This window comes from Ahaetulla prasina, chromosome 11, assembly GCF_028640845.1.
Source record: "Ahaetulla prasina isolate Xishuangbanna chromosome 11, ASM2864084v1, whole genome shotgun sequence".
Classification (NCBI taxonomy): Eukaryota; Metazoa; Chordata; class Lepidosauria; order Squamata; family Colubridae; genus Ahaetulla; species Ahaetulla prasina.
In genome coordinates this window covers 22,952,554-23,240,911 of record NC_080549.1, presented here as the reverse complement: position 1 = coordinate 23,240,911, position 288,358 = coordinate 22,952,554, and the positions used below count along the sequence as shown (strand labels likewise).

At 41.9% G+C, this 288,358-nt stretch overlaps 3 protein-coding genes across 11 annotated transcripts; 1 reads left to right on the top strand and 2 right to left on the bottom strand.

Moving 5' to 3' along the window:
- Nucleotides 1-18,881: 18,881 nt before the first annotated feature.
- Nucleotides 18,882-50,078, bottom strand: ZC4H2 (zinc finger C4H2-type containing). Of its 2 annotated transcripts, none has more exons than XM_058197197.1 (5): nucleotides 49,840-50,078; nucleotides 35,864-36,035; nucleotides 33,358-33,530; nucleotides 32,626-32,788; nucleotides 18,882-21,374 (listed from the first exon to the last, which is right to left on the bottom strand). In XM_058197197.1, the coding sequence occupies exons 1-5, from the start codon at nucleotides 49,890-49,892 to the stop codon at nucleotides 21,261-21,263; spliced, it is 675 nt and encodes a 224-aa protein (XP_058053180.1). In that variant the 5' UTR covers nucleotides 49,893-50,078; the 3' UTR covers nucleotides 18,882-21,260. The 2 variants fall into 2 exon arrangements, with proteins under 2 accessions (XP_058053180.1, XP_058053178.1); XM_058197195.1 differs by lacking the exon at nucleotides 18,882-21,374 and adding an exon at nucleotides 22,644-27,892 and having other exon boundaries at nucleotides 49,840-50,024.
- Nucleotides 50,079-58,568: 8,490 nt separating this feature from the next.
- Nucleotides 58,569-145,172, top strand: ZC3H12B (zinc finger CCCH-type containing 12B). 8 transcript variants are annotated; one of them, XM_058196592.1, is made up of 9 exons: nucleotides 58,569-58,871; nucleotides 67,114-67,250; nucleotides 105,795-105,860; nucleotides 107,257-107,341; nucleotides 107,465-108,210; nucleotides 110,118-110,257; nucleotides 133,883-134,117; nucleotides 137,165-137,271; nucleotides 138,597-145,172. In XM_058196592.1, exons 5-9 carry the CDS (start codon nucleotides 107,603-107,605, stop codon nucleotides 140,018-140,020), a joined length of 2,514 nt encoding a protein of 837 aa, XP_058052575.1. In that variant the 5' UTR covers nucleotides 58,569-58,871; nucleotides 67,114-67,250; nucleotides 105,795-105,860; nucleotides 107,257-107,341; nucleotides 107,465-107,602; the 3' UTR covers nucleotides 140,021-145,172. The 8 variants fall into 8 exon arrangements, with proteins under 8 accessions (XP_058052575.1, XP_058052578.1, XP_058052574.1 ...); XM_058196595.1 differs by lacking the exon at nucleotides 67,114-67,250; XM_058196591.1 differs by lacking the exon at nucleotides 107,257-107,341 and having other exon boundaries at nucleotides 58,570-58,871.
- Nucleotides 145,173-145,384: 212 nt separating this feature from the next.
- LAS1L (LAS1 like ribosome biogenesis factor) lies at nucleotides 145,385-193,605 on the bottom strand. The gene is made up of 14 exons (XM_058196599.1): nucleotides 193,451-193,605; nucleotides 188,179-188,421; nucleotides 186,793-186,918; nucleotides 185,411-185,480; nucleotides 185,233-185,314; nucleotides 182,108-182,293; nucleotides 181,976-182,022; nucleotides 178,372-178,481; nucleotides 160,844-160,926; nucleotides 158,111-158,317; nucleotides 156,206-156,347; nucleotides 154,027-154,415; nucleotides 151,319-151,463; nucleotides 145,385-145,674 (listed from the first exon to the last, which is right to left on the bottom strand). The coding sequence occupies exons 2-14, from the start codon at nucleotides 188,367-188,369 to the stop codon at nucleotides 145,584-145,586; spliced, it is 1,869 nt and encodes a 622-aa protein (XP_058052582.1). The 5' UTR covers nucleotides 188,370-188,421; nucleotides 193,451-193,605; the 3' UTR covers nucleotides 145,385-145,583.
- Nucleotides 193,606-288,358: the final 94,753 nt, after the last annotated feature.

Here is a 288,358-nt window from a genome sequence, read left to right as displayed (position 1 = left end):
AGTCAGGCAGTGCATTCCAGGCATTGACCACTCTGTTACTGAAGTCATATTTTCTGTAATCGAGTTTGGAGTGATTCACTTTAAGTTTGTATCTATTGTGTGCTCATGTATTGTTGTGGTTGAAGCTGAAGGAGTCATTGACAGGTAGGACATTGTGGCAGATAATTTTATGTACTATGCTTAGGTCAGATTGAAGTCTGTGTAGTTCTAAGTTATCTAAGCCCAAAATTTGAAGTCGGGTGGCATAAGGTATTTTATTGCAGGTAGAGGAATGGAGGACTCTTCTCATAAAATATCTCTGGATTCTCTCAATCGTATTGATGTCCGATAAGCAGTGCGGGTTCCTGACAGATGAGCTGTATTCAATAATTGGTCTAGCAAATGTTTTGTACGCTCTAGTCAATATTACAATATTAACAGAGAAAAAGCTACGCAAGATTAGGTTAACAACTTTTAATGCCTTTTTGGAAATGAAAACCAGAGATGGTGTCCATAGCATTCCTCACTCTCCCCACCCCCTCAAAAGTGGTGAAAGCTTCTTCCAGATTTGCCTCCCTTGGAAGGAAGACCATATTGCGTACTTTCAAGTACAGGTAGTCCTTGACTTATGGCTATAACTGAGCCCAAAATTCATATTGCTACATGAAATGTTTGTTAAGTGAGTTTTGCCCCATTTTACTTCCTTTCTTGTCACAGTTGTTTAGTGAATCATTGTAGTTGTTAAGTTAGTAACATGGTTGTTAAGTGAATCTGGTTTCCCCAATGGCTTTGCTTGTCAGAACGTGCAAAAATTTATCACATGTTCCCAGGACACTGCAACCATCACAAATATGAACCAGTTGCCAAGCATCCAAATTTTGATCACGTGACCAAGGGAGTGTTGCAATGGTCATAAGTAACTTTTTTCAGTGCTGTTGTAACTTTGGATGGTCACTAAATGAACTGGTGTAAGTCAAGGACTACCTTTATTGTCTTGTATTTTCCCAGGGTATCATTCTGTCTCTACCAAAATTCAACCCTTGAAGCCACTTGATTGTCAAAACTTTAGTTTCAACTGCAAAAAAATATTTTGTGAAGGATCTAATGAGCCTCACTGTGACCCTCATTTGAGCCCCTGCATTCTTTCCAATGCTTGGACAATGAAGATGGAAGATCAAAGAACATCCCTGATGAAAAGAGAACTGAGGAAGGAGGGAAGGAAGAAAGGGAGGGAGGGAGGGAGGAAGGAAGGAAGGAAGGAAGAATGACATGTCTCTCTCTTTGGCAGCAGTCGTGACTTTCCTAACATTTTTTTTTCTTCTTTCCCTCCTTTTATCTTTACAAAGTGCCCTGAATGGGTTTGGCTCACTCTTGATCATTTCTTGATAATATTCTGGTTTCTTTTGCTCTTTGACACAGGCTTTCCAAGAAGTTTCCCCGGCTTCTGGCAAGCACTGCTTTATGAGCCATTTCGTTTTGCTGCTTCAACAAAAAGAATTTTGTGTTACAATGAATGCTGGAGGAAATTATAAAAAAAGAAAGAATAATGGTGCAGTTTGCATTGTCAAAAACATGTAAAAAACAATAATCATCTACCAATTGGCATGTCCCGAAAAGAGAACCCATCACTGATATTAATTACCATGATCACTGCAGTGACCGTTTTATGGACATTGTTAAAAAGTTGTTTATGCCATTTTACCAACACTGGACACACTGGTATTAAAACTGGACTCTGCAGAGCCAGCAATGACCTCCAGCACTCCATTTGCAGTCTCCAGAATTTCGTCTAAGAAATTCAAAATTTTCAGTCCACATGGAAACATTTCTATAATACTATGGAACTACAAAATATAAAATAGTTTTTAAATGATTTCTATAATTAATAATAAGTAGTTCCATGAATTTATTTACTGTTTTAGTTTTGTTGTACATTATCCAGAGATTTTGCTGAGGTATGGCAAAACGGAAGGAAGGAAGGAAGGAAGGAAGGAAGGAAGGAAGGAAGGAAGGAAGGAAGGAAGGAAGGAAGGAAGGAAGGAAGGAAGGAAAAAGAAAGAAAGAAAGACTGAGATGAAACACAGATAGATAAATAATAGATTGATAGACAAAGTGATAGATGATAGATAGATAATAGAGAGTGATAGTTATAGATATATAATAGAGAGAGAGATGATAGAAACAGAGCAATAACAATACCACTTACACTTATATACCACTTTGTAGTGCTTTACAACACTCTCTAAGCAGTTTACAGAGTCAGCATATTGCCCCCAACAAACTGATGATAGATAATAGATAGAAATTTACAGATGACAGATAGATAGATAGATAGATAGATAGATAGATAGATAGATAGAGAGAGAGAGAGAGAGAGAGAGAGAGAGAGAGAGAGAGAGAGAGAGAGAGATCATCTCTTTGTCCTCTAAGATAGCAGAGTATCCCAGAGGAAATAAATTTCCTATTTGGATTCTGGGGTAAAGAAAAAAACAAATAGAAAATTTGACCACATTCCAGAAGTGATAACTTATTCCCTTCATGACAGAAAATGCCAAGGAAACATTTCTCCACTTCTTGGTTTTTAGTTATTTTTTGTCTTCAAAACTCCATCAGTATTATGAAGTAATCTTAAATCATTATTTGTCAGCAAAATTGTAATTTTACTGCCACTGACATTGAAGCAAAAATTACATAACTCCCATTAATGTCACTCCTTTGTGGGTCTTCGCTGCACAGCTTCCTGGCACAAGTTGCTTATTTTATTTGTTATAGCATACGTACCACATATGTGGCTCAGGAAATTGAATTGGCAGTATTTTATTCAGAAGGTAGGAAAACAACTTTCAAAGAGTTAGAAAAAGAAAAAAGAAAAAAAAGGGCATTCAGAAGCAGGAAGGCTGCCTGAAGCAGTTACTAATAATAGTTCTTACTGTTGGCCAGGAGTTTGCAGTCTTAGAAAGCCGGCCACGGTTCAGTGATGTGGCATATACTCTGTGTGTGCAAATTTTCTGGCTGGCATCTCAAATTAAGATGGTGATGAAGAAGGATCTTCTCTGCCATGAATACCTGAAAGAGAGTGCCAGAGTACAGCTGCGTAGATGCAAAAAACATCTGAAACATAGATATATAAAATTACAGAATCATAGGACTGGAAGACACCTTGGAGGTCTTCTAGTCCAACTCTCAATCCAGAGCAAGAGACATTTCATCATCCTGGACAAATGGGTGTCCAATATTTTCTAGAAGACCTCCAATGATGGAGCACCCACAACTTCTGGAGACAAGCCTCCACTGTTATAGCAGAACCCCTAAGCATAATCTTTGAAAAGTCTTTCAGGACCGGCTCCCTCCCCAAACTATGGTCACTAGCCACGGTCATCCCTGTCTTCAAAAAAGGAGACCCCAGCCTAGTTGAAAATTACAGACCAATTTCCTTATGCTGCATCACCTGCAAAGTAATGGAATCAATCATCAACCAATCCATCACCCTCCACCTAGAAACAAACAACCTACTCTCTAAGAAACAATTTGGTTTCAGAAAAAACTTATCCTGTAATTTACTTCTTCACTGCAAAAACATATGGACTACAAATCTTGATCAGGGCAAAGCAATAGATGCAATTTATATAGACTTCTGTAAAGCTTTTGACTCAGTGGTACATGACAAACTTCTTCTAAAACTAAAATCCCATGGCATCTCTGGACCCCTCCATAATTGGATAACAGTGTTCCTGTCAGACAACAAGTGGTCAAAATAGGCAGTGCCTTATCAAATCCTGCTCCTGTCAATAGCGGTGTCCCCCAAGGCAGCGTTCTAGGACCAACACTCTTCATATTATACATTAGCGACCTCTGTGACCACATTATAAGTAACTGTGTTCTCTTCACCGATGATGTTAAACTATTTAACACTACCAACAATATGGCTACCCTTCAAAAAGACCTTGACTTTGTGTCGGAATGGTCAAAAACTTGGCAACTCCAAATCTCAACCAGCAAATGCTCTGTCTTACACATTGGAAAAAAGAATCTGAACACTAAATACAAACTCGATGGACATTACCTTACAGATGACCCTCACCCCGTCAAAGACCTTGGAGTTTTCAAATCAAACGATCTAAGTGCCAAAGCCCACTGCAACTACATAGCAAAAAAGGCTTTAAGAGTTGTAAACCTAATCTTACGTAGCTTCTTCTCCAGAAAGATTACACTACTAACCAGAGTGTACAAAACATTTGCTAGACCAATTCTTGAATACAGCTTGCCTGTCTGGAACCCACACCTCATTTCGGACATTAATACAATTGAGCGTGTCCAGAAATATTTTACAAGAAGAGTTCTCCACTCCTCTGATCACAACAAAATACCTTATGCCACCAGACTTGAAATCCTGGGTTTAGAAAATTTAGAACTCCATCGCCTTCATCACGACCTGAGTTTAACTCATAGAATCATCTGCTACAATGTCCTTCCTGTCGAAGACTACTTCAGCTTCAATCGCAACAATACACGAGCACACAATAGATTTAAACTTAAAGTGAACCGCTCCAATCTTGATTGTAGAAAATATGACTTCAGTAACAGAGTTATTAATGCTTGGAATGCACTACCTGACACCGTGGTCTCTTCCCAAAATCCCAAAATCTTTAACCAAAGACTATCTACTGTTGACCTCACCCCATTCCTAAGAGGTCTGTAAGGGGCGTGCATAAGAGCACCAGAGTGCCTACCGTTCCTGTCCTAATGTTCCCTTTGATTGTATCCAATTCGTATAGTTATTACATGCTTATACCTATATATACTGTTGTGACAAATAAATAAATTAAATAAATAAATAAATAAATAAATAATAAGCCATTCCATTGATTAATTGTTCTCAGTGAGAGGAGATTTCTTCTTCTGGAATACATACTGATTTTAGAATGGGTCTCAAAGCAAGGAATCATATAACAGAATAATAGACTAACAAGGTTGGAAGGGACCTTGGAAGTTTTTTAGTCCAACACATGATCAGATTGGAGACTTTATGCTATTTCAGACAAATGACGGTCCAATTTCTTCATGAAACCCTCAGTGATGGCACACCTACAACTCTGGAGGCAAGCTGTTCTACTAATTAATTGTTCTCACTGAGAGTATATTTCTTCTTATTTGTGGTAGTCATGGCAGAAAAAGCTTTTCTCCTGAACCCCATCAGCTGAAATTCTTTGTATGATGGCATCCACAGCATGCCCCCTCTGCTGGAGCAAGTGGGGCAAGCCAATCCCATTGGAGAGAGCTAGCCTCAGATAGCCAGGACCCATGCCAAAAATGGACAATGGATAGCCATTGGACTGGGATGGCATAAGGCTCCTGTCTTGAGCAGGGAGCTGGACTAGAAGACCTCCAAGGTCCTATCCAGCCCTGCGATTCTATGGTCTAAATGACTTTAAAAACGATAACCAACATCTTGAATTTGACCTAGAAACAAATCAGCAACCAGTACAGTTTGCACAACAGTGGTGTTATAGGAGCCACCTTAGAGGTTCCTAAAACTGTCTGAGCTGCTCCATTCTGTGCTAGTGTAGCTCCTGAATACTCTTCAAGGGTAGCCCCATGTAGAGTGCACTGCAGTAGTCCAAACATGAGACAACTGGGGTATGAGTGACTGAGTGCAGGGCCTCACAATGTTGTAAACATCTTTTAAAGGCCTTTAAATACCAGATGTCATCATCTCTCCAAGGTCCATTCACTTAAGCTTTGTGGAAGTTCTACTGCATCAAGAACTTTCTGACATTTTGCATGGGCTGAACCTAGTGAAGTGGACTCTATGGAAGCTGGTCCACAATAAACCTCTTCAGCTTCTGCAATTTTTACTGTAATAGACCAACAGACCCCCTCCTCTCAAAATGCCTACCACTCAGAATAACAGAATTAGAAGGGACCTTGTATTTATTTATTTATTTTATTTTATTTATTTTGTCACAACAATATATATAAGTATCATACAAAAAGATTATATAGTGTATAAACATATATATGAGTAAATATTAGGAAGAATAAGCATATATATATATAAGAAGAAAAAGAAAAACAATAGGACAGGAACGGTAGGCACGTTTGTGCGCTTATGCACGCCCCGTATGGTCCTCTTAGGAATGGGGTGAGGTCAATATTAGAAAGTTTTTGGTTAAAGTTTTTGGGATCATGGGAAGAGACCACAGAGTCAGGTAAAGTATTCCAAGCACTGATGATTCTGTTACAGAAGTCATATTTTCTGCAATCTAGATTAAAGGGGTTAACATTAAGTTTAAATCTATTGTAGGTCATTAGTCCAACCCGCTGCTCAAGCAGGAGACCCTATACCATTTCTGACAGATGGCTGTCCATTCTCTTCTTGAAAGCCTCCAGTGATGAAGCTCCCACAATAGACAGCCATGCCCACAATAGACTAGCCATGCCCAATTCTTGCAAACGTTCTTCATATGTTTTAGCCTCCAGTCCCCTAATCATCTACAATAAATTGTTTGAAGTAAAATTACTGGATTTGTGTAAACTATGATCTAGTAATAATTCAGATCCTCAGTTTTCTTCATATGCATTGTCAGGGATTTTAGAGAAGTCAAATTTCTCTTTGTTTCAAAAATTAAAGGTAGAAACCCGTTCCTTTACTTTGCAATAAATAGCAAAAATTACAGTCCACATTCAAATACAGTCCACTCCTCAGTTTCCTACTTCTGTTCTCTTCTTGCCCCATTTTCCTGCAAGATTCCAGGGAAAATGTGTATTCTCTTTTTCTTGCTGAAATGGGGTAAATTGCAGGAGACACACACACCCCTTTTGCCTTTTCATCAACCGGTTTCATTTGTCAATCTGTTTTGTTTTTGTTTTTCCATATCCCTCTTTTGTTCCACCATTTTAAAATCCATTTTCAGAAGCTGAATGCATTCCCCAAGTCAAGGTCAGGCTGTTTTCATCAGCTTGTGGGACCATATCAGACTTTGCACTGCAGCAGGTTAAACATTGAAATCTAAAAGTGGGTAGGGCCATACCATTTCCAGAGCATTTCAAGAGTTTGAACAAAGTTTAAAGGCATTACTTTTTGTTCCTGCTCCCAACCTTTGCAAGAAAGTCCCTGCCTGCTTAGGGACCATGGAGGGCCCCTTTGTATTCCTTTGGATCTTCTGATAAAATCTACATGAGATGTTCATGCCTCTCTCTGCCTGCTGGGACTTCAGTTTATGTCATTCTTTCTTCATTAGCCTCCAATTCACCCAAAAACTTTTAAAAAGAAGACTGATTCCAATCCTGATGGTGTGAACAAATTAAAAATAAAAGGTCACTCTGCCAGTAAGCCTAAGCATTAAGATCGTGCCAAAAACCTCCAGCTGGATTGCCAACTAATTCAGATTATGGCTTCGTTGTACAGTATTTTCTTCTCTGGAGGAGAATATAATAATATTGAAAGTAATATTTGAAAGCTAGAAAGAGCCATCTTCGGGTGCACAAGTGCTCTCCTGTGAAGATAATGCTAACAATAAACTGTTCATTGAGTCCACAGTCCCTTGCCCTAATTACAATGTTCTGCATCTGCAGCAGAATAATAGCAATATTCTGCCTGTGGTGGAGAATATTTTTTATGTGCAAAGAAGAAAGATACCAAGATGGGGCAAAAGTGGTGGCAAAGGACTATCTCTATGGTAACATCTGCTCTGGGAATCTCACAGCTTACGTTCACAAATATTCAGACATAAATATAGAAGTGGCTGTAGGAGATGACCAGGCTGAGCCTGAGGTCAGACATGTCATCAGTCTCCACCTGCAAGAAACCCAACAAGCTCAGAGGATTCCACAGTTTAACAATGAGCTACGAATACTTTCTTCCGTTATTATTTTCAGCACTGGTTTTTCACAACTTTGACCTCAAATAAAGGTAAAAAAGAGTGCATTGACCTTATAATTTGAGTTCATCAAATTCAGACTTTTGTTAAACAGGTACCTCCAAAATCAGGGGCTGCTTGGATTTCAAAACCTATAATTCAGTGTTTTTCAAACTTGGCAATGTGAAATTGTCTGGACTTCAACTCCCAGAATTGCCCATCCAGATATGTTGGCTGGGCAATTCTGTAAGTAGAAGTGCACCCATCTTCATGTTAGAATCTCTGAGAGCTCCCTTATTAAAGTCTAAAGTAGTTTTTCTAAACCATGGCAATTTGAAGAAGCATGGACTTCATCTCCCAGAATTCCCCAGACAGCATGTTGCCAAGATTGAAACACACTACTGTAATCTTCGAGGAAAAAGGGTTGAGGGCAGTAGTGTCAGCTTTGGAAGCCATACTAGGCCAAAGGCTTCCACACGCTGCCACTTTATCCTCTGTGGGAAAGGAGGGGAGGAGGGTGGTAGTACAAGGGATGATTAGACATAACAGCATTCTTCTTGCCAGTCAAGGTCAGGCTGGGTTCGCATCTGGAGAAGGAGTGGCTGGAGTGATGCTTCGACATGGGACGGTTGAGGATTGGAGCATGTGACCAGCAGAGGGGTCGTGAGGTAGAGATTTTGGGGTTTGTATTTGTAATGTATTGGGACTTTAGGAGGGAAATTTGGGCGGGAACAAGCACGTTGCTGATTGGTTGATGCCTCAGCCAAAATAGTATTTAAAGAGGGGTGTTTGCCTGTTGGCTTTTGCTGGGATCACAATAAACTAAAGAGCTGTTGTCACTTGTATCGTCTCCTGCCTCTTCATTGCCCGAACTTAACATTGGCGACGAAGGTGGGATGTTGAGGCAGTGAGACCAAGAAAAGAGCTGAAGGAGTAACGGATTCGCAAACCCAGCCAGTATCGAGAGCAGATACATAGCGATGTCTAGCTATACGCCACCAGCACCATTTGACCCAGCCAAGGAGAAATGGGGGTCGTACATGGCTCATTTCGAGTGTTTCCTTGAAGCGAATGAACTGCAAGTCTCGGATAATCGGAAGCGCGCTTACTTCCTGAGCCACTGCGGACCGGAGGTTTTCGATACCGCCGAATCGCTGTCAGAACCAACGCTGGTACAGTCGGTGCCATGGCAAACGCTACAAACGACACTATGAGCACACTACGCTCCGTTGCCATCAAAGTTTGTTCAGCATTTCGAGCTGAGGCAGAGAGTTCAGCTAGAGGGTGAATCAATAAGCGTGTACATGGCCGCGTTAAGGAAAGCCGCGAACCACTGTGAGTACAGAGACTTGGAGGAGTCTTTACTAGAACAACTCATTTGTGGGGTCCGGGACATTCGATTACAAAGGCGGCTGCTGTCCAAAAGCAACCTAACCCTAGCAATAGCCCTAGACGAGGCCAGGGCGCACGAGATGTCCACCAAAGTGGCGGAGACCCTACAAAAGCCGATCACACCGAATACCGGCGCGAAAACAACACCAGTCCACAGCGAGGAAGTCCAGGACGAATCAGAGGGCGAGGAAGAAGAAGAGGTTTTCTATACCGGGAGGCCAGAGAGAGGCCACCAGGACGAGTGCGTGAGCTGTGGAGGCCAACACCAATGTCAAAATTGCAGATTCAAGGACGCAATTTGCCGACGGTGTGAAAAGAAAGGACACATAGCTCAGGCCTGCCGAGCCCCACAACCTTCCCGCCCAAAATTCAAATCGGCAAATCAGCAGAGCGCTGGACAAACGAAACGGCCAGGGATTGGTCCATTCAAAAGAGGCGCGAAGTTGAATCAGACCACTGTAAGAGTGGGCCACGCATCGACGTGACTAGAAAAGAAGATATTCACCAGGACACACATCGAAGGAGTGCCGTGTAAAATGGAGGTGGATACCGGCTCGTCAATCACGATCATGTCCTGGGACACCTTCGCGAGGGACCTGCCAGACATCGCGAAACACCAGCTGCAGACCCAAAAGCTGAGAGTGCAAGACTACCAGGGAAACCGAATCCCTGTCCGAGGAGTCACATCCGTCAGAGTGAGATACGGAAATTTTAAGAAAACGCTGCCGATCACCATCGTAGATGGAAACCTACCCAGCTTGCTAGGCCTGGGTTCAGAGCCTTGGGCATGGAAGTAACGGGGGTTCACAGCAACGGAGTCAACCTAAAGGATGAATTGCTGAAGGAATTCGAGGACGTCTTCCAGGACTGCCTGGGCAAGTACGTGGGGACCCCTATTTCGTTTAATTTGGATCCCCAGGTGGCCCCCATTAGGTTAAAGGCTAGAAGGGTCCCCTTCACCCTTAAGCCCAAGATTGACAGGGAACTAGACAAACTAGTAAACCAGGGAATACTAGTCCCCGTCGACCATGCAAAATGGGAGACACCCATAGTGACCCCAGTCAAACCGGACGGATCAGTCCGGATTTGCGCTGATTACAAGGCAACGCTTAACAAACATCTGTTGCACTCGTTAGGACAAGGACAGGTTTGTATCGTCTCCTGCCTCTTCATTGCCCGAACTTAACAGTATTACTGAGAGATGAACCGAAATCCCCAGTTTTGGTTTTCATCCAACTGTGCCAGTTTACCTATGCTAGTAAAAGAACTTTGAAAGAAAATGGCTTCGGAGTCTTTTCTGCAGGAGGGGTTTTCTGGAACCTTGACATTAAACTGAAACTCCTTTTGAGCATAGCAGCAAACCTCCCCCCCCGGGGGGGCTATTAGGGGTGCTGGGCCCCAGCATCCGCCAAAACTCCTAGGTGGTATGAAGACCCAGTGAAAATGGAAAGAAAAGAAGAAGAAGCTGGCTGCCACTGGAATTGGACCCATCCTTGTCTGGGGTAGAATGCCCAGCCTGGGGGGATGGAAGCAGCAGGGAGGAGTGCAGGGCCTGGCAGGCGGAAGGCATCCATTAGGCAGGGTTGCACCCCCCCACAAGCCATTTGCGTTGGGTGCATTCCAGCCATGTAAATTCCCTGCTGCGCGTGGGAGGTGATAGGATGCCCTCTGGACTCGTCGGAATGGAACTTAGCCCAGCCTAGGTTCACCTTTCCCCTTCGCAAAGAGGGGGAAATTAGGGAGGCTCAAGCCCATTCCTACGAGTCCAGGGGGCATCCTATCACCTCCAATGCGCAGCAGGGAATTTACATGACTGGAATGCACCCAACACAAATGGCTTGGGAGTGCAACCCCCCCCCCAACGGATGCCTTCCACCTGCCAGGCCCTGCGCTCCCCCCTGCTGCTTCCATCCCCCCAGGCTGGGAATTCTACCCCAGACAAGGATGGGTCCAATGCCAGTGGCAGCCAGCTTCTTCTGCTCCTATCTTCCATGGATCTCCCTGGCCCCTATACGGGACATCGACCCATTCAGCACAAGGGGGCTTGATCCAGCAGATGGGCGGAATTCCACCACCCTCTGCAACCAAGCAAGCAAATCCTGTGTCAACGGTTCTTCCCCCTCAATAGGGATCCTTCTAGCAACCCGCAGCGGCTGTCCCTCAAATTCTCCCCAACTGCCGGCAGCTGAGCCGCCAACCCCTCCTCCAACCCCCTGACCAATGCCCCCTCACTTCAGAGCAACTTTTGATGGCACACCTTAATAACAGCCATCTCTGATGGAATGAATGAAAGAGAGACCTCTGAATGAATTTCCCAACTCCACACTGAACATGTTGCAGAATTGAATGACATTGCAGGGTTTGTTGCACTGCTCAGAACCAGATTTGAAGACGAAGATCATATCGCAGACAGTGAAGCCACCATAAAAACAATGAAACAAGGTAACAAACCCTTAAAAGACTTTGTATGGGACTTTAGACGAGTAGCAGGAAACCTTGGCCATTGGCCAAACTGCATTCTCCTCCACTATTTCAAAGAGGCAATCAATCTTGAAGTCAGAAAAGCCTGTAGCATACAGCTACAAGACTGGTATAAAATGTGGGGGGACTTCCGGTTTGGCACCGTAGGTGATGGCGGTGAACTTTACGATCACCAACCTCTGGATTATGTGGAATTGCTAGGACAGTTTAAATCACAGCACTTCGACAGCTTCACTGGGGTGGCCCGGGTGGAAAAGTACAGCTGAGTATCATCAGCGTACAGTTGGTATCTCACCCCAAAGCCACTGATGATCTCACCCAGCGGCTTCATATAGATGTTGAACAGGAGGGGTGAGAGAATCGACCCCTGCGGCACCCCACACATGAGGCACCTTGGAGTCGATCTCTGCCCCCCTGTCAACACCGTCTGCGTCCGGTCAGAGAGGTAGGAGGAGAACCACCGATAAACAGTGCCTCCCACTCCCAACCCCTCCAACCGGCGCAGCAGGATACCATGGTCGATGGTATCAAAAGCCGCTGAGAGGTCTAATAGGACCAGGGCAGAGGAGTAACCCCTATCCCTGGCCCTCCAGAGATCATCCACCAGTGCAACCAAAGCTGTCTCAGTGTTGTATCCGGGCCGGAAGCCGGACTGGAACGGGTCTAGATAGACACCTTCATCCAGGTACTGGGGTAGCTGACATGCCACCACACTCTCTACAACCTTCGCCGTGAAGCGAAGATGGGAGACTGGCCGGTAGTTCCCTAAAACAGCTGGGTCCAGGGAAGGCTTCTTGAGGAGGGGTCTCACCACCGCCTCTTTCAAGGCCACGGGAAAGACCCCCTCCCGCAGAGAAGCATTTGTAATCCCCTGGAGCCAGCCTCGTGTCAGATGGGGGGAAACAGACTCCAACTCAACCCTTCCAAGACCGAGTGGCTGTGGATGCTGGCATCCCAGTACAGCCAGCTGATCCCATTGCTGACTGTTGGGGGCGAGTCGTTGGCCCTCACGGAGAGGGTTCGCAATCTAGGTGTCCTTCTGGATGCACGGCTGTCTTTAGAAGACCATATGACGGCCATCGCCAGGAGAGCTTTTTATCAGGTTCACCTGATACACCAGTTGCGTCCCTTTCTAGACCGGGTTTTCCTCTGCACAATCACTCATGCCCTCGTCACGGCCTGCCTAGACTACTGCAATGCTCTCTACATGGGGCTCCCCTTGAAGGGCACCCGGAAGCTCGAACTGGTCCAGAATGTGGCTGCGCGGGTGATAGAGGGAGCACCCCGTGGCTCCCATGTGACACCTCTCCTGCGCGGTCTGCATTGGCTTCCGGTGGTCTTTCGGGTGCAATTCAAGGTGCTGGTTACCACATTTAAAGTGCTCCATGGCATAGGACCGGGTTACTTACGGGAGCACCTACTGCCACCAGTAGCCTCCCATCAATCTGTGTGCTCCCACAGGGAGCGCCTCCTCAGGGTGCCATCGGCCAAACAGTGTCGGCTGGCGACCCCCAGGAGGAGGGCCTTCTCTGTGGGGGCTCCTGCCCTCTGGAATGAGCTGCCTCCGGGGCTTCGTCAACCCCCCAAACTCCGGACCTTTCGCTGCGAGCTGAAGACTCTTCTGTTCCATCACGCAGGGCTAGCTTAAATGCAGCCTTTTAAACGGGGTTTTATTCTTATTTTAGTTTTTAGGCCAAAAATTGAATCAGTTTTTTATATTGTTCTTAACTTGTATTATATGTATTTTTTACTGGCTGTGAACCGCCCTGAGTCCTCAGGAGAAGGGCAGTATACAAATCGAATAAATAAATAAATAAATAAATAAATAAATAAATAAATAAATAAATAAGGAAAAAGAAAATACAAATGAGAAGCAGGAACATAATGTTGAAAAGAAAACAATTGAAGATAAAAAAATAGATAATTATACTGGGATTGATGAGTGACAAAATAAAAATGGATAGTGGGAGATAAACAATATTATAAGGTATGGGACTTATTTTATCATTGGTTAGAAGGAAAAACATGTTAATGAAGTCTGAGAGAGGTTTTTACAATGGAAAAATGGTTGAAATACATATTGATTTAAGAAGATGAAATGAATGATGTAATATGATTAACATAAAAACTGAGAATACTTTACATGAAATGAGGGAAAAATACTTATATTTAAGCAATGATTAAACCAATATATTTGGAACGTATCAGATTGATAAAATGTAAAACTGGATAAATCATATGTTATACATTTGCTGAAATTGCACAAAAGATTTGTAATCAATCAACTGACACACTGTATTTGTATTGAAGATGTTTTTATGTTTATTTTTTTAAAAAATAAAAAAATCAATCAATCAATAAATACATAAAAATGGATAAGGGGGAATATTCCTCAAAAAAGAAGGAAAGAGAAGGAAATGGAAAAAGATTGAGGTGGAGAATTAAGACGGTAACAATCTTAAAAACTAGAGAAAGGATTAAGGAGGAAAGATATAATAAATATAAAAAGAAAAAGAAAAAGAAGGAAATAAGAGAATAGGAGAAAGGAGAAAAAGTATCAAGAAATGGAATTCTGAAGAGACCAAAAGAAAATGGTTAAAAGAGGAAGAATAGCAGATAGTAGAAAGGGAATTAAAGCATTAATTTGTTGATTTAAGGGAATGGTATTAGTAGTAGAAACTATATGTAAGAAATGAATTAGAAGAAATATACATATTACTGTAAAATGGAATAATTAAGATACAAAACTGAAATGTTAGTAAATGATGTATGTAAAGATGAAATGTAATGTATGTAAGAAGCAAAAAAGGAGTATATTGTTTATTGTACAGAAAATATGATAAAATTCTGTACAATCAGGCCAGAAATGTATTAACAAGGGAGATCAGAGCAGCAAAAATAAGCTACTCTGAAAAGCTAAAGAATCAGTTCTCAACAAATGAATCAGCAAACATAGAATAGAATAGAATTTTTATTGGCCAAGTATGACTGGACACACAAGGAATTTGTCTTGGTGCATATGCTCTCAGTGTACATAAAAGAAAAGATACCTTCATCAAGGTTCAACATTTACAACACTTAATGATAATCATAAGGTACAAATTTAACACTTAATGATACAACACTTAAAAATAATCATAGGGTACAAATAAGCAATCAGGAAACAATCAATATCAATATAAATCATAAGGATTACCAGCAACAAAGTTACAGTTATACAGTCATAATTGGAAGGAGATGGGTGATGAGAACGATGAGAAGATTAATAGCAGTGGAGATTTAGTAATAGTTTGACAGTGTTGAGGGAATTATCTGTTTAGCAGAGTGATGGTGTTCGGGAAGAAACTGTTCTTATGTCTAGTTGTTCTGGTGTGCAGTGCTCTGTACCATCATTTTGAGGGTAGGAGTTGAAAGAGTTTATGTCCAGGATGCGAGGGATCTGTAAATATTTTCACAGCCCTCTTTTTGACTCATGCAGTATACAAGTCCTCAATGGAAGGCAGTTGGTAGGAATTGTTTTTTCTGCAGTTCTAATTATTCTCTGAAGTCTGTGTCTGTCTTGTTGGGTTGCAGAACCAAACCAGACAGTTATAGAGGTGCAGATGACAGACCAATAATTCCTCTGTAGAACTGGATCAGCAGCTCCTTGGACAGTTTGAGCTTTCTGAGTTGGCACAGAAAGAACATTCTTTGTTGTCCTTTTTTGATGACATTTTTGATGTTAGCTGTCCATTTCAGATCTTGCGATATGGTAGAAAACCTAGAAATTTGAAGGTTTCTATTGTTGAACCTGTGTTGTCTAGTATTGTTAGAGGTGGAAGTATGGAAAGTTTTTTCCTAAAGTCTACCGCCATTTCTACAGTTTTGAGTGTGTTCAGTTCCAGATTGTTCTGGTCCCACCACGAGGCTAGTTGTTCAACCTCTCGTCTGTATGCAGATTCATCATTGTCTCGAATGAGACTGATCACTATTGAGTAATCTGCGAACCCTTCTCCTTCCTTTTATGACTGTATGACTAACTTTGTTGCTTGTATCCTTACAATTTATATTGATACTGTTTCCTGATTGCTTATTTGTACTCTATGACTATCATTAAGTGTTGTACCTTAAAATCCTTGATGAACATAACTTTTCTTTTATGTACACTGAAAGGATATGCACCAAGACAAATTCCTTGTGTGTCTAATTACACTTGGCCAATAAAAATACTGAAAATATTAAACTGAAAATTAATAGAGAAATAGAGAGGAAGATGGAAGGGAGAAAAGAGGAAGGAAAGAGAGGAATAGAAGAAAGGGAAAAGGAGATGAAGAAAGGGAGGGGAAATAAGAGTAGGAGAGTAGATTAGATAGGATGAAAGAAGGAGGGGGAGAAAGGAAGGGGAAGTAGAGAAGGAATAGGCAAGATGGAATGAAGAAAGTAGGAAGGATAAAAGAAAGGAAGAAAGGGAAAGAGAAGAGAGGGAGGAGGATTGCTGTAAAACAAAAAAGATGAAATGGAAGAAAGGCAACCCCAAAACTGATTAAACTTATCAGGATGAAGAATGAATTACTATGAAAGTTAAAAGAGAATATATATGATTAAAAATGGAGGAATTAGAATTTGAGGGTGGAAGAGGACATGGTTTATATCAGGGGTCCCCAACCTTTTGGACCTCAGGGACCACCAAGTCCATCATTTTAAATCCCAGGGACCACTAATACGAATCCAGCACGCCGCTTGCTGAAGCGCCTGGACTCCCAGTGACGGAATGGGGTCTTTCAGGCACTGTCCCTCCTCTCTCTTTCTTTCTCCCCCTCTTCCCTCTCTCTCCCTCTCATTCTCTCTTCCCCCCCCTTTCTCTCTCCTACTCATTCTGTCATCTCTTTCTCTCCCCCTTCTCTCTCTCTCTCTCTCTCCTCTCCCCACTCTTTCTCTCTTCTCTCTCCCCTTCTCTCTCTCTCTCTCTCTTCTCCCTCTCCCCCACTCTTTCTCTCTTTCTCTCCCCTCCCTTTCTTTCTCTCTCTCTCTCCTCCACTCTTTCTCATGGGCCAGCCAGTGTCTTGGGGCTGAGAGGAAGTCAATCATCCCCCCAAGAGACTGAAGTGCAGGAGCACCAACAAGGGATGGAAGAAACTTGCAGCTTTGTAGCGCAGCCCTCGCCGGCTGGAATGAGGTAATGGTGCAAGGGGGGTGGGGGGCGGTGTAGGCGGGCCGAAGCAACGGGTGGCGGGAACCCCTGCTGTAGCTTCCTCTTGGCTGAATCCACCAGTGGCTGTCCCCGCCCCTCGCCCTCCCTTCCCAGTCACTCCTCACCTGGCAAGGGGAGGGGAGGGGAGGGGAGGGGGGGGGAATAGAGATTCGCTCCATATTCCAGAATGGGAGCAAAGCTTCGTCTCTTGCTGGATCTTTCTCTCTCTCCCCCACTCTTTCTCATGGGCCAGCCAGTGTCTTGGGGCTGAGAGGAAGTTAAGGGTCTCCCCAAGAACGTGGTTTGCCTGGGCTCCTTCCCATGGGAGCCGCCATTCCCTGGCTGATGGCCGCACTCTTGGCACCGCTGGGGAAGCTCTGAACGCGCAACTTGCCTGGGCTCCTTCCCACTGGGAGCTGCAGGCTGAGCAGGTAGGGATGCGGACTGGCTGCGGATGCCGCCGCCTAAGCGGAGAGCCCAAAGAGGGGCATTCCGGATGCACGTGTTGCCCTCAGCGCTTCCCCGACACCTGCCTGCCGCCGCCGCCGCCACCACCACCACCACGCCTTGCCTGCTTCCCCAGCTGCTCTTTTTTAAGTGAGCACTCGGCAGCCAGAAAAACCAGGAGCCACCGCTTTCACCCTGCCCGGCGCCGCAGATCTGCTCAGCTCAAGTTCATGGAAATCATGTAGCGGCTCTTGGAACTTCAGGAGAGAACTGCCTGTGAGATCGGGAGGTGGCCTTAAGCGGAGCCAACCCGATGGGGAACTGAAAAGAGAGGGGCTTTTCCCTTCTTCTGCCCCCTCACGGGCTGTAGGGTGGCTCTAGAGCCGGAATTCGCTTGGTTGATGATCGGGCAACTCCAAAGCTTCCTGCTAAATGTGTCTGTTCTCTCGCCCATCCTCTTTCCCTGTTTAAAAGGGCCGTGCTTGTATTGCGGAGAGATCCGACTCAAGAGCTGCGCTTGCGGAGAACAGGAGGCAGAAACCGGGAACAAATCCTCCTCCCCATTGGGAGCCGCCATTCCCTGGCTGGCAGAAGTGCTCTTGGCCCCAATGGGGAAGCTCCAAACGCGCAGCAACAGGGCCCCAACGGGGAAGGAGCAGCGGGCAGGGCAGCCAACCAGCAAATGCTGCCCCGTGTGCCTGAGCCAGCAGCTCATTCTTACCTTTTCCCCTGCAGCTGCCAAAGCCCGCTCCCAGTGGGGAGGAGCCCAGGCAAAAGTACCTTGAGTGGTACTTTTCATGAAAAGATGAGATTCAGACAGCATGACACAGCCATCCTGCCACTTCCATGCTCAAGTATGTCCTTTATTTGACAGTGGAAACACTAGAGGCGATTTCCTATAAAAATTATTTCAGGTTTTGTTCCCGATTTCCGGGGAGTCTACAGGCTGCCACCTCCTTTATTCCTGACCTCCAGCAATTGGAGAACCCACTTGGTGCACTCAGGCAGAGAAGCCAATCTCAAGAGGGTCCCCATCTGTTCCGGTATCCCTCTTACAGTTGGGGGAGAACCTGCTGGACTCTCCCTAGCCCAAGTGCTCCTGCAAAGCAATTGCCTAATGTGGTGACGGTGCTTGCAGAGGTCCAGGGTGGACAAGGGCATCTCCTCCACCTTCACCCAAGGATAGGCAACCTTTTAATGGCAAAGGGTGGATGTGCCATTTCACTGGAAAACACTGATAATGTCTAAAGTCAACCTTAGGAACCCTTCCAAACACAAATCAGTCAGTCAAGAGAAGTAGTCTCTGAGGGGTGGGGGACAAAGCTACCTTCTCTGGGTCATCCATTTAGGCTGCTTCATTTTGATGACCTGCATTGGGAGGGTGAGATTTGATGGCTTCAAGAGAACCTGCAGAGGCTAGAACATGGGTCTCCAACTTTGGCAACTTTAAGACTGAAGAATTCTGGGATATGAAGTCTACAAGTCTTAAAGTTGCCAAGGCTAGAGACCTTAGCGTACTTTTTATGAGTACAGAGTTCCTTCAGTGTGAAAGACAATACACTTCAAATTATTATTTATTTAATGTATGATGAGAACTTAACAGAAGAGAGGTAAACATATACACACAATGCACATAATTATATACAAAACGTCTATAGGGTATGGCAGGGGCCTCATAACTGGATATCCAATTCTGCCGTTGCTTTGTGCAGATGTAGGGAATGCATGTTGTGTGCACAATATGTTTAATATCAACACCACAATCGTAACGAGGGAAATCTTTCCATCCCCATTAATACAGGGCAGAGGCACTTCTTCCAGTATCACACCTAATTCTGTTCAATTCCGACCAGACAAAACAAGGTACTCAAAACCAGGTGGTTTGACAGAGGGATACATTAATGGCCAGGCCATAGGAAGTTACCTTGGACCCTTCCACTCTCTGGGCATTCTCAGGATTAAACAGGTAGATGTTAAGTGAAAAACTGATTTCCAACCTGGCCTAGGGATTTCAATGTTGTGATGGGCTGTGCATTGTCCTGGTGAATAGGCTGTGCATTGTCCTGGGCCTTGTTCAGCATCCTTGTCCATAGCCTTGTTGTCTTCTAATGTGGGGCGGTATGATATTTCTAAGTACTGATAACCAGTGCACAGGGGTGGGATGCAACATGGCAGAGATGATACCAATTGTCTGGCAGAATCGCAAATCGAGCGTTTGAGTGTGGATAACTGGTAAGCTACACACTGGCACAATATTCAGCTGTGGAATACACCAAACCCAAGGCTGTTGTTCATAGGGTGTTAGCATCAATGCCTCACAGGATATTCCAACCAGCCTGTTCAGTAAATTGTTGCTGCTTTTCAATTTTGCAGCTGTTTTTTCCATGTGTTGCCAGATCTGTCCAGTGTTATCCTCAGATATTTCGGAGTTATTGTAAAATGCGGTTCCGTAACTTCACTGAAGGCTGGTAATTTGTGTACCTATTGCCGAGGTGAATGTGGGTACTTCTGTTTTTGTTAAGCTTGGTTGGAGGGGCCATTTTTTGAATCCAATTTCTGGAGATCTTGAAAAGGGATGGCCTCTGCATCACTAAAGTTGGTTCCTTGGACTGCAAGATTGATACCATCGGCGTAAGTAAATTTCCAAGAAACAGTTTCCGACAGGTCATGGATCTTCAAGTTAAAAAAAGCAGGGGATCGCACCAATGTTGTTTCATTTTCCTTTGGAATCTGTCCTCCACGTAAGAAGTTAGTGCAAGGATCTGATTGGCGCAACCACACTGAGACGAAATCCAGCTTGTTCTACCTGGATTACAGATTCTGCTGCTAGGGCTATTCTGTTTGGCACAAGTCTTTCTAAAAGTTTGTAGGTGACACAGAGATGAGTAACTGGTCTGTAAATTTGGAGAAGGTTTGGATCCTTCCCTGATTTCAAAACTATAATAATGTTGGTCTTCTTGTATATAGGAGGCTGCCATGCTGAGTATAGATAGCATGGAACTAAAAAAGGAGGCAAGCCAAAATTTAATTGGTGGTCCACAGTTCTTCAGTAGTTCTGGGTAACAGAACTTCAGTAGTTCTGTCCAGTTGCATATGCTTCTAGGAGGCGGTGCTCATCTCTGTTTCTTAGGAAACCAGCATTGTTTCCAGACACTTCGTTGATCATGTGACCAGTATGGCTATATGCCAGAGCTACACAACACACTGTTATCTTCTCACTGAAGTGGAATCTATCTTTAGACTTGCATTTGCATGCTTTTGAACTTCTAGATGGGCAGGAGTTGGAGTAAAGAATGGGAGCTCATCCCATCACAAAGTGCTTGGGTCTCGAACCCAGGCTGTAAGCTCAGCCTCTTCAACCGTTGAGCTATCGCACCTCCTTTACTTATACCTAGGAACAAAACCAAGCAAACATTACACATCCTGACATCTGTATGAAAAGACTCTTGAGCATTGGAGACTGAATGGAAAAGTAGAGTCTTGGTACAAAAATACTGTCCTGATAAAAAAATAAACAGGTCATGGAAACAATGGGCCTTTGATCAGTTGAATAAAAAGGAGGCTTGAGGTCCATTTGGTACTTAAGCATGTGCTGTTAAAGAGGAGACAAGCCACCCATTGTGTTCTCTGCCCAAAATGTCCTTTGCCATCAGGATGGCATAGCCCCTGTGGGTGTGCAGAGTCCAAAGGTAGCACCGTCTGCTCTTCACATCTCCACCAAAAGCATCCTCTTATCAGAACTGCTGAAAACCAGCATCACTCAACCAACCGCACAAGGGTGCTGACACGTTAAACGGAACAAAGTCTTAAGTTACACTCAGGTTTCACACGCCAACAAATGTAGATCATCTGGACGGGTCTACCACAAAAAAGAGGAAAAGGTCTTCTGGTTTGGGGCAGGGGTGGCTGGATGAAACGGTTCTGTGATGTTTTCATTCGTCTTGCTTCCTCTTGGGTTTCTTCGGATTACGTGACCGGCTTTTGGCTTTGCAGAGAGGACAGATGGGGGCGTTCCGGTGGATCTGTTGGTGGCAGGAGAGACATGCCTAGAGAGAAGAACAAAGTTGATCTGTTAGGATTGGAAAGGTAGGAGAGACTGTGACCCTCTTTGCCTGGACTGGTGTTTCCCAACAGGACTATAGGAACCAGATTTCCTAGAACAGGACTCTCCAAACTTGACAACTTTAAAACTTGCGGACTTAAAGTCCCAGAATTCCCCAGCCAGCATAGCCTTAAACTTGCCAAGTTTAGAGAACCTTTCAGTGGAATGGCAGAGATGCCCAGCTTGGGAAGACTGACCCAGACTGAGATCATACAAAGCACTGGGAGATGGTTTGCTTAACCAGAATTTACAGACTAAACCATTAACGTGGAGACATTGATGCTCTCTGAGCTTGTTTGGTTGTAGACATTTTATTACCCAACTAGGTAACATCATCAGTGAGGATGGGGTTTGCTCCTTTTTATACAATAGTTTGAACTGCCCATATTGGGAGTGTGATTTTTCTCCTTGATAATTCCTTGATTAGGGTAGTGCTTAATTAAAGAACTACCTGATTAGAGAACTCTCCTTCATGGATTACTGCCTTGTTGTGACCCAGGCCCAAGTAGGTAGTAGTAAATGCAATTAGTTAAAAAACCAACAGACTTTATTAGAACAGCTGAGAATTAACTCATTCTCAGCGTCGTCCAAACTAAATCAAAGCAAATTCTTCATAACACAATTGTTCAGTCTTATCACCAACCTTGGTCTAATTAGGCAAACTGCCAAAGGCTTTTTTTGGCAAAAGTTCAAAAGCAGAAGACACTGACAAGAAATAATTGCAGCAAGACAAAGAGCCAGTCTATCAACATTGTTTTTCGACAAAGAGCCCAAACACTGTTGCTGGTCTTTTAAGCCTTATGGGAGGGGCCAATCATCTCTTGGCCCTACTCCCAAGTCATACTCTTTGCTTTAGCTGCTCTTGCCTTCTGGCAGCTCTTCTCATGTATGCATTAGGAACAGGCTCCTCCTGTTCCTTTGGCTCACTACTGTCACCGTCTGGAGGCTTCGGAGTCCACACATCATTCCCTGATGGTCCTGGCCCCATCCCTGCCTCCAAGGCAGAGTCCTCATCTGGGCCTTCCCCAGCCTCCAGGACTGGCCCATGTTCTTCCTCAGCCTCATCACTGTCTGATTCCACTGCCAGCTTCGCAGGCTGCTGGTGGACCACAATAGCCTTGTCATGGTGAAGGGGTTTGCGCAACTCAATGAAGCTATGAGCTACGCCATGCAGGGACACCTAAGATGGATAGGTCATAGTAGAGAGCTTTGACAAAACATGATCCATGTCAGGGTTCCAAGGAATAAGCCCAACGAAATAAAGCTCTGAGGCTTGAGGTTCTTCAAAGTTCCAATTTATTAGAGATGTCATGTTGGCACAGCTGGGAAAACCCAAAACTGAAAGCTTCCAGGTTTTCCACATGCAGTTGACTGTTCACAGCCCTGCCCCACACCCACAAGTTCATCACATTGTCCAATCAACTCTTCACTCAGTTGGATACAATCTTCAGGCAGTCTACATCAGACGCAGGCAAAAGTCCTTGAATACGGAATGTTGTTATGACTAACTTTCTATCGCTCCAACAACAACCCCCTCCCAACTTCCCCAGCTAAAATATGTGGCAGTTAAGAAACAAAAAGAAAATTGTCTTCCAAAACTGACAATCCGCTAGAGAAGAAAAATGCAAACCACTCCTGTATCTTTGCCGTGAAAACCCCATGGACAGTACAAAAAGGAAAAAAGATATGACACTGGAAGATGAGCCCCTCAGGTTGGAAGGTGTCCAATATGCTACTGGGGAAGAGCAGAGGGTTAGTACTAGTACTGCCAGAAAGAGAGAAGCGACTGGGCCAAAGCCGAAAGGACACTCAGCTGTAGATGCATCTCGTGATGAAAGGAAAGTCCGATGCTGTAAAGATCTATTCTCAATAGGAACCTGGAATACAAGATCCATGAATCAAGGCAAGCTGGATGTGATCAAACAAGAGATAACAAGACTGAACATCGACATCCTAGGAATCAGTGAACTAAAATGGACAGGAAGGGTGAATTTAATTCAAATGACCATCAGGTATACTACTGCAGGCAAGAATCCCTCAGAAGAAATGGAGTAGCCTTCATAGTCAATAAAAGAGTAGGAAAAGCAATATTGGGATACAATCCCCAAAATGACAAAATCATCTCAGTTCGAATCCAAGGCAAACCATTCAATATCACAGTAGTCCAAGTCTATGCCCCAACCACTGGTGCTGAAGAGGATGAAATTGACCCGTTCTATGAAGCCCTACAGCACCTTATAGAATTAACACCAAAAAATTATGTCCTTATCATCATGGGGGATTGGAATGCTAAAGTAGGAAGCCAGAAGATAACCGGAATAACAGGCAAGTTTGGCCTTGGAATACAAAATGAAGCAGGGCACAGGCTGATAGAATTCTGTCAAGAGACTACGCTGGTCATAGCAAATACTCTTTTCCAACAACCCAAGAGACGACTCTACACATGGACATCACCAGACGGTCAACACAGAAATCAGACTGACTATGTGCTCTGCAGCCAAAGATGGAGAAGCTCTATACAGTTAGTAAAAACAAGATCAGGAGCTGACTGTAGCTTAGATCAATTTGCAGCTTCTTGTTGCAAAATTTAGGCTTAAATTGAAGGAAGTAGGGAAGTAAATGGCCAAGCTCTAGGCCACCCAGATATGAACTAAATCATATCCCAGATGAATATAAGGTGACAAATAGATTTAAGGAATTAGGTCTAATAGACAGAGTGCCTGAAGAACTATGGATAGAGGTTCGCAACATTGTACAAGAGGTAACAACTAAAATCATCCCAAAGAAAAAGAAATGCAAGAAAACAAAATGGCTGTCTGAGGAAGTTTTGCAAATAGCTGAGGAAAGAAGAGAAGTGAAAGGCAAGGGAGAAAGAGAAAGATATACCCAACTGAATTCCAGAGAATAGCTAGAAGAGATAAGAATGACTTCTTAAATTAAGTGCAAAGAAATAGAAGAAAACAATAGAATATGGAGGACCAGAGATCTTTTCAAAAAAATTGGAGATATGAAGAGAACGTTTTGGTTCCCAGCATGGATGCATAAAGAACTATCTGACAAATTGAAAGACAAAAAGGACAAGTATAAAAAGTGGAAAGAGGAGCAAATAACTAAGGCAGAATATCAGCAAATAGCCCGAGCCTGTAAAGATGAAGTGAGGAAAGCTAAGACTCATAATGAACAAAGGCAAGCGACAAAAGTAAAAAATAACAGAAAAAGCTTCTTCCAACATGTTAAAAACAAGAAAAAAGTCAAGGAAACAATTGGCCCATTGCTGGGAGAAAGTGGCAAGAAGATGACAAGCAACAGGGAGAAAGCAGATCTCCTTAACTCATTTTTTGCATCTGTCTTTATACAAAAGGAAAAAACAATTCAACCTATCAAAAACAGCACCACAAAAAACAGATTAGGAACACAAGTTAAAATAGGAAAAAAATGGTAAATGAACACCTGTCTACCCTAGACGAATTCAAATCACTAGGACCGGATGGATTACATCCCAAGTTTCTGAAGGAACTGGCAGACGAGATCTCAGAACCACTGAACTATATCTTTCAAAGATCCTGGAGCACAGGGGAACTGCCAGAGGACTGGAAAAGAGCTGATGTAGTTCCCATCTTTAAAAAAGGAAAAAAAAACAGATCCAGGAAACTACAGACCCATCAGCCTGACCTCAATACCAGGGAAGATTCTGGAAAAGATAATCAAGTAACGAATCACTGAACACCTAGAAGCAAACAAAGTAATAACCAAAAGCCAACATGGGTTTGTCAAAAACAGATCATGCCAGACTAATCTTATTGCATTCCTTGACAAAGTGACAAAATTAGTAGACCAGAGGAATGCTGTCAATATAATTTACTTGGACTTCAGTAAAGCATTTGATAAAGTAGACCATAACCTACTACTAGATAAAGTAGAAAAATGTTGGTTAGATAGCACCACCACCAGATGGATTCGTAACTGGCTGACCAACCGCACTCAACGTGTAGTCCTCAATGGAACTGCATCCACATGGAGGGAAGTATGCAATGGAATACCCCAAGGCTCTGTTTTAGGCCCAGTACTCTTCAACATCTTCACCAATGACTTGGACAAGGGGATAAATGGGGAACTCATCAAATTTGCAGATGACACCAAGCTGGCAGGAATAGTCAACACTCCAGAAGATAGGCTAAAGATACAGAAGGATCTTGACAGACTTGAATATTGGTGGCTATCTAACAAAATGAAATTCAACAGTGAAAAAAGTAAGGTTCTACATTTAGGCAAAAAAACCCCAAAATGCACAGGTACCGTATATGTGGTACCTTGCTCAATAGTAGTAACTGTGAGAAGGATATTGGAGTCCTAGTGGACAACCATTTAGATATGAGCCAGAAGTGTGCAGCAGCTGCCAAAAAAGCCAACACAGTTCTGGGCTGCATAAACAGAGGGATAGAATCAAGAACACATGAAGTGTTAATACCACTTTCTATCGTATTGATACAGTGCTTAAGGCCAAAGATTTTCTTTCTACCGTGCTGAAACTTGAAGTAGAAATAATAGAAAAAAGAATTCAAGAGACTCAAATGAGTGTGCAAGCTGAGGTGATTCCAGTGATGTTACCATCTGAGGAACAACCACAAGAACAAAGACTGACGAGGGGACCCCCTAAGCATAAAGAAAAAGAGCAACAAACTCAAAGTAAAGTTCAGGATTCTGCTATAGAAGCGGTGGGAGGAGCACGGCCGAAGATACGGGAGGACCATCTTCAGCTGATCGCTCAAAAGCTTCAGCAGGCCAGTAATGGCAAATAAAATCTTGACCTGGAATGTCAATGGTTTGAATTCAGCTCAGAAGAGAAGAAAAATATTTCATTATTTGAAACAATTTAGAAATGATGTGATTTGCTTACAAGAAATGCATATTAAACTATCAGATCAAAAGTACTTAATAAACTCAAAGTTAGGTAAACATTTTGGACATCAGCTTTGGACAAAAAACATGGCATAGTGGTTTATTTGAGAAAAGATATACCAGCCAAGTTAATAGAGGCAGATATTCACGGAAGATATATTGCTATTGAACTTACAATAGAAACCAAAAAGACCCTTTTGTTTGGTATATATGCACCCAATCAGCAACAAGAAAATTTTTATAGAATGTTGTATGATAAATTGATTCTATGGGATTATAAATCGTGTATTATATTGGGAGATTGGAATGGAGTAATAGATACACGAAAGGACAAGAGAATTTTTTCTAAGAAGATACCTGCACATGCAAAGCTGCCTAAATCCTTTTTTGATATGATAGAAGATTTTGAGTTGAGAGATGTATGGAGACTGCGGAATTTGGAGGAAAGAGACTATACTTTTTTCTCTGATAGGCATCAATCCTTCTCACGTATTGATTTTATTTTAATTTCTAATGATTTGCTTTTTAGGGTGAAGAAAACTAAGATATTTCCAAGATGTTTATCTGATCATAGTCCTGTTTGGATGGAATTGCAATATGGAAAAGAAGGTAGAAGAACTTGGAGATTAAATGAAAATTTGTTTAGATATCAGGATAATGTAAATCAATGTAAAAAGCAGATGAAAGAATTTTTTGATTATAATTTGAATAACGAAACATCGATAGAAATGGTTTGGGACGCCAGTAAAGCTTTTATGAGAGGTGTATTAATATATATTAATAATAGACAGAGAAATAAGCAACAAAGACAGCGTAGGTATTTAGAAGAGGAAATTTATAAGAAACAACAATTATTAATACTTAACCCGCATGATCAAAAACTTAAAGATGCAATAAAGTTATTACAGAGTCAATTTAATATGATAATGGCTGATCAGGTGGCAACAAATATACAATATGCCAAACATAATACTTTTTGTAATGCAAATAGACCTGGTAGGTGGTTAGCATACACCTTAAGGAAAAGACAAAAACAACGTACTATAGAAAAAATAGAATATAAAGGTAAAGAGAGATATCAACAGGATAAAATTAAAAAAGCTTTTTTAGAATATTATACAAATTTATATCTTAAAAATAATATATTGAACAGGGATATTGATACTTATTTGAAGGAATATAAGGTTAAAAATTTAACTTTAGAACAAATGGATGAACTGAATCGGCCTATAACCTCTGAGGAAATTATTTTGGTAATTAAACAATTAAAAATGGGGAAAACTCCTGGTACGGATGGGCTTACAGTTAGTTATTATAGGAATTTACAGGATGAGATGTTAGGTCCACTTAAGGAATTATTTAATCAGATACAATTAGGAGGGGGTATTCCCCCCTCATGGAGAACCTCTTTTATTTCATTGATACCAAAAGAGGAACAGGATTGTTCTAAACCTGGGAACTCTAGGCCAATCTCGCTTTTAAATAATGATTATAAGATTTTTGTTAAAATAATAGCTAATAGATTAATGTTGATTTTGCAGCGAAGAATTCATAATGATCAATCTGGATTTATAAAAGGGAGACAAAAGAGGAATAATGTTAGGCAGATTGTTAACTTACTGGAGTATTTAGAAAAGAAAATTTTTATTCCAGCAGCATTTATTTTTCTCGATGCAGAGAAAGCTTTTGATTGATTGCATTGGGATTTTTTATTTAAATTAATAGAAAAGATGCAATTTGGAGATGGTTTTACAAGAATAATTAGGGCAATTTATGGAGAGCAAACAGCACAGATTATAATCAATGGTAGCTTAACAGAACCTTTTAAGATTGCGAAAGGAACAAGACAGGGATGTCCTTTATCACCATTATTGTTTATTTTAACTCTAGAACCATTATTGAATAAAATACGAGAAGTAAAGGAGATAGAGGGAATTAAAGTTAGACAACATGAATATAAGCTGAGAGCTTTTGCAGATGACCTGGTGATTACTTTAACAAACCCTATAAATTCTAGTAAATCTTTGTTGGAAATAATTGATCAATATGGAAAGGTTTCAGGGTTTAAGGTAAATCAGAAAAAGACAAAAGTGATAATAAAAAATATGGTCAGACAACAGAAAGAAAAACTAGAGGAAATAACAAGATTTGAAATTGTAAAGAAGGTTAAATACTTAGGGGTCTATATTACATCGTCAAATGTGAAATTGTATAAGAATAATTATGAGGTTTTATGGCAAAAAGTTCAGGAGGAGTTGATTGTTTGGAAAAAATTGCAATTATCTTTGCTGGGGAGAATAGCTGCTATTAAAATGAATGTTTTACCTAGATTTTTATTCTTCTTTCAGATGATACCAATAATTAAGAAAGATAAGAATCTTGAGGAATGGCAGAAGGGAATTAACAAATTTATATGGGAAGGTAAAAAAGCTAGGGTTAAAATGAAAATAATTCAAGATTCCCGGGAAAGGGGAGGTTTAAAAATGCTCAATTTTAAATTATACTGTGAAGCAGCTGCTCTCTCTGCAATAAGTGATTGGTTTAATTTAACAGAGGAAAGAATTTTGAATATAGAAGGTTATGACTTGCTATATAGATGGCATGCATATTTAATTTATGACAAAAAAGTGGATAAGGCCTTTAAAAATCATGTGTTAAGGACTGCTCTTCTGCGTGTCTGGAAAAAATACTCTTATAAACTAAATTATATGGGCAAGTCCTAGACATACAATAGAGAATATAAATATAGAACAGAATCAGGAAATGATTAAATATAAAGACCTTTTGTATACTGAAAGAGGTAATTTGCAATTAAAATCTCTGCATGTACTAAAAGAAGAAGGGAAAATTATACTTGGTTTCAATATGAGCAACTACGTGCTAGATGGAAGGAAGATCAGAAAATTGGTATAGAGCAGAACGAGGGAAATTTGGTAAAGCAAATTAGAAATCAGTCTCAGGAGCATATAAAGAGATTGTATAATGTGTTACTTGAAATAGATTCTGAAAGGGACTTGGTAAAGGATTGTATGATAAAGTGGGCACAAAATTTTCAGGAGCCAATATTATTGGAAACTTGGGAAAAAATTTGGGTTAGAAATGTTAAATTCACGCAGGCACAGAATCTGAGGGAAAACTTTTATAAAATGTTTTATAGATGGCATTTAGATCCTAAAAAATTATCGTGTATGTATCCAGATATGCAAGCAAAATGTTGTAGATGTAATTGTGACGATGCTACATATTTTCACATTTGGTGGACTGGTAAGGATATAAAGGCCTTTTGGATAAAAATTTGGTGGATTTTACAAAATGTTTTGAAAAAGAAGATAAAGTTCCTGCCGCAATTTTTTCTGTTGGGAATTATTACGGACTGTACAGTAATTGAGACTAAATTGATTTTAAATCTAATAACAGCAGCAAGATTACTAATAGGACAATACTGGAAGAAAAAAGAAGTACCTACAATAGAAGAATGGATATTGAAAGTTGCCAATTTGGCTGAGATGGTGAAGATATCAGCCTTTTTGAAAGACAATACGCAAGAAAGATACTTAAAGGAATGGAAAAAATGGATTGACTATATTCAAAGTAGATATCAGACTAAGAGTTATCAGACTGTTTTTGAATGATTATGATGTATTATCTTTGATTGTTTTCGGGAAGTTAGGAATTGATGATTGTAGGGTATAATTAAGTTGGGACGAAATTTTTAGCATATGTTTGTTTTATTTTAATTATACCTTGTGCTCATTCCGGGAAGTCGGGGAGGGGTTATGAAGGAGGGGAGGGAGGTGGGGAAAGCGGAAAAAAAAATTTCTGTAAAACTTTTTGAATTAAAAAAAAACCAAAAAACCACTTTCTAATGCCTTGGTAAGGCCACACTTGGAATATTGCATCCAGTTTTGGTCGCCAAGATGTAAAAAAGATGTTGCGACTCTAGAAAGAGTGCAGAGAAGAGCAACAAAGATAATTAGGGGATTGGAGGCTAAAACATATGAAGAACGGTTGCAGGAACTCAGTATGGCTAGTTTAAAGAAAAGAAGAACTAGGGGAGACATGATAGCACTGTTCCAATATCTCAGGGGTTGCCACAAAGAAGAGGGAGTCAAACTATTCTCCAAAGCACCTGAGGGTAGAACAAGAAGCAATGGGTGGAAACTAATCAAGGAGAAAGCAACTTAGAACTAAGGAGAAATTTCCTGACAGTTAGAACACTTCATCAGTGGAACAACTTGCCTGCAGAAGTTGTGAATACTCCAACGCTGGAAATTTTTAAGAAAATGTTGGATAACCATTTGTCTGAAATGGTATACGGTTTCCTGCCTGGGCAGGGGATTGGACTAGAAGACCTCCAAGGTCCCTTCCAACTCTTGTTATTATTATTATTGTTGTTGTTGTTGTTGTTTCGTGCAAAGATGGGCATGATAAAGGACCAAAATGTCAGGGACCTAACAGAGGCAGAAGAGATTAAGGATTGAAAAAAGTCAGTTTACATTCCAATTCCAAAGAAAGGCAATGCCAAAGAATGTTCAAACTATCACACCATTGCACTCATTTCACATGCTAATAAAGTTATGCTTAAAATCCTACAAGCTAGGCTCCAGCAGTATGTGGATCGAAAACTACCAGAAGTACAGGCAGGATTTTGAAGAGGCAGAGGAACTAGAGATCAAATTGCCAACATACACTGGATCATAGAGAGAGCTAGGGAGTTCCAGAAAAACATCTACTTCTGCTTCATTGACTGTGCTAAAGTCTTTGATTGTGTGGATCACAACAAATTGTGGCAAGTTCTTAAAGAGATGGGAGTACCAGACAATCTTATTTGTCTCTTGAAAAACTTATATGTGGGTCAATAAACAATGGTGAGAACTGGACACGGATTAACTGATTGGTTCAAAATTGGGAAAGGAATCCGGCAAGGCTGTATACTGTTGCCCCGCCTATTTAACTTATATGCAGAGCACATCATGAGAAAGGCGGGGCTGGATGAATCAAAAGTTGGAGTTAAGATTGCCGGGAGAATCAACAACCTCAGATATGCAGACGATATCACTCTAATGATAGAAAGTGAAGAGGAACTAAAAATCCTCTTGATGCAGGTGAAGAAGGAGAGTGCAAAAGTTGGCTTGAAAATTAAGAAAACTAAGATCATGGCACCCGGCTCTCTCAATTCATGGCAAATAGATGGAGAAGAAATGGAGGTAGTGACAGATTTTATTTTCCTGGGCTCTAAGATCACTGCAGATGGGGACTGCAGCCAAGAAATTAAGACGCTTGCTCCTGGAGAGGAAAGCTATGGCAAATCTAGACAGCATACTAAAAACCAGAGACATCACTCTGCCAACAAAAGTGCGTATAGTTAAGGCTATGGTTTTTCCAGTTGCAATGTATGGCTGTGAAAGTTGGACCATAAGAAAGGCTGAGCACCAACGAATTGAGTGCCAAAGAAGACTCCTGCGAGTCCCTTGGACTGCAAGTTGATCAAACCAGTCAGTCCTAGAGGAGATCAACCCTGATTGCTCTTTAGAAGGCCAGATCCTGAAGATGAAATTCAAATACTTTGGCCACCTAATGAGAAGGAAGGACTGAATGGAGAAGAGTCTAATGCTGGGAACACTTGAGGGAAAAAGATGAAGGGGACAACAGAGAATGAGGTGGCTAGATGGAGTCACTGAAGCAGTAGGTGTGAACTTAAGTGGACTCCAGAGGATGGTAGAGGACAGGAAGGCCTGGAGGAATGTTGTCCATGGAATCACGAGGGGTCAGACACAACTTTGCAACTAACAACAACAACAAAATTAGAGAACTAGTGGATTAGGAAACTTTAGCTGTGAAGTCTTGGTGCTCTCTGAGTCTGGTTGATTGGTTGCAGAAGTTTTATTACCCAACTCGGTAACATCATCAGTGCTAGTGAGGGTGAGGTTTGCTCCATGCATAGGAGCATAATTGTTTGGGTTCAGACCATATTCACTCTAAGTCTAAGAACCTGAGGTTCAAGGAAAATAAAAAGTTGTTCTAGTTGAAAAGGCTCGTTGTAGTCTCAGATCTGGGGGCACATGGGAAAAAGGAAACATCTCACAATGTCTAGTTTTACAACTGAATCATCTATATTGGTGTTTTTCAACCTGGGCTACTCGAAGAAGTATGGACTTCAACTCCCAGAATTCCCTAGCCAGCCATGCTGGCCGGGGAATTCTGGGAGTTGAAGTCCACACATCCTCAAGTGGCCAAGGTTGAAAAACAGTGATCTATATACAAAAAAATTTAACACTGAATTTGTGCCTACTTACCTTCATAGGAGGTGGCTGTTGTCTGAAAGTGGCTGTCTGTCTCGTATCCTGTTTCCGGGCCACCTGCAGCTGTTGAGCAGCTGCAGCTGCTGCAGCCAAGGATTCTGGGATTGGAGGTTCCTGTGGCTCCGTCTGCCATTCAGCTTTCTGCTTTTCAAAGTAACTAGACAGATCATAAAGCCAAAAAAAAAAACAAAAAAAAAACAACAACCACCAATTAGGGCTGAAAGATTTAGTGGCTGAAAGATCACCCGTAACAGCTAAATCCATTTCTTGGTCTCAATAAAGGAGAATATTTATAGCTCAGGGTTGAAAGGAGAGGTCCTCGGTGCTCTCCGAACTTGGTTGTTTCTGTGCATTTCATTACTCAATTACTCAAACATTTCATTACTCAACTAAGTAACACTGTCAGTTGGAGTAGGAGGAGGACTGAGGGGTCCTTGGTTGTTTTCTTGCAGACTTTTCATTACCAAACTAGGTGATATCATCAGTGTGTTAGACAGTCCAGCATTGACTTTACCTAGTTTGATAATGAAACATCTGCAAGAAAACAACCAAGCAGACAGCACCAAGGAACCCTCATTTCAACACTGAGCTACAAATGCTCTCCTTTACTGGTACTCCCAGTATACTCTTTCATGCCTCCATGGACCTTTTCACTTTCCTCTCCTTACTTCTACCAGACCCAGAAATGGACTTTAGAACATAAAGGTCAGTGTCTTCTCAACTTACTCAAGAGAAAGTTTTTCTTCCTCTTCGCACAAATCAGGCAACCTTTGCAAACCCAAAGTCATTCTCAAAGCATCCACATGTTCTTTGAGAGGCTTGTATTCCTCATGGAGACGGCGTGTTGATTCCAGGAGCTTGTTCAGGTCATTCTCGGACTGTTTAATTGTGTTCTCCATCTGGAAGAGAAGCAGGAGATCCAGTCTTTGAACAGATCTCTCCCTCATAGCTTAATGACTGGTCCCAATCCTCCAACTTGAGATCACAGAGGGTGATCGTGGTGGTCTCCCTCTAATGCTAGGCTTTCTTTTCTCATGTAAAATGTTCCAGAGACAGCAGAAAAATAGGGAAGAGGATGTATCTTACTGGGTACAGAACACAGAAAAAGAAGGATGTGGCTGAAATTTTCCCCCCAGCTTAGTGTGCTTTAGAACTGCAACCTGCAGAGTTTTCAGCTAGCCACAGTAGATTGGCAGGAAACTCTGGAAAATACAGCAAGGTCACCTTGAGAATATAAGCGGGACTTCCTGGTTGGCTCCGTTGGCAATGGAGGTGATCTGTCTGATCACCAACCTCTGGATCATGTTGGACCGCTAAGACAGCGACAATCAGCTGTCCAGCGGTTCGAAATTCCCCCTCTTCGGGCGAAGAAGAGGAGTTGAGCGAAAGAAGCAGAGGTAGAGCTTCCCTAGAACTCCTGGAAGACACCAGGGGGCTCGAAGGGTTAATATTGGAAGAAAGAAGACTTACCTACAATTGGAGAATGGATTAGTAAAGTATCAAATTTAGCAGAAATGGCAAAAATTTCTGCCTACTTGAAAGACTGTACACAAAAAAAATATATTTTGGAATGGAGAAAGTAGATTGATTATATTCAAAATAAGTATCAGATTAAAAAATATCAATTAGTTTTTGAGTGAAGTTAGGAATTGCTATGTATTAGAGTTTAAGAAAGAAGGGAATTGATAGTGTGATGGTGTGAAATGGAATATGTTTTATGTTATATTTTAGATTATGTTTGTTAGTTACAATACCCTGTATTCTGTTCTGGGAAGTCTCGGGGAGAGGGAGGGGGGAAATGGCGGGGGGGGGGGAAGATTATAAATTGATTGATTGCCATTGTACAAGAATAATGGTAGAATTAAACAAGTTGGAATGGTGTAAAGTTGGGACTGCTCGGTAACCATTCCCGAAGGGAAAGGATAAGGAAAGAGGAGTAAAGAAGGAAAAAAGTAGGTAGGTAGGTAGGTAGGTGGGAAAGAAGGGAGGGAGAAGAAAGGATAGGAGGAGGAGAAGAAGGAGAAGATAGAGGGTTAGAAAGGATGGTAGTGAGAAGTGGGAAAGAGGAGGGGAAGTAGGAAAGCGAGGAGAAGGATGGTGGGGAAAGTCGAAGAAGGATGAGAAGGGTAGAAAGGATTAAAGGGGGGAGTGGCAGTCGAGCAGCCCTGATGGAGTATAATTTGAGTATAGGATCGATTGTTGGATAAGTGATTGTATTGTACACTGGTCAAATTGTGGGAATTATTATGGAAAATAAAAAATTTTGCTCTGAAAAGAATATAGGTAATCCTCAATTTACAACAGCTCATTTAGTGACCATTCGAAGTCACAATGGCACTGAAAAAAGTGACATGACTGTGTTTCACACATACAACTGTTGCAGCATCCTCATGGTCACGTGATCCAGGAGCTGTGGTGGTACAGTGGATAGAATGGAGTATTGCAGGCTAACTCTGCAATACTCCATGGAGTTCAATCCTGACCAGCTCAAGGTTGACTCAGCCTTCCATCCTTCTGGGGTCACTAAAATGAGGACCCAGATTGTGGTAAACCGCTTAGAGAGGGCTGTAAAACATTATGAAACGGTATATAAGTCTAAGTGCTATTGCTATTGCTTATTTGTACCCTATGACCATCATTAAGTGTTGTAAGTATTGATGAAGGTATCTTTTCTTTTATATATGAGAGCATATGCACCAAGACAAATTCCTTGTGTGTCCAATCACACTTGGCCAATAAAAATTCTATTCTATTCTATTCTATTCTATTCTATTCTATTCTATTCTATTCTATTCTATTCTATTCTATTCTATTCAGATGGTTGGCAACTGGTTCATATTTATGAATGGCTCAGTGCCCTGAGATCACGTGATCCCCTTTTGCGATCTTCTAACAAGCAAAGTCAATGGGGAACCCAGAGATACTTAAACTTTATTACTTACTTAACCGCTGCAGTGATTCACCTAACAACTGTGGCAAGAAAAGTCATAAAATGAAGCAAAATTCACATAACAACTGACTCATTTAATGCCAAAAATTTTGGGCTAAGTTGTGGTTGGAAATTGACGACTATCTGTATAAAAATTGATAGCAACCATTTGCTGCAGACAGGGCTTTAAATCCTCAAGCCTTTTCCCTTTGCCCACTGATGAAAACCCTCCGCAAAGTCCCCTCTAACTGTATCAGCGCCCAGAAAGTTTCAACCGGAATTTCTTCCTGTCCCTCCACTTACAACATTGATATCAGCATGGATGAGTCTCAATTCCTCCACGTGGGCCATCTTTTCTTGCAGCAAGAGATCCATCTCCTGTTTGTACTCCTTCAGGTGCCTCTCCTCGGATTCCAGAGCCTCAAATTCTGCCTTCAAGCGAGCTTTGATCTTTTCCATCTGCAGCGTTTTATTTCTAGGGAGTAGGGGTGGGGAGGGAGAAATGGAGAAGACAGAGAAGCTGGGTGACATTTTCAGAGTCGCCAGAAGCAGCGGTGAAATCCGGCTGGATCTATCTGGCTCGCGCGAACCGGTAGTGCCACCAGCGGGAGGCTCTGCCCACCTTCCAGGATGTCATTACATCCTGTTTTTTACCCTCTACGCATGCGCAGAAGAGGCACACACATTCACACTTCCGAACTGGTAGCGAAGGTAAGTGCATTTCACCACTGGCCAGATGGTATTTGATCGTATCTCACTGCAAACAGGATGTTCTGTCCTCCCTTGCCTCCGTCCGAGTGATGGCTTCATTAGCCGGCACTATCAGCTCTGGCAGCAGAATAGCCAGTGTCTGCCAAGAGCCTCCATTATCTTCCACGGCGCTACTGAGTCACCCAGAAACAAACTTCAGCTCTTAATCAGTGGATTTGCCTGTTACAAAGAGACACAGCAGCTCTCGCTGCCTTTTATATCCTGTGGGGTGTGGTTCCACGACTCAGCACTTCCTGGCCCTGCCCCACCCTTGCTTCTGTTGTTCCCTCCTCTCCTGCCTACGAAACCTAGGGTCCAGTCAGGCCTGATTGCCGTCAGCTGGGTCTGAAGGTGTGGCCTGGGGGGTGGAAGAGTCAGGGGATGGAGGCCTCATTATTTCTTCCATCTGGCCTGCTTCTGGCTCCTGAAGCTGAGCCAGGGAAGCCGGTGCTCCCGAGGTAAGTCCTGACGGCCCTTCCCCCTCACTGTCCAAGTCACTTTCTGGCAGGAGGCCTGGCTCCAAGTCACTTTCTGGCAGCAGGGCCGGCTCGGGGGGCACAGACACAACACAGAAGTCTGGCAATGAGAGAGAAATGGAAGCTTAGCTTCCAAACCACGAGGTCTGCAGGGTGTGGTTATGACATCAGGATGGTCATTGTGATGATGGACTAAAGCTCTACATATTTGCAACCTATCATGTTGACTGTCTATGAAGATTGTCAGTCATCCAGGTCATGGTTGGCCCAAAGGTGCTGTTTTCCAAAAGGCACCTAGACTTTCTTGGTTTTCTTTGAAGATGTTTCGCTTCTCATCCAAGAAGCTGCTTCTGGCCGAATGGTGGAAAATGGAAGGATTTATATATAGTCAATAGAGTCATTAAACTATACGTACCACAAACCACCACCAAAATCAGAAAAAGCAAATTACCCATATCAATAAAAAAGCTCCAATCCAAAAAAAAAATCCCTCTGGCGAAGAAACAAAACCGGCTATGTAACCAACTTCAGAAACTGCTACAAAAATATATGCAACCAAATAAAAATTGAATGCACCAATTACCACACCAAACAAGAAGACCTTCTGCGCACAAAATTCAATCGTGCTTTTTATAATTTTGTGAACAACAAACTTAAAGACTCGAGATCCATTCCACCCCTAAAAGAATCTAACGGCAAAGAATATAATGATGAAACAGTTAAAGAAAACCTCTTTAACACATTCTTCTGCTCAGTATTTGTATACCCATCATTCCCCAGTCGTACCAACGAGTACAATGATCTAACACAAATAGATTTCACAGAAGATAATGTCAAAAAGGCCCTTCGCAAACTGAAACCATTTCTATCTATTGGACCTGATGATCTATGTGCATACTTCTTAAAGAAGCTTTCTACTAACTTAGCAGAACCTCTAAGCATAATCTTTGAAAAAGCTTTCACGACCAGCTCCCTTCCCAAACTATGGTCACTAGCCATGGTCATCCCTGTCTTCAAAAAAGGAGACCCCAGCCTAGCTGAAAATTACAGACCAATCTCTTTATGCTGCGTCACCTGCAAAGTAATGGAATCAATCATCAACCAATCCATTACCCTCCACCTAGAAACAAACAACCTACTCTCTAATAAACAATTTGGTTTCAGAAAAAAATTATCCTGTAATTTACAACTTCTACACTGCAAAAACATATGAACTACAAATCTTGATCAAGGCAAAGCAATAGATGCAATTTACATTGACTTCTGTAAAGCTTTTGACTCTGTGGTACATGACAAACTTCTCCTTAAACTAAAATCCTACGGCATCTCAGGACCATCTGTTACAATGTCCTTCCTGTTGAAGACTACTTCAGCTTCAATCACAATAATACACGAGCACACAATAGATTTAAGCTTAATGTGAACCGCTCCAATCTTGATTGCAGAAAATATGACTTCAGAAACAGAGTTGTTAATGCCTGGAATGCACTACCAGACTCTGTGGTCTCTTCCCAAAATCCCCAAAGCTTTAACCAAAAACTATCTACTATTTACATCACCCCATTCCTAAGAGGTCTGTAAGGGGCGTGCATAAGAGCACCAGGGTACCTACCGTTCCTGTCCTAATGTTCCCTTTGATTGTATCCAATTTCATATAGTTATTACATACTTATGATTGTATATATGTTTATATATCGTATAGTTATTTCATGCTTATGCTTATATATAATGTTGTGACAAATAAATAAATAAATAAATAAATAAATAAATATTCAGTCAGAAGCTTCTTGGATGAGAAGCAAAACATCTGGTGGCTCAACAGACTAAGACAGTCTGTTATTAACACAGCTGCTTGCAATTACTGCAAGTTCAAGTCCTACCAGGCCCAAGGTTGACTCAGCCTTCCATCCTTTATAAGGTAGGTAAAATGAGGACCCAGACTGTTGGGGACAATAAGTTGACTTTGTATATAATATACAAATGGATGAAGACTATTGCTTAACACAGTGTAAGCCTCCCTGAGTCTTCGGAGAAGGGCGGGATATAAATGCAAATAAAAAAAAAATCTTCAAAGAAAACCAAGGAAGTCCAGTTGCCTCTTGAAAAAGAGGCACCTTTAGTGTGCTGGCATTTGCTTGTAAGAAGATTTTAGCAAATGGCATTTTGTATATTGGAAGTGAAAATTAAGGAAATGCTTATTATAATTGCTGCCGTGGAACCTATAAGAAGAACATAACAAGCTACTTTTTAAATGGAATGAATAAGAACTGTTAATGATTTTTTTTTCTTTTTACCTTTTTCTTTATCATAATGTTTAAGAAGAAAAGTTTATTGAATTTTTTTTTCTCTTTTTGGTAGATTTTATTGTTTAAAAATGGCTCTTAAGCAAACAGAACTAACTACTAAAATCTTGGGAACTTCTTCAGTTCAAATATGATTTTTTTTTTTATAGGAACTTTTGGAGGCTTATCTTTTCTTAATAAGTTTTTAAACAAGAGATTTTTACACCAATATATCAAAGATTGGAAATTCTTTATTGTTAGATGTTAAGCTGATTGGTGAGCAGATGGTGGAAAATGTGTAAGATAGAAGACAAGGGGAAGGAGAATGCTTAAGATGTGATTTTGATGGTATTTTTATATATATATATATATATAGGGTTTTATATATATATATATATATATATATATAGGGTTTAATTTTTATAACTGATTTATTTTGGGTATAAGGTGTTACTATTTGATATATGTGAGGTATAAAGGAATGGGAAGATGGAATATTGTTTAACTTTTGGAGGACAGATAGAAAAATTTATGGATGGTATTTGGTTAAATAGAATTTAATTGTTATAATTGATATATTTTGGATATAAGTTATAAGTATAATTTTAATAATGTTATTTGACAGATGTAAGGTAAATTGAAGAAATATTAATATTAGCAATGCTATTTGATTTATGTAAGTGATATTAAAGATATGAGAAGATAGAATATTGTTTATTTTTGGAGATTGGATAAAAATTTAAGAATTTAAGCTGGAAATATGAATTATATTTGGGAGACTGTTTAAGGAAGAAAGGTATATTATAAAAGAATTTCTGATGAATACTGGAAGATGGAATATCGTCTTGGTCTTATTTATTTATTTATTTATTTACCGTATATACTCGAATATAAGCCGATCCGAGTATAAGCCGAGGTCCCCAATTTTACCCCCAAAAACTGGGGTAAACTGGGGACTCGAGTATAAGCCGAGGGTGGGAAATGAGGCAGCTACCAGTCGGGGAAACCCTCCCTCCCTCAGCCGAGAAGGCTGGCGGCTCCCCCGCCCCGCCCTCTCACTGCACCGGCAGGGCTTCCCTGCGCTAATGCAAAAGCCCGCCAAGTTTGCGCCATCCGGTATAATGTGAAAAAAAGAAGAAAAAAAAACTCGAGAGTGCCGATATACTGAGTATAAGCGAGGACGTTTTCAGCACAAAAAACGTGCTGAAAAACTCGGCTTATACTCGAGTATATACGGTAATCATATTTTTATACCGCCCTATCTCCCAGGGGACTCGGTCTTGATCGAAGAAGATTAAAAACTATAAGATTCTGAAGACTTCAGGAGTGGAATGGATTGATATATATTTGGTGTTAATCGATGAAGATTGGATATTAAAAACTATGTATTTTATCGATGAACTGGAAATACTAATTTAATATGGAAGATTCTGAAGATTTTAGGAGTGGAATGGACTGATATATAATGGACTGGAAGAAGAATGTACTTTTTTGTTTCTGGAAGGGGAGTTAAGGTCTTAGAGAGAGGAATGACTATGGATTATGAATTACATTGTATTTTAATTTATGATTGTTAATTTTATACCCTGTACTTTGTTCTGGGAAGTCTCGGGGGGGAGGGGGGAGGGGGGGAGAGGGGGGGAGATGAAGGATCAATGTAAAGGAATGATTGAAGATATGTAATTAAGAAACAGAAATAATTTGAAATGAAATCAGGGCTGCTCAGCTGCCATTTCAGAAGGGAATGGAAAGGGAGAGGAGAGAGTGAAGGAAGAAAGTAGGTAGGAAAGAGAGAGGTAGAAGAAGGGGAAAGAAGAGGAAGAAGAAAGGGGAAAGAGAGAGGGTTAGAAAGGGTGGAAGAGAAGAGTGGGGAAGGAGGAGAGGATGTAGAAAAGCGAAGGAGAGGAAGGATGAAGAAAGTAGAAGAAAGTAGAGAAGGGAGGAGGAAAGGTTTGTTAAGGAAGGAAGTGGTAGCTGGGCAGGTCCAAATAAGTAACAAATGAAAGTTAGTGACTAATGTTGAATAAGAGACTGTATATTGAATAGGTTGTTGGAAAATGGAAATAAAACTTTTTTATTAAAAAAGAAAAAAGAAAAAGAGGCACCTTTGGGACAACCATGTTGACTGTTTTAGCCACATCCTGTTCAACTCATGATTGCTGGCATTTTGCAGCTTGGATTTTGTGCAAAAGCAGGACAAATGAGGTATGTCCATTAAGCTACAGTTAAACCATCCATGGTTTAGAGCAGGGATCCTCAAACAGTGAGCCTTGGCCGCCTTTTGGGCCTGCCTCTTGGCTTCTATGGGGCCTCTGGGTGCCTGCCACATGCTCGCCTTCCCCTTTGCCTCGGGCCTTTCCTCCACAGCTGCACAGCCTTTTCTTCCAATTCTAGATACACCTTGGCACTTGCAGCTGTGGGAGCCCAGCACTGCGGTTCCCCTCGCTCCAACCAGCAGCCTCTGCTTGCGTCAAGAAGCCGGCGGCAGGAAGCCAAGGATGGGCACAAGGTGATGTGCTGCTTCTGTGTCAGTTTGGGCAGGGACCAGAGAGCCATGCAGGGAAGGCTTGCCTGAAAGAACTACGGCAGAGCCTCGCAGCTTTTATTTGCCAGCTGGCCTCTGGGTAAGGCTCCTCCTCCTCCTCTCCCCTTCCTCTTTCCACACGGTCCTGTTTTTCCAAACACCTGGGCTGGGCTGGGCAACAATTCCCAGGGAGGCGCCCCAACTGAGGATGCTCAGGCTGTATTCTGTGGCTTGCATAAACAGCTCCCGCCCCTTTCAAAATGGCCACCCAGCCGCTTCCCTCAGGCACCCAGGACCAGCTCTTCTGAGAACCAGGGAAGGGGAGACAGACGCATCAGCAGAAGAGACGGGCTTCAGTTGCTCATTCTGTTGCAACCCCAAGCGACTGACCTCAGCTGCGGCTCACTGGTGCTCTGTCTGCCAGGGGATCGGAAGCAGCAAAGTGCCGTCTTCCGCTGCATCCCTAGGCAGAGCTCCAGGTGGAAGGGCTTGTTTGGTCCTGGGCTGGAGTGATGAGGAGGCAATGGCAATGGCATGAAGGGAAGCCACGCGATCGGAGGCCCAGCTGCTGCAGCATGCAATAAAATTGTCATCTTCGGTGCCACTGGCATGATGTGCCTGGCCACCCTGGCGGCCACTCAACAATCAACTGGTGGAGGGTGAGGCAGGGCAGGGGGTGTGAGCCTGGGGGCAAAACAAGCATGGGACCCGTAAAGGGGCACGCTGTCCCCCTGGCTGCAAAAGAATGCACTCGAGACATGGCTGCTTCCTGGAGAAGCGGCACAGTGGCTCACAATTTGAGTACCGAAAGATCAGCGTCTTGCATTGTGGCTGCTGAAATGAATATGAGAAGCCCAGCCAATGTTTTCAGTGTGGTTAACATCTCCAGCCCAATGAGCTTAGACCATCCTGTTACCATAACCAGCCCTTTGTCCATTAACACTCACCACACCTATTTACCAACTCCAGTTACTGCTTCAGTGAACATCACACATCCAATCACTATCACCTCACCAATGAATCTCCCAACACCAATGACATCAGCTGGCCCTTTAAAATATAGCCATGAGACCTGTGGAAAGCATGCCTTTCCTTCCCCAGGCCTTGCGAACCTCTCCCCACACCCCATGATAAAAACCAACAACATCACATAATATAACATAACAACAGAGTTGGAAGGGACCTTGGAGGCCTTCTAGTCCAACCCCCTGCCCAGGCAGGAAACCCTACACCATCTCAGTCAGATGGTTATCCAACATTTTCTTAAAAATTTCCAGTGTTGGAGCATTCACAACTTCTGCAGGCAAGTCGTTCCACTTATTAATTGTTCTAACTGTCAGGAAATTTCACCTTAGTTCTAAGTTGCTTTTTTCTTTGATCAGTTTCCACCCTAGAAAAAACCTAGAGCAAAAACTTTATGCAGTATTAAAAAGAATAAAAACGGGGGCTGCTATGTATTGTTTAATGGACTGCTAAATTGGCCATGCCCCCAGTCACATGACCACCTAGCCAAACCCACCCAGTCACATGACCACCTAGCCACCCCACCCCCTCCAGTCCGCGTCCGCCCCCAACAATCTGAGGGACTGTGAGTTGGCCCTCTCTTTAAAAAGTTTGAAGGCCCCATGGTTTAGAGCAATGTGTGACCCCCCCAATACCCAGATCCTACTAGGTTATTCATTTAATTTGCTTGGTTTCAGTTTACGATGCGGTGCAAACTGCCCCATGGTTGGAAAAATCATGGTTTGCAATTTGGTGGAATATACGGATTCCGCCAATCTTAAACGATGTGTGGATTCACAATTAAAGACAAAGGGTGCCTCAGAGACCATGCTTAGTTTGGAAGTCACCATTGTGAACTGGAATCCCATCACCTCAAAATCCCTGACTGGATTTCCTCTTAAATCTTTTTGAATCTCAACAACAGTTTAAAAGAACTTCTCTGTTGTATTACTGAGCATTAGAAAACTTACTGATTTACTCTAGGTAGTCCTCAACTTACGACCACAACGGAACCCAAAATTTATGTTGCTATATGAGACATTTGTTAAGTGTGTTTTGTACCATTTTATGATCTTTCTTGCTAGTTGTTAAATGAATCATTGCAGTTGCTAATTTAGTAAAACAATTAAGTGAAACTGGCTTCCCCATTGACTTTGCTTTGGTGACTTTCTGACAAGCCCGTTTCACTTAATTGTGTTACTAAATTAGCAACTGCAATGATTCACTTTTCTGAGTGTCATTGTAACTTTGAATAATCACTAAATAAACTGTTGTTGAGGATAGTAAAATTTACAGGTAATCCTCGATTTATCACCATTCATAAAGCAACCGTTTGAGGTGATGATGGTGCTGAAAAAAAGTTACTTATTCCTCATACTTATGACCACTGCAGCATCTTTACAGTCATGTCATTGCAATCTGGACACCAATGGGGAAAATAGCAGTGAAGATCCCAAATCACAATTATGTGATATCTCACTCAACAACTGCAACAAAGAGGTCATAAAATCAGGTGCAGTCACCTTATGCCTCACTTAATGACCATGTTGCTTACAACCATTTTTTTAAGTTCCCATTGTGGCTGCAAATTGAGGATTACTGATTAATTTATCAGTTATAAACAAACAATTATTTTTAATCTTATGAACCTCTCCCCACACCCCATGATAAAAACCAACAACATCACATAATATAACATAACAACAGAGTTGGAAGGGACCTTGGAGGCCTTCTAGTCCAACCCCCTGCCCAGGCAGGAAACCCTACACCATCTCAGTCAGATGGTTATCCAACATTTTCTTAAAAATTTCCAGTGTTGGAGCATTCACAACTTCTGCAGGCAAGTCGTTCCACTTATTAATTGTTCTAACTGTCAGGAAATTTCACCTTAGTTCTAAGTTGCTTTTTTCTTTGATCAGTTTCCACCCTAGAAAAAACCTAGAGCAAAAACTTTATGCAGTATTAAAAAGAATAAAAACGGGGGCTGCTATGTATTGTTTAATGGACTGCTAAATTGGCCATGCCCCCAGTCACATGACCACCTAGCCAAACCCACCCAGTCACATGACCACCTAGCCACCCCACCCCCTCCAGTCCGCGTCCGCCCCCAACAATCTGAGGGACTGTGAGTTGGCCCTCTCTTTAAAAAGTTTGAAGGCCCCATGGTTTAGAGCAATGTGTGACCCCCCCAATACCCAGATCCTACTAGGTTATTCATTTAATTTGCTTGGTTTCAGTTTACGATGCGGTGCAAACTGCCCCATGGTTGGAAAAATCATGGTTTGCAATTTGGTGGAATATACGGATTCCACCAATCTTAAACGATGTGTGGATTCACAATTAAAGACAAAGGGTGCCTCAGAGACCATGCTTAGTCTGGAAGTCACCATTGTGAACTGGAATCCCATCACCTCAAAATCCCTGACTGGATTTCCTCTTAAATCTTTTTGAATCTCAACAACAGTTTAAAAGAACTTCTCTGTTGTATTACTGAGCATTAGAAAACTTACTGATTTATTACTCTAGGTAGTCCTCAACTTACGACCACAACGGAACCCAAAATTTATGTTGCTATATGAGACATTTGTTAAGTGTGTTTTGTACCATTTTATGATCTTTCTTGCTAGTTGTTAAATGAATCATTGCAGTTGCTAATTTAGTAAAACAATTAAGTGAAACTGGCTTCCCCATTGACTTTGCTTTGGTGACTTTCTGACAAGCCCGTTTCACTTAATTGTGTTACTAAATTAGCAACTGCAATGATTCACTTTTCTGAGTGTCATTGTAACTTTGAATAATCACTAAATAAACTGTTGTTGAGGATAGTAAAATTTACAGGTAATCCTCGATTTATCACCATTCATAAAGCAACCGTTTGAAGTGATGATGGTGCTGAAAAAAAGTTACTTATTCCTCATACTTATGACCACTGCAGCATCTTTACAGTCATGTCATTGCAATCTGGACACCAATGGGGAAAATAGCAGTGAAGATCCCAAATCACAATTATGTGATATCTCACTCAACAACTGCAACAAAGAGGTCATAAAATCAGGTGCAGTCACCTTATGCCTCACTTAATGACCATGTTGCTTACAACCATTTTTTTAAGTTCCCATTGTGGCTGCAAATTGAGGATTACTGATTAATTTATCAGTTATAAACAAACAATTATTTTTAATCCTTATGAACCTCTTTAGATTCGCTCATGGATGAAATTCAAAAATTTTCCCTACCGGTTCTGTGGGCGTGGCTTTGTGGGGTGTGTGTGTCATATGACTGGGTGGGCGTGGCGAACTCGACATCACTCATGTTGAGGGGCGCCTCACCCGGCCCCTCCCCTCCCAGTCCTTATCACAAATGGCAGGAAAATGGGGAGGGGGATTTTCCTGCCTACCATCCTTCCATCAATCTGTGCTGAGCTTCAGGAATAGATGACAGGCAGGAAAATCCCCTTCCCCATTTTCCTGCCTTTCACGAAAATGGCTCCATTCCGAGCGTTCAGCGTTGCAATCCTGGGATACACTGAAGGTTCAGAATGGAGACTTTTTCGCGAAAGATAGGAAAATGGGGAGGGGGATTTTCCTGCCTATCATCCATTCCTCAAGCTCAGCACAGAATGAGGGAAGAATGGTAGGCATGAAAATCCCCCTCCCCATTTTCCTGCCATTCACGAAAAAAGCTCAATTCCAAACTTTCAGAATTGCAATCCTGGGATATGCTGAAGGCTCGTAATGCCTCTGCTTCAGCGCAGAATGACTTTCGCCCATCTCTTTCTGGGCATGGGGCTTCTTCCTGTTGGGCCACTTCCCAAAGCTGGCAGCTCTGCAGTCAGCCACTTTGCTTTTTCCATCTTTTTCCTTATTGGAGGCTCGCGTGGGGATACCAGCAGAAGGTAGAGGCAGAGACATGGGGGAGGCAGAGGCGATCTTAATGCACCAGCCCCTTCATCCCAGTCTCTTGGCTTGCCTGCAGCTGCACCGAACAAGCATCAGCACAGGGCGTCTGGATTGCCTGCCTCCCCCATGCCGCTGCTGCTGCTGCATAAGCCTCCCACGAGCCTCCCCAAAAGAGGGAAAAAGCAAAACAGCTGGCCATGGAGCTGCTGGCTTCAGGGAAGCAGTCCAACAAGCAGAAGCGCTGCGCCCAGAAAGTTGTGGTGGCCCAAGGGGCTAGCGGGCTGCAGAGGCAAAGGTGAGCTCCGGGGCAGTAGCAGCACTCTGGGAGGGAGGGCAGATATCCTGGACCTGCACATGCAGTGCCACTGCTGCCACCCCTTTCAGCCCCAGTGCAGTGGCTGCGTCTGCTCCAAGGGCTGGCCGCCCATCTGCTGGCTGGGCCCGAAGTGGCGCATCTCCCATCAAGGGCTGGATGTGGGACCAGACCTTGGAAGGCAAGTGGGCATGGGGGACCGCCGGGAAGGCAGGCAAGCATGGCAGGGCTGTGGGGAAGGGAGTAGGCTGCTTACTCCCTTCCCCATGGCCGAGCGGCTCCGACATGCTTGCTTGCCTGCCTTCCACGCAACCTTCCCAGTGGTCCCCGTGGCCAGTTTGTGAAGGCAGGCAAGCACCCAGGTAAGTGGGCAGGTGGGGTGGGGCCAACCAGGGTTGGTTTCTACCAGTTCGTCGAACCATTTAAAATAGCTGCTACTGGTACGCACGATCCGGTCCGAAGTGGTCAAATTTCACCCCTGGATTTGCTCCTTTTTCATATCTGCCTTTATTTTAGGAAACTGGATTTTCCATTTTACTCATAAAATGGAGTAAAGTTCATTTAGCAACAGTTTTGCTGAGTAGAACTTTTGGCCCTTAACTCTCTGTTAAGCAAGTTATGCCCCATTTTATGACCTTTCTTACCTTTCTTTGTTAAGTGAATCACTGCAGTTGTTAAATTATTAACATCACCTTTAAGTGAATTTGGCTTCCCCATTGACTTTGCTTGTCAGAAGGTCACGAAAGATGATCACATGACCTCGGGACACAGCAACCATCATAAATGTGAATCAGTTGCCAAGCATTCAAATTTTGATCGTATGATTATGGGGATGCTACAATGGTTGTAAGTGTGAAAAATTGTCATGTCACTTTTTGCAGTGCCATTGTAACTTTGAACAGTCACTAAATGAGCTGTTGTAAGTCAAGGACTACCTGTAATAGGACATATAAATGAGTAAATGATATCTTGTCCATCCATGCATTGAGTGGTTTCCTCCCAGATATTGGTCCAAACAGAATGCATCAAAGGTTCTCTTTCCCTTTGCAAACTGTTCACCGCAAGATCCATGCCTACAAACCTCCGTCACAAATGGAGGGCCAAACCACAACAATACAGTTGTCCTCGACTGACAACAGTTCATTTAGTGACTGCTTCAAGTTACATTGGTGCTGAAAAAAATGACATATGTCAATCTTTCACATTTACAACTGTTGTAGCATCCCCATGGTCACGTTATCAAAATTCAGACATTTGGGAACTGGCTCATATTTATGACGGTTGCAGTGTCCTGCAGTCATGTGATCACTTTTGGCATGCTTTTTATAAACAAAGTCAATGGGGAAGCCAGTTTCACTTAACAACTGTGTTACTAATTTCACAACTGTAGTGATTCCCTTAACAACTGTGTCAGCAAAGGTCATAAAATGGGGCAAAACTCACTTAACAAATGCCTCTTTTAGCGATAGAAATTTGGGGCTCCATTGTAGTCGTACGTTGACGATTAACCTGTACAACCTCCTTATCAAGCTTCAAATGACCCAAAGCCTCCTTCCACAACTCCAATGTGTCCTTGACAACTTTGGAATGGATCTGTTCCCTGCCTGTTTTTCCAAGCAGCTCTTTTCCAAGGGGCGTTAGGCTCAGCATCTTCCCTGCTCTGTTCACAAACAGCTCCCTTGTCTATAGAGATTCTCAGTCATCCAGGTCATGGTTGTCCCAGTTGCTTTTTCTAAAAGGCAGTGGACTAGCCTTGTGGTGCAACCAAAACAATCTGGAAGTGAACACACTCAAAACCGTAGAAATGGTGGTAGACTTTAGGAGAAACCCTTCCATACTTCCACCTCTCACAATACTAGGCAACACAGTATCAACAGTAGAAATTTTCAAATTTCTAGGTTCTATCATATCGCAAGATCTAAAATGGACAGCCAACATCAAAAACATCATTAAAAAAGGACAACAAAGAATGTTCTTTCTGCGCCAACTCAGTAAGCTCAAACTGCCCAAGGAGCTGCTGATTCAGTTCTACAGAGGAATTATTGAGTCTGTCATCTGCAACTCTATAACTGTCTGGTTCGGTTCTGCAACCCAACAAGAAAAACACAGACTTCAGAGGATAATTAGAACTGCAGAAAAAATAATTGCTACCAACCTGCCTTCCACTGAGGACCTGTATACTGCACGAATCAAGAAGAGGGCCGTGAAAATATTTACAGACCCCTCGCATCCTGGACATAAACTGTTTCAACTCCTACCCTCAAAACGACGCTATAGAGCACTGCACACCAGAACAACTAGACACAAGGACAGTTTTTTCCCGAAGGCCATCACTCTGCTAAACAAATAATTCCATCAACACTGTCAAACTATTTACTGAATCTGCACTACTATTAATTTTTTCATAGTTCCCATCACCAGTCTCTTTCCACTTATGACTGTATGACTGTAACTTGTTGCTGGCAATCCTTATGATTTATATTGATATACTGACCATCAATTGTGTTGTAAATGTTGTACCTTGATGAAGGTATCTTTTCTTTTATGTACACTGAGACCATATGCACCAAGACAAATTCCTTGTGTGTCCAATCACACTTGGCCAATAAAAAATTCTATTCTATTCTATTCTTTCTTGTTTGGCTTGAAGACATTTTGCTTCTCATACAAAGAAGCTTCTTTTGTTCTGACCGAATGGTGGAGAAGGTAAATTAAATTATATTCTCCACCATTCAGTCAGAACGGAAGAAGCTTCTTGGATGAGAAGCAAGGTATCTTCAAAGAAAAAAGATAATTTGCAGCTGAGAATGTTTTGTGCAAAATCAGCCGGCATGTAAACGCTAGGGATGGGAAATCCGGGTGTATTCCTGGGTTAGGAGGAAGAAGAGATCCTCGGCTGGCTAGAAGAAGCTTCCCGCCCCGCTCCCCGCCGCGGTCCTTTCTCTTGCATAAACATGCCCCCGCGAAAATGGAACCAAAGAGAGGGGGCGAAGTGATGCATCTGTATGCAAACTCCTCTCTGCACCCCCTTACCTGATCTCTTTGATGCTTTCGAGTTTGCACATGATCTCCTGCTCATCACCCATTCTGCTGCGCTCACAATGCGAGTCCCTCGCGCGGAAGATGCAAAACCCCAGCGCGGAAAAGCGAGGAAGAAGGGAAGGGGGCGATGCCAAGACAATAGCCCTCGATGCACCGCCCGCGCCGGCCTCCTGGGCGCGGACTGCAGCTGCGGAGAGCAAAACCTCTCGGGACTTGCAGTTCCAGCCACTGTAGCCCGACAGGTTTTCATGGGCAGTCGGGACTACATGTCCCGCCATGCAAAGCGCGTAGCTCCTGCCAGCTGTCTTCCGGCAACTATTTCTTTTCTTTTTTAATTTTTGCATCTGTCCTGTTTCATTTTGCATTTGTGCAGGTGAGGGTGGCAGGTCGTTGCAGGAGGGAAAGAAGCTTTTTCCTAAACAATGTTAGAGGCGAAAGAGAGAGAGATATATGCTTATACTTCCTTATATTTACTCATATATGTGTTTATATACTATATAATCTTTTTTGTATGATACATTGTTGTGACAAAATAAATAAATAAATAAATAAAATAAACAACTTAGCATGCCGACCTCCTCTGCTTTTGCAACTCAAATGAGCACAGCGTCTCTCAATCTTGGCTACATTAAGACATATAGAGCTTAATTCCCTGAATTCATGAATAACTGGGGACTTCTAGGAGTTGAAGCCCACACATCTTAAGTTGTCAAGATTCACCTAAACGTTCTTTTTTCCAAAAGGCAACTGGACTTTCTTGGTTTTTCTTTGAAAACGTTTCACTTCTCATCCAAGAAACTTCTTCAGTTCTAACTGACTGGTGGGGAATGAAAGGATTTATATTCTTTGCAGTCATCTCCACCAATCTCAGAGTGCTAACATATGACTGCAAAGAATATAAACCCTTTCATTTTCCCCAGTCAGAACTGAAGAAGCTTCTTGAGTGAGAAGCAAAATGTTTTCAAAGAAAAACCAGTAAAGGCCAATTGCCTTTTGAAAAAAAAAATAACCTTTGGCATAACCATGACCCGGATGATTGAGAAGCTCCATAGACATTGCCAAAATTGGGTAACACTAATATATCTGAAAGAATAGTCCTTAGATCTAATAACAAAATAATTTCATGAGTGTAAATAATAAATCCATACTGAGAGCAAATCAGCTAGAACGTATTCCATAGTTGCCACCAAGAACAAGGAAACTATGGAATAAGTTCTAGCTGATTTGCTCCCAGTATGGATTTATTATTTACAGACACTCATGGAATTATTTTCTTATTAGATTTGGGATTCCAGCAATGGTGCTATGGTTGTTATCCTGGTAAAAGGGAGATAAAGAAGTGAATGTTTATTCACAGAATGCAGTAATTTGGATTTTTCACTTGGGGAAACTGAACCCAAGAAATGCTCCCTGAGGAAAAACTGTGGGATCTTTATTTTACGTAATAAAATGGGAGGGAGGTTGTGATTGAATAGATCACATAAAGGATCCATGAAATAGTTCATTAGGGTTGGGGTTTGATTGTGATAGTAGTTCATACCCCTTTTCCAAACATGGCAATAACCTGCAATGCACCTGTTGGCTGCTCAGTATAATATAATCCTTCCCCAACATCAGCCTAGGACACTGCAGAATCTAAGAGTAGTCAGATCCCCTGGAAAATTTAAAAAAAAATCCTGTTATTAAGTTGACAGACTAAACCATTACAGAATTTTTGACACTGATGGACAGAGAAAAGCTTTCTATGTCACCCAATGATTAACTGCTGTGCAAATAACCATCTCCAGAATGATAGGGAAAGTGCCATTAAACTCAGTTAGTGAGGCTCCTTGGTTTCTGTTGTGGGTTAAGCAGAAATTGAATCAGTTTCAAGATGTATGTTTGGAGTAGGTGTGTTCTCTCCAGGGATGACTTAATTTGAGAAAATAAATAGGATGGTTTCAGAGGAACTGAGAATCCAGTTGCTAAGGCTTTAGAAGAGCGAAAGAGACAGATTAGAGAAGTGCAGAAAGGTTGGGCAGAATATTTGCAAGCTGTGAGTGGCAGAAGGAGATGAATTATATTTACTTTCCGCAATAGCAATAGGTTTTCATCATTACAGTCCTCGACTTATGACCACAGCTGAAGCCAAAATTTCTCTTGCCAAGCAAAACAGTTGAATTTTTGCCACCTTTTATGATCTTTCTTGCACAGTCGTTAAGTGAATCACCACAGTTAAATTAGTAATGTGTTTATTAAGTGACTAGCCGAATATCCATGCTCCACTAGGAAACTATGTGATCGTTCTTGATAAATTGACACTTACAACTTGAAAATTAATGAGTAGTTATGATCGGCCTCTCCTCTCCCCTTCTCTCCTTCAGCCTTGTCCCACAGACGCCTATCCTATCCTATCCTATCCTATCCTATCCTATCCTATCCTATCCTATCCTATCCTATCCTATCCTATCCTATCCTATCCCCCTTCTCTCCTTCAGCCTTGCCCCACAGAGACATCTCCTATCCTATCTCCCTTCTCTCCCTCAGCCTTGCCCCACAGAAACCACCCCTATCCTACCTCCTTCTCTCCCTCAGCTTGCCCCACAGAAGCCTCCCCTATCCTATGTCCTGTTTGCTGTTGTGAAAGTAAAACTGAAACTGAAACTCCTCTCCTCTGCTTGTGTTTTGCATTTGGAACAGATTTCTTTTCAGATGGGGAGGGGAAGAACTCCTTAGCATCAGAGCATGTTAATAATAATATAGGAAATACTAATGCTCTGATAGTCATTTTGAAAAATCCTTTCTTAGTGAGCACTTAGAAGCCAAGAAGAACATACATGGCAAATTTTAAGTTTGTAGGCTTTACGGTTCTGGAGATTTTGTGATGATGCGTGAGTGGTATTTCGCTTTTATATATATAGTTAACCATTAACTTTGCTTGTCAAGTCATAAAATATGAAGCAGTTGCCAAACATCTGAATTTTGATCATGAGATCACAGGGATGTTGCTATGGTTGTGTGAAAAACAATAATGACACTGTTTTCATTGCTGAAGTAAGTTCAAATGGTCACTAAATGAAAGGTTGTTAAGTCAAGGACTCTCTGTATTTTTGACCAACATAACAAAACATCCTGGGAACAAGATTTATTAGTACATTCCATGTTGTGGGCTTAATTTCTCCTTTTCAATGGTGACTGAATGAAGGAAAATCCGATGCTGTTGGCCCGAATGTTCTTTAAACTAGATCTAAAAACCAACTGCTTTAATTCATCAATTCCAGTAAGGATTCTAATAGTGTGTCTGTTGTTTTCCTAAAGACCAACCATTTGCAACATAAATAATCCAAATAGTTCTTTATTGGAATACAGCAAAATGTAGATAAGGGATTTCTGGCCACAGAGGAAGCAAGTGCCGCCTCAAATCCATCATGTCATCAGTTCAAAGATGCAAAATGTCATGCGTGCAATGAAGACATGACACTTGTGAAGTCTTTGTGGTTTCTACCTCATTTACTGAAACATGCACATTAAAAAAACAATGCAAAGTATTAAAGAATTGACTCTTATGAAGGCGAAAGGATCACAAAACAGCAGATTCATTGTGTGGTTTCAAGGGCAATCAATGCAGGCCATAATACAAATCAGCCGGTGTTACCATGATGTTCCCTTAATATAGAGTCTTATGATTCCCACCCACCCCCCTTCCATTCAATAATTTCTGGAGATGGCTTGGAAAAGTCCCTGTATTTTTCTTATTAAGGATTTTTAGAAACGGTTTGCCATTGCCTCCAAGAGTGACTGGCCCAAGGTTACGAGGCTGGCTTTGTGCCTAAGGTAGGACTAAAATTCAGTCTCCTGAGTTCTAGCCTAGTGCCTTAAACACTATACCAAACTGACCTTCCATAGCAGTTTACAGCCAATCAATAAATCTACCTCGTTTTTCTAGTAATAGAAATCTTTTCTGTTCTCTTAATCTTTTTTTGTTCTTTTCCCTCATCTAATGGCAGTGTAGGTGTTTATTTCCCATGTTGTTGTTGTTTTTTTGCATTGTTCACCGATTTGAATCTGCTTCCCTGGCAATTTTCAGTCACATAAAACATTTGAATAAATAGGTTTTGCATAAAAATGTGTAGGATAATGAATGGATCATTAATCTTGATGTGTGGCCGATTGCTAGATTCTGTTGTGTAGCATAGGGGCTCACTTCTCTCATGATGCCGAGATTCTGTCACCATTTCAGTCCCCAATGGGGCTATTCTCACATTTGTCCATATGTGGACCTGCTTTACCAATCATATTTCCAGTATATTTTGTATTTCAGAGCATTTGTGCATTTATAATAAAAAAACAGGCAAACCTTTGTTTGATTAGTCTCTGTAATCCATACAGAGTCCTTGATTTATGACCATAATGGAAACTACCTATAATGGTCATAAAGCGTATCACACAGGTGACCGACCCAATCTTACCTTTTTTTGCAGCAGTTGTAATCCACATGCTGCGATTGTTAAGTGAATTCACTGTTCACTATGTTTTGCTAAAAACTGAAAGTACAAATTTCAAGAGAAGTCAGTCATGTGACTGGGAAGCTGCAAACAGCTTTAAATGTGGGCTGAATGTTTTGACTGCAGGGGACGCAGCAGTCAGAATTTGGAAGTGGGTTGTTAAGTACCTTTTAGGGAAAGGTTATTATAACTTCAAATGGCCATAGTGACAGCTTCATAAGTCAAGGACTATTATAATTAAACATAACAGTAAAAAGGTTAGGTTTGGAGAAAACCTAAATTCAGTTGCTAACCAGAGCTCCCAGTGACTTAAGAGTCAGCTCAAACTAAGAGTGTTATTTAAATTTATTTATTTATTTATTTATTTATTATATTTGTATACCGCCCTTCTCCCAAAGGACTCAGGGCGGTTCACAGCCAATAAAAACAACAGAAAACATATAATACATATAAAACAGCTAAAAAAAGAATAGAAAATTTATTCAATTGATGGCCTAAAACTTTTAAATAAAAATTTAAAACCCCGTTTAAAACCCCTGATTTAAAACCCCAATTTAAAACTATGTTCACGCTCTTCGAAACAACAACGTCTTCAGCTCGTGGCGGAAGGTCCTGAGGTTGGGGAGTTGACGAAGCCCCAGAGGGAGCTCGTTCCAGAGGGTAGGAGCCCCCACAGAGAAGGCCCTCCCCCTGGAGGTCGCCAGCCAACATTGTTTAGCTGACGGTATCCGGAGGAGGCCCTCTCTGTGAGAGCGCACTGATCGGTGAGAGGCTACTGGTGGCAGTAGGCAGTCCCGTAAATATCTGATGAAAAGCTCCCCTGGCGACGGCCGTCATATGATCTTCTAAAGACAGCCATACATCCAGGAGGACGCCCAGATTGCGAGCCCTTTCCGTGGGGGCCAATAGCTCGCCCCCAATGGTCAGCAATGGAATTAGCTGACTGTACCGGGCCGCCGGCATCCACAGCCACTCAGTCTTGGTGGGATTGAGTCTGAGTCTGTTCCTCCCCATCCAGATCCGTACGGCTTCCAGGCACTGGGACATCACTTCAACAGCCTCGTTGGGGTGGTTAGGGGTGTAAATATAGAGCTGAGTATCATCAGCGTATAGATGACAACTCACCCCAAGACCACGGATGATCTCACCCAGCGGCTTCATATAGATGTTGAACAGAAGAGGCGAGAAAACCGACCCTTGCGGTACCCCACATAAGAGGCGCCTCGGGGCCGATCTCTGCCCTCCTGTCAACACCGTCTGCGACCGGTCGGAGAGGTAGGAGGAGAACCACCGATGAACAGTGCCCCCCACTCCAAGTCCCCTGAGCCGGCGCATGGTCGATGGTATCAAAAGCCGCTGAGAGATCTAATAGGACCAGGACAGAGGAACAACCTCTGTCCCGAGCCCTCAAGAGATCATCAACCAACATGACCAAGGCGGTTTCCGTGCTGTAACCAGGCCGGAAACCGGACTGGAACGGATCTAGATAGACAGTTTCATCCAGGTACTGGGGCAACTGTCGTGCAACCACACTCTCAACAACCTTTGCCATAAAGCGAAGGTTGGAGACAGGACGATAATTTGCTAAAATAGCTGGGTCCAGGGAAGGCTTCTTGAGGAGGGGCCTCACCACCGCCTCTTTCAAGGCGGTAGGGAAAACACCCTCCATCAAAGAAGCGTTCACAATTTTCTGGAGCCAGCCTCGTGTCACCTCCCGGGTGGCCAGTACCAACCAGGAGGGACACGGGTCCAATAAACATGTGGTCGCATTCAATCCCCCCATTAACCTGTCCATGTCCTCAGGAGCCACAGAATCAAACTCATCCCAGATAGTAACATCAAGACCTGCCTCCCCCACCCCGCCCGGATCTACCCAATCTGTGTCCAACCCTTCCCGAATCTGAGCTATTTTATCAAACAGATATTGTCCAAATTCCTCAGCTCGACCCTTTAAGGGATCCTCTACTGCTCCCTGATGGAGGAGCGAGCGGGTCACCCTAAACGGGGTGGCTAGGCGGTTATCTGCTGATGCAATGAGGTTGGAAAAATACTCCCGTTTTTCCAGCCTCATCGCCACTAGATAGGTCCGAATTTGAGACCTAACTAGTGTCCGGTCAGATTCGGAGCGGCTGGCCCTCCAGATACTCTCTAGGTGTCTTTTCTGGCACTTCATCTCCCTCAGCCCCTCGGAGTACCAAGGGGCTAAACGAGATCGGCACCGGGTCAGAGGCCGCAAAGGCACGACTCGATCTAGAGCACCAGCCGCAGCCCGATCCCAGGCGGCGACCAGAGCTCCAGCCGAGTCATGGGCTAAATCCTCAGGGAATGGCCCAAGCTCCATCTGGAACCTTCCAGGGTCCATCAGGCGCCTGAGATAGAACCAGCAAGTCGGTTTAATTTTATTAATTTCGTCTTATTTTTGTTGATTTTATATTTGTTTGTTTGTTTGATTTGTATTATTGCCCAACTCAACTAAGTGACTCTTGGTCGCTTTATCTTAGTTTTATCCCTGAGACAAAACACTGTGAAATGGTTTGGGCTAAGACAGAGGTTCCCAATCTTTTTCGGTTTGCGGCTCCCATAACACTTCAGATTTTTTCCGCGGCTCCCTTAATAGGTACATCCGATTTTTTTTTAAATTTTTGTCTTTTTTTCTGAATTTTTTTCTGAAAGCTGAAATCTTTTCTGTTAACTTTAAAATGTGCATATTGCCTCCTTGTAAAGAGAGATTCAACACATTCAACTTTTCAAAGATATTACATAGGTATGTGAGTTTAATCAAAAAGTCTGTTTCTACAAAGTGTTTGGCATACTCATGTTTTGCTGATGGACGCGCCGTCTCCTTTGATGGGAGCGGCCTCTGTGGAACTTTCCCAGGCGTGGGGTCCCTGCTTGGTCTTGGAGTTTGGCCTCGCGATCCCCTTGTTCCTCGGGTCTCCGCCTTGTGGAGGAGGTGGCTGTTCTCGCCCAGCCTGGCTCACCTGGGAGGAACTAACGGGGTGGTTTTGCTATTTTCTGCGCAGCCCCTCTTTCCCGATGCCGTCGAGCGTGGTGGCCGCGGCCGTGTTGGGCAGCGTGTCGGGTGGTCTGGGAGGCCAGTGGCGGCGCGGGCAGACTGGAGGAGGTGCGCCGCTGTTTCGCCAGGCGGCGGGTCTGGGCGGGCGCTGTGGTTCAGGCGGGCGGGCGGGGCCGGAGCTCGCGCTTCTCCTTTGGTCCGTCGTCGGCGTCTGCCGTCTTCCTGCCTGCTGTGGCCTGCCCCGCGGGGGGTGTGGGTGCGGCTGCGCAGGGGTACCTTGGCTTTTGGAGTTGTCCCGAGTTGCGGTGTGCGAGTCCTGGTCGCTGCGGCCGTGTCCGGCTTTGTGCGTCTGGGATCTCGCGGCACCGCGTGTGGAGCGGACGCTGCTTCTTCGCGGCTCCCTTGTGGCGGTGGCGCGGCTCCCTTGTGGCGGTGGCGCGGCTCCCTGTTTGGGAATCACTGGGCTAAGAGCTAGATAAAAATGCAATGTATAAAAGATATGATTGGAAGTTTATATATTCAGAGTTCAATGGTTTACAAATACCGCATATAAAATACATGTTTGTTTTAAAAAGTGTCATATGGACTTGAGATGAATAACATGAAATAACATCAGGCGGTTTCTATACGCCATAATTATTGATAAAACGTCTTGGATAAAACGCACATGGACTTTGCAATATAAAGAAATGTGCATGCCACCACCCTTGATTATATCAACACTCCAAATGGCTGACAATTATATTTTAAAAAATCACAAAATGTTTGTCTATACCACTAGCATGAGTAACATTAATCCGTTATGGATAAATTTTTACTTTCATTTCAATCACTTCTTTCATCCCCATTCTGTATATTCTCTTTTGATTTTATTAGCATTTCATGGGTAACACTTTATAATATTTTCTGTTGTTATATTTCACTACTTAAAAAAAAACCACAAGATACATGGGGGCGGGGGTAGGAAATCACCAAAAATAAAAAATGACAAATGATAAGCATTAGAATTATAAACGTAAAAAGAAAAATGCTATGAAAGCAAAATCACTTCCCGAATATCACGAGCATTTATCGTAGGCTACACCCCACTTAACCAAGCCAACTTCTCCAGCACCACCATAACCCGTGTAATCTCGCCGCGCGTTCCCAAAACCCGCCGACCACCCGCTCCAGCTGGCAGGCAGAGCAAAAGCCGAACTCCCCAGCGCGCATGCGTGGCCAAGGCCAGCCTTCTCCGGCCCGGCAGCCTCAGCAACTTTGCCGGGGAGGGCGGGGGCCGCGCAGTTGCCTAGCGACGGCGCCTGGCCGGCCTAGTCTCAAAGCCGCCTCAGTTGAAGGCCGCCGCCGGCGGTGCTTCTTCCCGGACTCGCTTCGCCTTCCGGCTGCTTGAGTCTCTTCTGCGGCCACCCTCATGTTGTGGATGCCACTGAGCGGGAGCGCCCACCACGAGGTCCCGCAAGCGGAGACGCCGCCGCCGCCGCCGGCAGAACCAGAGCGGGCAGCTGCATGGGCGAGGAGGCCTGGTGAGGAGGCAGGGGGCTCTGTGGCTGGAGGAAGCGGGTGTTGCTGTTCTTCTAAGCTCTCATCACCCAGACCGGGAGAGCTACCGAGTGCAGGGGCCCTCGCGTAGTGTCACAGGGAGAGGGGCCCGCTTTTCTGGGTCTGGGTGGGATTGCTGGGATCGCAGTGTTGTCTTTATGGAGGGTGGGGGAGGTGGGAGGGGGTGGTCCCCTCCCCTTTTTCCCCCTTCCCCTTCCGAGAATTGAGTTGATATCCCCTCCAGGGAAGGCCCCACGTGACCAATTTTTTATCAGTATAGGTAGTCCTCAAGTTAAAATAGTTCGTTTAGTGACTGTTCAAAGTGACATCACTGAAAAAAGTGACATGACCGTTTTTCATACTTACAACCGTTGCAGCATCATCCCAATGGTGGCATGATCCAAATTCAGACAGTTGGCAACTGACTCACATTTATGAGGGTTGTAGGGTCCTGGGATCATGTGATCTCCTTTTGCAACTTTCTTACAAGCCAAGTCAATGGATAAATCAGATTCACCTAACAAACAAATGTGTAACTTTACAGCTGCCACGATTCACTTAAAACAATTTTGGCAAGAAATATAAAATGGGGCAAAGCTCACTTAAGAAATGTCTCACTTGGCAAATTTGGGGCTCAGTTGTGGTTGTAATTCTAGGACTATCTGTACTTTATGTCTCTGAAAAATATATATAAAAAGTTAAAAAGCCAGAGAGCAGTTCGTCATAAAAGAAACCTTGGATTTGAAATCCAGGCCTTTTCAAGGTACGGCTGGGGACCTTAGGATGGAGGCCATGAAGTGGCTTCAATCCCTGGTGGGGAAACTGGCAGGAGGAAGCCCAGGGTCCCAAAATGAGACCTGGCCTTTGGTTGGTCTTCCTTGGGCATTGATCGATTGCATTCATTCATCCACTGATTGCATTGATAGATTAAGATCCTATTTGCTGCTGTCTGAAGTATTTGATGTCCATATAAGGTACCAATAAAGGAGAATATTTGTAGCTCAGGGTTGAAAGGAGGGGTTCTAGGTGTTCTCTGAGCTTGCTTGTTTTTTGCAGACATTTCATTACCCAAACTAGGTAACAACATCAGTGCTAGTAAGGAATGCGGTTTGCTGTCAGTTTGTATTCTCCTTTATTGGATTGAAATCTGGCCTTTGGTGTATCTGTCTTAGTTGTGTGCATTGCATTGCATTGTATTGATTTGATTTATATAGCCTCCCATCTCACAAAAATAACACTGAGCAGCTCACAACAATTTTAAAAAATCAGCAAAAAACACCAGAAATAAAAAGCAAAATATAAAACCAGGTTAAAAAGCATAAAACCCCATAAGCAGGTGAATTGAAAAAATATTCACAGCATTCAGGATAACAGTTGAATAGGCTTACATCTATAGATGTTGGGCAAGGTATTTGTAAGGTCATCACTGGCAAACACTGTTAATATATCATTCGTTTTGTCTGCTGATCTTTATAAAAGGAAAGAAAATCACGGGAATCCTTGCAGCTGAAATATTGCACTAAAGCTAAAATAATAAGTAGAAGAATGCTCATCTGTGCAGCTGTTTATTCATTTATTATTCATTAATATTAATGAATAATAAATGAATAAATATTCATTTATTATTCATTATAAAATGGCAAGAATAATTTTATGTCAAGAATCCTGTGAGATGTATGACTGCTGTGGGGTACTTATCCAACTCTTTAGATATGGGTGATAGAACTTCAGTATCACCTGGTTTGCAATACAGGTAGTCCTCAACTTACAACAGTTCATTTAGTGATCATTCAAAGTTACAACAGCACTGAAAAAGTGAACATTTTTCCACACTCAAGATCATTGCAACATCTCCATGGTCATGTGATCAAAATTCAGCTCTGGCAACTGACTCATATTTTTGAAGGTTGCAGTATTTTGGAGTCATATGATCCCTTTTTGGGACCTTCTGACAAGCAAAGTCAACGGGGCAGTCAGATTCACTTAACAACTGTGTTACTAACTTAGCTGCAGTAATTCATTTAACAACTGTGGCAAGAAAGGTTGTAAAATGGGGCAAAACCCCGTAATAAATGACTCACTTAGCAACAGAAATTTTAGACTCAATTTTGGTCTTAAATTGAGGATACTAGTACTAGCTTCCAAGAAGAACAATACCTAAGGTAAAGGTAAAAGTTCCCCTCGCACATATGTGCTAGTGGTTCCCAATTCTAGGGGGTGGTGCTCATCTTTGTTTCAAAGCCAAAGAGCCAGCACTATCCGAAGAATGCCAAAGGCGCACGGAACGGTGTTATCTTCCCACCAAAGGTGGTCCCTATTTTTCTACTTGCATTTTTTACATGCTTTCGAACTGCTAGGTTGGCAGAAGCTGGGACAAGTAATGGGAGCTCACCCCGTTACACGGCACTAGGGATTTGAACTGCTGAACTGCCGACCTTTTGATCGACAAGTTCAATGTCTTAGCCACTGAGCCACCGCGTCCCTAGTCCCCACTATACCTAGAATAACAGATAAAAAAATTGGATTAATTATATTCAAAATAGATACCAGATTAAGAAATTTCAGATTGCCTTTGAATGAAGGATGTTGTTTTTGATTTTAATGGAAGAAGTCAGGTTATGTGAGAGAGAAGGATTATAATTGTGTTAGATTTTAAAAATTAAATGTATGACTGTTTGTTTATTGAACTATACCTTGTGTTTGCTCCGGGAAGTTGGGGGGGGGAGGGGGAGGGAGGATGGGAGGGGAAAAATTTAATTTTTTAAAAAAAATTACATTTATATCCCGCCCTTCTCCGAAGACTCAGGGCGGCTTACACTATGTTAGCAATAGTCTTCATTCTATTTGTATATTTATATACAAAGTCAACTTATTGCCCCCAACAATCTGGGTCCTCATTTTACCTACCTTATAAAGGCTGGAAGGCTGAGTCAACCTTGGGCCTGGTGGGACTAGAACCTGCAGTAATTGCAGGCAGCTGTTGTTAATAACAGACTGCATTAGCAGCCTGAGCCACTCAAGGACCCTATTGTTGTATAATTGTTGTAAAACTTTTTCACTAAAAAAAAAAAAACAGATAAAAAGGAACAACCAGAATGCAACTAGTCCTTGACTTACAACAGTTCATTTAGTGACCATACAAAGTTACAACAGCATTGACAAAAAATGACTTATGACCATTTTTCACAGTTACAACCTTGAAGCATCCCGCTGATCATGGGATCAAAATTCAGATGATTGGCAACTGGTTCAAACTTATGACCGTTGATGTGTGCCAAGGTTATATGACCACCTTTTGCCACCTTCTGACAAGCAAAGTCAATGGAGGAGCCAGATTCACTTACCAACCATGTTCCTAACTTATCAGCTGCAGTGATTCTCTTAACAACTGTGGCAAGAAAGATTGTAAAATGGGGCAGAACACTTTTAACAAATGTCTCATTTAGCAACAGAAATTTTGGACTCAATTGTGGTCATAAGTCGAGGACTACATGTATTTATCTTTATTTCATTTGTGCAGATCTTACATCCCAAGGATGGCTTGCAGCCAGGATTAAAAGCCGCAAGTGTTATGGAATGTCCATGATCAGATTGTATTGCTGGGGGGTGGGGGGTTGGACTAGATGACCTACAAGATCTCTTCCAACTCTGTTATTCTCTGTTATAAGAGCAGTGGTAGGAAGTAGTTAGTAACAGCAGTTAGGGTAGTAACAGCAGCTGGCCAAGAACACAAAAGAAGCCCCTAGGTTTGGTGGAGAGCGCCTTTTGTAAGAAGATGTTCCCTGAATATATAGCATTCCTAGAAAATTATTTCTCAGCATTGGGCATTCTTGCATAATTATTCCCTGGTTTAGAGGCAGTGAATTCTGAAATCAGCACCTTCTTTGGCTATAAAATGGTTTGAACAGACAAAAGTGAAAATAGGTTTGTTTATTTTTTATAATTTTTTACTTTTTAATATATTACACACCATATATATTTTGTAGACAGTGTGTTGACTGGGTCAAATCTTTTTTAAACAATGCTAACGGTAATAATACAAATAAATATGCATAATCCTGACCTACTTCAACAATACCATTCTCTCTTTATAATTCGTTATCATTTTTTCCATTAATTCATTTAAACATAAATAACATTTCTTTGTGCCATGTATTTGTTATCCCCTACTAAATTATTAATATTTAATATTTTGAAAATTACTCATTATTCCACCATAATTTCAATATCCCAAACGTCTAGGGCTACTAATAAGGCCAAATATTAACAAAATTTAATCCCGGGAATATATCTCAAAATCCCCACAATTTTTAACAGTTAAAAGTTTCACAACATACTTTAACACTCTATTAATATTAATAATACAATTAGATTACCTAATCCTAAACTTCCACCTACTAAGCTTAGTTTATTTTTAATTCTAATAGATTTTATTATCTGTTAATATGTATGCTACTATTTTCCTTATTTTTCTGCTGTATCAATAAGACCCATCAATAAGGCTTTTTTTAAAGAGATTTTTCTTTTTTTTTTCTCTAAACCTTTCATTTTTTTGAAGATATTTTTCCTTTTTCTCTCTGTTCTATTATAAGCTTTTAAGGAATTATCTGATTGATTCCTACTTATTAATCCTTTCTCTTCATTATCTATCTTCTTGCATCTCATTTTGATTTTTTCCTTCCTTCCACTGCTGCTTCTAATTTTTCATCTATTTCCTGAATATCATGTTCATCTTTTCCCCCCAATTGTTGAGTGGCTTCTACACTCATTTCTTTATCTTTAGACAATCCCCTTGTCTCCTTTTGGTTCTTTATAGTTTCATGCATGTTTTTAAGCATCAAGATTATTTCTTTATTTGCTTCTATTATCCCCTGTAGATCCATTTTGTAACAATGTAATAAATATTACTCAGTATACCTCTTTGGTTCCAACACCTCAATATTTAAAAACTCCAACTTAATAAAATTCAATCAATCCCATAATTATACCTCCAAATCCCATAAATTTAAAGTATTTAAAATTCTTTAGTAGTTTACAGCCTTGTGATTTTCCAATTACATATCTTCCCAATTGTCCAACTTTTAAAGTCTTATTTAGCTTTTCTTCTTTTCTCTTTTCTTCTATCACCTTTTTTCTTTTGCCTCATAGAATGTTTTGTCAAGTAACCTTAAAAATCCAAATCCAGATTAATCCACTACATTCCTCCAATCTTTCAAATCCACAATCCAATAGCCAGTTTCAATAAAGTTTAGTTATTTGCAATTTAATTCATTTTAGAAGTCTTCAAGAGGAAAAAGAAACTCATTAACTATTTTAAAATATCCAAATCATCTTCTAGAATAGAGTCAAGGTCAGGCTGCCTTTCTTTCTTTCTTTATTCTATTTTGTGTATTAGATTTTATGTGGATTGGACCTCACTTTCACTAAGAGTACTGACGCTGTAGTGCTCCTCTTCTTCCAGTCTCCTGCTCCCAAGTCCAACATTAAACAGTATATCAAAACAACTGATTATTCAATAAGTCCAGGGAGTTTAGAAATACAAATAAGCAAGACAGTGTCTCCCAAAAATCACCTTTCAAATTGTTTAACCTTTTTCCAGACTTTCTGTATTTTAAGGCTTTCCTTGGGCATTTCTTTCGCCTCTTAATTTTCAGTCTTTAATCTTCTCTGTGTATCTAGTTGCCATTTCCTTAACACTTGGAGATTATCTTTTAAAATTCTTGTACTTAAATTTAATCTTTGAGTAAGGGTTGGAAGTTATCTCACCCAGTTTCAATGCTCTGTCCACGGACCGCTCCTGCACAAATCTTATGGTCTCGGTTGTCTCAGTTTGTGACTTCCAAAAATGGCCGTTGTCCCTGGTGCCATTCGGGAGAGCTTGCTTTGGACCTAATGAGGAAATTGGAGTTCCTTGTGGTCCATGAAGTGCCTCTCCTTTCTTTGCCACCCCTGCAAGGCAGCTTTGACCCCATAGGGTCTCCCGACACCATTTACCGGCTGGATTTCACAGGGCTCGGCAGAACACACTATTTTCCAAGCTGTTCTCACTGTGATGTCAACCAGAAATCCCAAAAGTGAAAATAGGTTTATTAAAAAGTATTAATTATAGTGGTTACACCACAACCTTCTTGATAGATTGCCTTTTCAAGATAGAATCTTTGTAAAGTGGCCTAACTACCCAGAATTGCTGGAAGTCAGGCAGTGTATAAATTTAATTATTACTCTCATAAATGTAAACTATAAAACCACAACTTTTCAACCAGAAAAAAGGAATACAGGTAGTCCTCAACTTATGACCACAATTGAACCCAAAATTTATGTTGCTAAGTAAAACAGTTAAGTGAATTTTGCCCCATTTTATGATTTCTTGCCACAGTTGTTAAGTGAATCAATGCAGTTTTTAGTAATATGGTTGTTAAGTGAATCTGGTTTCCCTGTTGACCCCAGCTGTCATAAATATGAGTCAGTTACCAAGTATCTGAATATTGATCACATGACCATGCAGATGCTGCAACAGTTATGTGTGAAAAATGGTTGTAAGTCACTTTTTTCAGTGCTGTTCTAACTTCAAACTGTCATTAAATGAACTGTTGTAAGTCAAGGACTTCCTGTAATTCGTAACTGAGTTTGTTTACAATAAAAGATAAAATTATAACAATAGCCAAAAGTTCACTGAGTGAGCAATATAATCAGTAAAATTATTTCAGTTTATATTCATTTTAAGTAGACAGTTCTTTAGAACTATAATTGAAAGCAAAAATAATAGACTTCCCCTACTCCTTGGGAAGTGTTTTACTAAGAATTCCTGTGTTTAGTGCCCACCATTTTAATGGATCTTAATATTTGCCCTTAGGTTGGGCTTCTGATAAGCTTTGAAGTTTGGACAACTTTTCATGATCACTCAATGACTCTATTTCATAGGGCCCATTTCTCTGAGTGAGGAAGGGAACCATGAATAGGCAATTCCATTTATGCCTGTGGTCTTTCCAAGACCCATGTTGCTTTGTTCTAACTTTCTGTAAGAAGTGGACACTGAATGAGTATATAACTTGGTTGTGCAGAACTGCTTTCTTCTGAAGAAATAATATTGTTTGTTTACAATGTCTTGCTTGGTCAAGAAATGATGTCTAATTTAGATAGATAGCCAACAGAAATATGCTATCACCTGTGGTCCTGTTCATGACCATCCTTCAAATGATATGGTAGTTTTTGTGAGATTGGATCTATATACAGTATTTAACTGCTGGTGGGCTGGGTAATAAGGTATTGTAAATAAAAGCTTACTCAAATGGAAGGTCCATTTTGTTTTCAGTTCCCTCATCATGTTGACCATCACAACCCTTTTCTGATAATTAATTTTCACTATATTTAGTTTTGACTAAGCTTTCATATACAATTCAAAGATATGCACAGTACGATCACAATATCATGATAGAACCAAGTTGTTTGTATTCTCAGTGGTGAAGCTCAGTCATGACAAAACTCAGGATGTTCTCAATCTAATCTGCCTAACAGAATTGCTGTTAGGATAAAGTGGGACGAAGAAATCACAAATGTAGTCTTCTGCAGAAGGAAGAAAGGAATTAGTGGCTGAGCAGCATTTAACATCCTAAGGCTGCTCGCTTGAAGCAAATGCCACTAAAATCATAGGATACGTTGGAGGCACTTGCTCAAATCGAAGGGAAGATTTGTTTATCAAATTTAGGCACTGCCCATTTCAAACTCTAGGTTAGAATGCTCAAGACTGTTCAACATCTGAATATCAGATGATCAAAATAAAATTATTTACTGAAAAATAAGATTCTTTGAATTCATTAGAAATTACTCTATGGTAAGAACTTAATCTTTGCAGACTGCTAAGAAATATTTATGTGGCTGTTAGTTTGTAAATGTTTTAATTGTATTATAAAGTGAAAGGTTTTATGGCATCGTGAAGACCAGTCCATACCTTCAGGTGGATTGTATTGGAGGAAGGGAAAGACAGACAGATGGACAGACGTATACAAACTTTATTCTGCACGTACTTTTTTATATGCATTAAAAAGTTTATATGACTGAGAATATAGTAAAATCAAAACATGTACTATGTTGTTACCGTATTGTGTTTAGTTTATTTCCAGGTAGGAAAATTCTTGCACTTTAAAAAATAAGTTACAGATAAATTTTAAACAATGAACATTGATGTAATAAGTTAAAAGATAATTCATGGATATTATGTAATTTCAGTTCAAAGTCATTAAAAAGAATGGAAGATTTGTCACTGAAAAGGAAGTTCAGCTACAAGAGAGTGATTTGAAATGGCAGAACAGGCTTTTCATAACAGTGATAATATTTACGATTTTGGGCACTCCCTCTACCCAAAGGTATTTTATCTTTACAGTATTAGCTATGCTGATCAGGATTAGTGTTAAGTAAAATTCATACTTGATGCGTTGAAAGGTTAAAGTTAACCTTGACTTGTGGTAGCTAAAATGTAACACTATATCATATTGAGAGAAAACGAAGAGAATTTTATATTATAAATTTATGATGTGGCATTGTGTTTATCTATGACTGTCAGGGTACAGCATTTGTTCCAGCTTGGTATAATTAATAAAATCTTCATTCTGCTGTATTTAAATTTCACTCTAATGAGTTGAATATTAGTACTGAAAATCTGCTCCATATTATTGCATGATGGGTATTCTGAAAGATGTCTAATTGAGTTCAAATCTTAGTAAAAAAGTTAAAAATATAGCTTTATTCAATTTGAAAATGTAGTAATTGTACTTTTGTTTGTTATTTATAATTTTCATGTCACTTTTCTATTTCAAAGAATATCCCATGCAGTTGTCAGTGAAAATATATAGAATAAAGTACAAACTTATTAAATAATAAAAGCAAATCTCTTAAAAAAGAAAATGATTAGCAATTATTTTAACAGATTATTTAAGAGCCCAAAGCATAGCAATAGAGAATGTAGTTATCTGCCAGTTCAAGGACGTATAAAAATTGCAACTATATTGGCAGCAGCATTGGCAATGATTCACTTAACAAGTGTGTTGAGAAAAGTTGTAAAATGGGGCAAAACTCACTCCGTAACATAAATTTTGAGCTCATAAATTTTGTGATCATAAATTAAGGGCTACTTGTAATTTTCCCTCAAAGTCTTAAACTTGGCTGGTTCATATGGAGAACAAAGAATACAGATACAAAGAAATTCAATGATATCATACCGCCTGTTAGAGCCAGCTGGTCTAGTGGTTTAAGTCCTGGATTAGAAGTCTAAACATGAGTTCTGATCCTACCTTAGATACAAGGCCAGCTGAACGACTTTAGGCCAGTCCCTCTTTCTAAGGCCTAGGAAAAAGGTGGTGCAAATCACTTCTGAAAACATTGTCAGGAAAATTGCAGGGATTTGTCCATGTAGTTGCCAGGTGTCAAGACTCACCTGAAGACATGGTAAAATAAATCAATACATCCCTGTATTGTCTGATGCTGGAGACAGCAATGGGGAGAACTTTTTGTTTTTCCACTGCGTTGATTGGACAATCCATCCATTGGGTTATTTCATCATCTATCTGCCAGAGACTGAATGTAATTTTTTTTTAATTTTCCTTTTGCCACGCCTCCTCTACTTGGCTGAGCTTCAGTTCATTTCACTCAGTCTAGCTATAGCGATGGGTGTTTCACAACAAGTTAGATTGTTGTGTCTTGCCCGCTCTCACTGCAGCCGAGGTCTGCTTATCTGCTTCCGAACGCTGAAGAATGTCCTCCCGGCCCCAGCCCTGGCTCCATGCCCAGACAGGCTGAGGAGGGGGCATCTCCCGGCCCCAGCCCTGGCTCCATGCCCAGACAGGCTGAAGAAGAGCAAGTATCTCCAGCCCCCAGCTCTGGCTCCATGCCCAGGCAAACGGAGCAACTAGACCCCTCCCCCTCCTCCACAGCATGTGAGCCTGAGGAAGGTCAATTACCAACAGCTGCCGATTGAGTGACCTCGCCAGAAGACTTGATAGGCGGAGGCAACAGAAGGAAGGGAGGGGCAGGCCTGGATAAGTGCTGAGTCATGGAGCCACACCCCATGGCCTATATAAAGGATCTGCTTTCTGGCATTCTCTGAGTCAGGCAAAGTCTAAACATATCTTGCTGAAGTCACTTACTGGTCTCCTGCCTGCCCTGAGGACTTTGCTAGGACTTTGGCAGAGCTGCAGAGGCACACCTGATTCGGATTTCCCTGACCCGGCCGTCAGCGGAGGAGTGGGACACGACATAGATAAAGTTTTAATACCAACTTGGACTTGCTACCTTGACCTGACTTACTGGACTGTCTGGGAGCTGAAGAATTGTTTTTCTGTTCCTGACAAGCTCTGCAAGCTTGCAGCTGCAGCTGATCCCATTTGCTGCTGCTGGTGGGTTAGTTGTCCCTGGGACTCCAGGTCGACTGCCCCCCCCACCCCCCGGACTTCTGTAAGCAGTGACTGAAGGGGTTATCAGTTTTCATGGCATCTTCGAACAGCTAGATTTCTAACTATACTGCTGCCGGCATGTGAGCAGGTTTCCTGGTCCACCGGCACAACCGCCACCACCTACAGCTCCTTCATTCATTGGGCAGCTCCGGCGTCACTGCCTGGTACATCACGGCAAACTCCGAGTATTTTTTCAGGCTTCGCAGCACTGGGAGAGCTTGGGCTTTCGTGCCTGTCAGATTGCCAGCTTCATTATTTGAGGAGGCGAGTGGAGAGCGCTCTCCTGCCGATCATGAGTAAAGGCACCGACGGAGTTTCCTTTCTCGCTCCCATGCCATTTTGTTCGACAGACTTTTGACAAGCCAGAGTGACAAAGGAGATCAAGATGATCTCTGTGGAACTAATTTATTTTGCGAAGCTGTGCTGAGGGAGTTGGTCTTCCACCCCTGTGCCTGTATTTAACCCCGGTTGGGGGGATTGATATAGCGCTATTAGAGTGGTTAGCTCTAGCAACAAATTTGAACCTTCTCCAGATCGCTGAAGTGCTGGGGGGTGCAGTTTAATTCACACTATTTCTTTCCAGTGGCTAGATTTCAGGCTGCATCACAGAGAGACGTTAGAGCTTTACCAGCATTAATTCTGACAAATTCAAGCCCTAATTTTCCTGATTCTATATGTTTGGGGACAAGAAAGTTAAGCCTCATGGCTGATTCTGAATTTTCCTCAGATCCTGAACAACCTGTCAGTCCCCCTAGGACAAAGAAGGTGTACAATCCGTGTGGCAGTAAATCTCAATCAGCCACAATAGGGGTAGAGGGCACCAGTAGGCAGTTACCATCTAGGCCTACAAAGAAAATGTCTCATTCTGATAAGAATGAAAAGAGACTCCATGATGCCTTGGAGAAGTAGTTTGTTAGAGCCCAACAAGAACTGGCCCAGAAAGCAAAGCTTCTGATGGTTTCTAATATTGAGGTGACCATCAATCACCCTAATCAATCAAGTGCTTTGAATCTTACTAGGGCGGACCAGTCATTAACTGGATCCCAGGATACAAAACAGCTTCCTGTTGCACCAGGAGAAGGGTTGCAGTCAGGTGCGCATCACAGGTGCACGCCCCAGAAGCGACCTTCATACCAACCGCACCGGGGCCCCGCTTGGAGGAAGGACCAGGGGTGGGACTAACCATGGACTTCCAGGCTATGATAACTGAAACCTTCTCAAAGGCTCTTTCTGCTGGATTTACCCCGGGAAATCAGTTTTCTTCCCTTTCCACACATTTACAGCCCCAAAGATCTCGTTCTCCATCGCAACAGGATTTGGTGGATAGTGCTGATTCTTGACTTGCTGATGAGGATCAGGGAGATCCTGAGTTTTCAGAGGATGAGGGCATGTTACTGGATAGACCAGCTTTAACAAACCTTTTTTGCCCTTCCATCTTCAAGTAGTTTGCATAAGGCTAAAGTAATGACAAAATTGGAAAGATAGTGGGGCTAGGGGATCAGACACAGGTAGCTCCCACCCCACATGAAGAGTTGTTCACGGTGCCATCACCTGAGCAAGATTTTATTCCTTGTCCACAACTCTTTGCAGAAGTAGTGCAAAGGCAGTGGAGCCAGCCCAATTCCTTGGCTGCGCCGAGTGGGCATGATTAGAAACTGTATTGTGCGTATCCAGAGTTGGAAGGTATGCTCCAGCTTCCTATGGTAAACACCCCGGTAGTTAATTTAACATCTTCCACTGTCCTTTTTAACGACATAGTGGAAATATTGAGAACAGAAGATAGGAAGGCAGAAGTTTCCTTTAGGAAAACTCACCAGGCAGCTGCTGGGCCATTAAAGCCACTATATTGGCTTCCTTTTTTAACCACACATGCCTGATCTGGCTGTGACAATTGCAGGAGTGCTCACCTCCAAACGATATCAGGTTCCACCACAATATCAACAAGCTAGTAGTGCCACCAAATATTTGGCAGACGCATCCTTGGATGCAGTGAAATTCATACCTCGTGCCTTGGCATCGGCAGTGACTTCTCGTAGGCTATTATGGCTCCACCAGTGGAAGGCGGATCTTAAATCAAAGTGGAAACTTGCCTCAACCCTGTACAAGGGATCTGCTCTCTTAGGAGAAGCATTTGACCCCATACTAATAGAGACTTAAGGACAAACGTAAGGTATTACCTTCTTCCTATCGTAGGCTGGACCATTGGTATTCCCCTTTCTCACAAAGGCAGCCCTTTCGGCCAAACTCGGCCCTATTCCTTCAGGGATCGAGGCAGTGCCAACTTCCATCATAACGTCCGTTTCGAGGGGCTGGTTCCAGGCCCTTCAGGAGAGGGAAGTGACTCCCAATCACACCTTCCCATTGGCGGCCACCTACATCATTTTCTTCGTCAATGGGAGGCCTCCACATCTGACACTTGGGTTCTTCAGACAGTGGGCTTTGGCCTCACTTTAGAATTCCACTCTAGCCCTCCCAACTGTTACCTCCAGTGCCCGGTATCAAGCCATCCATTAAAAACCAACTGATGTCAGCAGAAATTCAGCATTTGCTGGACATAAGAGCCATCGAACCGGTGCCTATGGGGTAAGAATGAACTAGGTTCTATTTATTTATTTATTATTTATTATTTCAATTTTTATACCGCCCTTCTCCCGAAGGACTCTATTCAATTCTGTTCCTGGTGCCCAAGAGTTCTGGGGACTGCAGAGGGATCTTGAATCTCAAACAACTTAACAAGTTTGTCTTATACCACTGATTCAATATGGAATCCCTCAGATCGATATTGGGGGGCATATGGGAAGGAGACTTAATGACATTGCTGGACCTCAAAGAGGCATACCTGCATGTCCTGATCCATCTAGCACATCACAAGTACTTGCACTTTCCATTTCCAATATCGGGCCATGCCATTTGGCCTGTCACTGGCCCCAAGAACTTTCACAAAATAGTTAGCAATGGTTGCAGCGACTATATGGCTAAAGCCGATACGCATAATGTGCTATTTGGACGACATATTAGTTCTACCTCCATTCCAGGTTCAAGCCACAAGGGACCTGACAACTGTAATCCACACACTCCAGCAGCATGGCTTCTCCCCCAACCTGGAAAAGAGCCATCTAACACCAGCCACCAGTATCCTACATCTAGGGGCATCTACATCTACAACAATTCACAGGAAGGTCAAGTTCACCTATCTCCGTACCGTCAACACAGCAATAAGATGTTAGTGTCACAACTTTTGTCCCAACGGTTGATTCCCCTGCTTCTACTGTCCCAGTTGCTAGGGAAAATGATCTCATGTATCTCGATAATGCCTTGGGCTCACCAACATGCTCACCCACTGCAATGGTTTTTACTACCATTCCAGAAAATAGGCCACAGCAACTCTCGAGCCAAAGTTGCCATTTCGCCTCAAGTATGTCTGTCTCTCCGCTGGTGGACATCAGTGGTGATGCGGAAGGGATGTGTCTTCCAGGAGCCAGACCATGTCATAGTGGTCATTAGATGTGAGCCTCTTTGGCTGGGGCGCACATTCACAACTGGCTCAAGGACAGTGGTCGCCAGTGGAGCAAAGAAAAAGCATGAGTTGGCTGGAGTTGAGGGCGGTCCATCTTACCCTCCGCCATTTTCGGTCTGAGGTGACAGGTCGCCATGTGCTGATCCTCATGGACAATGTAACTACAAAAGCACATATAAATCGAGAGGGCAGCACTCGCTCCCAGTTGCTCATGAATGAAGCAGACAGGTTGATGAGCTGGGTGGAAAGGTACACGATTGTTGTGGTCTGCCAGCAGCCTGCAGAGCTGGCAACAGCGTCGGACAGCAATGAGGCTGAGGAAGAGTGTGGGCCAGTCCTGGAGGCTGGGGAAGGCCCGGATGAGATAATTGGCCCCTCCTATAAAACTTAAAACAGACCAGCAACGGCGTTTGGGTTTTGCCAGAAAACAATGTTGGTAGCTTCGTCGTCTTGCTTTCATTTTTGTATCTGTGTCTTCTGAACGTTTGCCAAGAAAGGCCTTTGGCAGTTTCCCTAATTGGACCAAGGTTTGTGATAGGACTGAGGAATTTGTGTTGGGAGGAATATGCTTTAGTTTAGTTGAACTTCGCTGAGAATGAAGTAATTCTCGGCTGTTTGAATAAAGTTTGTTTGTTTTTTCACTTACTGAGTTTCCTACTACCTATTTGGGCCTAGGTCACAACAACGATCTCCCTCAGGGCAGAGCACATCTCCGGCTCATCCAATGTTCAAGTGGACTGGTTGAGCAGACAATACCTAGACCCATCAGAATGGTGCCTTCATCCACAGATATTCTAGGAGCTGTCACTACGATTTGGCCCACTGATCATCGATCTGTATGCTCGACTGGAAAACACACAACTTCTGAGATTTTTCTCTCGTTTGCCAAACCCAGGAGCAGAGGGCTGCAATGCTGTATGCATCACATGGCCTCGGGGACTGCTTTACGCGTTCCCTCCCCTCCCACTCATCCCAAGGGTGATTTGGAAGCTCTTAGCCGAACGAGCGGAGCTGCTCTTAGTTGCTCCCCATTGGCCATGACATCACTGGTACGTTGACCTGGTGAGCCTCTCGGTGTCTCGACCCTGGAGGATTCCCCAGGACAAGATCTCTCTCAGCCAGGGGATCATAATTCATCCAGAGCCACAATGTCTCCACTTGACCATCTGGTACTTGAGAGAATCCTCCTGAGGAAAGAGAATCCTTCAGGGAAGGTGATAAATACCATTCAGGCTTCCAGGCATGCACCTACAAACCGTATTTACAACGCTTCTTGGCGATCATTTTGTCTATGGTGTTCAAGACAACATATTGACCCAATATCAGCTTCTTTGCCAGATGTTCTCGAATTCCTGCAAGCAGGTTTGGACAAAGGGTTGGCACCCACTACCCTATGTTGTCAAGTTGTGGCCTTATCGATTGTACTTTCTTGGGACTCTTACCGTACTCTTTCCCAACATCCGAGGGTTCGCAGTTTTCTTTGACCCCCAGTGGTGCATCGCTACCCAACGTAGGATCTTTCCTTGGTTCTTCAAGCTCTGACGTCCTTGCCATTTGAGCCGCTGACCTCCATCAGCCTCCGCTTTTTGACTCTCAAGGTTGCATTTCTCATGGCGATCACATCGGCCAGGTGGGTATCTGAAGTGGCAGCCTTGTCTGTTCGAAAGGACCTCTGTATTTTCCATTCAAACAGAGTGGTCCTACCGATGGATCCTGCCTTTTTGTCTAAAGTAAATTCTTACTTTCATCGGGTCCAAGAACTCATTTTACCTGATTTCTGCCCAGATCCACGCCACCCGCTAGAGGAAAGATGGCACACCTTAGACATTAGGAGGGCTCTATGCAGGTATATTAAGAGGACTGCTGCATTAGGAGGACTGAGGCACTTTTTGTATCCTTTCACCCATCATCAGTAGGGAAAAAGGTTTCCTCCTCTGCGGTGGGTTGTTTGCTGAAGGCCTGTATTTCAAAAGCATATGAACTCAAGGCCAAGCTTTTATCAGGACGTATTTTGCCTCATTCAATTCGGAGTGTGGCCACAATGGTGGCATGGGCTACACAGGCCTCTGTCACGGATATTTGCAGGTTGGCCACTTGGTCGTCATTGTCATCTTTTACAAGACATTACAAGCTTGACATGCATCAGCTGAGGCATCCTTTGGATGAAGAGTGCTATAAAGTGTGGTTTCCAACCCAGGCCAGGGGAGCAGTCAGCCGCCCGCCCAGGATAATTAAGCTTGGGTATATCCCAACGGAGGGATTGTCTGATCAGCACACTGGAAAATGAATGTTGAGTTACCTGAACGTTCCTTTTCGGGGTGCTGAGAGGACAATCTAGCCCTCCTTTCGGCTTCCTGTTTAGTTCCCAGGGTGGGGATTTTTGTCTTTCAGGACATTATTGATGACATACTGGATGACTAAGCCTTTGTGAACCAAACTGAAGCCCAGCCAAGCAGAGGAGGCGTGGCCAAAGGAAAATTGAAAAAAAATTACACTCAATCTCTGGCAGATAGATGATGAAATAACCCAACAGATGGATTGTCCGATCAGTGCCCCAAAAAGGAACGTTCAGGTAAGTCAGCATTCATTTTGTTCATTGATTATCAAATTCCTTGACATGTGAGAATTATTCCATGGACAGGTCAAGTTCTCCTGCTGTGTGCATCATTATAGAAATTAAAATGTGTCTATTGTGAGAAATTAAATGATAACTCCGGGTTTGTATCTTAGGGCTGGGTATTACTGAAAACCTCTGCAGATGTATAAGCTAATGATGATTTGCACCAAGACAAATTCCTTGTGTGTCCAATCACACTTGGCCAATAAAAATAAAAAATAAAACTATTCTATTCTATTCTATAAACTTGGAGGGGGAGAAAAGCACCTACACCTTGCCTAACTCAAAACTTGACCTAATTACTTTATTTATAGGTATGCATAATACAGAGCTGGCACTTTTCTTTATAAGGTTTGTATGTTTAAATTTTGCATGTAGTGAGCTATTTATGGATTGTTTGTTATAAGAAGAAATTATAATTCTAAACTACTGAGCCCATAGTCACCAGATTTGAAGAAGCAAGAACCACTTTATAATTTGTACATGCGATGAATTTTTTTTCCTGAATCAAGTTTTATTGATTTTTTTTGTTTCACACCCCCCACATATTTTATGAACAGAGTATTGACCATATCATATCTTATACAACCTGTCGTATCCAAATACATTTTACATAGTTACAATTTCTGCCAAAATGTTCTTTTTCCATATTTTTTAATCTTATCTTAGTACTTCTACACTTATTATATAAACCACGTCTTCTTCCACCCTCAAATTCTGATTCCTCCATTTTTAATCATATATATATTCTCTTTTAACTTTCATAGTAATTCATTCTTCATCCTGATAAGTTTAAACATTTTCAGGGTTGCTTTTCTCCCATTTCATCTTTTTTGTTTTACAGCAATCCTCCATCTCCCTCTCTTCTCTTTCCCCTTCGTCCCTTCTTTTATCCTTCCTACTTTCTTCATTCCTCCTCTTCCATTCCTCTATTTCCCCTTCCTTTCTCCCCCTCCTTTCTTCCTCCCTATCTAACATTCTCTCCTACTCTTATTTCCTCTCTCCCTCTCCTTTCCCCTTTCTTCTATTCCTCTCTTTCCTTCCTCTCTTGTCCCTTCCTTCCATCTCCCTACACCTTCTTTTCTCTCTCTATTGCTGTATTAATTTTCAGTCCGATATTTTCCGCTATGGTGTCTAGGCAGCCCCGATTTTTTTCTTCATTTATTGAATGTATTTCTCAAAATCCCCATCACATTTTAAAATTATTAACAGTGTATTTCAACTTATTCCATTTTTACCTTAAAACCTTATAACTAAATTAACCTTCCACCTCTTATTTTCTTTCCTAATTTCTTATTCCCACATCAAATATTTGTTTTTCTCATTTACTAGCATTTCAATTTTATATATCAGTTTTAATTATTTTCACATTTAAACCACTTCATCTTTCACATTGCATCTGCTGATCCATTTTACAATAAACAATATACTTCTTGTTTGCTTCTTAGATATATTACCTTTCATCTTTACATACATCATTTACTAACATTTCAGTTTTGTATCTTAATTATTCCATTTTACAATAATATGTATACTTCTTCTAATTTACTTCTTACATACAGTTTCTACTACTAATACCATTCCCTTAAATCAACAAATTAATGCTTTAATTCCCTTTCTACTATCTACTATTCTTCCCCTTTTAACCATTTTCTTTTGGTCTCTTCAGAATTCCATTTCTTGATATTTTTTCCTCTTTCTCCCATTCTCTTATTTCCTTCTTTTTCTTTTTATATTTATGGTATCTTTCCTCCTGAATCCTTTCTATAGTTTTAAAGATTGTTACCATCTTAATTCTTCCCCTCAATCTTTTCCCATTTCCTTCTCTTCCCTTCTTTTTTTATTTTGTCACTGTCAATCTGAGTATAATTAACTATTTTTTTATCTTCAATCATTTTCTTTTCAACATTACGTTCTTCCTTTTCATTTGTATTTCCTTTTTCCTTTTTTTGTATTCTAATCAGTCCTCCACTTCTTTATTTCCTGTAAACGCTTCTTGCACCTTCTTTAGCATATTCATACTCCCAATTTTCCATGTTGTCAATTCAAAGAGAAAAAATCTTTTAAGTTTATTGTTATTTTAGTTTTGTATAGTCCAAATTCAAGTCCATATAATATCTCTTTTTTCTTTTCTTTTTTCCAAAAAGTGTCCAATTCCAATATTCATTTAGACCATTCCAGTTTAAGGCTCTATTTTTTCCATTTCTTTTGAAGTCATGCTCCAGCTGTTTAAACTAACACTCCTCAAAATTTCCCACAATAAAACAATCGTTGCAATACTTTTTTTCCATCAGCAGATGTCCCTCTCCGATCCACAAATCCCCAGGCAACAAAGTATCAGCATTAAATCCACATAGAAAATATTTTCTCTTCCATTAATTCCTTTGTTTTGTTAAAGAATGTTTTCCTTCAATTTTCTTGTTCTTGTATTATTTTTAATCTCCTCCAAATCCAATTTTAAATCCATGTAGAAAGTTCTCCTTTCTAGGCTTTAATCTTCTAAATTCCTCTTTGGGTTTTTTTGTTCTTTTGTTTTTTCACTTTGACTTCCCAAGTGCCAGTTAGCTGTTTATTTCACACTGGGTCCTCTTTTAAGGTTTCAGAAGATTTTTCTTCTTACCTGTGAGTTGGCCAATTGCTCAGCCGGTAACAATATTCCATTCAATCACTGCTCCAGCGCAAATCTTAGTCCATTTGACCCAGCTTGTAGCAGTTATTTCAATGGCTGCCCCACCACCAGATCAAAGAGCTGCCTCCGACCCTTCAAGGAACTTGCCTGTTCCTCTTGTCTTCCGAGATACCTCTCTTTCTTCCCCGTCCCTCCAAGATGGTTCCGGTCCGAAGACACCCCCCCCCCGACAGCGCTTTGTCTGGCTGACTTTTTGCGAAGCTCATCGGAGCTTGCTATTTTCCAGCCAGTATCACCACGACACTTCCGGTCCCTCGCGATAAAAAATTTCTTCAATTTGTTCACTGTGACTAACATAGTAGAATTGATTGGCTTTGTTTTCTTTCCTTTATTTAGCTTGGCTACATTGTATCTCCCTGTATTACTATATCAATGATTCCAAACATTTGGAATCATTTCTCATTAGGGCTGTGGCCTTAAAAGAAGGTATAAACGAAGCAGCATACATATTTCTAAATTACATTGCTTGAGCCTGAATCCTACATTCATAAAAGAACATATTACTTGGTCAGTTTTCCCAAACAGTAGATTTTACTATAAGTGTAAGAAATCATAGAAAATCTTTCTGCTGTATGTTTTGAATAATATAGTTTAGCTGAATTGTCCAAATACCTTGATGTACCAAAGCCTTATAGGATTATAGAAGCTAAGGCTTGTTCCCTTTGGCTTTCCAGTATAGCAATGATTGTTATTATATAAGGGAGACTAAAGATGCAGTCTCTCTGACGAGAACATTTCTCTCTCTCTCTCTCTCTCTCTGTAATTTGAACAAAATTGCTTCCATTTAATAAGTGACCTATTTAAGACTGCACATTGTATTTATCTTTTGTGTATCCTCTTTAAACTTTAAAATGTTATAATTTAGAATGTTTGGGTGCAATTCTATTGCCTTACACACTGTAAGCCGCCCTGAGTCTTCGGAGAAGGGCGGGATATAAATGTAAATTAAAAAAAAAAAATCTATATGGAATTTTAATATACCACCCAGATTTGAATGAAGAAGAATTGTGCAAAAGGATAATCATATGATTCTCATTTATTTCAAGAGTCCAGTACTAAAAGCCGTGCTGGTGATATATTTTCCACTTGCTAAAGAACAATGTGAAGATATCCTTAGACATCAGCATCTTTTAAGGACTCTGATAAGTTTTATATGAAATTGTGAACAGTGTCACAGTGAAAAAAAGGATAATGAGGCAAACAGATTTCTGGAAACATTTATTATATTCAGCATGGAATTTCTACACCAATATTGCGGTATTATGATCTGATGAACATAGCAATTGAAATTCATTTTTTAACTGCCACAAGAGGAATTTAGTTCAGTCAGTTCTCTAAGATGCAATGATTGTGTGTGGGGGGGGAATGCTGGGTGCCTGACCTCTCTATATGTAGAAGGCTTTTTTCCTTGGTTAAGTTTTACAATTTAATTAATTGTCATGAGATAATAAAGTAGTAGCTTACTGAAGCAACAGGCCTAGTGCCGTGAGGGCATGAAATAAATATATATTTCTTGCTTGCAGTGGGAAGATACCTACTGTATTTTTCGGACTATAAGACGCACTGACATATCTTAATTTTTGAGGAGGAAGACAAGAAAAAAAGCTTCGGCCTACCAGCATCAGGATCAGCGACGTCCTCACTTCCATTCAGATTTTGATAACGAGTAGCACAGATCTTTTTATCTGTTTAAAACAAATCCTATCACTCCACGTGCATTTAACTGGAGTGGGTGGGGTGGGGGATGAATTTCATGGGGCAGAAGAGGGACTTGGCACTGAAGGCTGCACTCTTGAGATGTCCCTGTCTTTCTATCTACAGCCGTAGGCATTGAAAGCCTGGCTTTCTTGGAGCAAGACCCGATAGAGACGCAGCACTTCTGTCCTCCTGGATGCTGCCATCTTGTAAACACAGTGCCGGGCTTCCCGGCAAGCCCTCTGCGCCTTTGCTGCCTTGGTCGGACCCTGATTCCAGAAGCAGTCTGGGGAAGCGTGGAGGTTGGAATTCAGTTGGTGTAGCGGGCACTGTGCAAGGGGTGTAAGGCAAGGTGCTGCCACCCAAAAACACCGTTGCCGCGATCTCTGCTGCCTGGAACCACCCAAAAACACGATGCTCTTTTTTTGCCTCTGCATGCCCCATTTTTGGAATCGGGAAGGAAAAAAAGCATCGCATTTTTGGGCAGTGTGCAGAAGGTGTAAGGCAAGGCACTGCCACCTGAAAACACTGTTGCCACAATTTCTGCTGCCTGGAGATCTCCGCTGCCTCCCCAATTCCAAAAATGGGGCATGTGGCGGCAAAAAAAGAGCATCATGTTTTCAGGCACTGTGTCAAGGTTCCAGAAAAATCTCTTCTGCATAAAAAAACTCAGAAGCCCTTGTCTTTCAGAGTTCTTTACTAGCATAAGGAAACTGGCACACGATGAGTGAAATTCCAAAACTGTACTTCCAGATTCTTTTCCCAGTTATACAAACCCCAAGAGTCCCACCCCTTAACCCCTTTGCTGGTCACATGGTCCCACGTTCTCCCAGTTCATTTGAATATCTTCCCGCCACTCCTCCTGCAGATGTGAACACCATCCGACCTTGACCGCTTGAAGAATGTTACCATACCCCTCAACCCCCCTTCTTCCCCTCGGGAAAAATGTGGCAGTGTCTGGAACCCTAAGGCCTAGTATGGTTTCCAGGCCTGACACACTGCACAGGAGGTGTAAGGCAAGGTGCTGCCACCTGAAAACACTGTTGCCGTGATCTCTGCTGCCTGGAGATCTCCGCTGTCCAAAAAGCATGCGGAGGCAAAAAAAGAGCATTGTGTTTTTGGGTTGGTTCCAGGTAGTGGAGATCGCGGCAACAGTGTTTTTGGGTGGCAGCGCATTGCCTTACACCGCCTGCACAGCGCCCACTTCACCAACCAAGTCCTGACCTCCACACTTCCCCAGGCTGCTTCCAGAATCAGGCTCCAACCAAGCAGCAAAGGCGCAGGGGGCTTGCTGGGAAGCCCGGCACTGTGTTTACGAGATGGCAGCGTCCAGGAGGACTGAAGTGCTGTGTCTCTTATTGGGCCTTGCTGCAAGAAAGCCAGGCTTTCAACGTCTACAGCTATAGGTAGGAAGACGGGGACATCTCAAGAGTGGAGCCCAAGTCCCTCTTCTGCCCGCATGTAAATCATACCTCACACCACCCACTCCAGTTAAATGCATGTAGAGTGATAGGGTTTGTTTTAAACGGATAAAAAGATCTATGCTGCTTGTTATCAAAATCCAAGTGGAAGTGAGGATCCCTGCTGCCTAGAACTGCCTGAAAATGCGACGTGCGGAGGCTGACAACCTCCAAAGGGTGGGGGCCGGTGGATGGGCGGGGTTACATTCGGTGTATAAGACGCACCCAGATTTTCACCCTCTTTTTGGGAGTAAAAAGATGCATCTTATACTCTGAAAAATACGGTGTTTAAATACATCTATGTGGAGATCATTCACGTGGCAAGCTTTGTGTGAGATTCTAATGACTTTAAGCCTTGTCATAGCAATTATTCTAGTAAGCAGACTTTCTCCGTGGAACTGCTTCTGTGCAATTGTCTCTATCTCTTGATGTATTTTATGTAACCCTCTAACAACACCTGAGTCATACTCCATGCTGAAGTTCTACCCAGCATTAAGTTATATATTTTTATTGTTTTGCTGTGGAGCTAGGAGAGTAAGAAGCAGGAGTCAAGGCAAAAATCAACTAAAGATAAGCATCTTAATAACTGCATGAAGCTGAATCCTACTTAAGCATAAATGACCCTTAATTAAATAAAACTGAATAAAGTTGAATAAAAATTGCTAGGAGGAAACATTACCTGAGGAATTACCTTTTTCACAATGGATGCGCATAAACTAAATGTTTTGTGTCCGTCACAGAATGCATAACAGTACTAAATCTGAGTGAATAAGAGATGCTTTTTCTTTTTTTGAAGTAAATATAAGGTGTTAAATTCTTCTTTTCTGACATGACAAGTTCAAGGGGGGAGGGGCTAGACATTTATGGATTGGTTTTTCTATTGAAAGAAGAAAATATGGGCATAGCTTAGCTTCAAAATATTTGTATTACCTACAGGGTGAAAGAAACTCCAAATTACTGTATTTTTCGGACTATAAGACGCACCGGTGTATAAGACGCACCAATATTTCAAAGAAATAAGCAAGAAAAAAAAGGTTTTTGCCCTCCCTGGACCCCAGTAGCACTTTGCAGGCCTCCCAAAGCCTCTGCGCACTTTGTTTTTGCAAAAAAACAGGCCCATTTTTCCCAAAAACAGGACGTGCAGGGCTTCGGGAGGCCAAAAATGGCTGTATTCGGTGTATAAGATATACCAACATTTCCACCCTCTTTTAGGGTGGAAAAAGTGTGTCTTATACTCCTAAAAGTACGGTATTCTGGTGTTGATATGGAAATGTTAATTTCCACTGGCCAACTTTGGAAGCTAATTCTGTCATGTAGCAAAGAATACGATATGAGTTCTATTAATAATTCAGAGTTTTCCAAAATGAGGCAGCCTGGAAGTTGGAAGAATCAGTTGGTCAGTAATTTGGTCAATTTTGAATCTGCGGGAAGGTCATCCCTTAATTGGGAAGCTGTGAATAGTAGCCCCTCCAAGTGGTGAACACATGAACAGACTTGATCAAGCTCAAATTGAACTGGAAATTTGATAATCAGTATGTTTTTATAAAAAAAACAGAAGTGTTATGATCTCAGTATCATCTTTAGTTAGATGCTTAAGTGTTGCATTTTGCCTCAGTCGAAGCTGTTGAATGCTCTTTGTAGAAAATGCATCAATGTACAGGTAGTCCTCGACTTACAACAGTTAGTGACTGTTCAATGTTACAACAGCACGGACAAATGTGACTTATCACTGTTTTTCATAGTTACAACCTTTGCAGCATTCCCATGATCATGTGATCAAAAGTCAGATGCTTGGCAACTGGTTCATATTTATGACTTTTGCTGTGTCCCAAGGTCATGTGATCCCCTTTTCCAAACATTTGACAAGCAAAGTCAATGGGGAAGCCAGATTCACTTAATAACAGGTTACTAACTTGTCAACTGCAGTGATTCATTTAAGTGTGGCAAGAAAGGTTTTAAAATGGGGTAAAACTCATTTAACAATTCTCGTTTAACAAATTTTGGGTTCAGTTGTCATTGTAAATTGAGGGCTGCCTATAATTATGAAATCAAAGTATTGAGAACTGCAGCCAGATCAAATTGACTGGTTGCATCTGAGGTATGAGACATAGATATACAAATGCTTCTTGCCCCTCAAGACCTAGAGAACAGCATAGAACCAATAGGAATTTCTAATCTACAAACCTTTAAGGAAAAACACTTTAAATTTTGGGAAGATTTCAGAGATCCCTAGGCTGAAATCTGAAATGAACTTCTGAGAAAGGAAGGTTAGATACCAACTTCATTCTCCCCTTGATCCATCATCTAATAAAATGGTTTGCTAACTCTTGTGTGGTTTATCAATAAAGAAAATAATTCTGGCATACAACCATATTTTGTTTAATGGTTTCAATCCCTGTGGATTGAAATTTTCTTTACATAAATTAGTCAGCTATTATTGTAACCTCTGCTATTGTGATTTTTTACTTGGAATTCCTGTACCTATCATGTGAGACTGTAATAGATACAAAAAATTATGTGAGAATTTTAGAGAAGAAAAGAAAATAGTTGGTAAGTTAATGGTAAGTTAAAGTCTTCAATTTCTTTTTAGTGAGTACATTATTCTTCAGAATAGTAGCTTAGTCTGATCCTTGTTATTGAGACAGCAGGTTCTGGCATGCTTTTTTTCCATTGTTGAGAGTGGGAGGAATATTCTGATTGCAATTTCCTTACTTGGATTAACAAAATGGCAACTCAAATTACTTTTGGGGTTACTGTTGGACAATCAGTAAGAATTTCTGCTAGATACTCTAATACAGTGGCCTCCAACCTTTTGGACACCAGAGACGGGTTCTGTAGAGAAAGGTTTTTCCGCAATCAGAGAGGGTGTGGTTTGCGTGCTGCCTGCATCCACAGATGGGGCTTTGCTTGTTTGTGTGGCCTGTTGCTGGTGCCAGTCCACGAACTCGGAGTTGGAAATCCCTGCTCTAATAGGAATGTTAAACTATGTGCCAAACCTTTGCCTAAATTTGATGATGGAGTGAATGAAAATTGATAAACTGAACCAGAATCAGTATAAGTTAGAGACTGAGCCAGTTTGGTCTAATGGTTAAGGCACCAGACTAAAAAGCGGAAGACTGTGAGTTCAAGCCCCACTTTAGCCAGGAAAGCCATCTGGGTGACTTTGAACCAGTCCCCCCCCCCACCTCAGCCCAACCCACCTCACAGATTTGTAAAGACACCTGGAGTTATTTGTAAAAATAATAAAGGCTAAGGAATTCTGGAAGTTGAAGTCCACAAGTCTTAAAGTTGTCAAGTTCATAAATACCTGCTATAAAGCAATGGTGGCCACACTTAGTGCTGTAGTCAGAGTAATGGTTGAAGGTCTGAGACTATTGCTCAGTGCATTGCTCGGATAATTCATGTGTGGGTCATCTCTCATCTATTTGCCAGAGAATGAGTATAGATTTTTTCTAAGTGTTTAACCATGCCTCCTTTGCTCATTGAGCTTCAGTCTTTTTCACTCAGTTTGCTAAAGAGACTTGGCTTTGTTTTCTCTGGCATTTAGATAGTCAGATCGTTCGCATTGGATTATTTTTCCTTTCTTTTTTTTTCTTGTTTAATTTCCCTGCTGAAGAGCTGCACTTTTTGAGACTTTGTGAGGTTTCTGACAGCACCTTCCTCAGCTGCCGGTGGTGTATTTGGCATTCCTGGGGCTTCAGGCTGTTTTCCACCACCCAGAACCTTGCAGAGACAGTGTCCCAGAGTTCTGTCCCTTTTAGGGCACCTCTGGTATTTGAATTTGCCGCCGGTGGGTGAGCTGGTTCCCCGGTCTGCAGGCACAACCACCACCACTATCACAGCTCTGAATTAGTGAGGCGGCTCCAGAGTCCCTGCCCAGGGAGCCGTGGCAAACTCTGAAGACCAGGAGGTAGCTTTGTGGCTCTGGGAGGCTGAAAATAGTCTTCGTGGCATTTAACTTTATCGGAAAGCTGTGGTGGCATGGAGGAGAGATTTTCCCGTTTGTACCTGCCATTTTGCTTTCAAGTCAGGCTGCAGCGAGAGAGGGGAGTGGCCAGCATTACAGCGGGACAGCAGATCCCAGTGCTCTGGAGAAAATGCCGATATCCTAGCTGTTTGGGGGTCCTTTATGGACCATAGGTGTTTGTAGAGACAGCGAAGAAGGGAGGCACAGACCGGTGGGAAGTTGCAAATTCCCTGGAGCGCCGGCATTAGCTTCCGACCCAACGGCACAGGAAGACAGTCATTAGGAGCTGTCAAAAGCTGGGGCGGCCACACAAAAAGACTTGAGCAGGAGCAGTGATTGAATGGAGTATTGTTACTGGGTGAGTGATTGGCCAACTCACAGGTTAGAAGAAAATTTTACAAAGCTTAAAAGGAGTTTCAACTTGAAATTAGTGGCTAATTGGCATGCAGAAATATAAAGCAAAAGAAACAAGAAGTAAAGCGGAACTTTGAGATTAAAGCCCTAAAAAGAAAACTTTGCATCTGGATTTAAAACTGGCTTTGGAAGAAATTAAAAATAATAAAAGGAAAAGAAAATTGAAGGAAAACATCTTTTGCTAACAAAAGGATTGAGACAGGAAGTAATTATCTTTGTGGATTAACAATGACATTTTGTTGCTAAGGAACTTGTGAATTGGAAAGAGACATCTGCTGGAGGAAAGAAAGTATCGCATCATATAGACCTACGAGGGAAAGTCAGAAGGAAGTTTTGTTTATACAGCTGCAGCATGATTTTAAAAAAAGGGAGTGGAATCAACAAAGACTTCAATTGGAGCAGTTTAAAGGAACATCTGAATTGGATATTTTCAGGAAATAAAAAAGAAAATAAAAAAGGGACATTACTTGCACTTGAATTTGAACTATATATAACTCAAAATAATAAATTCGAAAATCTTTTCTCCTTAAATTGAGAACATGCAGAGTTGGGAGGATGAGCATGAGGAACTAAGGGACATGAGCTTTTTCAGGTGCGCTCAGGTGGCTCAGGGACAATGGTCCCCAGTGGAACGGAAGAACAGCATCAATTGGCTAGAGTTGAGGGCTGTACGCCTTGCCCTCTGACATTTTTGGGCCACAGTGACAGGTCAACATAAGCTGATCCTAACAGACAATATGGCCACGAAAGCACATATTAATCGAGAGGGAGACACTATATTCAAGTCCCTCATGGACGAGGTGGAGAGGCTGATGAGCTGGCCAGAGAAGTATACACTATCTCTGAAAGTGGAGCACATCTCCGGCAATTTCAATATTCAAGTGGATTGGCTGAGAAGGGCTCAACTCAATCCTGCCGAATGGTGCCTCCATCCACAGCTGTTTCAGAAACTGGTGAGGAAGTTTGGCCTGCCCAGAATCAACTTGTTTGCCTGACTGAACAACAGGCAGCTTCCGTGTTTTTTCTCGTGGTTTCCGAGCCTGGGAGCGGAGGGTTGCAACGCCCTCCGATGTCCTTGGCCGCAGGGACTGCTTTATGCATTCCCTCCCATCCCACTCATCCCGAAGGTAATCTGAAAACTGTTAATCTAAAAAGCAGAGGTCCTTCTGGTGGCTCCTCTTTGGCCCTGCTGTCCCTGGTGAGCCTCTCAGTGTCCCGACCCTGGAGGATTCCTCAGGACAGGATCTCTCTCAGCCAGGGGGTCATACTCCATCTGGAACCCCAGTGGCTCCAGTTGACTGTCTGGCACTTGAGAGGATCCTCCTGAGGAAGGATAACCTTTCAGGGAAGGTGATACAAACCATACAGGCGTCCAGGCCTTCTTTGACGAACCGGATTTGTAACACTTCTTGGCAATCCTTCTGTCTGTGGTGTTCCAAGAGGTTGGCCCCCACGACTTTACGTCGGCAGGTTGCAGCCTTGTCTACTGTACTTATCTGTGACTCTCACCGGATTCTCTCTCAACATCCGAGATTTCGCTGTTTCCTCCAGGAGCTACCAATCTTCAACCCCCGGTGGTGCATCGCTATCCAACGTGGGATCTTCCCTTACTCCTTCAAGCTCTTACAACTTCGCCATTTGAACGGCTGGGTTCCATCAGCCTCTGATTCTTGACTCTGAAGGTCGCCTTTCTCCTGGCAATTACATCAGCCAGGAGGATCTCCAAACTGGCGGCTTTGTCCATTCAAAAGGACCTCTGTATTTTCCATTCAAACAGAGTTGTACTGCGGTTGGACCCCTCCTTTCTGCCCAAGGTGATCTCTTGGTTTCACTGTGCCCTGGAGCTCATTCTGCCTGATTTCTGTCCAGCTCCCCACCATTTGCTGGAAGAAAGATGGCATACCTTGGATGTGAGGAGGGCCCTTCGCAAGTACATTAAAAGGACGGCTTCGTTTCAATGGACAGAAACTCTTTTTGTAGCCTTTCACCCTTCATCAATGGGCAGGAAGGTCTCCTCGACAGTGGGCCACTGACTGAAGGCATGTATTTTAAATGCATATGAACTCAAGGACAAACCCTTGCCTGGATGGATTTTAGCTCATTCAACTCGCAGTGCTGCAATGCTTGGGCTACTCAGGTTTTCGTCAGCGACATTTGTGGGGCGGCCACCTCTTCATCGTTTTCACCATTTGTAAGACACTGCAAATTGGACAGCTATGCCTTGGCTGAGGTGTCCTTTGGATGGCGGGTGTTGCATAGTGTACACTCCATCCAGGGCCCAGGGATCAGTCAGCCTCCCACCCAGGGTCCTTGAGCTTGGGTATATCCCGCGGTGCGAGGATAATCCATCCCGCCCTTTCGGCATCATGATTTTGGCCAGGGTGGGTTTCTTCTGTTTCCTTTCTGCAGATTCTCTAGAGGACCGCCCCTTCATGGAAAAAGACTGAAGCTCAACCAGCAAAGGAGGCGTGGTTAAAGATTTAGAAAAAAATTTACACTCGGTCTCTGGCAAATATATGAGAGATGACCCACACATGGATTATCCTCGCAGCACACCGAAAATGGACGCTCAGGTAAGACAACATCCGATCCATGGAGAAATGACACACCATGCAGTAGTGTCATGGGGTGGTGTTTCACAGGATGGGGGAATATGCCCTTGTTTTTTCTTTAACATGTTCCTGTTTTAGCTTTTTTTGCTACACCATGCATTTTTTAATTCAGGAAAAATGTGCTGCAAATGTTTAGCAGTGTGGCTAGAAGAGCTTTGATATTAAAGAAAAGGGGTATGGGCCCCTCTGGCCTTAGGAGCTGAAATTTCCCACGCTTATTATAATGATTGTTTCACTTGTATCAACAGGAATCAATACTTCTTTAATTATGTAAACTATACCCAAGCGTTTGGATGATTTTTATTGTATTAAGGTTTTTTTTCTCTTGAATATCAGGTTGATGAATGTTATAAAGGAGAGTGTGCCTACACTGTGCACACCAAACAGCAACATTATACTGAAGTTTACAGCTAATAGTCTAACACTGTTGTTTTGACAATGTTTATAAATTTTAGGGATGTCAAAGAGAGCTTTAAATGCTTACCTTGCTTTTGGAAGTTGTATTGTAGGAAACTGATAACACACTTCTTTTTTAATGACCCAGCTCAATGTTTAAATTTCCTATAATCCCCATAACATTTTGAAAGATGGATTCATGTTCTTGATGTTGATACTATCGCCTTGCCTGTTGTGGCTCTAAGATAATGCCTTGTTGATTTCCATGTATTTGATGCTGCATGTGCCACTGAAATAATATGAGATCGACCTGTTCCAGTGGAATATTTGGTTCTGATATTTGATCCCTGCAGGAAGTTAAATGAGATTCCTTGCTTCTGATGAACTATAGGAGTTTTCTTTTCATTGCTGTTGTTTGGGAGTCAAATCTTGGTTTTCGAACTCATCATGAGAAAATGCTTGTCCATGTCTCTGAACGAACAAGAGGGCTTTGAAGCACCCTTTAATCTGTGCTGTTTGTAAATTAGATGGATTGGTGGGACCATTTCTTGATACAACTGCCTGAACTAGAAATAGAATTGTGTGTAGAATCACGATGATCAACTGCTATGTCTTAACTTTTTTTAAAAAAACTGGAGTGAAAAACATACTGTTTTTAAATTTTTGATTTTGTTATTTCATGGTGCATAATTGCCGGCAGGAGAGCCAATGTGGTGTGGTGGTTAAGGCACCAGGCTAGACACACAGAAGACAATTTTAGTCCTGTTTTAGGCTTAGAAGTCAGCCGGGTGACTCTTTTTCAACCCTGAGAAGACAGCAAGTCAAAAAACTTCTGCAAATATTGCTGATAAAACTGCAAGGAATACATCAGGCAGTTGTTGTGAGCCCTCACTTGCTCTTATGTTGCAATAAATTAATAAATCATAGAAAACCTTTTTAAAAAGCTTGTATAGCAACTTTGTTCAGCTATGTGACCAGAACTTAGACCATTCTAAAATACATGTTTTCTCTGAATTGCATTAGCAGCCCCACTAGTCAGTCGTGACTCTGGAAAAGCAATGTTTAGGTAAGGATGCCTGGTTGCTAAGCAACGGGCAGCAAAGGCTTAAACACTTAAAGCTATAGTGCAAAGTTTTCACTTCAGATGATGATATTTTTGCAGATTACAAATGAGAAACTGATAGTACTGGATAGTTTTCTCCTTAAATTGCTTTGTGTATATCTGTGTCTGTATGTGTGTGTGTGTTGTATTTACATCAGTATAGCTTTACTATAATGAAGTTTAAAATTTGGAGGGTCTTGCTGCTCTCTAAGCTAGGTGGTGTTCTTGCAGATGTTTCATTACCAAACCAGGTAATACCAGTTTTAAATTTCGAATTTTTACTACACCACATGACAAATTAGCATTATTTACAGATCTTTCTGCTCAGATAGCAGCAGTAAGAATCCAATCATAGTCTCCCATTGAATCCGACTATAGTTTCAGACAGGAGAAAAAGGACATCTTTGTTATAAGATAATACATTTCTGGGTAATGTATTTTTTTCATTACTTTTTTCCTGTTCAGAACAGGAAAGATCTTTTCAGAACTTTTAGTCAGGAGAAAGTTACTGTTTTCAGCAACAATCACAATCTTAATCTCTTCCTCATGTAGTAATAACCGCGTTTAATTTTTGATATTTGGATGTCAGTACTATTGATTGTGTTGCCAAAATATGATGTTGCACAAAAGAGATGCATTAGCATGTATAGGAAAACTATGGTTAACACAAATGCAAAAATGTACACATACAACCTTCAAGGGGGGAAAAGTCCCTAATATGGGGAACTCCCCAGTCACTCCAATGACTAAGGAATACTGTCCCAAAGAGGACTGGTTGTGATTTCTCTCAAAATGTAAACCACTTCAATTAATGGCAATAAAAATCATATAGGACTATTTCCACATAGCCATGTGTTTAGAGGCAGTGGTGATTTTCACATGAAAGTACTCCTCAGTCCTGGTGGTTTTTAAAGGAAAATGACACAGCTAAATTTTCTTAATAGCTTTCAGAGTTGACAACTACTTAAAAAAAAAAGGAGATAGAAACTCCTGTGAGTCATGGAAGTGGGTGTGTTTCTGCAGAGAGCAGCTTTCATAACTCACCCAGTCCCTCAGCAGAGTCCAAAGAGTAGAAAACTGCTATACACACTATTTTTGCTGAGAACATACCTGCATTAGTGGTGTGGATGACAGGTAAGCCACCTGCTTCCTTTAAAGAGAGTTATGAGTATCTAGCCGCACTGCCTTTGGAGATCCATTTTTAAATTTGCTTTGTTAGCTTTTGAAATTTTTTTTGGGTGTGTGTGACAGTTCTTTTAGGTGCCTCTTCTTTATACTGTAAGGATATGTGTAATTCTCCCCCACCCCCATGATCTCATGGGATTTTGGGTCCATCAATGTGGTTAGAGATCTGAACGAAGCAGGAAAAAAGGATTTTGGAAAAATGTGTATATTTTAATGTTCTGAGGTTGATTTTGAAGAAAGAAATTTCTGAAAAAAGTGTATACCTTTGCCTCTGCTATGCCTTTTAGAAGAGTTGTAGCTGTGAAAATAGTTTGCAAAAAAGGCAAGGTGGTAGGAGAAAATATTTAAGCCTTCATCTTTCAAAGATGTGCTCCTCTGATGGTGACAGTTGCTTTTATTCCAATGAGTACATTAGGTCGGAAAACAGATACTATCAGAAAAGATATTCATGGGATTAGAACAGGTAAGTAACAGAATTAAGTGCCTCTTGTTAAGGTTGTTTTGCATTAAAGAAACAAGTTTTTCATTTTGTTAAGTTTTAAGGAGTTGCTTGTCCTGCATTTTAGGTTGTGGAACTCTTATAACAAATAAGGGCACATGCAAAGTTCACCAGTAAGAGCTTATAACTTTGATTACAACTGCTTATTTAAAAAAATGGCTGGGCAGGTGATACGATAATACCTATTCAGTAGATTCAAGGTTCTTATCTCTGTGATATATTTCACACTCTGATATATTTCATACATAGTAATCTACACAGGTTCTCTTTTATTGCTTTTAATCTGTTTTGTTTTGTTATTTTGTGCTTTCTATATTTCCTGGGCTTAGAATTGTGACTGCAAGTTTTTAGGCAGAATATTTTTTATAACCATATAAAAATAACACAATGCAGACAATGCTGATTGAGCTGCTGGTTTTACATTTTTCAATTAGGTACGTCCTTTTGTAGGATACCTTTTATTTATAATTAGCTGCCTTGATATTCAAATAAAGTTTAGAAATGTCACCAATAATACAGAGTCTCAAATATTCGGAGACTTGTGAAGTTTTTTTCCGTTCAAAATACACTTTCAGAGGATGCCAAAAGGATAGGATTGCACAAATAGGGTTGGTTTTTTTTTCAGGGAAGAAATCCAGTAATATTAAACAAAGGCAGAGACTTTTTGCGGTACTTCTCCAGAAAATGTGAAAAGAAAAGTACCCTGCTTTTGCTGGAGGAGAACTCATAAAATTTGTAATCGACACCTAAACTGGCAGGAATAGCCAATACTCCAGCAGATATTCTCAAGATACAGAAGGATCATGACAGACTTGAACACTGGGCTCTATCTAACAAAATGAAATTCAATGTAGAGAAAGTAAGGTTTTACATTTAGGCAAGAAAAACCAAATGCCCAGGAATAGACTAGGTGATACTGGCTCAATACCAGTAACTGTGAAAGGGATACTGGAGTCGTAGTGGACAATCACTTAAATATGAGCCATCAGTGTGCTGCAGCTGCCAAAAAAGCCAACACAGTCCTAGGCTGCATTAACAGAGGGATAGAATCAAGATCACATGAAGTTCTAGTACCGCTTTATAATACCTTGGTAAGACCACAGTTGAAATATTTCGTCCAGTTTTGGTTGCCACGCTATAAAAAAGATGTTGAGACTCAAGGAAGAGCGCAGAGAAGAGCAACAAAGATGACTAGGGTACTGGCGGCTAAAACATATGAAGAACTGTTGCAGGAATTGGGTGTGTCTAGTTTAATGAAAAGAAGGACTGGGGTGAGATGATAGCAGTGTTCCAATATCTAAGGGGCTGTCACAAAGAAGAGGGGGTCAACCTATTCTCCAAAGCACTTGAAGGCAGGACAAGAAACAATGGATGAAAATTAGTCAAAGAGAGAAGCAACCTAGAACTAAGAAGAAATTTCCTGACAGTTAGAAAATCAAACAGTGGAACAGCTTGCCCTCAGAAGTTGTGGGTGCTCCAATATTGGAGGTTTTAAAGAGATTGGACAACCATTTGTCTGAAATGGTATAGGGCAGTGTTGGCGAACCTTTTCAGCACCAAGTGCCAAAACAGAAGTGCGCACACACATGTGTCCCAGAAACCTTAAGAGTAGCTGCCCGGTGCACATGCAGTTCCAGTTTCCGGTACACACATGTTTTCCGGTTTCTGGTGCATGAAGTCCAGCTGGCCGGTTCACATGTGTGCTGGAAACCAGAAGAGTAGCCCCCCCAGTGCACATCTGCGCGCTGGGAAGATGATCTTCCAGTTTCCGGTGCATGTATTCACACCAGCCAGCTGGTCTTCGTGCACGTATGCATGCCAGAAACCCAAACACCAGGTGGCCGTAGCACATGCGCGCACTGGAAACTGGAAGAGCAACCACCCGGTACGCACATGCGGCTGCTCTTCTGGTTTCCGGTGCTCCTGCTCACATGAAGACCAGCTGGCCGGTGTGCCAGAACCCGGAAGAGCAACGGGTTGCATGCCCAGAGAGATGGCTCTGTGTGCCACTTCTGGCACACGTGCCATAGGTTCGCCATCAGGGGTATAGGGTTTTCTGCCTGAGGTGGGGGCTGGACTAAAAGGTCCCTTCCAAGGTCCCTTCCAACTCTGTTATTCTGAGTTGTGAGAAACTATTGTACGCTCCAATCTGTGTGTACATGCAGTGATATTATAGTTTGCATATGAAAATGTTGTCATAATCTATTTAACAATGTTAGTTTTAGTTTACAGGAAGATGCCAAGAATCGAAGCACTAACCAGATCTAACTATTCCCACAGAGACCTCCTATATATTTGTATATATATTGTTGGAAACCTTCATTGTTTGTTCTGTAACATTTTTCACTCTGCTAGAGAGATTTGGAAGTGATTTTGAACTGCACAAGCACAGTTCCTCTCTGCTATTAAAAGAGACACAACTTTTTTCAAGCCTTAGAAAAGATGTGACCTTTTCAACCAATTGCAGAGCTGTGTTGTGTTTTCAAATTCTGAATAATTTTTGAAGCATATATAACCCTTCTGTCCATGCCTTAGGTCCAGGGTGCATTTTTCTTAAACAGATTTTATCCTGTGCTTCAAATTGCTTGACATAGTGTAAGCCGCCCTGAGTCTTCGGAGAAGGGCGGGATATAAATAAATAAATAAATAAAAAAAAGACTTGTTTCCTTTTTTTCAAATAGCATTTGAGTTTATTTTATGTTATGTCTATTTTTTAATAAGTTAGAAATAGAGGAACCTCTGTGAAAGAAAACACAGAAATATGCCAATGAATTGGGACACTTAATTTAACAACATCCTCAAGTGGATACTTGTCCAATATTTAACAGAAAGACTTCCAAGAAGCAACGGTGATTAGTCTTTGTGGGCCCAGATAGGAAACAACTCTTAATGCTGCTTCTCTGTAATTTAGAACTTCCAACCCAAATAGTCATGTTTTAGTTTCATTAACCATAGCAGCTGCTAAATTATGTCCCATTAACTCAAATGAAATTTTAGCGCACTTGATTTTTTTGGATTTGTGACAGTATTTATAGAATCATAGGACTGAAAAGGACCTTGGAGGTGTTCTAGTCCAACCCCTTGCCCAAGGTAGGAATCCTTATACCATCCCAGACAAATGGAAGTTCAGTCTTTTCTTGAAAACCTACAGTAATGGAGTACCAAGAGGCAAGCTTTTCAATTGATTAATTGCTCTCACTGTCAGCAAATTCCTCCTTAGTTCTAAGTTGGATCTCCCTCTGACCAAACTTCATCCATTGCTTCTTGTCTTGCCCTCAGGTACTTTAGGGAACAAATTGACCCAGTCCTTCAGGTATTGGAAAACTACTATCCTGTCATCCCTCTTTGTTAGACTAAACATACTTAGTTTCCTTAGCAATTCATCGTTATGGTTTACCCCTTATATTTGATGTTCTTTTCTGCTCTCTTTCTATGGCCTCAGTATGTTTGTTCGTTTGTTTTTTGATATTGTGGTGACTAGAACTGGACAAAGTATTCCATGTGTGGCTTCATCAGTGCAGTATGCGGTACTATCACTTATTGTGATTTTGATGCTATTCCTTAGTTGATGTAGCCTAGGACTGCATTGTTTTTTTTGGCAGCTGTAGCATACTGCTGTCTCATACTTAAGTGGTGGTCTATTAGAACATCTAGATCCCCCTCACATGTACTACTGTTGGGTCAGGTACTGTCTATTCTATACCTGTGCATTTGGTTTTTCCTGCCTAAACCACCAGGGCCTCTGGTGGCTCAACAGACTAAGCAGTCTGTTATTAACACAGCTGCTTGCAATTACTGCAAGTTCAAGTCCCACCAGGCCCAAGGTTGACTCAGCCTTCCATCCTTTATAAGGTAGGTAAAATGAGGACCCAGATTGTTGGGGGCAATAAAAGTTGACTTTGTATATAATATACAAATGGACGAAGACTATTGCTTAACACAATGTAAGCTGCCCTGAGTCTTCGGAGAAGGGCGGGATATAAATTCAAATTTTTAAAAAAATGCAGGATCTTACTTTTCTTACCACTGAACTGCATTATAATGGATAGGATGCAATACTCAAGTATGTCAAGATCCTTCTGAATTTGAGTCTTATGTTCCAAGGTGTTAGCAATTGCCCCCAGCTTGGTGTCATCTGCAAATTTAACGAGCTCTCCTTCTATCCCCTCATGTATTCTAGATCACTTATGACATTGTTGAAGAGTACTGGCCCCAATACAGAATCTTAAGGTACCCCACTGCACTTTTTCCTTCATGTAGAGATAGTTCCAGTAAGAACCATACGCTGATCCAACTGGTTGTGGTATTGTCTATCTCACATTGTTCTGTCTTACCAAGAAGCAGGCTGTCATTTACTTTGTCAAATGCCTTATTGAAATCCAAGTATACTATATCCACAGTGTTTCCTTGATCAACTAATTTAGTCATTTTATCAAATAAGGTAATAATAATAATAATAATAATAATAATAATAATAATAATAATAATAATAATAATAATAATAATAATAATAATAATAATAATAATGTTTTAATTTGTATACCGCCCTTCTCCTGAAGGACTCAGGGCAGTGAACAGGCAAATAAAATACAAACAGAAACATACACCATAATTAAAACAACCTTAAAAAACTGATTCAAATTTGCCAGAAAATTTAAAATAACATTACACCCCATAAAATTAAAGAAATTTAAAACCCATCAAAGTTCAATTAAAATTTAAAATTTAGAATTTAAAATCAGGCCAGTCCAGCCATATGAAATAAATAGGTTTTTTTTTTTTGTAAAAAGTTTTATTTTCATTTTCCAACAACCTATTCAATATACAGTCTCTTATTCAACATTAGTCATTAACTTTCATTTGTTACTTATTCGGACCTGCCCAGCTACCACTTCCTTCCTTAACAAACCTTTCCTCCTCCCTTCTCTACTTTCTTCTACTTTCTTCATCCTTCCTCTCCTTCGCTTTTCTACATCCTCTCCTCCTTCCCTACTCTTCTCTTCCACCCTTTCTAACCCTCTTTCCCTTTCTTCTTCCCCTCCTTTCCCCCTTTTCTACCTCTCTTTCCTACCTACTTTCTTCCTTCACTCACTCCTCTCCCTTTCCATTCCCTTCTGAAATGGCAGCTGAGCAGCCCCGCTTTCATTTCAAATTATTTCTATTTCTTAATTACATATCTTCAATCATTCCTTTTCATTTGTCCTTCATCTCCCCTCTCCCCCTTCCCTCCCCTCCCCTCCCTCCCCGAGACTTCCCAGAACAAAGTACAGGGTATAAAATTAACAATCATAAATTAAAATACAACATAAGTCAAATCCATAGTCACTCCTCTCTCTAAGACCTTAACTCCCCTTCCAGAAACAAAAAAGTACATTCTTCTTCCAGTCCATTATATATCAGTCCATTCCACTCCTAAAATCTTCAGAATCTTCCAATTAAATTAGTATTTCCAGTTCATCAATAAAATACATAGTTTTTAATATCCAATCTTCATCAATTAACATCAAATATATATCAATCCATTCCACTCCTGAAGTCTTCAGAATCTTATAGTTTTTAATATCCAATCTTCATCAATCAAGACCAAAACGATATTCCATCTTCCAGTATTCATCAAATTCTTCTATAATATACCTTTCTTCCTTAAACAATGTCCCAAATATAATTCATATTTCCAGTTTAAATTCTTAAATTTTTATCCAATCTCCAAAAATAAACAATATTCTATCTTCTCATATCTTTAATATCACTTACATAAATCAAATAACATTGCTAATATTAATATTTCTTCAATTTACCTTACGTCTGTCAAATAACATTATTAAAATTATAACTTATATCCAAAATATATCAATTATAACAATTAAATTCTATTTAACCAAATACCAACATTACATCCATAAATTTTTCTATCTGTCCTCCAAAGGTTAAACAATATTCCATCTTCCCATTCCTTTATACCTCACATATATCAAATAGTAACACCTTATACCCAAAATAAGTCAGTTGTAAAAATTAAACCGTATATATATATATATATATTTAAAAAAAATACCATCAAAATCACATCTTAAGCATTCTCCTTCCCCTTGTCTTCTATCTTACACATTTCCTTACACATTTTCAATCTCCAAAAATATCACTTACATAAATCAAATAACATTGCAAATATTAATATTTCTTCAATTTACCTTACATCTATCAAATAACATTATTAAAATTATAACTTATATCCAAAATATATCAATCATAACAATTAAATTCTATTTAACCAAATACCAACATTACTTCCATAAATTTTTCTATCTGTCCTCCAAAAGTTAAACAATATTCCATCTTCCCATTATCAAATAGTAACACCTTATACCCAAAATAAGTCAGTTGTAAAAATTAAACCCTATATATATATATTAAAAAAAGAAAATACCATCAAAATCACATCTTAAGCATTCTCCTTCCCCTTGTCTTCTATACACATTTCCTTACACATTTTCTTACACATTTTCCATCTGCTCACCAATCAGCTTAACATCTAACAATAAAGAACTTCCAATCTTTAATATATTGGTGTAAAAATCTCTTGTTTAAAAACTTATTAAGAAAAGATAAGCCTCCAAAAGTTCCTATAAAAAATAAAATAAAAAAAAATTCCATATTTGAAATGAAGAAGTTTGCAAGATTTTAATAGTTAGTTCTGTTTGCTTAAGAGCCATTCATAAACTGTAAAATCTACCAAAAAGAGAAAAAAAAAATTCAATAAACTTTTCTTCTTAAACATTGTGATAAAGAAAAAGGTAAAAAGAGAAAAAAATCATTAACAATTCTTGTTCATTCCATTTAAAAAAGTAGCTTGTTATGTTCTTCTTCCTTTGTCCTTTTATAGTTTCACTTTCCTTTGTATATTGCAAACGCCATTTTAAATCCACTCAAGTTGAAAGTTAGTTCAAAGGAAAGCTATTTAAGAGCTGAAGTTAAGATTTATTACTTGCAAATTCTTGCTAGTCCTCCTACTTTGTTCTGTCTGTGTTGAGTTCTCTTAGAAATAAATCTTGGCACAGAGATGGTCGCGGCTTCTCATTCTGTATAAACAGAAGCACCCTGGGCATGGAGCTTCGTCAGGCTAAAGGGGAGCTCTCACCCTTCGATCCCCTGGTTAAATTCCAGGGGCTCCTGGGGAGCTCTACCCAAAACCTGACCACTCTTCCCTCCCCCTTCACCTGGGGGAGAGAATTCCAAACCGTTTGACAGCCCATTTACGCTGTCAGGGACGGTTTGACGAAACCCAGGGCAGACGATCCCAAAGGAACGTCCACGAAGCCTGCGTTGCCAAACCGGAAGCCCCGAAATAAATAGGTTTTAAGTTCGCGGCGAAAGGTCCTAAGGTCAAGTAGTTGTCGAAGCCCGAGGGGAAGCTCGTTCCACAGGGTAGGAGCCCCCACAGAGAAGGCCCTCCCCCTGGGGGCCGCCAGTCGACACTGTTTGGCTGACGGCACCCTGAGGAGTCCCTCTCTGTGGGAACGTACCGGACGCTGGGAGATAGAGGCCAGCAGTAGACGGTCCCGTAAGTAGCCCGGTCCTAAGCCATGGAGCGCTTTAAAGGTGGTAACCAATACTTTGAAGCGCACCCGGAAAACAACAGGTAGCCAGTGCAGTCTGCGCAAGATAGGTGTTATGTGGGAGCTCCGAACCGCTCCCTCAATAACCCGCGCAGCTGCATTCTGGACTAGCTGAAGTCTCCGCGTGCTCTTCAAGGGGAGCCCCATGTAGAGAGTATTGCAGTAGTCCAGACGAGAGGTAACGAGAGCATGAGTGACCGTGCATAGGGCATCCCGGTCCAGGAAGGGACGCAACTGGCGAATCAGGCGAACCTGATAAAAAGCTCTCCTGGAGACAGTCGTCAAATGATCTTCAAAGGACAACCGACCATCCAGGAGCACGCCAAAGTTGCGTACCTTGATTTGTTTGGCATGATCTGCTTTTAACAAACCCATGCTGACTTTCTGTAATCATCTTGTTCATGTCTAGATTCTCAGAAATTTTCTGCTTGATTAACTTTTCCAGGATTTCCCCAGGTATTGATGTCAAGGTGATTGGTAATGTAGTTTCATGGGTCCCCTTTTTTTGAAGATTGGAAACACATCAGCTCTTTTTCAGTCCTCTGGCAGACCCCTCTTGCTCCAGGAGCTCTGAAAGATTCAACATGGCTGACTGAGGAATTCTGGGAGTTGACATTCACAAGTCTTAAAGTTCTCTGTCTTCTTTCGGGCTGTCTTAGATTTGCTGAACTCACTCTGTACTAGATACACTTCAGTGGCAACACATAGTTGATAAAGACAACCCCTAAAAACAAGAAGACAGGAAAGTGGAGAACCTGCAACCCAAAGGGCATGGGATTACATGCCCACCCTCAAAATCAAGTCTTGTTCTTTAGTCTTTGTCAAGATTTCTATCCTTTGAGCAAACTGCTAGCTTGGCTTCCCACAGTGTAGGAAACTCAGGCAGAGGAACTACAATGAGCCAAAGCCATTGACTACTTGGCAGAAGGTATCTTGATGATCTGCAAAATAGCAGTGGATTGGCTCAGCCTGAAAGACCTAGACTAGTGAATGAGATTAAGTTTTCTGCAAAGAGAAGGAATCTTACCAATGACAACCTTTAACCTCAATGTCAGGCTTACCAATGACCTTAAGAAAGGACTACAACCAAGTAGACAACTTTGAGTCTTCTCCTTGGTCTCTTGTTGGGAAGCAATAATCATTCTCTCTGCTCATCCTCATGTCAACAGGTTCTTCAGAGGGTCTGCATACTAAGACCAGCTAGTATCCACTAGTACCCATCATGGGATGATGCCCTAACCCAAATCCATGCTCAAAACCTTGCATGAGTCAGCCTCAAAGCATCCGGCATGGAAAGTGGTGTTCCTGATGGCCATAACCTCTGCCAGGCAGATATCCCAGATAAGGGTGCTCTCTGCCAAGATTTTTGCATCCTATGGTAGAAATGATCACAAAGCAAATCTTTGCATCTAAGTTGAATTTGGCCTCCTACCACAGTTAGGAAATGATCCTCCTCATCTATCATAATTCTAAAACTGAGTTAGAATATTTGAAATATTGAATAGTATTCCCAATCTCCTAGATTCCTTCCAGCAGCCCTGCCATAGACGTGTAAGGCCTCATTGTTCATGATCTCCAGGTGAGTAAAGGCCTGCCTCAAACTAGCCTATGATGCCCAAAATAAATGTAGTAAATGTAGTGAAATGTAGCACATTCCATTAGAAAGGTACACCTTCCTCACTCCCAGGAGACAGGCAATCAATAGAAATCTTTTCAGAACACAATGTGCTTTCTGGACTTCTGATAAGGATGTGTTGAATGAAGGCATATATAGCTGATTTTGACTGTGTTGTCAGAGAATTCTGGGCGTTTCTGAATTTTGGAGGATGAGCAAAATTGCTGTGTAGATTGCAGAAATATGTCAAGTCAAAATTCAGACTTTCTGTCTTGAATAAAAAAGGTATAATTGTAGTTGGGACTGCTAATGCAATAAGAAAAATCTAAAATTATAAGTTTGGTCGCCTGTTGACCGAGCAAGCTTTGTTTTTAGAAGTTCAAAAACAAATACTAGTATTTTTTGAAATATCTTTAGCAGACTCTTCACTGTTTTTCAGAAGTAAAGGGTTATTTTCATTGATTTCATAACAAATTAGGCAGGAGTTCTGTGTTTATAAAATACAATCTGATGTGCCTTTAGTCTTAGGTCATATTTAAGTGATCTTTTTTGGACTCAGTCCAAGTTCATGCTATTTCCAGACCACTGGAAAATCAGGTTGTTTATGAGGACATGTTCTGAAATTATATGGGAATGTGGAAGATTTTTCCTCACCTTATTTTTAACTTTTTATTCTTAAGTATGTTGGAAGAAATGTCCATCTGGGTTCAGTTCCAAGTGGGAAAAAGACACTGGAAACATGGAGACTGCTTGGAAAGATGGTTTAATGATGATCACATGTTCAAGGTGTTGGGTGAAGAACCAGAGAGGGAAGGAGAAGAGAAGAAGAGAAGAAGAAGAGGGGAGAAGGGCAGAAGGGGAGAACAAGATGCTGAGTGCCTGAGTTTATACTCTCTGTGGGGCCCCACCTTGGTGTTTCCTGTTCCTGTATAAGAAATGTACCCTGATTGGTTGTCAAACTCCCAAGTGGTCTAGGAGTCTTAGCTAACTTTGTAGGTTGTCTCTCAGGCTTGCTTGAGCCTTGCCATGTGGTGAGTTTCTGTTGCTATATGAGTCCTATTGTGTTGCAGATGATGGTCCATTGACAAAGGTGGGGGGGGATGAGTGAGCTTGGCTGAAGCCTTAATGGCCCATTGACAAAGGTGTGATGAGGCAGGAAGCTGCTTTGTCTTTAAAACAGGTTTCTCCATTTCTCATCCAGAGAAACACAATACTTGCCCTATTCAATATCCTCCAAAATATTTCATTCTTCTAGGAAAGGGGTGGGTGCTAACTTCCTACAAGTATTTGTTCCATTTTTTTTTAATCCTCAAGGTAGTCCTCTGTTTTCTGCTGCTAAAGATCTGAGCTCCATATTCCTCCAATTCTTGGCAGTGACTTCCATAGCTAGGCACTGATGATAATGTGCAGCAAAATAAGCCTTAATAATTGGGGAAAACAAAAGAACCCCAAATTGCTCAGGTTTTTTTTGGGGGGGAGGAAATAGTTGATTTATGTTTCGAACTGGTTTGCGCTTACTTTCAGTAAATCAATTCTGATCTTTAATTGCTAATAAAACATCTGTAGTTACTATTTATTTTTTTATACTAAATTTCAATGCTGAAATCTTAAATTTCTTGTTGATCTGTGTTAGAATGAGGATTTCCAACGCTGGTGTCTTTCCCTCCACCCCTTAAAGTGAAGGGGGGGGAAAAGGGCGGAAGAGAGACCATTCCTTTCTGTAACTCATATGGAAATTCTAAGCTGAGAATTCCCCTTGATTTGCATAGCTGGGCTAGAGTGCAAGACAAGGACTTTACTTTTAGTTTTCGGTTTCAGAAAGCATGTGAGCTATCATAATTTTAAAGTGAGAAGACTTCACATTGCAAAATAATTCCCAGGTTGCAAAACAGATGTCAGTAAACATACCAGTTTCCCTATTTTTCTTGAGTGGGGGGGGGGAAATACCTAAATCATTGTAACAGCAGTTCCTTCCTAATGAAGACTCCCAAAAGACCGGCTTCAGGTCATATATGGAGATTTTTGGTGAAGCCTTCTTAGTTTCTACTTAACATTTCAACCTTCCAGGATACTGTTTAGCAGACCTCAAAGTGGACAGTTGGGGAAAAGTGGATTTTTATAAACTCTGCTATGGGGTGAAAGGTTGCTGAACTTACATACATCAAAAGGTTTCAGGCCATTGCACAAGCTCTTGGCAAATACTATTGGTTTTTACACATTACAGTTCTTAATTGAAGAGGAACATCATTAATTAATTGATGAAGGACATCTCATGTATAACCTGTGTTTGCATAACAAAACATCTTTCTGTCTCTTTTTGCCTCATTTCAGTTTAAATTCTTCATAAGATTAGCCACTCTATACACTCTGGCTTTTGACACAGCCCTATATTTATTCTAGGAATACCTACCATTGAATTCAGTGGAATTTACCTCTGAGTCTGTGTGTAATATATGCATAAGATAGGTTTGTGGGTTTCATATATGATTTCCTGATCCTGAGTGTATTGACCAGTCATCTGATTGGTAGGCTGTTTGAGAGCAGTCATGTCAGATGCGAGAAACCAGGAACCAAGGTTTTTCAAATGAATTCAAGTTTATTTCTTACTAGCTCTCCACAAGAATCTGAACTACTAATAGTCAAGGCAAATTGACAGTAGGTAATAGTAAATGGAATTCAAGGAGGGTTGGTCTTAGATTTCTTGTGGGCACGAAGGGACTCCAGACTGATGACATGCTTGACCCCTCCCTTGAGAGTCATCCTGGTCACCTCCTACAAGTTGTAGCCTAGGGAAGGGAGAACACCAACATTAACATTAGAACAACAATCAAGAAGTAAAACAACACCCCGATCAAGGAACTGCCAAACAAGCTAACAGTAAACAGCCCAAACAAAGAACCTCCAAAACAATCCACACTGATGGGGCAAACCACTAGAATATAAATTAAAAGCAAACCCCACTCCTTACTAGCACTGATGATGTTACCTAGCTTGGGAAAGGAAACATCCAAGCTCAATCCTGAGCTACAAATGCTCTCCTTTTTCAGATGGTGTTCTCTCAGAACAGTGGAGTATGTACCTCTGGCAATTGATGGGTGAACTGTTGGTCTAGTCAGCGTATAAAAGTTGCTCCCAGCTATGACAGCACATCCCAAAGAAAAGAGGGATGCGGACTTGGATGCATAGCCCCAAACCCATCTGCTGGCCACCAAAAGTTGTCCTTTCATGTGAGCAATTTGATGCCCTTTACGTATTTTGAATTACAGCTTCCAGAACCAGCATTTGTGCTAGCCTAGGTGGTTGAAAATTGTTTTTTAACACATTGGGAGGGCATGATATTGCTTACTTCTTTGAGAACAGTGGTAGGTATTAAGCCTTTCAAACAACATATGAATTTCAAAAGGAGCTTAATGTCAGTTAATGTGACATGCTAGAGATTTAGTAGAATTCATTTTCCATTTTTGCTGAATGCTTTGTGAAAGTGTCATTGCAGCTTTAATCAGTCTATGGCCAGCTCTCTCTTTAAAGACCACAAGCAAAATAACAATTGAGTATCACTTTTTTGCTCATGTTTTTCTGGAGGTGGTGATTTAAAACATACTGAAATTTTAATCATAGATTCATAGGGCAGGAAGGTACTTTGGAGGTGTTTTAGTCCAACCCCCTACTCAAGGCAGGAGTCCTTATACCATCCTGGATAAACGGTTGTCCAATCTTTTCTTAAAAATCTCCACTGATGGAACCACCACAATTTTGGGATGTAAACTGTTCCATTCATTAATTGCTCTCACTGTCAAAAAGTTCCTCCTTATTTCCAGGTTGAATCTCCCTCTGATGAGCTTCTACCCATTGCTTCTTGTCCTGCCCTCAGGTGCTTTGGAGAATAAATCGATCCCCTCTTCTCCGTTACAGGCCTTTAAGTATTAAAAGACTATTATTGGGTCTCCCTGACCCTTCTCAGGCTTCATTAAGCTAAATGTAACCTAGTTCCCTTAGATATTCATTGTATGATATAGTCAGGTATCTCAGGTTACCTTCTGGAGCTCAGGGCAAATCTCACAGTACTCTTATAAGGAATGTTAGGATGGAAAATCATACCCAGTACAGTTCCATGTGCAGAAACTTGAATCTGAGTCTCTCAATCGAGTTTCCAATCACAATACCATACTAATGTGATAGGATAATTCAGGAGGTTTCCAAATTTGGCAATTTTAAGACTTGTGTACTTCAACTCCCAGAATTCCCTAGCCAGCATGGCTAGTGAGGAATTCTGGGAGTTGAAATCTACAAGTCTTAAAAGTTGCTAAGTTTGAAGACCCCTGGTAATGATTAGTACTCATTGATCGTTTCAGATGAATTTGTCTAATAACTTTTCAAAAAGTTTAAATAAGAGATTATGGTCATTCTACTGGTTAGCTTTGGGCTGATTACCTTGACTCTTCTGTTTGTTTGTTTGTTTGTTTTTAGCATTGTATGTGTTGTTTTTGTATTTTACTGTTTTATTTTATTTATTTATTTATTTATTTGTTCACACTTTTATACCGCCCTATCTCCCTAGGGACTCAGGGAGCTGTAAACCGCCCTGAGTCCTTCGGGAGAAGGGCGGTATACAAATTAAATTATTATTATTATTATTATTATTATTATTATTATTATTATTACTACTACTACTACTACTACTACTACTACTACTACTACTACTACTACTATTATTATTATTATTATAGCAATACCATTTGACGGCTCCTGATATTATTATTACAGAGGATGGAGAAAAATCTCTGCTTTTTCCACATTGTGCATTGTTTCCAATATCTCCATGGTGACCTACCTTATTAATGTATTTTCTGAAATCAAAATCTAATATTTCTTTGTAGGAATTTCTCCTTTAATATTGGCTAAAGCTTTCTTGCTCTACAATTTGCTTGAGTTACCACAAACAAGGCAACACATAGTATTTCTTGTCGTCATACTGTATACTTGCATAAAAGCATTACAGTATTAATAGCTTTGTTTTTCTGTCTCTTTTCTACTGATCTCTAACGTGTAATTTCCTTTTTATTTTTATCTTTTTGCAGCTGCTGAATACTGGCTGGGCAGTTTCTTGGAGCTATCCTAGAAAACAACTATCCACTTCTCCTTCAGTAAGTTTTAGCTTGGACACCTTCAGCTGATACATGAAATATGGGGAGTGGGGTTTGGTCCCAATATGTTATTGACTATTAAAAATTAACTAGTCACTAAGAAGGGATGGGAGAATATCCTAACTTACACTTTTCTACAATTGAATCACAGCTTCATTAGATTACTTGCTCGTATCTGCTCTTGCAGTAGCTTCCAACCAAATCCTAATCCTTCCAACCAAAAATATCAGTAATTTAAACTTGCAATTATTTGTATGCAGGAGTTACATTCAATAAATTATGGTTCTTCTTTATGGTTATGGATATCATTGTGTAGGCTACTGTTTAGAGATGAAAAGAGATGCATCTATATTTGGAACAGTTTATCTCCCATAATGCTCTTCTCTACCTATACACTGCTATATTTCTTAGGCTGAATCGACACTTTAATGCAGATCTCTTGAAAGTAATATTTCTATTTAGCCTTAATATCTTTAGCTTTTTTCCATCCCATTGATTTCAGTCCATGAACTTAAAGGTGGATCACACTGAACTATAGTGCAATTTGTTTGACATCAATTTAGCATGAATTCAAACATTGTAGTTTGTTGTTGTTGCATGTGAACCATGCCAGTTACAATTTGTTCAGTAACGGATAACTAATGGAATCATGGTTTAGTGCCTTGATTGATAGCATGGCTTGGAGAGTGTATGTGGTGCATCACATCACAACTCCTTATATTGATTTTATTGTCCCCCAGTAACAAGTTTTGAATCTGTGGATATCAGTTTTCTTTGTGTATGTGTACAGGTAGTCCTTGACTTACAATTAGGATCATAGTTTCCACTGTTAAGCAAACTGGTAGTTGAATGAATTGTATCCAATTTTATGACAATTTTTTCCACAATTGTTAAGTGAATCACTGTAGTTGTTAATGAATCATGTGGTCATTAAGTGAACCCAGCTTCACCCATTGATTTTGCTTGTTGGAAACTGGCTGGGAAGGTCAGAAATGGCAATTGCATGGCCTCCGGATTCTGTAGCCATTGTACCTACATGCCGGTTGCCAAACACCTGATCACATGATTGTGAGGATGCTGTAACGTTAATAAGTGTAAGTCAGTTGTCAGTCACTGTTTTTGTTTCCATTGTAACTTTGAGTAGTCACTAATTGAATTGATGTAAGTCAAGGACTACCTGTATAAGTGTACAAGAAAAACAAGAGACTTGTAGTTTTTATTTGAGGGAACCACTTTTAATGCTGCTACTTCTCTTTGTAGCATCAAATATGCTGTTTAAAAATTGGTATGGCTTTTGCTGCTACTAAACTTATGCACTTCTGCTTTAGCATAATATGAGGTGTGAATCTGGCCTACATTTAACCAATTTTAGATACCATTGTCTGATCTGTTACAGTATTGTCCCAAGAAGTATTGATTTCTCAAGCAGAGATAATCATAAATGGGCTTCTAACTCGGCATCCCTCAGAATTCCTTTCCGCGTGAGTGGTTCTTTTAGTTTATCTGGATTTGAGACCTAATTTACTTTTCTTATTGTGGCAGATTGCTACTTGTCACTAATTTCATTTTTTCCCTTTTATTTTTCTTCCCTCCCTGCCAAAAAGTTTGCAATTGTTTTTGTGACTCTCACAAATCAAGACTGGTTTAAGAAGCAAGCCACAAGATGATGCAGCAGTGCACACATTCCAGGCACTTTTGGCACTGAGAGCAATTTGAGGGTATCTCACCAGAAGGTCAACGTGATGACGGCCTGGTCTATGGTGGAAAGGCTGAAAATGGAGAAGAGGCATTCCCAAGATGAGAGGACTGTTGAGCAAGACAGCAGGGATTGCAGCACTGAATCTGAAGAATGGACAAGCTCCGAGAGTGAAAATGAGAAACCTTGCATCAAGAACAGCTCCAGCAACACCCTGCCTAGGGAGAAGGACATTCCCCTCCACAAGCCTCACCGGCAGCTTTGCCGCTCTCCTTGCTTGGATCAGCCCAGCTTCTCCCAGAGCAGCCTTCTTCAGGAATTAAAACTGGAAGATGGTAAAGTGAATTCGGACAAAGAATATCAAGCGAAAATTGATTTCGCTTTAAAACTGGGCTATGCAGGGGATCAGATTCAAGCTGTGTTGAACAAGTTAGGGGCGGATGCTCTGATCAATGATATTTTGGCTGAACTTGTGAGGCTTGGCAACAAGGCTGAAAATGAAGGGCCGGGTAGCCTTGGAAGTAGTACTGCTCCCACGGTTGGAACAGCTGCCAAAGAGGTGACCAGCCCCGAGCTGTCCCTGGAGGAGGATGTTGTGGACAGTTCTGACAACTTGAGGCCAATTGTAATTGATGGAAGTAATGTGGCAATGAGGTAATTCATAATTTTGTGCTGTTTTTGTTGCACTTGCGCCCCTCTTTTCTTGTATAAAAACTCTTGAAGGAAATCAGCATCCAGATAAATGTTTATTTCCAGTGTGGATAAGAAAATACAACAATGGATTCAAATGGCAAATTTTGCAAAGTTCCTTGAATTCTGTAGCCAGGTATATCAGATAAAGGTAATACTGGACCACATTTGAGCCCCAAATTTCTATTGCTAAGTTAGACAATTGTTAACTGAGTTTTGCCCCATTTATAACCTTTCTTGCCATGGTTGCAGTAAATTACTGCAGCTGTTACATTAATAACATGATTGTTAAATTAATCTGGCTTCCTCATTGACTTCGCTTGTCAGAAGATCGCAAAAGGGGATCAGATGATCCCCAGGACACTGCAACCGTCATAAATACAAGTCAGTTGGCAAGCATTCAAATTTTGATCACATGCCCATGGGGATTTTGCAATGGTTGTAAGTATGAAAAACGTTGATAAGTCATTTTTTCAGTGCCGTTGTAACTTTGAATAGTTACTAAATGAACTTTTGTAACTCAAGGACTATCTATACTACCTTACAAGGTTTGAATCTGCCCATCCCACTGAGAACATCCTAAAAATGCCCACAAAGGCCCTCCTCACTGAGGATTAGGGAGATGTGGACCATATGGGAGTCCTTTTCTATTATATCCCTGTACATTGAACTTTCTATTCCTGGAGGTCTATGCAGCCCCCTCCTATGGCCCTGTCCCATTGAACTGTTAGCTCTAGATCAACAGCCCCAACCTTTTATGTACCTGGGACATGTACCAGTTCTGTGGAGAGAAGCTTTTCTGTGGACAAGAGGGGGCATGGTTTCACATGCTGCCTGCATCCCACACGTGCACAGATGGAAATTCACTCGTTTGTGCAGTCCCGTTTCTGGTGTCCCACAGACCAGTGCCAGTCTATGGCCCGGGAGTTGGGGACCTCTGCCCTAGTTGATTGTTGGAGGTGTCCATTTTGGGACACACATTTAGAGCTAATGCACCTTGAACTGTTTCTGGCACAATAGTAATCTGCCCAGAGTCTTCTGATTCAGGCATGTTATAAAAACAAATTTATTCCGTTTGGATGCCGCTCGATTCCAGCTGACTCTGGGTGACTCACAACAATAAAATAGCAAAAACAACAGATACAGAGAATGAATCAAAACAGATTAAAAAAAAACCCCTGCAAAATAAACACAAGGTGGCAACTCAGCAACACAGAAGACATAAAAACTCACAAACAGGGTGGTGGTGCTGGTGTCCTATCCACCCTACCCGATGGCCTGGGTAAGAAGCCAAGTCTAGACAGCCCAATGTGTCATCAGGAAGGGAACTATATTGATCTTAGTAACATCTCATCATTGTAGAACAGGGATCTCCAACCTTGGCAATTTTTAAGGCTTGTGGACTTCAACTGCCAGAATTACCCAGCCATCAAGAAAACAGAGTGAAGTTTGCAGGGTCCAATCTTAAGTTGATCACCAGGACCAAACATTCTTCCAAGCTTTCGGCCTCGTCTACAACCCATTCTCAGGGAAATTCTCTCTCTCTAGATTGTGTGCCATTCTCTCTACAGAATGGGCATATATTCTAGAGGCAGAAGTTCCCTGAGAATGGGCTCCAGCACGAGTCTGAAAGCTTGGAAGAATAAACCTTTGGTCCCGATAACTGACTCAGATTAGATCCTGCAATATTATCCTGGGACACATACATTTGCCTTCATTTGCGAGAGTGAAATTTGTCTGCTTTTTTCTAGATCTTTTTAATACTGTCTCCTGAACTTTAATAAACGCCTTTCCCTTATGTATTGCATTTTTATCTCGGCCATCTTCATCAAGATATATCAGAAATCTGTATTATTTTTGTTCATTTTCAGCCATGGAAATAAAGAAGGATTTTCCTGTCGAGGGATTCAGCTTGCTGTTGATTGGTTTCTGGAAAAAGGTCACAAAGATATAACAGTATTTGTGCCAACCTGGAGGAAAGAACAGAGTCGACCAGACGCACCTATTACAGGTAACCATTTTGGGGACTGACATAACTGCTATAAGATCAAAGATGAGGATTTTTCCAATAGGATGACTCAGTTACTCTGTCTACTATAATGGAGGGTATTTGCATACTGTTTTTGCATAATATAATAGAAAAAATTTGCATGACCATTTAAATTTTATGAGCCATCTTAATGCTTGCATTGAGGAACATTTTGAACCACATGAGTTAATTGGTACATATTTTATATTCTAGCTTATTAAATGCTCAATTTGCTTAAGATCGTTTTCATTTTATACAGATAGTCCTCGACTTATGAACACAGTTAAGCCCAAAAGTTATGTTGCTAAGTAAAACATTTGTTAAGTGAGTTTTGCCCCATTGTATGAGTTTCCTGCCACTGTTGTTAAGTGAATCATTGCAAGGTTGTTAACTGAATCTGGCTTCCCAATTGACTTTGCTTGTCAGAAGTTTGCAAAAACGGATCACACGAATCCAGGATACTGCAACGGTCATAAATATGAACCAGTTGCCAAGCATCTGAATTTTGATCATGTGACCCTGGGATGCAGCAATCATTGTAAGTGTGAAAAAATGGTCATAACCAGTGATGAAATCTAAACATTTTCGCTACTGGTTCTGTGGGCGTGGCTTGGTGGTCATGGCTTTGTGGTCATGTGGCCAACAGTCACTCACTGTTAGAGCCAGGAACTGGACATTCTGAAGCACATTCTGCCCTTCTGAAGCCCCCAACGCCTTGAGTTTCCCTCTGTCCATCTGGCTTGACTGCCCAAGCGAACCTGGAGCGTTCTCTTGCCATGCTCTCCATCCTGGAGGGTCGTGCATCCCCCCCGCCAATCCTCCGTATAAACCGCTCACCCTGTTTCTGCAAAGACAGTGCCCCCCACCCTTGCAGGGCAATCCAAAGCGGGGAGGGGGATGCTGCAAAAAAGGCCACCTTCGACCCGTGCTGGCTCCGTGGGGCTTGGGGCTAAAAAACAGCCCACTGGATTCGAACCTGGCCATCTGCCTGCCGGTGCCTCTCCAGGAACTTGGCCCGCAGAGTCCGGCGCTCCAGGGAAAGGAGGCTCAGCTGTGGTGCTGCTTCCCAGCGGCGAAGCATAGTGAGACGGAGAGAAGCCGCTAATGCCTGGCGGGGTGGTAGCCCCCCGCGCAGGGAGAGTTGCAGGCCTTGCTGCGCCACCGCAGAGCCCATGGCGCTTTCCTTTTGGCCTGGTCAGCGGCACTTATGTAGGCGGGCCAGTGCGGGTAGCTCTTCATCTTCCCGAAGAGCAGGTCACTGCACTTGTAGTCACGCAGCCGGCCGAAGCAGAACATGGCGTGGGCAGAGAGGCGTATGCAGCTCTTGCCGAGGCCACCCTGGCCAAGCGATCACCATGAGCGGTTTGTACGGAGGATTGTGGGGGGGATGCATGACCCCCCAGGATGGAGAGAAGACTCCAGGTTCGCTTGGGCAGTCAAGCCAGATGGACAGAGGAAAACTCAAAGCATTGGGGGCATCAGAAGGGCAGAATGTGTTTCAGAATGTCCAGCTTCTGACTCTAACAGTGAGAGTGTTCCAGAAAACCCCTCCTGCAGAAAAGACTCCAAAACCAACATCTTTCAAAGTGTTCCAATCCTCAACTGTCCCATGTCGAAGCATCATTCCAACCACTCCTCCTCCAGATGCGAACCCAGCCTGACCTTGACCGGCAGAAAATGTTATGTCTAATCATCCCTTTCACTACCACCCTCCTCCCCTCCTTTCCCACAGAGGAGAATTGTGGCAGCGCATGGAAGTCTTTGGCCTAGTATGGCTTCCAAAGCTGACAGGCGTCCCCTCTTGCAGAAGAAAATACTTCCTAGAAAAGAAAATAGACAAAACCCAAAATGGGGTTAACGGCTACTAACTCCCCTTCTAACCTCCTCTCCCACCCTCAGGAGGACCTTTAGGTTTGTCAGGGAATTTATCATGACTAGAGCATCAGCATTTACATCCCAGCTTTTTACCCAAGTAGCTTCAGACAATGGGTATCCCTTCCAGTGGACTAAATATTGTAAGCGACCTCTGTATAGTCTAGAGTCCAGGATCTTTTTAATTTCGTAGTGAGTCTCCCCCTGGATTACCAAAGGAGTGGGGGGAGCAGCTGGTAAGGGTCTCAACCTAGATTCCCTAGCCGGTTTCAATAAGCTACTGTGAAACACCGGGTGTATCTTCCCTAATATTCGAGAGAGGTTAAGCCGGATAGTTACCAGGTTAATTACCTTTACAATGGGGAAAGGACCTAAAGAATTTAGGACCAATTTTTTTGCTAGGTAATTCAATCTTAAATATTTAGTAGACAAAAACACTTTATCCCCCACCCAAAACGGGGGTTGAAGGGAGCGGTGCTTGTCGTCTTGGGCTTTATATTTTTCAGCTGCTTCAGCCAAAGCTTTTTTTGTGTCCTCCCACCCTTTTTTCAATGAGTTCATCCAGTCTGTCAGGGACACGGAAGTGGGAGGTTCTATGGGGAGCTCAGGCATCGCCACAAAATCCATGCCGGTGGTTATCCAAAAAGGGGTTAACCCCGTGCTACTGTGTACGACATTATTATATGCTACTTCTGCAAAAGGTAACAGGTCTGCCCAGTTTTCTTGCTGGTAGTTTACATAACACCGAATATACTGTTCCACCATCGAGTTCAATTTTTCTGCCGCCCCGTTAGTCTGAGGTTGAGAAGCAGAGCTAAGTCCCTGGGATGACCCAATGGATCGTAGAAACTCCTTCCAGAACTTAGCCGTAAACTGGACTCCATGGTCTGATATTATCCTCTTTGGAACTCCATGTAGTCTGTAAATGTGCTTCACGAACAGTTTCGCCATTTTCCTCGCCGATGGTAACCCGCCACAGGCGGTGAAGTGGGCTTGTTTGGAAAACAAATCAACGACCGTCCATATCACTGTATTCCCTCTGCTGGCAGGGAGCTCAATGATGAAATCCATAGCAATTTCTTCCCGGGGCCTCGTGGGCTCGGCCACGGGTTGGAGAAAACCAGGGGGTTTCCCGGGTGTGGATTTCATGGCGCAGGTGATGCAGCTCCTCACAAACATCTGCTTTCATTTTCGGCCACCAGAATTGTCTTCTAGTCAAATGGAGGGTTTTCAAAAATCCAAAGCCTCCAAGCCGAGAGTCATGACTTTTGTGAAGTACCGTGAGTCGCATATTGGCTGGTACATAAATCTTGCTCCCCTTCCAAGCTAGTCCTTCCCTTAGGGTCAAGTTCGTTAAGTTGTCTTTGAGCCAGTCATCTGTTCTAAGGGCTAATTTTAGTTGCCTCAATAACCTGCCCTCTGGGACGTTGGCACCACGGCATGGTTGCGCTCGAGCATGAGCTTGGCCCGCTGATTGGGTTTCAGAAAACATAGCGTGCACTATCTCTTCTCGTTGGCTGTCAAATTGAAGCTTCCTCGAGAGGGCGTCAGCTAGTAGGTTCTGCCCCCCTGGGATGTATTTAAGGTTGAAGTGAAACCGTTTGAAGTATTGAGCCCATTGAACCTGTTTAGGGGAGAGTTTTTGAGGGGTCTTTAGGGCCTCAAAGTTTTTGTGGTCTGTCTACACTTTGAATGGTTCCTTCACTCCTTCTAGGAAGTGCCTCCAGGAGAGGAGGATCCACCATACCGCAAAAGCTTCTTTTTCCCAAACCGCCCACCTGCGTTCTGTGTCCGTCAATTTTTTAGAAACGTAAGCGCAGGCATTAGGTCATTTTGGGCATTTCTTTGCATTAAGACCGCTGCTACCGCCACATCGCTTGCATCCGCTTGGATCACAAATGATTTACTCGGGTCTGGGTGCTGGAGAATGGGTTCCATTGCAAATAGGTGTTTCAATTGTTCAAAGGATTTCTGGCAGTTCATTGTCCACGCTAGGGGTTGGTTAGGTTTCGGTTTGCCAGGAGACGGACCAGTCTTTAACAATTCTGTTAATGGAAAGGCAACTTCTGCGAAGGACGGGATGAATTGTCAGTAAAAGTTCGCAAATCCCAGGAAAGTTTGAAGCTGTTTACATGTGCGGGGGGGGGGTTGCCAGTCTAATACTGCCTTTACTTTTCCTGGGTCCATTTCAATCCCCTGGTTTGACACCTGGTAGCCCAGGTAGCCCAAGGATTCCTTATGGAATTCACATTTTGACAGCTTTACGTATAGTTTGGCGGCTAGGAGTTTTTTCAGGACCTGTCTAACTAATTTGATATGGTCTTCCATATTTTCACTGTACAGAATAGAATATAATAGAATTTTATTGGCCAAGTGTGATTGGACACACAAGGAATTTGTCTTGGTGCATATGCTCTCAGTGTACATAAAAGAAAAGATACGTTCATTAAGGTACAACATTTACAACACAATTGATGGTCAATATATCAATATAAATCATAAGGATTGCCAGCAACAAGTTATAGTCATACAGTCATAAGTGGAAAGAGATTGGTGATGGGAACTATGAGACGATTAATAGTAGTGCAGATTCAGTAAATAGTTTGACAGTGTTGATGGAATTATTTGTTTAGCAGAGTGATGGCCTTCGGGGAAAAACTGTTCTTGTGTCTAGTTGTTCTGGTGTGCAGTGCTCTATAGCGTCGTTTTAAGGGTAAGAGTTGAAACAGTTTATGTCCAGGATGCGAGGGGTCTGTAAATATTTTCACGGCCCTCTTCTTGATTCGTGCAATATACAGGTAGCAATTATTTTTTCTGCAATTCTAATTATCCTCTGAAGTCTGTGTAAGAATGTCGTTCAAATAGACAAGAACTCCATTATATAAGTGGCTATGCAGGGTTTCGTTGATGAGCTGCATGAAGACTGTTGGGCCCCCTGAAGTCCAAAAGGCATGATCCGGAACTGGAAACTGCCCAGGGGGCAGTTGAAAGCAGTTTTCCATTCATTGCCATCATGAATGTGGACTCGGTAATAAGCCTCCCGTAAATCTAATTTGGTGAAAACCTTGCCTTTTGCTAGGTGGTTTAATAAGTCTGTCATTAGTGGTAATGGATAGGTTTCTAAAATCAATGGATAATCTTAGAGATCCTTCTTTCTTTTCTTTAAATAGTACGGGTGCAGCCTGTGGTGATTTTGCTGGCTCGATGAACCCTCTGGCTAAGTTGGTGTCGATGTACCTTCTTAATTCAGTAATTTCAGAGGGTGTCATTGAGTACATTCTGGGCTTTGGTAGTTTTGCGCCAGGCTGTAACTCAATTGCACAGTCAGTGGGTCAGTGTGGGGGAAGGAGATTACATTTCTTTTCGCTGAAGGCCTCTGCCAAATCTGCATATGCTTTAGGTATGCGTGGTTCACCCGGAGGTGAGTCTGATACAGTGGCGGCCAGCCCCCTCTGGTGGTTTTCATGGATCGATTGTTTCTCGGGAGGTGGGGGTAGGTTTCAAGGGACCGACATCCCATATAATTTTTCTAAACCGATCTTCCCACTTTATTTATTTATTTATTTATTTATTATTTATTAATCATATTTATATACCGCCCTATCTCCCGAAGGACTCAGGGCGGTTTACAGGCACTTAAAAAACACATAGACACATAAATACACTATAAAAACAATTAAAAAAAACTTATTCTATAAGCCCGTATTTTAAAATATAAAAAATAAAACCCAGTTAAAACCCATAGATTTAAAATCTAGCTCAGTCCTGCACAATTAAATAGGTATGTTTTGAGCCCGCGGCGGAAGGTCCGAAGGTCCAGCTGGCGAAGTCGGGGGTAGTTCGCTCCAGAGGGTGGGAGCCCCCACAGAGAAGGCCCTTCCTGGGCGCCGCCAGACGACATTGCCTCGCTGACGGCACCCTGAGGAGACCCTCTCTGTGAGAGCGCACGGGTCGGTGAGAGGTATTCGTAGCAGTAGGCGGTCCCGTGAAATAACCCGCCCAATGCCATGGAGCGCTTTAAAGGTGGTCACCAAAACCTTGAAGCGCACCCGAAGGCCACAGGTAGCCAGTGCAGTCTGCGCAGGATGGTGTCATACGGGAGCCACGAGGGCTCCATCTATCACCCGCAGCCGCATTCTGACTAACTGCAGCCTCCGGATGCCCTTCAAGGGGAGCCCCATGTAGAGAGCATTGCAGTAATCCAGGCGAGACGTCACGAGTGCGTGAGTGACCGTGCATAGGGCATCCCGTCCAGAAAGGCGCAACTGGCGCACCAGGCGAACCTGGTAGAACGCTCTCCTGGAGGCGGCCGTCAAATGATCTTCTAAAGACAGCCGCTCATCCAGGAGGACGCCTAAGTTGCGCACCCTCTCCATCGGGGCCACTGACTCGCCACCGATGGTCAGCCGGATTTAGCTGACTGTACCGGGATGCCGCATCCACAGCCACTCTGTCTTGGCGGGATTGAGCTTGAGCCTGTTTCTCCCCATCCAGACCCGTCGGCCTCCAGACACGGGACAGCACTTGATAACCGTTGGGGTGGTCCGTGTAGAAAAGTACAGCTGGGTGTCATCCGATACAGCTGGTACTTTACACCGAAACCACTGATGATCTCACCCAGCGGCTTCATGTAGATGTTGAACAGAGGCGAGAGGATCGACCCCCGCGGCACCCCACAAGTGAGGCGCCTCGGGCCGACCTCTGCCCCCTGTCAACACCGACTGCGACCGGTCGGAGAGATAGGAGGAGAACCACCGATAAACGGTGCCTCCCACTCCCAATCCCTCCAACCGCGCAGCAGGATACCATGGTCGATGGTATCGAAAGCCGCTGAGAGGTCTAATAGGACCAGGGCAGAGGAACAACCCCTATCCCTGGCCCTCCAGAGATCATCCACTAACGCGACCAAAGCCGTCTCCGTGCTCCGTGCTGTAACCGGGCCGGAAACCGGACTGGAACGGGTCTAGATAGACAGTTTCATCCAGGTGTAAGGAAACTGATATGCCACCATACTCTCTACAACCTTCGCGGCGGGTTGGAGACCGGACGATAATTACCTAAAACAGCCGGGTCCAGGAAGGCTTCTTGAGGAGGGCCTCACCACCGCCTCTTTCAAGGCGGCCGGAAGACGCCTCCACCAAAGAAGCAATCGAATCGCCTGAGCCAGCCTCGTGTCACCTCCCGAGTGGCCAGCACCAGCCAGGAGGGCACGGGTCCAGTAAACACGTGGTGGCATTCAGCCTACCCAACAACCTGTCCATGTCCTCGGAGCCACAGGGTCAAACTCATCCCAAACAATATCGCCAAGACCACCCTCGAGCATCTCACCCGTGTCACCGCAATCTTGGTCCAGACCATCCCGTTGAACGATTTTATCGATAGATAACCGTTAAACTCCTCAGCACGTCCCCTGCAACGGGTCATCCCGCCTCCCCTGGTGTAGGAGGGAGCGAGTCACCCAGGCAGGGCGGCTGGGCGGTTATCTGCCGATGCAATGAGGGAGGAGGCGAGCTACGCTTCCTCAATGCCACTAGGTAAGTCCTAGTATAGGACTTCACTAGTGTCCGATCAGCTTCCGAACGGCCAGACCTCCAGGAACTCTCTAGGCGCCTTCTCCGCGCTTCATCCCTCTCAGCTCCTCGGAGAACCAAGGAGCCGGTTGGGACCTGCGCCGGGTCAGAGGCCGCAAAGGCACGACACGGTCTAAGGCCCCCGCCGCGGCCCGTTCCCAGGCCGCAACAAGTTCCTCAGCCGGGCCGGGGGCCAGGCCCTCAGGAAATGGCCCAAGGTCCGTCCGAACCCATCCGGGCCCATCAGGCGCCTGGGACGGAACCAACGTATCGGCTCCGTCTCCCTGCGGTGGTGAATGGCGGTCAGAAAGTCCAGGCGAAGAAGAGAGTGATCTGACCATGACAAAGGTTCAGTGACTATTTCCTTTAAGTCCAGATCTCTCAACCACTGACCAGAGAGAAAAATCAGGTCCAGAGTGCCACCCCCAATGTGAGTAGGGCCATCAACTACTTGGGTCAGGTCCAAGGCCGTCATGGAAGCCATGAACTCCCGAGCTGCCGTCGATGACGAGCCGGAAGATGGCAGTTAAAGTCCCCATGACTAAAAGTCTGGGGGTCTCAACTGCCACCCCAGCCAGCACCTCCAGGAGCTCGGGCAGGGCGGCTGTCACGCAGCAAGGAGCCAGGTACGTGACCAGCAAGCCCATCTGACACCTATGACCCCACCTCACAAGAGGATTCCTTATGGAATTCACATTTTGACAGCTTTACGTATAGTTTGGCGGCTAGGAGTTTTTTCAGGACCTGTCTAACTAATTTGATATGGTCTTCCATATTTTCACTGTACAGAATAGAATAGAATAGAATTTTATTGGCCAAGTGTGATTGGACACACAAGGAATTTGTTTTGGTGCATATGCTCTCAGTGTACATAAAAGAAAAGATACGTTCATCAAGGTACAACATTTACAACACAATTGATGGTCAATATATCAATATAAATCATAAGGATTGCCAGCAACAAGTTATAGTCATACAGTCATAAGTGGAAAGAGATTGGTGATGGGAACTATGAGACGATTAATAGTAGTGCAGATTCAGTAAATAGTTTGACAGTGTTGATGGAATTATTTGTTTAGCAGAGTGATGGCCTTCGGGGAAAAACTGTTCTTGTGTCTAGTTGTTCTGGTGTGCAGTGCTCTATAGCGTCGTTTTGAGGGTAAGAGTTGAAACAGTTTATGTCCAGGATGCGAGGGGTCTGTAAATATTTTCACGGCCCTCTTCTTGATTTGTGCAGTATACAGGTCCTCAATGGAAGGCAGGTTGGTAGCAATTATTTTTTCTGCAATTCTAATTATCCTCTGAAGTCTGTGTAAGAATGTCGTTCAAATAGACAAGAACTCCATTATATAAGTGGCTATGCAGGGTTTCATTGATGAGCTGCATGAAAACTGTTGGGCCCCCTGAAGTCCAAAAGGCATGATCCGGAACTGGAAACTGCCCAGGGGGCAGTTGAAAGCAGTTTTCCATTCATTGCCATAATGAATGTGGACTCGGTAATAAGCCTCCCGTAAATCTAATTTGGTGAAAACCTTGCCTTTTGCTAGGTGGTTTAATAAGTCTGTCATTAGTGGTAATGGATAGGTTTCTAAAATCAATGGATAATCTTAGAGATCCTTCTTTCTTTTCTTTAAATAGTACGGGTGCAGCCTGTGGTGATTTTGCTGGCTCGATGAATCCTCTGGCTAAGTTGGTGTCGATGTACCTTCTTAATTCAGTAATTTCAGAGGGTGTCATTGAGTACATTCTGGGCTTTGGTAGTTTTGCGCCAGGCTGTAACTCAATTGCACAGTCAGTGGGTCAGTGTGGGGGAAGGAGATTACATTTCTTTTCGCTGAAGGCCTCTGCCAAATCTGCATATGCTTTAGGTATGCGTGGTTCACCCGGAGGTGAGTCTGATACAGTGGCGGCCAGCCCCCTCTGGTGGTTTTCATGGATCGATTGTTTCTCGGGAGGTGGGGGTAGGTTTCAAGGGACCGACATCCCATATAATTTTTCTAAACCGATCTTCCCACTTGATAGTGGGCGCCCATTTGTCCAGCCAGGCTAGGCCTAGTATAAGAGATTCTGACATTTTTGGAATTACTATGAACCTTATAAGTTCGTGATGTTTTCCAGTGTTTAGGCCAATCAGTTCTGTAATTTGGGTGGCTGGGACTCCGCCAGTCAATGTTCCATCAACTTGGTGGAATTTTATAGGGTGTTTTAAGGTTAGTGTTTCGATACCTAGTTGGTTCACAACTGCCATCCCTATTAGACATCTGGTACAGCCGGTGTGTACACCTCTTGCACCTCTTTCCTTTCCCCCCGCCTGGAATTATTAAGTTAACTTTAATAGCGAAAAGGGGAATGGGTGCACTTACCATAGGGTCATCCTCTCCGGCAGGGTCGTCAGGAGGTGTTCCAGCCGAAAGAGGTGCCTTTGTTTCTTCAGTGGGGAGGGGAACGTCTACAGCTTGTCTTGCGAATCGAGTGGTGTTTGTGTTTCCTATTGGAAGTTTTTTCCCTCGGGCTGCAGTTGGTGACCTAATTTGCCACAGCGGTAGCATTTTATAACCGTCAGTGATTGATGGGTTGAGGGTGTTGCAGGTTTAGAGAGGGGAGGTCTGGCCAATGGTCTTCGGGAAGGTTTTTCGGTAGAGGTGGTGGGGACGGGGTTGATTTCTCTGTCCAGAGCTATGGATATATTGTATCAGTCATTCAATTGATCAGGTACTCCCCGTATGCTACAGGCTTTTCTGATTTCTTGATTGATTGCCTCTTTGAAATAGTGGAGGAGAATGCGGTTTGGCCAATGGCTGAGGTTTCCTGCTACTCGTCTGAAGTCCCATACAAATTCTTTTAAGGGTCTGTTGCCTTGTTTCATTGTTTTTAAGGTGGCTTCGCTTTCTGCAATACGGTCCTCATCTTCGAATCTGGCTCTGAGCAGTGCCACAAATCCTGCAATATCATTTAATTCTGGAACGTGTTCATTGTGGAGCTGGGCAATCCATTCAGAGGCCTCTCCCTCATTCATGCCATCGGAAGTGGTATTTATCAAGTCTCTTTTCGATCAGTATTGATGTCTAAATTGATCTACTTGAGCCCAGATTCTGCTGAGAAAGTAAGCTAGTTTGTGTAGTGTGCCGTCAAAAGTTGCTTTGAAGAGAGGTGGGGCTGGTGGAGGGGGCGGGGGTGTGTGGCTGGGCTGCTGGTAGTTGGGGAGGAATTTGTGGGACAACTATTCAGGTTGCTGAATAGAGGGAGGGGAAAGCTGCTGAGACAGGTGTTGGTTGCTGAGTTGCAGAGGGGGGTGGGATCCCCCCCCCCGTTGCTGGATCAAAGTTCCTTGTAATGTATTGGCTGAAGGGCCGTATGAAAACCAGGGAGGTCCATGGAAATTTGGAATGGGAACAGCTGGCAGCCACTGACATTGGACCCATTCTTGTCCTGGATAGAACGCCCAGCCTGGGGGGATGGAAGCAGGGGGAGGGAGTGCTGGGCCTGGCAGGTGGAAGGTGTCTGTCGGGGGGTTGAACCCCCCAAGCCATTTTTGTTGGGTGCATTCCAGACATGTAAATTCCTTGCTGTGCATGGGAGGTGATCGGATGCCCTCTGGAGTCATTGGATTGGGCTTGAGCCTCCCCAAGTTTCCCCTCTTTGCGAGGGGGAAAGATGAGCCTAGGTTGGGTTAAGTTCCATTTTTCGGCTCCCAACTCCCAAATGTTCAGAATGGCAACTTCTCCAGGAATCAGATTCCTTGAGCCACGCTCCTAGCTCTCGAGCAGTTTCTGCAGCTTCGAGGCTCCATACCACGTCTTCCTATGGGGAGAATTTGATATCGATAAGTTCCTGAGCCTCTGGCCCCATTGCCCCCTCTAGGACTTCTTCTTCTTTCCTCTCCATTTTTTCGCTGGGGTCTTGCACCACCTCAGGATTTTGGCAGATGCTGGGGCCCAGTACCCTTAACGGCCTCCCAGGGAGGGGGGAGTGCCGCCATTATCAAAAGGGAGTTTCAGTTTAATGTCAGCCTTCCAGAAAACCCCTCCTGCAAAACCAACATCTTTCAAAGTTCTTTTACTGGCATAGGTAAACTGGCACAGTTGGAGGAAAACCGAAACTGAGGATTCCGGTTTCTCCCTCAGTAATACAAACCCCAAAATCTCCACCCTCATGACCCCTCTGCCGGTCACATGTTCCAATCCTCAACCGTCCCATGTCAAAGCATCACTCCAACCACTCCTCCTCCAGATGCGAACCCAGCCTGACCTTGACCGGCAGAAAATGTTATTATGTCTAATCATCCCTTGGACTACCACCCTCCTCCCCTCCTTTCTCACAGAGGAGAATTGTGGCAATGCATGGAAGCCTTCGGCCTAGTATGGTTTCCAAAGCTGACAGAGTGACTGCAAGTTGAAATGGGGTGGGCGCATGTGCCGCAGCCTAGGGATGTCTGCTTACCTCCCCAGAACACTGCCACTGACCACTCTCAGCTCCAGCTCAGCGTCTGCGTTTCCACCAAGGGCTGGCCACTAACCCACTGGCCGGGACGGACCTCAGAAGGCAAGCAGGGGTGGGGACCGCCTGGAATGGAGGCAAGCATAGCAGGCTCCCTTCCCCGCACTCCCTTCCCCACAGCCCTGCCATGCTTGCCTGCCTTCTATGTGGCCTTCCATTTGCCTGCCTTCGAAAGCTGGCCACGTGTACGCTCGGAAGGCCGCGTGGAAGGCAGGGAAGCATGGCAGGACTGCAGGCCGCAGATTGATTTGGGGGCGTGGCCAGCCAGCAATTGCTACTGGTTTGGCAAACCAGCCCCAATCTCCTCTACCAGTTCTCCGAAACTGGTCCAAACCAGTAGCATTTCACCCAGGGGTGAAATCTATTTTTTTTTTGCCACCAGTTCTGTGGGTGTGGCTTGGTGGGGGCTTGGTGGGCGTGTGACTGGGTGGCCGGAGCCAACATGACGTTACTCACATCACTCTTTCTTTCTTCTCTTTCTCTCTCTCTCTCTCCCTTCCTTTCTTTTTCTTTCTTCTCCCTCTCTTTTTTTTTTCCTTCCTTCCTTTCTTCTCTCTTCCCGCTGCATTGGGGCTGTTATTTTGGTGGGGATGGCAGCCGACCGAGCCAACTGCCCCACATTCCAGCCGCCCAGGAAGCCTTACCCTGCCTCCACTTGCTAGCCCTGCATCCTGTCACTCGCTGGTTGCTTCTCTGCCCAATCTTAACGCCGCCAACGCTGCTTCTGCTGGGAGACCGGCTGGATGCAGCCGAATGAGGCTTACTGTCCTGCCACAAGTAATAGAAAGTGTCTAGGATCCAGACTACAGTCAGATGAGAAAAGAGAGCAAGAGAGCGATAGGGAAACGGCAACACCCGATTTTCAGGCAAGCATGGCAGGGCTTCGGGGAAGGGATTAAGGTGCTAACTCCTTCCCCGAAGCCATTGATATCTTGGTCTTCCTTGGTCTCTCTCACTCTCTTTTTGCTCTGCGGGACTAAGCCAGGAGACAAGAGCACCAACAAACAGCTGTGACTGCTTGAGCCAGCCAAAGAAGGGAGGGAGGGAGAGAGAATTGGGTGTTGCTGTTTCCCCATCACTCTCTCACTCTCTCGCTCTCTTTTCTATTCTCCCCAAGAACTGAAACTTTTTTCAGCTGACTCGGAGCCCCCAGGCAGCCCGGAGGTCCTTCAATGAGGCGGATCCGGTCTAATACCATTGTGTTCCTGATCGTAGCCTGAATCCTAGGCACTTTCTATTAATTGTGGCAGGAATGAGGAAGCCTCATTCAGCTATGTCCAGAACCAGATGCTGAGTGGGTGTGAGGAGGTCGTGGGTGGGGGGGAAGGAAAGGAAGTGTTTGGAGGTATGGAAGTGTCAGCCGAGTGTGTGGGGAGATTGGCTGGCGAGGAGGAAGAGATGGAGTGGCAAAGCGGTGGGGGTGGGCGGAGCAGCATGGCTTGTGCCACGGGAATTGGTGTATTTATTCCATCATTTTTCTCCCGAAGCCCTGCCTTACTTGCCTAACTTCTACATGGGCTTCAGCTTGCCTGCCTTCACAAGCTGGCCACTGGGACGCTGGGAAGGCAGGATGGAAGGCAGGTAAGCATGGCAGGATTGCGGGCCGTGGACCGGTTCTGGGGCGTGGCCAGCCAGCCATTGCTCCCAGTTCAGCGAACCAGCCCCAGTCTTCGCTACCTACTCGCCCGATCCAGTCCGATCTGATAGCATTTCACCCCTGGTCATAACTCACTTTTTTCAGTGCCATTGTAATTTGAACAGTCACTAAATGAACCGTTGTAAGTCAAGGACTACCTGTACTCACTTTTAATATATTGTGAGCCCTGTCAAAAGTGGGATATAAATTAACACAAATGTAGTATCAGTGTCTCCCCCCCTCCCCCCTTGACTGATTTTTCTGGAAACCAAAATGGAATTAAGGAAGAGCACAACGGGGAAAATTTTGTGTGCAAAGAATATTCTGCAAATTACTGGAATAATTTATTAATCATTTGGGGAAGTAGCTTTAGTATTTCATAACTTCAGGAATAGCTTCAATCAGCTTCATCTGGCAAGTCCTTTTGGGGAAAAGAAATTATCAGAGTATTGATGACATTTTAGGAAAGAAAGAGATGCTGAAAGGATTTAATCCCATTCTGTCTCTTACTTGTGAATTGAAGTAGAGGCTTTTGAGGCTTTTCTATGAGCCAGAAAAATTGTGGCCCCATCACAGGAACACTTGCTGTAAGGATGAAAATGACTCCATTATCTTGACTCCAAACAAGCATTATCTTGAGTTTCTGAAGCTGTAGTCTAGAGTTTTTCTAACACTTTTTTTCTTGCTGTCCTTTAGAATTCCTCATTCATACATTTCTTTTTTTAAAAAGTTTTTTATTTTTTAGAAACATACAAACATAAAAGTATCTTCCATTCAAATTTCAAATACAATGTGTCGGTCTGTGGGTTAAATTTTTGTGCAAACAACAATTACCTATCATTAGTTTAATCATCCATTTTATCATCCAATCAAGTATTTTAATCAATTAATCTCTAATAATCATTCTAGAACAATATTTTATCTTATTACCCTATTTTATCCATCATTTTGAAACATATCATTCAATGGTTTAATTTATTAAAAACTCCACACTTCTTTATCATAATTTCCCTTCTAACCATTGGTAAAATAAATCCCATACTTTATAAAATTGCTTATCTTCCTGTTCTCTAATTTCAAACATCAATTTACTCATTTCTGCACAATCCATTATTTTCTTTATAATTTCATCCTGCAATGGCAATTTCTCATTTCTCCAATTCCTTGCAAATACAATTCTAGCTGCTGTTATTACATTCACAATCAAATATCTCAATTCTCTACTATAGGTTTCGGGTATAATTCCCAATAAAAAAACGTCTGGTTTAAAGTCTATATGTTTCTTTATCATTTTCTCCAACCATGTATATATTAGCTTCTACGCAAGTCCACCACATACTGTATGATAGAAGGATCCAGGTGTCTGTTGACATTTCCAACATTTTTCGGATTTATTCTTGAACATTCTGGCTATTCTTGTCAGGGGTAGGTGCCACCTGTAAAACATCTTATACAAATTTTCTTTATATGCAGTAGACATCGTCATCTTATAGTTTTGAGTCCACAATTTCTGCCATATTTCTAGATCAATACCATGCCCAAAATTTTCCCCCCCAGCAATCATAGTCTCTTTTACTTATTCTTCTAATTTAATCTCTAATAGATAACTATAAAGCTTTCTAATTAAATTGTCATCCATACCTGTTAAAATTTTATCTAGGTTGGTCAAATTATTATAGAAACCTTCTATTTTAAAATCTTTATCGTACCTAGAACATATTTGCAAATATGAAAACCAATTCAATTTTATACCTTGTGTTTCTAGGTCCTGAATTGTTTTTAATTCACCCTTTTCATTCAGTAGTTCATTATATCTAACAATTTGTTGCTTTCTAAATATTAATATGAGAATGCCTCAATCGTTGATACCCAAAATGGGATTTTTAAATAGTGATCTTTCTTAATTCTTTCCCAATTTAGTAATAAAGCCTCTCTTATAAAGTGTCTTCTGAAGTCCCTTGTATTTTCGCTTCTCCGTACCATACAAAAGCATGCCAACCCAATAATAAATCATGACCTTCCAATGTAAAAATTCTAGTATTTCCTAAATTTATCCATTCTTTTATGCACATTAAACTTGCAGCTTGATAGTATAACTCCCAATTTGGCAGACCAAAACCACCTCTTAACCTTACATCTTGTAGCAATTTTAATTTTATCCTTGCTTTCCTGCCCTGCCAAATGTATTTCAATATTATCTTATTCAGTTCTTCAGAGTAACCTTTACCCAATTTCATTGGAATAGTCTGAAACAGATATAAAATTCTAGGCAATATGTTCATCTTAATTGTTGAAATTCTTCCAATCAATGATAATTGCAAATTCTCCCATCTTGCCAGATCAGATATAATTTGTTGTTTTAATTTATTATAGTTATTCTCTTTAAATGTACTGCATCTTGCTGTCAAATATATTCCAAGGTATTTCACCTTATTGGTAATCTGCATCTCCGAACGTTCTACCACTTCAGTTTTTTGTTTTGTTAACATATTTTTTGTTAAAATCTTCATTTTTTTCTTTATTTATTTTCAGCCCTGCCACTTTACCATATTCTCCTATCTTATCTATCGATCTAATTATAGATTCTAATGGATCCTCCATAATAAAGATTAAGTTGTCTGCAAAGGCTTGTAGTTTATATTCTTCTTTTTGAAGTTTCATGCCTTTTATTTCTTCATCCTCTCTTTCTATTTAAAACTTCCAATGTTAAAACAAACAATAGAGGTGACAGTGGGCAGCCTTGTCTTATGCCTTTTTTGATTTGGATCGAGTCTGTCAATTCCCCACGAATCATTATTTTAGTTGATTGTTTCTGGTATATGGCTTCTATAGCATTAGTAAACTTTCCACTAAAGCCCATCTGTTCCAATTGCAAAAACATAAAATGCCAGTTCACGTTATCAAACGCTTTCTGTGCATCAAAAAAAGATCAAGGCCATCTGTTTTTCCGGATGAGCCTCATAGTATTCTAATGTGTTTAAAACTATCCTCATATTGTCTTTAATGTGTCTCTTGGGCAGAAAGCCATTTTGATCAGAATGTATAAAGTTATTTAAGTATCTTTTAAGTCTTTCCACCAGTATTAAAGCGAAGATTTTGTAATCTGAGTTTAACAAAGATCTAGGTCTATAATTCTTAATTTGCTGCAAGTCCATCTCCTCTTTCGGAATAAGTGTTATATAAGCCTCAGTCTATGTCTCCGGTAACTTCTTCTTTAACATTACTTCATTCATAACTTCTAATAATGGGAGCCCCCAGTGACTCCTGAAATGTCTTATAATACTCTGCTGGCAGAGTGCTTTCCCCTTTTTTGACTTTTTAAGTGCTTCAATCAATTCCATAATTGTTATATTCTCTTCCAACATCATTTCAGTATCTTTGGAAATCTGTGGTAGAGTCACTTTCTGTAAATATTGTTTTACTTTTTCTTCTGTTTTCTTGTTCATATAGCTTCCTATAAAAAATTCTTGTACAATTTTTTTCTTCTCATCATTCCCGTATCTGAGTTGGCCTTGATCATCCATTAGTCTTAGAATTTTCCAGGATTCTTGCTCCTTTTTCAGTTTATAAACTAGCCACCTACCTGGTTTATTAGCATTTTCAAAATAATTCTGCTTTGCGCCTCTAATTCTTCTTTTTCAATTAAAACCATTTTATGTTTAATTAGTTCCATTTTCATTTTAATATCTTTTTTATCCGGAAATTTCTGTAGCTCATCCTCTAGTTTCTTGTGGTTAGCTTCTAATGTTTTATAAGTTTGCCTTTTCATTGCATTTTTTTTCCTTATATAGTTTATCATTAAACCTCTTGCACAAGCCTTCACTGTATCCCATTGGTTCTGTAGTGTTGTATTCTCTTTTTTATTTTCCTTGAAGAAATAGGCCAGCTCCTTCTCCATTTTCTGTAGAAATTCCTTGTCTTTTAGTATTATAGTATTTAAGGTCCATCTAGTTCTTTTTCTTTGACCTTTCCATTTCATTATTATATGATTATGATCCAACCAGGGGCTGGTTTCTATATCAATTTCTTGAATATTGAGAGTCAATTCCATTGTCATCCATATCATATCTATCCTGGACCATGATAAATGCCTATTCGAGAAAAAAGTATATTGTCTATTTGTTGGGTTTCTTTCTCTCCAAACATCTTTTAGGTTTATTTCCTCCACCATCCTGAAAAAGGATTAGGGAAGGGTTTTCCTGCTTTTTTTCATTGTCTTCTGTGCTCTATAATCAATATTTCCATCAACTACCCCATTAAGATCTCCCAACATGCAGATATTTTCATAGTCCAATTCTATAATTTTCATGTGTAGTTTTCTATAGAAGTCTTCTTGGTTATCATTTGGAGCATATACAGCTACTATAAGTATTTTCATATCGTTTTCTATTATTTCCACCATCAAAATTCTACCATTTTTGCCAGTGTATATTTTCTTCTCCCCAATCATATTTTTTTATATATAAGGCTATTCCCCTTTTCTTGCATTGTGGCAGTGAGGTAAATACTTTCCCCAATTTTGAATGTATCAATAAATGTTCGGGCTGTCTTTTGATGTGTACTTCTTGTAAACAAATTATATCTGCTTGTAGTATCTCTAATTTGTGAAATATTTTACTTCTTTTAGCTGATGAATTATGTCCATTTATATTTACTGTTATCCATTTTCTCTCTTCCATATTACGCTTTTTAGTTAGGGTTTATAGCTCTAGTTGATCTTGGTTCACGTTGTGGTCTAGCTTCCGTCTTACCATCCATTGCACCTTGTTCTTTTCCAAGCAACGCCAGCAGTTCTGTCTCCTGTAATTCAATCAATGAGACTTCTCCACTTGTATCCGTTTCTGTCTCCTTAAGATGTTCTGCATGAAATTCTCTGGCTTTGTCTAGTGAATCAATTCTATATTTTTGCTATTGCCATGTAAACATCCGTCCTTCTGGAGCCAGCCATCTATAATTCACACCTTTCTGTAATAAAGATTTTGATCAGAAAAAAGTATTCTCTTCGCTTCTCTCTCACTCTCCTTGGAACTCATTTCAGAACAACAATTTCCTTGCCTTTGTATTTCAATGGCTTGTCTCTCACCGCCTGTAATATTTGCGCTTTAATAGACTTTTTGGCGAATCTGATATGAACCTCTTGGAAGATTGTGTCTTGTTGCATATCTTGTGTAGACTCTAAAAATCTCGTCAGTATTGTCCATCATCCTTTCTTTGTCAATTTCCAAGGCCTCAGATAAGATTTCTATCATTTTCTCTGCCAGATTTTCTCCCTTCTCTTCTTCTATATTTTGAAATCTAAGATAAAATTCCGCTCTATCCATCTCCTATCCTAAGGCTCCACTTTTGTCTTTTTCGACCTATTCCAACCTACTATCAATATCTCTAATTTTTTTTAATCTCTTTGTTCGTCTCTTTCTTCAATCCCTTGAAGTCTATTTTCATATTTTTTCATTATTTGATGCATGTTCTCAACCTTTTCATGTGTTTTCTCCATTCTCTGCTCAATTGTTTGTGTTCTTTGCTCAATTTTTTCTATTTTTTGTTCAATTTTCTCTGATTTCAATTCAGTGCTTCCCACATCTGTTTGCAACTTTTGAATTCCCTGCCAGATCATTTGAAGTGAAATTTCCTTTTCCTTCTCCTGTTGAAGCATTGTTTGTATCGAGCGTTGACTGCCTGATGGTGAAGAAGCAGATGTTGTAGCTGATCCATATGTCATAGCTTTTCTGCTCATTATGATGTAGGAAATATCCAAAATAGGGCCAAAAAAGGAAAAAACAGAGACAAGCCCAAAAAGAGAGAGAGAGAGAGAGGAAAAAAAGTACAAAAATTCCACTAAAGGTTTTTCAGACTCTTGTTTGTCTTAATCTTGTGTGTCTTAATCCTTTTTGCCTCAATCGCAGAAAGGGAAGAAAAAGCCTAGATAATAAGCCAATAGAAAAAAAAAAGAAATAAAAATAAAATAAAAAATAGAAAGTGCTCTCTATCTCTCTTTTCTTCCTTCTTCCAAAAAAGAAAGAGAAAAATAAAAAGTAAAAAAATAAAAAAGCGAAAAAGGAGGAGAAGAAAAGAAAAAAAATCTCTCTTTTAACGATTCACCAATATTTATCTAACAGCTCTCTTCCTGAGTCGCTGTATTCTTTAGAAATAAGTCCTTTTTTCAGGCTCTTACCAGTGATAGTACCCGGTGGAGCACCTGTGTAAACAATGTTTCTCAATTTCTTCGAAGCTCTCACCCACTATCCAAATATACAAAGTATCAAGCCCTTCAAGGTTAGTATTCAGAATTACAAAATAACAAAGAGATAACAATAATAATAATAAAAAAAATAATTTTTCAAACCAGTAGATGGCAGTGTTGATTCATTCTTCATTCTTCCCGTCCCTTAAAAAATTCTTACTTGCATAATAAGGCAGGAAAAAGAGTAGAAAAAATAGAAATAAAATATAACAATTGTTCCAAAGAGAGCCTTAACTGTTATTAATCCTTACAAGTATAAATTATGGTTCTAACAGACTCCAGTCCAGTTTCAATATTTTCTCAAATATGGGCGTTCTCTCCAACATAAAACTTTTTTAAAAGGCAGGATAATAAATTTTTCCCTTCAAAGTCTTAATTTTGCCGCTTACTTTCTTTTCCCTCTATTTTATCTTCTTTTTAATTCTCAGGGTGTTTCCAAAAAAAAATTAGTAAAAAAATCTCTCACCACACGGGCACATTACTTCAGTCTTTCTGTCAGGGAGCTGTCCCAACTTCAGCAGCTTCTTAAGCCAGATCTTCTTCCCCAGAAAAGAGGGGTTTTCCTGGGTCCACTGGGGATTTTGCAGTATCCCCAGGGTCCACAGGAGGTGCCCTGAACTATCACTGTCCGGACTGGACCATCCAGATGAAGAGAATTTCGCCAGTTATCCCGGAGCAACCAGGAAACCGGATGTGTCGCAGCGACATCAGCTCCGCCTCATACATTTCTCTAGATGGAGAAGTTGCTGCTTCCTTGACAGAGGAGCTAACTTTCCAAACAAGCACCATCTAGTGAAAGAAGATGACAACAAATGTCAATGAATTCTGGAATTTTTAAGGATTTTGTTGAATGATTTGGAGAAAACCCTTGTGCATTTTTGTCACCCCCTCCCCCCATATGGTTTCCTTTCATTTCACTATATTTAATCTTAAACTTATTAAACCTCTCTTATGCCCACCTAACAGTTTGAAAGCATACAAATGCAAGTAGATTAATAGGTATCACTTCGGTAGGAAGATAACAGCATTCCATGTGCCTTGACATATAGTCATACTGGCCACATGACCATGAATTGTCTTCGGACAATGCTGGTTCCCTTGGCTAAGTAACTGAGATGAGCAGCACCCCCTATAGGTGGAAACAGTTGGGCAGGGTAAACCTTTTATTATTAAAAGCAGAACGAATATGTTAGGCACAAGCAGTATTTTAATTATGCATCTATCCCTGTTTGCAAACAGGTTTGTAGCAATAGAAGAGAATATTTGTAGCTCAGGGTTAAAACTATAGAAGTTTGTGCCTACCTAAAGCTTGAGTAAGTAAACTTTTTTTAACATTATTATTGATGCTGATGATGGAGAAGATGATCAGCCCCAAAGGACTGCAGGTGATATTAAGGGAAACAGGGTGTTTTTTTGTCAGAATGATTTAAAGGAAAAATCAAGTCCATTTATTCTACTGGAGATATAAACACTTATTTTAGAATGTATGAATGTAAGAACTTGGCAATAATCACACTCTCCAAAGTGGATGATTCGCACTGAATTCCACTGACATGCTCTCAGTGAGCTCTTCAGAAGTTGGAGCAATATGTGAATGACAGATTATTTACTTTGCCTTAAGTAATAACTTTGTTCATACTTTTCCATGTTCTTATTTTACTCTCTACCTTTTCAAAGCTCCTTTAATATTTGAAAATAAATGTAGACAAATACTTGATGGGTAAAGGCCAGAGGAAACCTAATTACAGATTTAAATCACTAGAGCAGTGGTCACCAACTTGTGGTCCGCGGACCACTGGTGGTCTGCAAGAAAATGTTGGTGGTCCGCAGCGCACCTAGGTGGAGAAGCTGCTCCGGGATGAGCAATGGCCAGTCCTGTGACTAGAGCTCTGGAATATGGGACTGGCCAGGCAGCTCATGGTGGGGCTGTAAATCTCCGCCGTTGAGGGAGATTCGTGCAATTTGTAACTTTGCAGTGCAGCCCTTGCCAGCCAGAATGAGGTAATGAGGTAATGGTGCAAGGGAGGGTGGCGGTGCGGACGGGCCGAAGCAACCGGGTGGCTGGAACCATGGGCTGTTTCTTCCCCCTGCTGTAGCTTCCTATCGGCTGAACCCACCAGTGGCTGTCCTCGCCCTCCCTTCCCAGTCACTCCTTGCCTGGAAAGGGAAGTGGGGGATGGAGATTCGCTCCATATTCCAGAGCGGGAGTGAAGCCTCGTCTCTTGCTGGATCTCACGGCCGTTTCTTCCGGCCCCTGTTGGTACTCTTGCACCTTGGTCTCTCGGGGAGACACTTGACTTCCTCTCAACCCCAAGGCACTGGCTGGCCCATGAGATGACAGAGAGAGAGAGGTGGGGGAATGAAAGAGAGAGAGAGAGGGAATGAGAAAGAGTGGGAGAGAGAGAAAGAAAGGGGGAGAGAGATGAGAGAAAGAGGGGGAGAAAGAGAAAGAGAGAGGGGGAGAGAAAAAGAATGAGAGAGAGAATGAAAGAAAGAGAATGAGAGAGAGAGAGAGAAAGAGACAGGGAATCAGAAAGAGAATGAGTGGGAGAAAGAGAAAGAGAGAATGAAAGACAGAATCAGAGAGAGAATGAAAGAGAATCAGAGAGAGAGAGAGAGAGAAGAGAGAGAGAAAGAGAGAGAGAGAGAGAGAAAGAGACAGGAATCAGAAAGAGAATGAGAGAAAGAGAGAATGAAAGACAGAATCAGAGAGAGAATGAAAGAGAATCAGAGAGAGAGAGAATGAGAGAGAATCAGAATGAGAGAGAAAGAGAGAGACAGAATGAAAGAATCAGAGAGAGACAGAATGAAAGAGAATCAGAGAGAGAGAATCAGAATGAGACAGAGAGAAAGAGAGAGAAAGAGACAGAATGAAAGAGAGAATCAGAGAGAGAATGAGAGAGAATCAGAATGAGACACAGAGAAAGAGAGACAGACAGAGAGAAAAAGAGAGAAAAAGAAAGAAAGAAAGAAAGAGACGGAATCAGAGAGAGAATGAGAGAGAAAGAGTGGGAGAGAGAAAAAGAGAGAGGGGAGAGAGAGAGAGAGAAAGAGAGAGGAGGGAGAGTACCTGAAAGACCCCATCCCATCACTGGGAATCCAGCGCTTCAGCAAGCAGCATGCTGGATTCGTATTAGTGGTCCGTGGGATTTAAAATTATGAACTTGGTGGTCCCTGAGCTCCAAAAGGTTGGGGACCCCTGCTCTAGAGTAGTTGGTTTCATGAGAAATTCACAGTAGGCAAGATACTATTTTATCACCCTTAATATCTTCTTAAAAATTATCCTATAAATTATGACAAAAACTTAATAGCATAGGAAAATGATGACTACGATATGAACTGGAAATGTTAAGTATATAAATACATGTAAATTCTCTAAAATTCTTTTGGGATCCTTAAATGTAGCTTAGATTCTATAGCAAGTAAGCCATTGGTCTGCTTCACGAGCTCCCCAAACTTTGGGTGTGGTCCCAGAGAAAATTATCTTGTCAAAAAGTACTTTTTTTGATGTGAGAAACTGAAACATGATTGCATATATAATGTAGAAAGTATTAACTAAGTTTAAATATAAATCAATTCAAGCCTACTTTTTACTTTTAAAGCAAAGTGTGGTCTAGAACTTGAGAAAAAGTTATGGAATCCTGAACTAGTAGAATTAAATAAACTCAGTGAACCAAACGGGTCATATTAATCCCTATAGTTAGATAACTGCCAACAGTGACAAACCATAATAAATGCTCTTTATCCAAGTACCTTGATCTTAACATTCTTATGTAAATCCAATTTTGCAGACCAAGAAATCTTGCACAGATTGGAGAAGGAAAAAATTCTTGTTTTCACCCCATCGCGAAGAGTGCAAGGGAGACGAGTTGTCTGCTACGATGACCGCTTTATAGTGAAGTTGGCCTATGACTCTGATGGCATCATTGTGTCCAATGACAATTACCGGGACCTTCAGAATGAGAAACCAGAATGGAAGAAATTCATAGAGGAACGGCTGCTTATGTATTCCTTTGTAAACGACAAGTACGCTATTTCCCCTCATCTGCTGTGCACAAATCTTCCTTAAGAGAGGTTCCTCTCTAATTCTCATTGCAGATAGTCCTCGGCTTATGACCACAATTGAGCCCAAAATTTGTGTTGCTAAGCAAGGCAGTTGTTAAGTGAGTTTTGCTCCATTTCACAACCTTTCTTGCCACAGTTGTTAAGTAAATCACTTCAGTTGTTAATTTAATAAAATGTTTATTAGGTGAATCTGGCCTCTGCATTGGCTTTGCTTGTCAGAAAGTCACAAAATGAGATCATGTGATCCCGGGACACTGCAACTGTCATAAATATGAACCACTTGCCAAGCGTCTGAATTTTGATCATGTGACCATGGGGATGCTGCAATGGTTGTTTGAAAACGGTCATAAATCACTTTTTCAGTGCCATTGTAACATCGAATGATCACTAAATGAATTTGAGGAATTTGTAATTTGAGGACTACCTGTATTTGAAAATAGCATGGCCAAGAATTAATGGCTGTGAACAACGAAAATAGTACTTAACTGATTTAAGTATTTGTTCTCAATGTTTTCTTATATTCTTCAATTCTTATTCTTCTGCTTCTCTCCATAGATTTTATTCTAAGCTAGAGTAATATTTTTTCCTCTTTAGTGAGAAAATGCTCCAATTCTGTTAGCTTTTTGGTTAGCACTTTTTGCTTGTTTTTCAGGTATCATACTTTTACGTGGAATGTAAAGATTGATTGGCAGAAGCTGCCTTCTGAATTCGCTACTGCTAAACTACAAAAATGGTTATGATTTTGGCTTGTTAGTAAAGGTTGCTGCTTTGCGACTCAGCAACAATATTTTTTGTTAATGTCCCTGATAACCATGATGGGATGGTCACTGACCTCAAGCCAGACATCCTAGAATCTGAAGTCAAATGGGCCTTAGGAAATCTGAGCAACAACAAAGCTAGTGGAAGTGACAGTATTCCAGCTGAGCTATTCAAAATCTTAAAAGACAATGCAGTAAAAGTGCTACACTCAATTTGCCTGCAAATTTGAAAAACTCAACAGTGGCCACGGGATTGGAAAAGGTCAGCTTATAGTCTAATTCCAAAGAAAGGCAATGCCAAAGAATGTTCAAACTATCGCACTATTGCACTCATTTCACATGCTAGTAAAGTTATACTTAAAATCCTACAAGTTAGGGTCCAGCAATATGTGGATCGAGAACTACCAGAAGTACAGGCAGGATTTCAGAGAGGCAGAGGAACTAGAGATCAAATTTTCAACGTACACTGGATCAGGGAGAGAGCTAGGGAGTTCCAGAAAAACATCTACTTCTGCTTCATTGACTGTGCTAAAGTCTTTGTTTGTGTGGATCACAACAAATTGTGGCAAGTTCTTAAAGAGATGGGAGTACCAGACCATCTTATTTGTCTCTTGAGAAACCTGTATGCGGGTCAAGAAGCAACAGTGAGAACTGGACATGGATCCACTGATTGGTTCAAAATTGGGAAAGGAGTCTGGCTGTATACTGTCGCCCTGCCTATTTAACTTATATGCAGAGCACATCATGAGAAAGGCGGGGCTGGATGAATCAAAAGTTGGAGTTAAGATTGCCAGGAGAAATATCAAAAACCTCAGATATGCAGATGACACCACTCTAATGGCAGAAACAAAGAGGAACTAAAGAGCCTCTTGATGCAGGTGAAGGAGGAGAGTGCAAAAATTGGCTTGAAACTCAACATTAAGAAAACTAACATCATGGCATCCAACCCTCTCAATTCATGGCAAATAGATGGGGAAGAAATGGAGGTAGTGACAGATTTTATTTTCCTTGGCTCCAAGATCATCACAGATGGGGACTGCAGCCAAGAAATTAAAAGACGTTTGCTCCTGGGGAGGAAACCTATGGCAAATCTAGACAGCGTACTAAAAAGCAGAGACATCACCCTGAAAACAAAAGTGAGTATAATCAAGGCTGTGGAGTTCCCAATTGCAATCTATAGCTGTGAAAGTTGGACCATAAGCGCCAGAGAATTGAGGTCTTTGAACTATGGTGCTGGAGAAGACTCCTGTGAGTCCCTTGGACTGCAAGGCAATCAAACCGGTCAGTCCTAGAGATCAACCCTGACTGCTCTTTAGAAGGCCAGAGCCTGAAGATGAAACTCAAATACTTTGGCCACTTAATGGGAAGGAAGGATTCACTGGAGAAGAGCCTAATGCTGGGAACGATTGAGGGCAAAAGAAGAAGGGGACGGCAGAGAATGAGGTGGCTGGATGGAATCACTGAAGCAGTAGGCATGAGTTTAAATGGACTCCAGAGGATGGTAGAAGACGGGAAGACCTGGAGGAAAGTTGTCCATGGGGTCGCGATGGGTTGGACACGACTTCGCCACTAACAACAGCAATAATATTTTAAATTCCCATTAGTCTGTGTTCAATTTGCACTATATAAGTATAGTAATGGTCTCCGGGGATGGTAGAGGACAGGAAGGCCTGGAGGAAACTAGTCCATGGGATCGCGATGGGTTGGACACAACTTTGCAACTAACAACAAGTACAGTAAATAAATCTGTGTCATGGCCAATTTTAATGTAAGACTGTTGTATGACCTTCTTACCCACTAGATGCTGATTACTTTATAGATTGCAGAATAACAGAGTTGGAAGGGACCTTGGAGGTCTTGTAGTCCAACCGTCTGCTTAAAACAGGAGACTCTATACAATTCTGAACAAATGGCTGTAATCAATCTCTTAAAAACCTTCAATAATGATGCACCCATAACTTCTGGAAGCAAGCCATTGATTAATTGTTCTCACTGACAGGAAATTTCTCCTGAGTTCTAGGCTGGATCTCATTAATGATCTCCCAACCGTTACTTATTGTCCTGCCCTCAGATGCTTTGGAGAATAGGTTGACCCCCACTTCTCTGTCACAGCTCCTCAAATATTGGGGAGCTGTGTCACAGCTCCTCATTCTCCAAAGCACCTGTGGACAGGACAAGAAGTAACAAGTAGAAGCTTGTCAAAGAGATTAATGCTAGGCAGATAAATTTGACTGTGTTTCATTTTTCTAGGTTTATGCCACCTGATGATCCATTGGGACGCCATGGCCCTAGTCTTGAAAACTTCTTAAGGAAAAAGCCAGTTATTCCAGAACACAAAAAACAACCGTGCCCTTATGGTGAGTAGGTTACTGGAGGGATTTGGAGAAACTTAACGTTCTCTCGTTGTTGGCTGGGAAATTCTAGGAGTTGAAGTTCATAAGTCTTTAAATTACCAGGTTTGGAGACTCCTGCTCTAAAGGTTTGAGGAATACTTTCAGACTGCATAGCTAATATTTTTTTAAATTGGAAATTTGTAGTTCCCTGAATCTCTGGAAGATTCCAGGTTAGGGAAGGTTAATATAAACAATCAACATATTGAATAATTATATTATTATTTATATTATATTATTATTTTGCATCTCATAATGGTAGTAAAGTAGTACAGCTTTGAAGAAAATACAATTTATATTTATTGGCTAATCAAGAATTTACTCTGAATTTTTAAAATTGGGAGGCAGCATAGAAATACTACCATCTGATCCATTCAACATGATCTTTGAGGGTAAAGCCTTAGTTTTTCTGCTCTCTCTTGCTTGTGGAGTTTCAATTATATCTACAGCTAAGAAATTCATTTTGTTTAGGATCTAATCTGGCTCAGTCACCGGGATCAGAGGTTTTGTCTTCTGAGCTTTCAGACTCATACTGGAGCCCATGGACAGGGAACTTCTTTGTAGCAAAGTATGTGCTATTCTGTGTGTGGTATTGTAAGTGGCTTTTTGGATGTAGATTGGGGTGTGTTCATGGCTGGCTTTTAAGTCATCGACTGTTTGTTTCCTTGTGCTGCCCAGCCCTCGCCTTGCAAGTACTTGATAGGCTGGTGGTAAATCAGTACTCCTGTTGCCTGTTGAGGGGCCTGTTTCCAGGCTTCAATCATTACCCTGGCTGTTTTTGTGTACACACTCTGCTAGAGAGAAGTTCCCTGAAGACAGACTCCAGCACAAGTCAGAAAGTTCAGAAGACAAAGCCTCTGGTCCCGGTGACCGACCCAGATTGGATCCTGCAGCATTATCCTGGAACATGTATATTCGCTTTTATTCATTTTGTTTTTAGATAGGAATAGATCCTAGTGATTCTCTTTGATCACTTAGAATAATACTATCATAACATAACTGTGTTTTAATTTAGCTGTATCTCATTTTGAGTGAACATTTAAATGAATATATTTATTTCTGGGACCTGCTCTAGCTGCCTTCATGGAGCATTGTCACTCGGATTAAAATCTTGACAAAAATTTGGATCTGTTAATAAGGAAAATTTTGGATCTTTTATCATGATATAAGAAAATATCAATGTCTTAATTATGTTTTTGTGGTAAGAGCAAAAGATTTCACTAGGGTTATCCAGTTAAGAGATATAGTTGGCAAAGAACAAGCCTAATCAGAGAGAATTTTTTTTCCCCCAGGAAAAAAATGCACGTATGGGCACAAATGTAAATATTACCACCCTGAACGGACAAACCAGCCCTTGAGATCTGTCGCAGATGAGCTTCGCATCAGTGCAAAATTATCTGCGGTGAAAACTATGAGTGAAGGTGCCTTGGCCAAATGTGGTTCAGGACCAGCCCTTTCCAAAGGGGGGGAGAACATTTCAGAAGTGAAACGCAATCCTCCGAAACGCCAGTCTGATCCAAGCATCCGGTCTGTAGTGGTGGAACCAGAGGACCGGCTGTCAATGATGCGGAAGCCTGAGGCCAGCTCTGTCCCATCTCTTGTTACGGCGTTAAGTGTCCCAACGCTTCCACCTTCTAAAAGCCATGCAGTTGGGGCCTTAAACGCTCGGTCAGCGAGTAGCCCCGTGCCTGGGTCTTCTCAGTTCACCCATCAGAAATCCTCCCTAGAACACATGGCCAGCATGCACTACCCTCCAATCTTGGTCACCAACAGTCACGGGGCTTCGATCAACTACACGGACCCATATCCCAAATACGAATCTTTGGGAGACCACGGCTATTATTCTATGCTCAACGACTTTTCCAGTTTGAACATTAGCAACATCCATAACACAGATTATTATGGAGTCGATCTAGACCAAGGTATCTACTCAAGAAATTCAAGCCCTGACAATTGCTTAAGCCATGCAAGTAATGACTCTTACTCTTCGTATACCGACCTGTACCTAGGTGTAGGAGATGTGGGTTCAGAGGATCACGCTAAAGTTCCTAGAATTCCATCGCAAAACCGACTTCAGCCTTTTTCTCACGGCTATCACGAGAGTTTAACTAGAGTTCAGAGCTATGGCACTGAAAGGCCCAAACATACTTCACGCAAGCATTCAGCTTCTCATTTAGCATTGCACGTTCAACACCCTCTTGTTGGGGCACGATCCAGTTGCCCAGGGGACTACCCAGGGCCTCCAAACGTTCACCAATCATCAGCTACGGCCCAACCGAGCCGTGCACTAGTTATGACAAGGATGGATAGTGTTTCTGATTCAAGACTTTATGAAAGTAACCCTACTCGGCAGAGGAGACCCCCACTCTGTCGAGAGCAACACGCCAGCTGGGATCCATTACCATGTGCAACTGACGCCTATTCTTATCATTCCTATCCCTTGAGCAACAACCTCATGCAGCCATGTTATGAGCCCGTCATGGTGAGGAGCATGCCTGAGAAGATGGAACAACTCTGGCATAACCCTTGGATTGGGGTTTGTGGGGAACCCCACGAACCACACGTTATCCCAGAGCATCAGTACCAGACCTATAAGAACCTCTGTAATATTTTTCCTGCTGGTGTTGTCTTGTCTGTGATGGAGAAGAATCCACACATGACTGATGCACAACAGTTGGCAGCTATGATTGTTGCCAAATTGAGAACAGGGCGTTAGCATGGTATATCCCTTTGAATTCCTGGAGAGAAATACTGACTGCACCAAACCAACGTCCTTCAGGAGGTACCCGTGATCCTATAGAGATATTCTCTGTTTTGGGAATAGTTTCCCGCTCTGGTATGCCACTCTGTAGATTGTTTTGGCAATTGCATTGAATATGTGGTTGAAGAATTCTGTAAAAAGCAGATTGTATTATAAGTAAGTATTAAGTAATTTTTTTAAAGCTGGGACTTTTTTTAAAAAAAGGTGTATTTTACATGAAGTGCATACTTTTTGCATGGATATATACTGTTTCTTGAATCCAAAAAGTCCTATGTTTGAAATAAGTCCCTCAAACTTATTAGCAATTATATTGCATGAGTGAGTTTTGTAGTTTGCAGTGTTAACTGACAAGCTGCTCCAAGGAAAATGCGCTGTGTGCATTTGAACATCCTCACACACTGAAGGTTGCCTGTTCTACCCCATCAGCTGCTGTGTCTTAGTGGAACATGGTGAGCACTTCTGATCTGAACAACTCTCGCTTTTCTGGCAAATTCAGTTTGTGCACCCTGGAGAAATCTTTGCTCTCCAAGTGAGGAAAATGGAAAGACAGATTTAAATGGGGGAGACTCATTGCATGGATACACAACTAATGGGGTGCTTTGGATTTGGGGGGTCTTTAGGTTAAGCCCTTTGGGACAAGGACATCCATGTCAAATAGATGACATGAAAGCAAGTAGGACAAATCTCAGCTAAACCTTAACCATCTCATTTCCACATAAATCTTGTTAAAATTGCCAGGCGTGAGTTTTAAAATACAATTAATTGTACAATTCAATTCTTTACAATCCAAAGGCGGTATAATTGTAGCATCCCAAATCAAATTCCACATTTCAATTTAGCCCAAGTACAATTAAGTACAAAATGAATAAAGATTTTTTTTAAAGGATTGCCGATAAATGTCGATGATAGAAGATGGAGTTGTTTTCCAAAATATGCTACAGAATTGATAAACCTGTTTCAATTTTTCACTTTCTGATCCATGCAAAGGTATGCATTTGCTTCTTTGGAGCTGTTTGACTGGCTCAAATCATCTCAGCAAATGTTTGGGTATTTTTGCTCAAGAGCGGGCAACTTTTGTAGCTGAATGTCTCCTCTAAGAGACATTTATCCAGGTAGTAGCTTTTCCATTTTCTTTTTTTAAAGCTGCACTGAATGGACACCCTTTTTAAATCCAAACATGTCTTTGAACATTTTGAACCATTACTAACTCGATATGTCTCGAGCTAGGACTTGTTGACTTCTACTGTAGTTTTTTTTCATGAAAGTCGAGAAGGCCGAGTTACTGGCCTTTGGTTTCTTCATGAGAAGGTGTGATACTGCCTAAATGTTTCTGACTAGGAAACACATGGAATGCGAGGCTGCCGTCAGGGTTGTTTCTGGTGTTTTGAGAATGGCTTCCAAGCTGCTTTCTGTATTTTTATTTTCAGACCCAGGGGATTGGGGCTGTGAGGAATAATCCAAAGGGTGTTTCATGTTGCTGGAATAATTCCCAGCAATGCCCAGAATGGCTGCTTAATTTATTTCTGTTCGGCATCAGGTAGGATATTCGAGGTGGATCTAGACAGGGATGACATCACTAACTGGGTCATTCTATCTCGGTGTCCACAACAAGCATAATTGTTGGACAACAAGAAAGAACTTGTTTAGATTATTGAGATTCTGCTAAACATATTAAAGAAGGCTACCCAGGGGTAGCATCTCTCCAGAATAGTGTTTTTCAACCTGGACAACTTAAGAAGTGTGGACTTCAACTCTGAGAATTCAGAGCCAATATGAATTCTGGGAGTTGAAATACACTCATCTTAAAATTGCTAAGTCTGAGAAACACTGCTCTAGAGGGAAGAATGACAGTAATTCATCTAACAACTTTCCAACCACAAGAAACACCTGCCTGTAGCATGTTTGCTCTTCCACAAAGCTGTCTTCTGATTTTAAAGACAAGCTTTATTTCCCTGTAGGAAAATGGTGGTGGATCACCTGACATGACCCCTGCACTTGTCATGGTACAGCTTTTTTCAAATTGCTGCTGGCACACTGGTGGCTTTTTTTGTTGTGGCTGCTGATTGTATTCAGTTTGGATGGTGCACCATGCTGAGCTTACTGCATAGACCCCAGCATTCCCAGTTTTATCCAGTGCTTTAAGAAGCATCAAAGAAAAATGCAGATTTGCCCTTTGGTTTAATCTGTGCCCTGAATATTCTTCACAATATTTGGCCCTTTAGCTGTAAAAACTAAACAAAGAAAACCCTTGAGTTATCTAGAGCCCTTTGTCAATGAGGACAAAACCCCACTTTTTTTGAGATTTCTCTTTTAAAAGTAGCTGAGAGCAACACCTCAAATAACCAGAAATGACTTTTTGTTTGTTGATACAAATTGTATCTTTCTTGATTGTATAAAAAATGTATAAAAGCCATCTCTAGATTAGCTCAATATTGTACTTTCATCACTATGTTTGTGACACTGTGTGTCAAAGGGGAGTAGCTCATGGAGGATTATAAATATTTTTATTTAAAATGGGCACTTAGCAGTTTATAGAAAAAAAATAACAGGCAAATTTTGAATTCCATTTTATTATTATAATGCGCACTGCTAATGTGTGTGCATTTAAGAGCATTATGCTGCATAAATTATATATTGTCTATTTATTAATACATTCTTGCAGATTTTTTTTTTGTAAAATACTCGTGTTAATAAGGCTTATGTTCATATTTATACATGGCTATTGACTGTAAAAGTGTTATACATCCTGCTTTTGTTTTTAAAAGGATCATTATAGAAGTACGGTTTTTCAGTTCAGTGTTGAAATTTTGTGTGCTCACATTTTTTTGCATGGAATCCAGTTTCTAGATGTATAAAATAGGTGTTTTCAATTTTATCCCTATCGCAAGGTAATCTTGTAGACAATTCTAGCAGAATCTTTCAGCACACCGAATGCTGAGCAAAAGCTACTGCATGGGGTTTTTTTAAAAAAAAAATTAAGGATGAAAATATTTTACTGTCAGTAAAAGCTATATATTATATATTATATTGTTAGCAATATATTTAAAATGTTACAAGTCTCTTGTGTGCTTTCTTGGGAAGTAATGCTATGGAGAGGAAGTTGTATACTATCTGTAGCACCTCTTTTCCTCAAGGAAGGAATTCCCTTTTTGAAAAGAAAATATTTCAAAATCTAATCTGCAAAAGCAAATAGAGAATGACAATTTTAAAACAGTGTCTGGGGCTTTTTTTGCTAATTATTTTTCTCTGAAACTGTTGTAACATTTGTTAAATCAATTTACTTCTTTCTGTCTGGATTTTTTCAATACCAGTTCCAAACTGACATTTCACTGCCTTTGTCTCTCAATGTTGAATTTCTTCTTATATAGAAGGGATGGTATATATAAAAAAATCACAACTGCCTATATTGTAAATACATTTTGCTTTTAAATGCTCTTTTTGAGAGCAGAGTATTTATTTATTTGTGTATCAGAAGGCTATAATCTCTGTGTCTATCTTGAAAAACCAGAAAATCTATGAAGTATTTATTTGCATTTGAATTTTCTATAATATACTGTTAAATCAATACTTAATACTGTTTGCTTAGCTATTGAGAACTGGGATAGATGAAATAATTTTGAAATGTGAGCTTCGGTGATTATATACATATTTAGTAATCCTTTTTTGCTTGTATAGCTTCTAACTATAGTTAGTCCCTTTGTAGTATTTACAGTAGTTTACTTTTTTTCATTGATAGAATTAAACATTACTCTTTAATTGTTCCCAAAAAGTGTGTGTGTGTGTGTGTGTGTGTGTGTGTGTGTGTAAAATAAATAAATAAATAAAATCTTTGGGTTTTTTTCTGTTGACCCAAATATAAGGTAAGTCTCAATGACACAGAATGAACATATATTTTAATTGCCTGATCCAGTGAGACAGGGGTGGACAACTATGGCAACTTTATGACCTGTGGACTTTAACTCCCAGAATTCCTAAGGCAGCATGCCTTAGGACTTCTGGGAGTTGAAGTCCACAGGTCATAAAGTTGCCCATCCCTGCAGTGAGAGGTGTGACAATGACTTTTATAAATGCAAAGAGCAGAGTGTACATCACAAGTGGTAGCCACGACCACTTCTTTGGATAGTAGAATAAGGGAAAAGGAACGTGGGCACCAGGAAAGATCACTAGCTCTGGGTCAGGGCTGACATGCATGTCTTGTAAATACTATAAACTGCAGTGCTTTTATCTGTAGCTGCATGTAAGCATTAATGGGAAAGGCCTTTCTTTTTAAGAAAGCATTGTCTTTAACTGAAATGGCCAAGCTCCAAAGCGTCAGCTTCTGGGAGAGACCCCCATTTTTTCCCTTTACGAGACAATTCACACTTTTGCATATTGCCTTGACATATATTTGCATGTGGTTGGTTGTTAATACCGCTTTATCAAACCAGTGATGATCTTAGCTTGGCCTGAAGTTATCTTGGTTGCTTTCTGGTGGTCACTAACCACAGAGCAAATATACTTGTCATTGTGTTAAATGCCTCTCCCTTGTACCAATAGCATCCATCTTTGTATGGGACTAATTGAAAGAGGAACAGTTTTTGTTGCACTGTTGATGGATGCCCATCTTGACTTAATGCTGTAGTCTGAGCCACCAGATAAGGATGAGAAAACAATATAAATATATACTACTGAATGCTTAGCACATTCGACATTGTTACAAGACTTGCACAGTGGTGCCCTCCAATTAGTTAATGTTAAACTACTTTGTGTGGTTTTGCAAGAGCCATAACCAGTCTTGGAACAAACAGCTGTTGGTTGTTAGATGGTGTCTCTTTTTTTTTAATCCTCTTTCATAGGCTGCTATTTCTCCATTGATGCACTTTGTTTTTGCAGTCTTCGAGGATGCTAATAATCACTTAACCTGCTTACCATTCTAGCCTGCTTGAACCTTTGGTTTCTAGGGACCTGTCTGGGTAAGAATGTTTATTCAATCCTTATCTTAGGACTTTTCTCTACTGTTGTTGGAATAGTTCAAATTTCTGTGTAACCCCCTTTGTAGAGTTGCTTTATATCCAGTAATTAATGTGTATTCAATAAATAATCCACTGGGACTCAGACTCTGAAACTGCTTGCTTCCTCTTTGTAAAAAATAAGCCACTTGCAGTTTCATAGATGGCTTCATTGGTATATATATTTTAAAATTGTTTTTTTAAAACAAGAACCTAACATAGCAACAATGATATACCATACAAATTTATGACTCACATGTTTAAATAAAAAGTACACATCTATTAAAAATATTAAAACATTTAATTATTTTTTTAAAATACAAAAATGGATTTAAGCAATGGGCAGATCTGTTGAGTGGATTAAGTGTGCCTGCTTCTCCACAGCCTTTAAATGTCCAGGAGAAATATCTACGATGGAGAAGTAGCTGCACTGCACCAAAAAGAATTTCAAAGAGCGGGCAGGCACGGTATCTTTCGAGTGGCAAGAGAAACCTCCCATTGTGTTATATCATTGGCAAAGAATCTCCCACTCAAAAAAGCTGAATCCCACTCTTTAATTTATGAAGCTCACTCTGAGTCCATAAGAGTCCTGCCGTAAGGAAACCAGACCATTCTGATGAGCTGTAAGAAAAAGAACAGGACAACAGTGAGGTGAAAGAACCACGGCACACAATTCAAGTGTGTTTGCATCATGTGGCAAAAACTGGTGGAAGGGAACGTCTCATCCAGGAAATGGAGGGGCACATGAAAGAACCACCGAAAAACGGTGCCCCCCACTCCTAAACCCCCCAGCCGTCACAGCAGGATACCATGGTTGATGGTATCAAAAGCCGCTGAGAGATCTAATAGGATCAGGACAGAGGAACAGCCCTTGTCCCGAGACCTCCAGAGATCATCAACCAACGTGATCAAAGTCGTCTCCGTGCTGTACCCAGGCCTGAAGCCGGACTGGAACGGGTCAAGATAGACAGTTTCATCCAGGTACTGGGGAAGCTGACATGCCACCACACTCTCAACAACCTTCGCCACAAAGCGAAGGTTGGAGACAGGACGATAGTTTGCTAACACAGCTGGGTCCAAGGAAGGCTTCTTGAGGAGGGGCCTCACCACCGCCTCTTTCAAGGCAGTAAGAAAGACACCACCCGTCAAAGAAGCGTTGATAATTCCCAGGAGCCAGCCTGGTGTAACCTCCTGTGTGGCCAGTACCAACCAGGAGGGACACGGGTCCAATAAACATGTGGTCGCATTTAGCCTCCTCAGTATCCTGTCCATGTCCTCGGGAGTCAGAGTATCAAACTCTTCCCAGGTAACATTCTCAAGAACTACCTCCATCATCCCACCTGAATCTACCCAATCAGCGTCCAGACCGTCCCAGATCCGAGCAATTTTATCGTTTGATTTAGACAGATCTATAGATGTTTGTAATCAATCCATCCATCATTCAAATCACATTGGAATCCAGAGAAATTGAACTGGAGAAATTAATTAATTTGTGATTTGGCACCCAGGGAGACAGTTTGGCAACTTATTCATGGCATAGTGCAAGATCAAAACAACCAGCAATGTAATTACAGAAACTCTTTCTTCCAATTATTAGAATCACGTCCCCCCAATTATTCCTTCCAGATTGTCTACATTAATTTGGTACAGGTAATCCTTGACTTACGACCACAATGGAGCCCAATGTTTATGTTGTTATGTGAGACATTTAAGTGAGTTTTGTCCCATTTGGTCTTTGTTGCCATAGTTGTTAACTGGATCACTGCCATCTGGTTGTTAAGTGAATCTAGCTTCCCCGTTGACTTTGCTTATCTTGATGTAACCAACACCAGATGTTACACAAAATGGAATTCATACTCTGGAGAATAAGTGGTGCAGAGAAAAGCAGGTAACATTACAATGGCCCTACTGTGAACTTTAGAAGGGGCAAAGCCTTATAAATGAAATGTTTATGCCTATTCTAAAAATTTCACTGTCTGACCTCAATTTTTCCCAGAAAGCAAGTACGTCCTGTACGTCAATCAAGTTCTTCCTCTGGCGTACGAAAGCTGGTGGAGAAAACAGATGCTAACCCCTGTCAGTTTCTCTCTCTGCCCTTCAGCAACAGGTGCAAACTCCAGGAATGACATCTGACAGGAAACACACACACACACACACACACACACGCCTGCTCAGACGGAAAGCTGCTCTCTGAGCATGATTTCCAAATCAGAATAACCTCCTTTTCTTACAAGACACACCTTCATTGTGAGGCAAGTGCACTTTTGCTTGTTTGCAAGAGCAAATGCTGCTAAGGATTCAAATAAACACTCAAGGCAGATGACGGCGAAGGGAAAGAAGGGAACACAAATAGAATCACATCTGAAACTGGTTCAGAGAAAACCCTTTTTTGGATATAGCAATAGGTTATATTAGGTTTAGGTTAGTTTATACAGGTAGTCCTCAACTTACAACCACAATGGAGCCCAAAATTTCTGTTGTTAAGTGAGACATTTGTTAAGTAAGTTTTGCTCCATTTTACGATCTTCCTTGCCACAATTGTTAAGTGAATCAATGCAGTTCTTTTTTTTTATTGAAAAAGTTTTTACAAAAATTTTCGCCCCCCTTTTCCCCCCCTCCCTCCAAAACCCCCCTCCTCCCTCCGCCCCCGACTTCCCAGAACAAACACAAGGTATAGTTCAAAAAACAATCATTCACTAAAAGACTTCCCAGAACACCCATAAGGTATAGTTCAAAAACAAACATAAGCTAAATTATTCCAAAACAATTATACAAATTTTTCCTCTCTGGCTCTGACTTCCTCCTTACATAACCAAAATCCTTCAAAAAATAACAGTTAATATTGATAAAATATATTCAATATAGCAGATTAATCCTAAAGTATTTAAAACTAGATAATGCTTAAAAACCCAATTCAATTCAGAGAATATCTCCCTTGTAACTTCTATAAACCATATAATCAACCCATTTTCCCCCAAATCTTTCTTACATAAAGTCTTTCGAGAATATTCTATTTACAATTCAGTAAAACACATTACATAATTTTGATACAGCAAATTACAATCTCTATTCAACTTTAGTCCTTTATCCTCTGACCATCACCATTTTTCTTAATACACAAGCTTAAGAGAAAAGAGGAAAAAAATCCAATATGAATCCAAATATCTAGTCTTTTGTGATATATATCAAACATATAATCAACCCATTTCTTCCAGATCTTTCTTGCATATAGTCTTTCAGGAACGCTAATATTTTTATCTGTTAATATTTCAGAAAAAACTTCTTTCAAGAGTAATACTTTTGTCTCTTGCCGGGTTTTTTTTTTTTATGCATTAGTCTCTTTCTTTCCTTCATTACTCCTTTTGAAAAGTCAATCACAATATCTCCTAATAGTTCCTTTTGTCCAACAATCCACAAGTTACTACCATATATTCCATCAATCCGGAAAGAAAGCTCTTGTAAAGCATTAGCCCTGTGTATTTTATCGGTTCGGGAAACAACCTCTTGTAACGCAGATTCAGGCATTTCATCCAAATCTTTTAAAAAAGCCTCTTTACATCATCTTGTTTATTCACGATCATATCTTCATTTTTATCCACTTTTGCTTGTATCTCCTCCACTCCATTTTCCAAGTACTGATTGGGCTGGTTAGTTTCCTCCAAACTCTCATCCAAAACATCCCAATTTTTTATCAATTCATATTTTTGGATAATTACATACATTTTTCTCTATATTCCTGTATAAAATCACGAATCCATTCTTCTGAAAGAACCTTCATGGCAAAATTCTTGCTGAGAGTCCCCTTCTCAAATACCTAAGCAAACTAAAGTAATCCAGTAGTCCGCTTAAATCCAGATAAAAAAATTAAAAATTAAAAATAAGTAAAAATCCAGCCTAAAAAAAGCCTCTGCTCTGCTTACAGTCCAGCACGATACGATAAGAGTCTCCATTCACTTTCACTTTCTCAGCAACTAATGAGCGCCATTTTGTTTCATTATGTTGATTGTAAGTGAAAAAAAGTTTTAAAAAAAATAGAAGTCAGATTTAATACTTGCAGTTTAAATGACTGATCTCGTTTGTTCTGTCTGCTTATTAAAATCCATAGCAATCATTTGAAGCAGAGATGGTCGCTTTCGTCTCTTTCTGCCGAAGCAGAGACATGCTGGGTCTGGAGCTGCTGCAGAGGGATTTCCAGGGAACTTTCCCCTTCGAGTTCCCTGCTTTCAAATCGAGAAAGCGGGGCCTCTAGGGAGTTCTTCCTATCCCTCCTCTGCTCTTTCCTTTCCCCTTTACCCGAGGATAGTACTATCAGCCGGCGAACAGCTGATATTCACTGTTTTCGCCAGCTTTTTACAGAATCCCAGCGCGGACACCTTTCAGGCATCCGTCGAAGAGAGCACAGCCACCGGAAGTTCCAATCAATGCAGTTCTTAAGTTAGTAACACTTAAGAGGTTGTTGTGAATCTGACTTTCCCATTGACTTTGCTTGTCAGAAAGTCTCAAAAGGTAAATCACATGATCTTGGGATACTGCAATTGTCATAAATATGTGTCAAGTGCCTGAATTTTGATCGTGTGGCCATGGGGGATACTGCAATGGCCAAAGTGTGAAAGGGGGTCATGAGTCACTTTTTTCAGTGCCATTGTAACTTCGAAGGGTCACTAAATGAACCATTGTAAGTCAAGGCCTATCTGTATTTTGACCGAGGAACTCCGAAGATAATTATATTTCTCCTCATTTTATTTTAACAGTAGCCCTTAGAGCAGGGGTCTGCAACCTTAAATGCTCAAAGAGCCATTTGGACCCATTTGTCACAGAAAAACAAAACAAAACACTGGGAGCCACAAAATCTGGGTGGGCGTGGTCAACTCCTCCTCCTCTTGCAACACCTAACCAGCTGTGGCAGGGCCAGAAGTATGCGCACGAGTGGAGAGACCCTCAAGTGAGCAGCTGCCTGCTCCACACGCACCTTTTCTGCGCTTTGGTCAAGTTGGGCTGCTCACTTGAGGGTGTCCCCCCTCATGCGCATGCTCCCTGCCCCACCATAGCTGGCCAGGGGGTCGCGAAAGGAGGAGGAGGACGGAAGCCTCCGCCTCAGTTTGTGCTTGTTCCTCAGCCAGCCCTGATTTCCAAAAAGTTGCCAAGAAGAAAAAGGAACTTCTCACTTTCTTGGAAAGCCCAGCGAGCTCTTCTTGGGGCTCTTTGCTACTCCTTTTCTTTCTTCTTTTTGGAAATCTGGGCTGGCTGAGGAACGAGCCACAGCTTTCCTCCTCATCCTCCTCCCCCTACTTCTCCTCTCGTGCGTACTCTCCTGGCCCCACCATAGCTGGCCAGGAGGTTGCGAGAGGAGGGGGAGGAAGAGGAGGGAAGCCTCCGCTATGGCTTGTTCTTTTTCCTCAGCCAGCCTGGATTTCCAAAAATAAGAAAGAAAAGGAGTATTGAAGAGCCCCAAAGAGAGCTCACCAGCTTTCTTAGAGAGAGAGAGGAGAAGAGGCACACAGACAGGGAGCAAGAGAGCAAGAGATACAGAGACATAGAAAGAGACACAGAGAGAGACACACACACAGAAAGAGGGCGACAGGTAAGCGTCTTAGTGCAGGCCCTCCAGTTTTCTCCAAGCCTGACCTCCGGGGTGGGTGTGCGAGGTTCGGTGGGCCCAGCCCCCTTTTCCCACTGCCCTGAGCTGCTTAAAGCCGCGACTGGGCACTGCGGGCCCATCTCCCTTTCTGTCATCCCCTCTTCCTGGATCCCATTTGTACCCCGCCATCCCTCGTGTTAGTGAGGCCGGGCCAGTTGCGGCCAGGCCGGACCATTTGTCTCAGGGTGGAAAGCAGGTTGCACGTTTCCCCAAGCGACCAAGGCACACTGAGCACCAACATGGCCGGAAGAAGCTCCAGCAAGAGTGAGATGCCAGAGAATCAGCCCCGGCCACTTTTTCATCCCCCATCATCGCCCTTACCTTCTCAGAACAGGCGAGAAGTGATTAGGAGGGGAGGGTAACGTCAGCCAGTGATGGGACAGGGATTTGCAGCAGAGGGCTCAAAGAACTGCATGCGGCTCCAGAGCTGCCGGTTACTGACACCTGACTTAGAGACATCTCAAATTGAGAGGAGCAGGAAAGAGAGGCCCACCACCCCAAAGCCTTCCTCATTAATCATTATCATTCAGCCAAGACTGAACTAACCTCCCTCTTCCTTTTTTCAAGAGGTAATATTAACTCTTCTCCAACAATATAAATTTCCCCAATCTCTAGGAAAATACTCACACGGTGTTGGGGGAATTTTTCCTGTCTCCATTCTCCAGTTGGTCAAGAGCCGACATCATGGTATAGTTATCCACTAGCAGGGTATCGGGTTCATCTGTTTGGCCAGGTAGTTTTCCCAGAGGAAAATTTCTCCATTTCAGTTCATCTGGGGGTGGGGGTGGGAGAGATCAAGCACAGCCAATGATGGATAGAGCTCACTCAGGAAGTCACAGGAGCGGAGTTCAAATAGCCAGAAGAGAACAAAAGCAGGAGTATCCAACGGTGGCAACTTTTAAACCTCAACTCCCAGAATGCTCTGATACCACTGGAAATTGGGAAGGCTGCTTGAAAGCACCTTGGTCTTTTCTTTCAGAAACTGTCCCATCTTGGAACCAAACCTTTTCAATCTAACCCATGGTGTGGCCCAGTGAGGAAGGACAGAAAAGAGTCACAGCCTTATGATGTTCCATATGACAGGTCCTCAGCACAGAAGCTACACCCCCTGGGTCCCACTAGGTGATGAGAGGAATCCAAAGCATGCCAACTCTTTTTATTACAGAAAATGCAGATAGTTAGAGACAGGAGGTCCTACAAGTAATCTAATTCCCCCAATTCCCTACCCCTGCTCTAGACGAGGGGTCCTCAACCTTTTGGACCTCAGGGACCTAGGCCTGAACTGACAGTAGATTTTCTAGATACTGTTAGAAGCATGGGGTATCAACAACAGGCTGTTCCATCACTTGGAAAACTTAAATGTCTAACTGCCTGAGAGATATCATAGCAATAGGAAGTTATCAGTTGCACACCCCCAAGCTCCCTTTGTCCAATAGCAGCTATCTTAGAGGATGGGCAGGGTTTCATCCTTTGTTATAGTACCATAGAAAAAGAAAGAAAAGAGAGAGAGAGAAAAGAAAGAGAGAGAAAGGGAGAAGGAAGGAAGGAAAGGGAAAGAAAAGAGAAAGAAAAAGAACTCATGCATGTTGTTTTACCTCCTAAGAATGCATTGGACAGACCCTACTCCCATCTAACTTCACACCAGTAACTTTGTTCAGTTCAATTAATGGTGATTTTATTTTACAGTTTAGCAATGTTCAGAAACTCTCACCTTTGTTTTGTTTTTTCTGAGCAGCAGCTCTCCAAGATTTTAGGCAGGTTCCAAATGCCACATGGAAATAACAAGGATTAATTTTAAAAGACATATAGCCTCTTCCTCCAGACCAGAGGTGGGGAACGATGGCCCCTTTATGACTTGCGAACATCAACTCCCAGAATTCCTGACCTCAGAAAGGGCCATCATTCCCTATCCCTGCTAGACCAGGGGTCCCCAACCTTTTGGACCTCAGGGACCACCAAGTTCATAATTTTAAATCCCACGGACCACTAATACGAATCCAGCACACCGCTTGCTGAAGCACCTGGACTCCCAGTGACAGGATGGGGTCTTTCAGGCACCCTCCCTCCTCTCTTTCTCCCGTTTCTCTCTCCCTCTCTTTCTCTCTTTCCCACTCATTCTGTATCATTCTCTCTCTGATTCCCTGTCTCTTTCTTTTTCTCTTTCGCTCTCTCATTCTCTCTCTGTCTCTTTCTTTCTCTCTCTCTCTCCCCCTCTTTCTCTCTGTCATCTCTCTCCCCCTTTCTTTCTCTCTCTCCCACTCTTTCTCATTCCCTCTCTCTCTCTCTCTTTCATTCCCCCACCTCTCACTCTCTGTCATCTCATGGGCCAGCCAGTGCCTTGGGGCTGAGAGGAAGTCAAGTGTCTCCCTGAGAGACTAAGGTGCAAGAGTACCAACAAGGGCCGGAAGAAATGGCCGTGAGATCCAGCAAGAGACGAAGCTTCGCTCCCGCTCTGGAATATGGAGCGAATCTCCATCCCCACCCTTCCCTTTCCAGGCGAGGAGTGACTGGAAAGGGAGGGCGAGGGCGGGGACAGCCACTGGTAGGTTTAGCTGACAGGAAGCTACAGCAGGGGGAAGAAACATCCCGTGGTTCCTGCCACCCATTGCTTTGGCTCGCCTGCACCGCTACCCTCCTTGCACCATTACCTCATTCTGGCTGGCGAGGGCTGTGCTGCAAAATTACAAGTTGCACGAACCTCCTTCAGTGGTGGAGATTTACTGCCCCACCATGAGCTGCATGGCCAGGCCCACATTCCAGAGCTCTAGTCACAGGACTGGCTATTGCTCATCTTGGAGCAGCTCCTCCACCTGGGTGCTCTGCGGACCACCAACATTTTCTTGCGGCCCACCAGTGGTCTGTGGACCACTGTTTGGTGACCACTGCTCAAGACCACGCATGTCCAACCTTTTGGTTTTCCTGGGCCACAATGAGTAAAGAGAAATTGTCTTCGGCAACATAAAATATATATTATATATTATTTATATAATATACATGCATGTATAAACATAATTATATTTTTTATATCTTGTGGGGCCATATTACTAGCTGTCCAGGGCCAGATGGAGCCCGTGAACTGCATATGCTTGCTCTCAACTATAGACAGATGCTATTAAAAGGGATATCCCATTAAGCAAAGGCAATTATGGGGCATAGTTTATCTAAACTGTGTTCCTTTCCTCCTGCCTTTACCATTCCTCCAATTCCGCACCTTCCAACCACAGGCTTATTTATACAGGTTTATTCAGAGATAAGCTGCGCAGCTCTCAGGCCCATTTTTCACCCTTAACATGCCAAACATGCAAACTCCCAACAGATTAGAAGCCAGGCTTTACCTGAGCCAACTTGCCAGACTCCCCCCTGAAGAGCTTTTCTTTTTTCAGCCAAAGCTGCTGGGTCTTCCAGGAAAAGAGGTTCTTGCTGTGATGGTGACTGAGTATCCATCTCTTCTTCTTCCTCCTCCTCCTCTTCCTCAGCCAACCCTTTATCTTTAACCATTCCTGGCAACACCTCTGTCCGCCCTGCTCTCTTCAAGAATTTGTGGGTGGCCACAGCAGCATTGAGCTTCAGCAAACTCTCCACAGTGTAAATGGGCTGCTTGCAAACATCCAGTGTGGAGCCAGAACTGGGGAAGGCATCATCTTCTTGGGTGTAAATAGAGGTCAAGTAGAGGAGCTTCTCTTGAGCCTCAGACGGCAATGGAGGCTCCATACTCAAAAGAATCCTGGCAAGCAAAACCAGATTTGTACAGATAGTCCCCGAGTTACGACCACAATTTATGGTGCTAAGTGAAACAGTCGTTCAGTGAGCTTTACCCCATTTTATCTTTCTTGCCACAGGTGTTAAGTGAATCATTTCATGTGTTAAGTTAGTAACACGGTTGTTAACTCAGTCTGGCAACTTTGGTTGTCAGAAGGTGGCCAAAGGGGATCACATGACCCTGGGACCCTGCAACCATCAAAAATATGAATCAGTTGCCAAGTGGCTGAATTTTGATCATGTGACCACGGGAATGCTGCAGTGGTTATAAAGTGTGAAAAATGGTCGTAAGTCACCTTTTTCAGGGCTGTTGTAGCTTTGAACAGTCACTTAATGAAGTGTTGTAAATCGAGGACTGAGTTAAAATTCATAAGATGTGACCTCACATATGAAGTTCACAAAGAAAAGGAAATTCAATGATTACTATCTTAAAGGAGGTTCCTTGCACTGGTCATCTGTGCCTCCTCACCCTTTACCAGTCAGAAATCTATACAGGTAGTCCTTGATGTATGACCACCATTGAGCCCAAAATTTCTGTTACTAAACAAGACAGATGTTAAGTGAGTTTTGCCCCATTTTATGACATTTTTTGCCACAGTTGTTAAGTGAATCACTCCAGTTAGGTTAATATGATGATTGTTAAATGACTGCCTTCCCCATTGACTTTGCTTGTCAGGTCACAAAAGATGATCACATGACCAACAATAGGAGAATGGATATTGAAAGTTGCCAATTTGGCTGAGATGGCGAAGATATCAGCCTTTTTGAAAGACAATACGCAAGAAAGATACTTAAAGGAATGGAAAAAATGGATTGACTATATTCAACGTAGATATCAGACTAAGAGTTATCAGACTGTTTTTGAATGATTATGATGTATTATTTTTGATTGCTTTTGGGGGAAGTTAGGAATTGATGATTGTAGGGGTATAATTAAGTTGGGACGAAAATTTTTTAGCATATGTTTGTTTTATTTTTAACTATACCTTGTGCTCGTTCCGGGAAGTCGGGGGGGGAGGGGGGTTGCGAAGGGAGGGGGGAGGAGGGGGGGAAAGGGGAAAAAAAAAATTTGTAAAACTTTTTGAATTAAAAAAAAAAAAAAAAGATGATCACATGACCAGAGGTGATTATCACAGGACACTGCAACAATCATAAATTTGAGTCAATTGCCAAGCGGCCAAATTTTGATCATGTGACCATGGGGATGTTGCAATGGTCATGAGGAAAACAGTCATAAGTTACTTTTTTCAGTGCTGTTGTAACTTTGAATGGTCATTAAATGAATATGGTTGTAAGTCGACTACCTGTGTTAAAGAACATCCTTGCAAAATGAATATATCCTAAGAATTGTTATTATGGTATGGGTAAGCAAAACAGTTCCAATGGCAAATAGGGGCCTTTAAAAATGCTGGAGACTGGAGAAGGCCTACACGCATGTATAATCACTCTTGCGTTCTTGAAGAGGAAAGCACAATGAGGGGATCTTTGCACTGACTGATGGTTCTGGGACTTTCTGAACCTTTCTTATTGGCTCAACGATTGAAAAAAAAATTGTGAAGTACTGATTGAGTGAAACTCAGCAAATGGACTCTCAGAAACGAGTCTCTTTCTAAGACCTTCCAGATTTTATTTTGGATCTTGAAATGATGAAAGCCAAAATGAGGGGATCCAAAATTTGCCTTCCTGCCACTCTCCCTGTCCCAGAACCTCGAAGGCCACTTTGTGGCCCCAGATCCACTCTATTGATGTACTTACAGATGCAAGAGGTGAGAACTGGCCCAGCAAGGCACATCTAGGCAATCTTTGAGAAGCTTCAGCCACTGTAATGAAATATGGTGATGGAACAATCTCAAGCAGCTTTGTTTCTTCTTGGCTTTGGAAGACTTCAACTTCTTTTCTTAATCCAGAATCATGGAAAGAAAAGAAAAAACAGGAAGGAAGGAAGGCTCTCACTACCATTCACGAAAAGATTAAAGGTGAAATAATATGGGTTGAAGTTCAGATGTCACAAACATCAGTTGCACTGTTGTGTTGCATGGGGTCACTTCCCACATTTGAACCCCAGTTCTGTCTATAAAATGGGAGCATAGGAAGGAGACCAGAAGCATGTTCAAAGCTGACGGATTGGATCCATGTCCAGTCTGGCATTCATACTGCGCACTTCAGAACTGAAGAAGCTTCTTAGATGAGAAGCAAAACGTGTTCAAGGAAAAACAAAGTCCAGTTGCCTTTTGAAAAGCACCTTTGGGACAACCATGACCTGGATGACTGAGAATCTCCAGAGAAATTCACTTTTGTGTTTCAGTAAGGACTTGTTCAGTTAATCATGGCTGTTACTTAGGATTCACACAACACAACTACACTTAAGTGAGGGCGGGCAACATACTGAACTACCAACTAGACTTCAACACTTCAGTCTAGGGTTGTGAATGTCCAACTTCCAATTGGTACAAACATCACAGTTTTATGGATTGGCACCTTACATTGAACAATAGTGGATGCTTTCCAAAGCACGTTCAGTGTTCAGCCTGCTCTCTTGGTTTATACAGGTAGTCCTCAATGTACGACCACAATGGAGCCCAACATTTATGTTGCTAAACGAGACATTTGTTAAATGAGTTTTGCCCCATTTTACAACCTTTCTTGCTACAACTGCTAAGTGAATCACTTCAGTTGTTAGACTAGTAACCTGGTTGTTAAGTGAATCTGGCTTCCCCATGGACTTCGCTTGTTAGAAGCTCACAAAAGAGGATCACATGACCATGGCACACAGCAACGGTCATGAATATGAATCAGTTACCAAGCATCTGCATTTTGATCACATGATCATGGGGATGTTGCAAAGGCTGTAAGTGTGAAAAACGGTCAATCACTTTTTTCAGGGCTGTTGTAACTTCAAAACAGTCACTAAGTGAACTGTTGCAAATTGAGGACTACCTGTATAATATTGCTAAAGCAGCAATCAAGAAGCTGCTGAGCTGGAATGCTTTAACTAATACAATTGTAATTGAGGCATTAATGCCAGAGTTTTATTTTTAAAAGCACAGCAATTAATTTGGAAAGATCATTAGCAGAAAAACAGGTTGCATGATGCTCTAGTGATGGCTTTTGTGTTCTGCAAAGTTATCTGGAACCCAAACAACGATGATACACTGCAAAGCACATTGCTGGCCATTAGACTCACCCATTTCTTTGCTCTCTCAACATGTTTAATCTGCAGCCAAAGGACAGACTTGGTTGTGATCACAACAGAATCTGGAAAGCTGCTGTCGACTTGTTTTGCCTTTTTCCAAGACAAGCTTTCAGAACACAGCTTGCTTCACAAATGTGATAATAGTACCACAAACATATTCACAAAATGTACTGATGTTTAATGCACCCTTTGCTTGGTTCCTGTCCTGGTAAGGATCACTGCAGAGAATGGTATCTTACATTTTTGCTAAATTACATCTTACTTTAAGTTTTAGTATTTTCATGCATTTTATAGGTGAGGATATATTTTTGCAGAACACAAAAGCCTTTATTAGAGCATCACGCAACCTGTTTTTCTGCTAATTTTTCTTGTCCCCTAATTATGTTTTTCATCAGCCCTCACACTGATAAAGAGAATAATGCCAAGTTGAAAACTTAAATCTTGTCTGAACACCTCCCAATACTTACTAACTCGCAAGTTAGCCTTCAGAATTTTTGTGATCCAGTTGATGAGGTACTGAGACCGAAGTGACGTGATCCTTGCATGGGCTTTCAAATCATCAAACATTTTCTCCAGCAGAGTCTGAGTGAAATGTTTGGAGTGCAAACCTCCCAGCAGGGGCTGCCAGAAATGAAGAAATGCTCGAGGGATCTTAAAATCCCACTTGTGAGTTTCTACACTCCAAACAACAAGGCAAAAGAGGGGCAGGGAAGAAAAATAAAAACTGAATATTATATATGAACAACAATAATCAATCCGCAGTGCCCTTAAAAGTTAGAAAATTAATTTTTGATATTAATTCCTTGGAGGCCAAGGAAATACAACCGTAATAAATCCCAGTTTCAAAGAGAGAAAGAAGTGTAAGGACAAACCCCAACAAATACGTGGCTACTATTTTAAAAAAGGGCAAGAAAAATAAAATAGATGAGGCCCTTGGGCAAACATTTTCTTGGAACACAAAGAATTTAAAAGAGTTGTAACTGTAAAAATAATTCAGGATGACTGGGGGTCAGAGGGCATAGACCACGAACCAATCTCAGTGAAGAAAAACAGTTACTCTTTCCTTGAATTTTTGAATTCTTCACTAGTATGAGCTCATTTTTCACTATGTCGATCAGGGGTGTCAAACTAATTTCATTGAGGGATGCATCAGGATTGTGGTGACTTGGGGTGGGGGGCATGGCCATGGTGGGCGTGGCCAGCTCCCATTGCTGCTGTGCTCACTCTCCTTGGCCAGGTTGCTCATGATGTGCGCGGGAAGGAAAAGCGTGTGGGTCAGAGGGAGGTCCACTCCATCTCCTTACAAGGAGAGGAGACCTAGCTTTGAACCAAAGCATCTTCAGTGATAGGATGGGAGACAACCAGGAGAGGTCAGGAGGAGGGGACCAAAGGCAGCAGAGCTGCTGGTGGCCAAGTGCTAAGGCAGGATTTACCTCACACTCTCTATAACCTTCCTTCCTTCTTTTCATTCATTCCCTTCTTTTTTCTTCCCTCTTCCTTCTCCTTTCTTTCTTCTTCCTTCACCTCTTTCCTTCTTTTTCTTTGTCTTACCTGTCCCTTCTTGGATGCTCAAATGCAAAAGGGGAAACATTCCTCACCTTGTGATCAAATGCCACTTTTGCTAGTAGTTTGTGGCTACTTAATAAGACTGAGAACAAACCAGGCTCAGTTTATCCCATGCTTGCATTTCGTGGGGGCGTCTGCAGACTACAGTACGGCAAAACTGTCAAAATGATAGCTCTGATAGGTGATTAGAGTTCTTATGTTTTTTATGTACAACAGCTTTAGGATTTAAGAACAGAGATCAGTTAGCTTTTCTATTAAGACGTAATCCTTAAAAGGGCTCTCCTGCGGGGACTGGGCCATGGTCCAATTCTGACTGGAAATATAGCAACGGAAAGTATTTTCCCCACTTGCTTTGTCCTGTTTCCCCACTAGAAATAGCTGTTTGCAACACACAAGGAGGGGATACAATCCTAACAGCTCACAATTCAAGAATACCAATGTCCACATGAGGTATCTCAGGGTGGGGAAGGCCATGGGGGCCCTAGTGATAGAACAGGCCCTCAAGGCCTCCCTGACCCACTAAGATATGCTTCTCCCTCCCTTCCTGCCACAAGGACTCACTTACCTTGCAAATATCGGTCTCCTCTCTTTGTTTCTCTTGTTACTTTGCCTCTGAGGAAGGGAGAGATTTGGCTTGTAAATGCCAAGAACGGACACTCCCGGGTGCTATAATATTGCACAGATTCAGGCATCCATCCTCATTTGCAGAGCATCAGGGATCCAGAAACTTTCATTCTTGGCAGCTCTGCACCCTCTGCCTTGCTTTGTACTCCACCCCATCTGCCACTGCCTCGCTTTGTGGCAGTCGCACCAGTGCGTTGCTCAGCCTCCTGCTCGACAGCAAGAAATGACAAAGAACGAAGGAAGGCAGGGATGGTGGAGGACGAAGCTAGGCAGGGGGTGCCCCACCTGCCCCGGATTATGAGGGCCCTTCAGCCAGGCCAAACCCTCACCCTGCCACCCAGGGCAGCCACATCCCTTCACTAACCTTTCCAAATCCTTTCGCTGCTGCCACGTGCAGAGCAAATAAAGTAGTCTGTAGACTACAGTAAAAAAAAAAAATAGTTCAGACCTTCTAACCTCGCGAGGTTTGGAAGTTGGAAGGTCTGAACTTTTTTTTTTACAATAGTCCCACACACTACTTTAGTTGCTTTGGTGATGGAGAACTGGGCCTGTGCGCAGGGCGGGATGGCATGGGCTGGGCCAAAGTGACATGGGCCAGATCCTTAGTTTCCAGGATGGCCTGTGGGCCTTGAGTTTGACACCCCTGATTTAGCTCATGATTTCTTTCTATTATTTGAGATGTTACCCAAGGGACCATCATTCTCTCTTTCAAACTGCCTGAAAGTTAAAAATCTGCAGGAAAAACTTTTCTGAACGTGCCCCACTATCAGTCAAAATCTCTTTTTAGCCCTGGAAATCCTACCAATTTGAAGATTCATAGCTTTGGTTTTTATCTTAACAAACCGGTCCTAGTAATCGCTTTGAGTATTTGAATGGAATGGCCATACTGCACAGACAACTAAATCAATTACCAGGATCCAGTGCAGGTAATCTGCACAGATTTTGAACAGTCAATGGTTGGAGAACTTTGCTTATTCGACCAAGGAAAAAAACCAACTTGATATACCAACCTTGAGGAATATTTAAGACCTGCACCGTGTCAGTGGTTGGAATGAGAAAGCCATCTTCGAGCAACGTCTCAGCCGCAACTTCCCTATAGGAATTGTAAAGCCCAGTGAGTATTTTCCAGGATTTTCCAACTACATATACCCTTTTACTACCTAACATTATTATGGTTGGTTGCTCAGTCAGCCAGATATTCAGAGTGGATTTGACATTCCCCTCCACCCCCAATCTATTGAGTCCTTCCCAGGAATCTGGGATAGTTGATGTCATTGTTTAATAATATTAAAGTCACGGATTTAAGCTGCTCCAATTAAAGCTGCCTTTTGCAATTGACTGATTGTGATTTTTTCAATGCCAAGACTATTGGTCAATGACAGTGGTGCTCCAGTTTTTTGGGATTGCACCCAAAGTACCTATCAATGTTAGTATTACCTTTGCTTTCTTTGGCCACAGTTGCAGGTTTTTCTATTTTGTTATCTTGTCCAGTTCTCTCTCTTCTATTTTGCTGTCTCTAGATAACTGCCATATCTGCTATCCAGACATTTTGAATTTTTTATTGACAATTGTTAAGTCTGGAGTGCATTTGGTAAATTGGTATTCATTTCTGCTGATTTTCTCCTCCCCTCCTCTATAGGTAATCCTCGACTTGCAACAGTTAATTTAGTGACTGTTTGAATTTACGATGGCCCTGAAAAGTGACTTATGACTGTTTTTCACACTTAACGACAGTAGCAGCATCCCCATGGCAGGGGTGTGTTTCAAAACCCATCGGTACCAGTTTGCTTGTGGGTGCATGCATGCTTGCGTGTGATGTTTCTGTGCATGCGCAGAACTGTCTGGGCAGAGCTTCCTTCTGCCGCCGCTAACAGTTCACCCTATCCAGGATGAACCGGTAGCAACCCACCACTGCCCCATGGTCATGTGCTGAGGATTCGGATGCTTGGCAGCTGACTCATATTTATGACGGTTGCAGTATCGTGGGGTCAGGCTTTTGCGATCTTCTGACAAGCAGTTGATGAGGATAGCCAGATTCACTTAACTTTGTTACTAATTTAACAACTGCAGTGACTCACTTAACAACTCTGACAAGAGAGGTTGTAAAATGGGGCAAAACTAACTTAACAAATGTCTTGCTTAACAGCAGACATTTTGGGCTCAATTGTGGTTATAAGTTGGGGACCACTTGTATTTTAAAAGGGATTTTCTTCATACATAAAGCCAAAATGTTATTATTTATTTATTTATTTATTTGATTTCTATACCGCCCTTCTCCCGAAGGACTCAGGGTGGTTTACAGCCAGAATAAAACAACAAAGACATAAACAAAAATTAAAACATTTTAAAAAACTGATTCTAAAATTGGCCATAATAAGTTAAAACTATCGTAAAAACCCACATAAAAACCCCAAATTAAAAAATTTCGTTAGGCCAGCCCCGCAAGGTGGAACAAAAAGGTCTTAAGCTCGCGTTTGACGGTCCGGAGGTCGGGGAGTTGGCGTAACCCCGTAGGCAGCTCATTCCAAAGGGCAGGAGCCCTCACAGAGAAGGCCCTCCCCCTGAGGGTCGCCAGTCGGCATTGCTTGACTGACGGCACCCTGAGGAGGCCCTCCCTATGGGAGCGCACAGATCGATGGGAGGCTATTGGTGGCAGTAGGCGGTCCCGTAAATAACCCGGTCCTGTGCCATGGAGCGCTTTAAAGGTGATAACCAACACCTTGAATTGCACCCGGAAGACCACCGGCAGCCAGTGCAGCTTGCGCAGGAGAGGTGTTACATGGGAGCATCGTGGTGCTCCCTCTATTACCCGCGCCGCCGTATTCTGGACCAGCTGGGAGCCCCATGTAGAGAGCATTGCAGTAGTCCAGGCGGGAAGTGACAAGGGCATGAGTGACCGTGCATAGGGAATACCAGTCCAGGAAGGGACGCAACTGGCGTATCAGGCGCACCTGATAAAAAGCTCCCCTGGCGAATCATCCAGGAGAATGCCTAAGTTGCGAACCCTCTCCCTGGGGGCCAATGATTCGCCCCCAACAGTCAGCGATGGAATCAGCTGACTGTACCGGGATGCCGGCATCCACAGCCACTCAGTCTTGCAAGGGTTGAGTCGAAGCCTATTCTTCCCCATCCAGACCCTCACGGCCTTCAGACACCGGGACATCACTTCGACGGCTTCATTGGGGTGATTAGGGGTGGAAATGTACAGCTGAGTGTCATCAGCATACAGATGGCATCGCACCCCAAAACCATGGATGATCTCAGCCAGCGGCTTCATATAGATGTTGAACAGGAGAGGCGAGAGAACCGACCCCTGTGGCACTCCACACATGAGGTGCCTTGAGGTCGATCTCTGCGGTCAGAGAGATAGGAGGAGAACCACCGAAAAACGGTGCCCCCCACTCCTAACCCCCCCAGCCCCCACATCAGGATACCATGGTTGATGGTATCAAAAGCCGCTGAGAGATCTAATAGGACTAGGACAGAGGAACAACCCCTGTCCCGAGACCTCCAGAGTTCATTTACCAACGTGACCAAAGTTGTCTCTGTGCTGTACCCAGGCCTGAAGCCAGACTGGAATGGGTCTAGATAGACAGTTTCATTATTATTATTATTATTATTATTATTATTTATTTTATTTGTATACCGCCCATCTCCCGAAGGACTCAGGGCGGTTCACAGTCAAAAACAACAGAAAAACATATAATACATAAAAAGCTAAAAGAATAGACAGTTAAATTCAATTGATGCTCTAACTTTTAAATACAAATTTAAAACCTCATTTAAACCCTTTTTTTTAAAATCCCAAGTTTAAAACTACGTTCAAGCTAGTCCTGCTCTTCGAAACAGCAGCGTCTTCAGCTCACGGCGGAAGGACTTGAGATCGGGAGTTGGCGTAACCCTGTAGGCAGCTCATTCCAAAGGGCAGGAGCCCTCACAGAGAAGGCCCCCCCCCTAGAGGCCGCCAGCCGACATTGTTTAGCTGACGGTATCCGGAGGAGGCCCTCCCTGTGAGAGCGCACTGGTCGGTGAGAGGCTAATGGTGGCAGTAGGCGGTCCCGTAAATATCCCGGTCCTAGGCCATGGAGCGTTTTAAAGGTGATAACAAGTACCTTGAAGTGAACCCGGAAGACCACTGGGAGCCAGTGCAGATTACGCAGGAGGGTGTCACATGGGAGCCAAAGGTGCTCCCTCTATCACCCGCAGCCGCATTCTGGACCAGTTGGAGTCTCCGGTACCCTTCAAGGGAGCCCCATGTAGAGAGCATTACAGTAGTCCAGGCGGATGTAACCAGGGCATGAGCAACCGTGCATAAGGCAGCCCGATCCAGAAAGGAACGAACTGGCGTATCAGGCGAACCTGATGAAAAGCTCCCTGGTGACGGCTATCATATGATCTTCAAAGACAGCCGTGCATCCAGGAGGACGCCCAGATTACGAGCCCTTTCCGTGGGGGCCAATAGTTCGCCCCAATGGTCAGTGATGGAATTAGTTGACTGTACCGGGCCGCCGCATCCACAGCCACTCGGTCTTGGTGGGATTAAGTCTGAGTCTGTTCCTCCCCATCCAAACCCGCACGGCCTCCAGGCACTGGGACATCATTTCAACAGCCTCGTTGGGGTGGTTAGGGGTGGAAATATAGAGCTGGGTATCATCAGCGATAGATGACAACTCACCCCAAAACCACGGATGATCTCACCCAGCGGCTTCATATAGATGTTGAACAGAAGAGGCGAGAGAACCGACCCCTGAGGCACCCCACATAAGAGGCGCCTTGGGGTCGATCTCTGTCCCCCCGTCAACACCGTCTGCGACCGGTCGGAGAGGTAGGAGGAGAACCACCGATGAACAGTGCCCCTCACTCCAAGTCCCCCGAGCCGGCGCAGCAGGATACCATGATCGATGGTATCAAAAGCCGCTGAGAGATCTAATAGGACCAAGACAGAGGAATAACCTCTGTCCCGAGCCCTCAAGAGATCATCAACCAATGCGACCAAGGCTGTTTCCGTGCTGTGACCAGGCCGGAAACCGGACTGGAATGGATCAAGATAGACATTTTCATCCAGGTACTGGGGCAACTGTCGTGCAACCACACTCTCGACAACCTTTGCCACAAAGCGAAGGTTGGAGACCGGACGATAATTTGATAAACTAGCTGGGTCAAGGGAAGGCTTCTTGGGGAGGTGCCTCACCACCGCCTCTTTCTAGGCGGCAGGAAAACACCTCCATCAAAGAAGCGTTGATAATTCCCAGGAGCCAGCCTGGTGTAACCTCCTGTGTGGCCAGTACCAACCAGGAGGGACACGGGTCCAATAAACATGTGGTCGCATTCAATCTCCTCATTAACCTGTCCATGTCCTCAGGAGTCACAGGATCAAACTCATCCCAGATAATAACATCAAGACCTGCCTCCCCCACCCGTCCTGGATCCACCCAGTCTGTGTCCAACCCCTCCCGAATTTGAGCGATTTTATCAAACAGATATTGTCCAAATTCCTCAGCTCGACCCTTTAAGGGTTCCTCTACCGCTCCCTGATGGAGGAGCGAGCGGGTCACCCTAAACAGGGCGGCTGGGCGGTTATCTGCTGATGCAATGAGGCTGGAAAAATACTCCCGTTTTGCCAGCCTCATCGCCACTAGATAGGTCTGAATTTGAGACCTAACTAGTGTCCAGTCAGATTCGGAGCGGCTGACCCTCCAGATACTCTCTAGGCGTCTTTTCCGGCGCTTCATTTCATCCAGGTACTGGGGGAGCTGTCATGCGACCACACTCTCAACAACCTTCACCACAAAACGAAGGTTGGAGACAGGACGATAGTTCTCTAGAACAGCTGGGTCCAGGGAAGGCTTCTTGAGGAGGGGCCTCACCACCGCCTCTTTCAAGGCGGTAGGAAAGACACCCTCCTTCAAAGAAGCGTTGATAATTCCCAGGAGCCAGCCTGGTGTAACCTCCTGTGTGGCCAGTACCAACCAGGAGGGACATGGGTCCAATAAACATGTGGTCGCATTTAGCCTCCCCAGTATCCTGTCCATGTCCTCGGGAACCATGGCATCAAACTCATCCCAGGTAACATTCTCAAGAACTACCTCCGTCATCCCGCCCAAATCTACCCAATCAGCGTCCAGACCGTCCCGGATCCGAGTGATTTTATCGTGCAGATATTGACCAAACTCCTCAGCACGGCCCTGCAAGGGGTCCTCCCGAGCTCCCTGAACAAGAAGGGAGCGGGTCACCCTAAACAGGGCGGCTGGGCGGTTATCTGCCGATGCAACAAGAGCGGAAAAATACTCCTGTTTTGCCGCTCTTATCGCCAATAGGTAGGTCTGAATATGAGACCTTGCTAGTGTTCGATCGGATTCAGAGCGGCTGGTCCTCCAATCACTCTCTAGGCGTCTTTTCCGGTGCCGGGTCATTCTTTATCGCTGTACTGAAAAACAATGGGATCATCATTGCTGTTTCTTGGTGTTTTAAATTTGATAGCATATTTTTGGCTGGAGTCTCCAAAAAGGAACTGAGACATACATCCTATAAATTTCTCTGCTCTACATCACAACAGCCAGGAAAAAACATTTTTTCCCATAAGCAATTTAAAACCTGCTAATTTCTAAAACCACGCTACAAAGAATTTGGATAATACCCTTTACACTTCCAGGACTTGAGGAATTCACACTTTGGCAAAGTCCCTCAACCAGGAAATCCAGTGGTGATGCAAAAAGTTTTAAAAACCCCGAGGATTTCCTTCCTCCTTTCTTTGCATGCAAACAGAATGCTAGGAGTAGCTAGGAAGATGAGCTTGGCTGACCAAAACACACATTTATTTATTTATTTATTAATCACATTTATATACCGTCCTATCTCCCGAGGGACTCAGGGCGGTTCACAGGCAAGTAAAAGACATATAAATACACACTAAAACCACATTTTAAAAACTTATTCTACAAAGCCGAATTAAAAAGCAATATAAATAATAAAAACCCATTTAAAACCAATATAAATTTAAAAACTAATCCAGTCCTGCGCAAATGAATAAGTGTGTTTTAAGCTCGCGACGAAAGGTTCGGAGGTCCGGAAGTTGACGGAGTCCTGGGGAAGTTCGCCCAGAGGGTGGGAGCCCCACAGAGAAGGCCCTTCCCCTGGGTGTCGCCAGACGGCACTGCCTAGCTGACGGCACCCTGAGGAGTCCCTCTCTGTGAGAGCGCACGGGTCGGTGAGAGGTATTCGGTAGCAGTAGGCGGTCCCGTAAATAGCATAGCTTTACCATGCTGGTCAGCAAATCTGCTTTGTAAATTGCAAAAACTTTTTGCATAGATTGTAGCCTGCTCCTTTACCCAAATGAAAAGAATGAGTTACGTCTTACAAGGCCATTTCTATCTAAAGCAAGGGTGTCCAATCTTGGCAACTGTTAGGACTTAGGACTTATGGACTTTAACTCCCAGAATTTTAACACTCCACAAGTGTTAAAGTTGCCACACCCCTGATCTAAAGTGAAATGGTTGTTTAGAAAATCAGGGAGACAATATGCCATCCCAAAGTGTGTCTCCTGTTCTCCAAAATCATTGTTGGGACAAAGTCATAAAGGTAGTCCTCGACTTACGGCAGTTCATTTAGTGATCATTCAAAGGTAAAACAGCACTGAAAAAAGTGACTTATGACCGTTTTTCACACTTACAACAGTTGCAGCATCCCCATGGTGACATGATCAAAATTCAGACGTTTGGCAGCTGACTTGTATTATGAGAGCTGCAATGTCCCGTGGTCATATGATCTGCTTTTGTGACCTTCTGACAAGCGAAGTCAATAGGGAAGCCAGATTCACCTAATAACTGTGTTACTAATTTACCAACTGCAATGATTCACGTAACAATGGGTGCAAGTAAAGTCATAAAATGAGGCAAAACTCACTTAACGAATGTTTCATTTGGCAACAGAAATGTTGGGCTCAACTATGGTTGTAAGTTCAAGACTACCTGTAATATGTTTTAGGTCACAACAGGCAGCTCTCAAACTTACAATCATTTCTTTAGTGACTGTTTGAAGTTACAATGATACTGATAAATGTTCGGCCTGGTCCTCACACTTATGACCATTGTAGCATTTCTGTGGTCACATAGTCAAAATTTGGGACCTCACCGGTATGGATTATGATGGTTGCAACATTCTGGGATCATGTGATCACCATTTGCAAACTTTCTAGCCACCTTCCGACAAGCAAAGTCAATGAGTGAAGCCTGATTCACTTAATGACCAAATGTTTCACTTAACTGTGATTTGTTTAATGACCACAGCAGAAAAGGTTGTAAAATTAGGTGCAACTCACTGAAATGTTCAGTCTTAAATGGCAGATTTCTACTGCCAACTCTGCTCTCTTCCATTTCATTGATGCAACCCTGCACACGGTTTGGCTGCACAGAGAAATGTTCGTAAGTGCATTCTAACTGAACCTAAAATCTGAAATATGTATTTATGAGACAAAATGAACAGAACAGAGCAAGAGTTGGAAGGGACCTTGTAGGGCATGTAGTCCAACCCCCTGCCCAACAGACCCTACACCAGGGGTGTCAGACTCAAGGCCCGTGGGCTGAATTCGGACTGCGGGGTGCTTAAATCCAGCCCGAGAGGCCAGCCTGGGAATATCAAAGGACCGGTCCATCTGTTGTGACCCAGGCCCAAGTAGGTAGTAGGAAACTCAGTCGGTGAAAAAAACAAAAAATTTATTCGAACAGCTGAGAATTACTTCATTCCCAGCGTAGTTCAACTAAATTAAAACAAATTCCTCCCAACACAAATTCCTCAGTCCTATCGCAAACCTTGGTCCAATAAGGCAAGCTGCCAAAGGCCTTTCTTGGAAAACATTCAGAAGTCACAAAAATAAATGCAAGAAGTAGACGAAGCAGAAGATGAAGCTACCAACATTGTTTTCCAGCAAAGCCCAAACACTGGTGCTGGTCTGTTTTAAGCCTTATGGGAGGGGCCAATCATCTCTTGGCCCTACTCCTGAGTCGTCCTCTCTGCTTGAGCTGCTCTTGCCTTCTGGCAGCTCTTCTCATGTGTGCATTAGGAACAGGCTCCTCCTGTTCCTCTCCCTCACTAATGTCAGCCCCTGGAGGCTCCGGAGTCCGTACCTCACTCCCCGATGGCCCTGGCCTCACTTCAGCCTCATCGCTGTCTGACTCTGTTGCCAGCTACGCAGGCTGCTGGCGGACCACAACACCATGGTGCCTTTGCCAGCTGAAAACAGGCCAGGTGGGTGGGGGGCTGTTTTCGGCCCAAAGAGTGCTGCAGGAGGCCATGGAGGGTGAAATTGAGGCATGGGGCAGCCACTCGTGCCCCCTTCCCTGTGTCCCATTTTGGCTGGTAAAGTTTTGCAGGAGGCCGTTCAGGCCGAAAACAGGGCAGAGGGGGCTGTGCACGGCCCCCTGCGCCCCGTTTTGGCCGGCAGGTGACTGCAGGAGGCGTCAGTCCCATCTCCCACACCGCCATCCCCTCCACCAGCTCACGGAGAACTACAATTCAGTCTCTTGAAAGCTTCCAGTAATGAAGCTCCCACAACTTCTGAAGCAAGCTGTTCCGCTGATTGATTGTTCTCAAATCAGAAAATTTCTCTTTATTTATAGGTTGAATCTCTCCTTGATCAGTTTCCATCCATTATTCCTTATCAGGCCTTCAGAGGGCATTAGCACCTCAGAGAAAATGACTTCTAAAAATCTAGCCTTAAATAGGGATCTACCTCATCCTGTATGGGCATCCAGGCTTTGAGGATAAAACAGCCTCTAAATGGGATTCAGAGAGTCAGCACTCTCTGAATCCCATTTTTTTAAAAAAGTGGGGGGAGGGGAAGCAGCACAAAAGGAGAAGACACAAGACAAGACACTTCTTACTTCAGTAAGATTTTTACTTGCAGGGATGTTTAACAAAACCACAAGGGAGTGTTGAAATTCACCTACCTGTTCTCTTGTAATAAATCTTTCATTTGGGCCACAACCCACTCCGACTCTGAAGTAGCTATGCTCCACATTTTGCAGGCTTGGTTGACATCTGGCTGCTGCCTGAGAACCTAAGGCAAGAATGAAGAAATAGCACATCAATTAATAGACGGGATTGGCTAGATTCACAGGTTGGGTTAAAGCATGATAAAACACTGTTTGTGTTGTGTCTTGCCCGCTCTCACAGCAGCCGGGGCCTTCTTATCTGCTCCTGAACACGGAGGAATGTATGCCTCCCGGCCCCAGTCCTGGCTCCATGCCCAGACAAGCTGAAGAGGAGGGGGCACCTCCCGGTCCCAGCCCTGGCTCCATGCCCAAGCAGGCTGCAGAGGAGGGAGCACCCCCCGGCCCCAGCTCCATGCCCAGGCAAACGGAGCAGCTAGACCCCTCCCCCTCCTCTAGACCCCTCCCCCTCCTCCACAGCATGTGAGCCTGAGGAAAGTTTATTTCCAACAGCTGCTGATTGGAGTGACCCTCGCATCAGAAGACTGGATAGGCGGAGGCAACAGAAGGAAGGGAGGGGCAGGCCTTAATGAGTGCTGAGTCATGGAGCCACACCCCATGGCCTATATAAAGGATCTGCTTTCTGGCAGTCTCTGAGTCAGGCAAAGTCGAACTTATCTTGCTGAAGTCACTTTCTGGTCTCCTACCTGCTCTGAGGACTTTGCTAGGACTTTGGGCAGAGCTGCAGAGGCACATCTGATTCGGATTTCCCTTACCCGGCCGTCAGCGGAGGAGGGGGACACGACAGTTTGTTTGAGGCCTAGTGTTATATGTCAATTGAGCCAACTGCCTTACGGACATGACAACCAACTTGGAAAATGAAGGTCCGCCGTGACATAAAACTGGATCGCCTCCTCATGGTCCCCAATAGCCAGGCGCAAAGGCTGGGTGGCGAATTTAATGGGGCCGGACACCAGTTCTCGCCCATCAATTGTCTCTACCCGCATCGGAGGGTCCACGGAACCACGGGACCGCAAACTGGGTCACAAAGGCCTGGTCCATAAAGTTTGTTGTGGCCCCTGAGTCCACCAGCGCATGCGCCTGGAGCCCGTCCGACTGGTTCCCCAACCATATCCGTGTGTCCAGAATCAGATGCCGAGGGGCCCAGAGTCTACTTCCGCATAGCGTCCAGTGGGGCTTAATGCGTGCCCGACCTAGGGTTTCCCGGTCGGGCCTGCTCCGTTCGATTGGTCACGCTGTGATTCGGGGACGGCGTCGTGCCCCACCGCTTTCTGGGGCAAGAAGCGGCGAAGTGGCGGGCTCCCACAGTACAGGCACAATCCCCTTGGCGCCTCGGTTCCGCTCCTGGGCTGTTAGGCGAGGTCTGGCGCTCCCAACTCCATGGGCTCTTCCGCAGCGGTTACAAAACGTGGGGCGACCCTGGGTGCTGGTGGTGCAGGAAGTGGGGTGCAGATGTCGTCGGAGGGTCCCGGGGTGCGACGGGACGGGCATCGAGGCGGAGACAAAGGGCACCAAGTTGTCGAGGTCCATGGCGCCTCCACCGGGCCAGCTCGTCTTGCAATTCCTCTGAGAGTCCCTCCTGGAACGCGTCCTGGCGCTGCATCATTCCAGTCAGAGTCCTGGCACAAAAGACGAAATTCGGCGATGTACTCCTGCAGGGGCGTTTCCTTGACGGAGTTCCTTAAGGCGCCTGGTTGCCGTCAGCATTGACACTGTGGCTTCCTGAACAAAAATTCATTCTCCAAACTTCTGTAGAGATTCCGTCATCCAGATCATGGTTGTCCCAAAGGTGCTTTTCTCAGGAGGCAATTGATCTTTGTTTTTCTTTGAAGATGTTTTGCTTCTCACCCAAGAAGCTTTTTCAGCTCTGACAGGATTGCTTCCCATTTCTCTTGGATGAGAAGCAAAACGTCTTCAAAGAAAAACAAGAAAGTCCAGTTGCCTTTTGAAAGCATGCCTTTGGGACAACCATGACCAAGATGACTGAGAATCTCCACAGATATTTTAACTGTGGCTTCCTGAACAAAAAATTCATTCTCCAAACTTCTGTAGAGATTCCGTCATCCAGATCATGGTTGTCCCAAAGGTGCTTTTCTCAGGAGGCAATTGATCTTTGTTTTTTCTTTGAAGATGTTTTGCTTCTCACCCAAGAAGCTTTTTCAGCTCTGACAGGATTGCTTCCCCATTTCTCTTGGATGAGAAGCAAAACGTCTTCAAAGAAAAACAAGAAAGTCCAGTTGCCTTTTGAAAGCATGCCTTTGGGACAACCATGACCAAGATGACTGAGAATCTCCACAGATATTCTAACTGTGGCTTCCTGAACAAAAAATTCATTCTCCAAACTTCTGTAGAGATTCCGTCATCCAGATCATGGTTGTCCCAAAGGTGCTTTTCTCAGGAGGCAATTGAACTTTGTTTTTTCTTTGAAGATGTTTTGCTTCTCACCCAAGAAGCTTTTTCAGCTCTGACAGGATTGCTTCCCCATTTCTCTTGGATGAGAAGCAAAACGTCTTCAAAGAAAAAACAAGAAAGTCCAGTTGCCTTTTGAAAGCATGCCTTTGGGACAACCATGACCAAGATGACTGAGAATCTCCACAGATATTTTAACTGTGGCTTCCTGAACAAAAAATTCATTCTCCAAACTTCTGTAGAGATTCCGTCATCCAGATCATGGTTGTCCCAAAGGTGCTTTTCTCAGGAGGCAATTGATCTTTGTTTTTTCTTTGAAGATGTTTTGCTTCTCACCCAAGAAGCTTTTTCAGCTCTGACAGGATTGCTTCCCCATTTCTCTTGGATGAGAAGCAAAACGTCTTCAAAGAAAAACAAGAAAGTCCAGTTGCCTTTTGAAAGCATGCCTTTGGGACAACCATGACCAAGATGACTGAGAATCTCCACAGATATTTTAACTGTGGCTTCCTGAACAAAAATTCATTCTCCAAACTTCTGTAGAGATTCCGTCATCCAGATCATGGTTGTCCCAAAGGTGCTTTTCTCAGGAGGCAATTGATCTTTGTTTTTCTTTGAAGATGTTTTGCTTCTCACCCAAGAAGCTTCACAATTTTCTGAGCCAGCCTCGTGTCACCTCCCGGTCCCAGCCCTGGCTCCATGCCCAGGCAAACGGAGCAGCTAGACCCTCCCCTCCTCCACAGCATGTGAGCCTGAGGAAAGTTTATTTCCAACAGCTGCTGATTGGAGTGACCCTCGCATCAGAAGACTGGATAGGCGGAGGCAACAGAAGGAAGGGAGGGGCAGGCCTTAATGAGTGCTGAGTCATGGAGCCACACCCCATGGCCTATATAAAGGATCTGCTTTCTGGCAGTCTCTGAGTCAGGCAAAGTCGAACTTATCTTGCTGAAGTCACTTTCTGGTCTCCTGCCTGCTCTGAGGACTTTGCTAGGACTTTGGGCAGAGCTGCAGAGGCACATCTGATTCGGATTTCCCTGACCCGGCCGTCAGCAGAGGAGGGGGACACGACAGTTTGTTTGAGGCCTAGTGTTATATGTCAATTGAGCCAACTGCCTTACGGACATGACAACCAACTTGGAAAAACTGTTCATTCCAATAATCAACCAGGTTAGGAATAGAAAAGACAACGGGAAGAAATCGGAAAGGATGAAACATCTTTACTCATAACTATTCAAAATAAATATAAAACTGGTTCAAAGAGAATAAAAATAGACTGTACAAATTACCAGTAGATGTGCGTATTTATAACACGACGGCCCATTTAAAATTTGAATACAAGTAGTCCTCGGTTTACACAATTCGTTCAGTGTCCATTCAAAGTTACAATAGCACTGAAAAAGTGACATATGACAGTGTTTCACACTTATGACCGTTGCAGCATCCCCATGGTCACATAATCAAAATTCAGATGGTTGGCAACTGACTCATATTTATGACGGTTGCAGTGTCTCGGGATCAGATGATTACTTTTTGCAAAATCAATGGGGAAGCCGGGTTCACTAAACAACCACATAACTACCATAACAACTGCAGTGATTCACTTTACAACTGTGGCAAGAAAAGTCATAAAATGGGAGGAAATTCATTTAACAACTATCTGTCTTAGCAACAGAAATTTTGGGCTCAATTATGGTCGTAAGCTGAAGACTACCTGTATTAGTTTAATTCCCTACATTACTTTTGTTGCTACTTCTCTGTGTCCAAGAAAATTACCAAGACTGTCAGTCACTTTGATTTTTTGAAAACACTGCTTTATGTTCTCAGTGATGGCATCTCTCCATCTAGTCTTCCATTTCTGCAAGCATAAGGAAGTTTTTCCAGAGACTCATGTCTTTACCTGATGCATGCTTTAGTTTTGCAAAAAGTGCTTCCAGCGAGCAGTGTTTAGCATCTCATGTTCTCCAGGTCCAAGATATTCTCAACCGGCACCACATTTCCAAGAGCAACATGGGTTTTCTTCAAAGTGTTTCTGATGTCCCAGCTTTTAAAGCTACTTTTGTAGCTGGGGAAAACTTTGAAGGATCCAATCTGGGTCCAGGAACCTGGGTCACAACACTATCTCTCCGACCGGTCACAGACGGTGTTGACAGGGGGGCAGAGATCGACCGCGAGGCGCCTCACTTGTGGGGTGCCGCAGGGGTCGATTCTCTCGCCTCTTCTGTTCAACATCTACATGAAGCCGTTGGGTGGGGTCATCAGTGGTTTCGGGGTGAGGTACCATCTGTACGCTGATGATACGCAGCTGTACTTTTCCACCCGGATCACCCCAAAGCTGTCGAGTGCTGTCGGTGCTTGGAAGCCCGTCGGGTCTGGATGGGGAGAAACAGACTCAAGCTCAATCCTCCAAGACGGAGTGGCTGTGGATGCCGGCACCCCGGTACAGCCAGCTGCAGCTGCAGCTGGCTGTCGGGGGCGAGTTATTGGCCCCAATGGAAAGGGTGCACAACTTGGGCGTCCTCCTGGATGGGCAGCTGTCGTTTGACGATCATTTGGCGGCCGTCTCCAGGAGGGCTTTTTACCAGGTACGCTTGGTCCGCCAGTTGCGCCCCTTCCTTGACCGGGATGCCTTATGCACGGTCACTCACGCTCTTGTCACTTCCCGTTTGGATTATTGCAATGCTCTCTACATGGGGCTGCCCTTGAAGTGCACCCGGAGACTGCAGCTAGTCCAGAATGCAGCTGCGCGGGTTATAGTGGGAGCAACATGTAACACCAATCCTGCGCGGCTTGCACTGGCTTCCTGTAGTCTTTCGGGTGCGCTTTAAGATCCTGGTCACCACCTTCAAAGCGCTCCATGGCTTAGGACCCGGGTACTTACGGGACCGCCTGCTGTTACCTTATGCCTCCCACCGACCCGTCGCTCACATGAGAGGTCTTCTCAGGGTGCCGTCCGCCAAGCAGTGTCGGCTGGCGGCTAGGGCGAGCCTTCTCTGTGTGAGCTCCTCGCTCTGGGCAGACTTCCCCTGGATTCGTCAGTGCTTGATCTTGGACCTTTAACGTGAGCTGAAAACATATCTATTTATTCAAGCGGGACTGGCCTAATATTTTTAAATTTTAACTGGGGTTTTATCATTTTAGGGTTTTAGGGTTTGAAATTTGAAATTTGAAATTTTTAATACTGGCCATTTTTTCTAATTTGCTCGGTTTTAAATTGTTGTTTTAATTGTATATTTTTATATTTCTTATCTTTTGGCTGTACACCGCCCTGAGTCCCTTGGGAGAAGGGCAGTATAAAAATTTAATAAAACTAAACTAAACTAAACTTTACACTTCCAGGACTTGAGGAATTCACACTTTGGCAAAGTCCCTCAACCAGGAAATCCAGTGGTGATGCAAAAAGTTTTAAAAAACCCGAGGATTTCCTTCCTCCTTTCTTTGCATGCAAACAGAATGCTAGGAGTAGCTAGGAAGATGAGCTTGGCTGACCAAAACACACATGGCTTTACCATGCTGGTCAGCAAATCTGCTTTGTAAATTGCAAAAACTTTTTGCATAGATTGTAGCCTGCTCCTTTACCCTAATGAAAAGAATGAGTTACGTCTTACAAGGCCATTTCTATCTAAAGCAAGGGTGTCCAATCTTGGCAACTGTTAGGACTTAGGACTTATGGACTTTAACTCCCAGAATTTTAACACTCCACAAGTGTTAAAGTTGCCACACCCCTGATCTAAAGTGAAATGGTTGTTTAGAAAATCAGGGAGACAATATGCCATCCCAAAGTGTGTCTCCTGTTCTCCAAAATCATTGTTGGGACAAAGTCATAAAGGTAGTCCTCGACTTACGGCAATTCATTTAGTGATCATTCAAAGGTAAAACAGCACTGAAAAAAGTGACTTATGACCGTTTTTCACACTTACAACAGTTGCAGCATCCCCATGGTGACATGATCAAAATTCAGACGTTTGGCAGCTGACTTGTATTATGACAGCTGCAATGTCCCGTGGTCATATGATCCGCTTTTGTGACCTTCTGACAAGCAAAGTCAATAGGGAAGCCAGATTCACCTAATAACTGTGTTACTAATTTACCAACTGCAATGATTCACGTAACAATGGGTGCAAGTAAAGTCATAAAATGAGGCAAAACTCACATAACGAATGTTTCATTTGGCAACAGAAATGTTGGGCTCAACTATGGTTGTAAGTTCAAGACTACCTGTAATATGTTTTAGGTCACAACAGGCAGCTCTCAAACTTACAATCATTTCTTTAGTGACTGTTTGAAGTTACAATGATACTGATAAATGTTCGGCCTGGTCCTCACACTTATGACCATTGTAGCATTTCTGTGGCCACATAGTCAAAATTTGAGACCTCACCGGTATGGATTATGATGGTTGCAACATTCTGGGATCATGTGATCACCATTTGCAAACTTTCTAGCCACCTTCCGACAAGCAAAGTCAATGAGTGAAGCCTGATTCACTTAATGACCAAATGTTTCACTTAACTGTGATTTGTTTAATGACCACAGCAGAAAAGGTTGTAAAATTAGGTGCAACTCACTGAAATGTTCAGTCTTAAATGGCAGATTTCTACTGCCAACTCTGCTCTCTTCCATTTCATTGATGCAACCCTGCACACGGTTTGGCTGCACAGAGAAATGTTCGTAAGTGCATTCTAACTGAACCTAAAATCTGAAATATGTATTTATGAGACAAAATGAACAGAACAGAGCAAGAGTTGGAAGGGACCTTGTAGGTCATGTAGTCCAACCCCCTGCCCAACAGACCCTGCACCAGGGGTGTCAGACTCAAGGCCCGCGGGCTGAATTCGGGCTGCGGGGTGCTTAAATCCAGCCCGAGAGGCCAGCCTGGGAATATCAAAGGACAGGTCCATCTGTTGTGACCCAGGCCCAAGTAGGTAGTAGGAAACTCAGTCGGTGAAAAAAACAAAAAATTTATTCAAACAGCTGAGAATTACTTCATTCCCAGCGTAGTTAAACTAAATTAAAACAAGTTCCTCCCAATACAAATTCCTCAGTCCTATCGCAAACCTTGGTCCAATTAGGCAAGCTGCCAAAGGCCTTTCTTGGAAAACATTCAGAAGTCACAAAAATAAATGCAAGAAGTAGACGAAGCAGAAGATGAAGCTACCAACATTGTTTTCCAGCAAAGCCCAAACACTGGTGCTGGTCTGTTTTAAGCCTTATGGGAGGGGCCAATCATCTCTTGGCCCTACTGCTGAGTCGTCCTCTCTGCTTGAGCTGCTCTTGCCTTCTGGCAGCTCATCTCATGTGTGCATTAGGAACAGGCTCCTCCTGTTCCTCTCCCTCACTAATGTCAGCCTCTGGAGGCTCCGGAGTCCGTACCTCACTCCCCGATGGCCCTGGCCTCACCTCAGCCTCATCGCTGTCTGACTCTGTTGCCAGCTACGCAGGCTGCTGGCGGACCACAACACCATGGTGCCTTTGCCAGCTGAAAACAGGCCAGGTGGGGCGGGGGCTGTTTTCGGCCCAAAGAGTGCTGCAGGAGGCCATGGAGGGTGAAAATGAGGCATGGGGCAGCCACTCGTGCCCCCTTCCCTGTGTCCCATTTTGGCTGGTAAAGTTTTGCAGGAGGCTGTTCAGGCCGAAAACAGGGCAGAGGGGGCTGTGCATGGCCCCCTGCGCCCCGTTTTGGCCGGCAGGTGACTGCAGGAGGCGTCAGTCCCATCTCCCACACCGCCATCCCCTCCACCAGCTCACGGAGAACTACAATTCAGTCTCTTGAAAGCTTCCAGTAATGAAGCTCCCACAACTTCTGAAGCAAGCTGTTCCGCTGATTGATTGTTCTCAAATCAGAAAATTTCTCTTTATTTATAGGTTGAATCTCTCCTTGATCAATTTCCATCCATTATTCCTTATCAGGCCTTCAGAGAGCATTAGCACCTCAGAGAAAATGACTTCTAAAAATCTAGCCTTAAATAGGGATCTACCTCATCCTGTATGGGCATCCAGGCTTTGAGGATAAAACAGCCTCTAAATGGGATTCAGAGAGTCAGCACTCTCTGAATCCCATTTTTAAAAAGTGGGGAGGAAGCAGCACAAAAGGAGAAGACACAAGACAAGACACTTCTTACTTCAGTAAGATTTTTACTTGCAGGGATGTTTAACAAAACCACAAGGGAGTGTTGAAATTCACCTACCTGTTCTCTTGTAATAAATCTTTCATTTGGGCCACAACCCACTCCGACTCTGAAGTAGCTATGCTCCACATTTTGCAGGCTTGGTTGACATCTGGCTGCTGCCTGAGAACCTAAGGCAAGAATGAAGAAATAGCACATCAATTAATAGACGGGATTGGCTAGATTCACAGGTTGGGTTAAAGCATGATAAAACACTGTTTGTGTTGTGTCTTGCCCGCTCTCACAGCAGCCGGGGCCTTCTTATCTGCTCCTGAACACGGAGGAATGTATGCCTCCCGGCCCCAGTCCTGGCTCCATGCCCAGACAAGCTGAAGAGGAGGGGCACCTCCGGTCCCAGCCCTGGCTCCATGCCCAAGCAGGCTGCAGAGGAGGAGCACCCCGGCCCCAGCTCCATGCCCAGGCAAACGGAGCAGCTAGACCCTCCCTCCTCTAGACCCTCCCCTCCTCCACAGCATGTGAGCCTGAGGAAAGTTTATTTCCAACAGCTGCTGATTGGAGTGACCTCGCATCAGAAGACTGGATAGGCGGAGGCAACAGAAGGAAGGAGGGCAGGCCTTAATGAGTGCTGGGTCATGGAGCCACACCCCATGGCCTATATAAAGGATCTGCTTTCTGGCAGTCTCTGAGTCAGGCAAAGTCGAACTTATCTTGCTGAAGTCACTTTCTGGTCTCCTACCTGCTCTGAGGACTTTGCTAGGACTTTGGGCAGAGCTGCAGAGGCACATCTGATTCGGATTTCCCTTACCCGGCCGTCAGCGGAGGAGGGGGACACGACAGTTTGTTTGAGGCCTAGTGTTATATGTCAATTGAGCCAACTGCCTTACGGACATGACAACCAACTTGGAAAAACTGTTCATTCCAATAATCAACCAGGTTAGGAATAGAAAAGACAACGGGAAGAAATCGGAAAGGATGAAACATCTTTACTCATAACTATTCAAAATAAATATAAAACTGGTTCAAAGAGAATAAAAATAGACTGTACAAATTACCAGTAGGTGTGCGTATTTATAACACGACGGCCCATTTAAAATTTGAATACAAGTAGTCCTCGGCTTACACAATTCGTTCAGTGTCCATTCAAAGTTACAATAGCACTGAAAAAGTGACATATGACAGTGTTTCACTTATGACCGTTGCAGCATCCCCATGGTCACGTAATCAAAATTCAGATGGTTGGCAACTGACTCATATTTATGACGGTTGCAGTGTCTCGGGATCAGATGATTACTTTTTGCAAAATCAATGGGGAAGCCGGGTTCACTAAACAACCACATAACTACCATAACAACTGCAGTGATTCACTTTACAACTGTGGCAAGAAAAGTCATAAAATGGGAGGAAATTCATTTAACAACTATCTGTCTTAGCAACAGAAATTTTGGGCTCAATTATGGTCGTAAGCTGAAGACTACCTGTATTAGTTTAATTCCCTACATTACTTTTGTTGCTACTTCTCTGTGTCCAAGAAAATTACCAAGACTGTCAGTCACTTTGATTTTTTGAAAACACTGCTTTATGTTCTCAGTGATGGCATCTCTCCATCTAGTCTTCCATTTCTGCAAGCATAAGGAAGTTTTTCCAGAGACTCATGTCTTTACCTGATGCATGCTTTAGTTTTGCAAAAAGTGCTTCCAGCGAGCAGTGTTTAGCATCTCATGTTCTCCAGGTCCAAGATATTCTCAACCAGCACCACATTTCCAAGAGCAACATGGGTTTTCTTCAAAGTGTTTCTGATGTTCCAGCTTTTAAAGCTACTTTTGTAGCTGGGGAAAACTTTGAAGGATCCAATCTGGGTCAGTCACGGGGACCAGAGGCTTAGTCTTCTGAGCTGGAAGCCCATCATCAAGGAACATAGAATGGCCAAAAACACACATTCTGCTAGAGAGAAATTCCCTGAGGAGAGGCTCCAGCATGAGTCCCAGTGACTGACCCTGATTGGATCCTAAAACATTATCCTGGGACATGCATTATCTGCATTTCTTTTTGGTTTTATGTCCATGTACCTTAATTTTCAATCTAGATCTGCTGTAGCCTTTATCTCAAACAAGGACACCTCTTTATTTTACAGCTCTACTCACCATTCCTAAGAATTTTTGACCTTACTATTATTACAACTTTCTGACTCTGCATTAGGTTGGCATAGCCTATTGACATGAACTTAAAGTTTTCTTTTAATCCAGCACCTTTCTTGATATATTCTGCATGTATTAAATGGATGGTGGGACAATATGCACACCCCTCTTCCAATTTTGATTTTTCTTAAATCTCCATCTATATCTATTTCTTGGATGTCCAATTTAAGTGTTCCTCCCACTTCTACCCTCTTCCACTGTCTAGTTTCTAAAATTTCTACCGAGGCCCCTGCCTCCATTTCAAACATATCTTCCAACACTTTTAATATGTTTTTCCCTGGTTTAATTCATCAATCACTATTATTTTCATTGTTATCTCCTCTTGGTCTTCTTCCTTCTTCCTTTCTTCTTTTGACTCCTCCCTGTCCAGTTGCCTTTTGAAAGCATGCCTTTGGGACAACCATGACCAAGATGACTGAGAATCTCCACAGATATTTTAACTGTGGCTTCCTGAACAAAAAATTCATTCTCCAAACTTCTGTAGAGATTCCGTCATCCAGATCATGGTTGTCCCAAAGGTGCTTTTCTCAGGAGGCAATTGATCTTTGTTTTTTCTTTGAAGATGTTTTGCTTCTCACCCAAGAAGCTTTTTCAGCTCTGACAGGATTGCTTCCCCATTTCTCTTGGATGAGAAGCAAAACGTCTTCAAAGAAAAAACAAGAAAGTCCAGTTGCTTCCTGAAAAAAGCACCTTTGGGACATTCTCTGAACTCACTTATTCCAATCCCATTGGAAGCATTGGAAGATGCAGACACAGTTCATTTGGAAAAAGTATCAGGTAATCCTCTACATACAACCATAATAGAGCCTACCATTACTGTTATATGTTGTGATGGACACATGACAACCTGATTTTACTTTTTTCCTGCGGTGATCATTAAGCAAATTCTATGGTTGTTAAGTGTGATCCCATTGTTTGCTGCAGATGTAGTTTTGCCCAAAACTGGAAGTGCTGGTCTAAGCAAAACCACCATAAAAAATATGGGACATTGCAAATAACTGTATAGGCCATAGGTATCAAACTCGATCTCGTCACGTGATATATTGCAATGTATCACAACCTTTTTTTCCCTTTGCGGAGCTGGGGTGGGCATGGCCTGCACGTGACAAACCTGGACTGTGGGCCACCAGTTTGATATCCCTGGTATAGGCAGCTGTGTTGCGGAGCACTCAGAGTGTGGTCATGTGACTGTGGGTGTCTGTATGACAGTAAGAACTTTGGATCCAGATCGTAAGTCCTCTTTTTCAGGTAGGTTGGAACTTTGAATGGTTGCTAAGCAACCGGCTGCAAGTTGAGGACTACATGTAGTGAATCAGGAGACTTTGCTTTGTCTTTGCATCAGAAAGTCCAGAAATCAAAGCAAAACACCTTGAATTCATACTTTATTATTTTCACTTATACTATAACATTTGAAGAATTTTCAATGGAAACAAAAAATGCTAATTTGATTAAGAATCTACAGAGCTTACCTCAAGTTGTTGATTTTTAAACGAAGTCAAAACATCTCTGACTTTTCCTGGGGGAGAGAAATTGGAAAAAAAGAATCCTTTAGAAAAACATTAAGTGCAGAAAGAAGAAACAATAGATCTGAATACACCTACCACGGAGTTCCTGGTGTTTCTGCTCATCTGGCGTCTTCTCCAGATCTTCTTGACTGCTGGCCATCTCATCTTCGCAATCCGCTTCTGATGATTCTTCAGTTTCCTCCTCACCTTCTTCAACTAAATTATTGCCCAGTTGGCAGCTCCAATATGAGTGCCTCAGCCAATCCAGTACGGTATCACAACCTGCAGAGAAGAAAGGATGGCATCATTAAAAATAGACAAGATAATAGTTGTCTCAAAGATGCTTTTTCAAAAGGCAATTCGACTTTTTTTTCCTTGAGGAAGAAGACATTTCGCTTCTCATCCAAGAAGCTTCATCGTGTGGATTTCAACTCCCAGAATTCTATGCATTTGACAAGTTGCCAAGATAGACCCAAAAATGCTTTTTCAGGAGGCAAACTTGACTTTATCTTTTCTTGGAGACATTTCGCTTCTCATCCAAGAAGTTCCTTTAGCTCTGACTGATTGGATGGTGGGGAATGGAAGGACTTCCAAGTGGCCTCAATGACTCTGTAAAAGAATACAAATGACCAGCTGTATGCAAGGAATCTAAATCCTTCTATTCTCCACTATCCTGTCAGAGCTGAAGAAGCTTCTTGGATGAGAAGTGAAACATCTTAAAAAAAAAAACAAGAAAGTCCAATTGCCTCCTGAAAAAGCACCTTTGGGACAACCATGACCTGGATGACTGAGACTATCCATAGACCTTTTGCCAAGACAGCTTAACCTTCACTCCTACCATCAGAGCAAAATTACTGCATACACTCACACAACCATTAGTAAAACCAGAGCATTCATGGTTACGAACTATTTCCTCAGCTCCCTGCCATTAAAACTGGTAGGGAGGAAAGGAAAGGAAAGGGAAGGGAAGGAAAGGGAAGGGAAGGAAAGGGAAGACTGTAAATTCTAGTCCTTAGGTATGAAAGCTGGCTGGGTGACTGGGACAGCCAATCTCTCAGCCTAGCCCACCTCACAAGGCTGCTGTTGTGGGGGTGGGAGGAAAAGGAAGAAAGTATGTGTATGTTTGCTGCTCTGTGTAACTTATAAAATAATAAAGGCAGGATAATCAGATAAACAAACAAGTGTTTGCAAAAATCCCAGTTTTGGAAATGTAAGCAAAAACCCTGGATCTCTGCAAACGATCTGGAACAGCTTTCTCCAGATCCCTTCCTCCAGAGACATGCTGAAAGGTACAATTCTACACTTCTAGAGGAGAAATCTTATCTGGAGCAGAGAAGCATTCTGCATTTTCCTTCTACCCTGAAGAGTGAGACATTTTTATTCCCCTTCTTATGCTTAAACCTTTTCCAAACAAGTCACCACTTACAGAGCAGATTGAAACTTATATATCCTCTGGGGACAGTAATAGTTGTTCCCTGCAGTGCAACATCATCACCTAAGGATAAGCACTAAGGATACCTAAGCACTAAGCACTAAGGATAGCATCAAATAACAAATGTATAATACAGCAGGGCTGTCAAACCCGCCGCCAGCGGGGTGGATGCATTATGCGCTGACCACACCCACACCAGCTTTAGCAAAGGGGGTTTCCCTAATAGGTCACGTGACGCCACCATGACGATGCAAGTTTGACACCCCAGGTATACAGGAACTTGGAGCTGACCTGACCCTCATCTTTTTTTTAAAAAATGTACGGATTACATGCTTGTTTACTCAGGTAGCTGTACAGGAAGCTACACTAGGAATAAACTGCCTTTAGCTGACCCTTTTGGCCTGCCTTCCTTTCATAACTCAAGGTGGTGAACATATCCAACACACCTTCCTCCTCTTATTTTCCTTACAACAATAACTATGTGAGATGGGTTGGGCTGAGAGTGGGCTGGCTTTTTTTTTTTTTAAATTTGCATTTATATCCCGCCCTTCTCCAAAGACTCAGGGCGGCTTACACTATGTCAAGCAATAGTCTTCATCCATTTGTATATTATTTACAAAGTCAACTTATTGCCCCCAACAATCTGGGTCCTCATTTTACCTACCTTATAAAGGATGGAAGGCTGAGTCAACCTTGGGCCTGGTGGGACTTGAACCTGCATTAATTGCAAGCAGCTGTGTTAATAACAGACTGTCTTAGCAGTCTGAGCCACCAGAGGCCCCTTTCATGGCTTTCATGGCGAATCAAGGGAACATTACTTTTGTTTTTTCATTTATTGTTTTTAAGTCAATATTCTAAGAGGAAAGGAGTGAATGTGTTGAAATAGTTGCAGCTGCTTCAGAACTGGAACAGCCTGTTTTAAGAGCAGGAAGTACTGTTTTAATTATTTTTGGAAGTGTCAGGCTCAAAATACAAAAAAGAATGTTCAGAGCAGACTGACTTACAGCCATTCGTTTTTTGACTATTTGAAGTTACAGTGGCACTGAAAAAGGTGATTTGACTGTTTTTCATACATACTTTCATACTTGCAATCATTGCAGCATGGTCATGTGAGCAAAATTCTAGCACTTGGCAACTAACTATGATGGTGCAGTGTCCCAGGGTCTTGTGAAGTCAATAGGGAGGCCAGATTCATTTAACAACCATGTTACTACCCTGTTTCCCCCAAAATAAGACATCTCCTGATAATAAGCCCAATCGGGCTTTTGAGCACATGGCAATAAGGCCAAGCACGTATTTCAGGGTTCAAAAAAATATAAGACAGGTTCTTATTTTTGGGGAAACACGGTAACTTAACAATTGCAGTGATTCACTTAACAACTGTGGCAAGAAAGGCTGTAAATTGAAATTTTGGGCTCAATTGTGGTCATAAGTCAAAGACTACTTATATGCAGCTCCAGGTTGAACAGTGATGCTCTTTGAGCTTGGCTGCTTGCAGTTACTAATTGCATAGTGCTAGCAACAGCATTTAGACTTATATACCGCTCCATATTGCTTATATACCGCTCCATAGTGCTTTACAGCACGCTATGAGCAGTGTACAATGTCAGCATATTGCCCCCAATAAGCTGGGTCCTCATTTTACCAACCTCAGAAGGATGGAAGTCTGAGTCAATCTTGAGCCAGTTAGGATCGAACTCTTGGCAGTGGGCAAAGTTAGCCTGCAATAACTGCATTCTAACCACTGCACCACAGTAACTTCATCAGAATTAAAAAATAATCCTATTACCTTTTCGGCAAGTCACTAGCTGGGGAAGGGTGCCGTGGGTTAGGTCATGACGGAGATCCACAATCCAGGTTGGGATGTTCAGCTTGGAGCAAGAACCAAATGATTATTAAAATCAGAAATGAAAGCAATGCAATTATTTCACAGCTCCCAGAGCTTAATAAACCCAAACCTCTTTTACCTCTTTTGCTAGATGCCTCAGTGGAATGGTAACCATTTTCTGCTTCCGCTCGGTGATGAGATTCACAAACCTGTGGGTGATAGAAGTATTTAATGATTTCAGAGAAACAACTTGTGTTTGAGAATATCATTTGAACCCGAATGAAATCCAGAAAGAAAAATCCTCCCAGCCTTCAGCCACTATTTTAAAATTAATTGTTCATTATGACCCATGGCAGAGGAGCTGGTTATCTGAGGGACTGCCTGTCTCCCATAGCATCTGCTTTGCCAATTTGAACTGGCAGCACTGGCGTGCTACAGGTTCTTCAATTGATGAGGACCCAGATTGTTGGGGGGGGCAATAAGTTGACTTTGTAAATATACAAATAGAATGAGACTATTGCCTTACACACTGTAAGCCGCCCTGAGTCTTCGGAGAAGGGCGGGATATAAATGTAAATAATTAAAAAAAATTAAACAATGTCAATTCTTGGGGACCCCAAAAGCATGTCTGCTTTTTAGAATGAGGTTTCCCCCCCAAGATCTAATGGTCCCATTCTTTGGTGTTTTGAAAGGGCTTGAAGATCTGACTCTTTATCCGGAGCTTTGGCAAGAATGAAGCCCCTTACAGTAGACAGTGTGGGTTTGTTTCTTTTTTGTTCGGTTCTTGTCATTTTTGAGTCTTCCTTTTCATGTATGTTTTAAAACAGTTTTGTGAGCCCAGAGGCAAGCAATATAATATTCAGAACAATGCAGAATAACAATTCAGTTACCACCTGAAGCAATAATGCTCATGAAACAAAACTTGTACATTTTCAGTTATATGACTTAACAATGCACACATCTATTAATTCAAGAAAGCATAACTATAAACAGCTCAGACTAGAAAATAGATTCACTGCAGCTAAGTAACTGGTAATGCTCAACGGTTTGCTGGAATCTCTTAAACTGCCCACTGGTCCTTCTAATCCTTGGTGATAAGGTCTTTGTTTTACAGAACTAAAGACATCTTTGGAAAAGAGTTTGTCATTTCAGATTAGGACAAGGCTATTAGTAAAGAGAACATTTGATCTCTGAAGAAGAGAGAACTAAGTAAACATCTGGTTACTTGTAGAAGACATTGACAATTGAACATCTACAAATGTTCATTGTAAACATTTATTAGCAGAAAAAAGGCTGGGTTTGAAGAATCCACACAGATTCTTGTTGTTTTTCAATATGTTCTTTGCTCAAAGTTTTTAAGAGTGTCTTTAAAGAAAAACTTTCAGAATTCAGAAGCTGCTTTCATTAGAGGTAGAAAAAAGCTTTCTTTAAATATGCAACTATCTCTTTCCTAGACTCTCCAATAAATCTTACACGGCAGCTTCTGTAAGAAGCTTGTTCCCGCTTTCTCACAACCCTTACCTCACCAGTGCCAGGCCATAGGTGAGGATCAATTCATGGGATTTCAGAACTCCAGAGGCATCTAGGAGCTTACAGCGGATCAGATCTGCAGTGCATTCCACAGCTAAAGGCATCTTGGACCCAAACCTAATTTTAGAGTGAAACAGTAACATTATGATCTTCTGCATGCAGTGATTTACTGGTATGTCCCTTCTACGGCAGACCTAAAACACCCTTTGAGATTACAAGCATCCCTAAGGAGAACATCAACTGCAGAAGTTCAGTGTTTCTGAAAGAATTTCTCTCTGCAGCAGAGATGAAGGGCTTTCTTAGACACACTGAACTCATTTTGGGAGCCAGCAGTCCACTATAGTACTGAACAGCAATCAGTAAACCCCAAAGTATTCTGCAATGATCCGGAATTCACTGGATTTCTCTGTACCCAAAATTAATAGGTAAAGAGCTTCTAAGGGGAAAAATATTTACAAAGTTGAATATATCTGGCCAAGAAATGACCAAGACACGGAATCACTGAATACCTATTATGGGTAGTCCCTGATTTACAAACTTTCGTTTTATGACCGTTCAAAGTTACAACAGCATTGAAAAAAAATGACTTATGACCACATTACCACTATTGCAGCATCTCCAAGGTCATGTGATCAAAATTCAACTGCTTGGCAACTGGCTCATATTTATGATGGGCGTAGTGACCCAGGGTCACACGATCATCTTTTGCAACCTTCTGACGAGCAGTCAATGGGGAAGCCAGATTCCCTTAACAACCATGTGACATGGTTGTAATTTAACAACTGTAGTAACAACTGTGGCAGGCAGGTAATAAAACGGGGCAAAACTCACTTAACAACCATCTCGCTCAGAAACGAAATGTTGCGTTAAGTCGAGGACTACCTGAGGTAAGGACTATATTGATGCAGCTGAAAGAAAAATGTTGAAAAATAATGTACTACTAAAACAGTGGTTTTCAAACATGGCAGTCTTAAGATGTGTGGACTTCAACTCCCAAAATTCCTGAGCCAAATGTTGCCAAGTTTGAAAAACACTGTACAGAAAGTTTGGAGAGAACTGCCCAAAGAGGTGGGGTGGGTTTCTAATTCAAAATTCAGGCTGCTATCACAAAAACTCATCACCATATAAATTTGCATTCAAATGATCTCTTGTAAATGCAAGATATGAACTGGTCCTCTCCACTCTCCTCTTTCTCTCCTTGCTCCCCAGATATTCCAACTGTACCACTTAATTAAGGAACTAACCCATGTTTTGGGTTCATACAAAATGCTAATCACAAAACCAACAGAATTATTGGGTCATTAACTCATCTAGGGTGCTAAGCGAAAACAAACCCCTCAATGGTGGCAGCTGTTTTCTGTCCACCTTCCTTCTCACCTGCTCTTCCAGACAGATACTCTGTCCAGTGCATCTCGTTGTGTCTGGCAGTCCTCACAATACAGCCCCACCATCACTTGGTCCCATTCGGCCTTGCTCTGCCAAGGAACAACATTCCGTGGTCTCTTCAACTGAGATGCCTTGGCTGCCAGTTTCCATCTTGGCTTTTGATTTCTGGGCTTGCTAGCCATCTTGTTGTAGCTCTGCCCTACTTCAAGCTTCCTAGAATCCGGCGCTACAGATCTAAAGAAAGCAAATGAAGCCACAAATGAACCAACTAATTCCCAAGTCCTCAAATAGTCTACAAATAGTCCTCAACCTACAACCATTCATTTAATGACTGTTCGAACTTACAATAGATCTGAAAAAAGTGACCTGCAGCCGTTTTTCACACTTATGACTGTTGCAGCATCCCCTCGGCATGTATTTATGCTGGTTGCAGGATCCTGGGGTTATACGATTCCCTTCTGTGACCTTCCAACAAGGGGAGCCAAATGGAAAAACCAAATTCAATGGGAAAGCCAAATTCCCTGTTACTAGCTTAACAACAGCAGTAATTCACTTAACAACTGTGGCAAGAAAGGTTGTAAAATGGGGCAAAACTCACTTAACTGTCTTGTTTAGCAGGGTAAAATTTAGGCTCAATTGTGGTCGTAAGTTCAGGACTACCTGTATTTAAATCCTGAACACACTCCAAGACCACGTGTCACGTTTTTGGCCTCCACATGTTGTGTTTTTGGCTTCCACACGTATTTTTGGCCGGTTATAAGTGGCGGGGATCAGTGGCAGCAATCCCCACCTGGAACCGGCCAAAAACAGAGCATGTGGAGGCCAAAAATGCGATACAGGGAGGCTGAAAATGCAACACGCGGAGGCAGCAATGTGCTGTGGCGATCCCTGCAGCCTGGAGTGGGTCTAAAATGGAGCATGTGGAGGCCGAAAATGCGATACGCGGAGGCCAAAAACAGCCAAAGGGTGGGGGCTGGCGGGTAGGCAGCGCTTCGGCAACGTTCGGTGTATAAGACGCACAGACATTTCCGCCCACTTTTGGGGGGGGGGAAGTGCATTTTATACTCCAAAAAATACAGTATGTTGGGCCAGTCCTTCACTCTCAGCCCAACCCACCTCACACATTAGTTGTTGTGGAGAAAATAAGAGGAAGGTGTGTTGGATATGTTCACTGCCTTGGGTTATTTATAAAAATAGTAACAGTGAGATGTAAAATAAATAAAATGTGGCTACCCTACTCACTTACAGTGACTTTGGGCGGTTTACAGAACTAAAACCCCAATACAAAACCCAGTAAACCTTTACCACCCTGGTGACAACAATCGAACCAACCATTTGATGGGTACTGTATCACCCTGGGGTTCCCAGGCTCAGTGGCCCCCTCTGCAAAACTCTTCTGGCACACCATCAACAAACAGAATAACTAGAGAGACGACTTCCGGTATCCAGCGGCAACGGACGTCTGGAAGGTTTCTCCTGCCTCCAGCGCCCGAATCCGGCCGCCGCCGAGGCCCTCAGGGGCCAGGTGTTCCGAAAAGGACACCTGCCGTACGGACGGCTCGCCAGGGGTCTCCCAGCCGACATACAGGACTGTGGGGACCGATGCTGGCGCGTCCTAGGCTTGGCGGGGTTCGGAGGCCACAGGCCGCGGCCATTATTTTGGTCGTCGCCTGGGCCGCTGTGCCAGTGACACGGGGCATTGGATTTATAACTGCAGCAGCCTGGTGGTGAACAGGGCACGGAGAAGAATTGAGGAGGAGAAGGGAAGGGAATATCGGTGGCGTGGTGGAGTGCTCCGAGTGCGGGGGTTTTCTCCCCTGCGGTTGGAAGGAGCACGAGTTATTCTGGAGAGAGGAGAACTTAAAATAAGAAGATTAGCGGTTTTGTGGAGCTCTGGAGAGAAGAGGTGATGGAGAAATTTAGGAGGGAAGGTTTGAGGCCCCCCCTCCTTCTGGGGAACAGTGGTGGCGTCCAGCTTCCGCCTTCACTATGAGAATTTTGATGACATCACTTCCCTTCGGCTTCCTGGTTGACTAACTGTACTCTGGACTCGTTGCTCCTGTGAGTGCCCCCTGGTGGATCCGGAGGAAATTACAAGGATACTGTGCTTGCCTGAGGATTTTGTATTTTTTTTCAAATGGTAAAAGGTCAGAGACCAACTGCTGGAGAGATGGAGAGAATTTTGGAAAAGTTATCTAATATGGACAAGAAATTGGATGATTTGCAAAGAGGCCAAATGGAAATAAGAGTAGAAATTGTGACTATCCAAAAGGATTTAAAGGATACTCAACAAGTCTCAGCAGAAAACAAGCAGAAAGTGGAAGGTCTGGAGGGTGAGATGCGGGCAGTGCAGAAAAGAGAGGAGACGACAGGCAATGCTGTGCTTGGACTACAGATGGATAAAATGTCTTATTTCCTTAGGTTTCAAAATTTGGAAGAAGTGGACCAAGAAGATTTGAGAGATGTTGTGACTAAATTGTTGGGAGAATTTCTTGGGAGAGGTGTTGATTTCATGAATTGGGATGTGGATCGAGTTTATAGAGTTAATTAGCAATATGCACGCATGCAGTTCCCAGAGAGGTTCATGTCAAATTTGTGAGAAGAGAGACGAGATGAAATTCTTAGAAAACATAGGAGTGGGGCACTGATTTACAGGGGCAGGAGATAGCCATTCTGAGGCAGATTCCCAGACAGGTACGTGAAAAAGAAAGAAATATTATTTTTGTCAAGCAAATTGTACCAGAAGGAGTGGGCTTCAGATGGCTGATGCCAGAGGATTGATGATTTTCCGGGAGGGCATTACGAAAAAATCAGTACAATTGTGGAGGCTACGGCCTATGTGGAGGAACACAAAGCCTTCCTGGAATCAGATGACCCAGGAATTGAAGAAGGGAGGTTATAGATCATGGGGCTGAAGCGGCTGCCGCTGTTGCGGCCCTGGAGTTGGGTCAGGCTGAACCCAGAGTTCTGAGATCCAAAACTAGGAAGTGATAAAGATATTTGGGATTGTGTTGGTTTTCCTTATTCTCTTTTGTACGATATTCTGATTATTCTTGACTCTTCTTTATTATATTTAAAATTTGCAAACTTAGCTACTTCGTGTCACCTGCTTGCCTTATGGCTGTTGTATGTGTTAAAAAATTTGAGTAAAATTCTTATTTTAGATAAGAAAAATGAAAATTTACCATACCTGATATGTATTTGTATAAACCTTTTTTGACTAATAAAAACTTTTTGAATAAAAAAAAAAAAAAACAAACAGAATAACTGAATTGGAAGGGACCTTGGAGGTCTTCTAGTCCAACCACCTGCTCAGGCAAGAGATCCTATATCATTTCAGACAAATGACTGTCCAATCTCTTCTTAAAAACCTCCAGGGATGGAACATCCACAACTTCTGAAGGCAAGCCGTTCCCCTAGTTAATTGTTCTGTCAGGAAATTTCTTAGTTGCTTCTCTCGATTAGTTTCCACCATTGCTTCCTGTCTTGCCTTCTAGTGATTTGAAGAATAGGTCCACCCCCTCTTCTTTGTGGCAGTCAACCTGTTTGCCAAAGCTCCAGAAGGCAAGACAAAAAGCAATGGAAAGTTCTTCATTCAAGTATGCAACAAGAAGCAACAGTGACACACATTGTCACATCTTCTTTCCCCACTTGCCCCTAACAATGTCTTTTTCCTGCTCCAGCTACCTTCTTCCTGCTCATGGAAGCCACCCAAATTCACCTTATAGGGGAGATGCACGGCATAAAAATCAAATTAACAAACAAACGAATGAATGAATGAATGACAAAAACGGTAGCCCAGTCAATCTGAAGGGCACCAGGTTGCAGAATAACCAAAAGATGGGTTCAATATCTTTTTTTCAAATCTGACCACTTTTAAGATGGGCGAACATCAACTCCCATAATTCCCCAGTCAGCAAAGCAAACCTGGCTGAAAAATTCTGGGAGCGGAGTCTGCCCATCTTAAAGTGGCCAGATTTAGAAAACACTACAGATATAGTAGTCCTCAACATACGATCATAATTGAGTCCAAAATTTAAGTTGGTAAGTCAGAAATTTGTTAAGCAAATTATGTTATGATTTTTCTCACATTTGTTAAATGAAAATAAATGCAGTTCTTAAATTAGTAACACGGTTGTTAAGTGAATCTTCCCCACTGAGTTTGTTTGTCAGGAGGTCACAAAAGGGGATCGCATGGCCCTGGGACACTGCAACCGTCATAAGTATGAACCAGTTGCCAAGCATCCAAATGTAAATCACGTGACCATGGGGACACTATAACAGTCTTAAGTGTGAAAAATGGTCATAAATCACTTTTTTTAGAGCTGTAACTTCTTTTTTTTTTTTATTGAAAGAGTTTTTAAAAAAACAAAGACATTTTTCCCCCTTTTTTCCCCCCTCCCTCCCAAAAACAAAACACCCTCCTCCCCGCTTCCCGGGTCAATCACAAGGTAAAGTTATACATAAACCAAACATAGAATAAAATTTTCCCTTCCAATCCAAATAACCACATCCAAAGCTTTTCATCTCCCAACCCCCTCCCTCCCCATTACATAAAATAATACTTCCTAATTATTCAAAGGCAATCTGATATTTCTTAATCTGATATCTGTTTTGTAGATAATCAATCCATTTTTTCCATTCAATTAAATATCTTTCCTGCGTATTGTCTTTTAAAAACGCTGAGATTTTAGCCATCTCAGCCAAATTAATAACTTTCAATATCCATTCTTCTATTGTAGGTATCTCTTCTTTCTTCCAATATTGTCCAATCAACAGTCTTGCTGCTGTTATTAAATTCAGAATCAATTTAGTCTCAATCCCTGTACAATCCGTTATAATTCCCAAAAGGAAAAATTGCGGCAGGAACTTTATCTTCTTCTTCAGTACATTTTGAATAATCCACCAAATTCTTATCCAAAAGGCCTTAATTTTCTTGCAAGTCCACCAAATATGAAAATATGTAGCGTCATCACAATCACACCTCCAACATTTCGCTTGGATATCAGGATAACTTTCCTGCGTATTGTCTTTTAAAAAAGCTGAGATTTTTAGAGCTGTAACTTCAAACAGCCACCAAACGAAGTGTTGTAAGTCGAGGGCTACCTGTATTATTATAGAATACGATGATGTATTCTATGCATGCCCAGCAGACATAAAACTGCAGAGGGACCAGCACCACACGTGCCAACCAGCACCTCCTTACAGAAAACCTGTAAACCTTACAAAAACACATACACGCATCTGCCCGTTTCGCACGTGCCTGTTTCGGCAGATCCCGCTTCCGTCTACCGCAACGCAGTGCAGCAGCCCGATCACCCACACCCGCCGCCTGTCAGCCTTTTCCGGGACAAAGAACGCCCAGCGATCCAATCCCGCACCGAAGCCGCAGAGAGGCCAAGCCAGCGATGGCAGCCTTTCCGCGGGAAGGAGGCGGCACAGAGGGAGCGCAGGAAGGGGCGGAGGGATGGGAAAGTTAGCCAATCCCGATAGGGAGCGGAGAAAAGAAACCAATCGGGGAGGACTCGAGGTGGCGTGTGCAAGGAAGTTGGACGGCTGGTGCGATGCCTAGATCGTCCTCGGGAACAGGGTCTTCCAGCTGTTTCAGGCCGAGCGAGCGCTCCCTCTGGCCTAGAGGTGAAAACGTCTTCCGCAAGCGGAGTGGAATATTGTCTTACATTACGTGCTATCTATATGTTATATTTTGCATTTATGGTATATTTGTATATATTATATTGTATACAGTATTACGTATTATATAACACAAGAGATACGCACGCAGAGGCAATAATGTAATATAACACACACACACACACCCCTCTCTTAGTGCAAATAAACAAATTGCCTTCAGAAGTTGTGGGGGCTTCATCACTGGAGGTTTTTAAGAAAAGACTGGAGAGCTACTTGCCTGAAACGGTATAGATTCTACTATAGTATAATAGTAGAATATAGTCTCCTGCTTGAGCGTGGGGGGGGGCTGGACTAGAAGACCTCCAAGATCCCTTACAGCTCTATTCTATTCTAAAGAACTCAGAAGATCATATTTCTGTGCACTGGTGAATCACAGTTTGGGTTCGCAAACTCCCGGAGTCCGTCCTGAAAGAGAGGAAGTGAAAGCTGACAAGGGATATTCTGCCAGGGGTGTGGGGAGAATCACAAAACTCTTTACTTTTGAATGCTAGAGGAGAAGGAAGAGAGGAAGAAGAAGAGGTGAAGAGGAGGAGAGGAAGAAGAGAAGGAGGAGAGGAAGAAGAGAAGAAAAATGAGAGAATGGGAAGGAGAGGGGAAAGGAAGAAGAGAAAAAAGAAGGAAAAAAATGAAGCAAAGAAAAAGGAGGGGAAACAGAGAAGAGGAGGAGAGGAAGAAGAAAAGGAAGCGGGAGCAGAGGAAGGAGAGGAGGAGAAGGAGTAGAGGAAGAAGGGAAGAAAAATGAGAGGATGGGAAGAAGAGGGGAAATGAAGAAGAGAAAAGAGAAGCAATGTGGTGGTCAGACAGCAGAGGGCCTACATCATCCACAGAAACATACTGTACTGGTGCAGCAATTTCTGGAGTGGAACGTTATTAAATTTGCTATTATTGCTAGTTAGATCAGTATAAAAGCTTTGCAAGGGAACAGCTGGTAGTGCACCCTTAAATCAAGGTCTGATCTGTAGGATTTAAGCACACAGTCCTTTTCTGTGCTTAAAATGGATTTTTCTCTCCCTTTCTCCTTCCCTCCCTCCCTACATACACACACAAACACATACAGATATGGAAAGATGCAATCTATGTACGCACACTGTAGTGTTCCAGCACCACACTATTTCAGATTGAAGAAAAACCACTCCTCCTGAAACACTATTAATCAGATTTATTCCAGATTATTTCTATTTATAATTCACTGATTTAAACAAACTCATGAATCTGGTCTGTGCAAAGAGGTATCTGGATGGTCATGCTGGCTGGATTGGAGATGGGCCTGAATTGCTCTGCTTCACTTCAAAGCATTGAAATGAGTTGAACTGATCCTGCCAGCTACTTTGGCTCAGTGAAAAAAGGGCTCCTGTTGTAGACTGGGGGGCGGGGGGTGCTTTTACGTTAAGGGAGAAGCAGGGGAGCTGTTTTATTCCAGCATTTTGAAAGAGAATATTGCTTCAATCAAAGGTTTGTTTTTTTTAATTTTTAATTTATTTATTTTGTCACAACAGTATATATAAGCATAAGCATGAAAATAACCATATAATATATAAACATATATATAAGCATAAGTATGTAATAACTATATTAATTGGATATAATGGAGGGAAACTATAGGACAGGAATGGTAGGCACTTTTGTGCTCTTATGCACGCCCCTGACAGACCTCTTAGGAGTGGGGTGAGGTCAATAGTAGACAGTTTTTGGTTAAAACTTTGGGGATTTTGGGAAGAGACTACAGAGTCAGGTAGTGTGTTCCAAGTATTAATAACTCTGTTACAGAAGTCATATATTCTGCAATCAAGATTGAATAGAATAGAATAGAATAGAATTTTATTGGCCAAGTGTGATTGGACACACAAGGAATTTGTCTTGGTGCATATGCTCTCAGTGTACATAAAAGAAAAGATACGTTCATCAAGGTACAACATTTACAACACAATTGATGATCAATATAAATCATAAGGATTGCCAGCAACAAGTTATAGCCATACAGTCATAAGTGGAAGGAGATTGGTGATGGGAGCTATGAAACGATTAATAGTAGTGCAGATTCAGTAAATAGTCTGACAGTGTTGAGGGAATTATTTGTTTAGCAGAGTGATGGCCTTCGGGAAAAAACTGTTCTTGTGTCTAGTTGTTCTGGTGTGCAGTGCTCTATAGCGTCGTTTTGAGGGTAGGAGTTGAAACAGTTTATGTCCAGGATGCGAGGGATCTGCAAATATTTTCACGGATACAAACTATTTTCCATCAGATTATTGAATACTAAATTTGTCAGTATTCTTCTAAAAAAATTGAATGTTGTTGGCAGACAAGTAATTGGGCAATAGTTGCTTGGTTCTGTGCTCTTTTCTGAATCTTTCATCATCATCATCATCATCATCATCATCATCATCATCATCATCATCATCATCATTATCATTGTTGATGCTATTATTGTTATTTTAAGAAATAGCATTTGGAAGTCTGATGTGTTGAAAATCATTATTATGGATCTCAGCCTGTCAAATTACCTTAAGAAGTCACAATCCATTTCGTAGCGCACAAAATAGGCAGAAAGTAAATCATGTTTCTTTGTACACTACAACATTTGATATCACTTGTGTCCAAAATTATCAGAAGTTGGGGTGTGGGGGTCCAAATTGGTGTGGGGGGGATGCTTTTAATTTTCTAGATTGGTGAGTGAAATTTTAAGGAAGCAGAAATGTCTGAATGAATGCAAGAATACATTTTAAAATGAAGGAATGATCCATAATGGAAACTCTGCTTTCCATGAAGATCTGACCACAGACAGGGCCTTTCCTGTGGTGGACAAATGTTTTGGGATTGTTACTGGAAAAGGCTATCAATGCCCATATTGAGAAATGCTTCTTTAGGTTCACCTAAGGCAACCAAATCACTTTGAAGATGCCATGTAATTTTATTGCATGCATACAGTAAATAATATATACCTTGCTTCCAGCAAAGCTGGACAGCCCTGAGCATTATTTTGTAAAATTGTAAGAAAATGTGCATAATTGAGTCAATTGCTTGAGCTCTAAGTTTCAACTGGGTTCAGATGAAGTTAATTTGATCTTTTGCATCTGTCATTTCGTGCAAGGTGAACCCTTCACATTTTAGAGACACATAAGGCCACCAATGGATATGATTCTAAACCCCAAAAATTGATTGATTGGAATAGATAGATAGATAGATAGATAGATAGATAGATAGATAGATAGATAGATAGATAGATAGATAGATAGATAGATAGATAGATAGATAGCGAGATAGAGAGATAGATAGGTAGGTAGAATAGAAGACAGAATTTTTTATTGGCCAAGTGTAATTGGATACACAAGGAATTTGTCTTGGTGTATATGCTCTCAGAGTACATCGAAAGAAAAGATACCTTCATCAAGGTACAACACTTACAACACTTAATGATAGTCATATTACACACACACACACACACACACACACACACACACACATTTGACCTTCCTTCCTTCCTTCCTCCCTCCCTCCCTCCTTCCCTTCCTCCTTCCCATCCTTCCCCCCCTCCCTCCCTCCCTTCCTTCTTTCCCCAAATTAATCCACTGCTGGATAAAAGGCTCTTCTGCTGTTATTGAACTGCTTCAACATGCTACAAGTTGCCTTTAGTTGGCACTTCCTGTGTTATATAATTCTCCCATCATCTTTGGTTGCATTGTAGGCCTTTTAAGGGTTGTCACAGTCTGTTGACTGTGCAATGTAACCATCTCATTTCCATTTCTGTGATGCCATCTGCTTCATGATATAACATACTCCTATTTATTCACGGAGCCATTATTCTTTTCCCCTTGTCACATTGTGTTATGTTACACATTTACCATTCTCTAGATATACAGGTAAAGGTAACTGCACAGCAAGACATCTCTTGTTGTGTTCATATTCTACTGACACAGTATGAAGCAAATAGTTGAAGCTAGCACCACCAAAATATTAACTGCCATATTTTTGAAATGTTTACCAATGTATATTTCTTAAATAGATAAAAATAAATGTACAGAGTTATTCAACATACAATACAGGTAGTTCTCAATTTGCAACCACAACTGAGCCCCAAAATTCCATTGCTAAATGACACATTTGTTAAGTGAATTTTGACCCATTTTATCAGCTTTCTTGCCACAGTTGTTAAGTGAACCACTTCAGTTGCTAAGTTAGTAATATGGTTGTGAAATGAATTTGGCTTCCCCATTGACTTTGCCCACCAGAAGATCACAAAATCCTGGGACACTGCAGCCAACATGAATATGAGTAAGGTGCCAAATGCCCAAATTTTGATCATGCCTATGAGAATGCTGCAACAGTTGTAAGTATGAAAAATGGTCATAAGTCACTTTTTTAGTGTCATGACTTTGAATGGTCACTTAAAGAACTGTTGTAAGTCAAGGACAACCTATATGCCAACTTGCAAGGCATCCCTGGCCTGGTCTCGAGCTGCCATATACCAGGGGGGATGGGGAACCAGCAAAACTGCAAAGCAGCCAAAGACAGATGCTCATTTCATGCTTATCTCTCACAAGGCTGTACCCCAGGGTTACCTGCAGTCCCCCGGAAGGGAGCGATCTCTACAACCTGTGAAATTGTTCCGTTGGCAAATGTGTTTGATGATACAACCTGGGGGAAGGTGGGAAACAGGGTCATAATTGGAGTGTAAATTATGTAGGGTCAGAGCTGGCTTCACTTGGGAACATGCCTACATGAAGCTCCTAATAAATAACTAGATTCCTTTTGAAGCTTGGCTCGAGACTCATGATTTGATTAGGGCAACCATCGGAACCCTGACAGCAAGCCATTTCTCTCAAAACTAATCAAGATTCCTGGGATTCCTGGGTCCCGGGCTTCCCAGTTGCTCCCCAACATTTGAGGTGCTCTGGAGAGAAACTCAGGTGACCATGGCAGAGAGTGATCTAAGCATAGGCCAGGCTCCCAAAGCTCCTGATGGAACCCCTGGGGAGATCCATAGAGCAGCTGAGGGAGGAATTTGACCCACCACTCTTTGTGATGAGGGTCTGTCATGCCACCCAAAAGAGAGGGAAGTTGCAGCTGAGGCCTTTGAAGTGAGGAGATGCAGATGGGAATGCAGACCCCCTTCTTCACCCATCAAAAGGAGAAGGAGCCCGAGGCTGCAGCCAGTGCCTCCTCCATGCAGCAGGCGAGCCGCCCAGGGCAGACAGCTCCCCTCTCTCTGAACCAGAGCCGAGGAAGATAGCCAGCCACATCAAGTGTAGGCTTACAGGGGCCGACAGGAGGAGGGAGGAGCAGTGCTGAACTTGAGGAGGAAATTTGATGGGGACTCAGATCAGCTAGCTCTATTCCTTGACTTGGCTGAGATCCACCTAGAGCTCTATGGACACCACTACCCGTCCCACAGAGCCATGGTGAATACCATTGCCGAGGGGCTGGAGGGAGAAGCAAGGGAATGGCTAACAGCCCTCCACCAGAGGAGAGCCCCCAACTATAAAAAGCAGGCAGACAAACACCGAGCCCCGCAACAGCCATTCCAGGTGGGGGAGAAAGTTTACCTCCCCACAAAATACCTGAGGTTAAAACTCCCCAATAAGAAACTGAGGCCAAAGTTTATGGGACCATTCCCCATAATAAAGATCATCAGCCCAGTCATGGTGCAATTAAAATTGCCCCAACTGCTAGGGAAGATGCACCCGTTATTCCATAGTAGCCTCTTAAAACCTGTGGTCAAATTGACCCTGAGGCCACTATCCCATGAGCCCCTGGACCCTGTGGTCCTAGGGGGCCAAACCATTACAAGGTACAGCAAATCCTCGACTCAGGGTGGTATAGGAGATAATGCCAATACTTAATCAAGTATAAGGGCTACCCCTTATCAGATGCATCCAGGCTGATTGCCTCATAGCAAAAATCCATGCAGACAACCCAAACAAGATTGGGGGTTGGTGTCGCAACTCTAAAATCAATACCTGTGCTCATATTGTTTTTGCTTTGCACAGGTTGCTTTCAAAAAGTGAGGGGAGCCAAATGTCAACTTGCAAAGCATCCCTGGCCTGCTCTCGAGTTGCCATACACCAGGGGGGATGGGGATCTGGTGAAACTGCACAGTAGCCAAAGACAGATGCACATTCCATGCTTATCTCTCACAAGGCTGTACCCCAGGGTTACCTGCAGTCCCCTGGAGGGGACTGACCTCTACAATCTGTGAAATTGCTCTGGTGGCGAATGTGATTGATGACACACCCTAGGGGGAGGTGGGAAACAGGGTCATAATTGGAGTGTAAATTACGTAGGGTCAGAGCTGGCTTCACTTGGGAACGTGCTGACATGAAGCTCCTAATAAATAACTGGATTTCTTTTGAGCTTGGCTCGAGACTCGTGATTTCTGAAGCATCCGTCAGAACCCTGACAGCATACATATAATTACATCTACAGTAAAACATTTAATAAAACAGAAAAACTGGTTAGTGATGCAGGGTGGATTTTATGAGACGGGTATAGGGCTACAAAAACATTATCTCATTTAAGTACAGGAAGATGGTATTCTATGAATAAAGTTACTTTGCTCTGTTATTTTGTATTAGGGGTTTTTTTCTGTCTCCTGGTGGCCTTGCTTGCCAACCCTCTTCCTTGTTCTCGTCTCTTAGTGTCCTAATCAACATTCTTTGCATCTAAATGTTTTATGGCTGAGCTAATAGTTTATTTCCTCTTGGAAAGTGAATTAGGAGAGGGAGCAATTTACTTGTCTTAGCTAATGCCATTTTATTTCCACTTTGGTGGTTTTAATGGTCTTTTCCAAAACTAGGATTCAGGGATTCTGGAACAGCTCCATGAAATGCGTGTTTCTTATTTGTAACTATTATGTGCTGATTTTTTCTCTCACCATCTTTTTCCCCTGTAAAGAAATGTCTGTTTTCCTATTTCATTCTGGGGTACTTTAACATATTTTAAGCTTTCTTTTGGTAATGTTGTTAAGCTTACTTATGGTTGCAAGACCGCAGAGAACACTGCAGTTGGCTTTTTAAAAAATTAATATAAATAGAAAGAGCAACATGTTCAAAATCCATATAGACAGTTTTTTTTTTTTACATTTATATCCCGCCCTTCTCTGAAGACTCAGGGCGGCTTACATTGTGTAAGGCAATAGTTTCATCCTATTTGTATATTTATATACAAAGTCAACTTATTGCCCCCCCCATCAATCTAGGTCGTCATTTTACCTACCTTATAAAGGATGGAAGGCTGAGTCTTGGGCCTGGTGGGACTCGAGCCTGCAGTAATTGAAGGCAGCTATGTTTAATAACAGTGTGTTGTCTGGTTACAATTCTTTTGAGTAATATTCATCTTAGTAATAATAATAAGTGTTATCTAATAGTAATCTCACAATAGCAGTGTTTTTCCCTTCATAATATTAATACATATTGTTAATACTAATCAAAATTAATAAGCTACAGTAATCAACCCTAATAATAAAATTATTCTTTCTCTTCTAATTTTAGAAATTCTCTTATCTAACCATTGATAAAACAGATCCCATATCTCAAAAATGTTCAGTGTCTTCCTTTTCTTTAATTTCAAACGCTAGTTTATTCATTTCTGCACATTCTAAAATTTTTGTCATTATCTGTTCTTCTATGGAGAATCTCCTCATCCTTCCAATGTTGTGTGAACTTGATTCTAGCCGTTGTTAACACATGTATTATTAAATATGCATTCCTTTTACTGTGTTTGTCTGGTATGATGCCCAACCGAAATATTTCCGGTTTTAAATCTGTGTGTTCCTTTATCCTTTACTCCAGGTGTGTATTTTAGTCCATCACATGTGGTAATACAAGTCCATCACATGTGGTAATACAAGCCTGGGGTTTGGTTGCACTTCCAACACTTGGCAGACATATTCTTCAACATTCTAGCTAATCTTGCTGGGGGGAAGTGCCATCTATAAAACATTTTGTATAAGTTTTCTTTATATGAAGTGGACGTTGTCAATTTATAGTTTTTGTCCCACAATTTTTGCTATTTGTCCAGTTCTATAGAATACCCAAAATTTTTAGCCCGTGCCATCATGGTTTCTTTTATTTCCTCTTCTTCCATTCTAATAATCAATAAATAATTATAGAATTTTTTAATTAGTTTCTCCTCCAGTCCATATGCTTTAACATCTTTATAATATCTAGATTCTATCTGTACATGCAGCCACCATGCTAAATTTATCCCTTGGCTATTCAATTCCTGTTTGTTTTTCAATTTCCCCTTCTCATTTAAAATATCTTTGTATTTTACAATTTTTTCCATATCCATCACATATTAGTGCCTCCATTGTGGAGAGCCAGACTGGTATTTTCAAATAGAGTTTTTCTTTGATTTTTGCCCATACTGAGAGCAGAGCATTTCTAATGTAATGTCCCTAAAAGTATTTATGCGTTTTGTATACAGAAAGGCATGGCACTCCAGTTGTAAATTGTGTCCCTCAGTACAAGTAATCGTCTATGTATCAGAGTTATCCATTCCTATAGTCAAGTAAGGGCAGCTGCTTGATAATACAATTCCCAATTTGGCAACCCAAAACCTCCTATAATGGTAGAGTCTTGCATTAATTTCAGCCTAATTCTTGCCTTTCTACCTTGCCATATAAATTTGGTTACCACTTTATTTAGTTCCTCGAAATATTTCCATTCTAGCTTTATTGGGATTGTTTGAGGGAATTATTTATTTAGCAGAGTGATGGCATTCGGGAAAAAACTGTTCTTGTGTCTAGTTGTTCTGGTGTGCAGTGCTCTATAGAGTCATTTTGAAGGTAGGAGTTGAAACAGTTTATGTCCAGAATGCGAGGGGTCTGTACATATTTTCACAGCCCTCTTTTTGACTGGTGCAGTATAGAGGTCTTCAATGGAAGGCAGGTTGGTAGCAATTATTTTTTCTGCAGTTCTAATTATCCTCTGAAGTCTGTGTCTGTCCAAATATGTGGAACCAAACCAGACAGTTATAGAGGTGCAGACAACAGACTCAATAACTCCTCTATAGAACTGTATCAGCTGCTCCTTGGGCAGTTTGAGTTTTCTGAGTTGGCGCAGAAAGAACATTCTTTGTTGTGCTTTTTTTGATGTTTTTGATGTTGGGTGTCCATTTTAGGTCGTGAGATATGGTAGAACCCAGAAATTTGAAGGTCTCTACTGTGTATTGTATTGTATTGTATTGTAAGCGGTGGTAATATGGGAGGGTTTCTCCGAAAGTCTACCACCATTTCTACGGTTTTGAGTATGTTCAGTTCCAGATTGTTCTGGTCACACCACGAGGCTAGTTGTTTAACCTCCCATCTGTATGCGGATTCATCATTGTCTCGAATGAGACCGCTCACTGTTGTGTCATCTGCAAACTTTAATAGTTTAACAGATGGATCATTTGAGATATAGCCACATCCTTTCCATTGTTATCCTTTCATTTAATGTAGATCTTATTTCTTCAGGGATTTTAGGTAATCTGGCCTCTTCTAAGCTTGAAGTAATAGTCGTAGAATTCATATTCACTATCTAGAAAGTCCAGTCCAGTCTTCTATCATTCCAGGTAACCAAAATTTCCTCTGGTATCAATCATCTAAAGTTTACTTGGTATTTGATTAACTGTCCTGTTAGAAATTGATATTGCTTCCACAGGTCTCTAAGTCTTCTGGATACTTGCTTTAGAACCACAATCTCTCTTCCTTTATATTTTAGGGTTTCCTCTTTTATTTTTTTTAAGAATTTCTGCTCTTATTGGTGTTTTTTTTTCATGAATCTTACATGAACCTCCTTTGGGAATTTTTTTCTTTTTAACATAGCTAATGAGAACTGTGAACACTTCGTCTATCCCCGACCTCATCTCATGCATTGTTATCTGTAATGTTGGAGCCAATAGATCTACCATCAACTCAGCTATGTTTTCTTCTTTCCCTTCCTCGATATTCTGAAACCTCAAGAAGTGTTCAGCCTTTTCCATTGGCAACTGAATTACAGTTCCTTCGAGTTCTTTATTAACTTGTGTTAGTCTCTGATTCATTTCCTCTGTTGTTCCCCCTACTTGTTCTGACTTTTCAATTATTTTAATCTTTTTTTCATTTTTGGTTAGCATTTGTTGAAAAGTCCCCAGTTTTTCATCCATACTTTGCATTTTTCTCATGATCTCTCCTATCTCAGTCCTCATCTCACATATCTCAGTTTTTATTTCATTATGGCTCTTGATTATAGCCTCTTGTAGTGATTGGAACAATCTTTTCATATCTTTTTGAATTGTATTCATTTTTCCTGCTGGATGAAGCTTTCTATTGACCTTTGGCTTGAAGGGCTTGACGTTGCTAATGATGGGGTGGATGATGGGGCTGATGATGGTGCTGATCCAGTTTTTTTTCCTAATTTAGATAGGTTTGAATTTGACATTTTGAACTTTATCAATGTATCAACAACTTTAGAGAAGGTGCCCCACCACCCTTCAAATTTCTCCCAAATTCTCCACTCCCTCTTCATGCCCCTTTTAATATTAATCAGTAATGTTCTTTCCCCCACAATTTTTCCCCTTCCTTTCAATCCTCAACTAATTTCACTATCTTTTAACTTTAATTTTAACTCTAAATTGCACACAGATTGTATCAGAATGTCCAAGAAGTCACTTCAATATCCCTCTTAATTCACTTTTCTTATAGGAAATGATATTTGAAATCCGCAAGGCCCACAAGAAGCTCAATAGTTGCACAACATCTCTATTCAGCAGTTCAAAAAAATGTCCACTTAGTTTCAAGTTAAATCCAAATTTCATTCTGTCCAACGTATTTGTAATCCACAAAGATCTCAAGGACAATTTTCTATGTCCCTATCTGTTTTTAAGTATCCAGTGTAAGCAGTATGAATTCCACAGGACAGCACCCAATTAAGTTTATCAGCTCAGTTCAGTTCCAAGGAACCCATCTTTTGTATTGCTTCAAATCGTTCCATTGTTCAAGGTCTTCTCCCTTTGCTTGACAGGTTCCACCAGCAGGTGGCATCCTTATTCTATTTCTCCACTTTCACCCGAATCCATTTCAAAACTTTCACTTCTGCAAAGTTCATTTTCCAGGATTACAATGTATACTATAAATCAAAAAGTATCTTAAGTATCCATAAAGCTGACCAACCCATTAAAGATCTATTTTTACCAAGCACTTACCTCTCATTTGCTCAGGTCTGTCAGCAGCTCAATGATTTAGTTGCCACCATTCTAGAGGGGTGAATAAAGACCACCTCCTATCTTTTAGAGTCTTGTTTTCAGAAAGAAATTGATTTTTGGGGTAAATTCCTCAACAGGAGTTGGAAATTAAGAATAGTTCATCCAACTATGGGGCCGGGATAGCTCAGGCAATAGAGAAGCCTGTTATTAGAACACAAAGCCTGCAATTACTGCAGGTTCAAGCCCGGCCCAAGGTTGACTCAGCCTTCCACCCTTTATAAGGTAGGTAAAATGAGGACCCAGATTGTTGGGGGGGCAATGTTGACTTTGTAAAAAATATACAAATAGAATGAGACTATTGCCTTATACATTGTAAGCTGCCCTGAGTCTTCGGAGAAGGGCGGGGTATAAATGTAAACAAACAAAACAAACAAACAAACAATGGTAAAGCAAAACTTAACATAAATATGTGTATTAATATTAGAATTACATGTCAGCTTTGGAAGCCATATTAGGCCAGGGGTGAAACTAGGCATGGCTCAGTGCAGCATGGCCATCCTGCAGCTGAGAGACATCAGATGCAGCTGGCCTGGGAAATGCAAAATTCCTATGCTAGGCCCCCTCACCAGCCTGTCTTTGTGCTACCTCCTGCTGATTGTATCCCCCCAGGCTGGGGATTCTATCCCAGCCAGTGATGGGTTCAGTGCCAGTGGTATCCAGCATCATCTGCTCCAATTTTCCAGGGATCCCATGGCCCCAATATGGCCCAATGATCCCAGCATTGCGGGGGGGGGGTGTTAATCCATCAGCCACCTAGAGTTCCCCCCCCCCTCTGTAGCCCAACAAGCAGCTCAGCTGCCAACCCCTCTCCCTCAGCAGGCTGCCATCCAGCAAACAGCAGCAGCTCCCCTACAGGTTCCAGCTCAGCTGCTTATCGCTGGGCCCAATCCACCTGCGAGGCCAACACCACCCCACTTCAGAGCAACATTTGATGGCACACCTGCCAAACTGACTTACTTCCTCAGCAGGGTCTGGGCTCTTATAGATCAGTATGGAGACCAATACAAATCAGATCAGGACTTGGTATCAGTGATTTCTGATGGGATGAATGAAGGGGAGGCTTCTGAATGGATAGCCCAGCTGCATAATGAGGGCACTGTGGAACTAAATGATGCTGATGGGTTTGTTGCACTGCTCCAGGCCAGATTTGAAGACCCCGACCAAATCAATGAAAATGAAGCCACAATAAAGGTGATGAAGCAAGGTAATCGACCCATAAAATACTTTGTATGGGACTTTAGATGGGTTGCAGGGAACCTGGGCTGTCTGCTTTGGAAGCTATGCTAGGCTGGAGGCTTCCGCGCTGCCACTTTCCCATGTATGGGAAAGTAGGAGGGGGGATTTGGTAGAAGGGGCCATTAGACATAATAACATTCTTCCTGCTGGTCAAGGTCAGGCTGAGCCTACATCTGGAGAAGGAGTGGCTGGAGTGATGTCTCGAAATGGGATGGTTGGCGATTGGAGCATGTGATTGGCAGAGGGGTCAAGGGGGTGGTGATTTTGGAGTTTGTCTTACTGAGGAGAAACCCAGATCCCAAGATTTGGAGTTTCCACAGTTGTGCCAGTTTACCTATGCTAGTAAAAGAACTTTGAAAGATGTTTGTTTCGGAGTCTTTTCTGCAAGAGTCTTTTCTGAAACGCTGAAACGCTGACAGGAGCATTGGCCGGAGCACATATTCCGACACTATTTTAAAGAAGCCATTGATCAAGAAGTCAGAACAGCCTGTGGGGTCTGGGGAGTGCCTGAGCGACTGCACGACTGGAACACCAGGTCCATCACTCTGGACAGAGAAATTCACCCCCACCGCAAAACTCCAGAAGAAAAACGTCCTTGGAGAGCTTTAGCTAGATGGCCCCTTTCAAAGCCTGCTGAAGTCTCCCCCCCGCTCAACCAGCAGGGGTGATAAAATGCTATCAGTGTGGACAAATGGGACATCGAGCTTCTGAGTGCCTGACCCCTGTCCCTGCTCCACAACAATGTCTGGCCATGGCTGCTCGAGGCAGAAGGGCTCAAAGAAAGGGCTCAAAGAAAGGGCCCAGATACCAGTCAATTTGCCAGACAAGCCACTGAAGAGAGCCAAAGAAGCCCCTCCCGACGAGGCTAGCAGAGAAGACAACCCAATGGTGAATTCACCCATCCCCCCTTTTCAATTAAAGTGAGACTGGTAATGCCAGAGACAGGGGAGCAAGGACAACTGCCAGCAATAATAGATACAGGCTGTACCAGATGTTTAATTGGACTTCCAATTGTTGAACAATTGGGGATCAAAACAGGAGCCTTAAAGCACCCAATTAAATTTCACCAGGTGGATGGGACATTAATTGGGGGGGTCCCAGCCACCAGTGGTGGGTTTTAATTTTTTTACTACAGGTTCTGTGGGTGTGGCTTGGTGAGCGTAGCATGGCTTGGTGGACATGGCTTGATGGGCATGGCAGGGGAAGGATACTTTAAAATCTCCATTCCCGTCCCACTCCAGGGGATGGATACTGTAAAATCTCCATTCTCACCCCACTCCAAGGGAAGGTTATGGCAAAAATCCCCATTTCCTCCCGATCAGCTGGGAATTGGAAGGCAGAGAATAGATGGGGCAGGGCCAGTCAGAATTTTTTTTAATTATTGAAAAAGTTTTACAAAAAAATTCCGCCCTTTCCCCCCACCCCCTTTCCCCTCCCTTCCCAAACCCCCTCCCCCCCTGACTTCCCAGAACAAACACAAGGTATAGTTAAAAATAAAACAAACATATGCTAAACATTTTTCCCTCCCAACTCAATTATACTCCTACAATTCTCATCAGTTCCTAACTTCCCCCAAAACAATCAAAAATAATACATCCTAATCATTCAAAGGCAGTCTGATAACTCTTAGTCTGATATCTACTTTGAATATAGTCAATCCATTTTTTCCATTCCTTTAAGTATCTTTCTTGCATATTGTCTTTCAAAAAGGCTGAGATTTTTGCCATCTCAGCCAAATTGGCAACTTTCAACATCCATTCTTCTATTGCAGGTACTTCTTTTTTCTTCCAATACTGTCCTATCAGTAAACTTGCTGCTGTTATTAGATTTAAAATCAATTTAGTCTCAATTACTGTACAGTCCGTAATAATTCCCAGCAGAAAAAATTGCGGCAGGAACTTTATCTTCTTTTTCAGAATATTTTGTAAAATCCACCAAATTTTTATCCAAAAGGCCTTAATATCCCTACAAGTCCACCAAATATGAAAATATGTAGCGTCATCACAATTAAATCTCCAACATTTTGCTTGCATATCTGGATACATACACGATAATTTCTTAGGATCTAAATGCCATCTATAAAACATTTTATAAAAAATTTCCCTTAAATTCTGTGCCTGCATGAATTTAACATTTCTAACCCAAATTTTTCCCCAAGTTTCCAATAATATTGGCTCCTGAAAATTTTGCGCCCACTTTATCATACAGTCCTTTACCAAGTCCCTTTCAGAATCTATTTCAAGTAACACATTATACAATCTCTTTATATGCTCCTGAGACTGATTTCTAATTTGCTTTACCAAATTTTCCTCATTCTTCACTATACCAATTTTCTGATCTTCCTTCCATCTAGCATGTAGTTGCTCATATTGAAACCAAGTATAATTTTTCCCTTCTTCTTTTAATACGTAGAGAGATTTTAATTGCAAATTACCTCTTTCAGTATACAAAAGATCTTTATATGTAATCATTTCCTGATTCCGTTCTATATTCATATTCTCTATTGTATGTCTAGGACTTGCCCACATAGGAACTTATAATTTAGTTTATAAGAGTATTTTTTCCAAACACGCAAAAGAGCAGTTCTTAACACATGATTTTTAAAAGCCTTATCCACTTTTTTGTCATAAATTAAATATGCATGCCATCCATATAGCAAGTCATAACCTTCTATATTCAGAATTCTTTCCTCTGTTAAATTAAACCAATCACTTATTGCAGAGAGAGCAGCTGCTTCATAGTATAATTTAAAATTGGGCATTTTTAAACCTCCCCTTTCCCAAGAATCTTGAATTAACCCTCGCTTTTTTACCTTCCCATATAAATTTATTAATTCCCATCTGCCATTCCTCCAAATTCTTATCTCTCTTAATTATTGGTATCATCTGAAAGAGGAATAAAAATCTAGGTAAAACATTCATTTTAATAGCAGCTATTCTCCCCAACAACGATAATTGCAATTTTTTCCAAACAATCAACTCCTTCTGAACTTTTTGCCATAAAACCTCATAATTATTCTTATACAATTTCACATTTGATGATGTAATATAAACTAAATATTTAACCTTTTTTGCAATTTCAAATCCTGTTATTTCCTCTAATTTTTCTTTCTGTTGTCTGGCCATATTTTTTATTATCACTTTTGTTTTATTCTGATTTACCTTAAACCCTGAAACCTTCCCGTATCGATCAATTATTTTCAACAGAGATATACTTGAATTTATAGGGTTTGTTAAAGTAATCACCAAGTCATCTGCAAAAGCTCTCAGTTTATATTCATGTTGTCTAATTCCCTCTATCTCCTTTACTTCTTGTATTTTATTCAATAATGGCTCTAGAGTTAAAATAAACAATAATGGTGATAAAGGACATCCCTGTCTTAATCCTTTAGCAATTTTAAAAGGTTCTGTTAAGCTACCTTTAATTATAATCTGGGCTGTTTGCTCTCCATAAATTGCCTTAATTATTCTTACAAAACCATCTCCAAATTGCATCTTTTCTATTAATTTTAAAAAAAATTATTTGCATTTATATCTCGCCCTTCTCCGAAGACTCAGGGCGGCTTACATTATGTTAGCAATAGTCTTCATCCTATTTGTATATTTATATACAAACTCAACTTATTGCCCCCAACAATCTGGGTCCTCATTTTACCTACCTTATAAAGGATGGAAGGCTGAGTCAACCTTGGACCTGGTGGGACTAGAACCTGCAGTAATTGCAAGCAGCTGTGTTAATAATAGACTGTCTTAGCAGTCTGAGCCACAGAGGCCCCAATCCCAATGCAATCAATCAAAAGCTTTCTCTGCATCAAGAAAAATAAATGCTGCTGGAATAAAATTTTTCTTTTTTAAATACTCCAATAAATTAACAATCTGCCTAACATTATTCCTCATCTGTCTCCCTTTTATAAATCCAGATTGATCAGTATGAATTCTTCGCTGCAAAATTAACATTAATCTGTTAGCTATTATTTTAACAAAAATCTTATAATCATTATTTAAAAGTGAAATTGGCCTATAATTCCCAGGTTTAGAACAATCCTGTTCCTGTTTTGGTATCAATGAAATAAAAGAAGTTCTCCATGAGGGGGGAATTCCCCTCCTAATTGTATCTGATTAAATAATTCCTTAAGTGGACCTAACACCTCATCCTGTAAATTCCTGTAATAACTAACTGTAAGCCCATCCGTACCAGGAGTTTTCCCCATTTTTAATTGTTTAATTACCAAAACAATTTCTTCAGAAGTTATAGGCCAGTTTCAATATGGACAATTACAAGCAAAATGGTAATTAGATCAAAAAATAGGCATTAGGCAAACTAAGGATAATTTGTTAAAACAAATGAGAGATCAAAGTCAACAGCATATTAAGAGGTTGTATAATGTACTATTAGAAATAGACTCAGAGACTGAATTGGTTAAGGATTGTATGACTAAGTGGGCACAAAATTTTCAGCAACCAATAATGTTGGAAACTTGGGAAAGAATTTGGGTGAGGAATGTTAAATTTACACAAGCACAAAATATGAGAGAAAATTTTTATAAGATGTTTTATAGATGGCATTTAGACCCCAAAAAGTTGTCATGTATGTATCCTAATGTACAGGCTAAATGTTGGAGATGCGATTGTGAAGATGCCACTTATTACCATATATGGTGGACTTGTAAAAAAGTTAAAGCATTTTGGATTAAAGTATGGTGGATTATGCAGAACATTCTGAAAAAGAAGATTAAGTTTACTCCACAGTTCTTTCTACTAGGAATAATTATGGATTGTACAGCTATAGAGACTAAATTGATTTTGAACTTAATAACAGCTGCAAGACTTTTGATTGCTCAATATTGGAAGAAAGAAGAATTACCTACAATTGAAGAATGGACACTTGAAGTATCAAATCTAGCAGAAATGGCAAAAATGTCTGTTTATTTGAAAGACTATACACAAGAAAAATATATTTTAGAATGGAAAATGTGGATTGATTATATTCAAAATAAGTATCAGATAAAAAAATATCGAATAGCATATGAGTAAATTTAGGAAATATTTTGTATTAGATATATCTTTGAAAAAGAGGGGAATTGAGAGTGTGATTATGTGTGGAGTGACTAGAGATTATAATTTAAGATTTATTTTGGATTATGATTGTTAGTTTGGATACCCTGCATTTTGTTCTGGGAAATCGGGGGGGTAATGGGGAGGGGAGCTGGGGGGGATGAGGGTAGAGGATGGAGTGATGGTTAATGTACAGGGATTATTGAAGATGTATAAAAATAATTAATGTAGGGTCGGGTCTGCCCAGCTACCATTTTAGAATAGTGGGGAGGGAGAAAGGAGGAGAGAGTAGGAGGTAGGAAAGAGGAGAAAAGGGGGAGAAGAGGGAGAAGAGGAAGGAAGAGGGGTAGAAGAGGGAGGAGGAAGGTGTTGGGCGGAGGGAGGAGAGGATGTAGATAAGAAAAGGGGAGGAAGGTCTGGAAAGTAGAAGAAGGTAGAAGAGGAAAGAGAGTTAAAAGGAGGGGGTGGCGACTGGGCAAGCCCGACTAATTGTATATGACTGTACATTGGATGAGTTGTTGGATATGAATGTAAAAATAAAACTTTTTTATATATAAAAAAAAGTTATAGGCCGGTTCAGTCTTCCTTTTGTTCTAAAGTTAAATTTTTAACTTTATATTCCTTCAAATAATTATCAATATCCCTGTTCAATATATTATCTTTAAGGTATAAATTTGTGTAATATTCTAAAAAAGCTTTTTTAATTTTATCCTGTTGATATCTCTCTTTACCTTTATATTCTATTTTTTCTATAGTGCGTTGTTTTTGTTTTTTCCTTAAAATGTATGCTAACCACCTACCAGGTCTATTTGCATTACAAAAAGTATTATGTTTGGCATATTGTCTATTTGTTGCCACCTGATCAGCCATTATCATATTAAATTGACTCTGTAATAACTTTATTGCATCTTTAAGTTTTTGATCATGCGGATTATGTATTAATAATTGTTGTTTCTTATAAATTTCCTCTTCTAGATACCTATGCTGACTTTGTTGCTTATTTCTCTGTCTATTATTAATATATATTAATACATCTCTCATAAAAGCTTTACTGGCGTCCCAAACCATTTCTATCGATGTTTCCTTATTCAAATTATAATCAAAAAATTCTTTCATCTGCTTTTTACATTGATTTACATTATCCTGATATCTAAACAAATTTTCATTTGATCTCCGTGTTCTTCTACCTTCTTTTTCATATTGCAATTCCATCCAAACAGGACTATGATCAGACAAACATCTTGGAAATATCTTAGTTTTCTTCACCCTAGAAAGCAAATCATTAGAAGTTAAAATAAAATCAATATGTGAGAAGGATTGATGCCTATCAGAGAAAAAAGTATAGTCTCTTTCCTCCAAGTTCCGCAGTCTCCATACAACTCTCAACTCAAAATCTTCTATCATCTCAAAAAAGGATTTAGGCAGCTTTGCATGTGCAGTTATCTTCTTAGAAGAAATTCTCTTGTCCTTTTGTGTATCTATTACTCCATTCCAATCTCCTAATATAATACACAGTTTATAATCCCATAGAATCAACTTGTCATACAACATTCTGTAATGTTGCTGATTGGGTGCCAAGCAAAAGCATCTTTTTATTTCTAATATAAGTTCAATGGCAATATATTTTCCGTGAGTATCTGCCTCTATTAACTTGGCTGGTATAGCTTTTCTCAAATATACTACTAAACCATTTTTCTTATCCAAAGCTGAGGGAGCAAAATGTTTACCTAATTTTGAGTTTATTAAGTATTTATTATCTGATGATTTAATATATGTTTCTTGTAGGCAAATCACATCATTTCTAAATTGTTTCAAATAATGAAATATTTTTCTTCTCTTCTGAGCTGAATTCAAACCATTAACATTCCAGGTCAGAATTTTATTTGCCATTACTGGCCTCCTGAAGCTTTTGAACAATCAGCTGAAGATCCTCCTCCCGTATCTTCGGCCTTGCTCCTCCCATCACTTCTGTAGCAGAATCCTGACCTTTACTCTGAGTTTGTTGCTCCTTTTCTTTATGCTTAAGGGCTCCCCGCATCACTCTTTGTTCTTGTGGATGTTCTTTAGATGGTAACATCACTGGGGTCACCTCAGCTTCCACACCCATTTGGGTCTCTTGAATTCTTTGTTCTATTACTTCTATTTCAACTTTCAGCACAGTAGAAAGAAAATCTTTGGCCTCAAGCACAGTATCAATACGATATCTTCTTCCTTGATAATACACTGTCAAACCAACTGGAACTTCCCATCTAAATTGAATCTGGTACTTTTTAAGTTCTTGTGAAAAATATTTTGTAAAAAATATAAAGTACTTCCTATCCCTTAACATCTTGGGAGGAATCTCTTTCAAAACCTTCAGCTCCTGTTCTGCTATTCTCAACTTTTTCTGATATGCAACTTGCAAAATCTGATTTCTCACTGTCCTTTTCAAAAAGTAAACCACAATGTCTCTAGGAAGTTTCTTCTGCCTAGCTATCCAGGAATTAACTCTGTAAATTTTATCAATTTGATAGGCAACCTCTTGTGGATCAAGTTCAATAAATTCAGCCAGGGCTTCTGATAATTTTTTTTAAAATCTTCACCTTTTTCTTCCTGTAATCCCCTAATTCTCAGAGCTCCTTCCATCATTCTATACTGCATCACCACCACTTGATCTTCATTTTTGTCCAATTTTATCTGCATCCCTCCCATCTTATTTTCTAATTGCTGATTTGACTGGACTATTTCTTGCACTTCGTCCAACCCCTCCAGTCTATTTGCCAAACCTTGAAAAGCCATCAAAGTATCTTCTCTTCTCTTTTTATTATTTTCTTTTATTTCTTCCCTTATTTTTTCATTATTATCCGTATTTTTTTCCATCATCTCCTTAAATCTCTCTTCAGACACTTTTCCTTGCTCTTTAATCAAATGTTCCAAAACAGCCTTAGATGGTTTAGTAGCCATTTCAATTTTTAAAGTCAAAAATTTAAGTTTAAAAACTTCTCTTTTCCCCTTTAAATATAGGAGAGCTCAGTTCGTTACAATCCACAAGTAGTGTTTCTTAGCTTCTTAGTTACACAACCTGTTTCCACTTTCGATTCAATTCACTTTCACTTCCTCTCAGATGCCATTTTAAGCAATCAGTTAAAGCGAAAAGGAAAATTTCTCTTTTTAAATGGTAGAAGTCAGGAAATCAAAAATACTTGCAATCCAGTAGTTGTTCACTCGCGCTTGTTCCATCTGCATATAGAAATCCACAAGGAAAAAATAAATTAAGCAGAGATGGACACTTTCTTCTTTTCCTGCCTTTGCAGGAGTGTACTGAAAATCAGAGCTTGGCAGGATTACAATGGGACTCAAACCTCCGGGGCTCTGCATAACAAAACAAAGCCCCTGGGGAGATCTACCACTCTCCCACCACTCTATCCTCTCCCTTTCTCCCAGGGAGAGAAATTGAAGCCGGTGAACAGCTGTTCTTTTCTGTTTTTGCCAGCTTTTATGAAATTCAGTGTGGAGCGCCTTAATTAGGCACTCAGCGAAGAAGGTGGGCCCACCAGAAGTCCCAGTCAGAATTTTTAACTACTGGTTCTCTGAACTACCAAAATTTCTGCTACCAGTTCTCCAAAACTGGTCAGAACCTGCTGAAACCCACCTCTGCTAGCCATCCAAATTACAGAACTGGTTAGATTAGAAATTGGAAGACATTATGAACTCATACGATTTATAGTAACCCCAAAGATGTCAGAATCTGTCATACTGGGCCTGGCTTGGCTGGACAAATAGGCCCCCCACCATTAAATGGGAAGATGGATACTGGAAAATCATAATGGCTGTCGGCCCCCTGCCCCCTGCCCTTCCTCCCAAGGAACGGTCAGCCCATTAGGGCCAGCTGCCAGAAACAGCACCAGCTGGGTCAGATAGGCCTCCAGGCTAACCCCAGATTCCTAAGGTATATACTGACTTAGCCGAAGCATTTAGTGAGGAGGAATGTAACATCCTGCCCCCTCATCAGCCCATGGATTGTGCCATTGAATTAGAACCAGGAGCCAAATTACCAAAACTCAGAATGTACTCCATGATGCCTGTTGAAATGACTGAGCTGAGGAAGTACATTGACACCAACCTAGCCAGAGGGTTCATCGAGCCTGTGAAATCCAGGTTGGTCGCCCCCATATTTTTTAAAGAGAAAAAAATTAGGGGCTTGAGATTATGTGTTGACTTCAAGGGGAACAAGTGCATTTGCATACAAAATACCTACCCCCTACCACTAATGAAAGACTTGCTGAACCACTTGTCAAAAGGCAAGATTTTCACCAACTTAGATCTAAGAGAATCTTACTACCAGGTTTGCATAAAGGAGGGAGATGAATGGAAGACTGCTTTTAACTGCCTGCCGGGCAGTTTCCAATTCTGGGTCATGCCTTTTGGACTTCAAGGGCCCCTCACAGTCTTCATGCAACTGATCAATGAAGTTCTGCATGAACACCTATATAAGGGGGTCCTTGTTTACCTGATGACATTCTTATATTCAGCGAAAATATGGAAGAGTATGTCAAATTAGTCAGGCAAGTGCTGAAAAAACTAATAGCAGCCAAACTTTATGCAAAATTGTCAAAATGCAAGTTCCATAAGGAATCCTTGGACTACCTGGGCTACAAGGTGTTGAATCAAGGAATCGAAATGGACCCGAGGAAGGTGAAGGCAGTGCTAAACTGGCAACCCCCACAAACTTCAACAACTTCAAAGCTTCCTGGGGTTTGCAAATTTTTACAGACAATTCATCCCTTCCTTCGCCGAGGTTGCTCTCCCCTTGATGGAATTAATAAAAACTGGTCTGCCTTCCAGTCGTGAACCCCGGGAGCTCCGGGGGGAGCACAAATATCCCCATCGTTATGGGGCTCTGCAACGGACCATAGCTGTCCTGCAGGGACAGCAAAGAAAGAAGGAACTGCCGGAGCAAACAGGGAAGTTGGAAATTACCTGCAGCACCGGCCTTTTCGACTTCAACCCAGCAATGAGAACACACAGGCTACAAGCTGCCAAAGTCGGGACGGCCACATAAGACTGTGCTAGAGTGGTGAAGTGGTGAATTGGACAAAATACTGAAGCTGGGTGAGTGAACACCAACTCACGGAGGACTATTTTAAAATTGACATTTGCCAAATTTTCTTAAAAACTCTGGAATAGCAACTAAATTGACCAGGACTGTCAATATAATAGAATAAAAGAAATGGAAGCAGTACCCAAAGACCTGACAGAAACTTGATTTTGGAAATTGAAGTATAGACCCCTCAAACAAAAAGGGGAAAAAAATGGAACCCTTAATTAAATCCAGGAATTTGAATAAATTTGGAAGCTTTTAAAATTGATTAAAGATTACAAAAAGGAAAAATAGAGAACTTAAAACTGTAATTTGGTGGAATATCTCTGATTTTCTTTTTCTTCTATGGACTGGAACTAAATAAATTTTAAACTTAAATCTATTGGACTTTAAATGGGACTAATTAGAAAAAACAAAAAATAAAATAAAATAAAACAAGGCGCGGCTCTAAGTAAAAGAAACAAAATGGATACTTTTGCTAATTGCGGCCATATTAGGCAGGAAGCTTTCTTGCTGCCACTTTCTCATTTGTGGAAAAGTAGGAGGGGAGATTTAGTAGAGGAGTTGTCTTTAGACATAATAGCATTCTTTCTGTCGATCAAGGTAAGGCTGATCCTGCATCTGGAGAAGGCGTTGTTGGAGTGCTGTCTCGAGATGGGACAGATGGTGATTGGAGCATGTGATTGAGGAGTGAGGGAATGGTTTTGGGAGTTTTGATTTACTGACAGAAAACCAGGACTTCTCAGATTCAGGTTTTCCCAGATGTGCCAGTTTACCTATTCTAGTAAATAGAACTTTGAAAAATGCTTGCTTCAGAATTTTTACTTGGCATTGGGGTTTTTTCTGGAATGCTGACATTACATTAGCTCAATGAAGGTAATGAATATGATTAATATTATTATTGTTTTTATTAAAGTAAAAGTGAATAAGAATTAAAGTATTAATCTGGATAAGAGATGAGGGGTAAAAAGGAAATGCCTTTTTAAAAATATAATAGTGGCATGATTAAAAATAGAATTGTGATAGAAATAAGAGAGAGAGAGGATTATTAATATACACATTTTTATATAATCAGATAAAAGCAATTATAAAAGGGAAGATTAGAAATTGAATAATGGAATTATGTAAATGTAAACAATATTGTGATTGGCATTAGAACAATATATTGAAACATTGAATAATTAAATAATGAAGGACTATAATTCAATATAAATATGTATATTAACATTAGAATCACGTAAATTTGATGATGTAACAAATGTGATTAATGATATTATTCTTATTTGCACCAAAATGTATGATACCCAGGTGCCGCACTGTCCACAAATTGATGTGCATATATAAAATTTAAAAAAAAAAACTTGGGGGGGGGGGAAGAGAGGGTTGTAAAGCACTATGAAGCAATACATACCATAAAAAAAAAGAATAGCTCACCCAGATCACACATGCTGTTTTTTGCTCATCTCCTTTAGTGCTCTTTCATCGGAGCTTTCACAGCCATGGTCCAGTGAGCTTAATGACTCGCTCCCTACCCACCCCATCAGCACAAGGAGTTTTCCAGGATCAAGCAGTGAGTTTCCAGGCTCCCTGTGATTGATGAAAGTCTTCCCTCTGCTTCCACCACCTCTCCAAGGTGGCTTGGGTCCAATTGGACCTCCTATCAGGTAGAATATGGAGCCCTGTGAAAGCTCACCATTCTTGCTGTGACATCAGCTCCACCCCACCCCCTGCAGTTGCCATCTATTAAAGGTAGTCCTTGACTTACAACCATTTATTTAATGACTGATCAAAGTTACAAAAGCAAAAGCAAAAGTGACATGGCCATTTTTCACACTTACAACCATTGCAGCGTACCCATGGTCATGTGATCAAAATCTGGATGCTTGGCAACTGGTTCATATTTATGATGGTTGCAGTATCTTGGGGTCATGTGATCATTTTTACAACATTCTGATTTCAGTCAATGGGGAAGCTAGATTTACTTAGCGACCATGTTGCTAACTTAACAATTGTAGTACATTGTTATACTACGTTTAACAACTGTGGCAAGAAAGGCCATAAATTGTGCAAAATTCATGCAACAACGATCTTGCTTAGCAATGGAGATTTAGGATTCAATTATGGTCATAAATCAAATATATGACTATACTTAATTTAAGCCCTGATGGGACTTCCTTACATGCAGTCTTCTTTTGAGATTTCATGGAGGCATGGAATGCTTGCAAGGTGGCAGACTTCTAAAGCACTCTTTCTTAACCTCAGCCATGTGAAGATGTGTGGATTTCAACCCCCAGCATTCCCCCAGCCAGCTGCTCACAAGGGGAATTCTGGGGGTTGAACACCATAAATTTTCAAGTGCTGAGGTTGAGAAACAGTGCTTTAGAGACTGTTCAATGTTTGTTTGTTTGTTTGTTTGTTTGTTTGTTTGTTTGTTTGTTTATTTATTTATTTATTTATTTATTTATTTATTTATCGTATTTATATCCTGCCCTTCTCCTGAAGGACTCAGGGCAGTTAACAGCCAATTTAAAAAACACATTATATACAAATTAAAACAGAATAAAATTAATATAACTTGTGGCCAAATTTCCTAAAAACTAAACAATACCAATCTAAAACCCCATTAAAACAGCATTTTTAGGCTAGTCCTGCTCGGTGGAATAAAAGAGTCTTCAGCTCGCGGTGGAAGGTCTGGAGGTCGGGGAGTTGGCGAAGCCCCGGAGGCAGCCCATTCCAGAGGGCAGGAGTCCCCACAGAGAAGGCCCTCCCCCTGGGAACTGCCAGTCGACATTTTCTAGCCGACGGCACCCCGAGGAGGCCTTCCCTGTGAGAGTGCACAGGTCGATGGGAGGCTGTAGGTGGCAGTAAGCGGTCCCGTAAATAGCCCGGTCCTAAGCCATGGAGCGCTTTAAAGATGGTAACCAGCATCTTGAATTGTACCCGAAAGACCACCAGAAGCCAGTGCAAGCCGCGCAGGAGAGATGTCACATGGGAGCCACGAGGGGTTCCCTCTATCACCCATGCGGCCGCATTCTGGCCCAGTTGGAGCTTCCAGGTGCTCTTCAAGGGGAGCCCCATATAGAGAGCATTGCAGTAGTCCAGGCGGGATGTAACAAGGGCATGAGTGACTGTGCAAAGGGAAACGCAATTGGTGGATCAGGCGAACCTGATAACCCCCTCCCCCGGTGACGGCCGTCAAGTGATCTTCTAAAGACAGCCGTGCATCCAGGAGGACGCCTAAATTGCGAACCCTCTCTGTGGGGGCCAAGGGCTCACCCCCAACAGTCAGCAATGGAGTAAGCTGACTGTACCGGGAAGCCGGCATCCACAGCCACTCGATCTTGGAGGGGTTGAGCCGAAGCCTGTTTCTCTCCATCCAGATCCGTATGGCTTCCAGACCCCGGGACATCACTTCATACATACCTTTCAATGTTATTAGAACTTATTTGAACCTAAATCTCTGCACTTGTGGGGGTGGCACAGTGGTTAGAATGCAGTATTGTAAGCTAACTCTGCCCACAGTCAGGAGTTCGATCCTGACCAGTTCAGGTTGACTCAGCCTTCAATCCTTCGAGGTTGATAAAATGAGGACTCAGATTGTTGGGTGCAATAGCTGTATAATATACTATGAAGCAATATGTAGCAATCACAGTTATATGCCCACTTTATAGTGCTTTACAGCCCTGTCTAAGCAGTTTACAGAATCAGCATCTTCTTCCCAACAATCTGCATCCTCATTTTACTGACCTTGAAATAATGGAAGGCTGAGTCAACCTTGAGCCAGTTAGGATTGAACACCTGGCAGTAGGCAGAGTTACTTGCAATACTGCATTCTAACCACTGCACCACCATGGCTCTTAGTATAAGTTTAAGTGCTATTGCTATTTCTATTGTAGGAATCTTCGAGCACTATTCCTCTAGGTAAAATAAATTGGCATCATTTTCTTTTCCAGCCAACTGATTGAGATGTTCAAAATAGGTAGAAAAAATGGAGGGCACAGTGCCAGGAGCAAATTTTATCTAATCCATAATGCTGAAGCTGCAGTTTGGTAGAGTCAGTGTCAACACTTTTTAAAAATAATTTGTTACTCCTTGATGTAATAATCCATCACAAGGTTTCAGCAGGTGTTCCTTTGAAAAGGTGGAAAGATTGGGAAGAATGAGGAACCCATTGTTCCATCAGCTTCTATTTTGATGTTAATCTACCAATAAAGAACAGAGAAAGGCACTGTAAATTAGCTTTTAATTTACACTTATCCAGAAATTGAGCAACTTGGCTCTCTCAGGTACTCACAGCTGAAAACAACCAATTTCCAGAAATGTTCCCACCAAAAAGCTAAATGAAAGAGGAGCTGGGGGTTGCTGTCACCCAATATCTTATATCATGTAACAGCTGTTGGGGGAAAACAAAAACAAAACCGAGGTTAGCATAGATATTATTTTGCACCAGAGGTCCCCAACCCCCAGTCTGTAGACTAGCATCAGAGTTCAGCATGCCGGAAACTGGGCCACGCAAACAAACGATGCCCCATCCATTGGATGCCGGCAGCATGTGAAACCATGCCCCTTCTGATGTGGGGAAAAACCTCTCTCCATGGTCCCTGAAGCCCAAAAGATTGGGGGCTGCTATATTACACAATCAGTACTGAACTTTTTATATGGGTTGCCACGAGAGTGGAGTTTGCTTACTGAGATGCTTTAATCTAACATTAAATCAGGCTTACAGTTGGACCCTGTCTTCCCATTTCCTCTATTTCAAGGTAGGTGTGCCTTACTACCACATAAAATCAAATTTAATAAATATCCAATTAGCAGAACAGTCCTGAAAGAGGTCGGGAGAGTGATATACTACTATTACGCAAGTGGAATGGCCCATAGTATTTATGGATTTTCAGCTGGGAAGGAAAACACAATCTTTGTGTATGTGTGCTTATCTGTGGGTGGGTGTGTCTGTCTGTCTCCAGGGGTACTGATAATGTGATAGATAGATAGATAGATAGATAGATAGATAGATAGATAGATAGATAGATAGATAGATAGATAGATAGAGATAGATAGAAATAGATAGATTATAGATTATTCAATTTTGATGTAGTGATTAAGGCATCAGCCTTAATCTGATGAAACAGCAAAGACCCTGTACCAAACCCACAAACTCCCAGGCTAGAAGATCTAGGATTGAAGAAGGGAATTTTATCTCTCTATCTCTATACACATATCTCTATATACATATGCATAAACATCTACAGGTAGTCCTCAATGTATGACCACAGTTGAGCCCAACTGTTAAACAAGACAGTTATAAGGTGAGGTTTGCCCCATTTTATGACCTTTCTTACCACAGTTGTTAAATGAATCACTGCAGTTGTTCAGTTAATAATACAGTTGTTAAATGAATCTGGCTTCCCCATTGACTTTGCTGGTCAGAAGGTTGCGAAAGAGGATCACTTGACCTTAGAACACTGTAACTTGAAACAGTTACTAATCAAACTGTTGTAAGTCTAGGATTACATGTACAAAATTGCAGATGCATTGTCAGTGTCTCTGGACATTCTTCCAACTTTCCTCACCCTAATTAATCCGAGCTGGCAATGATGATCTCATGGAGTGCAGATATAGATGGAATCAAGATACAGTTTGTGATGCTTCCTCTTTGAAGAAAAGAACCTAATGGCAGAAAAGAAAACTAAAAGAACCTAACGGCAAAGAATGTACTGACGAAACAGTTAAAGCAAACCTTTTTAACACATTTTTCGGCTCATTCTTTGTAAACAGTGATGGCTCACATCCAACATTCCTCAATCGTATCAAAAATGTTAACAACGACTTAACTCAAATAGACTCAACAGATGATAACAACAACCTATCACATATAGACTTCACAGAAGATAATGTTGAAAAAGCCCTTCACAACCTGAAACCATCATTATCTATTGGACCAGATGGACTATGTGCATACTTTTTAAAAAAACTTTCAATTAATATAGCTGAACCCCTAAGCATAACCTTCAATATAGCCTTCAAAACTAGTTCCCTTCCAAAACTCTGGTCTCTAGCCACAGTCATCCCTATCTTCAAAAAAGGAGATCCAAGCCTTGTTGAAAATTACAGACCTATCTCTCTAAGTTGTGTCTCTTGCAAAGTAATGGAATCCATCATAAACCAATCCATTACACTCCATCTCGAAACAAACAACCTTCTCTCTAATAAACAATTTGGTTTCAGAAAAAAATTGTCTTGTAACCTACAACTCCTCCACTGCAAAAACATATGGACTACCAACCTTGATCAAGGAAAAACAATAGATGCAATCTACATAGACTTCTGCAAAGCTTTTGATTCAGTAGTACATGATAAACTACTCCTCAAACTAAAATCCTACGGTATTTGGGACCTCTTCACAATTGGATAAATGCCTTCCTGTCAAATAGACAACAAGTGGTCAAAATTGGCAACGCTATATCAAATCCTGTTCCTGTCAAAAGTGGCATTCCCCAAGGTAGTGTTCTTGGACCAACACTCTTCATACTATACATAAATGATCTCTGTGACCTCATCTCAAGTTATTGTGTTCTCTTTGCTGATGATGTCAAACTATTTAATACCACTAATAATACTTCTACCCTTCAAGAAGATCTCGACTTAATTTCCGATTGGTCTAAAACTTGGCAACTCCAAATCTCAACCAGGAAATAGTAAAATAAAAGAATCAATAAATATATTAAGAGGTCAGTTTAATATGTTGATGGCAGATCAAGTAGCAATTAATTTACAATATGTAAAACATAATACGTTTAATAATGCCAATAAGCCAGGAAGATGGCTTGCCTATTTAATAAGGAAAAACAGAAATCACGAACGATTGATAAATAGAATATAGGGTAAGGAAGTTTATCAAAAGAACTTGATTAAAAAGCATTTTAGAGTATTATAGTAAGTTATATTCTAGGATATGATTGATGATACAGAGATAGAAAGATATTTACAACAACAAAATATTTGTGAGCTTACAGAAAATCAAAGAGAAGAACTGAATCAATTAATTACTTCAGAGGAAATTTTGTTAGCAATTACAACTTAAAATCGGTAAAGCACCAGGTACAGATGGTTTAACAGCTGTTTATTATAAAATTTACAAAATGAGATGGTTGAACCACTTAAAGAGTTATTTAATAAAATTCAAATGGGAGGAGATGTTCTCTTCATGGAGGACAGCCTTTATTTGTTAATACCAAGGAAGTTCGAGATGGTATTAAAGCAGAGAATTATAGGCCTATATCACTTTTAAATACTGATTACAAGATATTTACCAAGATACTTGCTAATAGATTAATGCCAGTGATGAATCAAATAATTCATAATGATCAGTCAGGATTTATTAAGGGTAGGCAGATGAGATATAATGTGAGGCAAATCGTAAATTTACTTGAATATTTGGAACGAAACAACCAAGTCTCAGCGGCATTCCTTTTTTTGGATGCTGAAAAGCTTTTGATAGATTGGATTGGCAGTTTTTGTTTAAAGTAATAGAAAAAATGCAATTTGGGGATTATTTTATCCATGCAATTAAAGCAATATATCAGAAGCAAACAGCACAAATAATAGTAAATGGTGGGTTAACAGAAACTTTTAAAATTGGGAAAGGGACGAGACAGGGATGTCCCTTGTCCCCATTACTTTTTATTTTAACTTTAGAAATTCTTCTGAATAAAATACGTGGTTCCGATCGAATAAAGGGAATTAGAGTTAAACATCAAGATTACAGATTAAGAGCTTTTGCAGATGACCTGGTTGTTACTGTATCTCAACCAATATACTCAGTTACTGGTTTAAAAGATATAATTGGTCAGTATGGCAAAGTATCTGGATTTAAGGTGAATCAGCAAAAGACAAAGATGATAACTAAAAATATGAATATACAACAAAAAGAAGAGTTAGAAAGAACTACAGGTTTTGAAATTGTTAAAAAGGTTAAATATTTAGGAATATATATTACAGCTTCAAATGTTAAATTATACAAAAATAATTATGAGGTATTGTGGCAGAAGGTATGGAAAGAAATGGAGAGTTGGAAGAAGTTACAACTATCTTTGCTGGGAAGAATAGCGGCTATAAAAATGAATGTTTTGCCCAGGTTTTTATTTTTGTTTCAAATGATACCGGTGCTTAAGAATGATATTAAATTACAGGAATGGCAAAAGGGGATTAATAAATTTGTATGGATGGGCAAAAACCAAGAATAAAATTAAAATAATGCAGGATACAAGGGAAAGGGGGTCTTAAAATGCCTAACTTAAAATTGTATTATGAAGCAGTTGTCTTATCATTAATTACTGATTGGATTAATTTAACTGAGGAAAGAGTTTTGAATATAGAAGGTTATGGTTTGTTATATGGGTGGCATGCCTATTTATTATATGATAAGAAAGTAGATAAAATATTTAAAAATAATATAATTAGAAATGCATTACTGAGGGTTTGGAGGAAATATCAATATAAATTAGATGGAAAGATTCCAATATGGGCAATCCCGAGACACATGATAGAAAATATAAATATATATCAAAAGATGGAGGTAGTTACCTATAAAGAACTTCTTTGTATGGAAAAGGGGGAATTACAATTAATAAGTTTACCCCGCAGTTCTTTTTACTAGGAATAATTATGGATTGTACAGCTATAGAGACTAAATTGATTTTGAACTTAATAACAGCCGCAAGACTTTTGATTGCTCAATATTGGAAGAAAGAAGAATTACCCACAATTGAAGAATGGACACTTAAAGTATCAAATCTGGCAGAAATGGCAAAAATCTCTGCTTACTTGAAAGACTATACACAAGAAAAATATATTTTAGAATGGAAAATGTGGATTGATTATATTCAAAATAAGTATCAGATAAAAAAATATCGAATAGCATATGAGTAAATTTAGGAAATATTTTGTATTAGATATATTTGAAGGAGAGGGAATTGAGAGTGTGATTAAGTGTGGAGAGACTAGAGATTATAATTTAGGAATTATTTTAGATTATGATTGTTAGTTTTGATACCCTGCATTTTGTTCTGGGAAGTCGGGATGGGGGGGGGTAGGGGGGAGGGGGATTTGGGGGTTGAGGCTAGAGATGGAGTGATGGTTAATGTACAGGGATTATTGAAGATGTATAAATATAATTAATGTAGGGTCGGGTCTGCCCAGTTACCATTTTAGAACGGTGGGGAGGGAGAAAAGAGGAGAGAGTAGGAGGTAGGAAAGAGGAGAAGAGGGGTAGAAGAGGGGTAGAAGAGGGATAAGGAAGGTGTAGGGTGGAGGGAGGAGAGGATGTAGATAAGAGAAGGAGAGGAAGGTCTGGAAAGTAAAAGAAGGTAGAAGAGGGAAGAGTGTTAAAAAGGGGGGTGGTGACTGGGCAGGCCCGACTAAGTGTATATAACTGTACATTGAATGAGTTGTTTGACATGATTGTAAAAATAAAACTTTTTTATGGAAAAATAAAATAAAATACACTAAACATGCAAAAATATGTAAAATTGTTAAAACTTTGTTATTAAAGAAGATACAATGATGGCAAAACATCAGGAACTTTTGAAAAAATCAACTCTATTTAGCTACTGCTAAATAGGTAACTACCTGCACAAAGCTTCAAATCTCTGTAGTGGTGTCTCCTTGTCTAAATTGATTAAATATTTAACTTTATGCGAATCAGGTCAAAATTATTTTTCTATCAAGAGAGGCTCCAACATTTTGTTGTGTGCTGAAACAGAAATAGGTCAGCACAATAACTAGTGTGTAAAATCTTTTAGAATTTCAGCAGACTTGCATATTATATGGAATATTAAGAAATCAACCTGCTCTGGTTGCTGATATATTAATCTGCTGGAACCTTACTCTTGTGAATGCCTCAGGGAAGGAATGTAATGTATCTCCAATTGTTTGAATTCAGTTTGGTTTTATTAAATGCATACCAAAGGGCCATGTTATTTTGTGTCATCTTGCCAAAATACTCAAGAATTCTATACATTTGGATAACTTGTTTTCCCTGTAAGTGTTCTTGTTAATTAAAAACCTTACACATTTGGAAGGACATTGTAATAGTTAAGACTGAGTGTAGACTTGTAAACAAGAGTATGCAAGGTCTCAGGAACCACAACATATCTAGGTTCTTTTCTATTAGATATAGTTTATTAAAATGTGACCCTCTTGGTGTCAAACCTCTTACCAGAATAACAGAGTTAGAATGGACCTTGTAGGTCTTCTATTCCAACCCCATGAACAAGAAAGAGACTCTATACCACTCCAGACAAGTGACTCTTTGTCAAGCGTGCCTCCTTTCAAAACTTAAGAAAGAAACCCCCCAACTCCATCGTTTGTAGAGAAAGGTATCTTTTACTGATTGAAATGAAAGTAAAGCAGGTTCTGAATAATAGGTGTGGTTTACACATACAAGTTCCCACATTAATCCCTCCTCCCCCCAAAGGTAAGGTAGCCTTGTCCAATCCACCTTTCCCTCAGGTGTCATGTGAGGATCATCTCCAGATGGTTTCATCTCTCTGGTATGCATGGACTGTGTTATCAGCCCGCTTTCTAGACTTTGAATACATTCTATAGCAAATTAAGTTTTGCTTCTGTTTAAATTCCCCCCCTCCCTCCATTTCATGACAGCCGAAGCAGCTAGCCCTTAATCAAGGATACATTATCCCTTCCCAATGCCTTGCACTAAAAGACAGCAATAAAACAATTAACCAACAGTAATAAAACAATAAAGGTAGCATGCAGAGGCTGACATTCTTCCTTGAACTTGAATACAGTTCAATTAGATTGATTTGGAGATCCTCATACTGTCTGTACATCATTATCCTTCCCCCTGAATTCTCTGTCCCTCCCAAATCATGGCTGGCCACTCCTGCTCAATAAAGGGAGAGGGAGATTTGAGCAGATGCCTCCTAAAGTCTTTTCTTGATGGGATGTAAAGAGTATTCCTATGTGGAGCTGTCCAGAGGGTTAGTGGTGCTGATCCTCCAAAGAGGCTGAACAAGAATTCACTCTATTCTTAACTGATATGCAACCTCATCAGTAGATGGCCAAATATTTTCCTATCCTATTCCTATTAATCAATCAATCAATGCATAATTAATAATAATGGATTCCAAGATGGTGCCGCTGAAGGCTGCCTTGGTGAAATGCTCTCTAATGATTTCTTGATTTTTAATTATTCTCTGTGACTCACTATGGATTTCTTATAAGATCATCTGCTAAAAATTAAGCAACATTTCTTTAAGGAGCAGTTTTCTGTGATCTCACCCCCCCATCTTTACAAATGTGGAAGAGATTCTAACACAGGAAGAAGCAATTTCCCCGGAGCCATGGATTAACAAAAAAGCTAAACAGAAGAAGTGGAGAAAAAGAGGTAAATGGGTGGGGATTTTAAACAGATTAAGAAATAGGAGAAATAAAACTCCTCTGCCTTCAATTTTCCTAACCAATGTACGTTCACTTGCTAATAAGATGGATGAAATATTCCTTTTAAACAGATACAATTCTGACTTTTACAATTCAGCAGCCCTATGCTTCTCTGAAACCTGGTTAAATGAATCAGTTGATGATAGCAGCCTGTATACCCCAGGGTTTCAGATTCAATGATCAGACAGAATTGCAGAAACATCTGGTAAAAAGAAGGGAGAAGGCTTATGCTTAAATATTACAACAGCTGGTCTCAGGATATAACTATAATATATAAATTCTGTGATGAAAACTTAGAGACATTAATTATCAACTGCAAACCATACTATTCGCTTCGTGAATTTTCCTCATTTCTTTTAATTGCTGTTTATGTTCCACCACAAGCCTATGTAAACAAGGCATTACAAACTCTAGCTAACCAAATTATGGAGGCTGAAACCAAATACATCAATTCACTGGCCATTATTTTGGGAGATCTAAACAAGGCAAACTTAAGGAAAGAGCTACCAAAATACTTTCAGCATGTCAATTGCCCCAGTAGACGCAAGAATAATTTAGACCATTACTACACAACACTAAAAGTTGCTTATTGGTCCTTACTATGAGCAGTTGTGGGACACTCTGATCATTGCATAGAATAGAATAGAATAGAATAGAATAGAATAGAATAGAATAGAATAGAATAGAATAGAATAGAATAGAATAGAATTTTTATTGGCCAAGTGTGATTGGACACACAAGGAATTTGTCTTGGTGCATATGCTTTCAGTGTACATAAAAGAAAAGATACGTTCATCAAGGTACAACATTTACAACACAATTGATGGTCAATATATCAATATAAATCATAAGGATTGCCAGCAACAAGTTATAGTCATACAGTCATAATGGAAAGAGATTGGTGATGGGAACTATGAGAAGATTAATAGTAGTGCAGATTCAGTAAATAGTTTGACAGTGTTGATGGAATTATTTGTTTAGCAGAGTGATGGCCTTTGGGAAAAAACTGTTCTTTTGTCTAGTTGTTCTGGTGTGCAGTGCTCTATAGCGTGCTTTTGAGGTACGAGTTGAAACAGTTTATGTCCAGGATGCGAGGGGTCTGTAAATATTTTCACGGCCCTCTTCTTGATTTGTGCAGTATACAGGTCCTCAATGGAAGGCAGGTTGGTAGCAATTATTTTTTCTGCAGTTCTAATTATCCTCTGAAGTCTGTGTTTTTCTTGTTGGGTTGCAGAACTGAACCAGACAGTTATAGAGGTGCAGATGACAGACTCAATAATTCCTCTGTAGAACTGAATCAGCAGCTCCTTGGGCAGTTTGAGCTTACTGAGTTGGCGCAGAAAGAACATTCTTTGTTGTCCTTTTTTAATGATGTTTTTGATGTTAGCTGTCCATTTTAGATCTTGCAATATGATAGAACCTAGAAATTTGAAGGTTTCTACTGTTGATACTGTGTTGTCTAGTATTGTGAGAGGTGGAAGTATGGAAGGGTTTCTCCTAAAGTCTACCACCATTTCTACGGTTTTGAGTGTGTTCAGTTCCAGATTGTTTTGGTTGCACCACAAGGCTAGTCGTTCGACCTCTCGTCTATATGCGGATTCGTCATTGTCTCGAATGAGACCAATAACTGTTGTGTAATCTGCGAACTTCAGTAGCTTAACAGATGGATCATTGGAGATGCAGTCATTGGTATACAGAGAGAAGAGAAGTGGGGAGAGCACACAGCCTTGGGGGGGCCCTGTGCTAATTGTACAGGTATTTGATGTGATCTTGCTTAGCTTCACCTGCTGCTTCCTGTGTCAAGGTTCCAGAAAAACCTCTTCTGCATAAAAAAAACTCAGAAGCCATTGTCTTTCAGAGTTCTTTACTAGCATGAGGAAACTGGCACACGATGAGTGGAATTCCAAAACTGAACTTCCGGATTCTTTTCCCAGTTATACAAACCCCAAGAGTCCCACCCCCCTGACCCCTTTTATTTATTTATTTATTTATTTATTTATTAAATTTTTATACCGCCCTTCTCCTGAAGGACTCAGGGCGGTGTACAGCCAAAAGATAAAAACATAAGAAATATACAAGTAAAACAACAATTTAAAACCGAGCATATTAGAAAAAGGCCAAATAAAAAATTTAAAATTTAAAATTAGAAACCCTAAAATGATAAAACCCAGTTAAAAGAATTTTAAAAAAATTTAAAAATATTAAAAATATTAAGCCAGTCCCGCTTGAATAAATAAATGCGTTTTCAGCTCACGGCGAAAGGTCCGAAGATCAGGCAATTGACGCAATCCAGGGGGAAGTTCGTTCCAGAGCGTAGGAGCTCCCACAGAGAAGGCCCGTCCCCTGGGGGCCGCCAGCCTTTGCTGGTCACATGGTCCCACGTTCTCCCAGTTCATTCGAATATCTTCTCGCCACTCTTCCTGCAGATGTGAACACCATCCGATCTTGACTGCTTGAAGAATGTTACCATACCCCTCAACCCCCTTCTTCCCCTCAGGGGAAAAATGTGGCAGAGTCTGGAACCCTAAAGTCTAGTATGGTTTCCAGGCCTGACAGGCATCCCTCCCTTGGAAAAGAAGCTATATCCTAGGAAAGAAAACAAAGAGTTAATAAAGAAGAGTGTCAGTGGTCCACACTTCCCTTCTACCCCCCTCTCCCCCCTCCAAGAGGTTTTTTAGGTTTGTCAGGGAAAGTGCCGTGAAATTGTTTAATCAAATTGTCTGCATTTACTTTCCAACTTTTGACCCAAGTAGATTCAGATAATGGATATCCCTTCCAGTGGATTAAATATTGTAATTGACCTCTGTATAGTCTAAAGTCAATGATTTTCTTGATTTCATAGTGGGTTTCACCTTGGATTATCAAGGGTGGTGGGGGAGCGGCAGGTTGAGGTCTCAGACCAGACTGTCTAGCAGGTTTTAATAAGCTGGTATGGAATACCGGGTGTATTTTCCCCAATATTCGAGGGAGCTTGAGTTGGACGGTAACGGGATTAATAATTTTTACAATGGGGAAAGGACCCAAAAATTTTGGACCAAATTTTCTGCTGGGTATTCTCAACTCAGATACATAGTAGATAAAAAGACTTTATCTCCAATGCGAAAAGGGGGTTGAGGGGAACGGTGTTTGTCAGCTTGGGCTTTGTAATTCCGAGCTGTCACAGCTAAGGCCTTTTTTGTATTTTCCCAACCTTTTTTCAACGAATTCATCCAGTCCGTTAGGGAAACGGAAGTGGGGGGTTGCACGGGGAGTTCAGGCATTGGAACGAAGTCCATGCCAGTGGTTATTTGAAAAGGGGTTAACCCCGTGCTGCTGTGTACAGCATTATTATATGCGACCTCTGCAAATGGTAACAAATCTGACCAGTTTTCTTGTTGGTAATTTACATAACACCGTATGTATTGTTCCACCATTGAGTTTAATTTTTCAGCCGCCCCGTTGGTCTCTGGATGGAACCCAGAACTAAGTCCTTGAGATGACCCAATGGACCGTAGGAACTCCCTCCAGAACTTGGCTGTGAATTGAACACCCCTGTCGGATATTATCCTTTTAGGAACTCCATGCAGTCTGTAGATGTGTTTGACGAACAGCTTTGCTAATTTTCTCGCTGATGGCAATCCGCTGCACGCAGTGAAGTGGGCCTGTTTAGAGAACAAGTCCACTACGGTCCATATCACCGTATTACCCCCACTAGGTGGGAGATCAACAATAAAATCCATGGCAATCTCCTCCCAGGGTCTGGTGGGTTCGGCAACGGGTTGTAGGAGTCCAGGGGTTTTCCCTGGTCTGGACTTCATGGTGGCGCAGGTAGCACAGCTCCGGACATAGTCTTCGACATCTGATTTCATTTTTGGCCACCAGAATTGTCTTCTAGCCAAGTGGAGAGTCTTTAAAAATCCAAAGTGACCTCCTAGGCGAGAGTCATGGCTTCTTTGTAGTATAGGCAGCCGCATAGCGACAGGTACATAAATCTTGGTTCCCTTCCAGGGTATTCCATCCCTTAAGGTGAGGTCTGGCAAGTTTTCTTTAAACCAAGCATCGTCAGTGAGTGCTGATTTAAATTCCACTAGTAGTTTATTTGGTGGGATGTTAGTACTACGGCGTGATCGCGGTTGAGTAAGTGCTTGGCTGGCCGGTTCGCTATCGGGAATCATCGCATGTATTACCTCTTTGCGTTGGCTGTCAAATTGTGGTTTCCTAGATAGGGCATCAGCCAGTAGATTTTGATCGCCGGGGATGTATTTGAGGGTGAAATGGAACCGTTTGAAAAACTGAGCCCATCGAACTTTTTTGGGAGAAAGCTTTCGAGGGGTTTTTAAGTATTCGAGGTTTTTGTGGTCCGTACACACCTCAAATGGTTCCTTTCCCCCTTCAAGGAAGTGTCTCCAGGAGAGGAGTGCCCAGTGCACTGCAAAGGCTTCCTTTTCCCAAACTGCCCATCTGCGTTCAGTGTCCGTCAGTTTTTTAGACACGTACGCACAGGGCATAAGATTGTTGTCGGTATTCCGTTGTAATAAGATAGCGGCTACTGCTACGTCATTTGCATCAGCTTGGACCACAAAACGTTTATTTGGATCCGGGTGTTGAAGAATTGGTTCCATCGAGAATAGGCGTTTCAGGTGTTCAAAGGAACGTTGGCAGTCCAAGATAGGGGTTGGTTAGGTTTGGGTTTGGTGGGTAATGGCCCAGTTTTTAGCAATTCTGTTAATGGTAGAGCTACTTCTGTGAAAGAAGGAATGAATTTGCGGTAAAAATTCGCGAATCTCAAGAAACTTTGAAGTTGCTTACGTGTGCGTGGCGGTTGCCAATCCAACACCGGTTTTACTTTTCCTGTGTCCATTTCGATACCTTTGTTTGATATCCGGTAACCTAGGTAGTCTAGGGATTCCTTATGGAATTCGCATTTGGAAAGTTTGACATATAGCTTGGCCGCTAGGAGCTTTTTAAGGACTTGTCTGACCAATTTGATGTGTTCTTCGATATTGTTTGTGTAGATAAGAATATCATCTAAGTAGACAAGAACCCCATTGTAGAGATGGGGGTGCAGGGTTTCATTAATTAGTTGCATAAAAACAGCTGGAGCCCCTTGGAGGCCAAAAGGCATGACACGGTATTGGAAACTGCCCAAGGGGCAGTTGAAAGCCGTTTTCCATTCATCACCTTCCTTGATGCGGACCCGGTAATAGGCTTCCCTTAAATCCAATCTGGTGAAAATTTTGCCTTTTGATAAGTGGTTCAACAAATCGTGCATAAGTGGTAAAGGGTATGTGTTTTGTATGCAAATTGCATTGATATTTTTGAAGTCAATACACAATCTAAGCGAACCATCTTTCTTTTGTTTAAATAGCACGGGCGCAGCTACAGATGATTTTGCTAGTTCAATGAACCCTCTGGCTAGGTGTCAGCCTCCACTCCAATCTTCGCATAATTTTTGTACAATTTATATTCAGTAGTTAGAATGTAAAATGCTTCTTTCTGTAATGTAAAATAGTTAAGGATATAAAAATGTACAATCAGTTTGTCGGTGGGTAAGAGCGCTGATAACAGTGGGGGAGGGGTGATTAACAGCTGAATGTTAAGAGCGCGGGCTTTTCCAACAGATACTGCATTCCTGAGATGATTGACAGCTAGAGACTGGCGGAGGAAGATTACCACGGGGGGCCGAGAAGGAGCTGGCATTGGACCAGACCAGCCTGACCTCCTGAGGGAGGAGGGACAAATGGGGGGATATGAAATGTTAGTCATATTTTGTCTCAGATTTAACTTAGCACTGCTGCTATCCAGATTGTAATTAGTAAAAGTACTTTTCTTTATTTGCAAATGAAGTCAAGGTGTATTCTTTCCTAGTTATAGTCAGAGGCAGCCTGACACTAGGTTAGTGTCAATGTATTTTCTTAGTTCAGACATTTCGGCTGGCGTCATTGAGTACATTTTGGGTTTTGGTAATTTTGCCCCCGGGTGCAATTCAATTGCGCAATCAGTTTGTCGGTGGGGGGGTAAGAGGTTACATTCATCCTCGTTAAAAACGTCTGATAAATCCATGTATGCTTTAGGGATGCGTGGTTCATTAGGAGATGGATTGGATATGGTGGTTGTTGGTTCCCTCTGGTGGTCATTTTGGGTAAGGTTCTTTTCGGCAGGGGGAATTGGGTCCAAGGGTCTGAAAGTCCATATAATTTTCCTGAATCCATCCTCCCATTTGATTGTGGGTTCCCATTTGTCCAACCAAGCTAAACCCAGGATGATGGATTCTGACATCTTTGGAATTACTATGAATCTTATAAGTTCATGATGGGCTCCAATTTCTAAGCAAACCAGTTGTGTGATTTGGGTCGCTGGAACGCCACCAATCAAGGTTCCATCTACTTGGTGGAATTTAATTGGGTTCTTCAAGGGAAATGTTTTTATACGGAGTTGGGCAACCATAGAGGTTGAAATTAGGCATCTGGTGCATCCTGTGTCCACAATAGCCTCTAAATTTTTTTTGGCCCCTCCCCCTGGAATTATTAAGTTTACTTTGATAGCAAAAGGAGGAATAGAAGCAGCAGGAGGCAGCGTAGGCCTCTGTTGGTGGGAAAAGTCAATTGGAGGGGGGAGTTGCAATTCCCCCCAAGTCCCTGGTTCTGCCTGAACTCCCTGCTGTCTGAAGGAGGGAAGGGAGGTCATCCTGCGTTCATCGGAACGGCTTTGAGCTTCAGTAATTTCTCCCTCTCTGGTGGGAGGGAAGGTGAATTTAGGCTGAGCTAAAGGCTCTTGAGGTGGGTGAGCTGAGCTTATACGAGGCCTCACTTCCAAACACTCAAAAGTTTCCAGGAGGTCTAATAGGGACTGGGATTTCAGGGGGTTTGTCAGGTCCCAATCCAGTGACTCTCCTGATTCTCCGGGCTTTACTGTCCTCCATCGAGGTTGAGAAGAGGGAGGGGGCTCTCCATTCCACCCCGGGGAAATGTTTTCTCCCGAACGACAGCTTACCCACGGTCTTTGGGCCGTGCACCAAGCTGACAAGCAGGCTCACCACTTCGGGTTTTTGAGTCATATCTTCCGATGGGAAGTAGGTGATTTCAACTAAGTCCTCAGATTCCAACTTCTGTGCTACTTCCACGCTTTCAGCTTGCTGCCCTTCCATCTTCGCTGGGTCTTTGCTCCACTGTGGAGGTTGTGGAGGCTGGGGCCCAGCACCCCCTAACGGGCCCCTTCTGAGCGGAGGAGAGGGTACCATTAAGCAAAAGAAAGTTAGGAGTTTTGGAATAATGTCAAGGTTCCAGAAAAACCTCTTCTGCATAAAAAAAGCTCAGAAGCCATTGTCTTTCAGAGTTCTTTACTAGCATGAGGAAACTGGCACACGATGAGTGGAATTCCAAAACTGAACTTCCGGATTCTTTTCCCAGTTATACAAACCCCAAGAGTCCCACCCCCCTGACCCCTTTGCTGGTCACATGGTCCCACGTTCTCCCAGTTCATTCAAATATCTTCTCGCCACTCTTCCTGCAGATGTGAACACCATCCGACCTTGACCGCTTGAAGAATGTTACCATACCCCTCAACCCCCCTTCTTCCCCTCAGGGGAAAAATGTGGCAGTGTCTGGAACCCTAAAGTCTAGTATGGTTTCCAGGCCTGACATCCTGTTTGTTAGGAAGCTTGTGATCCACTTACAAGTCTGTTCCGGTACCTGTAGCTGGTTTAGCTTAGTTAGAAGAATATCTGGAATGATGGTATTGAATGCTGAACTAAAGTCTACAAAAAGGACCCTTGCATAGGTCTTTGGAGACTCAAGATGCTGTAGGATGTAGTGCAGAGCCATATTAACAGCATCATCTGTTGATCTGTTTGCTCGGTATGCAAATTGCAAGGGGTCTAACAGCGGATCCGTGATGGTTTTCAAATAGGAAAGCACTAGCCTTTCAAAGGTTTTCATGACTACAGATGTTAAAGCAACTGGTCTGTAGTCATTCAGTTCCTTGATGGTGGGCTTCTTCGGCACTGGGATGATGGTAGAGCGTTTGAAGCAAGAAGGAACATAGCACATCTCTAGTGATTTATTGAAAATATGGGTGAAGATGGAGGCCAATTGGTCAGCACAGACTTTTAAGCAAGAAGGAGTTATCTTGTCTGGGCCTGGAGCTTTTCCTGGCTTTTGTCTGTGAAATAGGTCCTGCACTTCTTTTTCTGTGATCACTAGGGGTTGTGAACCCAATGAAATGGGGTCAGTTGTAGGAGGCTTGGCTGTTGTTGGTGTGTCACCTTGATTCACCTTGTACCTGCTTACACAGGTGCATGATTCACCTTGTACCTGCTTACACAGGCAAAGACTTAAAACCACAAAACCAACAATTAAATCAGTGAAGACCTGGACGGAGGAGGCAAAGTTAAAGCTACAGGCCTGCCTTGACTGCACTTATTGGAATGTTTTTGAAAATACCTCTGCAGACTTAGATGAACTCACAGAGACTGTAACATTATATGTCAGCTTCTGTGAAGACCTATGTGTACTGACCAGGAACTTGCAGTAACAAAAAACCTTGGTTCACAGCTAAACTTAAGCAGCTATGTTGTTCCAAAAAGGAAGCCTACAGAAAAGGTGATAAAATATTGTACAATCAGGCCAGAAATGTATTAACAAGGAAGATCAGAGCAGCAAAAAGAAGCTACTTTGAAAAGCTAAAGAATCAGTTCTCAACAAATGAACCAGCAAACGTGGAAAATGCTTATATCATATCAACAGCTATGGCAAACCTCCTTCCCAGGCTGAAGGAAATCAACAACCAATAGATGACCTGAATATGATTTACTGCAGGTTTGAAAGGAAACTACAGCCACCTATCTCCACAACCTATCTCCACAACCTATCTCCACAACCCCCATCTCAGACACACCAACAACAGCCAAGCCTCCTAAAACTGACCCCATCCCATTGGGTTCACAACCCCTAGTGATCACAGAAAAGGAAGTGCAAGACCTATTTCACAGACAAAAGCCAGGAAAAGCTCCAGGCCCAGACAAGATAACTCTTTCTTGCTGAAAAGTCTGTGCTGATCAATTGGCTCCCATCTACACCTGTATTTTCAATAAATCACCAAAGATGTGCTATGTTCCTTCTTACTTCAAATGCTCTACTATCATCCCAGTGCTGAAGAAGCCCATCAAGAATGACTACAGACCAATTGCTCTAACATCTGTAGTCATGAAAACCTTTGAAAGGCTAGTGCTGTCCCACTTGGAAGCCATCATGGATATGCTGTTAGACCCCTTGCAATTTGCATACCAAGCAAATAGATCAACAGATGATGCTGTTAATATGGCTCTGCACTACATCCTACAATATCTTGAATCTCCAAAGATCTACACAAGGGTCCTCTTTGTAGATTTTAGTTCAGCAGTCAATATCATCATTCCAAACACTCTTCTAACTAAGCTAAACCAGCTACAGGAACCTCAACAAACTTGTAAGTGGATCATAATCTTCCTAACAAATGGGAAGCATCAGGTGAAACTAAGCAGAATCACATCAGATACTTGTACAATTAGCACAGCCCCCCCCCCAAGGCTGTGTGCTCTCCCCAATTCTCTTCTCTCTGTATACCAATGACTGCATCTCTAATGATCCATCTGTTAAACTACTGAAGTTCACCGATGACACGACAATGATCGGTCTCATTTGAGACAATGATGAATCTGCATACAGATGGGAGGTTGAACAACTAGCCTCATGGTGTAACTGGAACAATCTGGAATTGAACACACTCAAAACCGTAGAAGTGTAGACTTTAGAAGAAACCCTCCCATACTTCCACCTCTTACAATATAGTATCAACAGTAAAATGGACACCTAACATCAAAAAAGTCATCAAAAAAGCACAACAAAGAATGTTCTTTCTGTGCCAACTCAGGAACTCAAACTGCCCAAAGAACTGCTGATACAGTTCTACATAACATAACATAGCACTCATTTCCCTCTTATCCCAATTTATTCTAATATCTTTCCCTCCATTTCCCAAAATCTCAATTATTTTCATTATAAATATCACAACATTAATATTAACATTTTCTGATTAAATTCTTCACATAATTCTAAAAGCAGCTATTAGTTCTTTTCAAAGAAATGTCATGTGCCCACATGTGCTTTCTTCGTGGGAATAGACCACTATTCCATTCTTACAATCTTTCTTTGCCTCTAGAAATCTTGCTTAAATAAAAAGTTCTCCACTTAATTTAGTAATCCAAAGACACACCATCTGTAACTCTCCTCTAAAACTGTTGTGTAGTCCCAGCAACACCAGTCTTCATGGAAATAGTCACAAGGAAACTATTTGACTCTAGCTGTCTTCCTCTGCCTCTAGATGTCTCCTTTTGAAACAGTTACAGCTCACAAATAGTAAGTAGCCATTTTGGTAACAAAGTTCCTTTGTTCTCAGAAGTTTTGGTACGTGGAGGTTCCCTCATTTTTCTTCTATTTTAATTGTCTTTTTAAACTTATTTGTCTTTCAAATTCTTATCTCCTATTTTTATCTTTAGTATTCCATAGATTTAGGATAGAGGGATTTAAGATTTTCACTTAAAAACCGTTCAATAACTTCTTTTATTCTTTTATTTCTTAATTTCCAATATAGTCCATTAAAACTTCTAGGGATCTCCAAACCGTGCTTAGTTAAAAAAAAGAATTTATTTTATTTTCCTTATTCAATTGGGGCTGTACTTCCATTCCAAGCCCCATCTCTGCTCTTTCACTTCCAGAATGTGTATTCTCTTAATTAGTTTCTTCCACTTCCATTTGTTGTTCAATTAGCCCCCAATTTAAATGTTCTCTCCAAGGCTTGTGCCTATTTTAAAACAATTTCTTCATTGGATCATAACTCACCCGACTTCAGCAATTTGTTTCTTAATGCTTGTCTCTCCTGCTCAATCTTGTTGGCTTTGGTGCAGCTGCCATGATGGACTATGGCGCTGCATTCCTCCCCGCTGGGTCTGGGGAAAGAATCCAGAGCTATGGGGAGTTTGCCATCTCCCTGTTCTCTCTGGAGGCTCCCCCACTGTTTGCTGCCCCTTCAAGGCAGCTATGGTCTGATCCAAAGTTTGGATGGACCCCCTGGGCGGGGGGATATCGGTGCAAACCCCGGAGACATCAGGGTTTTCGACCGTCTCGCCCGCAACGCTGGCCACGCCTCCCCAGGTCTGCCCAGTTTTCTTGTTGGCAGTTTACATTACATCGAATATACTGTTCCACCATCGCATTCAATTTTTCTGCAGTTCTGTTAGTCTGCAGATGAAAGGTGGAGCTAAGTCCCTGGGATGACCCAATGGACTGCAGGAACTCCTTCCAGAACTTATCTGTAAACTGGACTCCGCGGTCTGATATTATCCTCTTTGGAACTCCATGTAGTCTGTAAATGTGCTTCATGAACAGTTTCGCCAATTTCCTCGCTGACGGTAACCTGCTGCAGGCGGTATAGTGGGCTTGTTTGGAAAACAAATCAATGACTGTCCATATCACTTTATTCCCTCCACTGACAGGGAGCTTAATGATGAAATCCATAGCAATTTCTTCCTAGGGCCTTCTGGGCTCGGCCACGGGTTGGAGAAAACCAGGGGGTTTCCCTGGTCTGGATTTCATGGTGGCACAGGTGACACAGCTCCTCATATAGTCTTCTACATCTGCTTTCATTTTCGGCCACCAGAATTGTCTCCTAGTCAAATGGAGGGTTTTCAAAAACCCGAAGTGACCTCCAAGCCGAGAGTCATGACTTTTGTGCAGTACCGTGAGTCGCATACTGGATGGCACATAAATCTTGCTCCCCTTCCAAGCTAATCTTTCCCTTAGGGTCAAATTTGTTAGGATGTCTTTGAGCCAGGCATCTGTTGTAATAACCTGCCCTCTGGGATGTTGGCACCATGGCATAGTTGTGCCTGAGCACGAGCTTGGCCCGCTGGTTGGGTTTCAGCAATCATAGCATGCACTATCTCCTCTTGTCAGCTGTCAAATTGGGTCTTCCTCGAGAGGGCGTCAGCTAGTAGGTTCTGCCCCCCTGGGATGTATTTAAGGTTGAAATGAAACCGCTTGAAGTATTGAGCCCATCGAACCTGTTTAGGGGAGAGCTTTCGAGGGGTCTTTAGGGCCTCAAGGTTCTTGTGGTCTGTCCACACTTCGAATGGTTCTTTCACTCCTTCCAGGAAGTGCCTCCAAGAAAGGAGGGCCCACCATACCGCAAAATCTTCTTTTTCCCAAACCGTCCACCTGTGTTCTGTGTCTGTCAACTTTTTAGAAACGTATGCGCAAGGCATTAGGTCATTTTGGGCATTTCTTTGCATTAAGAATGCTACCGCCACATCACTTGCATCTGCTTGGACCACAAATGGTTTACTTAGGTCTGGGTGCTGGAGAATGGGTTCCATTGTCTGGTCTGGATGGGGAGAAACAGGCTCAAGCTCAATCCCTCCAAGACAGAGTGGCTCTGGATGCTGGCATCCCGGTACAGTCAGCTGAGTCCACGGCTGACTGTTGGGGGCGAGTCATTGGCCCCGATGGAGAGGGTGCGCAACCTGGGCGTCCTCCTGGATGAACGGCTGTCTTTTGAAGATCATTTGACGGCCGTCTCCAGGAGAGCTTTCCACCAGGTTCGCCTGGTGCGCCAGTTGTGCCCCTTTCTAGACCGGGATGCCTTATGCACGGTCACTCACGCCCTCGTGATGTCTCGTCTGGATTACTGCAATGCTCTCTACATGGGGCTCCCCTTGAGGGGCATCCGGAGGCTTCAGTTAGTCCAGAACGCGGCTGCGTGGGTGATAGAGGGAGCCCCTCGTGGCTCCCGCGTGACACCTATCCTGCGCAGACTGCACTGGCTACCTGTGGCCTTCCGGGTGCGCTTCAAGGTTTTGGTGACAATCTTTAAAGCGCTCCATGGCATAGGGCCGGGTTATTTACGGGACCGCCTACTGCTACCGAATACCTCTCACCGACCCGTGCGCTCTCACAGAGAGGGACTCCTCAGGGTGCCGTCAGCTAGGCAGTGCCGTCTGGCGACACCCAGGGGGAGGGCCTTCTCTGTGGGGGCTCCCACCCTCTGGAACGAACTCCCTCCAGGACTTCGTCAACTTCCGGACCTCCGAACCTTCCGTCGCGAGCTTAAAACACACTTATTCATCTGCGCGGGACTGGATTAGATTTTAAATTTATTGGTTTTAAATGGGTTTTATTATTTATATGGTTTTAACAATTCGGCTATGGAATAAGTTTTTTACTTGTTATTTTAGTTTGTATTTATATGTATTTTTAAGTGCCTGTGAACCGCCCTGAGTCCCTAGGGAGATAGGGTGGTATATAAATGTGAAAAATAAATAAATAAATTAAATAAATAAATTGTGAATAGGCATTTTAGTTGCTCAAAGGATTTCTGACAGTTCATTGTCCAAGCCAGGGACTGGCTAGGTTTCGGCTTGCCAGTAGACGGACCAGTTTTTAGCAAGTCCGTCAATGGGAGAGCAACCTCTGCGAAGGAAGGGATGAATTGGCAGTAAAAGTTTGCAAATCCCAGGAAACTTTGTAGCTGTTTACGTGTGCGTGGGGGTTGCCAGTCCAATACTGCCTTCACTTTTTCTTATGGAATTCGCATTTTGACAGCTTTACGTATAGCTTGGCGGCTAGGAGTTTTTTCAGGACCTGTCTAACTAACTTTATTTGGTCTTCCATATTCTCACTGTATATAAGAATGTTGTCCAAGTAGACAAGAACCCCATTATATAAGGGGTGCAGGGTTTCATTGATGAGCTGCATGAAAACTGCTGGCACCCCCTGGAGCCCAAAAGGCATGACCCGGAACTGGAAACTGCCCAGGGGGCAGTTGAAAGCAGTTTTCCATTCATCGCCATCACGAATGTGGACTTGGTAATAGGCCTCCCTTAAATCCAATTTGGTGAACACCTTTTCTTTTGCTAGGTGGTTCAATAAGTCTTTCACTAGTGGTAATGGGTAGGTGTTTTGTATGGAAAGGCAGTTAAGGTTTCTAAAGTCAATGCATAGTCTTAGAGATCCATCCTTCTTCTCTTTATATAGCACGGATGCGGCTAGTGGTGATTTTGCCAGCTCAATGAACCCTCTGGCTAGGTTGGTATCAATGTACTTCCTTAATTCAGTAAATTCAGTGGGTGTCATTGAGTACCTTCTGGGTTTTGGTAGTTTCGCGCCAGGCTGTAACTCAATTGCACAGTCAGTGGGCCAATGGGGGGGGGGGGGAGATTACATTCCTCTTCGCTGAAGGCCTCTGCCAAATCTACATATGCTTTAGGAATGCATGGTTCACCTGGAGGTGAGTCTGATCCAGTGGCTGCTGGCTCCCCCTGGTGGTTTTTATGGATCGGTTGTTTCTCGGGAGGGGGGGGTAGGTTCTAAGGGACCGACGTCTCATATGATTTTCCTGAACCCATCTTTCCACTTGATTGTGGGGGCCCATTTGTCCAGCCAGGCTAGGCCTAGTATAATAGATTCTGACATTTTTGGAATTACTATGAATCTTATAAATTCATGATGTTTTCCAATCTCTAGGCCAATCAACTCTGTAATTTGGGTGGCTGGGACACCGCCAATTAATGTTCCATCGACTTGGTGGAACTTTATTGGGTGTTTTAAGGATAGTGTTCTGATACCTAGGTGGTTTACAACTGACATCCCTATTAGACATCTGGTACAGCCGGTGTCTATAATGGCTTGCACTTCTTTCCTTTCCCCCGTTAGTGGAATTATTAAGTTTATTTTGATAGCGAAGGGGGGAATGGGTGCACTCACCATCAGGTCATCTTCTCCGGCAGGGTCATCGGGAGGTGTTTCAGCTGACGGAGGTGCGTTGGTTTCTTCAGTGGGGAGGGGAACATCCACAGCTTGTCTTGCAAATCGACTGGTGTCTGGGTTTCCTCTTGGAGGTTTTTTTCCTCAGGCCGCAGTTCTGGACGCTGTTGTGGGATGGGGACTGGAGCCAGGCAGGCCGAAGCTCGGTGTCCTAATATGCCACAGCGGTAGCCTTTTATAACCATTGGTGATTGATAGGTTGCAGTTTTTGAGAGGGGAGGCCTGGATAATGGTCTTCGGGGAGGTTTTTCGGTCGAGAGGTGGGGGAGGGGGTTGATTTCTCTGTCCAGAGCTATGGACATGTTGTACCAGTCCCATAATTGTTCAGGCACCCCCCGTATGCTACATGCTTTTCTGACTTCTTGATTGATTGCCTCTTTGAAATAGTGGAGGAGAATGCAGTTCGGCCAATGGCCGAGGTTTCCTGCTACTCGTCTAAAGTCCCATACAAAATCTTTTAAGGGTCTGTTACCTTGTATCATAGTTTTTAATGAATGATCGTATCGCAGACACATCTTCAAATCTGGTTCTGAGCAGTGCAACAAACCCTGCAATGTCATTCAATTCTGGAACATATTCATTGTGGAGCTGGGCAATCCATTCAGAGGCCTCTCCCTCATTCATGCCCTCAGAAATGACAGTTATTAAGTCTCTTTCTGATTGGTATTGATTTTCAAATTGATCTACGTGAGCCCAGATTCTGTTGAGGAAGTAAGCTAGTTTGTGTGGTGTGCCGTCAAAAGTTGCTCTGAAGAGAGGTGGGGTTGGTCAGGGTAGTGGAGGGGGGGCTGCTGGCAGTTGGGAGGAATTTGTGGGACAGCTGCTGCAGGTTGCTGGACAGGCCCCTGCTGAGCGGGGAAAGCTGTCGAGACAGGAGTTGGTTGCTGAGTTGCAGAGGGGGTGGAATTCCCCCTGGCTGCTGGATCAAGATCCCTTGTAAGGTATTGGCTAACGGGCCGTATGAGAGCCAGGGAGATCCATGGAAAATAGGAGCAGAAGCAGCTGGCTGCCACTGGCATTGGACCCATCCTTGTCTGGGGTAGAATGCCCAGCCTGTGGGGGATGGAAGCAGGAGGGGGGAGGGCTGGGCCTGGCAGGCGGAAAGCATCTGTCAGGGGGGGTTGCACCCCCCCTAAGCCATTTGTGTTGGGTGCATTCCAGCCATGTAAATTCCCCCAACCATGTAAATTCCAGCCATGTAAATTCCCTGCTGTGCGTGGGAGGTGATGGGATGCCCTCTGAATGGACTTGAGCCTCCCTAATTTCCCCCTCTTGGCGAGGGGGAAAGGTGAACCTAGGCTGGGCTAAGTTCCACTTTTCTTGAGGGAGGCTTGGGGGGAATACGTGGCTCCCAACTTCCAACCGTTCAAACCTTTCCGGGAGACCTGTAAGCAATTACTGCTTGCAATTACTGCAAGTTCAAGTCCCACCAGGCCCAAGGTTGACTCAGCCTTCCATCCTTTATAAGGTAGGTAAAATGAGGACCCAGATTGTTGGGGGCAATAAGTTGACTTTGTATATAATATACAAATGGATGAAGACTATTGCTTAACATAGTGTAAGCTGCCCTGAGTCTTCGGAGAAGGGCGGGATATAAATGAAATTTTTTTAAAAAAATTGGGATTTTAGGAGGGTGGACAGACTCCATCCCATTGAATCTCCAGATCCCCCAGGTTTTCCGGTTCTCCATTGTGATTGGAAAGTAGGTTGGGGGAACTTCGCTCGCCTGGGAAAACCCCGCTCTTCTGGAGATCTCACCTCTGGTCCCCTTTCAGGAGTCAGGTCAGAATGGCAACTTCTCCAGGAATCAGATCCCTTGGGCTGCCACGCTCCTAGCTCTCAAGTGGTTTCTGCATCTTCGAGGCTCAGCACCACCTCTTCCGACGGGGAGAATGAGCTCCTGAGCCTCTGGCCCCTCTAGGACTTCTTCTTCTTTTCCTTCCATTTTTTCACTGGATTTTTGCACTACCTCAGGGTTTAGGTGGATGCTGGGGCCCAGCACCCCTAACAGCCCCCCACAGAGGGGGGATACCGTCATGCTCAAAAGGAGTTTCACTTTATTGTTAACATTCCAGAAAACCCCTCCTGCAGAAAAGACTCCAAAACCAACATCTTTCAAAGTTCTTTTACTAGCATAGGTAAACTGCACAGTTGGATGAAAACCAAAACTGGGGATTCCGGTTCATCCCTCAGTAATACAAACCCCAAAAGCTCCACCTCACGACCCCTCTGCTGGTCATATGCTCCAATCCTCAACCATCCCATGTCGAAGCATCACTCCAGCCACTCCTTCTCCAGATGCGAACCCAGCCTGACCTTGACCGGCAGAAAAATGTTATGTCTAATCATCCCTTGCACTACCACCCTCCTCCCCTCCTTTCCCACAGAGGAGATTTGTGGCAGTGCATGGAAGCCTTCGGCCTAGTATGGCATCCAAAGCTGACATTAGAATTCTTGATAAATGTATCTTTTCTTGAGAGCATATGCATCAAGACAAATTCCTTGTATGTCCAATCACACTTGGCCAATACAAATTCTATTCTATTCTATTCTATTCTATTCTATTCTATTCTATTCTATTCTATTCTATTCTATTCTATTCTATTCTATTCTAATCCAGTCACAGGGCAGATTGATTAATTTATCCACCTACTCCTTGAGACCTATGCTGCACAAGAACAGTATCTACAGAAAGCAAAATGAAAAAACAATTACTGTATGAAAATTTAATATCATTTATGCAAATGATTGGTGCCCTGGGCATAAATTCAATTTAAATCATTAGTGGTAGAAAATTACAGATATAATTTGTTTTAGGAGGGAAAAAATGGATGAGATTTGAACTCTTCCCTTCTTCCATGCAGCCTACTTTGCTAGTATTTAACTTAATCTTTTATTTCATTTTTAAATCTCTGTGTCTTATTATTACTTTTTAAAATGGTAGCTGTTGTGATAGCTCTTTATAGAGAAATGGAAAAATCATAATACAATAGCAAATTTAAAAATCTCAGACTCTTCAGTAAATAAGCAGTATTTTAACAGTGTTTTAGAAGGTTTTATTTTTTTACTTTGCCTATTTTATTATAAGTATGCACCAAAAACATAGACTTAATCCTTCTAATCCTCCTCTCATAATGCTGACTGCTTAACCTTTAGGGGCATTTGAGCGATTTGATGCAGCAATAAGAGGATATGTGAACCCAATCCTATAATACTTCAGTTCTTAAATGCTTCCTTCTCTATGGAAGATATTACTTATCAACCAGGGAAAAGGATGTCTACTTTGTAAAATCTTGCCTGTGTCCCAGTCTATTTTAAGCACAAAAGAAATATTTTCCAAGGTAATTAGATTAGCATGATTGGATAGTTAAACTGACCCATGTTACCTTACAATTGCTTCCCAGATTTAGAAGCAAATTATGAAATACATAAAGTGAAGCAGCTCTTCCAGTTTTTCTTTACACTTGAGTAAATGCACAAAAGCTTGATCTGAAGTAGGACTTCTAAATGCAGACAGGAGAGCTGAGGTCCTTCTTCCTTTCCAGGTCTATTGTTTTGAAACGGTCATGCCAAAGGTGGGTTTCAGCAGGTTCTGACTAGTTCTGGAGAACTGGTAGTGGAAATTTTGAATAGTTCAGAGAACTGGTAGTAAAAATTCTGACTGGCCCCGTCCCCATCTATTCTCTGCCTCCCAAGTCTCAGCTGATTGGGAGGAAATGGGGATTTTGCAGTAACCTTCCCCTGGAGTGGGGTGGGAATAGAGATTTTACAGTATCCTTCCCCTGCCATGCCCATCAAACCACGCCTACCAAGCCATGTCACACCCACCAAGCCACACCTACAGAACCGGTAGTAAAAAAATTTGAAACCCACCACTGGATCATGCACAAATTTTGCTAGCTTATTAAAAATAAAACCCTCACTTGGCCTCAGAGGAGACATTATTTTAACTAGGCCTTTTGGCAATATTGAAGGGAAGTTACAACCTTGTGCGTATGCCTCTCGGAAACTAACGGATACTGAAAGAAGCTGGGCTACATGGGAGAAGGAGGCATTTGCTGTTCTCTGGGCTCTTCTAACATGGAGATAGTTTCTGGAAGGAGCTAAACACCCGTTTGAGGTATGGACTGATCACAAGAATCTAGAAGCCTTGAAAGACAAAAAGGACAAATATAAAAAGTGGAAAGAGGGGCAAATAAATAAGGCAGAATATCAGCAAATAGCCTGAGCCTGTAAAGATGAAGTGAGGAAAGCTAAGGCTCACTAATGAACAAATGCTAGCGACAAAAGTAAAAAATAACAAAAAAAGCTTCTTCCAACATGTTAAAAACAAGAAAAAAGTCAAGGAAACAATTGGCCCATTGCTGGGAGAAAGTGGCAAGAAGATGCATCTGTCTTTACAGAAAAGGAAAAAACAACCTATCAAAAACAGCACTACAAAAAACAGATTAGAAACACAAGTTAAAATAGGGAAGAAAATGGTAAGTGAACACCTGTCTACCCTAGATGAGTTCAAATCACCAGGACTGGGTGGATTACACCCCAAGGTTCTGAAGGAACTGGCAGACGTGATTTCAGAACCACTGAACTATATCTTTCAAAGATCGTGGAGCATAGGGGAGCTGCCAGAGGACTGGAAAAGAGCTGATGTAGTTCCCATCTTCAAAAAAGGAAAAAAAAACAGATCCAGGAAACTACAGACCTATCAGCCTGACCTCAATACTGGGGAAGATTCTGGAAAAGATAATCAAGCAACGAATCACCGAACACCTAGAAGCAAACAAAGTAATAACCAAAAGCCAATATGGGTTTATCAAAAACAGATCATGCCAGACTAATCTTATCGCATTCTTTGACAAAATGACAAAATTAGTAGACCAGAGGAATGCTGTCGCTATAATTTACTTGGACTTCAGTAAAGCATTTGATAAAGTAGACCATAACCTACTACTAGACAAAGTAGAAAATGTGGGTTAGACAGCACCACCACCAGATGGATTCGTAACTGGCACACCAACCGCACTCAACATGTAGTCCTCAATGGAACTACATCCACATGGAGGGAAGTATGCAGTGGAGTACCCCAAGGCTCTGTTTTAGGCCCAGTACTCTTCAACATCTTCATCAATGACTTGGACGAGGGGATAGATGGGGAACTCATCAAATTTGCAGATGACACCAAGCTGGCAAGAATAGCCAACACTCCAGAAGATAGGCTCAAGTTACAGAAAGATCTTGACAGACTTGAATATTGGGTGCTATCTAACAAAATGAAATTCTACAGTGAAAAAAGTAAGGTTCTACATTTAGGCAAAAAAAACCCAAAATGCACAGGTACCGTATATGTGGTACCTTACTCAATAGTAGTAACTATGAGAGGGATCTTGGAGTCCTAGTGGATAACCATTTAGATATGAGCCAGCAGTGTGCAGCAGCTGCTAAAAAAGCCAACACAGTTCTGGGCTGCATAAACAGAGGGATAGAATCAAGATCACATGAAGTGTTAGTGCCACTTTATAATGCCTTGTTAAGGCCACACTTGGAATATTGCATCCAGTTTTGGTCGCCACGATGTAAAAAAGATGTTGAGACTCTAGAAAGAGTGCAGAGAAGAGCAACAAAGATGATTAGGGGACTGGAGGGTAAAACATATGAAGAACAGTTGCAGGAACTCGGTATGTCTAGTTTAATAAAAAGAAGGACTAGGGGAGACATGATAGCAGTGTTCCAATATCTCAGGGGTTGCCACAAAGAAGAGGGAGTCGGGCTGTTCTCCAAAGCACCTGAGGGTAGAACAAGAAGCAATGGGTGGAAACTGATCAAAGAAAGAAGCAACTTAGAACTAAGGAGAAATTTCCTGACAGTTAGAACAATTAATAAGTGGAACGACTTGCCTGCAGAAGTTGTGAATGCTTCAACACTGGAAATTTTTAAGAAAATGTTGGATAACCATCTGACTGAGATGGTGTAGGGTTTCCTGCCTGGGCAGGGGGTTGGACTAGAAGGCCTCCAAGGTCCCTTCCAACTCTGTTGTTATATATATTTAAGATTTAAAACGCCCAGGAAACTGTCACCAAAACAAGCCCGGTGGGCCCAGTATTTTAACCAATTTAACTTCTCCTTGCACTATATTGCGGGAGGAAAGAATTTCTTGGCGGATGCTCTTTCATGCTTGCCCCAGTATAATAGTGCCCGCACTGATGTGATTCATCTGATTGTCCCGGTGCAACAGCTTGCAGCCCCAGCGGTTACCCGAGGCCAGGTAAAGCCTGATGCATCCTTGCCAGATGACCTGACCGAGCTTTTGGAGGAGGCGTTAAAAACAGATGCCTGGTTCCTAGCCCATTCAAATGAATGTACCATTCACAATGGTCTGGCCTGGGTGGTGGCTAAACTATATGTCCCTGCTAGTTTAAGGGGGACCATATTAAAGTGTTGCCACGATGCCAAAGTGGCTGGACATTTTGGATTTGTGAAAACCCTACATCTATTGAAAAGATAGTTCTGGTGGCTGGGCCTGAAGAAGGACATTGAGTCTTACATAGTGAGTTGTCCCATATGTGCAGCAGCTAACCAGGAAAACTCTTTTTTTAAAAAAAATTGCATTTATATCCCACCCTTCTCTGAAGACTCAGGGCGGCTTACACTATGTTAGCAATAGTCTCATCCTATTTGTATATTTATATACAAAGTCAACTTATTGCCCCCAACAATCTGGGTCCTCATTTTACCTACCTTATAAAGGATGGAAGGCTGAGTCAACCTTGGGCCTGGTGGGACTAGAACCTGCAGTAATTGCAAGCAGCTGTGTTAATAACAGACTGTCTTAGCAGTCTGAGCCACAGAGGCCCCAATCCCAATGCAATTGATCAAAAGCTTTCTCTGCATCAAGAAAAATAAATGCTGCTGGAATAAAATTTTTCTTTTCTAAATACTCCAATAAATTAGCAATCTGCCTAACATTATTCCTCATCTGTCTCCCTTTTATAAATCCAGATTGATCAATATGAATTCTTCGCTGCAAAATTAACATTAATCTGTTAGCTATTATTTTAACAAAAATCTTATAATCATTATTTAAAAGTGAAATTGGCCTATAATTCCCAGTTTTAAAACAATCCTGTTCCTCTTTTGGTATCAATGAAATAAAAGAAGTTCTCCATGAGGGGGGAATTCCCCTCCTAATTGTATCTGATTAAATAATTCCTTAAGTGGACCTAACACCTCATCCTGTAAATTCCTGTAATAACTAACTGTAAACCCATCCGTACCAGGAGTTTCCCCCATTTTTAATTGTTTAATTACCAAAATAATTTCTTCAGAAGTTATAGGCCAGTTTCAATATGGACAATTACAAGCAAAATGGAAATTAGATCAAAAAATAGGTATTAGGCAAACTGAGGATAATTTGTTAAAACAAATGAGAGATCAAGGTCAACAGCATATTAAGAGGTTGTATAATGTACTATTAGAAATAGACTCAGAGACTGAATTGGTTAAGGATTGTATAACTATGTGGACACAAAATTTTCAGCAACCAATAATGTTGGAAACTTGGGAAAGAATTTGGGTGAGGAATGTTAAATTTACACAAGCGCAAAATATGAGAGAAAATTTTTATAAGATGTTTTATAGATGGCATTTAGACCCCAAAAAGTTGTCGGGACCGCCTTCTGTTACCTCATGCCTCCCACCGACCCGTACGCTCGCACAGAGAGGGCCTTCTCAGGGTGCCGTCCGCCAGACAATGTCGGCTGGCGGCCCCCAGAGGAAGATCCTTCTCTGTGGGGCCCCCACTCTTGGAACGAACTCCCCTGGTTTACGCTAAATTCTGACCTTCGACTTTTCGCTGAACTGAAAACATATTTGTTTGTTCGTATGGGCTTTCTTAAATTGTTTAATTTTAAATTTTAAATTTTTTCTCTGGTTTTAATTGGGGTTTTTAGATTCTTAATTCTTAATTATTTCGGCCATACTGTATAATAAGTTTTTTAATTGTATTTTAACTGTATATTGTTCTTTTTTATCCTGGCTGTACACCGCCCTGAGTCCTTCGGGAGAAGGGCGGTTTATAAATCCAATAAATAATAATAATAATAATAATGTATGTATCCTAATGTACAGGCTAAATGTTGGAGATGCGATTGTGAAGATGCCACTTATTACCATATATGGTGGACTTGTAAAAAAGTTAAAGCATTTTGGATTAAAGTATGGTGGATTATGCAGAACATTCTGAAAAAGAAGATTAAGTTTACTCCGCAGTTCTTTCTACTAGGAATAATTATGGATTGTACAGCTATAGAGACTAAATTGATTTTGAACTTAATAACAGCTGCAAGACTTTTGATTGCTCAATATTGGAAGAAAGAAGAATTACCTACAATTGAAGAATGGACACTTAAAGTATCGAATCAGGCAGAAATGGCAAAAATTTCTGTTTATTTGAAAGACTATACACAGAAAGTATTATGTTTGGCATATTGTCTATTTGTTGCCACCTAATCAGCCATTATCATATTAAATTGACTCTGTAATAACTTCATTGCATCTTTAAGTTTTTGATCATGCGGATTATGTATTAATAATTGTTGTTTCTTATAAATTTCCTCTTCTAGATACCTATGCTGACTTTGTTGCTTATTTCTCTGTCTATTATTAATATATATTAATACATCTCTCATAAAAGCTTTACTGGCGTCCCAAACCATTTCTATCGATGTTTCCTTATTCAAATTATAATCAAAAAATTCTTTCATCTGCTTTTTACATTGATTTACATTATCCTGATATCTAAACAAATTTTCATTTGATCTCCGTGTTCTTCTACCTTCTTTTCCATATTGCAATTCCATCCAAACAGGACTATGATCAGACAAACATCTTGGAAATATCTTAGTTTTCTTCACCCTAGAAAGCAAATCATTAGAAGTTAAAATAAAATCAATATGTGAGAAGGATTGATGCCTATCAGAGAAAAAAGTATAGTCTCTTTCCTCCAAGTTCCGCAGTCTCCATACATCTCTCAACTCAAAATCTTCTATCATCTCAAAAAAGGATTTAGGCAGCTTTGTGCAGTTATCTTCTTAGAAGAAATTCTCTTGTCCTTTTGTGTATCTATTACTCCATTCCAATCTCCTAATATAATACACAGTTTATAATCCCATAGAATCAACTTGTCATACAACATTCTGTAAAATTTTCCTTGTTGCTGATTGGGTGCCAAGCAAAAGCGTCTTTTTTGTTTCTAATATAAGTTCAATGGCAATATATTTTCCGTGAGTATCTGCCTCTATTAACTTGGCTGGTATATCTTTTCTCAAATATACTACTAAACCATTTTTCTTATCCAAAGCTGAGGGAGCAAAATGTTTACCTAATTTTGAGTTTATTAAGTATTTATTATCTGATGATTTAATATATGTTTCTTGTAGGCAAATCACATCATTTCTAAATTGTTTCAAATAATGAAATATTTTTCTTCTCTTCTGAGTTGAATTCAAACCATTAACATTCCAGGTCAGAATTTTATTTGCCATTACTGGCCTCCTGAAGCTTTTGAACAATCAGCTGAAGATCCTCCTCCCGTATCTTCGTCCTTGCTCCTCCCATCACTTCTGTAGCAGAATCCTGACCTTTACTCTGAGTTTGTTGTTCCTTTTCTTTATGCTTAAGGGCTCCCCGCGTCACTCTTTGTTCTTGTGGATGTTCTTTAGATGGTAACATCACTGGGGTCACCTCAGCTTTCACACCCATTTGGGTCTCTTGAATTCTTTGTTCTATTACTTCTATTTCAACTTTCAGCACAGTAGAAAGAAAAACTTCTACTGAAAAATTTAACAGAACCACAAACAATAGGACTGGAAAGATCACTTGGACTTCAAACAACAAGAAAAATCAAATACCTAGGGATATGGTTGACAGCGCATTGCAAAGCAATAAAGGAGAATAATTACAACAAATTATTACAAGAAACAAAAAAAAAGATTTAGAATTGTGGAAGAAGATGCAGCTGTCACTATTAGGAAGAATAGCAGCCGTAAAGATGTCCATACTACCAAAATTCCTATATTTGTTTCAGACTGTTCCAGTCAAATTAGAAAAGATCTTTTTTAATGACCTTAATAAAACAATTGGAAAATTTATTTGGCAGGGGAACAAACCTAGAATAAAAATGAAATATCTGCAAGATATGAAGAGCAGAGGAGGATTTGGATTACCAAATTGGGAATTATATTATAGTGCAGCAACACTAGTTTGGTTAAAAGACTGGATCAATTTAAAGAATAAAAGAATACTAGCTATAGAAGGCCACGACCTACAGAGAGGATGGCATGCCTTCCTGTGGGAAACAGGCCATACGAAACAACAAGATTTCCACAGACATTTGATTAGAGATTCCCTAATAAACAATTGGATTAAAGTTAAAAAGAAACACTATATAAAAATCCCAATTTGGCTATCCACAATGGAAGCGATGATTCACCCAAATAATTTAGATTTGAATAAAATGCTAAAATATAAAGATCTATTAGATATTCATGGAAAATTAAAAACACTACAGGACCTCCAAGAACAAGGACTACGGGTTGACTGGTGGGCCTATCAGTTACAAAATCAATACAAACAAGATATAAAAGAATATGGAATATATCTTAAACCACAGCAATTAGATAAAATTTTACTAGGGCCAGACAAAAAAAATATTACCCAAATTTATAAATACTTGCTGGAAGTAGAATTGGAAGAAGAAGTAGTGAAAGGATGTATGATTGCATGGGGTCAAAATATTGGACATAATATAAATTTATCAGATTGGGAGAAAATATGGAACAGAAATTATAAACTAACAAAATCAGCAGCATACAAAGAAAATGCATATAAAATGTTCTACAGGTGGCACCTGCCACCTTCGAGACTAGTGAAAATGTATCCCAAAATGTCTCCCAAATGCTGGAAATGTAAAAATAAAGAGGGAACATATTACCATATGTGGTGGTCCTGCCCCGAATCACGTAAATATTGGTTAAAAATTAAAAAGTAGCTACAAGAAATCACGAATGAACAATTGGATCTAGAACCTGAACTTTTTTTATTGGGGATTTTTTTAAAAAAATACTTGAAGAGTATAAAATATTTAAGTATTTAGTATGTAGTATTTATGTAGTATAAAATATTAAGTATGTAGTATTAAAATATTTAATACTACATATACATATACATATATGACGGCCTTGGACCTGATTCAAGTAAATGATGGCCCTACACACATTGGGGGAGGCGCACTAGACTTGATTTTTATCTCTGGACAGTGGTTTAATGATCTGGAATTAGGAGATTTAGTGATGGAACCGGTGTCATGGTCAGATCATTTTCTCCTTTGCCTAGACTTTCAGACCGCCCCTCACCACCGCCGGGAGACAAAGCCAATGCGTTGGTTCCGTCCCAGGCGCCTGATGGACCCTGAAAGGTTCCGGATGGAGCTTGGGCCGTTCCCTGAGGATCTTGCCCACAGCACGACTGAAGAACTAGTTGCGGCCTGGGAACGGGCTGCGGCTGGGGCTTTGGACCGTGTCGTGCCTTTGCGGCCTCTGACCCGGCGTAGATCTCAACTGGTTCCTTGGTTTTCCGAGGAGCTGAGGGAGATGAAACGCCGGAGAAGACACCTAGAGAGCACCTGGAAGTCTAGCCATTCCGAGGCTGATCGGACACTAGTGAGGTCTTTTACTAAGGCCTACCTAGTGGCAATGAAGGAGGCAAAACGTTCTTATGTTTCCACCCTCATTGCATCGGCAGATAACCACCCGGCCACCTTGTTTTGGGTGACCCGTTCCCTCCTTCATCAGGAGGGACGGGACGACCCCTTACAGGGACATGCTGAGGAGTTTAACGGTTATCTATACGATAAAATCATTCAGCTTCGGGATAGTTTGGACCAAAATTGCGATGATCCAAGCGAGATGATGGAGACACATCTTGTTGAGGTGGTTTGGGATGAGTTTGATTCTGTGGCTCTCGAGGACGTGGACAGGTTGCTGGGGAGGTTACATGCAACTACATGTTTACTGGACCCATGTCTCTCCTGGCTAGTACTGGCTACTCAGGAAGTGACACGAGGCTGGCTCCGGGGAATTATAAATGCTTCATTGGTGGAAGGGGTTTTCCCCGCTGCCTTGAAAGAGACGGTGGTGAGACCCCTCCTCAAGAAGCCTTCCCTGGATCCGGCTATTTTGGGGAATTACCGTCCAGTCTCCAACCTTTGCTTTGTGGCAAAGGTTGTAGAGAGTGTAGTTGCATGGCAGCTTCCCCAGTACCTGGATGAAGCTGTCTATCTAGACCCATTCCAGTCCGGCTTCCGGCCCGGTCATAGTACAGAGACAGCTTTGGTCGCGTTGGTGGATGACCTCTGGAGGGCCAGGGATAGGGGTTGTTCCTCTGCCCTGGTCCTATTAGACCTCTCAGCGGCTTTTGATACCATCGACCATGGTATCTTGCTGCACCGGTTGGAGAGTTTGGGAGTGGGAGGCACCGTTTATCGGTGGTTCTCCTCCTATCTCTCCGACCGGTCGCAGACGGTGTTGACAGGGGGGCAGAGATCGTCCGCGAGGTGCCTTACTTGTGGGGTGCCTCAGGGGTCGATTCTCTCGCCTCTCCTGTTCAACATCTATATGAAGCCGCTGGGCGAGGTCATCAGTGGTTTCGGGGTGAGTTACCATCTGTACGCTGATGATACTCAGCTGTACTTTTCCACCCCGGACCACCCCAACGAAGCTGTCGAAATGCTGTCCTGGTGCTTGGAAGCCGTACGGGTCTGGATGGGGAGAAACAAACTCAAGCTCAATCCCTCCAAGACGGAGTGGCTGTGGATGCCGGCACCCCAGTACAGTCAGCTGCAACCGTGGCTGACTGTTGGGGGCGAGTTATTGGCCCCAATGGAAAGGGTGCGCAACTTGGGTGTCCTCCTGGATGGGCGGCTGTCATTTGATGATCATGTGGCGGCCGTCTCCAGGAGGGCCTTTCACCAAGTACGCTTGGTTCGCCTTCCTTGACCGGGAAGCTCACGCTCTGGTCACTCACACTCTGGTCACGTCTCGTTTGGATTATTGCAATGCTCTCTACATGGGGCTGCCCTTGAAGTGCACCCGGAGGCTGTAGCTAGTCCAGAATGCAGCTGCGCGAGTAGTAACGGGAGCCACTCGTTGCTCCCATGTAACACCACTACTGTGCAGTCTGCACTGGCTTCCTGTAGTCTTTCGGGTGCGCTTTAAGATTCTGGTTACCACCTTTAAAGCGCTCCATGGCTTAGGGCCCAGGTACTTACGGGACTGCCTGCTGTTACCTCATGCCTCCCACCGACCCGTACGCTCACACAGAGAGGGTCTTCTCAGGGTGCCGTCAGCCAAACAATGTCGGCTGGCGGCCCCCAGGAGTAGGGCCTTCTCTGTTGGAGCTCCTACGCTTTGGAACGAACTTCCCCCTGGCTTACGCCAAGTGCCTGATCTTCGGACTTTTCGCCGTGAGCTGAAAACGCATCTATTTATTCAAGCGGGACTGGCTTAAAAGTTTTACTAAATTTTAATTGGGGTTATTTATTAATTTTAGTGTTTTAAACTTTTTAAATGTTGGCCACTTTTGTAATATGCTCTGTTTTAAATTCTGTTTTAATTGTGTATATTGTGGATTTTATTTTGGCTGAGTCCTTCGGGAGAAGGGCGGTATAAAAATCTAATAAAATAAATAAATAAATAAATAAATTAACTGCTGCTATGGCCTTTGCTCAATGTTGGAAACAGCCATGTGTGCCCTCAGAGAGACTTATTATACAAAAGATTATGAATTGCGCAGAAATGGACAAACTAGCTCTGAGTCTGAAGGATAAAGAGACATCAGTATTTTATGGTATATGGGATATGGGAACGGTGGTATGGATGGATGGAAAGGAGATAGGAATATTTGGTTACTAAGCATAATCAATAGATAAAATAAGAACATAAATATGTATAATTTAATGTTTGTCATTATTGCACGGATTATTGTTAGATGAAAAACACCACAAATAGCTGTTAAATGATATAAGCTTTTCTTTTTCCTTTTTTTAATGCTTTTAATGTAAAAAAGTTCAATAAAGTATATATATACAGAAATTAAACTCCAAGGCTAGCAATTCCTCAAAGCTAACTTTTATTAGGGATGTCATATTGGCACATCTGGGAAAACCCAAATCTGAGAGCTTCCTGGTTTTCCTCACCCAAAAGAAAGTTCAAGACCTTGCCCACTTCTCCCACATGTCCACCACTGCTCCAATCAATTCCTTCAGGTAGAGAAGACAACCTCCACTTTCTTTTCAGCACAGCTCCCGAAGCCCATGGCCTTGAACTTCTCTGCAAAGTTTTATTATGGCTAATTCTACTTCACTCATGCAATCCCCCCCTCTCAACTTCCCATGGTAGGATTGTGGCAGGCCTGGATCCTGAAGGCACCAAGGTAATATGGCTTCCAGGCCTGATATCAGTTGCATGAAGGCTGAGGGGTCCCCTTGAAGTCCAAAAGGCATGACCCGGAATTGGAAACTGCCCACTTAAAAGCTGTTTTCCATTTGGCTTTCTCCTTTATGTGGACTCTGTAATAGGCTTCCCTTAGATCTACCTTGGTGAAAATCTTGCCTTTTGACAAGTGGTTCAGCAAGTCCTTCATTGGAGTAGGGGAGAGTTATTTTGTATGCAAATGACCTTAACGTCAATGCATAATCTCAGCCCCCATCTTTCTTCTCCTTAAACAATCCAGGGGTGGCCATTCTAGATTTTGCTGGCTTGATGAACCCTCTGGCCAAGTTGGTGTTGATGTACTTCCTCAACTTGGTCATTTCCACAGGCATCATGGAGTACATCCTGGGTTTTGGCAACTTGGCTCCAGGTTCTAATTAAATGGCACAATCTGTGGCTTGATGAGGGTGGGAGAATGTTACACTCCTCCTCGCTAAATGCTTCAGCTAAATTCATATATTCCTTAGGAATATAACTATATTATATATATATATATAACTATATAACTGTAACTATTGTCCAGTTTCCAACCTTCGCTTTGTGGCGAAGGTTGTTGAGAGTGTGGTGGCACATCAGTTACCCCAGTACCTGGATGAATCTGTCTATCTAGACCCGTTCCAGTCCGGTTTCCGACCCGGGTACAGCACAGAGACAGCTTTGGTCGCGTTGGTGGATGACCTCTGGAGGGCCCGGGATAGGGGTTATTCCTCTGCCCTGGTTCTCCTAGATCTCTCAGCGGCTTTCGATACCATCGACCATGGTATCCTGCTGTGACGGTTGGGGAGTTTAGGAGTGGGAGGCACCGTGTTTCGGTGGTTCTCGTCCTATCTCTCCAACCGATCGCAGACGGTGTTGGCAGGGGGGCAGAGATCGACCTCAAGGCGCCTCCTTTGTGGGGTGCCACAGGGGTCGGTCTCTTGCCTCTCCTGTTCAACATCTATATGAAGCCGCTGGGTGAGGTCATCAGTGGTTTTGGGGTGAGTTATCAACTGTACGCGGATGACACCCAGCTGTACATTTCCACCCCTGACCACCCCAATGAAGCTGTCAAAGGGTTGTCTCGGTGTTTGGAAGCCAGGCGGGTCTGGATGGGGAGAAACAGGCTCAAGCTCAACCCCTCCAAGACTGAGTGGCTGTGGATGCCGGCATCCCGGTACAGCCAGCTGCAACCGCGGCTGACTGTTGGAGGCGAATTATTGGCCCCAATGGAGAGGGTGCGCAATCTGGGTGTTCTCCTGGATGAACGGTTGTCCTTTGAAGATCATTTGGCGACCGTCTCCAGGAGAGCCTTTTACCAGGTTCGCCTGGTCCGTCAGTTGCGCCCCTTTCTAGATCGGGATGCCTTATGCACGGTCACTCACGCCCTCGTCACTTCTCGCCTGGACTACTGCAATGCTCTCTACATGGGGCTCCCCTTGAGGAGCACCCGGAGGCTTCAGTTGGTCCAGAATGCAGCCACGTGGGTGATAGAGGGAGTCACTCGTTGCTCCCATATAACACCAATCCTGCGCAGGCTGCACTGGCTACCTATAGTCTTCCGGGTGCACTTCAAGGTGTTGGTTATCACCTTTAAAGCGCTCCATGGCATAGGACCGGGATATCTTCGGGACCGCCTTCTGCTACCACATGCCTCCCACCGACCGGTACGCTCCCATAGAGAGGGTCTCCTCAGGGTGCCGTCAGCCAAACAGTGTCGGCTGGCGACCCCCAGGGGGAGAGCCTTCTCTGTGGGGGCACCTACCCTCTGGAATGAGCTTCCCCCAGGACTTCGACAACTTCCTGACCTCCGGACTTTTCGCCGCGAGCTGAAGACGTACCTATTCTTCCGAGCAGGACTGGCTTGATAGGGGTTTTTAATTTGTTTTAAAGGGGGTTTATTTTATATTTTATATTATGTATTTTATATTTAAATTTAGGCCACATTGAATAAGTTTTTTAAATAGCTTTTATTGTAATATATTGTACTGTTTTTACTTGGCTGTTCACCGCCCTGAGTCCTTCGGGAGAAGGGCGGTATAAAAATTAAAATATTATTATTATTATTATTATTATTATTATTATTATTATTATTATTATTATTATTATTATTATTATTATTATTATTATTATTATTATTATTATTATTAATCTGGGGTTTGCCTGGAGGCATGTCTGAAACGGTGGCTGCTATTTCTGGCGGCTGGCCCCTATGGGTTGGCAGTCTCTTGGGAGGAAGGACAGGGGGCATAGGTCTGATGCCAATGATGATTTTCCAGTATCCATCTTCCCATTTAATGGTGGGGGCCCATTTGTCAAGCCAAGCAAGGCCTAATATGACAGACTCTGACATCTTTGGCACTACTATAAATTGTATAAGTTCACAATGTCTTCCAAATTCCAATCTAACTAGTTCAGTAATTTGGGTGGCTGGGACTCCTTTAGTTAACATCCCATCCACCTGTTGAAACTTAATTGGATGCTTTAAGGCTCTTGTTTTGATCCCTAATTGTTCAACAGTTGGAAGCCCAATTAAACATCTGGTACAGTCTGTATCTATTATTGCTGGTACTTCTCCTTGCTCCACCAGTTTCACTTTAATTGAAAAGGAGGGGATGGCTGAATTCACCATTGGGTTGTCTTCTCTGCTAGCCTCATTGGGAGGGGCTTCTTTGGCTGGAGGTTCCTCACTCTCTTCAATAGGGAGGGGAACCTCTATGGCTTGTCAGGCAAATGGATTGGTAACCGGGGGCTTTCGTGGAGCCCTTCTGCCTCTGGTGGCAGTGGCTGGATGTTGTTGTGGAACTGGCAAAGGGGCCAGACACTCAGAAGCTTGATGACCCACTTGTCCACAACGGTAGCATTTAATCACCCCTGCAGGTTGAGTGGGAGGGACTTCAGCAGGCTTTGAAAGTGAACATCTAGCTAAAGTCCTCCGAGGTGCTTCTCAGCTGGGGCTTTGCAATGTGGGTGAATTTCTCTATCCAGAGCTATGGACATTGTATACCAGTCGTGCAATCTCAGACACTCCTTGGATGCCACAGGCTGTTCTGACTTCCAACCAAAACAGTCAGCTGTTGGATTAGCCCCCACTGCTGTGCCAGGATCATTGAGGCAAATTTGGTAAAAAATTTCCCTTTCGCTAGATGGGTCAACATGTCTTTCATGAGCGGCATGGGGTATACTTTTTCGGCGTAGATTGCGTTTAAATTCCTGTAATCCACAATGAGGCGAAAGGAGCTATCTTTCTTTTCTCGGAACATCACTAGTGCAGCTACTCAAGGCCTAGCCGGTTGAATGAACCCCCGCTCTAGATTTTTTTCTATAAATTTGCATAATTCCCCCAATTCTTTCTGGGTCATGGGGTAAGCTTTCGGTTTTGGAAGCTTTACCCCGGGAGTATGTCTATTGCACAGTCAGTAGGCCTATGGGGGGTAGAACATCTGATGCCTTTTCACTAAAGACTTCTCGTAAGTCCCAGTATTCTTTGAGGATCCTCTCCTCCCCTTCTATCTGTTCCATCATTGCCCCCATCACGTCACGGGGCATGGCAGACTCGCCCCTAGTGTTTCTTTCTTCCACTTTTGGTACTTTGGAGCGAAAGTGTAAAACCCCCATCTTCCAGTTAATACATGGGTTCCATTTTTGGAACCATGAGAGGCCTAGCAGCAGAGGCTGGTCCATTCCCGGGGCTACTATAAAATTTAGGACCTCCCGATGGTCTCCCATCGTCATTTCTATGGGTTCCATTACAAAGTGGGCGGAGCCTCCCCCTGCTACAGAGCCATCCAACTGGCAAAATGCTATAGGCCCATTCAAAGTTTTTAGTTTTAATTCCATTTTCTCAACTACTTCGGGGCTGATGATGCACCTGGTACACCCGGAGTCTAGGAGCACTAGCATTTCCCCTTTATTTCCCGAGGAAGGGACATGCAGTTTGACCGGGATTGTCAAAGGGCCCCGTTTCCAACTCACCAGAAGATCTTCTTCTTCTTTTTTATAAATAATTTTTATTTCCATTTTCCAACATCATATTTATGTACAAACTATTATCCATCATTAATCATTAATTTTTATTTATTACTGATTCAGGCCTGCCCGATTGCCACTTCCTTTCTTCACAACCTCCCTCTCTACCCTCTACTACTTTCCCATCCTTCATCTCCTTCACTTTACTACTTCCTCTCCTCCTTCTCCACTCCTCCCTTCTTCCACCCTATCTAACCTTCTTTATTTCCCTCCTCCTTCTCTACTCTTTCCTATCTACTTTCTTCCCTCCTTCTACTCCTCTCTCCTTTTCTTCCTGAAATGGCAGTCGAGCATCCCCAATATCATTTAAAATTTTTAATTTCATATCTTCAAAAATTACTGTACATTAATAATCAATCCAAGTATAATTCCCCCCTTCCCCCCTCCTCCCCCTTCCCCCCTCCCAGACTTCCCAGAGCAAATACCGGGTATTATGACCAACAATCACAAACTAACGTATACAAAATATACATAACCTCCCACCTTTAAAAATTTAAAACTTTAGATCCCCTCACAATAAAAATAAAAAGATAGGAAAGAATAATAAAAAAAAGAAAAGAAAAGAAGCAATACCAACTTCACATATTACTTCTTCTTACAGTCCATTTTTAAAATTAATCCATCTTCTCAAATTCATTTTTTTCCCCACTTGTATATTCCTTCAAATTTCATAAGTCCATTTCTCAAATTACAGTCCATCTTCTCGAACTCAAATTTTTATCACTTATATATTTCTTCAATTGCCATAACATTTAATGTCCGTTCTTCTTCCAGTCCATTTTAAAAATTAGTCCATCTTCTAAAGTTCAATTTTTTTTTCACCCACTTGTATATTCCTTCAAATTTCATAAGTCCATTTCTTAATTTACAATCCAGCTTCTCAAATTCAAATTTTCATCACTTATATATTTCTTCAATTGTCATAAGATTTAATATCCAATCTTCCAATACTACTCCATCAATCAAATATCATTTCAAATAAAATCTCTCAAATATAATATTTCCAGCTTAACTTCATAACTTTTACTATCTATAAACGTATCATTTAAAACAAATAATCATTTAAACTACATCCACAATATAACAGTAAGCAGTTAAAATCATTACATCCACATTATCTAAATTCATAAATTTCACTTTCCATCCTTCACAATTGAATAATATCATCCCATAGATTTATACCATACGAATAGCAAATAACAAAAATCCTATAATTTATATCCTAAACAAATCAATTCCAAAAATTAACCATAATCATCATATTCACATCTTAAACATTCCTCCCCTCTCCCATTCTATTTTCCATCATTTCCAAACCAATTAACTTAGCATCTAACAACAAAGGATTCCCACTCTTTAAAACATTAATATAAAAATGTCTCGCTTTCATAACTGAATTAAGAAAATACTTTCTGCCTCTAAAATTCACTGACAAACCCATTGGGACTTCCCATCTAAAATATATCTGATGTTTCTTAAACTCATCCACTAAAAAAGCAAATTCTCTTCTCTTTCTTAACATTTTAGGAGGAATTTCCTTCATCATTTTTATATCTTGTCCCAATATTTGAAATTTATTTTTATAAAAGGCTTGCAAAATTTCATACCTAACCTTTTTAGTTGTAAAATAAATAACCACATCCCTCAGTACTCTATTTTGTCTTGCCCACCAAGAATTAACACGATAAATTCTTTCAATATTAGTCTCAAAATCTTCCGCTCCACACCTTTATCTGGGCAAAGGTCATGTAAAAATCTCCTTTAAATTTTCCTTCCTATTTTGTTTCAACCCCCTCACCCTTATAGCATATTCCATTAATCTATATTGTAATATTACTCTTTCTTCATCTGCCCTATCTACCTTTGCCTGTATATCTTCCATCTTATTATCTAAGTTCCAATTGTTTTGATTTTTTTGAATTTCTTCTATTTTCCTTTGCAACTCTAAATTAGCTTTATTAATTTCTGCAAGATCATCCTCCATCTGAATACAAGAACTCAATATTTGCGCATTTTCATTTACCATTTTCATTTCCCTCTTCTGCTCTTCCACCACTTCCTTAAAATCCAACATCTCTTTCTCTGTTTCATCAAATTTTTGATCTATTTCTAAAAGATGACTCTCCAAAAACTCCTGTAAAGAATTTCTTAATTCCTTTTTAATTTCTTCTTTTAATTTTTGAATCTGAGCTGAGGAAATTTCAAAGTTTTTAATGACTTTTGGCACTATTTGCTTAAAAGCCATTTAAAAAAAAAAAAAAAAAAGCTTAATAATGGACCAAGAAAAAGAAAAGAAAAAAGAAAAAAGAAAAATTCAAAAAACTTTTCTTCTAAATCACTATAATCCCAAAGAAGAAGAAAAAATATAAATCATAAGATTCTCGTTTCTTCCATTTAGTCAGTATCTTCCTATATATATTCTATTTCGACACTAGCTGTTAGTAAGCATTTCTTTAACTTTCGTTTCCAGTACACACATTCCACAAAACCGCCATTTGCTTTCTTCTCTTCTATCTTCGCAGCAAATATATCCTCAGGAGCTTGCAGTCTTCTTATAAACAAGTGTTAAAACTCCAGTTTCTGCTCAGTCCACGTTACAGTACATCATAAATCAACTCCAGCCGTGAAAATTGGACTCTTCGTTTGTCCGCCATAAAGGCAGAAGCCTCACCCAGCCAGGAGCTTATCAGGCTATGAAGGAGAACTCCCCGTAAGCCTTAGAATATTATTAGGGTGTCTCAACTTCAACCTGAATGCTCATCTCTCCTTCTTTGCCCGAAGGAGAGAATTCCAAGCTGTCGGACCCAGATTTACGATGTCCTGACAGCTCTACTGACTAGGGAGTTAGCAGCTAAATCATAGCTGCTTCTCCACGAAGCGGAGCCATACCGGAAGCTCAACTCACCAGAAGATCTTCATCGGAGTCGGAAGTGGTTTCGCTGTCATTGGACTTGGTCGGCGTCCCATGCTCCTCATCGATGGGAGTGGCCACCTACTCACGCCTTTGCCGGCTCTCACGCCTTCGTAGTTGGTTTTACCGGTCCCTTTCCACCACTAGGGGTTGTCTTTGGCACCAGCTTCACCAGGCAGTCAGCCACTTGGTGGCCATCTTTTCCACATCTGAAGCAGGCGGTGAAACATTGCCTCCCACTCTCCGAAGTAAGGGCATCCTTTGAAGGGCCTCTAGGGAACTGGGCGGGGTTTTGCCTTTCAGCGCGCTCTGCTCGAATATGATCCTTCGCCAGCTCGATTTCCATCTCCGCTGCCAGGGTATACCAGCCATACAGTGTGGTTGGAGAGGCCCGTGCCTGGCACAGCACATACAGATTCCCATTCAGGCCATCTTTGTAAATGTCCACAAGGGTCACCTCCAACCATCCTCTCATCAAGGGAACCAGATCAATAAACTTCTGGTTGTAGTCAGCCACTGGTCTCCTCCCTTGTCTGATGGTTTTCATCTGGCCGTTGGCCTTCTGCTCTGCCAGGGGGTCCTCAAACCTCCTCCTCAGTGCAGTCATGAAATACTTATAGTTTTGCAGTAAGGGGGAGGGCCCGCTGTATAACGACACAAACCAAGCAGCTGCTCTTCCAGTTAGGTTTTGGGTCACAGCTCTGATTTGTGCTGCCTGTGATCAATATTCTTCCCCCCAGTCCATCATATGGTTATCCACTAATGCCAGGAACAGCCCTAGCTCCTTGGCATCTCCATCGACTTTCCCAGTTGGGGGGGGTGGGGATTTTTGGCTTTTTTCTTCCTCTGCACAGCCTCACTCGATCAGCAGGTGGCGTACGCCCTCCATCCGACTCAGCTGCCTCTGGGAAAGGGATTTCTGGCTCTGGTTCTTCCAAAACCACTACACATTGGGAAACTCCCCCAGCTGCTCCCCCAGCAGTACCTTCATCCTCTTCTCCCCCCCACCACTTGGAGGACTGACTAGGGGATTCATACCTTTGGTGAGCTGCTTGCCTTACTTTCACCTCACGGTAAAGATGCAGTGCCTCCCCAACTGGAGTCTGTCTCTGATTTCCTGCTTCTGCTTCCAATCTGAAAGCCTGCCCTTTTCCTTTCTCCTTGTAGTCACTCCAGAGGAAGGCTCTTCAGAGTCTGGCAGCCTCATTTTTTCTTCCAGCTCCAATTGTTCCATCCACCGAGCTCTGCATTCCTCCAGTTCAGCATTAAGACTAGCAGTAGAAATACGTTCTGGTGGCTCCTCAAATTCAGAAGCTGGCTGGCTTCCCATCGAAGTTTTCTTTTCGACCCCCTCGGTATTTAATTGTAAATCCTGGTTGGTCAACATGGTGGAGATTCAACTTAATGTCAGACTGTCTCTGATTATATTTAGGAAAGAAAACACCTTGACTTCATTTGAAAATAAAGAAAAGTACTTTTACTAAATACATCTGGACTACAGCCATGTAAAGTTGAATTTGAGACAAAATATGGCTAACATCCCATATCTACTTGTTAGTCCCTCCTCCCCACAAAAGATCAGGCAGGGCTGGTCCAATGCCAGCTCCTTCTCACCCCCCCGGGGTAATCTTCTTCCGAAGGTCTCCGGCAGTTTATCATCTCAGGAATGCAGGGTTCGTTGGAAAGCCCGCACGTCTGGTGTTCATGCTGATTTCAAACCTTACCTCTCCCATCCCTTCTTCTTTTATGTCAGACGACACTCTTAAAGGGCCCTCTTCTGTTAACCTGAATAGAATAGTATACATCTTAAGTCCATGGCTATTTTACATTAACATAATGACATTGCAATCTAACAACTGGATACAAATTGCACACATAGAACACAAATAGAGTGAAGGTTGGAGTGGAGGCTGACAGTTAGCTCTGTTTTTATGCCCCATTCTTTTTTGTCCTTCATGTATTTTGATTGTACTTGGAGATATGCCCACCATTCAAGTTCAATTCCTTCCTCATTTAATTTTTTCCTGGATTTCAACTCTCTTCTTTCATTTAACAAATGTAACATATAATACATATAATATATAATAACTCGTCCTGACTTAATAAAGTTTTCTGAGGTTTCTGGTGCTGTGAGATTTCTGGCATTGTCCTTTTGGGGTGTACTATACTTTCCACAATGCCTTGATGATGGTTTTTATTCTAGTGGCTTTGTCTTTCCTGTCCTTAAGGTTAGGGAAAAAACTGGTTTTATCTGCAGTCTTTTGGGGGGACAACTGTTGTTATTCTTTTGACATTTTCCTGGCACTGTTCCAGTTTTGGGGGGCTGGGGTGTATGGTCCTGCAGTTATCTACACATTAATCATAATCAAATACTAATACTATGTGCTTATCCATTTTTAGCGAACTCTCCTTATATAATTAATGTTTTCTTGTATACTTTTAGATTTCTAACTTCTGTTAGTTAGCCATTGATAAAACAAACCCCATGTTAAAAAGTAATCAGTGCCTTCTCCTTGATTTAAATTTTTACTTTATTCATTTCTGCACATTCTAATATTGTTTTTATTCATTTTCATATCTTTGTTTTTCCACTGTTGTGCAAACACAATTCTAGCAGCTGTTAACATGTGTACAAATAAATATGTATTGTATTCCCTTTAAAATACCCAACAAAATATTTCTGGTTTTAAATCCATATCTTGCTTTACCATTGCTTCTAACCATGGTTACACCACTAACTCTTGAATAGCTACTTGACTTGTATTGACCTAAATACTCAGTCTACTTCATATATTCCTGTTCTTTGAGCTGGTGAATAAATTTCATGAAAAAGAATTCAGTATTGCTCTGTGAATGTACCCTTTCTTCTTGATCTAACTTCTTGGCTGAAACACTTTATCTTCGTTTGTTGGACCCTGAACACATCCTGAAAAGACTGTACATTGTTGGGTGAAAACAGAAATCCCTTCTGTTGCCTTTAGTCCTTGGCTTACAACCACAATCAAGTCCAAAACATAATATTGTTTCTTTTCTTTTGCTGTAGTGTTTTAACAGGATGAAAAGCAAAGTAGTATGACCTCTTTCTTTACCAAGAAACCAAGACTGGAACAATCAGATACAACAGAATTGGATTCAAAACCATCAGAAGCACCTGCACCACAAGTACCACAGCCACCACTTGAATGTGGAGAAAGCAGCAAGTCAGTCTCCTCAACTGAAAGTCTTCCTGATCTTCTGCTGGACATTTCAGCAATACAGAAACTTTCAAGAGAAGTATGATGATCTGGAAGTTGCACACAAAAAGTTAGGTTGTAAGTACTGCGCAGAACATGAATTCGCATTTGAGAAAGGCATTCATATTTCCAGAGAATGGAAATACTTCAAGATTGAGGTGGCAGGGATAAGTGAAGAGGTACAGCAAGCATCTCATGGGAAAAAAATGAAAGAACGTTTTACATTAAATTCTCACACGATTTGCAGAGACAGCCTAAAACAACAGGAGCTGGATGCGATCACAAAATCAGTAGATAGGTCAACTGACAAACATTTATCTACTACTCATAGAGATTTTCTTAGTTTTACAGTCCGGCACAAAGTTGTAAACCATTCTCAGACATAGAAGGAGTGGTAGAATTGCTAAGTACAGTAGAAGTAAAACTGGGAATAGGATTGCATTCACGGTCAACTGCAGTGAAAATAGTTGCTTTCATTGCAAACTAAATTAAAACCGAAATGTTTAGTAGCGTTATTGGGGGAGAACCTAAAAGTATGTTTGATAATTGACGATGCCTCAACACTTTCATGCAAACCAGTTGTGATAGTTTTTGTAAAAGTTGAGGATTCAGATAATCCAACAACAGTTTTTGTTGAGCTTGTGGAATTGGAAGATGCAGAGACAACATGTTCTTCAGTGATGGGAAGTTTATATAAAGTTGGATTTATTATGAAATATCTGCAAAAACATTTAATAGCATTTTGCTCTGATGGTGCCAGCGTTATGCTTGGGAGAAAATCTGGAGTGAGCACTAGACTAGAGAAAGAGTTCCCAAACATCGTAATATGGCACTGCTTGAACCATTGCCTCCAACTGGTTCTAGATGACTCCATAAAGGACATCAAGCAACTGAACTATTTTAAAATATTTATTGACAAGATACACGCTGTTGGATTTCAATAATTGCACACAAGACTTGAGAGATGGTTGTCAGTGTGTGAGCAAGCATGTTCACACATCTTTTATTGAACAAGTGTTTGTTCCAGCGTGTCCACACAGTTTTGTGCTTCCTCTTTTATACACACAAGCATTTGTATACATGAAAAGTTATATGGTGTGATGGGTAGGGCCATTGTTACAGGTGTGAGACATGAACTTCGGCTGAACTCTCCCCAGACCATCCAGGCATGACAGAAAGTATCGAGTATATAGGAAAGAGAGAATGAAACAACTAAAAATATAGTTGTTATGCTGATGTGCAGTGGAGCATCAAGGGTGGTGTCCCATAACCTCTTGACTCTATCACTGTAGCAAGTTTTAATAGAATTCTGAGATGGGCCAGGATGGCCATCTTAGTGACCATCTATTCTACAACACCCCACTTTTCATAAATCCTGTAAGAGCCAGACATAACTTTTCAACATATCTGAACAACCTGGACTTGAAATCGTAAAGATTGGTAGAGTTTTGGGACCAAGATGGGCTGCCTGTAGTTTAAGGCCAATCATAGCTGTGTGGTGTGCTTATCCAGCACTACATCAGTTTTTTCATGGAAATGAAAAATACCCAGGTATGGCTGCCCGTCTTGAAAATATAATTTTTTTAGGAAATTTATAAGAAACAACAATTATTAATACATAATCCACATGATCAAAAACTTAAAGATGCAATAAAGTTACTACAGAACCAATTTAATATGATAATGGCTGATCAGGTGGCAACAAATATACAATATGCCAAACATAATACTTTTTGTAACGCAAATAGACCTGGTAGGTGGTTAGCATATACTTTAAGGAAAAGACAAAAACAACGTACTATAGAAAAAATAGAATACAAAGGTAAAGAGAGATATCAACAGGATAAAATTAAAAAAGCTTTTTTAGAATATTATACAAATTTATATCTTAAAGATAATATATTGAATAGGGATATTGATAATTATTTGAAGGAATATAAGGTTAAAAATTTAACTTTAGAACAAACGGATGAATTGAATCGGCCTATAACCTCGGAAGAAATTATTTTGGTAATTAAACAATTAAAAATGGGGAAAACTCCTGGTACAGATGGGCTCACAGTTAGTTATTATAGGAATTTACAGGATGAGATGTTAGGTCCACTTAAGGAATTATTTAATCAGATACAACTAGGAGGGGGAATTCCCCCCTCATGGAGAACCTCTTTTATTTCATTGATACCAAAAGAGGAACGCCCTTCTGCGTGTTTGGAAAAAATACTCTTATAAACTAAATTATAAGGTTCCTATATGGGCAAGTCCTAGACATACAGTAGAAAATATAAACATAGAACAGAATCAGGAAATGATTACATATAAAGATCTTTTGTATACTGAAAGAGGTAATTTGCAGTTAAAATCTCTGCAAGTATTAAGAGAGGAAGGGTAAAATTATACTTGGTTTCAATATGAGCAACTACGTGCTAGATGGAAGGGAGATCAGAAAATTGGTATAGAGCAGAACGAGGGAAATTTGGTAAAGCAAATTAGAAATCAGTCTCAGGAGCATATAAAGAGATTGTATAATGTGTTACTTGAAATAGATTCTGAAAGGGACTTGGTAAAGGACTGTATGATAAAGTGGGCACAAAATTTTCAGGAGCCAATATTATTGGAAACGTGGGAAAAAATTTGGGTTAGAAATGTTAAATTCACGCAGGCACAGAATCTGAGGGAAAACTTTTATAAAATGTTTTATAGATGGCATCTAGATCCTAAAAATTTATCGTATGTATCCAGAAATGCAAGCAAAATGTTGGAGATGTAATTGTGATGACGCTACATATTTTCACATTTGGTGGACTTGTAAGGACATAAAGGCCTTTTGGATAAAAATTTGGTGGATTTTACAAAATGTTTTGAAAAAGAAGATAAAGTTCCTGCCGCAATTTTTCTTGTTGGGAATTATTACGGATTGTAGAGTAATTGAGACTAAATTGATTTTAAATCTAATAACTGCAGCAAGATTACTAATAGGACAATATTGGAAGAAAAAAGAAGTACCAACAATAGAAGAATGGATATTGAAGGTTGCCAGTTTGGCTGAGATGGCGAAGATATCAGCCTTTTTGAAAGATAATACGCAAGAAAGATACTTAAAGGAATGGAAAAAATGGATTGACTATATTCAACGTAGATATCAGACTAAGAGTTATCAGACTGTTTTTGAATGATTATGATGTATTATTTTTGATTGTTTTTGGGGGAAGTTAGGAATTGATGATTGTAGGGTATAATTAAGTTGGGACGAAAATTTTTAGCATATGTTTGTTTTATTTTAACTATACCTTGTGCTCGCTCCGGGAAGTCGGGGGAGGGGTTGTGAAGGGAGGGGAGGGGGGAAAGGGGGAAAAAAATTTTGTAAAACTTTTTGAATAAAAAAAAAAAAAAAAAGAAAATATAATTTTTTTGACTGGTTTGGCCTTGATGATTGATATTCTGAATGAGATTTCTCTTCTGTCAAATGCACTGCAAGGCATTTATGATGTCAATACAGACATCATAAAGGCTGAAAAAGTTGTGCTGAGATCAATTAAAGCATTTGAAATGCTTAGAAGGGGAAGGGCCCATACGAAAAAAAGGTTGACAGAATGATTACTTCAGAAGCCTTCAAAAATATTTTTTTTTTCAAAATAATCGATTTGTTGGACTTCCTTGGGAAAAACTTTTGGAAAGCATCATAACAAATTTGAAGAAAAGACTGATGGATTGTGAACATCTAAAAACAGGTAGCCAATTGCAAGACTCGAATAAATTACAATTTCTCACTTTTTTGGAGCCTGATTACTGGAATATTGAAGATGTAGTCATTCCATGGCCAGAAGCTGAAGAACAAATGCTTGAATTTGGTGAAATTTTCAATTATAAAATTAATATGAACGATTACAAATATTTAATAGAAAATGTATTAAAAGATTCCAAGAACTATGCAATTCCTGACAGTATTTAAAAAGCTAAAGATATTGTCAAAACAATTGCTGTGAGTTCAGCAGAGAGGGAAAGAAGGTTTTCAAAAATGAACCTCATATATTTAGAACAAAGAACTCGCCTATTCCCAACATAAGCAATCTGATGACAATTAGTGTAATTGGCCTATCTGTAACAAAATGGGATCCTATTCCATCTGTCATAAAATGGTCTAGAGTACAACATTGTACAGCTGATGATCCAAGAATCAAGAGCCAAAATATTGCAACTGAAGAGGCTTCCTGTGCCAATAGAACAACAATGTGGAAACATCTTAAAGCTAAAGACAAGTAACACAAGTAAGTACTTGTGTGTAGCTCTTTGGGTGTGTTATTCTTATGTAAGGTATAAGTGCATGCAATTAAAAACTTCCTTTCTGTATCTCTTCTTTGTGCAGGTCATTCATTAGAGCAAGGAAGTCTGTGACGTTGAAGACAGACAACACTTTCATTGTTCTTCTGTAAGTACTTGTGTAGCTCTTTTATTGTTTTGTACTTATTTTATTCTTATGTAAATAAGTAAGTGCACAAAATAATAAACTACCTTTTTGTATATCTTCTTTTTGTAGGTCATTCATTAGGGCAAAGAAGTGAGTGACATTGACTTGGCCACGCCCACCCAGTCACATGACCAAGAAACTACGCCTGCCCAGTCACATGACCATGAAGCCACACCCACAAAATAAGCCACACTCACAGAACTGGTGATAAAAATTTTTGGAATCCACCACTGATGTGTGTGCGTATGTGCAGTGCACACCAAACTCATGCTGCACACACATGCACAGTGTGCACCAAACACATGCTTCATACAGAAAAAGGAGCCTTTTGAAAGTAAGTAGAACAGCAGGGGGGGACAATTGTTCCACGCAATTTAGATTCTCTAGAAAGCAGGATTGCGGAGCACAGCTGATCGTTGGAAATACTGGTTTGGACGAACTGGTAGCTTTTTTTAAACTATCAGTTCACCTGAACTGGTAACTTTTATTACTACTGGTTTGCCAGTAGTGCAAACTAGTAACATTTCACCCCTGCTTTTACAGTAGTTTTTTTTTGCTACATTGGGCTATCATTTCTTTTTGTGTGAAGACTGTTGCAAAGAACGAGTTAAGCAGCTCTGCTTTCTCCCTACTGCCTGTTATTTCCTTGCCATCTTCTCTCTTTAGTGGGCCTACTGTTTCCTTGACTTTTTTCTTGAAGCAACAAATGTATAGAAAAGCAAACAAACATGTCCAATCAACTATCCATGGAAAATAAACTTTTTATTAGATCATCCAGTTCAAAAACTCAAGCTTTCCAGCTTTGCCTCACATTTCCCAATGAAGTCTGAAGATTTCATTAAGTCTCAGAACTGTTTATCTCATTTTCTCCCTTTTACATTTCATATATCTTCTCTACTCCTTACATTCCTTATCTGTCACTGACAGAAGGTATGTTATTCTGCCTTTGGAGAAGCTGGTGAGTGGTTGGATAGAAATCATTATTCCTATGTTACCCTTTTCAACTCATCATCAGGCATATGTAAAATATCTCTTGGTTGGCCAAATTCTCTCTATAAGAAGTCTTTTTATTAGCCAGAATCTGGAAGCAGATGCATAGAGAATTTCTTCAATCTCCTCACAAATGAGGATCTTTTCTTTTGCCTTGAAGCTGAGATTTGCACTACCTCAGATCATCCATGGTCATGCATGATGGATCTGTCGCATTCTTTCTCTCCAATAAACCTACCACACCTAACAAATACATTTAGACATATAATTAATTCTTCCACAGTTAAGATACTTTAATGAGTTTTGCTTTGTTTGGTTAACCCAATAAAGTTTTGTTGAATAAGCCACAGATACAGAGGACTGTATAACATGTTAATGCTAGGCTATTATTATTAATTTCCTCCTAATTTTTAAATCATTTGATTTGGTTGTAAAGACCAGCTTCTCTCCCCCATTTCCAAAAAAGTATGAATTCTTGAGAACTTTGTATTTCAAAAGGAATCTTTTATTGAAAGGGATGAAAGCAAGTCAAAACTCAAAGCAGGCTCTGGGGTCCCTCAGGCCATGCAATTCAGGATAAAGTAAATTAGGAACTCCTGCCCACCTTCCGATGTGGATTCCAGCCAATCCGCAGGTGTGAATACTCTGAGAAACAGCTACAAAGAGTTTCTCAGGGTCACTTTACAATCCATTCGTTCCCTCCTTTTTCTGAGATGTGAGATTTCTTCAGGGATTCCTGATGGCAGGCAATGGTTATAAATCAGGGTAAAGTTTATACAAAGAGGCTCAAGCAAGAAATTGGATACTTAGGAAAAGAACTAAATGTGACACTCCAAATCCCACCCCACTTCTTCCACGAAGAGTAGCAGATATACGGATCTGACACTGGTCTTATTTCTGTCTGGTGGTAGAGTCCCAACAAGCCTCTGTAGAGCAGAGGTCTCCAACCTTGGTCCCTTTAAGACTTGTGGACTTCAACTCCCAGAGTCCCTCAGCCAGCAAAGCAAAGCTGGCTGAGGAACTCTGGGAGTTGAAGTCCACAAGTCTTAAATGGACCAAGGTTGGAGACCCCTGCTGTAGAGGAGTATTGAGATGGCCCTCAAAAAGGAACTTAGCAGCTGTTAAATGAAGGCCAGGTTAACCCTGGAAGCAAGGAAGCAAGGAAGAAACTCAGGATTGACCTATCTTGATTTTCTTTGGCATAAGAGAATGCATGACAGGTTTTCAAGATCAGGTTTTTAGCGACCATACGGTATCTATTTCCTGACCCTGATCAACCTTGAAGTGTGACACCTACCAAGGTTTGGACAGCTGTCAGATCAATCTAAGTTTTACATCTAAATGACTAACTTATAAACAATTAATAAACCACATTTGCTTACTTTAACATGCTAAATCACAATCAGGTAAACCATATGTTGATTTAAAACACTAGATGGATCCAATCTCCTCCACACTTCACTGCCCTCCCTCCCTCCCTCCCTTCCACACATACACACACACACACACACTATAGAGAAATTGTTTCTTTCTTGAGGATTGAGGACATCTGGACCCTTTTAATTCTTGTTGCTGTATAACAGAGAGGATTAAAACCTCACTGACCCACTATGCAGTATGATGTATAAGGGATTAAAATTGGCAATGTATTAAGCACAGATGGGAGAGAGGAGAGGGTTGTATCCAGGACCTATATTGGGAGATCTCCCAGGAGATTTTTCATCCCTGGTCTTATGACTTTGACCTGATGACACTGATGAGTGTTGATAATTTCACAGAATCACAGATAGAAGAGGACAATCTCCTAGCTCATCCCTCTGCTCTGTGCAAAATCCAGATATGGCGCTTTGGGCTGTGCTTGGACTCATCCAGGGAAAGAGAGTTCCCTTTCTCCCCACACAAACACACTTCACCAGTAAGTGGTAGGACTATGTGAAGCTTCCATATGGAAATCCGATTTGTAGCTGATTCAATTGGTGCTCTGAAATGAACTGAGAGATCAGCTTGTTGAGCCAATTGTACTGTATTGCTTCCACATCAGTTCAAGTGAAGAGCCTTTTTTCCTTCCATCTGTGCATTGAAATGAATCCCTTTTCTGATTCTTTGATCCATTATATTTGTAGAGGAACATAGTTCTGACCTTGAGAATTGATTGGGAGAAGTGAAAGTGGTTGCTCAGCTCTGGAAGTAGACAGCATGAGAAACAGGCTCAGAATAACCCCACCTTGAACTTGTTATCTATGGGGATTCTCAATCATCCAAGTCATGGTTGTCCCAAATATACTTTTTCCAAAAGGCAAATGGGCTTTTTAAACTTTTTTCTTTTGAAAACATTTTACTTTTCATCCAAGAAGCTCCTTCAGTTCTCCTTGAAGAAGTGTAGAACACAGAATAACAAAATTAGAAGGGACATTGGAGGGCCTATGTGGGGGGAGGTCATTTTCACTCTCCCAAGGCTCCTAGAGAGGCTCTGGAGCCTGGGGAGAGCAAAAAACGGGCCTTCCAGTCCCACTGGAAATTGGCAAATGGGCCATTTCTGGCCTCCAGAGGGCATCTGGGGGGTGGGGAAGGCTGTGTTCACACCTCCCAGAGAGGGTCTGGAGCTTGGGGAGAGCAAAAAACGGGCCTATCATGCCCACCCTGCCAAAAGTGTGGGGAGCGTGGGGGTGTTGTGCCTGCATATGTGGGAGCGGGCTGCATAGAATTATGGGTGTGGGCACATGCGTGTGTGACACTTCCCCACACTTTCCTCGCTTTTGGCACACGATGGCAAAAAGGTTCACCATCACTGCCCTATACCATTTTAGACAAATAGTTGTCCAGTCTCTTTTTGAAAACTTCCAGTGATGAAGCACCCACAACTTCTGGAGGCAAGCAAGTCCAGTGGTTGATTGCTCTCACCATTAGGAAACTTCTCCTTAGTTTTAGGTTGCTTTTCTCCTTGTTTCCATCCATTGTTTCTTTTCTTGCCTTTTAGTGCTTTGGAAAAACAGTTTGACCCCCCTTTGAAGGAGCCGCTCAAATATTGGAACATTGCAAATCATGTCACCCCTAGTAATTAGATTACACATACCCAATTCATTTTATTCTAGGTAGCCTACAATAAAATATCACTTGCCAAGTATTGCAAGTAAAAGAGCTGTGCAAAAGAAATACAAGAAGACAAGAACTATTACAAGATTCATAAAATGGCCTGTTCCAACTACTTTGAGGTATTTAACTTCTTGGATGAGAAGAGAAACTGTAAAGGTTCCAAGTAACACCCCCAACAAAAAAAGACTCAGATGCTAGAAGATCCTCAAAGTTCCATTTTATTAGAGATGTCTTATTGGCACATCTGGGAAAACCCGAATCTGAAAGCTTCCAGGTTTTCCCCACCCAAAAGAAAGTCCAAGTCCCTTCCCCTGCACCCATATGTCCATCACATGGTCCAATCAATGCACCATCCCAACTGGAGATGCCTCCCAGTCATGCCACTCCAGGTGCAGGCAGAATGTTCTTGACACTCAGCGAAAAGAATGTTATTATGACTAGATATCTCCCCAGATTCATACAATCCCCCCTCCCAGTTTCCCACAGCACTAAATTTGGCAGCCCTGAAGATCCAAAGAAAAGACGGCTTCCAGGGCTGACAGAAACATTTTTAAAGAAAAAAAACAAGAAAATCCAGTTGCCCTTTGAGAAAAGCACCTTGACCTTGTTATTTTTTATATGCTAGATGTCTATCTTTGTTTTGTATAATTCAAAGCAGTGTTCATAATGCTCTCGCTCCCTGTTTCCCCCCACAATAACCACCTTGTGAGATAGATTTGACTGAGGGGCAAGGACTGCCCCAAATCCACCCAGCTGGGTTTCCTTGCAAAGGCAGAAATAGAATGCATGCTCTTCCTGGTTTCTAGCCCAGACTTTCATCACTACACCGAACTATTATCCTTAAAAAGAGGTTGTATGAAGCTTTTGGGAAGTTTTGTTACTGTACTCTACAACTTTAAAGCAGCATTCTGGTATCTGTGCAGTATCTATTTCTTGATTTGATCTACTATAAAGAGCAGACAATAGAGGATCTGATGGACAATCTGAATTGGTTTAGAGCCGGTCTACACCCTCTTAGTAATAGTGTCCCATTGTGCTTACCATGATTACTCATGGTATCTATACAATTTGTACGTCTATGTAATTTGCTTCCTACACTCTTTAATGGAGGACAGGTCATAGCCTTTTTCTGTGAGAAATGCTGCTTCCTTCATACAGTTAGTCCTCACTTACAACAGTTAATTTAGTGACTATTCAAAGTTACACCACCACTGAAAACGTGACTTATGACCATTTTCACACATCTCGAGGGTCATGGGGTGAAAATACAAAAGCTTGGCAACTGATTCATATTATCTTTTGCAACCTTCTGACCAGCGAAGTCAATGGGGAAGCCAGATTCATTTAACAACCATGATAGTAACTGTTAAGTTGTAGTGATTCACTAACCATCTCTCCCTCCTCCAGGAGGATCCTTTGGCTTATCAGGAAATTCATCATGGATTTGCTTTACTAGTCTATCTACTCTGACATTCCAACTTTTAACCCACGTGGCCTCAGACAAATGGTGCCCCTTCTAATGTACTAAATATTGTAATCTATCTCTATACAATCTAGAGTCTAAGATCTTTTTTACTTCATAATGGATTTCCCCTTGCACCACAATAGGCTTGAGGGGGTGCTTGAGCTTGTGGTCTTGTTGGTTTATGGCTGGCTTTAGCAAACTACAGTGGAAAACTGGATGTATTTTCCCTAGAATGTATGGGAGGTTCTGTTGAACTGTCACTGGGTTAACTACTTTCACTATTGGGAATGGACCTAAGAACTTAAGTTCTAACTTCTTGCTAGGCAGCCTAACTTTTATGTATTTTGTTGACAGATAGACCCAATCTCCCAGTCGGAAAGGGGGTTGAAGAGATCTGTGTTTATCTGATTGTTTTTTGTATGCTTCAGCAGCTTCTGCTCTTACCTTCTTGCTGTTCTCCCAGCCTTTTCTCAATGACTCCATCCATTCATTCAGGGACATAGAGGAGGGACGTTCTCTGGGCAGTTCAGGCATAGGCACAAAGTCCATTTCACTGGTGACCTGGAAAGGGATCAGTGCTACTGTGCACAGTGTTGTTATATGCCACCTCCGCAAAAGGCAATAGGTTCTCCTGTTGATAATCCACATAGCATCTGATATATTGTTCCAGCATTGTGCTTGCTCATTCCATCGCTCCGATCATGCTCGGATGAAAAGCCAAACTAAGTCCTTGTGTGGATCCAACTGATTTCAGGAACTGTCTCCAAAACTTTGCTGTAAATTGGACTCCGCGGTCTGAGATGTTCTGTGTAGTTGGTAGATTTGTTTGATGAACATCTTTGCCAGTTTTTTTAGCAGAAGGTAATCCTGAACAAGCTGTAAAGTGGGCTTGTTTTGAAAACAAATCAGTTATTGTCCAAATAACTGTATTTCCCCCACTCTCTGGAAGCTCCACTATAAAATCCGTTGCAATCTCGTCTCAAGGTCTGCTGGGGCTTGCCACTTGCTGGAGGAGTCCAAGGGGTTTCCCTGGCTTCATTTTCATGGCCGCACATGTGGCACAGCTCTTTATGTAGTCTTCCACATCAGCTTTCATTTTTGGCCACCAAAATTGCCTCCTGGCCAAATGTAGGGTTTTTAAGAACCTGAAATGGCCAGTCAACCTGGAGTCATGGCTGCGTTGCAACAATTCCAGCCTTAAACTGGTGGGGACATACAGTTTTGAACCTTTCTATAGCTCCCCATTTGTCTAGCCAGGCAAGCCTCAGAATGATTGACTCAGTCAGTTTTGGGGCTATGATGAATCAAATGAGTTCTTGGTGATGGCCCATCTCTAATCTGATCAGTTCCGTGACTAGTGTGGCAGGGGTCCCACCAATTAGTGTACCATCAACCTGCTCAAAGTGGATGGGTCATGCTAGGGGACTTATACATATGCCTAGCTGCTCAACTATGGGGAAGCTGATTAGGCAACTGGTAAAGCCAGTGTCTATGACTGCTTCTACTTAGGCCCCTGTCTCCAGTACTACTATTCGGGTTTTGACAGTGAAAGGGTGGATGGCTTCACTTACCATCGGATTATCCTCCCCGCTGCTTCCTTCAACTAGGGTTGGTCAGTTTTCTTCGGCTGGAGTTCCCTCGACTTCTGTTTAGCAATTTTCCTTTTCTTGGGGGGCTTCTGTGGGGTCCTACTTATGCAGAGCATGGTTGGAGGTCTTGCTTGTGGGACCAGGACTAGAGCTAAACATTTGGTAGCCGGTGATTGTGCTGGCCACATCAGTAGCATTTGACAATGCCGGAGAGTGGGGGAGATGTCACTGCTAGTGGCTTTGTCAGTGTGTGATGACCCAGAATCCTTCTCGCCGGTTTCTCTATAGTGGATTTTCTATGAGGGTTGATTTCCAGATCTAAGGCTATGGCATTGTTGTATGAAGCTTGTGTGCATTCTGATGTCCCTCTGATGCTACAAACTTTCCATAGTTCAGGGTTTAGGGCTTCTTTCAAGTGGTGAACTAGTAGGTATTCCGGCCAATCCCTCACCTTCCCAGCCAGTCTCTGAAACTCCCAAATTAGTTCCTTGGGGGCTCAGCCAGCTTGCTTCAGTGCTTTGATCTGGGATTCAGCCTCTACCTGCTGAGCCATATCTTCGAACTGATGCTTGAGAAGTTGGACGAAATCATCAGTGCCTTCCAGTTCAGGGGCTATCCACTCTGTGGCCTCCCCCTTGTTCATGCCATCTGCTATGGCTGAAATTAGTTCCTGATCTGAGAGGTATTGTTTTCCATATTGATCAATGTACTCAATTGAGGAAATAGGCTAGCTTCCCTGGGGTTCCATTGAAGGTTGCCCTGAAGCACGGTGGAGGGGAGGAGGAGGGTGGGTTAACTCCTGGCAGGGCTTGCTGTTGGTCTGGTTGCTGAGCTTGCACTGGTTGCTGGACTGGCATCAGGTGCTGGGCTGGCACTTATTGTTGGGCTGGTACCGGTTGTTGGGCTGGAGCCTGCTGTTGGGCTGCAGCTGGTTGTTGGACCTGCGCAAGCGGTTGGACTGGTACCCAGATTTGGTGGCAGGAAATACACCGGCTGGTAGATGAGTGCTGGTTACAACATTGGGGCAGGTATCCATTGATATTGCAGTCACCCTTGACCAGGGTAAAATGCCCATCTGGAATGAACCTGGTCAGCAGGAGGCAGTCTAAATCCATGCTGCTGGGAGAGAGCACCAGATCCCAATAGCCCCTGCAGCCCCAGCAGCACCATGCCAGGCTGGCTCAGGAAACTTTGTTGCTGCACCAATCCAATCCCCATGGTGGCTGTTGCTTTGGTTGCTAGGGCTTGGTGCAGGAGACTGTAGAGTGACCCACTGGATGCTGAATAGAAAGAAGCAGTTGCTCTGCTCAGCTGTGCCAAGGCATCCTGCCTTGGGAAGGTAAACATAGGTTGGGCCAGGGAGGTAAACAAACTTGGGCTGTCCAGTCCCAATGGCTTGGGCAGGACTGGTCATGCTGAGTTGGTCGAACTGCTCTGGGAGACTGGCCAATGACTGGCTCCATGATGGCAGCAGAAATCCCCATTCTCTGGAGTGTTTGCAGCACTGCTGGCTCAGCGTTCTCCACTCGATGGTTGGGATCTGTCCTTCTTGGCATCCACCCAGTTGTAGTTCCAATGGTGTGGCTCTGGTAGTCACCTCTTGGGATGGCGTGACTCTGGCAGCTTCACCCCACAGGGTTGGATCTTGTTGTGCAGCTCACTTAGGCACTGGCTTTTTGGGCTGGCTACCCAGCTTGCATTCCCTTTCTGTGGCTTCTGCTGCATCCCCATGGCTTGGGAAGGGTAGCATCTGGTCTTGATGAGGATTGTCAAGCCATTCCCCATAGTCCTTTCTGTGGCTTTCTCCTCCTCCTCCATCTTCCCTGAGTCTTCATGCCACCCAGTTTAGGGTTGGCATTCAGGGCTCAGGACCTCGGACAGCAGCCCAGTATCTGGGGAGCTGGTATGTTGTTTAAAGCAGAGTCAGGTTAATATCAGGGTTCCAAGTGACACCCCAAATGAAAGAAAACTCTGAGGTTTGAAGTTCCTCAAAAATTACATTTTATTAGAGATGTCATATTGGCACATCTGGGAAAACCCATATCTGAAAGTTTCCAGGTTTTTCCCACCCAAAGAAAAGTTCAAGTCCCTGCCCAACACTCACAAGTTCACCCAAAGAAAAGTTCAAGTCCCTGCCCTACCTATCACATACCCCAATCAAACATTGTCCCAACTGGAGATTCCTCCCAGTTCCAGTCTCCCAGATGCAGGATAAGTTGTGCTTGACTTCTTGAGAAAGGAATGTTATGATGACTATATATAATACAATATAACAACAGAGTTGGAAGGAACCTTGGAGGCCTTCTAGTCCAACCCCCTGCCCAGGCAGGAAACCCTACACCATCTCAGTCAGATGGTTATCCAACATTTTCTTAAAAATTTCCAGTGTTGGAGCATTCACAACTTCTGCAGGCAGGTCGTTCCACTTATTAATTGTTCTAACTGTCAGGACATTTCTCCTTAGTTCTAAGTTGCTTCTTTCTTTGATCAGTTTCCACCCATTGCTTCTTGTTCTACCCTCAGGTGCTTTGGAGAACAGCCCGACTCCCTCTTCTTTGTGGCAACCCCTGAGATATTGGAACACTGCTATCATGTCTCCCCTAGTCCTTCTTTTTATTAAACTAGACATACCCAGTTCCTGCAACCGTTCTTCATATGTTTTAGCCTCCAGTCCCCTAATCATCTTTGTTGCTCTTCTCTGCACTCTTTCTAGAGTCTCAACATCTTTTTTACATCGTGGCGACCAAAACTGGATGCAATATTCCAAGTGTGGCCTTACCAAGGCATTATAAAGTGGCACTAACACTTCACGTGATCTTGATTCTATCCCTCTGTTTATGCAGCCCAGAACTGTGTTGGCTTTTTTAGCAGCTGCTGCACACTGCTGGCTCATATCTAAATGGTTATCCACTAGGACTCCAAGATCCCTCTCACAGGTACTACTATTGAGCAAGGTACCACATATACGGTACCTGTGCATTTTGGTTTTTTTGCCTAAATGTAGAACCTTACTTTTTCACTGTTGAATTTCATTTTGTTAGATAGCGCCCAATATTCAAGTCTGTCAAGATCTTTCTGTAACTTGAGCCTATCTTCTGGAGTGTTGGCTATTCCTGCCAGCTTGGTGTCATCTGCAAATTTGATGAGTTCCCCATCTATCCCCTCGTCCAAGTCATTGATGAAGATGTTGAAGAGTACTGGGCCTAAAACAGAGCCTTGGGGTACTCCACTGCATACTTCCCTCCATGTGGATGTAGTTCCATTGAGGATTACACGTTGTGTGCGGTTGGTCAGCCAGTTACGAATCCATCTGGTGGTGGTGCTGTCTAACCCACATTTTTCTACTTTATCTAGTAGTAGGTTATGGTCTACTTTATCAAATGCTTTACTGTCTCCCAGCTCCCAGCATGGTGCATTTACCACTAGACTTTTTTTTCCCTCCCAAGATGGCACCGACGAAGGCTGCCTCGGTGAAATGCTCTCTAATTGTTTCTTTATTTCTAATTGCTCTCTGTGACTCACTACGGATTTCCTACTCATGAGACCATCTGCTAAAAATTAAGGAACATTTCTTTAAGGAGCAGCTTTCTCTGATCTCACCCCCACCTGTCTTTACAAACACGGAGGAGATTCTAATACAGGAGGAGGCAATTCCCACGGAGCCATGGATTACCAAAAAAAACAAACGACGTAAGCGACGGAAGAGAGGTAAACGAGCTGGGATCTTAAACAGATTAAGCAGTCGCATTAAAACTCCTCTGCCTTCAATTTTCCTAACAAATATACGCTCACTTGCAAATAAGATGGATGAAATACTCCTCTTAAACAAATACTATTCTGATTTTCGCAATTCAGCAGTCCTATGCTTCTCTGAAACCTGGTTAAATGAATCAATTGAAAATAGCAGCCTGAACATTCCAGGATTTCAAATTGAACGATCAGACAGGATTCCAGAAACATCTGGTAAAAAGAAAGGAGGAGGCTTATGCCTATATATTAGCAGAAACTGGTGTCAAGATTTTAAAATAATTTACAAATTCTGTGACAACAATTTAGAGACTCTAATTATCAACTGCAAACCTTACTATTCGCCTCGTGAATTTTCCTCATTTCTTCTAATTGCTGTTTATGTCCCACCACAAGCCTGTGTAAACAAGGCATTACGAACTCTAGCTGACCAAATCATGGAGGCTGAAGCCAAACACCCTGATTCACTGGCCATTGTTTTGGGAGATCTAAACAAGGCAAACTTAAGGAAAGAGCTACCAAAATACTTTCAGCATGTCAATTGTCCCACCAGAGGCAAGAATACTCTAGACCATTGCTACACAACACTAAAAGATGCTTATCGGTCTTTACCACGTGCAGCTGTAGGACACTCTGATCATTGCATGATTCACCTTGTACCTGCTTACAGGCAAAGACTTAAAGCCACAAAACCAATAATTAAATCAGTGAAGACCTGGACGGAGGAATCAAAATTAAAGCTACAGGCATGTTTTGACTGCACTGATTGGAATATTTTTAAAGATACCTCTGCAGACCTGGATGAACTCACAGATACTGTAACATCATATGTCAGCTTCTGTGAAGACCTATGTGTACCTACAAGGAACTTGCGAATATACAGTAACAACAAACCTTGGTTTACACCTAAACTTAAGCAGCTACGACATTCCAAAGAGGAAGCCTACAGAAAAGGTGATAAAATGCTGTACAATCAGGCCAGAAATGCACTAACAAGGGAGATCAGAGCAGCAAAAAGAAGCTACTCTGAAAAGCTAAAAAAATCAGTTTTCAGCAAATGAACCAGCAAACATGTGGAAAACTCTTAAAAATATCACCGGCTATGGCAACCCTCCTTCCCAGGCTGAAGGTAATCAACAACTGGCAGATGACCTGAATGAGTTTTACTGCAGGTTTGAAAGGAAACTACTGCCATCTATCTCCACAACCCCATCTCAGACACACCAACAACAGCCAAGCCTCCTACAACTGACCCCATTTCATTGGGTTCACAACCCCTAGTGATCACAGAAAAGGAAGTGCAGGACCTATTTCACAGACAAAAGCCAGGAAAAGCTCCAGGCCCAGACAAGATAACTCTTTCTTGCTTAAAAGTCTGTGCTGACCAATTGGCCCCATCTTCACCCATATTTTCAATAAATCACTAGAGATGTGCTATGTTCCTTCTTGCTTCAAACGCTCTACCATCATCCAAGTGCCGAAGAAGCCCACCATCAAGGAACTGAATGACTACAGACCAGTTGCTTTAACATCTGTAGTTATGAAAACCTTTGAAAGACTAGTGCTTTCCTACTTGAAAACCATCACGGATCCGCTGTTAGACCCCTTGCAATTTGCATACTGAGCAAATAGATCAACAGATGCTGCTGCTAATATGGCTCTGCACTACATCCTACAACATCTTGAGTCTCCAAAGACCTATGCAAGGGTCCTTTTTGTAGACTTTAGTTCAGCATTCAATACCATCATTCCAGACATTCTTCTAACTAAGCTAAACCAGCTACAGGTATCGGAACAGACTTTTAAGTGGATCACAAGCTTCCTAACAAACAGGAAGCAGCAGGTGAAGCTAAGCAAGATCACATCAAATACCTGTACAATTAGCACAGGGGCCCCCCAAGGCTGTGTGCTCTCCCCACTTCTCTTCTCTCTGTATACCAATGACTGCACCTCCAACGATCCATCTGTTAAGCTACTGAAGTTCGCAAATGACATTTGTCTCAAATGATGGTATCATTTGAGACAATGACGAATCCGCATATAGACGAGAGGTCGAACGACTAGCCTTGTGGTGCAACCAAAAGGATCAGGATATTTACGAGACAGCCTTCTGCCACCTATAGCCTCCCAACAACCTGTGCACTCCCACAGAGTGGGCCTTCTCAGGATGCCGTCGACCAAACAATGTCGGTTGGCGGCCCCCAGGGGGAGAGCCTTCTCTGTGGCAGCACCGGCCCTTTGGAATGAGTTGCCTCTGGGGTTACGCCAACTCCCCGACCTCCGGACCTTCAAGCTGGAATTGAAGACGTTATTATTTCATCGGGCGGGACTAGCCTAAGTATGTTTTAATGTATATTTTAATTGTTTTTAACTGTATTTTAAGGGGTTTTAAACCGGTCTCTGACCATTTTAGTTGATGGCCTTGTTAATATTTATTTTTAAATTCTTTTCAATTTGCTATTTATTTGTTGTATGTTGTATAAAAATTTAATTATAAATAAAATAAATTATAAATTAAAAAAAAAACAATCTGGAACTGAACACATTCAAAACCATAGAAATGGTGGTAGACTTTAGGAGAAACCCTTCCATACTTCCACCTCTCACAATACTAGACAACACAGTATCAACAGTAGAAACCTTCAAATTCTTAGGTTCTATCATATCGCAGGATCTAAAATGGACAGCTAACATCAAAAACATCATTAAAAAAGGACAACAAAGAATGTTCTTTCTGCGCCAACTCAGTAAGCTCAAACTGCCCAAGGAGCTGCTGATTCAGTTCTACAGAGGAATTATTGAATCTGTCATTTGCACCTCTATAACTGTCTGGTTCAGTTCTGCAACCCAACAAGAAAGACACAGACTGCAGAAAAAATAATTGCTACCAACCTGCCTTCCATTGAGGACCTGTATACTGCACGAATCAAGAAGAGGGCCGTGAAAATATTTAAAGATCCCTCACATCCAGGACATAAACTGTTTCAACTCCTATCCTCAAAATGATGCTATAGAGCACTGCACAACAGAACAACTAGACACAAGAACATTTTTTCCCCGAAGGCCATCACTCTGCTAAACAAATAATTCCCTCAACACTGTCAAACTATTTACCAAATCTGCACTACTATCAATCTTCTCATAGTTCCCATTACCAATCTCTTTCCACTTATGACTATATGACTGTAACTTTGTTGCTGGCAATCCTTATGATTTATATTGATATATTGACCATCAATTGTGTTGTAAATGTTGTACCTTGATGAACGTATCTTTTCTTTTATGTACACTGAGAGCATATGCACCAAGACAGATTCCTTGTGTGTCCAATCACACTTGGCCAATAAAAAATTCTATTCTATTCTATTCTATTCTATTCTATTCTATTCTATTCTATTCTATTCTATTCTATTCTAGTCAAGAACTTGTCTGATTTTAACATCTGCTTGTCTTGAATTATACTGTATGTTTTTCTTGCAGTCCAAGGTATTTCCTCTAATCTTACTCACCTTCATAATCCAAAGATATCAATGTTCCCCCTTCAGGCATTCATTCATCCATCCTCCATCCATCCATCCATCCATCCATCCATCCATCCATTCATCCATTCATTCATCCATTCATTCATTTATTTATCAACAAGTACAAGGAAACAAGTAACAGTATAGACATAGACATGGACACATGAAAATAATTTGGCACAAATAAAAGGCTATAGATAAGCAAAACATAGCCATAAACAAATAAAATGAGTACATATAAATGGGAACAGTAGGACAGGGATAGTAGGCATAGTTTTATGATTCAGAAAACCATATGCACCTTTGGTGTCGATGTGATGGATCTGTATTTTAATATTTTGTCTAGATTTGTCATAACCTTTCTCGCAAAAGTGGTTATTTCTTTATTTCATGGCTGCAGTCACTATCCATTTGACTTTTTCAGCATAGAACAATATTTATTTATTTATTTATTTATTTTTATTTAATTTTGTCATAACAATATACACAAGCATAACAAGCATAACACAAAAGATTATATAATATATAAACATATATATCATAAATATCATAGTAATTCTTCATCTATTTGAAATGGTGTCTCATTTCTTGTTGACTCCATGCTAGTTTTAGCTCTTCAAAGATTCTGAGAAAAAAAATTGCATGCAATCACTTTTTCTATAGGCTAAACCTATGGCAGTGGTTCCAGCTTTACCCCTTTGGAAGGGATTGTCTTTCCAAGTCCCTTATGTAACTCTTCTCTGGATGTGTTTCATTCTGTCAATATTCTTTCTAAAATAAAGTTGTGTTAAGGAATTTAGAGTTCACCTTGGGTAGGATATGAACAAGTCATTAAGGAGGAACTTAGAAAAGACATTACACAATTTAAGATTGAAGAAAGAGTGAGATGGAAACTCAATATAACTTTGCCTTGATTTTATTTAGTAACTGATGAGACAGAGAGAAAGTTGGACAGTCCTTAAAGGTTCTATTCTTCTGCCTAAATACAATAAAGAATGTTCCTGGAATCTCTGCCCTGCCTGTTTCTTAATCTATCCTACCATTAAGGGGTTGAGATTAAATTTTATGGCTTTTGTATATTGTTTTAACAGAATAAAAAAGTGTGAAGGGACCTTAATTTCCATCCATTGTTTCATGTCCTGCCTACTGGTGCTTTGGAGAATAGATTGACCTCATCTTCCTTGTGGCAGTCCCTCAAATACTAAGGTGACATGGTAGCTCAGTGGCTAAAATGCTGAGCTTGTTGATCAAAAGGTCGGCAGTTCAGCGGTTCAAATCCCTAGTGCCATGTAGCGGGGTAAGCTCCCGTTATTTGTCCCACCTTCTGCCAGCCTAGCAGTTCAAAAGCACATAAAAAATGCAAGGAGAAAAATAGAGACCACCTTTGGTGGGAAGGTAAGAGCGTTCCATGTGCCTTTGGCGTTTAGTCATGACCACGGACCATATGACCACGGAGACGTCTTCAGACAGCAAATATTGGAACCCTGCTACTGATCTCATGTGGGCTGGACAGGGACTGCCAAAGTGCCGGATGTGGCCTGGGGGCCATAAAATGCTTAGGTCTGCATTAGACCAAACTGGGTTTAGCAGAAGATAATTCCTTGCATTTGCACTGAAGTTCAGCAGATACCAACTCTTCTGTGGAGCAGTGTTTAACTTTTATGCCCTCCTTTATAGCAATACAAGGATGACAGAAAGCATGTGCAGTATATCTGTGCAGTAACATAAGCTGATTAAAGCCTTGGAGTTAAACACATCTGACATTATTTTATTTCCACATGCTTCCACATTTAATTCTCACATATGGAATGTAGTTCTAATGTTTTCATGTTTCCTCTGGCAAAGGTGAGTGAGCAGAGAAACATGCTCCTTATTCTATTCTGATCAAGCAAGTATCAAATAATTGATCAAGAGTAATCAAATTCCCTATGAACTGGGATCTGGATGCTGCAACAGCAGCAATATCACATCTGTCTGACACCTAAGAAGTGTGATGACAATGCCTAGAAATTGAAAATAAACTTTGTACTTTACTAGCTG

Coding starts and splice junctions, on each gene's coding strand:
- ZC4H2 (XM_058197197.1), bottom strand. CDS start 49,892: ATGGGTGATGAGCAGGAGATCATGTGCAAACTCGAAAGCATCAAAGAG. Junction 36,036..49,839: donor GAAAGCATCAAAGAGATCAG/GTAAGGGGGTGC, acceptor CCTACTCCCTAG/AAATAAAACGCTGCAGATGG. Junction 33,531..35,863: donor TCCATGCTGATATCAATGTT/GTAAGTGGAGGG, acceptor CTTCTCTTCCAG/ATGGAGAACACAATTAAACA.
- ZC3H12B (XM_058196595.1), top strand. CDS start 107,603: ATGACGGCCTGGTCTATGGTGGAAAGGCTGAAAATGGAGAAGAGGCAT. Junction 134,118..137,164: donor TATTCCTTTGTAAACGACAA/GTACGCTATTTC, acceptor TCATTTTTCTAG/GTTTATGCCACCTGATGATC. Junction 137,272..138,596: donor AAAACAACCGTGCCCTTATG/GTGAGTAGGTTA, acceptor TTTTTCCCCCAG/GAAAAAAATGCACGTATGGG.
- LAS1L (XM_058196599.1), bottom strand. CDS start 188,369: ATGGCTAGCAAGCCCAGAAATCAAAAGCCAAGATGGAAACTGGCAGCC. Junction 182,023..182,107: donor GAAACACCAGGAACTCCGTG/GTAGGTGTATTC, acceptor TCTCTCCCCCAG/GAAAAGTCAGAGATGTTTTG. Junction 145,675..151,318: donor AAAAATTCCCCCAACACCGT/GTGAGTATTTTC, acceptor TTTTTCTTACAG/CTCATCAGAATGGTCTGGTT.